General features: G+C 55.3%; 5 protein-coding genes and 2 long non-coding RNA genes across 57 annotated transcripts; 3 read left to right on the forward strand and 4 right to left on the reverse strand.

The window, feature by feature from the left end:
• Positions 1-17,996: 17,996 nt before the first annotated feature.
• Positions 17,997-37,084, forward strand: DPYSL4 (dihydropyrimidinase like 4). 2 transcript variants are annotated; one of them, XM_005595567.4, is made up of 14 exons: positions 17,997-18,497; positions 23,039-23,127; positions 24,196-24,380; positions 26,378-26,542; positions 28,337-28,398; positions 28,496-28,576; positions 29,837-29,905; positions 30,267-30,387; positions 31,637-31,793; positions 32,144-32,285; positions 33,363-33,533; positions 34,038-34,217; positions 35,089-35,254; positions 36,167-37,084. In XM_005595567.4, the coding sequence occupies exons 1-14, from the start codon at positions 18,012-18,014 to the stop codon at positions 36,256-36,258; spliced, it is 2,166 nt and encodes a 721-aa protein (XP_005595624.4). In that variant the 5' UTR covers positions 17,997-18,011; the 3' UTR covers positions 36,259-37,084. The 2 variants fall into 2 exon arrangements, with proteins under 2 accessions (XP_005595624.4, XP_005595623.3); XM_005595566.4 differs by lacking the exon at positions 17,997-18,497 and adding an exon at positions 19,323-19,458.
• Positions 37,085-38,831: 1,747 nt separating this feature from the next.
• STK32C (serine/threonine kinase 32C) lies at positions 38,832-166,158 on the reverse strand. Of its 12 annotated transcripts, XM_065521641.2 has the most exons (14): positions 166,077-166,158; positions 158,678-158,777; positions 158,211-158,268; positions 78,353-78,408; positions 59,319-59,470; positions 57,094-57,267; positions 56,051-56,088; positions 55,831-55,920; positions 55,535-55,638; positions 54,700-54,816; positions 53,167-53,292; positions 52,946-53,077; positions 40,400-40,467; positions 38,832-39,503 (listed from the first exon to the last, which is right to left on the reverse strand). In XM_065521641.2, exons 2-14 carry the CDS (start codon positions 158,690-158,692, stop codon positions 39,365-39,367), a joined length of 1,269 nt encoding a protein of 422 aa, XP_065377713.1. In that variant the 5' UTR covers positions 158,693-158,777; positions 166,077-166,158; the 3' UTR covers positions 38,832-39,364. The 12 variants fall into 12 exon arrangements, with proteins under 12 accessions (XP_065377713.1, XP_045218223.1, XP_073859214.1 ...); XM_045362288.3 differs by lacking the exons at positions 158,211-158,268; positions 158,678-158,777; positions 166,077-166,158 and adding an exon at positions 141,418-141,819; XM_074003113.1 differs by lacking the exons at positions 158,211-158,268; positions 158,678-158,777; positions 166,077-166,158 and adding an exon at positions 141,418-141,819 and having other exon boundaries at positions 59,319-59,511.
• On the reverse strand, positions 164,569-166,158 carry LOC123566918 (uncharacterized). 2 transcript variants are annotated; one of them, XM_065521644.2, is made up of 2 exons: positions 165,755-166,153; positions 164,569-164,766 (listed from the first exon to the last, which is right to left on the reverse strand). In XM_065521644.2, the coding sequence occupies exons 1-2, from the start codon at positions 166,007-166,009 to the stop codon at positions 164,584-164,586; spliced, it is 438 nt and encodes a 145-aa protein (XP_065377716.1). In that variant the 5' UTR covers positions 166,010-166,153; the 3' UTR covers positions 164,569-164,583. The 2 variants fall into 2 exon arrangements, with proteins under 2 accessions (XP_065377716.1, XP_065377715.1); XM_065521643.2 differs by having other exon boundaries at positions 164,569-166,158.
• Positions 166,159-166,395: 237 nt separating this feature from the next.
• On the forward strand, positions 166,396-223,589 carry LRRC27 (leucine rich repeat containing 27). 34 transcript variants are annotated; one of them, XR_012418294.1, is made up of 13 exons: positions 166,396-166,494; positions 167,756-168,013; positions 179,689-179,819; positions 181,026-181,128; positions 185,260-185,318; positions 188,110-188,282; positions 191,512-191,884; positions 195,079-195,225; positions 198,580-198,676; positions 203,593-203,711; positions 206,403-206,526; positions 206,625-207,667; positions 207,836-207,990. XR_012418294.1 is itself a non-coding variant. In XM_065521631.2 (13 exons), exons 2-13 carry the CDS (start codon positions 167,804-167,806, stop codon positions 216,851-216,853), a joined length of 1,656 nt encoding a protein of 551 aa, XP_065377703.1. In that variant the 5' UTR covers positions 166,396-166,494; positions 167,756-167,803; the 3' UTR covers positions 216,854-217,226. The 34 variants fall into 34 exon arrangements, 27 of the variants coding, with proteins under 27 accessions (XP_065377703.1, XP_073859207.1, XP_065377705.1 ...); XM_065521631.2 differs by lacking the exon at positions 207,836-207,990 and adding an exon at positions 216,834-217,226 and having other exon boundaries at positions 206,625-206,724; XM_074003106.1 differs by lacking the exon at positions 207,836-207,990 and adding an exon at positions 216,834-217,226 and having other exon boundaries at positions 188,130-188,282; positions 206,625-206,724.
• On the reverse strand, positions 191,878-195,014 carry LOC102120953 (uncharacterized). 2 transcript variants are annotated; one of them, XR_280982.5, is made up of 3 exons: positions 194,653-195,014; positions 192,433-192,523; positions 191,878-192,323 (listed from the first exon to the last, which is right to left on the reverse strand). It is a non-coding gene; the product is annotated as an uncharacterized lncRNA (long non-coding RNA). The 2 variants fall into 2 exon arrangements; XR_280983.5 differs by having other exon boundaries at positions 194,629-195,014.
• A 5,317-nt stretch (positions 223,590-228,906) lies between the features above and the next one.
• LOC123575492 (uncharacterized) lies at positions 228,907-232,986 on the reverse strand. The gene is made up of 2 exons (XR_010578129.2): positions 232,776-232,986; positions 228,907-230,482 (listed from the first exon to the last, which is right to left on the reverse strand). It is a non-coding gene; the product is annotated as an uncharacterized lncRNA (long non-coding RNA).
• Positions 232,987-235,046: 2,060 nt separating this feature from the next.
• PWWP2B (PWWP domain containing 2B) lies at positions 235,047-258,877 on the forward strand. 4 transcript variants are annotated; one of them, XM_065521627.2, is made up of 3 exons: positions 235,047-235,103; positions 243,959-245,622; positions 258,039-258,877. In XM_065521627.2, exon 2 carries the CDS (start codon positions 244,065-244,067, stop codon positions 245,604-245,606), a length of 1,542 nt encoding a protein of 513 aa, XP_065377699.1. In that variant the 5' UTR covers positions 235,047-235,103; positions 243,959-244,064; the 3' UTR covers positions 245,607-245,622; positions 258,039-258,877. The 4 variants fall into 4 exon arrangements, with proteins under 4 accessions (XP_065377699.1, XP_073859196.1, XP_065377698.1 ...); XM_074003095.1 differs by having other exon boundaries at positions 243,959-245,319; positions 258,039-258,854; XM_065521626.2 differs by lacking the exon at positions 235,047-235,103 and adding an exon at positions 236,043-236,274.
• The last annotated feature ends 23,163 nt before the right edge of the window (positions 258,878-282,040 follow it).

Consider the following 282,040-nt stretch of genomic DNA (forward strand, 5'->3'; position numbering starts at 1 on the left):
CTGCCTCCGTAGTGCATCTCCAGAAGTCACAGAGGCCCTGAGCGCCCAGAGCCACCTGAGCCACCTGGCCTGGAAGCCCCTGCGCAGGCCAGACCTGCAGGCCATGGACCCCAGCAGGAACCGAAGCCTCACCCCAAGCCTTCGTACACAAGGAGCAGCCCAGGTGAGGGATGGCGGACGCACCTGTGGCTCTACTGGCGCAAGAAGGGAGCCGTGGTCCAAGAAGCTGACAGGTAAGGGCTGCCGTCTGTCCACAGGGACGGCCTTTTCCCTCCCGCCCTGTGTGGTGACCCTGCACAAGCTCACACACCCCCTTCCTGGCCTGCTAATTCTGCTTAGAGAACTCAGCCCCATTTGAGATGAGAATTAAATTTGCTGGCGCACCCTCCCTGCGAGGTGAGCCCCAGCTTCTCCTGCACACCTCTGTGTCCCAGTCTGCACATGTGTGGCTCTGCCACCCCCTCTACTGCTGGCCGTCAAGATCACCTCTCCCGTCACGCATGGGACAGGGCCTGGGGGCTCGTGTGGACTGTGGCCTGAGCTGTTGCTGGGGGCAGGGTCTGCAGACACGGTGCCCCACAGGGCCCTGGCATCTGGCACGGCTGGCCGTCCTCCCACTTGCAGGAAGAGGCTTGCAGAAAAGGGAGAAACCCTGTAGGTGCGTCGAGGCCGCTCTCCAAGTGCACCCCCCTCCACTGCTCCCGTGCACTTCACCGTGAGCACCGTCCCTCACTCGGACCCAGCACCTGAGGTGTCCGCTCTGGGGAGGCGACTCTGGTTGCTCCCAGCAGGGAAGGAGGTCAGGACTGGGCGGGGCGTGCTCCACCTCGGAGCTTTCCTTGCCAGCGGGGTTCCCTACGGGAGAGTTTGAAGATCGGTTGTGTCTGTGGGGCTCTGGGGCAGGGTGAGCTGGTTCTTGGGGAGGCAGTGGCAGCCCCATGGGGGGCCGCCCAGAGAAGGCTCCACCTCCCCCACCTCTGACCCACACCTATGGGGTCCAGCCCTGCGGGGCTTAGCAGGTGTTCTCCCCACGTGTGGAGATGAGAGATTGTAAGAAATAAAGACAGAGATAAAGAGAAAACAGCTGGGCCCGGGGGACCACTACCACCAAGACGTGGAGACCAGTAGTGGCCCTGAGCGGCTGGGCGCGCTGATATTTGGTGCATACGAGAACAAGGAGGCAGGGTAAGGAGGGTGGATCTTCTAAGTGATTGACAAGGTGAAGCAAGTCACGTGATCACAGGACAGGGGCCCTTCCCTCTTAAGTAGCCGAAGTAGAGAGGGAGGGCAGCGTATGTCAGCGTTTTCTTCTCTGCACTTATAAGAAAGATCAAAGACTTTAAGATTTTCACTATGTCTTCTACCGCTGTCCTCTACGAACTTCAAAGAGGAACCAGGAGTACGGGAGGAACATTAAGGTGGACAAGGAGCGTGACCGTTGAAGCACAACACCACAGGGAGGGGTTTAGGCCTCCGGATGACTGCGGGCAGGCCTGGATAATATCCAGCCTTCCACAAGAAGCTGGTGGAGCAGAGTGTTCCCTGACTCCTCCAAGGAAAGGAGACTCCCTTTCGCGGTCTGCTAAGTAACAGGTGCCTTCCCAGACACTGGCGTTACCGCTTGACCAAGGAGCCCTCAAGCGGCCCTTACGTGGGCGTGACAGAGGGTTCACCTCTTGCCTTCTAGGTCACTTCTCGCAATGTCCCTTCGGCACCTGACCCTATGCCCGCCGGTTATTCCCAGGTTATATTAGTAATACAACAAAGAGTAATATTAAAAGTCGATGATTAATAATGTTTATAATAATGATTGATAATTGTCCATGATCATCTCTATATCTAATTTGTGTTATGACTATTCTTGTTCTAACTATTTTCTTTATTATACTGAAACAGTTTGTGCCTTCAGTCTCTTGCCTTGGCACCTGGGTAATCCTCCACCCACACAAACCCTGTCCGAGAGCCAGCTGTGTCTCCTGCAGTGGGCAGCGGCTGTGGGCCACAGGCACTGTTGCTCCTGGGAGATGCTCCCTGCATAGAAAATGGGAGGGGGAGGAGGAGGTGCGACCACACCCTCAGCTCAGGATCAGGCAGCAGCTCCGTCTTCACCCTCGATTCAGGAGGGGCAGCGGCTCCGTCTTCACCCTCGATTCAGGAGGGGCAGCGGCTCCGTCTTCACCCTCGATTCAGGAGGGGGCAGTGGCTCCATCTTCACCCTCGATTCAGGAGGGGCAGCGGCTCTATCTTCACCCTCGATTCAGGAGGGGGCAGTGGCTCCGTCTTCACCCTCGACTCAGGAGGGGCAGCGGCGAGGAGGAGGTACGAGGGGGGCAGCGGCTCCATCTTGCAGGTCCCCTGGGGCACGTTCTCCAGGCGCATTGTGGATAAGGCGTTGTCCTTGTGTGGGTCGGGACCTGGGCACCAGGCAGGATCTGGCTCCTGCGTCCCCCAAGTGCGCCCAGGCACAGCCTCAGGCCAGAAAGTTCTCTGCAGGGGTTCATTCTAGAAGGAGTGGGAGGTCAACAGCCCCAGCCCTGTCCAAGGACACCCACTGCTTGGCACAGGAGGGCACTACAGGCCCACCAGCCCTCAGGACATGGCTCCCACGTCCCCAGGGACTTCTGCTCCCACAGCAAAAGCTGGAGCTCCAAGCAGGGCGTCTCTAATTGTGCGGCAAGGACAGCGCAGCTAGAGGTCGGGAGCTCCACTGCCTCCAGGGTCCCCGGAGGGTGGTGGGGGGCAGTGAACACCCCACAGCGCAGCGACACACACGGTGTGGACATACGCACGACCCCGCGGACGCTTCCCGGCTGCCTCACTTCCACCCCCTGCGGACCAGGCCTCACAGCGGGGGCAGGTGGACCATCCAGGCCATGCTGAGCCCCGAGCAGTTCCCCACGACAGGTCACAGAGAGGACTCCGGGCTAGGAGAAGGGGGCCTGGGGAGCAGGGTCCCCCCACAGCCGCCCTCGGTGACATCTGGGACGTGGACATGAATGGATGACGTCCCTGGATGAAGCCATTTCCTGGATACTGGAGCTGGAGGTGACAGAGCTTCTGCTCCCAGCGTGTGCCCGTGGGGTGGTCAGAGTAGACAGGCCACACCGTCATCAGGGAAGGGCAGCTGGCCAGCAATGTGCAGACTGTGCCTCAAGCCCGTGGGCACAGTGGGGACAGAGGTGGGCAGGTGCTTCTCCACCTGGGGGCTGACAAGCTACAGGCACATCGTGGACAAGGCGTCTGTGCGGCTCCGCGGGGAAGACCGCTCTCCTCGGCCACGGGGACAAGGCGTCTGTGTGGCTCCGCCCGGAAGACCACTCTCCTCGGCCAGGCCCGCCAGCCTCCCAGGGTCAGGGAGCGAGCCTCGAACGCTAGGCCCCAAACCGTCGCGTTGCACCAGGCGGAGACCTCAGCCCCAGATGCTCACCCAGGGCTGTCGCCCGACCCTGCAACTACCCCGAGGGGTGGGGAGACCTGTGAGCGGAAACCTGTCCCCGCCCGGAGCGCCGGCAGCAATGCCCTCTTCAGCTTGTTCAGTCAAGGGAGGAGAGGAGAGCGATGCCTTCGCGGGCTCCCTTGGGGGAAGCTACAGAGCGGGGGCATTGGGCTGAGGCCACCAGCCCACAGGGCTCCTCTGAAGCGAGGCGGCTGTCATCCTCCCGGGATCCTCTCCCACCGTGTCTGGTCCGAGCGTGCGGTATCCAGCGTGAGTTTGAAGGGTGTCACGAAAGAGCTACTACCTAAATTTGCAGCCAGCAAGGGGCTTTTGTGCCCTAGTTCCCACTCGCAGCCCTAGACCACCAACCCCACACCCATAGGAAGCAGAGGGCCCTCACCCACAGCCCAGCAGGTGCACTGTGTGCCCTGCTCTATGGGAGAGGAACCGCCACAATGTCTGATCGAGCGTATTTTTGCACAGTAAATGAGACGTGAGATGTTACTGTGCTGTCTCAGTGAGCGTCTCCCTTCTCTCCAATTAGCTTTTTTCCCCAACTTTTTATTTTGAAATAATTTTAGACTTAAAATTGCACAAATTGTATAGAGAGTCCTGTGTGCCCTTCAGCCTGCTTCCCCTGATGTTCCTGTCTTGTCTTGTCTTGTCTTTTTTTTTTGAGATGGAGTCTTACTCTGTCACCAGGCTGGAGTGTGGTGGCACGATCTTGGCTCACCACAACCTCCTCCTCCCGGGTTCAAGCAATTCGCCTGCCTCAGCCTCCCAAGTAGCTGGGATTACAGGCAGGCGCTTGCCAGCACGCCCGGCTAATTTTTGTATTTTTAGTAGAGATGGGGTTTCGCCATGTTGGCCAGGATGGTCTCGAACTCCTGACCTCATGATCTGCCTGCCTCGGCCTCCCAAAGTGCTGGGATTACAGGCGTGAGCCACTGCGTCCAGCCTGTCCCTGTCTTACATAATCATGATACATTTTCAAAACTTTGCCACAACCTGGGTTCTAGTTTCTGGTTTCTGGTTTCTCCAGGTTTCCTCCTGGCAAATGCTCCTTTCTGTTCCAGGATCCCACATTGCATTCACTCATCCTGTCTCGGTAGTGCCTGCCGTCAGTGACAGCTTTTTAGTTCTTCCTCATCACTCTTGGCCTTGATGCTTGGATAAGAACTAGCTGGTTATGTTACAGGTTCCTCAGGAGGATCTGCCTGGCCTGTGGTTCTGTGGAGGTAACGCATCTGGGGGGAATGCCCCAGGAGTGACGGACCCTAAGTACCACACCAGGGTGCCCAAGGTGGGCGTATTTCATCACTGATGCCGTAACCTTGATCACTTGGCTAAGGGGGTGTCTGCCAGGGTCTCCACTGAGGAGCCCTGTGTAATCTGTGCGTGTACTGGGGGAGATTTGCCGAGACTGAAAAGACCACACTTCTCCGTGAACGTTGCCCAGATCTCTGCACCCGTTGGTGGATCTTCCCTGCAGCACTTCTTCCTGTGGGGACGTCCTCTCCCCCTTCCTTCTATTTCATTGGTTAGAATTTTCCTATAGAGAAGACCTGCCCCTTTTCTCCTAGTTGTTTGCCTGTGTATCGCACTGTGTGCATCCGGCCGTTCAGTCTGTCCCTGGGTCATGGCCCAGTGAGGATGTTAATGTCTCCTCACCCAGATGCTGCCGCAGATGCTGTCTCCCCCTCTCTCTCTCCCCCTCTTCCCCCTCCCTCTCTCCCCTTCCCTCTCTCTCCTTCCCTCCCTCTCTCCTTCCCTCCCTCTCTCCTTCCCTCCCTCTTTCTCCTTCCCTCCCTCTTTCTCCTTCCCTCCCTCTCTCTCTCCCCCTCTCTCTCTCTCCCCCTCTCTCTCTCCCCCTCTCTCTTTCCCCCTCCCTCTTCCCCCTCCCTCTCTCCCCTTCCCTCCCTCTCCTTCCCTCTCTCTCCTTCCCTCTCTCTCCTTCCCTCTCTCTCCTTCCCTCTCTCTCCTTCCCTCTCTCTCCTTCCCTCTCTCTCCTTCCCTCTCTCTCTCCCTCCCTCTCTCCCTCCCTCTCTCTCTCCCTCCCTCTCTCCCTCCCTCCCTTTCTCTCTCCCTCCCTCTCTCCCTCTCTCCCTCCCTCCCTCTCTCTCTCCCTCCCTCTCTCCCTCTCTCCCTCCCTCTCTCTCTCTCTCCCTCCCTCTCTCCCTCCCTCTCTCTCCTTCCCTCTTTCCCTCCCCTGTCTCTCATCATTCTACTTATCTATCTAATGCTGTTATGAAACCACAAGTCCGTAGTGATGCCTCCAATTCCAGGCCAATGGTGTGTGGTTCTTCCCAGCCATGCTCTCCTTGTTTGTAATGTTGGCGGCAGCAGACACTTGGCGCTCACTGTCTGTGATGTGCCTGCTCATCTGTTCAGCCCTGGCATACACCCGTGTCACCTCAGGATGGCCCAGACCCTGCAGGAAACAGATGCCCCAGCTGGAGCACAGTTCCTTTTCCCCCAGCCTCATGGTGTCCACACACAACACTGTTCTCCAAACAACTCAGGTAGGTTCTTTTCTTACCCACCCTCCCTAGGGCTCTTCGTTTGTAATGCAGCCAGGTGCCGTTGTACAGCTGGTATTTCATTTGTGTTTCTTCACATAATGACTTTTTGAAAAAATTTACATGTAGTACAATTGACTGCGGTATGCTTGTGGTGGTGTGTGGCCTGTGGTATGTTCATGGTGGTGCATTTTGTGGTTGTGTGTGTTGTCTGTGGTGGTCTGTGGAGTGTTCGTGGTGTGTCTGTGGTGGTCTGTGGAGTGTGCGTGGTGGTGTGTCTGCGGTGTGTGTGGTGTGTCTGTGGTGGTCTGTGGAGTGTGCGTGGTGGTGTGTGGTGTGTCTGTGGTGGTCTCTGCTGTGCTTGTGGTGGTGTGTCTGCGGTGTGTGTGGTGTGTCTGCGATGACTTTCTGGGTTGTGGCCCATGCACAGCACATGCATCCACTACCCCAGCCCCAACACAGACCATCCCATCCCCGAGCTGCCTCCTGCTGCCTGTGCAGTGGCCCCTCCCTGGCAGCCCTGACCTGTTTCTCATCATGTCCGTTTTGCCACTTCCACATCAGGTAAATAGAGTCACGTAGCACAGCTTTGGGGATCTGGCTATGTTTATGTTCAGCAAAACCCACGTAAGATTCCTTGTGCTGTGTGGCTCCGTGGGTTCTCCTTCTGTTCCTGAATTGAATCCCCTCGGGGGAAAGGACCACAGTGCACCAGGGTCTTGTTGAAGGACGTCAGGGTGGTTTCCAGTTTGGGGCAAATATGAACAAAACTGCTCTAATGTGTGTGCAGGTTTTTTCGTGAAAGCAAGTTTTCCTTTCTCTTGGGTAAGTACCTAGGACTGGGTCTGCTGGATTACGTGGCAAGTGCGTGCTTACTTTTATAAGTAACTGTTGTCCAGAGTGGCTGTTCCGTTTTGCATTTCCACCGGCGCTGGGAGGGTTCCCGTTGCCCCCCACACAACGTCTTCACATGGTTAGGCGGGTTCTCCTTATTTGGTCCCTTCCAATGGAGGGGGAGTGGCATCTTATTTGGGGTTTCATTTGCATTTCACTACTGACTCATGACGTTGAGCATCTTTTTGTGTGTTGATTTTCCATCCGTATACCTTCTTTGGTGAAACGTCTGTTCAGATCATTTGCCCGTTTTTGAATTGGGTTGTTTACTTTGTTATTCTGAGTTTTGAGAGCTTCTTCCTCTGCTCTGGATACGTGCCATTATCAGATACACCATTGAAAAGTATTTCTTCCAGTCTCTTTCGTCTTTTCATTCTCTCGAGTGTCATTTAAAGGGCAGAAGTTCTTAATTTTGATAAAGTCTAATTTATCTGCTTTTAAAAGATGAATTGTGGTTTTTGATGTTAGAACTAAGAAAAACTTGCCTAACTCAAAGTCACAAATATTTTCTCCCATTTCCTTCTAGAATCCGTGGTTTTATGTCTTAAATTTAAAATGCCTGCGATTCATTTGAGTTAACTTTGCACATGGGGCTCCGTCCAGGTGGAAGTTCATTGTTTACATGTGAATGTCCACACAAGAACGTCCTTGTCTCCTTCCACCCCAGGGTCAATAACTCCTCCTTTTTGTTATAAAAGTCCCTTCTGCTTGGCTCTGTGGTCAGGGCCGTCCTGGGTGAGGTGTCCACCCTAATCTGCTACCACAAGATGGGAGAGCAGGGCTGCTGGTGGGGTCCCTTGAGCCGGCAGAGCCAGCGTGTCTGGTCCCCATTTGACCCCAGGGTGGGCTGGATCTCTAGGGCCTGGGCCTGGGCCAGCTCAGGGTCTGGAAGATTGAGGTGTGTTGATGAACCGTCAGCGGGTTCAGATTTACAGCTTCTGCGGAGCAGGTGCCTGAATGCCGATGAGCAGCCACAGACTGCTTCTGAGCTGGGCCACAGTCTGCTTCCGCCGTTCTGCTGCTGGAGATGATGTCTGTCTGGTTATCTTAAAACCCAGGGATTTTAAAAGGCTGCCCCTGTTCAGAATGTATCCAGTTCATGGGCATCGTGCATGATGGAGCAGGAGCCTTCACTTAAAAGAAATCTCTAATGCTCCGCATCGTAGCCCAGTGAAATTGTTTTCTTACTGAATTTGTCTATATTGTTAAAGAAAAGAAAGAGAAACAAAAGGTGAGGTGTTTAGAAACAGCTCACCCAAGTGTGAACAATTAGTCCTCTGGGGCTGTCCACTCCCAGGGCAGTTGCGGAGCTGGGGGAAGCTCCCCTCCCTGAGTACTGCCCAGGCACTGCCTGTCTTTGGAAGCAGAGGCTGCAGACCCCGATCAGGGGGCGGAGTCTTCCAGGTGCCCCACCGTGCTCCCTGCAGGATCTGCCCCCCAGCAACTGCCCGTTAGGGCAGCTTCATCAGCCAGGGCTCCAGCCCCAAGAGGGAATGGGGAGGGGCTCCGCCCTGGGGTCCGCCGTGTGCTTGTCTGATGGCAGAGGCAGCTCCTGTGCAGGCTCCAGCTCACAGGCACCCATGGGGTCACATTGCATTTGCATGGCGGGACCAGCGGGAGGGTTCCTGCCTGCAGCTCCTGCCTGGTCCCCGCATCCTAAGCCTAGCATTGTCCTCGTGTTTCTTGGTGCACAGCATGGTCTTGGTCCTGGTGCTGGTGTGTGCCTCACTCTTGTTGCTGACCCTGCAGCAGCCTGCTTGCTCATTTTGTGGCTCTGCCACGCAAAACAAACACTGACCTCTGACCTTGTGGCCCATCCCCTCCCTTCCCCATGAGGGCTTTGTGCAGTGCTCTGCAGCAGACACGTTTCCAAAAGGCAGACTCTCCAATTGTGTTTGAATCTTTGTTAAAAGGCATCCTTGGGTGCTTGTGCTTGGAGTCATTGTGCAGGATTCAGCCATGTGCACCTCCAATCTGCCAGCTCGTGCGGGGGCTTTACCTCCCCTCCGGTGGACATTTGGTTATTTCCAGGCCTCTGCTTGCTGCGAGTGCTGCTGCTTGAAGCTTCCTGCGGAGTCTCCTGACGTGCTGGTGCTGCGGCTACTCCTGGGTCACGTTAGGAGTCGGAATCCGCAACTTTGGGAGTTGATACCAACCTCTGATCTGGTTCCTGTTGGCTTTGGAGCTGTTTTTCTTGCTTTTTGTTTAGAATCTTTCTGTTTTTACCAAGGGCAAAGATGTTTCTCAAATGTGACTGGGTGATTTGCACAAAATCTCAGAAACTGAACAACTGACTTGAAACCAAGGGTCCCCCTCCCCCTTTATTGCTCTATTGTCTAATTTATTCTTTTCAGTCAGCAGCTTACAGCCTGCGGGCCAGCTGTCTTGCAATCTATAATGCAACCATCTTGGTTAAAGCAATAATGGATCCTTTCACTAGGCTGGCCATGGGGCCATTAATAAGGGATGTCATTATTAGAGAAGCTGATGTCAGAAAGGGTAGCTGGGCATCGCTGTGGAGGCCTGTGAGAGCAGCTGCACCACCAGATAGAAAATGAAACCAGGAACCCATGGAGAATAGGGAGAAAGTGTGCGCACGTGTGTGTGCGTGCATGCCAGCGCGTGGGGGGAGTGTGCCTGTGCATTTGGTCGTGGTGTGTAAACACTTGCTCCTGTGCCCTGGGTAGTGTCCGTGTGTGTGCACACTGTTCATTTGGTCATGGTGTGTATACACTTGCTCCCGTGCCCTGGGTAGTGTCCATGTGTGTGCATACTGTGCATTTGGTCGTGGTGTGTATACACTTGCTCCTGTGCCCTGGGTAGTGTCTGTGTGTGTGTGTGTGCACACTGTGCATTTGGTCATGGTGTGTGCGCACTTGCTTCTGTGCCCTGGGTAGTGTCTGTGTGTGTGTGTGTGTGTGCACACTGTGCATTTGGTCATGGTGTGTGCGCACTTGCTCCTGTGCCCTGGGTAGTGTCTGTGTGTGTGCACACTGTTCATTTGGTCATGGTGTGTATACACTTGCTCCCGTGCCCTGGGTAGTGTCCATGTGTGTGCACACTGTGCATTTGGTCATGGTGTGTATACACTTGCTCCTGTGCCCTGGGTAGTGTCTGTGTGTGTGTGTGCACACTGTTCATTTGGTCATGGTGTGTATACACTTGCTCCCGTGCCCTGGGTAGTGTCCATGTGTGTGCACACTGTGCATTTGGTCGTGGTGTGTATACACTTGCTTCTGTGCCCTGGGCAGTGTGCGTGTGTGTGCACACTGTGCATTTGGTTGTGGTGTGTGTGCACCTGCTCCTGTGCACCCACTTCAGTGTCCTACCTGCCACCTGCACCATCAAAATGGCTTCTGCCTTTATTATTTATTAGGGAGCTGTAGAGCCAAAATCAGGAGGTTGACCCAGGGCAGAACACCACATGCCTGAGGACTATCCCAGCATCTGTGTGGGCCACATGGGGCTCCTCCGTGGTGGCTGGGGAGAGGACCTCAAAGGTGGCTCTGGGCAGACGGGAGTTGGTAACAGCACTGGTCCCCTCTGTAGGGTTGAGAGAGACCCCATGAAGTGGGTAGAGGAGGAAAAGGAGGAGGAGGCTAAGTCTGTATCTGGGTAAGGTCTATTTCATATTTTCCCCAAATCAGAGCTTCAAGAAAAAAATACCTTGACCGTGAGCAGATTTAGTGGTTGCCATTTGTTTCTGTTTGGTTTGAAAATATTTGGCTAAAGTTTCTCAGACAAAAGAGCCTATGGGGAAAGGTCCTGTGCTCGGCCCTCGCTCCATGTCCTGTCAGCTGGGAATCTGTGTATTTGTGGGGCAGTGTTGGGGAAGAGAGCAAGGATCCAGGCTGCAGGGTCTCACCACCTCCCAAGCGGCTCACCCTGTGTGAGAACCCTGGGGTTGCTTGTCTCATGCACACTTTTGGAAACTGAGGCTGTAGGTTCTGAGCCTTCCAGTGGCATTCATCATCTGATGAATTCTGAAGCAAGCAGAGGTCCGGACCCCAGGAAGGCTCTTGTCTTCCTTGCCAACTGTGTTATGTTTCCAAACAGTTGAGATCCCAGTGGAAATTTCCAGCACACACACAGACGGCAGGGGCCTGTTCCTCATGCTCTGTTTTGACATCAATCAGAATGCTGTTTCCTGATCCATATGTACAACTCCGTCTGCACGTGGTACCCATGGTGTTATTGATGAGGGTTCTGCCTCTGCGACTTTTAGCAAGGTTCTGGTGCCTTCGTGCCTGTGGGGCTGGGGGCCCCGACCTGCAGAAGTACCCTGTGCCAGCCCTGGGTGGTGCCCCAGGCATGCTGTCATCTCCTGTCCCTGCTGCAGCCCTTGGCACTGTCCAATGAGCCAAGTTCATGATTGTGGTCGTCAACTTGTTCCTATGCTTCATCAGCCATCCTTATTGCAGCCCAAGATAAAATTACCCAGGCTTTCCCCTCCAGCGCGAAGGGCAGGGGCCCTCAGTGCTCATCCTCCCCCAGCATCATGCATGGCCACGGGGCACTGGGTAGTGTCCATGTGTGTGCATGGACATTGTCGATGGGACTCTTGGGCTCCCCGGGCTGTGAGCTGGTTGGGGCCCCACCTGCACTATGCCTGAGCTCCCCACATCCTGCCTCTCTCCTGTCACTCGAAGCTCAGCCGCCCGAGAAGCACTTTCCTGCCCCCTCCCTGAGAACTGGGAGCTCTTGGGATGAGGGTTGCCTGGGTTTCTCCTGTGGAACCCTTGCTGTGGCACTGATACACTCAAGTAAATATTTGCCATGTGAATAGCCAAGTATGTAAAAGAATGTGCTCCCTGAAGGCAATTCGCAGCCCCATGTCCCCCCATCCCCCACACTTCCAGGCAACAGTGGAAGCAGCTGTTCTGGGGGTCCCCAAGACCACCTGCATGTCTGGGGACTCACTGGGATTCACAGGACTCAGCACACAGTCCCTCACAGTCAGCTGAGGACCTCATCCAAGCTGGAGCCATGTCAGGCACAGGACAGGTGGGAGGCGGCCACCCATGGGTCTGGCCTTGGTCTCTGTGGCTCCATGGGGCTCCTCAATTCCCCCATGCAAGCTCTGGCACCCCAAAGTCCTCACTCAAGAGTGTCTCTGTGGACAGGCCTGAGGCTGCTAGTTGCAGAAGTGCCTGTGTGCAAGGGCTGGCGTCTGGGAACTTGGCTTTGAAGCATTCCTTTAGTGAGGAAGTTCCTGCCTAGACCGTTTGTGCAAACAATGTGATTCATGGCAAACACCGGCCTTCTTTTGAGAGCCGGGCATGTTAGTGGGCCGGGGGTGCACAACTGAGTAGTCCCCCAATCAAAATCATGAATTTGGGGTCTCAGCTGGAATTCCCTGAGCAGAAACACTGCATACGTGGGGCTGTGTTTTGCTGCTGGAGGGAGTGTGTGCCCCATGTGCACCTCGCAGTGGGGAAGAGAATGGGCGGGAGAGAGCACAGGAAGTCTGCTCACAGGCCTCTCCAGGCTGTGCCTGTGAACGCTTCCCTTGTAGATCCAGCCATGCCTCCTGATTATACGGCTGCGATAATGGTGTGGCTGTGCCATGGTGTGGTGGTTGTGGTGTGACTCTGCCATGGTGGGGCCCTGCGTGGTGTAACCCTGCGTGGTGTAACCCTGCTGTGGTGTGGCCCTGCTGTGGTGTGACTGTGCCATGACATGACCCTGCTGTGGTGTGGCCCTGCATGGTGTAACCCTGCCGTGGTGTGGCCCTGCTGTGGTGTGACTGTGCCATGACATGACCCTGCCGTGGTGTGGCCCTGCATGGTGTAACCCTGCCATGGTGTGGCTCTGCTGTGGTGTGACTGTGCCATGGCGTGACCCTGCAGTGGTGTGGCCCTGCGTGGTGTAACCCTGCCGTGGTGTGGCCCTGCTGTGGTGTGACTGTGCCATGACATGACCCTGTGCCATGGCGTGACCCTGCAGTTGTGTGGCCCTGCGTGGTGTAACCCTGCCGTGGTGTGGCTCTGCTGTGGTGTGACTGTGCCATGGCGTGACCCTGCCGTGGTGTGGCCCTGCGTGGTGTAACCCTGCCGTGGTGTGGCTCTGCTGTGGTGTGACTGTGCCATGATGTGACCCTGCCGTGGTGTGGCCCTGCTATGGTGTGACTGTGTGCTGAGTCCTGTGAATCCCAGTGAGTCCCCAGACATGCAGGTGGTCTTGGGGACCCCCAGAACAGCTGCTTCCACTGTGGCCAGAAAGGGGAGGGAGGATGGGAGGGAGAAGACCACATCCCCCAGAAGAGATGGGGTGGGGCGGAAGGGATTTGGGAGGACTGCACACCTAGAAGCAGAACGATGTGTGTGTGTGTGTGTGTGTGTGTGTGTGTGTGTGTATAGTGTGTGAATGCATGTGCTGTGAGTGGTGTGTTGTGTATGCATGCATATATTGTGTGCATGTGTGGGCTGTGTGTGAGTGGTGTCTTTGGGCATGTGCATGTATGTGTATGTGTGTTGTGCACTGTATGTGCATGTGTATTTTGCATTGTGTATACACATGTACAGTGCATGTGTGCGTATTGTGTGGGCATGTATGTGCAGTGTGTTGTGTGTACATGCATGTGCAGTGTGTATGTGCTGTTTGTGCATGTGCATGTATGTGTATTGTGCATTGTGTGTACAGGCACATGCAGTGTGTGTGTGTGAGTGGTATGTTGCAGCCATGGATGGGACAGAAAGTCTCCTGTTCTGGAAATAGGGTAGTGAGTGGAGCGTGTTGACAATGGAGAGCACCAGCTGGCTCTGGAGCGGGATCGAGTGACCACAGGAAATCAAACACTCTCGTCTTGTCCCTTCAGTTTGGGGAGTGAGTTTTTAAAATTCTGCATAATATTTTCAACAAGACCTCTGTTCTCTATTTGCATGTGCGTAGTTCATACCCCAGGCAGTTGATCACATAATTCAGAGAGGCATTGATGGGGCGGGAGTGTTACTAGGTCGGTGTCCGGATCCCTGGCCCTGCTCAGCCTGGAAGTGTCACCGAGGGAAATCCCTATTTTACATGGGGCTTCAGCTTTTCCATCTGTAAAATATGAGGGCTGGACTGGCAGGTCCCCTTCCTCCTGTACTTTCTAGAGATCGATGGTTCCACCACAACGTATTTAGAAATGAACCTGATTAAAGGCACAAAGAACAAGGTACTATGTTAACTGCGGCAGAGATTTCAACTGTAACGCTTAATACGGGAAGAAGTAAACATGTATGTGTCATTTGACTACATTTATTTTTCATTCTGTTTGAGGTAATATCTTAGAAGTTAGGTTAAAAAATGAAAAACCAAAAAGCTCTTCAGACCTCTCCGAGATTAGAAAACCGTGGTGTCTCTACTGCTGGGCCCTCTGCCTCTGTCCCAGCGTGGCCCTCTCTCCCGCCCCTCAGCCCACGTGGCCTCCCACCCAATGCTGCTGTGCCCCAGGGACTCATCCGGGGCCCGCCCTTGTGAAAAGCAGCTCCTTCATAACTTCTTCAAAAACATTAAAAAATCAAAAGGAAATAAACAATTTGAACCTAGCAGAGGCCCACTTTCTAAGTAATGAGTAAAGCTGGGTGGAAACCGGGCCGCTGGCCCAGACATGGTGAGAAAGATCCAAGGTCACTTCTGTAGGGGCTTTGTGGGGAGCATGGACTCATCTTCCTGAGAATGTGGCCTTCAGTGTGGGCCGGGTGCGTCTCCCGGGCTGGAGGCTCAAGATGTGGTGCTGTAGCTGGTGCTGGACCCATGAGGGCAGCGCCTGCCATTGGCTCAAGGACTGTCCTGTGCAGAGCCAGTGCCTGGTCAAGGCCCCAACTGCCTTGAGTGCTGACCCGTGGTGCCCACATGCCCCAGGTCGTCGCACTAAATGGTATTTTCTCCACTCTTTTTCAGAGAGGAAGCAGTGCATTGGTGAAGGCAACGTTAGGTGTGATTTCCATTCCTGCTGGGAGACCCAGGTCACAGCCCGGGAGCTTCGTCCAGCCTGTGGATGGAGCCTGACTGCCTGAAGATGGAACTTCTGTGTCCTCCCACCCTTGGTGGTCTAAGGTTATTGCTCTCAGAGCTGAATTGACAGGAGGTGTGTGTGTGCACACTCACTTGTGTGCACATGCCTGCGTTTATGCGTGTTTTCACTCAACCAGAAGAGCAATTCATGGGATTTAGCCGTTTTGAGGCACCTAGAAGTTGAGGCAGTTAGATGTGCAGCCAGGTGTGAATGTAACGTGCACCATTGTATAAAGGAGGTGACTCGGTTGCTGCAGGGAGGATTGGGTTGTCTGGAAGTATTAGGTTCATTTTATATTTGTGTCAGAAGAAATGTCTGACTTTGGGGCAGATGACATAGTGGCCGCGGCCCAGGCATGGTTCCCTAGGCTGAAATCAGGGAAAAGCTAATACTCTCAGACAGGTATGCGTTTTCTTTGGTGGCTGCAGGGTTTCTGCTAGAAAATGCACTATTAATCAGCACTTGTCCAAGAAAGACCCATCCGTTTCTGTTGTCATTCAAGCCACAGTTCCTGATTTACTCAGACAAGATACTGGGCCAGTTCAATGTCTCTAGCTGAGCCTGACCTTGGGGTTTGCGTCTCAAGTCTGAAATCTTGTTCAGTCCTCTGTGCATAGTTTTGTCTCATTTTAATGACTGCATCTTCTTGGTACATTTATTATACTCAGAACTGAATGGCACACAATAGCCTTGTGTTAATAAAAGCTACCGTAGCGCTATGGGTGAACCCTGAGTTGAAGTCCGATGGACTCTACGATGCAGGTATCCAGAAATACGTTGTAACTCTACCTGCCTCCCTGCCAGCCTGGCTCCTCCTCTGGGGGAGCTCCTGGCATGGTCCTAGTGTTGTCCTGCATGGGAACAACAGCTGCATGGGCCAGCTGTTTTGGATCTAAAGATGTGCAGTGAAACTCAGATTCACATCCCTCATGTTTATTTGGGTCATCATGGTTTTGCATGTTGTATATATGTCTGGAGCACTTCATACACCTCTATCCACCACAGGCACTCTTAATCACAGTCTGTAATAGTAATAAGGCAAACTATACAGCAAAGAGAAGCATGTAAATATGTACCAATTCTTATGAAGTTGTAATTGTTTATATGTAAAAAGTATGTATATACGAAAGGGAGAAGGTACAAGGAACGTGCTGAATAACATCCAAACTGCATTGCATCCCTGTCCCATTCCTGAAAGCTCACATCTAGTTGGAGCGTCAGTTCCTCTCCTCAGATATCATTGTTCTCACTCTTCTATCATAGGCACCTTCTTTACATCTGATTACAATATCCAGCATTTCAGAACTGGGTTTTTGCCCCCAAAAAGGTAAATATGAACATTTATCACTGACTCCTCCTGGTCCAGTGAGCAGCAACAGAATTCAAGTATTTAAAAATAAGGTGCATTTCTAAATTGTAGGCTATACTTTCTTTTTCCAAACCAATGGGCTAGAGGGAATTTCCTCCGAGTACTTGGGCTGTCTTACTGCTAGCTTTTCTAACAGGGGAAGTCTGTATAAATGCATCATCCGCTAATAACGCAAGAGGAAGGACCCTGAAATGTGGCCAGAAATGCTTACTGTGTAACCAGGACATCAACATTTACATCATATTGTATTAACATCATCACACTCTGTGCTCAACACACAGAACAACATAGATACTTCAGTTTGTCTAAAGTAAAAATCCACGTAAATCGCAGATTTCTTTGTTGACACCAGTGTGTTGTTTACCTCGTGCCCACGGTCCAGATTTTGAGCTGGAGAAGGACTATGGCTGTTCCTTAAAGTCTCTGCCCTGGCAGAATCTGTAGCCTTCAGGATACCCCGAGTGCCTTACAGGGCTTGTGAACACCGACTAGAAGTCAAAAAGAAGAGAGTGCCCAAGCATGGGTTTGGAGGCACTGATGCATTCGCCAACACTCACTGTCATCCCATCCTTGAAACCCTGAGAGGGAGTATGTGTTTTAACACAGAGTGGAATTTAAGTTTAGGCTCAGGAAACTCATATTCTGAATATAGGTATCAAATCATATATTTGTTTACTGTATATTTTTTAAAAAGCTTTATTGTAAATTTATGCAAAAACTAACCGGCCCGTTTTCTTATGGCAGCATGCCGAGCAGTGTGTGTGTCCTCCCAGGCACTCCCTTCATAGTCACCCTCTAACCACGTGACATTCTGTTCAGTGCTAATCCGTATTCACAGGCCTAACGTAGGTTTGTATGGTGATCTACGAGATTTTACACATATTTTTGTATTGTGATTCCTATGATATATACCAGAGAATTTTTACTCATTTGTAAATTATTGTACAGTTTTAATAAAAAATGTTTTAAATCTTAGACGATTAAAGTCCCTTCAAAGGTATTAAAGTTTGAACTGAAAGCCGTATGAGCCATTTCTGCACTTCTGAGTTCATTCCCTGAACAGTGCCTCTGAACACCAAAAACGGGGTCTGCGGCTCCGCCCACTGTGGAGGAAAGCCCCAGGTCTCACCTGCGAGATCACCTGGAGGGCAAGCTCTGCAGTCAGGGGTGCCTGGCAGCACCTGGCTCAGGTCGACCACCTGGGAGACTCCCTCCTGTGGCTGTTGGTCAAATGTGAACCATCGAAGAGATCGAACAATTAGGAAAGGGACGGAACTTCTGCACATGCATGAGAACAGTTGGTGATGTTTGCCGTGGACGGTCCCACAGGTGAGTAACAGACATATTAATCATTGAGGGGTGGGGGAGCCAGAGGAGGACGAGGGTGTGGGAAGCTGCTCGACCTAGCTCTGCTGGCTCAGGCCCCGCCAGTACTCGAGGTGACTCAGTGTCCGAACTCTGGCTTTGAAGTGCGGACTGCGCTAACAACGCAAAGGCCCGAAGTCTCTGGGTTCAAACTCAGCCGTTACAGGCTGGGTAGAGTGAAAGATGGAGTGACAGCATAGTCCCCTCACCCCTGTCTCACCCCAAGCCTCTAACTCGGCTTTAAGGGAGATCAGCAGCAGTTTGCGTGGGCAGGTACCCCCCATCCAGCCCTCCACGCTCGCCCAGGGTTTCGGAGTCGGGGCCTTCTTGTCTGTCGTGGGACGGCCCAAGGGGTCTGAAAATGTGGTCGGGATTCCTGTAGCGGTTTCTCCAGTGTGCGCTCCCTGCCCGGTCTTCCCAGCGCCCACCATGTTCGGAGGGCGACCAGCCACGCGTGGCTGGGACGAAGCGAGCGCCCAGGGGCCAGAATGGGGCGTTCAGCACCCGCTACGTGGACAGCGCCAGCTCCGCGCCGGGCGGCAGGAGGCGGGGAGAGGGCGCGGCCGCCAGGTCCGCCCAGTGCACCTGCAGCGCAGACGTCGCTGCAGGAGGCTCCGAGACCGGATCCTGTCGCCCGCTCCTGCCATGACCGCGCGGCAGCCTCAGGAGCCCGCGAGGCTTCTGGCCCGGCCCAAGCTCGGCTGCGTGTTCCGCTGCGTGGAGGACGCCTTCGAGAGCAAGACGCTGCCGCTGGACGCGCTGGGCGGCGGCCGCCGGGGCCCTCGGGTTGGGGAGCCGGTCTGCGGGGCGCGCGACGACTCGGAGCGGTCGGGCCAGCACTGCGGAGACCCCTCAACGGCCGCAGCACGTCCCCGAGGGCAGCCCGGCGTGACCCAGGCCCGTGACCCCCAGCAGGTAGTGGCCGCGGGCCCGGGCCCGGACTCCCCGAGACCCTCGCACCCGGAGGACGCCGGGCGTGGGGCTCACCCGCTCCCCTCTGCGGGGCCTCCCTCTCCACAAAGGTCCTGAGCCTTCTGGGTCCTGCGACCCCCCTGAGGCCCCGCCCGCCACCGGGTCCCGGTCCCTGGGGAGCGCGAGCGCCTCCTTCTGTCTCGCTGTCTCCGTGTCTCTCCGACTCGCGCCCCCACTCCTGCCCTCCGTCTCTCGCGGCCGGCGTGGAACAGCCTCGCGGGGTCACAGCCTGGCGCTCAGACCCTGGCCCGGGTCATCCGCGAAGGAGCCGGCTTTGGCCAAGGCGCCTTCCTGGACCGGTGCGGCTCCCAGAGCGCCGCCGCCCGGGGCTGACTGGCTGGGAATCCCGGGGCCTTGGGCGCCTCGCGTCTCCCGGGAGCTGGGTTTCGCGCTGGAGGGCAGCGGGGGCGCGGGCGGGGCCTGGCAGGACGTGTCCGGACTCTCCCCCTCGTCTCCCCGGGGTGTAAACTCCGTACACAGCCGCAGCAGGTTGAAATTCCCACCCAGCCCTTGTCCGCGGGTCCGTGCGGGGGCCCGGGATGCAGAGATCAGACCCTGCGGCCGCCCCCGCTACGCTGGGCGGTGAGTTGGGGGAGTTGGGGGGGCCGGGGCGGGGCTTAAAGCGAAGGAGGGGCTGAGGGCGGGGGCGGGGCTCATGGGCGGAGCGGGGCCTGCCGGGGGCGGGGCCTGCCGGGGGCGGAGCCGGGGCGGGGGCGGGGCCCAGCGGGGGCGGGACCGGAACGGAGCCTTGCGGCCCCGCGCGCTCGCAGTCTGTCTCCCGCCGCCCACACGCACGCGTCCCGGCTGACGCGTCCCCCGCCCGCCCCTGCTCGTGCCGCCCCTGCCAGAGACCCCCAGGAGCAGGATGTCCTTCCAGGGCAAGAAAAGCATCCCCCGGATCACGGTGAGCCCGGCCCCGCTTCGCCCGGCGCCCCCTGCCCGCCGCCCCCTGCCCGCCGCCCGGAGTGGGGCCTGAACGCGGGGCGGACCCTCCTGGCCTCGCGCGTTGGGGGGGCTCTGCCTTCGCGTCTGGCCCGTCCCGGCGCCCGCCCTTCCCTGCCCGGCTTCTTCACGAAGCTCCAGGGTCCGAGAGTCCCCGCGAGCGCCGCGCAGAACCCCTTACGGAGCGGGGCGCCCAGGCCCGGCCCTGCCGGCTTCCGGGAGCCTCGGCTGAGCCCGGGGAGAACCCGGGGCCGGGCGGCCTGTCCCTCGGAGCGCTGGAGGCTCCTTCCTCCCGCGGCGGCCGGGCCGGCGAGGCGGGCGGACGCGGTCCTTTGTTGGCCCGGGCTGGTCCGGGGCGCGGGGAGATGCCGTTCCCGGCACAGCCCGTGGGCCGCCCGCCCCTTGGACGCACTGGCGCCGCGTCGGGAGCCCTTTGTCCGAGACAAAGCGATTCAGCCCCAGCCGCTCTGGCCGGAGTCCCTGGTGGCCCCGAACCCTCCACTAACCGGGGTTCAGCGACTCCAAGGAAAGCGAGCGGTCACGGGCCACTGGCCGGGCGCCCCGGCAGCCCCCGAGCCTCCGAGAGCGGAGACCCCTCCCCAACACCCACACGCACCGGCGCGGGAGGTCCCGCTCTGCCAGAAACAAAGCCTCCCCACTCGGGAGGCGGGAGATGGGGGTGGGAGGAAGGGAGGCTTCGGGACCCGGCAGCACCTAGGCGGGGGAGTCCATGGGGTCCCAGACCCGACTCTGGACTTGGCCTTGGCGGGAGGGCCGTGGGGTCTGACCTCTGGCATTAGCTCAAGCCGTGGGCTGTGGGCTCCACTCCCCGAGACGCTGAGGGAGGAAGGAGCCCTCCCCTCTCCAGACTGCTGCCTTCAGAGGGTTCTGCCCGGCTGGGTCTGGTCTTGATGCAGGAGATCCTGCCAGCCAGCTGGCATGTGGGGGTCGAGTTTGGGGGTGGCAGGAGGACCCCTTCCCAGGGCAGGTCAGGCATCCATGTCAGTGCGGGGGGGGCAGCTGCTTCCAGGGAACTTTCACCCTCATCTGGTTGAGCGCAGTTAGAAGAGCATGGCCCCACCCCCCAGCCGTGTCTCTTCCGGGGTCCAAACCCAGCCTGAGTGTGGGTGCCTGAACACTCGGGTGTCTGTGAGCAGAGCGCCCAGACCACACGTCTCCTCAAGCCTCCCTCTGCCCGGTTGCGTTTTCTAGGGCTTCCTTGAAAATGCATGGGTCCCCTGGGAGGGGTGGAAAGTGAAGAGGAGGGACAGCTCCGGGAAGGCAGCCAGGGCCTGATTCGGCTACAGAGGCTCCAAATGCATGGTGGTGCGGGGTCAGGGCTGGGCCTGGCGCTCAGCTGGGACTGGGCAGGAAGAGGAGGAGGAGAGGTGCAGCAGCTGGGAATGGACAGCTCTGTAGACCAAGGGTCTAAAACTTCTTCCACAACCTGCCCGAGAATAAATGTTGTCAGCTTTGTGGACCACACTGTTCCTGTCGCGGCTGCTTGACCCTGCCAGGAAAGCAGTCCTGGACACTTAGGAAGTCAGTGGGCACCAATGTGTTCCAACAAAAGTTTATCTGTGAATGCTGCAGTGTGAATTTCGTAGAATGTTTATGAGTCATGATATACTCTTTTTATTGTTTTCAGTGAATATACGAGAACCATTCTTAGCCTAGGGCTGCATGAAGATAGGTAGAGGATTAGGTCTGGCCTGTGGCATAGTCTGCCAGCCGTTTGTAGACTACAGGGTAGTGGTTTACAAGTCACTGGGATCCTGAAAATACAGCCTCACAGTTAGATGTCAGCAGAATCCTGTAATGGGGCTACTAGATAATGAACTCCTTCTCATTCCAAGAGTTTTACGAATTGTACGCTTCAGTTTAATGCTCTTGGCTTCAGACTGATGGTGTGTGAAGGCTGCAGCCCCGGGCTAGGACCCTGGCCACCTATGGGTGGGCCCTGGAAACCCAGGGCAGACAGCTGGACCTCCCTGTTAAATGCAGATGGTCAGTCCTGCGTGGTCAGTCGTCGGGCGTGCTGAGGCGCACGCGAGACAGTGGAGGGAAAAGCGCTGCCAAGTCCAGCGCGTGTGTGTGTGTCCTCCTCCACCTCCTTTTGCTCCTTTTTTGTGTTTCTCTCCCACATTCTCCACTGAGGTCAGATCTTCACCTCTGACGGTCATGCAGAGTCCCATCAGTGACATCCCACTTTCTGCCTAATCTTCTGCTTCCCGGCCATCTGGTAGGATTCTTAGAGGGGGATTTATGACTGCCGAGCACTGGAGTCAATCCCTGCCTAATGCCACAGCTCTGTGCTGCCAGGGCTGACCCACTGAGAGCCGGCCTCACCAGCCTGACGCTCTGTGCCCCACTAGGAGTGCGTCCAAGCTGCACTGGAACCTGAGGTCACCCCATCTCTTCCCCATCACCCCCATGGCCTCTTGATCAGCAGGTCCTGCCCTCCTGACTCCCAGCCTCTCTGGAATCCACTCTCCTCCCATCCCTTCCCACAGTCCTGTCCCAGAGCCCCTCATCTCACTCAGACATCACTCCAGCAATGATCCTGCTTCCATTGTTAAACATCACAATCTACTTTCTAACACAGCAGCCAAGGTGATCTCTTTAAAACATCAATCAAACTAGGATTGAAACTTGCTTAAGGGCCTCAGTCAGGGGCAGCCATGGAGTCCCCAGGCTTACACATCCTGCCCCTGCCAAGCTCTGGGCACCAACCTGCCTCTGGCACCACTACCCCACCAGAAGGTTCCACACCTCGGCCTCCTCCCAGGTCTGCTGATGGCAGCTCAAGCCCTTTCCTGCCCCAGGGCCAAGCTGCTTCCTGGCTGGAATGCTCACCATATCCGCCTTGCCCCTGTATCAGCCACCCCCGCCCCAGAGGTCCTTCTCCCAGCCCCTGTCTCATGGCCCTGCCATGGCGCCCTCACTGTGCTCTGCGCATTCGTCACTGTCTGTGTGCATGTGTGTTTTTGCTGCCGGTGGTCTCCCCTCAGTGGGAGGCAGCCTCCTGGGGTGGGGACCATGCCTGTGGGGGCGCTGCTCTGCCTCCACCTCCTGGCACCAACACTGGTCTGCAGTGTTTGGGTGGAACCAAAGCCCAGCTCTATCAGGTCCCATGTGGGTGGAAGACTGGTGGAGGAGAGCAGGATCCCTGAGGCTGCACAGGAGGCCATGAGACAGCGTTCACCTCCTACCTCAGGCTGGGGCTCCTTAATCCGATGGTAAATTAGAAGATATAAATATGACCTGTGGCACTGCCACACTTCCACCAACACGGGCTTTGCCCTCAGTGAGGCCTGGGCAGCAGCTCTGGGGTGTGCGTGGCGCTTCCAGGGGCAACTGGTTTTGAGTACCTGGTGCCACTTTTTGGGGAATAGTAAACCACTGCAGGCTTTCGTGCTCGTTTTTACATCTAGAAATTTTGCCTGAATGTTTCAATCATAATTCCAGAGAAAGGAGTTGCACAAAGGGTGTTGCTGAGTAACTCAGTTTGGAGAAAAATTACCGTTTGTTGTTCCAAATAGAGTGACCGCCTTCTGATCAGAGGTGGGAGGATCGTGAATGATGACCAGTCCTTTTACGCTGATGTGCACGTTGAAGATGGCTTGATAAAGTAAGTTTCTGCCGAAAATACATTCCCAGCTCTTGTGTGTATGTACTGGTCACATGGTATCCAGGCAGTTGAAAATAAGTTCCCAGCTCATGTGTACACACTGGTCACATGGTATCCAGGAAGTAGAAAGTAAGTTCCCAGTCCCAGCTCGTGTGTACACACTGGTCACATGGTATCCAGGCAGTTGAAAATAAGTTCCCAGCTCATGTGTACACACTGGTCACATGGTATCCAGGCAGTTGAAAATAAGTTCCCAGCTCATGTGTACACACTGGTCACATGGTATCCAGGCAGTTGAAAATAAGTTCCCAGCTCATGTGTACACACTGGTCACATGGTATCCAGGAAATAGAAAGTAAGTTCCCAGCTCATGTGTACACACTGGTCACATGGTATCCAGGAAGTAGAAAGTAAGTTCCCAGTCCCAGCTCGTGTGTACACACTGGTCACATGGTATCCAGGCAGTTGAAAATACGTCCCCAGCTCCTGTGTACACACTGGTCACATGGTATCCAGGCATCGACTTCTGGGTGAAATCCATGGGAGAGGTTTCTTCTTTTCCAAACCCATCCTTGGCAGCAGTAACCTGGTGGCCACTGTCAGAGCCCCGGCCTTCGGTGAGGGCAGAGGCATGTCAGGTGGCTGTAGGGCAAAAGCAGGACGCCAGCTTCCATGTTTCTTTGTTCATCATGGCACTTAGTACTGTGCCTGGCTCACAGCAGGTGCTTCCTAAATACTGGTGCCCACACCTGTTAGCGCATCTGCTTCTGTCTGTCAAGCCGCTCCCTCCTGTAGTCAAAAAAGTAGCAACCAGGGACCTGAGTGGAAGACCACAGGGCGTGGCGTCTGCGCGAGGCTGGACCCCGCAGTGACTGTCCTGAGCTGTGCTGAGGGATGCTTTGCTCCCTGGCACTCCCGAGGAGCTGGTCCAGTGAGTGGCCGGCCGTGCTGGCCTTTTCCCCGGGGTCTGCAGCTCACGCAAACACTTCAGCTCTGCGGCGTTGCTGGAAGCCCGTTTGGGCTCTGACCTGGGCTCACTGTAACCAGTGAAATCTCTGCTGCTTTCAGACAAATCGGAGAAAACCTCGTCGTCCCTGGGGGCATCAAGACCATTGACGCCCACGGCCTGATGGTGCTTCCCGGTGGCGTTGACGTCCACACAAGGCTGCAGATGCCCGTCCTGGGCATGACCCCGGCTGACGACTTCTGTCAGGGCACCAAGGCAGCGCTAGCAGGAGGAACCACCATGATCTGTGAGTGTCTGGGTCTCCTCCTCTACAGGGGGCAGCCAGCATCTGCCGCCCTCCCTCTGGCCAGGTGTGTGTGGGAGGAGTGTCATCTAAAGGTGCCTTTATTGCATCTGTCTGAGAACCTGGAGTGCCTTTCTTATGCCTGTGTCTCGCCCTGGGTGTTTCTGCGTGGCCAGCTCTGGAATGCTCCTGGGATTTCCAGGACGGGAAATCAGTGGACTGACGTGTGTCCACTCGTTCTTTCCTGGGCACTAGTAGCTGGCCCAGAGCTGGGGTTTGGAAAACTCAAATGCCTTGGGCAAGGGGATGGGTCGTGCTTTCTGAAATGCCAGATACATGTTTGACCTTGAGCCACATGCCTCGGAAGCTTGATATGTGGAAGGTTCTTGCTCATGTCAAGAAGAGTAAAGGATGGAGGCTGTATTTTTAGAAAAAAGATAAAAGCAATGCTCATTATTATCCCATCAAAAAATAACCAGAGTTGCTATTTCTGTAGTGCTGGCTGCGTGCCCGGCACGGGCTCTATCCTGACACCCATCGGCTCACATGCTCTCCTCCTAAAACCCTCTCAGCTAAGCCCAGTTTAACAGGCGGGTGGGGGGAGTCCACCTGCCCACCATGAGCACGTGGTGAGCTCAGGAGCCAGGACGAGGCCCCAGAGCCTAGACCCTGACCACACTGCGTGGCCTTGGGTGCCATTCTCTCCGCTGCGTCCGTCTGGTGCAGACATCACTGCTGTGGTTGAGAATGGGTCTGAGGGGCCTAGCTGAACCTGGTTCTATAGTTTTCTAGCGATGTGACTCCAGATAACTCAGCTGGCTTTTACAAGCCACACTTCGTTGACCTGTAAAACACACAGGCTTGTGAGTCATGTGTGAGTTAATGCACGTAAGTTGCTTTGTGTCCCTGGCGTGCCAGGGAGGGCAGCTCTGAGGACCCTGAGACGCCTCACAGGGACACTTAGCCATTGCCAGGTCCCAGCTTGGTTTGGTTTACTCAGCCACAAAGGGAGGGAAAACCAGCAGCCCACCTTACAGTCTGAGGAGACTGGCCACTGCTCACGCCCTTCGGGTGGCGGCCCAAGCCGGTCAGGACGTCTGCACAGTCGAGACCACCTGCTTTGTGCCAGTGCCAAGGCACCCGGCCAGCTGTGGGTCCCCACGAAGACAGAGAAACACCACAGACACGAGGCTGGCCTCTGTCCTGCCTCTGTCTTCCTCTGCCTGCGGGCCCAGGCTGGCACTGTGGGTGGCACTGTGGCTGGCACTGTGGGTGGCACTGTGGGTGGCTGCAGCGAGGGTGGGTGCCCACTTCATCCTGTTGGGTTGCGTAGGGGCCCGAGGGAGGGCTGTGCTGGAGGAAGGCATCCCTGGTGGGCGTGCCTTCCTGTCAGACCACCTGGCTTGGAGCTCTCTCCTGGCTGCACCAGGAGAGGCCAGTGAGCAGTGTTGGGGCCTTGGGTGTGTGGTTGGTGGGGCAGCAGCACGATGGCTACGTGCGGGGAGCAGGATGGCCCCTTTCAAGTCTTGTGGAGCCAGTGGGGCACTCGGGAAACCAGCCCAGCTCCCACTATTCTAGGAGGGCTCCGAGAGACGGGGCCCAGCACCTTGGACAGCACACTGGCCCTGTCTGGCCCTGGGGGTGCCTCACCCAGGCTGAGACAGGAGCTGGAGGCAGGCAAAGCCCTGACCTCCGGCGCTCCTCCAGGGGCGATGTGGGAGTGGGGTGGGGTGGTTTGGGCTGGGGCTCTTCCTCTCTCCCCTCTCCCTTCTGTGTTCAGAGGGTGGCTGGGGGACTTGGGTCCGAAGGTTCCTCTTTGAACAAAGCGACAGAACAGGTTCGTGACAGCGTCATCCTCTCTCAGCGGCCGGTGGCCTCTGCTGTGTCTCCCTCAAATGGTCCTCTGGTCTCTTGGGAACATGAAACAATCTCCCATGGAGGCGGCAGAGGTGGGAACCGGGGACCGGTGCGGGAAGCTGCTGACCATGCTGCCTTCACAGTGGACCATGTCTTCCCCGACACGGGTGTGAGCCTGCTGTCAGCCTACGAGCAGTGGCGGGAGCGGGCGGACAGCGCGGCCTGCTGTGACTACTCCCTGCATGTGGACATCACCCGCTGGCACGAGAGCATCAAGGAGGAGCTGGAGGCCCTGGTCAAGGAGAAGGGTGAGGGTGGCTGGAGGGGCTGGAGGGTGGGCATGGAGCCTGGCGGAGGGGCCTCTGCCCTGACCCTGTGTCCTGCTGGTGGTGCTGATCTCCCCCAGGGGCCGGTGTCCAGGTTTGAGTCAAAGTTGGAGAAAAGCCATTTGAAGGCCCATCCCACCTTCAGAGGCTCTAGACCAAGAGGCCTTCTCTTTCCCAATCCAAGGGACCCACCCTGGAATTATCCTCCTGATGACAAGATACAGCAGGTCCCTGGTTTCTTAGAAAAGAGGCTGCCCAGGGTGGAAGAGCAGCAGTTCCCCATCTCCTAGCATTTGGGGATCCTTTCAGAGGGAGACCCTTTAAATCCGTATCTTTTTGTTGTCATCTATGCTAAAACAGATCAGTCTATAAACAAGTTTAACATTTTCCCCACAAGAAAACCCTGAAGCGAAAACCACATCAGAGTTTCATAGTGGGTTTGACAAGTGTCATATCTGATTATAACTGATCTCTCCTAATCTGAGTCCAGCCCACAGCTTCCGGCCTGGAGGTGGGGGCGGGATGGGGTCCGAGCAAGCCCAGGAGGCTGTCAGGCCCTATGGACCTGAAGGAGGCAGGGGCATTTCTTCAAGGCCATTCCTCTGGGTTCCCATTCCCCAGAGGGTGATGGTCATCACACAGGTACCCCTTGGTGTCAGGATCCCTCACCTCCCTGCCCGGGGGCTGGTGGAGCCCGTCAGTCCTCGGTCCCTGGGCCTCACTCCAAGCAGCTGCTCTGCCACCCATGCTTTTCTGTGAGTGGACCTGGGAGGCCTGTGGCCTCGTGTCTCAGAGCGGAGGTGGAAGCAGGGCCTGCACCTCCCCTCACCCTGCGGGGGCACTGCTGGGGCCTCTGCTGCCTGAGAGCCACGCAGGAGTTGTAGGTCCTGTGCCCACGGGGTGGTGTTGCGGGGACAGCCCCACATCCCATCACCTTCATCAGACACTTGGGGGCAGGCCCCAGATGCCAGGTCACATGCAGGTTGCTACCTAGAGGGATGGCTTGTGGGACACAGGCTTACTCGGTTTCCCCAGCGTGCCTTAGCGGGTCACACTAGCACTTTCCACCTAGCCAGGAGGGGGGTGCCATGGGCTGGGTGGGTTTGAGTGATGGGAGGTTGGGATCCTGCCTCCAGGCCCAGGCGGGTCCCCACACAGGTCCCAAGTCCCAGGGGAGGTGGATGGGCTCTGGCTGTCCAGGAAACAGGAGAGCTCAGCCCTCTTCCTGTTTGGGCCCCAACGTCAGAGGCAGCCCCTGGTCCTTCTGCTCGTCCTAAGGGCCCAGCCCTGAGATCTGGGCGGTCCCACAAGCCTGCACCATGAGCCAGGCATGGCAAGCGGGGCTCCAAGGCCCCACAGGCAGGTGCTGGATGTGCTGGTCAGCTAGAATGGAGGTCACCAGGGCAGCGCAGCCCGGGCCGCACTTCCAGTGGGGGGCCAGTGGAACTCAGTCCGAGAGCCCAGGCACAGTGGCTCTTCCAGTAACAGGGGGTCTGCTGGACGGGTGTGAGGGGTTCTCACCTGCATTTGCCACTGGGTGGACAATCAGTTTTTAACCCGGAGCACAGGAGCAGGCAAGTGAGGGCTGCCTCGCCTCACTTCCCAGCTGGCTGGTATGTGTGTGGAAGCAGAGGCCTGCTCGCATGGCTGGCAAGCTATCCATGGAAGCACTGCGGGAGAGGGGCCCAAGACCCTCCAGTGGGCAGGGAGCAGCAGAGCCTCCTCGGGTTGTCTGATTGGTGATGGCTGAGCCTCTGATCCCCACCTCTTCTCCAGGTGTGAACGCCTTCCTGGTCTTCATGGCATACAAGGACCGGTGCCAGTGCAGCGACAGCCAGGTAAGGGCAGGCATGGAGAAGGGAGTGGGCAGGTGTGTCCCAGGCCGCTGCTGGCACAGGCGCAGTCCTGCCCAGGACCCACCACTTCTCTTCCCAGATGTACGAGATCTTCAGCATCATCCGGGACCTGGGGGCCTTGGCCCAGGTGCACGCTGAGAACGGGGACATCGTGGAGGAGGTGCTGTGGGGCAGGGCTGCTGGTGTGGCAGGGGCTGCCGTGGGGCGGGGGTCTGAGGGTGACCTTCATGTTACGCAGACATCAGCACAGAATCCCACACAACCTTGAGGGAGGGTCACAGCTTACCCTGAGTCAAAGGTCAACCAGTGAGTTAGACTGGGTGGGGGTGGGGAGCTTTGAGGCCTTAAAACAGCTTCTCCTCGATCCACACTTCTTATCCAAATACCTCAAAACCAAAGTGTCAGCCCCATGGATCCAGCCCCCCCCTGTGGAGTGGTGTCCCCTCTGGGGTTTGGGTTGCCACCTTCCTTCCAGCCAAGGGCACCCATGTTGACAGGGCCACATCCTTCAGACACATCCCATTGGGCTGGGGAGGGCCGGAGCCCACGTGCGGTGCCGCCGATCCCCCAGGCCCCTGGGCCCCGCACCTTGTTTCCCCTCCAGCTCAGGCACCCACGGGTACAGATGGAGTTCAGAGAGTGGGCCACCCCATCCCTGTGGGACCTCAGTGGGGGTCACCACACAGGACACACCTCCCTGACACTGCAAACCCACAGTGAGACTTCTTGGGATGGGACGGGCTCTGCCCACCTCCTGAGCGCTACAGGAAGGTGGTGGCACTCAGGCAGGGGCACGTGGGGGGTCCCCAGTGTCCTCATCCACCCGTCCAGCTGCGAGGGCATCGGGGCATCACAGACACTTCTGTGGCCCAAGGCCAGGCCCCGGCTGCACCGTCAGGAGGTCGTCCTGGGTCCAGCAGATGCTCCACATACAGCGGGAGGGAGCCTCGGTACTGGGGCTGCGTCTCCTGGCCAGGACCATGTCTTGCCTGACACGAGCAGGCGCTGTAGTGCACATCGCCACGGAAGGGCAGTGCTGGAGGAAGGAGTGGTTGCCCATTCCTGACCTGCAGAGCCCTCCCCGCCTGTGTGCACCCCCACACATGCCCCCGCCGGGGGAGTCAGCATGATGGGCACGGTGGAGGCGGGGTGGAGTCTTGGCGCCATCAGTAAGGAGCTCTGCAGCCTGGGGCAAGCCACTTCCCCTATCCAAGCTGTCCTCTCCTTGGTAACTCAGGGATCAGGAATCGTGCCTCTCCAAGCCCCTCCACCCTCTATTCTGAGTTCTCTGGCTGGCAAATTCTGGGAGGCCTGAGGGTCCAGGACCACTTGGGGAATGGGGCCTCCCAGCCTTGGGATTAGCATCCAAGGCCCAGGCTCCCTTCAGGGCTGGAGCAAGGCATCCTGTTGGTTTCTTTAGGAGCAGAAGCGGTTGCTGGAGCTTGGCATCACTGGCCCCGAGGGCCACGTGCTCAGCCACCCCGAGGAGGTAAGATCCCAGGGCACCACGGCACACCCGAGCGAACTCTGCCCAGACCGCTGCTGCCTGGGGCTGTGCTGACTCTGGCCCTGGGCTCCTGGCCCTGCCACTGTGCTCGCCCTGACCTCATCTGGGAGGCATGAATCCCCCCTCCACCACCCTATAGTCTGTACCCGAGCTCCACCACCCTACAGCCTGTACCCGAGGACCAGAACGTGGTTTGGGCAGACCCAGGCACTGAGCCCAAGGCTGGGGCGCTCCTACTAGGCTGCCCTGAGCCTGGGATTCCATGGGTGACCCCTGGGCATCCCCATTGCCCACACTGGTCTAGAGCCCTCGTGTGGCCTGATCCTTCCCACCTCATCCCCAGGTGGAGGCTGAGGCGGTGTACCGAGCTGTCACCATCGCCAAGCAGGCCAACTGCCCACTGTACATCACCAAGGTGATGAGCAAGGGGGCGGCCGACGCCATCGCCCAGGCCAAGCGCAGAGGTGAGCACCCAGTCCCGCCTCTGATGCCGGGGGGCCATGGTCTTGGCCTCCTGGGTGCAGCCCTGGGGAGATGCAGGTGCCCTGAGTCCCTGCTTCGGGGTGGGGCTGAGTTTCCAGCCTCGTTGGAGCGGCAGCTGCTCACCAGGGCCCTGAGGCCAAACTTGGAGCTGCTTACCCTGTTTCCAGTGGGGCTGTGGCGGGGATGGAATGATGAGGAGTGTCTGAGAAATCCAGTTCCACCAAGGAGGGCCCCCCATATTAGTATTTGCTGTGTTCAGAGCCGGGGAGCTACCTGCCCACAGATTGCCAGCCATTTGGAGCCTGGCACTGCAGAGCCTTAGACCCGGGGATGCAGGGTGGGTGGGGGGGCACACAGAGCTGTGATTGGCAGGGGCTTGACTGTGGGGTCCCCCAGAGGCTACTGGGCTCAGAGGGTCCAGGGAGGTCCAGCAATCACTAGGGCTGGAGATGGCCAAGGATCCAGGTGCAGAACCCAGGTGACGGGTAAATGAGGGGGCGTCCCCAAGAAGGCCTCTGGGTCTGGTCTGGTTTCCCCTCCTCTTGCTGTCCCCACTGAGTCCTGAAACCTTGTTTTCTGGCCCTGCCTGGGGCTGTGCAGGTCCCTGGCGCAGGGAAGGGGGGGGGCGGTGCCCTTCTTTGTGTTTCCTGCATCGAGGGTTGAAACTGAAATCCACTCAGTTAACTGGGAAAAGGACTCTGAGGTGCGCAGGTGAACGGGGGTCTGCAGGGGCAAGGCCTGGGCCTCACTCAGGACACCAAGCAGCCTTGGGGCAGCAGGCCAGGCCCTTCTCAGGGGTACCCACCCACCAGGCTCTTCTCGGGGGGTGCCCCACCCCACCTGGGAGCATTTCTCACCCACCAACTGGTGGGAGCTGCTTCAGCTGTGAGCTGGAACCCTGGTGAGGCCATGACCAGGGCACCCCAGGCCAGTCAGCCTCCATGCAGCTCACTGTGCCTCACTGAGGCCCACAGGCACGCCCTGGCCCCGCTGGAGTGCCTGGGGTCCTGGGGTGGGATGTGGGCAGAGAAAGGACCCCCAGGGCCAACCACGTCTGTCCAGGACCCAGGCCTCTGCCCTCCTGCCCATGGCCAGGGACTCTAGACAGGGGACAAGCTGTCTGAGGCCAAGAAAGTGAGGGGCAGTCGGGGGTGTCAGCAGCAGCAGTGCTCGGGGCTCCATGGGGTGCAGGTGGTCAGCGGAGCACCTCTCATGGGCCTCATGCTCCAGGGGTGGTCGTGTTTGGGGAGCCCATCACTGCCAGCCTGGGCACCGACGGTTCTCACTACTGGAGCAAGAACTGGGCCAAGGCCGCAGCCTTCGTCACGTCACCCCCCGTCAACCCAGACCCCACCACGGCAGACCACCTCACCTGCCTGCTATCCAGGTAAGCAGCCGCTCCAGGTGGCCCCAGATTGGCTGCGCGCTGCACACCTTGCCAAGGCTGTGGCCCACTGGTGGCCCTGACACCCCAGGCCTCTCCCACGGCTCTCGTGGGGCAGCCCAGACAGTGGCGGGTGGGGGAAGTCTGAGCCCTTTGGTCCCAGCTGGGGCTCCCCTGGCAGGAACCAGTCCCTGCTCCCCTGCACAGAGGCACCAGCTTTGCCCAGCAAGAGCCACTCAGATGACCTCTAGCCCCTGCGGTTGTGCTGGCCAAGGGGGCTGGAGCTGACCTGGCTTCTGCCGGCTCAGGAAGGCCAGGACCCCTGGGCTCCTCTGACCCTGGCTTGTTTCCAGTGGGGACCTCCAGGTGACAGGCAGTGCCCACTGCACCTTCACCACTGCCCAGAAGGCCGTGGGCAAGGACAACTTCACGCTGATCCCCGAGGGCACCAACGGCATTGAGGAGCGCATGTCGGTGGTCTGGGAGAAATGTGTGGTGAGCACAGACCTGGTCAGGGCACGCTGTCTGGGGAGCGGCTGTGGGCGGGATTCTAACGGCTGGTCAGAAGGGAACCCACCTAACTAGTGCACACCTCATGAAACAGATCAGAGCACACGGCTCCGGGGTGGCAGATCCTCCACCCAGGGCGCCTCAGACACGTGGTTCTGGCCCCTCCAGATGAGACTCCAACAGCAACAGGGGCAGCTGGTAGCCCCCCCCACTCCCAGCTGACTCTAGTGTTGCCTGGACACTGGGTTTGCCCAGGGGTCAGCATGGGGGCTCCACGCTGTGACGTTAGTGCTCCGCCTGCAATGCCCTCAGGACCTATCGCCCCATCCTGGGCCCTCCCACATCCTCAGCCCCACCTCCCCATCCTGGGCCCTCCCACATCCTCAGCCCCACCTCACCCAGCAACTGAGCTCTTTCCCTCAGCTGCTCCTGCCTCCCCAGCCTCCAGGGCTCCCCAGGGAGACTGTCAAGTCCTTCAGGGCACACGGGTATCGACATTGAAGCTTTACCCACAAAAGTGAACGCAGAAAAGCTTCGTGCAGGAAGGGGCAGACCAGCGGGCGTCACTGAGATGGGCTCACTAATTCCCCAGTGCAGCCTGGCAGGCGTTCTTACCCCCCGAGTGTTGCCATGGCGAGGGCCGTGGCTGGAGCCCTGTCCTGATCTTGGCTGCCTGCGTGGCACTCTAGTGCCCGTCTTCGTGGGGGCTTGGTATCCATCTTTGTGGGGCCCCAGCAGCCCAGCATCCAACCTTCCAGAGGCCCCCGTGTCCTGCTGTCCAACCTTGTGGGGGACCCGGTGGCCCAGCGTCTGTCCTCACAGGGGCCTGGTGGCCTGGCATCCATCCTTGCAGGGTCCTGGTGTCCTGGTATCCATCCTTGTGGGGGGCCCAGTGGCCCAGCGTCTCTCCTTGTGGGGACCCGGTGGCCCAGCGTCTGTCCTCACGGGGGCCTGGTGGCCTGGCATCCATCCTTGCGGGGTCCTGGTGGCCCAGCGTCTATCCTCGTTGAGCCCCACCCCAGCCCCACCCGTCACCCTCAGCTCAGGCTTCTTCTTCCTCAGGCCTCTGGGAAGATGGACGAGAATGAGTTTGTCGCGGTGACCAGTACAAATGCTGCCAAAATCTTCAATTTTTACCCAAGGAAGGGACGAGTGGCTGTGGGCTCTGACGCTGACCTGGTCATATGGAACCCCAAGGCCACCAGGATCATCTCTGCTAAGAGCCACAATCTGGTAAGAGAAGGCGGCTGTAAGTCAGGGCTGGCCTTTGTGGAGCTGGCCCCGAGGCAGCCTTCCCAGGAGAGGCGCAGGACAGAGGTCCATGTGGCAGCAGCAGTGGACTTAGCCATCCCAGGGCCGTCCACACAGCGTGTCCCAGGCCAGGCACTGAATTGGGCCCTGTCCACGTCACTTCGCTGCGTGACAGCTGCATCTGTGGTCCCCTTGTGCCATGGAGGAGGCCAGGGCAGAGCGGTGCTGTGTGCACCTGCCAAGCCAAGGGGGAAGTGACCCTCCCTGCCTGCCCACACCTGTCCCCGTTGTCCTCGAGAGAAACATGGGACTCAGAAACGAGGTCTGTAGGCTGAGGGGAACATAGTTCCAACCCCTAAGTCCCAGCATCTCGCTAGGGGCTCAGTGCAGGCACACTGGGCGGCCGCAGTGCTCCAGCGGCTCCGTGGGGATGGGACTGTTGGGCGCCAGCGTCGAGGCACTGGACCCTCGGGCCTCTCTCCCCAGAACGTGGAGTATAACATTTTCGAGGGAGTGGAGTGCCGGGGAGTGCCCGCCGTGGTCATAAGTCAGGGCCGAGTGGTGCTGGAGGACGGGAAGATGTTTGTCACCCCGGGGGCGGGCCGCTTCATCCCTCGGAAGACATTCCCGGACTTCGTCTACAAGAGGATCAAAGCTCGCAACAGGGTAGGGCGGCACCCGCGAGGGTGTTGTGCCGGCAGGCGGGTGGGCGCTGAGTTTTGGGCCCAGAACGCACCCCTGGTCAGCCTGGCCTGGCCCCCGGAGGGGTCAGGAAGATGGAGCGGGGCCGCTGCTTGCCCAGGGCCCTGGTGGGTCTACGTGGAGCAGAGCCTGCTCCCAAAATATGGCAGGGGAGGCCCCCGTGGTGCTGGGAGCTTCAGGCCCTGGATCAGCTCTGCAAGCGCCTGTGAAGGGCAGCTGAGTCCCACCCGAGTCATCCATGGTTGTTAGATAAAATACAGACGTAAAGTGAGCAGACATTGACCTCCCCTGGGAGCTGCCAGTTGGGCCTTAGCGTGGGTCCTTCTGGGATTCCCCTTGGACAAATGTGGCCTGGGGTGTGTGCTCCTCTCCACACGGGCTCTCAGGAGCTCAGCCATGGGAGCCCCTCCCCTGGCCTTCCGGTCTCTTACTGTGGTGACACCACGTTTGCCCGAGATCATCCGTGTCCGACAGTGCAGCCGGTGTGGTCTGCCCGGACCACCAGGTGCTTCACACGCACAGGGACACTCGCAGTGGTGTCTGTGCACACACAAGTGCACGTGGGACCTCGGAGGGATGAGCGTGTGTGCACCTGTGTTGGTAAGCCTGAGGGGAGAGACGTGTGCACACACGTGTAGGTGGGGTCGCGGGAAGGCATTATACATGCGTGGGGAGGACTGCAAGGAGGGAGGCATGTGTGAACATGGGGTGAACACCCCCCCAGGGCAGCCCCAAATTCCTGAAGCTGGCACTGGAGAGGCGCAGAGCAGGCCCAGCCCTCCAGCTGCCCATGCTCGGCCCCTCATGCCCCATCTCTGGCCCCACAACCTCGCAGCTGGCAGAGATCCATGGTGTGCCCCGTGGGCTGTATGACGGGCCCGTCCATGAGGTGATGGTGCCTGCCAAGCCAGGGAGTGGTGCTCAGGCCCGCGCGTCCTGCCCAGGCAAGATCTCAGTCCCTCCTGTGCGCAACCTACACCAGTCGGGGTTCAGCCTATCTGGTGAGTTGGGCCTGGGGCACCAGGTGGGGTGAGGGGCTCTGCTGGAGCATCCTGAGGGGCCCTGGGGCCTCAGGTACCAGGGACCAGCCCGTACCCAGAGGGGCTGCACACAGAAGGCAGCCAGCTGGGGGCTGGGGCAGGAGATGCTGCTGGGGGTGTGGGGAGGCCACTCCTGCCCACTGTCTGCCCAGGGCAGCTGTGATGAACCCCCACCTTGAAGAGAGTGGCACTGGGGTGGGGCTGTCACACGGGGCCCAGGAGTGAGTGTGGTTCCAGCCTCAGGGGAGGTGAGGGGCCTTGACGAGGACCTCAGGATCATGTGGAATCCAGGTCCCCACCTAGCTGGCCCCAGAACCAAGCTTGAGGCACAAGGGAGGGATCTGAGCTGTGTCCTGGGGCCCCGGAGGGACATGCGAGAATGCTTGGGAGGGCTCAGGCTGCCAGGGTTCGGCCTCTGGGCTCCTAGCGGTGCTTCTGGTGCATTCTCCCAGCCCGGGGCGGTGACAGCAAAGCCCTGCTCACCTCCTGGGGACTCAGGCCTGGGGGCAGGTCCCTGAGAACCCAGCACTGAGAGGCCAGGGGCAGCCTTTCATCACCCGGGGCCCACAGCAGGGACGAGGCAGGACTGGCCTGGGCTCCTCTCGGGACAGGAAGGGCTTCCTGCAGGGTCAGCTGGAGCCTGCAGTCCCCGCGGCTCTTAGGATCTCCCAAGCAGCCTCACCGGAACCCTGGGCCTCAGGGATGGGAGACCTGCCGGGCACCTCATCCGCTTGGCCTTCTGGTGGTGGCAGGCGTGCAGGGGCTCCACGGTCCTGGCCCCACTGACACAGCCACTGACTCTGCCTCTCGCCTTGAATAGAAGGGACCCTGCCCCTGCCCCATTCTCCCTGCCCACCTGTGCCCTTTCTTCAGGGTCTCAGGCTGATGACCACATCGCCCGACGCACAGCGCAGAAGATCATGGCACCGCCCGGTGGCCGCTCCAACATCACCTCTCTCTCCTAGACGCCCAGGACTGGCCCTGTGAACCGTGCTGGCCCCACCCGAGGCCGCGGGGGCCCCAGGGCACTCACCCCCCCTTTAGCGTTTTCTTTGGTAGAAGTTTCTCAAAGGTGCTTGGCGGTCTTGCCTTCCCCCTCCCCACAGGCTCTCCTTGTGGGGTCCCAGGTCCTGCTGCCAAGAGCCCCTCGAGAGAAGGGCTGAACCTGGGGAGATGTCACTGCCAGGGTGAGGTGGTACCACATGGCAGGGATGGTGCCGGCAGCCTGAGCCCAGGCACCCCAGTGCCCGCTGGGCCTGGCATGGGGACAGGGAACCTGCCGGGCTCACAGAGTACGGGAGCAGCTGGACACTGGGCTTCTTGGCGAACCGGCAAGGGGCTGAGTCCTGCCTGGTGGGCGTTTGCCACCTCCCCACCACCAGTCACTGCCTCACAGAGCCCCGCACGCCTGCAGCCGCTCCTTGGAGGCCTGTGCCCGTCGCGGGCCAGGGAGGAGAGTGGGAGCAGAGCCCTCCTGCCTGGCACAGCTGCTGAGACTTCAGAGACCCATCAGAACCTGGTGCCACGCAGCCCTGCCCGTGGAGGGTTCCTTTTACACACCCCGAGGCCCACACCTAAGCTTTCGTAGTAGCCCTCGTCCGGGGAAGTTCTGCAATCCTTTAGGAAGACACTGCTCTTGTTACAGATTGTGTAATTCCGTAGGCTTCTTAGTAGCAGCTTTGTACACTGAGGACACTGTACCCAGGAACCTGTGCATGCCACCCACCGCCTGGACAGGCAGTCACCCTCCTCTGATGTGAATCGGGCCCATTAAAGACGTCTGGGTTTGAAGCCGCCTGTGCGTGGAAGGCCCCATCGCCTCTCCCCCATGCCATTTCTGCAGAGGCGGGGCCTGGCTGGCTGTGAGCTGGTCCAACTCCTCCTGCAGCCGCAGCTCTTCTCCCCTGAATGGCAGGGAGGAGCTCAACCTCTCAGAGGGAAGAGGACCGGCAGGGCAGCCGATAGCCAGGGCAGCCGACAGCCAGGGCAGCCGACAGCCAGGGCAGGGCAGAGGGGGCCCCCCACACATTCTCACTGGACAGCCCGAGCTGCCCCAGAGGCTGGGCAGCATGCACGGGAGTGTGTGGAAGCGAAGCACACACCACTGCCACCCGGGTGGGCGCTGCCCACAGACGCAGGCCCAGCACTCAAGGCTGGGCAGCTGCAAGGCTCTGACCTGAGCCCCCTAAGGTCATGACTGCAGTGCTGGCACATGCTGTGCCTCAAAAAGTGTGTGTAGACGCTCCCAGATGGTTGTCCTCACCCCAAGAGCAGGGCCTGGCCACAGTCACTGGGCACTCGCTGTTGGCCGACGAGCACAGAGGGCCAGGGACTCACCTCATGCCGCAGTTCTCTGGCCCCTGCCCGTGCACCAATGGTGATGGAGAATTTCCTGCCATGGTCTTGGGACCACAGGCGGGCCCATCTCTGACCCTGGGCTTCTCATTAAGCTGTGCAGAGCCCAGGCAGCAGCCCTGGAGGTGGCCCTGGGCCCTCAGCATTTCCTTCCTGGGGCTCCCTCTGGCCCAGATAGGGGAGCTGACGTCCCCCACACCAGCATCTCCTGCTCTGCCCCAGTGTGGGGGGTGATCTAGGGAACCAGACAGCACCCAGACCCCACCAGTGTCTCGGAGAAGGACAAGGTGCACCACCATGTCATGTGCCCCAAATGCACTTACACAAACCCCCACACCTGTCCTTCCCCCGAGCCTGTCCCTCCCCCACACCTGTCCCTCCCCCACACCTGTCCCTGACATCACCAGACTTCCACCGAGCACACGGTGCCTCTGGGCCCTCGCAGGGACCAGGCCACCCTTCCTCGTAGTGACTTGGGCGTCTTGTCCCCCATGCCAGCTGCTGGGGCTGGAAGGCTAATTCCTGCCCTGATTCAGTGGACAGGGGTGGGTGGGGGGCGGGAAGCTGCATTCTCTCCCCTCAGACTTCTCACTCTGCTCCTGGCACGGCCGGTTCTTCCCCAAATGTTCTTTGGCTGTTGTCATCTCGCAGCTGTTTGCCAGGGGTGCAGCGGGGCTCGTGGACACGGGTCTAGGCACGTGTCCACCATAGCCGCTGTCCCGGGAGGGAGCACAGACCTGACACACCCATTCCCCCAGAGGAAACCGGCACAGGCCTGTCTGGAGCGCTGGGCTGACGGGCTCCTCCTCCAGCGAGACCGGAGAGAAGTGCACAGGCCGTTTACCCAGTTTCAGTTCCAACGACAGAACCACTCAGCCACAGCGAGAGGGACGTGTCCCTTTACGGAGGTCCAAGCACTGCCCAGCACTGCGGTGGCTCCCCTGTGCACGGGCTGTCCTGGGCTCCTCTGCCTCCAGCACCGTCTCTGCCTTCCACAGCCTTACGGCTCCAGGGCCACGGAGACAGGCACCCACCCCAAAGCCATGGTCCTGGAACTCTGGGGGCCTCTGCCCTGAGGAGCTGCCCCCCGACTGGCTGCCTTAAGTCCAGGCCAACCAGAAACTGCAGGCACGGGCCTGATGGCCAGGCAGGCACAGGACATGCGCAGAATATGCAACACCAAGCGGTTCTCACATTGTAATTCTCAGAGGTGAAAAGTATACAGAAATTGCTGGGGCAGTGTGAATCTCTAGAAAACATTCACCTCCCCACCCACTAACCCCAACCCGGGCCCCTGACCTCCAAGAACCGAGCCAAGCCTGGGACACCCGCGGCCTGCTCTGCAAGGGCTCACCTTGTGAGGGGGGCTGTGCACAGCCTTGGGCTGAGTGGGGACCAAGACTCCTGTCTCATCCATGACCCCGGCCCCCCATGAGTGGTGAGAGCGCGCCCAGCAGCGCTTCCTCCATCCAGACGGGTCTCGGGGGCCCGCAGGCAATGCCCTCCGTGCTGCCCTCCACAGGTGTCTGCGCACCCACAGCCTCTTGTCCCCTGCACCACCACGAGCCCAAGGTGTGAAATGTGTCCGGGCACCATGGGCACTGCCAGCCAGGCTGCTGGGTGGGAACATGAATGCCGGGCCTCCGCCCATGGCCCTCCCTCTGGCAGCCCAGTCTCCAAAGCAGCTCAAGGGGTGAGGATCACGGGCGTCCCGGCCTAGCCGCTCCCGGCCGAGGGGCAGATGGGGCCACACATGGGAAGGGCGGAGTGCTCCTCGTCCTCCACGGGCTCCGCAGCATCCCTGGGCTCAGGGGCGGGGAGAGGCTCACTCGGGAGGTCCTGGCTCCTCTTCAACCTGGGGTGGCAGGAACACACGGAGGGCGTTATGCCCCCACCTCCCTGGCCTCACGGTCCCATGACCTGCCCATGGGCTCACGGGACAGGCCATGGCGTGGATGCCCATGATGGGCCACAGGCTGGGTGTCTGCTGGAAAGGCCAGGCTCCCAACACACTGGGTGCGGCAGGGAGCCTGGGGGCGGGTAGCGGCACGTGAGCACACTGGCAAGGCTCGGGGTGTTTCCAGCCAGAAGCCAAAAGGCCTTCTTCTTTGCAGGTGCCACAGGTCAGTGACTTGGGAACAAGGCTTGCCTGAGCCTCATTCTTCACCCGATGGTCTGATCCCCGGGGTGCCAGCCAGTGCCCTCACCTGTCTGCACACGCCCTGCAAGTCCTGCCCACGCCCTGAATATTCTGCCCACAAGAGCTCAGACACACCTCCTCCAGGAGGCCCTCCTGGCCCCACACAGGCAGAGGGGGCATCCATCCTCCCTTGGGCCCCAAGGTGGCAGCTGCTGCTATTTCTGGCCTGCCTTGCCTGCTGCTAGTCATGTGTGCCCTTCTGTCCTCTAGGGCCTGACACTCAGAAGAGGTGAGAGACAGAGTGTGCCTGGGTGGGGGAGTTGATGTGGCTCTGATGGGGCCTCCTAGGAAGTCACCACCCCTCACCTGGGCAGACGACGAGTCTCTCCCCAGATTCCAGCCACAGGCCCCGCGTGGAGCTCAAACATGCCAGAGCCTGGCAGGGGTCTCCTGCCGCTCCCCTCCACAGCTGCTGCTCAGAGTCCCCAAAGAGAGTGGGGCCGTGCACCCCAGGCCCACAGATGCCAGCTCATGTAGCCAAGAAAACCTTAAACCTTAGCCCCATTTTCCTCCTCTCTGCCACCACGCCCACCCACCCCCAACACACTCACTTTTCTCTGTTAAAAATCACGAAGTCTTGCTGGATTGCATCAAGGCAGTCTTGAAGATAGTCATTCTCCTGTGGACGGAAAGGCACATGTGAGTGTGGGGGACACTGTCCAGGTTCCGCCCACTCCCCTCAAGTGAGTGTCTGGGCATCCCCATCGGGCCTCCACCCGTGGCTTTCTTTGGACAATGGCCTCTGGGCTGTTGAAGCATCCCGGCCCTCCAGGAGCCAGACTGCCGGGGAGCTCACGTCTCCGCGGGTGATTCACCCAAGCCCCGAGGGATGCCAAGGCCCAGCTCCCTTGCCTCAGGGTGGATGGCTTGGACTTGCTCCGTGGGGTCTGCAGGACCAGGCGGAAGCTGTTCTCTGCGGGACTTTGCTGGAAACCACTCCCTTGCCAGGCCTTTCCTGTCTCATACCAACTTCTCCCAGCCCCTCATCACAGCACACACAAGCCCACCCCAGGCCTGCTTCTGAGGCCCTGCCCAGAGAATCTTGGAACCAGGGCTGTCTTAGAAGCCAGCCCTCAGGACAGGTTTGTGGACTGAGGCTGCCCCTCGCAGGACCCACCCTCGGTGGTGTGTGATGGGCAGGCAGGACTACTTCCTTCGGGCAGCAGGACCACTTCCCAAGACGCAGGGGTCGGGAGGGTGTGGGTGGGGTGGAGGGGGTGCTGGTCACTCAGCGCTGGCGTGGTGTGGGAAAGCATCATTATGGTGACCACGGACTTGGATGGTGACGTCGGTCACTACCAACGTGTGAGCAAATGACAGACCCAGATCAGTCAAGTCACAATGGAAAGTGCAGGGAGTCGCAGGCCTTGGGGCGGCGTTAAAAGGGCCCCCATCTGCAGCTGAGGAGAAAGGATGCCCACTTTTGAGGACCACAGAACCTCAGATCCACAGGCTCAGGAAGTCACCCATGTCACAGCCAAGGCCCTGCGAGGGAGGGTGCTGGGCTCTGAAGGCCGGAGGGGACGTGTGAGTGGGTGCACACAAGAACGCTCACCCCCATCTAGACACACGAGAATAATCACCCCTATCTAGACACACGAGAACGCTCACCCCTATCTAGACATACAAAAGGTATAGCAAAATCCAGTGTTTCCATCTTACGGGACCACCATCCCACGCGATTGGCCAGTGAAGGAAGCGTCGTTATGCAGTGTGTGACAACAGTCTGCGTTCACTCCAGATGGACAACAGCATGCTTTCACGGCCCCACCCAGGGCTAAGGGGTCTCTTCCCTGTCAATGTCGTCTGTGCCTCAACCACCTGGACACTCTTGCCCACTATCCATGGATCCTATTTTTGATCTCGCTCTGTCACCCAGGCTGGAGTGCAGTGGCGTGATCTTGGCTCACTGCCGACTCCGCCTCCCAGGATGAGGGTCTGACTGAGCCACCGGGATCTTGCAATCCACAGCGACACAGGGTGGGAGGGGCTGGGGTGGGCACCAGGGATGCAGAATGTGAGCGCCCGTCGTGGCCCTGTGTGCAGCCCAGTGGCAGGGGCTGCTGGTCATCCTGCAACGTCCACAGCCACGTTTTCCTAGGCAGAGAGATCACCAGAAGCCTGAGGAGCTGCTCCAGAAACATCTGAAAGAGGTGGCTCTGAGCGGCGCCTAAGCCGGGCTGTGAGTCACCGAGATGTGCGAGCGCGACCCTTTTCCACAGGGACTCCCAAGGTGTGTGGAGCGCTCCCAGCAGGATGCCATGGTGGGGTCTGTGCCTGGCCCGGATCTGCCCTGCCCTTCCTCTGACGGCCCTGCCTGTACCTCTTCCTTGGGTGGCTGGAGCCCTTTGCCAGCACACACAGAGCCAGCGGGCCACAGAGGGGCCCTTCGCCCATGACTGGTGGGTGTGGGCGTTTGAAAGCCCAGCTCCCTCAGGGCAGGGACCTCGAGTCACAGGTGATGCTCCCGGGTCCCCTGAAGGCTGAAGCCGCTCCCCACAGGGTTTCTGGATTTCTGCTTGAAAGCCGGCCGGGCGCGGTGGCTCAAGCCTGTAATCCCAGCACTTTGAGAGGCCGAGATGGGCGGATCACGAGGTCAGGAGATTGAGACCATCCTGGCTAACACGGTGAAACCCTGTCTCTACTAAAAAATACAAAAAATTAGCCCGGCGAGGTGGCGGGCGCCTGTAGTCCCAGCTACTTGGGAGGCTGAGGCAGGAGAATGGCGTGAACCCGGGAGGCAAAGCTTGCAGTGAGCTGAGATCTGGTCACTGCACTCCAGCCTGGGCGACAGAGCGAGACTCCGTCTCAAAAAAAAAAAAAAAAAAAAAAAAGCCAAGCTCTGCTGGCATCTCCCATCCCGCAGGCAGTGGGGGGTGGGGGTCTCTCCCGGATGCACTTTCTGAGTAACTCGACCAGGAATCCCCGTCTCAGGGCACCCGTGGTGCCTGCACACGTGCTGAGACACAGCATCGGACCCCAGATGTCACCCACAGCGATGAGGGGCCTGGGAAATGGACCAGGCTTCAGTCCCTAACACCGTCGCAAACCTGCTTGGCAGCTCAGGTGCAATTGTCAAACCCCTCAGCATTCAGTGGAAATGCAAGGGACCCAGAATAGTCAAATAATGTCCAAAAAGAACAAAATTGGGGGATTCACAGAACCTGATTTGAAAGCTTGCTACAAAGCTGCAGTTATCAAGATGGTGGGGTCCCGACACAGGGCAGACATCTGGACCAATGGAACAAAATGGCAAGTCAAAAAACAAGGTGTGATGTCAAAAGCAATTCAATGGGGAAAGAATCATCTTTTCAGCAAATAATGCTGGGACAGTCCGATATCCACCAATGAGAGAATGAAGCTGGACCCTCACCTGACATTGTTCATAAAAATTAACTCAAAATGAATCACATAGCTAAATGCAAGAGCTGAAACTATACGATACTTAGAAGGAAGTGTGGGAGTAAATCCCCGTGACCTCAGCTGAGCTGATGGATCCTCAGACAAAGCACAGTAGCCAAGGAGGAAATCGCCACGTTGGACAACGTCAAGGTCCAAGTAGCTGAGGAGGAAATCGCCACGTTGGACAACGTCAAGGTCCACGTAGCCGAGGAGGAAATCGCCACGATAGACAACGTCAAGGTCCAAGTAGCCGAGGAGGAAATCGCCACGATAGACAACGTCAAGGTCCAAGGAGCCGAGGAGGAAATCGCCACGTTGGACAACGTCAAGGTCCAAGTAGCCGAGGAGGAAATCGCCACGTTGGACAACATCAAGGTCCAAGACTTCCCTGCTGCAAATGATGCCCCCAAGCAAGAGAAAAGATAGCCCACGGAACAGGAGAAAACACCTGCCAATCACCTGTCTGACCAGACACCTGCGTCCAGGAAATAAAATACATAACTCTTACGAAGAAACACAAAGACGAGCAAGGACTTCTGGCTTCTGCTGTGCCGCGAACAACGTGGAAGGCCTCATTCCCATCCCTGCAACAGGAAAAATGCTGAACTAATGAAAATCAATGACTTTTCCTGGACCCATCAGAGAGCTGAGGTCAAAGCACTGCTACGACCCTCAAGTCTACAGAGACAGGTGAGCAGAGTCACAGCCAAGACCCACTGGCCTGGAGCAGAGCTGATGGTGCAGGAGCTGCACGAACACCTCCCAGGCAGCTCTGGGGAACGGCTGGGGCTGTATGCAGAACTCCCGGGCTGCAGTCTTATGGGGCCCCCAACCTTTTGTGGGTTTCCCCTCCAGGAACCCTGCCAGGTCTTAATGAAGCCAAGGACAATCCCTTCTCCCGGCTCTGCCATGGGATGGGGACAGTCACCGCTGTGAAATATACCTGGAGCATTCTTCACAGCAAATGGAATTTGCTCGCCAAAGGAAAGGCTTATCTCACTGGGGGAAGACTGTTTTTCAGCCTGTACCCCGCTTTAGCCTGTCTCACCTAAGGGGAGGGGAAAAGCAGATCAACAACTGTGAAGGGGCACAGGCCCCCGAGACTGACATTTGGTCACAGACTGTGGAACAGTTCCCTACCCGCCACCTTCCCAACACACCCACAGGGTTTCTGCAGTGTGACAGGGATTCCAGCAGATAGGGCCACAAAATGCAGACGCTCTCTGAGGAGGACGATATAGGGAAGCCCAAGGGCAACCGAGGAAATGAAAACAAATGTGAAGCCTCTGGTACCCACAGCTACAGCAGACATTAAAACCTGCCCCAAACCTGGCCTAACATAAACATAAACCTCACACTAAAGGCCCATCTACTTCAGCTCTTATTACCAGATGCATCATGTCTGGATTTCAACAAACACTACAAGGCAGACTGCAAGGTCTTAAGGAAAAAAATAGTGTAAAGAGACAATGCACGCATTAGAATGGATCCAGATATGGCACCCAGGTTGGAATGATCAAACAGGAAATTTAAAATAACTGTGATTAATATGGTAAGGGCTCCAAGGGAAAAGTATGCAAGAACAGATGGGGAACAGACGGGCAATGTAAGCAGAGAGATGGAAACTCCAAGAAGGGATCAAAAGGAAATGCTGGAAATAGAAAACACTGTAACAGAAATGAGGATGCCTTTGATGGTTCCTCAGTAGACTGGATCCAGATGAGGAAGGAATCTATGAGCTTGAAGAAATGTCAACAGAAAATTCTCAAACTGAAATGCAAAGAGGAAAAAAAAGAGTGAAAAAAATGAACAGAATATCCAAAAGCTGTGGGACAATTTCAAACGGCACCACACATGCATAATTGGATTTCTAGCAGGAGGAGAGAAAGAGACAGAATATTTGAAATAATAATGACTGGGCATTTTCTGAAATTAATGACAGACACCAAACCACAGATCCAAGAAGCTCAGAGAACACCAAGCAGAATGAATATATCAAAAAAAATCTGCACCTAGGCATATCATTACTAAAACTGCAGAAAACCAAAGAGAAAATCTTGAAAGGAGCTGGGGGTGGAGGGTGGGGAGGAATTCTACTTACAGAAAAAGAATTAGAGCAGACTGCTTGTTAGAAATCACATAAGCAAGAAGAGAGTAGAGTGAAATATTTAAAGTGTTGAAGGTAAAAAACCTACCAAGCCAGAATTCTATATCCAGTGAAATTATTCTTTAAAGGTGAAATAAAAATAAAGACCTTTTTGGACAAACATAAAGGGAAGGAATTCATCTCTGTTAGACCTGTCCTATAAGACATGTTAAACAAAGTTCTTCAGGGGGGGAAAATGATTTAGGTCAGCAACTTGGGTCTACATAAAGAAAGGAGGCACTTTAGAGGAGGAATGAATAAAGGTGAAATGAAATTTTAAATTTTTCTTAATTGATCCAAAACATAACTGTTTGAAATAACAGTAGTAACAACGTAGTGAGCATTTATAGCATAGCGAGCAATTACAGCATACAGATAAAGGAAATGAATGACAGCAATGTCATCAGGAACAGGAGGAATGCACGAGAGGTACTGTCACAAGGCACCCCACTGCACACGAAGGGGCGGAGTGTGAGGTGAAGGCAGTCTGTATGCTAAAGGTATACTGCAATGTCCAGGCCAACCACTAAATATATTTCAAAAAGAAGTATAATTAATAGGCTAGGAGAGGAGATAAACTACAATCCTATAAAATGCTTGCTTAAAACCAGAAAAAGCAGAAAAATAAGGAAAAAAGAAGGAACAACAAATAGACTACACTTATAAATATGGTAGATATCATATTGAATTTATCAATGATCACTTATTTATTTACAAGACAGTGTGTCTCTCTGTTACCCAGGCTGGAGTGCAGGGGCATCATCATAGCTCACTGCAGCCTTGAACTCCTGGGCTCAAGTGATCCTACTGCCTCAGCGTCCTGTGTAGCTGGTATCACAGGTGTGTCCCACCACACCCAGCTAATTTTAAATTTTTGAGTAGAGACAGGATCTCGCCATGTTGCCCAGCCTGGTCTCAAACTCCTGGGCTCAACCAATCCTCTCACCTCAGCCTCTCAAGTCACTGGGACTACAGGCATGCACTGTTACACCTGGCTAATTTTTTAAGTATTTTATAGAGCTGGTGATAAGGTTTGGCTGCGTCCCCACCCCAATCTCAGCTTGAATTGTAACTCCCACAATTCCTACGTGTCATGGGAGGAACCTGGTGGACAGTCATTGAATTGTGGGGGCGGGTCTTTCCTGTGCTACTGTCATGATAGTGAATGAGTCTCATGAGATCTGATGGTTTTAAAAACAAAAGTTTCCCTGCACAAGCTCTCTTTTTGCCTGCTGCCATCCATGTAAGATGTGACTTGCTCCTCCTTGCCTTCCACCATGATTGTGAGGCCTCCCCAGCCATGTGGAACTGTAAGTCCATTAAACCTTTTTCGTGTATAACCCAGTCTCAGGTATGTGTTTATTAGCAGCATGAAAACAGACTAATACAGTAAATTGGTACCAGTAAAGTAGGGTGCTGCTGAAATGATACCCAAAATGTGGAAGAAACTTTTTAGAACTGGGTAACAGGCAGAGACTGTAACAGTCTGGAGGACTCAGAAGAAGACAGGAAAATGTAGGAAAGTTTGGAACTTCCTAGAGACTTGTTGAATGGCTTTGACCAAAATGCTGATAATGATATGGACAATCAGTCCAGGCTGAGGTGGTCTCAGATGGAGATGAGGAACCTGTTGGGAACTGGAGCAAAGGTGACTCTTGTTATGCTTTAAGCAAAGAGACGGGCGGCATTTTGCCCCTGCCCTAGAGATTTGTGGAACTTTGAATTTGAGAGAGATGATTTAGGGTATGTGGCAGAAGAAATTTCTAAGCAGCAAAGCATTCAAGAGGTGACTTGGGTGCTGTTAAAGGCATTCCGTTTTAAAAAGGAAACAGAGCATAAAAGTTCAGAAAATTTGCAACCTGACAATGTAATAGAAAAGAAAATCCTGGCTGGGCATGGTGGCTCATGCCTGTAATCCTAGCATTTTGGGAGGTTAAGGCGGGCAGATCACCTGAGGTCAGGAGTTCGAGACCAGACTGGTCAACATGGCAAAACCCTGTCTCTATTAAAAATACAAAAATAAGCTGGGTGTGGTGGTGCATGACTATAATTCTAGCTACTTGGGAGGCTGAGACAGGAGAATCACTTGAAATCAGGAGGCGGAGGTTGTAGTGGCAATGAGCCACTATTGCGCCACTGCACTCCTGCCTGGGTGACAGAGCAAGACTGTCTCAAAAAAAAAAAAAAAAAAAAAAACCATTTTCTGTGGAGAAATTACATAAGTAACAAGGAACTGAATATTAATCACTAAGACAATGGGGAAAATGTCTCCAGGGCATGTCACAGACCTTTGTGGCAGCCCCTCCCATCACAGACCCAGAGGCCTAGGATGAAAAAAATGGTTTCATGGGCTAGATCCAGGGTCCCTCTGCTGTGTGCAGTCTAGGGACTTGCTGCTCTGCATCCCAGCTGCTCCAGCTATGACTGAAAAGGGCCAAGGTACAGCTCAGGCCGTGGCTTCAGAGGGTACAAGCCCCAAGCTGTGGTAGCTTCCATGTGGTATTGAGCCTGCAGGTGCACAGAGGTCAAGAATTGAGATTTGGAAACCTCTGCCTACATTTCAGATCCGTATGGAAACACCTGGATGTCCAGGCAGAAGTTTGTTGCAGGCTTGGGGCCCTCATGGAGAACCTCTGCTATGGCAATGCAGAAGGGAAATGTGGGGTCGGTGCCCCTACACAGAGTCCCCACTGGGGCACTGCCTAGTGGAGCTGAGAAGGTCACCATCCTTTAGACTCCAGAATGGTATATCCACCAACAGCTTGCACCGAGCACCTGGAAAAGCCACAGACACTCAATGCCAGTCCATGAAAGCAGCCGGCAGGGAGGCTGTACCCTGCAGAGCCACAAGGGCAGAGCTGCCTAAGACCATGGGAACCCAACTCTTGCATCAGCATGACCTGGATGTGAGATATGGAGTCAAAGGAGTTCATTTTGAAGCTTTAAGATTTGACTGCCCTGCTGGATTTCAGACTTGCATGGGGCATGTAGCCCCTTTGTTTTGGCCAATTTCTCCCATTTGGAATGGCTGTATTTACCCAATGCCTTTACCCCCATTGTATCTAGGAAGTCACTTGCTTTTGATTTTACAGGCTCATAGGCAGAAGGGACTTACCTTGTCTCAGATGAGACATTGGACTGTAGACTTTTGAGTTAATGCTGAAATGAGTTAAGACTATGGGGGACTGTTGGGAAGGCATGATTGGTTTTGAGATGTGAGGACATGAGATTTGGGAGTGGCCAGGGAAGAATGATAAGGTTTGGCTGTGTCCCCACCCAAATCTCAGCTTGAATTGTGACTCCCACAATTCCATGTGTCATGGGAGGAACCTGGTGGGAGGTCATTGAATTATGGGGATGGGTCTTTCCTGTACTGTTGCCATGATAGTGAATGAGTCTCATGAGATCTGATGGTTTTAAAAACAAAAGTTTCCCTGCACAAGCTCTCTCTTTACCTGCCACCATCCATGTAAGATGTGACTTGCTCCTCCTTGCCTTCCACCATGATTGTGAGGCCTCCCCAGCCATGTGGAACTGTAAGTCCATTAAACCTTTTTCCTGTATAAATCACCCAGTCTCAGGTATGCCTTTATTAGCAGCGTGAAAATAAACTAATACAGATGGGTCTCACCTTGTTGCCCAGGCTGGTCTCAAACTCCTGGACTCAAACAGTCCTCTTGCCTCAGCCTCCATGGTCACTTTAAATGTGAATAGTCTAAAATACACCAATTAGGTCAGGCACAGTGGCTCACATCTGTAATCCCAGCATTTTGGGAGGCTTAGGTGGGAAGACTCCAAGAGTCTGAGACCAACCTGGACAACATAGTGAGACCCTGTCTCTTCAACAAAATTTTTTTCAAATGAGCCAGGTGTGGGGGCGCACACCTCCAGTTCCAGCTATTCCAGTGACTGGGGCAGGGAGAATCACTTGAGCCCAGGAAGTCAAGGCTGAAGTGAGCCATCATTGCACCACTGCACTCCAGTTTTGGTAATAAAGCCAGACCCTGTCTCTAAAAAAACAATAAAGTAAAATAAAATATGCCAATTAAAATACATTGTCAGAGTAGACTAAAAAAAAGACAATAAAAATTTTTTAAAATTTGGATAGACATTTCTGTAGACACAATACCTGATAAAACACCTCAAAAGATGTTCAGCATCATCAGAGAAATGCAAATCATAGCCACACAATCACTGCACACTAAGATACCTATAATTAAAAAAAAAAATAAACCAGACAATAACAAGACTTGGCAAGTGTGTGGAGAAACTGCCACCCTGACACACTGCTGGTGGGGCATAAAATGGCATACCTGCTGTAGAAAAGGGTAGGCATTTCCTCCAAACATGAAGCAAAGAGTCACATACGACCCAGCAGGTTCACGCCTAGGTATGCGCCCCCCAAAAATAAAAGTACATATCCACACAAAGACTGGTAAGTGAACGTTCACAGCAGCATGATTCATAATAATGAAAAATGTTAACAAGTGGAAAGAACAAATACTCATCAACTGATGACTGGATAAGGGAAAGGTGATATATATGTGGAATATTACTCAGCCATCAACAGGAATGAAGCACTGACAGGCTACAACGTGGATGGACCTCAAAAGCATCCTGCGAAGTGAAAGAAGCCAGCCGCAAAGACCCCATAGTGTGTAACTCCACTTCCATGAAACACCCACAACAGGCAAACCTACAGAGACGGAAAGTAGCTTCGTGTCTGCCAGGGGAGGGGAGGAAAGGGGATGGGGTGTGACTGCTAATAGGTGGCGTCTTTCTCTTACAGCACGTGAAAAGGTTCTAAAATCAGATTGTGGTGGAGGATGCACAGCCCTGTGACTATATTAAAAACCACAGAATTATATACTTTACATGGGTGTATTGTCTATTGTATGGAATGTGAATTATACCAAAATAAAGCTGTTTCCAAAAACCTCTCTCAGCCTCAAGTTAACAGTGGGACTTTTTTTTGGAGTAATGCTTTCCTTTCAGAACACCTACCACCCTCCAGCCAAAACATCTCCCCACAACCAACCCAAGACAAAGCCTAGCTCCTCCTGCTCATGAGTGCCTGGCCTCACCTGTTCCCACCCAGAGCCTCCTGGGATCTCAGCATGACCAGCTGGGCTCTGCACACTGTCCGTCCCTGAGTCTCCCATGAGGGCTCGTACCTCATCCTGGGCATGAGAGTTTCCCAGAACACCCACCACAGGCTGAGGCAGACCCAGGGGCAAGGGGACCACCGAGGGACCCGGGGTCATCACTGTCACCCCGACATCAACACATAACTGTAGCTACTCCTTGGTGAGTATCAGTCACATCCTGGTGGTATGGGCCAAACTGAGTCCCCAAAATGATACATTCAAGTTCTAATCCTGGGTACCTGTGAATGTGACCTCATGTGGAAGTGAGGTCTTTGCAGATATCATCAAGATAAGATGGGGCCATAATGGATCCGGGTGGGCCCTAAATCCAATGCCAGGTGTCCTTATGAGAAGAGGGGAGGAGGTGGAGATGCACACACAGGCACACCCCACGCGGCAGCGGAAGCAGGGGCTGGGGGGATGTGTCTAGGCCAAGGCAGCCTCTGTCGGAGGTTCAAGGGGCAAGGACTGGTTTCCCTCCCTGGAGAGCCTTCAGAAGAGGCACGGCTTTGCTGACATCTTAACTATGGACTCAGGCCTCCAGACCATGAGACAACAGCGTCTTTTTATTTCTTTTTTAAATCTGCTGATTAAAAGGGAGCCTGTTGATGCTCTGTTGTGAATATCACGTTCACACAGAACACGAACCACGTCCACATTGGGAACACCATGTCCTCACACGGCAGAGAAGCAAAGACTCAAAAGAGGACTAAAGTCGCCCCTTTTACAACAGCATTAGCCCCACCCATGCTGGAAGAACCTACATGGCTCCATCAGCCCCCAAACGTCCCATCTCCACCACCACCACAATAAGAAACAAAGTTCAACATGAGTTTTAGGGGAAACATTCCAACCACAGCACCCATCAAATCCTTGACGAGACCACGATCTCAGTCAGTATTAGCTTACACTCTGGCGGGACCCAGAAGCAGGGGGCAGAGCTACACCATGCCTGGACTTCCGGTTTACAGAAACTGAGATCATCACGTAACTGCCCAATGGGTTCACCATGCCCGCTGCCTAGACAGAGCCAATTACCAAGACAGGGGAGCTGCAGGGGACAAAGAGCAGCTCACACACAGCCAGCTGTGCAGGAGACCATTTCATTACAACTCAGATCCTTTTCGGAGACGACGCACTGCTGTTCTTCATCCACCCGATTCGTGGTTACCTGTCCTGGTGGCCCCAGAACACCAGCATGCCTGGGTGTGAGGGCTTCACGTGGCCGTCCCCGCACACACAACCAAAGCCAACGCACCTGGGTGAGTGTGAGGGCTTCACGTGGCCGTCCCCGCACACACAACCAACACCAGCACACCTGGGTGAGTGTGAGGGCTTCACGTGGCCGTCCCCGCACACACAACCAACACCAGCACACCTGGGTGAGTGTGAGGGCTTCACATGGCCGTCCCCGCACACACAACCAAAGCCGGTGCACCTGGGTGTGAGGGCTTCACGTGGCCGTCCCCGCACACACAACCAAAGCCAACGCACCTGGGTGTGAGGGCTTCACGTGGCCGTCCCCGCACACACAACCAACACCAGCACACCTGGGTGAGTGTCAGGGCTTCACGTGGCCGTCCCCGCACACACAACCAAAGCCGGTGCACCTGGGTGTGAGGGCTTCACATGGCCGTCCCCGCACACACAACCAAAGCCAACGCACCTGGGTGAGTATGAGGGCTTCACGTGGCCGTCCCCGCACACACAACCAAAGCCAACGCACCTGGGTGAGTGTGAGGGCTTCACGTGGCCGTCCCCGCACACACAACCAAAGCCGGTGCACCTGGGTGTGAGGGCTTCACGTGGCCGTCCCCGCACACACAACCAATACCAGCACACCTGGGTGAGTATGAGGGCTTCACGTGGCCGTCCCCACACACACAACCAAAGCCAACACACCTGGGTGAGTGTGAGGGCTTCACGTGGCCGTCCCCGCACACACAACCAAAGCCAACGCACCTGGGTGAGTGTGAGGGCTTCACGTGGCCATCCCCGCACACACAACCAAAGCCGATGCACCTGGGTGTGAGGGCTTCACGTGGCCGTCCCCGCACACACAACCAAAGCCGGTGTACCTGGGTGAGTGTGAGGGCTTCACGTGGCCGTCCCCGCACACACAACCAATTCCAGCACACCTGGGCAAGCATGAAGGCTTCACATGGCCGTCCCCGTGCACTCACAACCCCAGCCCTGGTTGTCCCTGCCCAGCTGCTTCATAGGAGCGAGGTGGGAGCTGGGAAATGCAGAAGGGAGGTCTCTGGCCTTCTCAGGACTTCAGGAAACGGTCTGGACTTCCAAGATGTGTGGGCTGCCAGGAGTCTCTACACGCCTTGCTCAGTGGTGGTGAGGAGCCCCAAGCCCAGCCCGCCACCGCGCCCTGAGCCTGCCCCGGCACTCACGGACTGGGAGCTGTCCCTACTGTTGTCCCGGGACTTGTTCTTGGCCAGGCGCTTCTTCTTCTTGTGCAGGGGCCTGGATTCCAGGATCATCTCCTCCAACTCGAAGGTGGGGTCGCAGTGCAGACGGCCTTTCTACAGAGGGATGGGTGCTGAGCCCCAGCCCGTGGATGATGCCACGTCCAGCCCAGGCCCCCCCCCCACTGAGCCACCCACAGGCTTACGTTGGGCACGAAGTCCGGCTCCACCCTCTTCTCGCTCAGATGGCCCCACAGCACGCCGGCCAGCGCAGGGGCTGCCTGCACGTCCTGGAGGCTGGAGAACCGATGCTCGGGGTTCACAGTGAGGAGCTGCAACCAGGCATGAGTTAGAGGGCCCAGGGCCCACAGCCCACCAGCACGGAATAGCCCGGCACCCCAGGTCAGGGCACCCTGAGGACTGTCCCACCAGGCCTGAGGTTCAGAGCTCAGGAACCTCAGGGCCACATGAGGAAGGATGGTGCCGACATCAGGCCAAGCACTGTGGTTGGCTCAGCATGTGGCCCAGGGGACGCCTGATCTGAGTGGTGCTGCCCAAACTCCTGGCACCAGAGGACAGCAGAAAGATATGCAAGGAAGGCTCTGCCAGGATTTGCCAGGAGGTGGCAGCCAAGGGCTAGCTAGCAGCTAACACTCCGCCCGCGGCAGGCCTCACAGTAACTATTCCAGAGCCACTCCCTTCACCGAATGGGACCTCCCAGGTGAGCCCGGGGCAGCCGTGCGTGGCCTGGGAAGCAGCATCCCAGCCCTGGCACCTCCCGTCTTTCCAGGGAAAATGCCACAGACCCAGACCCCGTGCGAGGTTTCCCAGGCCTGGCCTTAGGCGTGTGGGTCATCCCCAGTCCCCACGCAGGCCCTCTCTAGCCCAGTGCCACCTTGTGAACCACCTGGGCAGGTGTGGCCGAGCTTCATAGGGCTAAAGCAGAGTTAAGAGGCTCTCTCGGGGCTGGGGAGAGGCCCCCGGCAGGCAAGGCCTCCCTGACTTTAGACTGCTTGGCTACAATTCCAAAGCAGGAGGCCCCACCTACCTGAGACATGGGAGCCGGGAGACAGCTGGGCCCGTGTGGCACACTCGCTCCCTTCCCTGCCCTGCCTGCGCCTGGCTCTGACTCTGAATCCCCCATGATGTTCCAGTGAGGCTCTGAACAGGGAGCCGCACAGGCCAGTCAAGACACAGCCCCGGCCTAGTCCCAGATCACAAATGGGAGGCACCACTGATGGCCACGCCCCTGCCCGTGTCCCTGCCAGGCTGACGTCCCTTGAGAGGCATTTGCAGTGGGCAGCGGCTGCCCACCTTCCCTGGGAGGCACTGGAGCAAAGCATCCCGGAGATAGCATGGGCTTGAACCCACCCACCCCTCACCCTCCTTCCAATACGTGGGACACAGGGACCTGACTCAGGGCTCCTGTGTGGTGACAGGCAGGGCGGGTGCACAAGCCTGCTGTGAGGGTGCCTGGGGACACAGCTCAGGGGATCACCAGGACACCAGTGACCTGGTAGGGCTTGCACCTGGTGAGAGGGCCACAGAGCCTGCCACCAGCTTGCTGTCCGGGGTTCGGGGCTGCCATCTGTGGAGGCCCCCACAGGCTGCAGTGAAGGGACCTGTGTCCGCCAGGAAGCGGCACTAAGTGTGCACTGGAGGGGGGGCCCCGAGCCACAGATGAATGAGGGAGGGAATGGGTGCTCCGTGGGCAAGGAGGCTCAGGGATGGGGGCTCACCTTCCGCAGCAAGGCCACCATCTCCCTGGACCACGTGGGGACATACTGGACGCTCACGGTGCTGAACAGCTGCACCAGGGACTCCACAGCATTGCTGGAGTGGATGTCGTAGGGCCTCTGGAGACAGGGAAGGCAGCACTGGGCAGATCCTCCTGGCCCCCAGGACACCCAGAACAATGCCAGACACAGGTGGCATCACCCTAAGAGGACTCCCCCCACCCCAAGTGCAGGCACAGCTCTGAGCAGCCTGGCCTTCACCTGCCTCAGGGGAGCCTGGGTTAGATAAAGCTTGCACCCGGGTCCTGCACCACGGCTGCTGCGCCCATCTGGCTGGGATCCCAGGGGCCTGGGTTCAGGCAGAACAGCCCCAGGGGGCCAGGAGGGAGCTTCCTCAGAGGTGGGGTTCTGTGCAGGGCTGAGGGGTATGGTCTGCAAGAGGGCCCCAGCCTCCCAGTCTCCGGGAACTGGCCTCGCCGTGGCCACAAGGGTGAGAGCACAGGGCCCCAAAAGAAACTTTCTGTGGAAAGTTCCAAGGCAGCAGCACCCCTGCTGGCCAGTTCTCAGCCCTGTCCACCCCCCCCAGAGGCCGGCTTGCAGGCCCCAGCAGCGGCCCCGGGAAACCACAGTGACTCTGTCCTTCCTCCCCCTGCTCAGGCATTCTATCACCTACTGCGCACTTTGCTAAAAACGTGACTCCTCAGACAGAGTGGAGACATCCCTGCACGCCTGGGCACTGGGGGTGGCCGCCCCCCTCCCCGGCACTCAGGCCACCCACTGGTGGGCGCAGACAGCAGGGGCCTGGTGGCCAAACCCGGGGGCTGCAGGGGGTCCATACCCAGCCTCGCAGCAGTTCATAGGCCATCACCCCCAATGACCACCAGTCCACCTCGAAGGAGTAGCCAGTTCCGCCGTTGACAAAAGAGTGGAAGATCTCTGGAGCTTTCCGACAGAAAGAAGGACCAGTTGAGCTGCCAACAGATCACAGCCTGGACCCGTGGGCACAGGGCCGGCACCTTGAGGCCACACCCCGAGACCAGGCTGCCTCCAGGGTGGGACAGAAAAGCCACCGAGGTCTTGTCCTTCCCACCTGGAGGAAGCCAGCTCCCATCTGGAACCCCAGCTCGGGCTCACCCATGTATGGCTTGGTGCCTGCTAACGCCGTCGCCCGCTCCCCGTCCTTGATGATGGTGGCGATGTTGAAGTCGGTCAGGTGTGCGTGTCCTGCGCAGAGAGGGGTCAGCTGTGGCTGTCCCAGGACCAGAGACGCATCCTCGCGTGCAGGACCCCCCTCCCCCCACAGGCCCATCCCTGCCGCCACCCACCTGGGCTGCCCACACCCAGCCCCACCCACCTCTCTCATCCAGGAGAATGTTGTCAGGCTTGACATCTCTAGACAGGGCAGAAAGTGGGAAGGTGAGTTGAGAAATCTGCCCTGTTTCTGCCCTGGAATCTCTGCCACAATTCCTCGAGTCCCCAGGACACTCCCCCCACCTCCGGTCACCCACTCGAGGCAGAGGCCTGGGAGCCTGACTTGGTCCTGGGACGATACTAGGACCTCCGGGTAGGGGCAGAGGCGAGGAAGTCAGCCACTTTGTTTCCTGTGGCATCTGGACAGCAGCACACACCTGGCACCAGACGCTGGGAGGGGGCCTGGAGCCCCAGAGGACAAGAGCAATTGCTGCCAGGGCCTGCCCTCCCCCTCCACGACTCAGCCTCTAGGAGACCAAGCCGCCTCGGCTCTCGCTTTGCCCCGACTTTTCCAGGCACGCAGCCAGTGCTCAGCGACCAGGTCATAACCAGACATCCGAGTCCCCAAAAGCAGAAATGCAAACACCAGTCTATTCGGCTTTAAAATATACCTCACAGATATTTTCATTTTGTTCCATAGCTGCGGAATTTCAGCCTAATTTCTGCTTCCCAATTTCACTTCCTTCATAATCTGCTTCCTATTTTCTTTTTTTAAATTTTATTTTCAGAGCCATCACACCGGCTCGGCTTCCTAATTTCATCTGCTTTAAGCTAATGTTAAAATTAGTTTGGATTCCCTGGGACATGGTGGATGGGCAAACGGGAGCCTTCAGTTAAACGGACCAGGTGAAGGCCACCTGCTGTGACCCGGTCCCGTGTCTGTCCACCAGGGCTAACAGCCCTCTGTGCCCAGTCTTGGCTGGGGCTACTGGGACGAGGCCCCCCACATGGACACCAGGCACACAGCTATGGGGCTGACCCGGTTGGCGCAGGTGCCACAGCTGGGGGCAGGCACTCAGGCAAGGGTGGGGCAGAGGAGCTAGACCCGCTCTGTGGGAGTGCAGACGCCCTGCCAGCAGTCTGACCCGAGGTTGCTGAAGCCCTGCCCACATCAGCAGGTGCCCGCACTGTCTGCCACGCACACACCTGTGGATGATGTGCTGGCCACACAGGTAGTCAAGGGCCAGCGCCATCTCGCAGATGTACAGCCTCACCGTGTCCTCAGAGAACTGCACGTTCTGCTGCAGGTGGTAGCGCAGGTCCCCACCCAGAAGCAGGTCCACTACCATGAACATGTCCTCCTCGTCCTGGAAGGAGTACCTGTGGGCACCGACGGAGGGCCTGGTGTGTGCACCGCTGGGGAGCCAGTCATGGCTGCTCCCACCGCTGACACACTCCCCCTAAGGACCACAGCCCCACCCCAGCATTGGTCACCAGGCATTCCCCGGAGGAGGGCCTGCCCAAAGCACTGATGGCACCCCAGCCCAGAGCTGCTCTGAGCCCAGATCCTGAGGAAAGACACACGACCCTGTGCTGGAGGTGGCCCAGCTGAGGGCCAGAGGCACCCGGGAGTGGCAAATGCAGAGCAGAGCTACAGCGCCCAGCTCTGGGTGTTTCAGGCTGCCTGGTCTCCTCTTCGGTAAAATGGGGATACAAACATCTGCCTCAGAGGGTTGTTAAAAAAACATGAGGCCACGTAGGTCACACTCTTGACACAGTGTTGGGCAAAGAGCTGGCATTTAATAACCAGCATCCATGGTGAGGACGATGGCAGTGATGGTGGTGGTAGTGGTGGTGATAGTGATAACAGTGACTGTAATAGTATGGTGATAACAGTGATTGTGACCGTGGTGGTGGTGGTGGCGATGGTGACAATAGTGATTGTGTTGATTACAGTGATGACGGTGATGAGTGTGATGGTGACAGTGGTGATGATGGTGTTGGTGATGGTGGTGACGGTGATGTGAGGATGACGATAGTGATGATTGAGGGTGGTGGTGATGGTGATAACAGTGACTGTAATAGTATGGTGATAACCGTGATTGTGACCGTGGTGGTGGTGGTGGCGATGGTGACAACAGTGATTGTGTTGATTACAGTGATGATGATGAGAGTGATGATGACAGTGGTGGTGGTGGTGATGGTGAGGATGACGATACTGATGATTGAGGGTGGTGGTGATGGTGATAACAGTGACTGTAATAGTATGGTGACAACAGTGATTGTGACCATGGCGGTGGTGGTGGCGATGGTGAGGATGACGATAGTGATGATTGAGGGTGGTGGTGATGGTGATAACAGTGATTGTGACCATGGTGGTGGTGGTGGCGATGGTGACAACAGTGATTGTGTTGATTACAGTGATGATGATGAGAGTGATGATGACAGTGGTGGTGGTGGTGATGGTGAGGATGACGATACTGATGATTGAGGGTGGTGGTGATGGTGATAACAGTGACTGTAATAGTATGGTGACAACAGTGATTGTGACCATGGCGGTGGTGGTGGCGATGGTGAGGATGACGATAGAGATGATTGAGGGTGGTGGTGATGGTGATAACAGTGATTGTGACCATGGTGCTGGTGGTGGCGATGGTGACAATAGCGACTGTGTTGATTACAGTGATGACAGTGATGAGAGTGATGATGGTGACAGTGGTGATGGTGGTGTTGGTGACGGTGATGGTGATGACGATAGTGATGATTGAGGGTGGTGGTGATGGTGATAACAGAGACTGTATAGTATGGTGATAACAGTGATTGTGACCTTGGTGGTGGTGGTGGCAATGGTGACAATAGTGACTGTGTTGATTACAGTGATGACGGTGATGAGAGTGATGATGGTGACAGTGGTGGTGGTGGTGATGGTGGTGGTGATGGTGATAACAGAGACTGTATAGTATGGTGTTAACAGTGATTATGACCGTGGTGGTGGTGGTGGTGGTGGTGGTGACAATAGTGATTGTGTTGATTACAGTGATGATGGTGATGAGAGTGATCATGGTGACAGTGGTGATGATGGCGGTGATGGTGATGATGGTGGTGAGTTTTTCAGTCCCTAAACTCTCCCCCACTGACTAGTGCCAGAGACTCCATGGGGGCACATCTCCATCACAGGGAAGCCCTGGGCTTTCAGCAGGCTCCGAAGAGACTGCATTAACTAACCCCAGCATGCCATGGCCACCTGGGCCCCTGCCAGCCCTGGGGCACAGGAAGGAGAACAGATGGGGAGGGGTAGAAAGGGCCTGTGGGTGGCAGGGGTATCTCCGAGGCACAAGGGCCAGGGAGCACCAAGGGCAGGAGAGCACAGCTGGTGCCTTCCCAGCTTCAGGGCGGCGAGTCTCTCTGCAGAGAGGCCACAGCAGGCTCACCAGAGGTTCACCAGAAAGACGTGCTCAATCTCCTGCAGGATCTCCAGCTCCCGGAAGACGTTGCGGACCTCGTCACGCTCGATGCACTGCTGCTTGTTCATGTACTTCATGGCGTACATCTTCTCCGTGTCCCGCTTCTGCACAATGCACACCTGGGGGGCACAGGGCTGTTCGGCAGGACGCCTGAGGACGCCTGGGGACACATGGGGACACCTGGAAATGCATGGGGATGCCTGGGGATACATCGTCAGGACACACGGGGACACCTGGGGACGCACCACAGCCCCTCTGCCTCCTAGACGTGGCAGACGCATTCCTCTCCGCCACATGTGGTAGCATATTTGTTCTGGGGATTAGGACTTGGGTGTTTGGGAGGCCACGATTCTGCCCCCAGAGGTTCCTGTACTGCTTAGCATGTGGCCCTGGAGGCACCTGTCTCAGTCACATCCTGGCTCCGTGGCTGTCACTGAAGACCCGTCCCTGAGACTCAGTCCTGCGTTTCAAGTCTGCAGCAGGACACATCTGTGAACAGCACTAGCTGCAAACGGACAGGGCCGGGCCTGAGAGCACCCAGGCGTGAGTCGGAGCCATGCAGTGGCCAGTTGTGCGGGGAGAGCCCCTCACCAGCCATGACCTGGGCAGGGAGTTTTCCCTTCCTAAACCCCAACATCCTTTTCCAGGGCTTGGAGCAGCAAGCAGCCTGGAGGGGTACTGGGGAATGAATGCGAAAACCCACTCAGCACAGAGCCGTGCACCCAGGAAGCCTCATCAACCATGGCTGCAGCTTCACCCTGGACAGGCATCACTCCACACTCCAGAGACCGCCTCCCGTCTCAACACTGTGAGGCCAAGGCCCCTCACCCTGTCCTGCAAGGAGACACACGGAGTGAGCATGGGGCATGGGGGCCACCGCTGCCACCAGAGCAGGACGCCTCCATGGCACCGGTCCCCACGTAGCTCTTCAGGCACCGTGCCCTCTGAGCACGGATCGTCAGTGTCAACACTGATGCTGCAAATGCACAGCTAATTGCTTGGCAGTGAGGATCAAAGTGAGGCAAAGGGTGAGAAGCATCAATGAGCTGGGGGTCCCTTGTGGCCAAGGAATGTCAATCAGAATTAAGGACAAAGATCCCCAATGGGAAGCCAGGAATTAAGGCACAAAGTTGTAAGCAGCAGAGCCAACACCCCTGTCTCCCACTCAGGTTGGGAGAGACCTTCCCAGGTTGGGAGAGGACAGGTAACCCAGACCCATTTCCAAGGCCTTCCACAACCTCTGCTATCTGGTCCTCAAGGAGCTGGAGCCCAGCGGGGGACCAGGAGGAACTGGACGATTCTGGATCTCAAGGTGGGCCACAGACGGCCCTCGGCTCCTGGTCACATGCCCTGGAAGCGTTGTGGCACAACCCGTAGTCCCAGCTACTCAGGAGACTGAGAAGGGGGGACTGCTTGAGCATGAGAGGTTGAGGCTGCAGTGAGCCATGATCGTACCACTACACTCAGCCTGGGTGACAGAGCGAGACTCTGTCTCTAAAAAAAATAGTCAGATGATTAACAGCCTGAATTCCATGTGCAACCTTCATCCCTCTCTGCCACAAACAGTAACACGTCTGTTCTGGGGATTTGAACGTGGGTGTTTTAGAGGCCATGAGTCTGCCCCCAGAGATTCCTGTACTGCTTAGTGTGTGGCCCTGGAGGCACCTGTCTCAGTCACATCTTGGCTCCGGGGCTGTTACTGGAGGCCCCTCCCTGAGACTCAGTCCTTTTGTGACGCAAAGTGGTGACCCTCCCTCCCCCTGGGGGCCACTGGGAGTCACACTGTGCACAGAGCACAGGGCTGGCCCAAACCAGGAAAGCACATCTGATGGTGCCGAGCAGTGGCCTGGGTGGATCCAGCTGCGGCACCATGGCATGGGAGACAGTGACTTGGCCTGGCACCATGGGCTCTAAGTGTGGCCTCGCCAAGAAGCTGGCACCAGGCGTGGCCTCAGCACCTCCCTGACCGGTGGGTGGGGAAAGCTGGGCCTGGAGGGACAGGAAGAGCCTTGTGTTGGGGGCTACCCAGAGGCGCATGTGCTGACGGGGGCTCCCGAACACACGGCCACACCTTCGAGGAGCGGGGGCAGCTGCAGGTAGCCCGAGAACAGACGGAGACTGAGCTTGAATGAGGCTGCCTTGGGAGGGCTGGGCTGGGTTTCTCCTGAACTTCCTGCATTTCCTGCGACCATTTTTAAAATTGTTATTTTGAAAGCCAGTTGAGGGTTTCAGAATGACAGTGAGCATAAGCTGTAGCAGCCCCTGGCTGCCCACTTCAGCTCCGAGGACCCTCTCCTGCTGCTTCCCGCTGCCAACGGGGCAGAGTCGCGTGGCTCAGCAGCACGGCCTTCCTCCCACGCACACGGCCGCAGGAGGCAGAGGCGTCCCGTGCTCCAGACGGAAGCCCCAGCCGCACTGCACAGGCACAGAAGGAGCAGTGCTCTCCCGTGCCAGCCCCAGCACCCGTGGCCTCCCGCAGACGGCCACTGCATGCTCAAGGTGGCAACTGCAGGTCTGGAAACTGCTCCCGAAGGGCTGTTTCTTGCCCTGGGGCTGGGACCAGATAGGCTGTGAGACAAACAGGGTGGAAAATCTGGCCCCCACCCTCTGCCCCTCAGGAGCCTGACTTGGGGGCACTGGCTGGGGCCAGGGCTCTTGCTGCTTGGGGGGAAGCTGGCAGGGGAGCTGCAGAGCCCACCTCTGCCTGGAGCAGCGCCAGTGCCCAGAGCCCAAGGCCGTCCCCAGCCAGTCCCAAGCCTCGGGCTTTCTGTCCCTTGTGCAAAGCCTCAGAAAAGCCGCCTGCCCAAGCCACCGAACCCTCCCCAGGGTCCCTCTGCCCCTCCCGCTCACGTTGCAGCTCAGTTCTTATGGAGGAATCTCTGGAAGAACATGCCTTCCCTTGGGGTGCTAAACCCCCACAGCCCACTCACCAGGAGACAGGGCACCTGGGCTTCCCATGCCCTCTGGGCCCAGTCACAGGTGCGGCAGACACTGACCAGGTATCTACTCCAGACAGGACCTCATCCTCCTGCCAAGCGAGCTCACCCAGGACCACCTGCTTTCCCAAGCGCAGGGCTTGGGCTCCATCTGGGGCCAGCCCCTTGGCCCTGTGACCCAAGCCTGCTCCCCCCATCACACACATCCTGTCACCCGCAGCCAGGGAGCAGGGACAGAAGAGCTGCCTCGAGTCAGGGCCTGGCCTCGCACACATATGCCTGGCCTCGCACACCCACAGTTCCGTTGTCCACCAGAACAAAGCAGATCCAGTTCCCTCCAGCCTGTTACCCCACCTGGGAAACAAACTGCCCTGGACAGTGGAGTCACCAGCCACGATCGAAGCCCCTGGCCTGGCCCTGTGGGAGGAGCTGCCCTGAGGAGCAAGGGGAGGCAGAGGGTTACACCCAGCTCTCCCGAGTCTTTGGGCTCTGTGTTCTGGAACATTCTCAGCTCAACTGCAGTTCAAGAAAAGCTTGTAAGTCTTCCTCTGTGCCAGCCCCATGCGAGGGACTGGCAGGGCAGGCTGAGTTGCCATGGTCGCTCCCTGGAGACCCTGGGGGGAATGCCTCGACCCCCGGCAGCAGGCCCGAGTGTGTCCCCAAAAGACACAGCCACCAGGAGCCTCGGAATGTGGCCTTATTGGGAACAAAGGTCTTTGAAGATGTAATTAAGTTGAGGATCTGGAGGCCCTGAATGGGGATGGGCCCTAAAGCCAATGACAGGCATCCTTACATAGGACAGAAAAGAGACGACAGCGCGGGTGCAGGGGCGAGGAGACGGCGCAGACATGGGGGCGAGGCAGCGATGTGAAGATGCCGGCCTGGGGATGGAGTGACGCGGCAGCAGCTGAGGACGCCACGAGTGGCCAGCAGCCACCAGACGCCAGGAGAAGGCACAGCGGGTTCTCCCACGGAGCCACCCAGAGGACCCACTCTGCCAGGTCTCAGGCTTCCCATCTCCAGGACTACAAGAGACACTTCTGTTGTTTGCAGACCCTGAGTTACGGAACTTGGTTCTGGCGGGAAACTCACTTTCTTCGCTCCTCCTGTGTGTACGCATCCCTGAGAACACCCTGCAGGCTTTGACCGCCCGCGGCCACGTCTTCAGGCAGCCGCCTCACCGGGCTCACGCCTGCAGGTAGCCGCCTCACCGGGCTCACGCCTGCAGGTAGCTGCCTCACCGGGGCTCACGCCTGCAGCCGCCTCACCGGGCTCACGCCTTCAGGCAGCCGCCTCACCGGGCTCACGCTGCACCCTCATCCAAGCACGTGGCAACCCAGCAGCCCACTTCCCCCAATCCCCTTCACCGCTTTCTGACCCAGGCCAGCAGGTGGGGAGCCTGGCCCCGCCCCTTATTACTAGGACTCCCCCTCCGAGGCCTGGACCGTCGGGCACGCTCAAGGTGGTTTGGGGGTGGTGTGGGGTTTTCCGTTGAAATGGATTTGATTAAGTCAATCACAGCAAAGTGCTCTTAGGTGAACACAACAGAGGGCAGGTCCATCAGGCTCCCTCGGGCCCCTGATGCGGGAGGCTCCAATGAACGGTGGCGTAAAGCCCTGGGGTTGGTGCAGTCTCTCTGTCTGGAGGGACATCAGCACCCAAGATCACACACAGCAGTGTTTACAAAAAAGACTGGAAACCCAGCGGCCTTTTATGACCAGGCCTGAGGGGCTGAGGGCAGGCAGGTCCTACTCAACCACTTCCTCCAGGAAACTGGTCCCAGCTTTCCCGGCTGCTTCCTCCAATCATCAACTTAAACCCAAAGAGGACATGGAGTTAGAGGTCTCGCCATGAAGAGGAACAAGCCAACGCCGGGCTCCGGAGCCCTGGGCTTTCCCCATGAAGCGCCACTGACAGGGAGGCCACGGCGCCACCTGCAACAGGCTGGTACCTGCAGCCACGTGACGCCATTTCAACTGGATGCTGTTCACGCATTTTGCAGATTTCAGTGATTCACCCAAGCTCTTCCTCTTTCCCAGTAATTTTTGTTCCCCAGAAGCAAATGCCTGACCACAAGTACCTAAGGCCTCTAAACGGTATGAAACCACCTCCGAATCCTACCTGGGGGAGCTTCTGATGTCCCAAGGAGAAGCGGAGCTTGGGCACGTGGGGACAGCAGGGCGAGACAGGGCAAGGCAGGCTTCCTCCCAGGGATCAGTGCTGGGCACCACAAAAACGAGAGGGTCAGTGCCCAGGAAGGGGCTGGAGAAGGTGTCTGCAGTGGCTGAGGAAGGCGCAGCCCAGTATGGGGCCTCTGGGGAGGGCACTGGAGGCAGAGGGGTCCCCCAGGCAGAGCTGGGCTCCCGTGCACTCCAAAGGCTGCTCTATCTCCCACTCTTCTCTTCTCCTGTCCCTCCTGAGAGCCCCCCCTGAAGCTGTTATCTTGACGTCCCTGAGAAGCTGTGTCTCACAGGCCACGTGTCCCAGGCCCCTCTCCCTGGTTGAGCTCAGGATTCTAACGTGGTGAGTGGGAACCAGTTTTGGGGTTTCGGTTTTCCCCTGACGCTAAATGGCTGCTTCCTAGGCCACGGCCGGTGGAGTTAAGAAGCCTCATGAGGCCACAAACCTCTTGGGAAGAGGCGGACACTGGCGGGCTCACCGAGGGGCCAGGGTGGCAGCTGTAGGGGCCATGCTGCGACGGCATTGCGGCTCTTCTTCCATCTGCTGCAGATGGCAGAGGGGGGTCTTTGTCCCAAGAGGCTGGGAACCCTCCGTGCCTATGGCTGTCAGGTGTTGATGGCCAGGGAGGGGCACCCAGCCCACCAGCTTCCTGGGGGACGGAGCTACCTCCCAGGCCCACACGTGCAGGGGTGCTTGAGCTCCCACCTAAAGCCCTCGTTTAATCGGCACATCGCCGTGGGGCTAAGGCACACAGTTGCTGCAGCTGCAGGTCGGTTCCTTCAGCAATAGCTGCCACCCCTCAGCTGCTTCATGCCGGCTGGGACCTTGCTGGGCTTGGAAGAGCAGATGGGCTGGGGCGCCGTCTGAGTCCTCGCCAATGTGGAACCACTGTGGACATACTGTTTTCTGGTGCTTGCACACAAGTGATCATTCTGATGAGGTCTGGGATTCTGGGCTATCTTCAAACGGAGCGTGGAGATGCTGCTTCTGAGTGGCTGAGAACCTGTGGCCACGTGCATTCTCCCACTTGGGGATAACCAAGACTCTTAACACCTTGCCTTGCTACTCCCAGCTCTCCTCTCGCCCCGGGACTCAGGACCTGTGCACAGGATATGCGTAGTCCATGACCCATCTTGAGGGCCACCCTCCGTGCCGCCCAAGCTTGACAGCTGCTTCCAGGGGAGCTCTGCCAGCTGTTTCTCCGTTGCACCCTCCTGACACCTCTCAATACATCCCCGAGTCCTGGGCGGCACCTCCATGTCCCTTCCTCATCCGCCACATTCCCATGCCTTGCTGCAGTCCCCTCTGAAACGGGGGGTTCCCCTAGCAGGTTTGCCCACTTCGCTTTTTCTGCCATCCCTGCTGCTGGATGAGGTCTCTATGAATTCTTGGGGGGACTCTGGGTGCTCCTTCACTCACAGCCAGAGCTCCCTCTCACCTGTTTCTGCAGAGCTGTGAGTCCAAAGGGTTTCACCCTCCACACTCTGCACCCCGTGCTCTGTATGGCCCCTTCTGAGCTTCTGGCCCCTTCATGTCATGGCTCTCCCCTACCTGGTTGGTAGGTGGCTGGGGCAGGTGTGGCTGCCATCTGTTCCTGTCAGTCAGGGACCACCTCTTCTCGCACCTCTGGCTGCCTCAAGCCTGTGGCTCTCCTGAGCTGCTGGGGAGGCCTGGGAGGCTGGAGGTCAGGTAAAGACAGGAAGTCTATGTTGTTCAAAGCCATTGCACATGGGCTAATTTGTTACAGCAGCCGTTGGAGACTTGTGCAGTGTGCCTGCCGGGGCGGGTGGGCAGCTCGTGTGGCACACCCACCAGGGCGAATGATGCGGCCATGTGCTGGGACCTAGGGCAGGGATGCACATTGCACAGGGGACACCAGACACACGGCTGGGGGAGTAAGCAAGGTGAAGCTGTGACTGGTGTGAGTGGTGTGAACAGTGTGAACTGTGAGTGGTATGAACTATACGAGTAGTGTGAGTCACGTGACTGGTATGAACCGCATGAGTGATGTGAGTGGTGTGAGCCGTGTGAGTGGTGTGCCACCCTTGATGCCAAAAGCAGGTTAAACGGATATATTAAAAGAAATCAGGCGGGGCGTGGTGGTTCACACCTGTAATCCCAACACTTTGAGAGGCAGAGGCAGGTGGATCACGAGGTCAGGAGTTCGAGACCATCCCAGCCAACATGGTGAAACCCCATCTCTACTAAAATACAAAAAATTAGCTGGGCGTGGTGACGCGTGCCTGTAGTCCCAGCTACTCAGGAGGCTGAGGCAGGGGAATATCTTGAACCCAGAGAGCCGAGATTGCACCACTGCACTCCAGCCTGTCAACAGAGCAAGACTCCATCTCAAAAAAAAAAAAAAAAAAAGAAACCAACCAATGGAAATACGAACCAAAATCTTTCTTACAAGAGTTATTTCTGGAAGGAAGGAGAAGGCAGGAGGAAGGGATAGTGCCCAGGCCTCCAGGTGACGTGGGCAGCAGAAGCAGACGGGATGCTCAGGATACGGAACCACGGAGCCACCTGGGCCCTCAGCAAGTAAACAGCAAGGACAGGGCCCACAGGGTGACTGGCGGTCATGGGCCCACCTCCCTGCACAGACTCATCCAGATCCTGACTCAGAGAAGCCATCAGAAGACAGTCACAGGCACTGGAGGAACACGAGCCTGGCGCAGTGTGACGGGATCGTAAAGACCATTGTTTCCGGGTTGGAAAATACCGTGGTAGTGGCTACGAAGAGAGTCCTCGTTTTTAAAGATACACACTGAACTATCGATGGATAAAATGACACACTCTCTGGAACTCATGTCGGACACCCAGGGCACGGTGGGAGGTGGGCGAAGGTTGTGGCTGAAACAGGATTGCGCCACGTCGGTTCCTGGTGAGGCCGGACCCGGGTGCTTGTGGGGGGTCATTGTGCTCCTCTCTACACCATGTGAGTTGCACCTTCTAAAAACTAGAAAAAGAGAAGAGTGGAGGCAATGCTTCCGTGGCCCCGAAACCCATGCATGGGCCTCAGTCACGAGCACAGAAAGGACCCCGGCCCCTTCCCCAGGTGGCAGGGCCTGCAGACGGCCTGGTCAGCAGAGGGATGTGGTCAGTGCTGGGACCTGGGCCCACGGGGAGGCCCGACTGCCCCGGAAATGGTCAATGATGTCCCTGTGGTCCTGGATGCCACAACCTGTCATGAGCTTCCCAGAAGGGGGTGACCCGATGGGGTGGCCAGGGGCTCCCAGTCCAGATAAGGAAGCTGAGGCTGGGTGGCAGGTGGCAACCCCACCGTGCACGGGCCCCACACACACTGGGCAGCTGTGTCTGCCATGCGTGGGCCCAGCGGGATGGCGAGGAAGCTTCTCACTCGTGGGCTCGCTGCAGGACAGCCAGGGAGGCGGCCCGGGGGCGGTGCCTATGACGTCATGCTGCCTCAGGTCAGTCTCAAATACAAGTTTAACTTTCCACACCAGAACGGCTCAGTCACCCTCAACACGGTTTCCAGTACTATCCCCCACTCACCCCAGCGGCTCCAGCTGGTGGCCAGAGATAGAAACTTAGAGGCGAGTCTCCCACTTAACAGAGGTTTCCTTTCCTGGGCCATTCAGACAATTGCCTGCCAGTTTACATGTCAATCACGGTGTGACCCTGGACCTGGTGCCTGGGATTCACTCACCAAGCAGAGCTCCTCTGAATCCGACAAATGTGTTGGCCCCAGGGTCCCTGCACTCCCTGTCTGTTTGTGCCCCCAAACTCCAAGTGCTTGTGGGCACCAGGCCTGCAATGTACCCGCCAAGGTCTGTAAGTATGAGAAGATCTTCAGCTTCCACGCTGTGGTTGTATCACGGAAACCCTCCTGCCCCAGTTCTACCCCCAAAGGTGAGGCCGGCCCTCAGGGACCCACACAGGTGGATGGATCCCTTGTTCTTTGACCACGGCCTCCCGGCTGCTGAGACCAGAGCTGACAGCTGGGCGGGCAGTTTCGTTTTAAATGCCCACTCCTTGGGCTGTGCTCCCTGGACTGTGGTCCCCAGGCTCCCACTCCTTGGGCTGTGCTCCTGGGCTGTGGTCCCCAGGCTCCCACTCCTTGGGCCGTGCTCCCTGGACTGTGCTCCCCAGGCTCCCACTCCTTGGACTGTGCTCCCTGGGCTCCCACTCCTTGGGCTGTGCTCCTGGGCTGTGGTCCCCAGGCTCCCACTCCTTGGGCTGTGCTCCTGGGCTGTGCTCCCTGGGCTCCCACTCCTGGGGCTGTGCTCCCTGGGCTCCCACTCCTTGGGCTGTGCTCCCTGGGCTCCTGCCCTGCTGGGCTCCCACTCCCTGGACTGTGGTCCCTGGGCTCACAGGCTGGGCCCCTTGGCCCTCCACTAGTGCTTGTTCCTCCCAAGCCAGGTGACCTGACCTGAGGCCAGCAGGGCCACCTCTCCGGCCTCAGCCTCCTTGCAGCTCCAAAGCAAAGGCAAGGACCATGCACGTGCCTGTTGAGGGAAGAAAATGAGAAAATGGATACAAAAGTTCTTCTTCTCCTGAATCAGTCATGAGGGAAACAGCTATTTTAAGGCATAAAGGTGCAGCCTGGGCGACCCAGAGAGATGGGCCCGGCAAGTTCCCACCGTGTTTTGGCCCATTTAGGAGCATGTGGTAACCGTTTCTTCCATGCGGACTCTGCACCGAGGCCCCCACACAGGATTTCTTTGGTCCTGCAGTGGTGGTGGAGGCGAATCCAAAGCAGAAGGCAAGGCACAGACGAACCTAAGTGTGCCAGCAGGGCTGGTCCTGGTGCAGCTTCACCCCTCTGCCCCTGGAGCCTGGAGCGGAACCGGCTCTGGCAGAATCAGCTTCCCCATGGCAGGGAGAGCACGATCCCTCCCCCGACCTTTTAGGAGCCTGCAGCTGCTGTGTACACAGAGTTCCTCTGGGTTCTCTGATCAGCGCTGCCATCCCCCGTCCCAACTCTGGCCTGGCGGGGAGGGTGGTCTGTTTAATCCTTAGCATCTCTGTCTCCTTCAAAGCCATGGTGGTCAGACCTAGCACAGCCTGGAACCCCCGAGACTCTCCAGCCCTGACCTTCCCAGAGAAAAGGCAGCTGCTAAGCTGGGTCCCTCAGTGTGGCAGGCAAGTGGATGAGGCCTGGAGAACTGCCAGCAGCCCTGGCAGGGGGCTTCCTCCCACTATCTGGTCAGGGCACGGGGCAGCCTCCTTGGGACCGAGGCAGCTTCTACTAAGGACTGTGATTCGGCAGCTGCTCTCAGAGGCCCCCATGGGAAGCTGGACAGCAGGCCCAAGAGATCCACACGATTCAGGAGACGCCCCTTGCTTTAAAATGTAGGTTCTATTATTACGCAGGTGAGTGAGATCAGGAGACGCCTGCCATTGATGAGACCATTTGTTACAGTTCCCAACAGGAGGAGGGGCATGCCACACCGTGGGGCCACGCAGGGGAAGACCACGGTCTCAGAGACAGACGACGTGATGGGGAAACGCGGGCAGAGCCTTGGCGGAGGCTTCCTCGGGAAAGGTGGGGAAAGCTGGGTGAGCATGCTGGAGGCTGGCCTGTGGGGATACAGGCCTGCCCTGGGCGTCTGGGGTCAGGCCGTGATTCGTGCAGGGGATGTGGACCCGAGCCTGGGAGCACACAGAGGAGACAGCTGGGGGTGGGTTGGGGGTTTCATTTGAAAGGCAACCAAAGGCAAGTGTTTGTGATCTCTAGGAAGTGGCTGGCCCCACAGGGGCAGTCTCTCCAGGGTCAGCAAAGCCCTGACATTAAAGCGTTGGAAACACAGTTCATACATGTGCAATGCATGTACCCACACATACATACCCCATACATTCATGCACACACACACAGAGGCATGCACACACAAACACACAGACATGCATGCACACATACATACCACATCCACACAGAGGCATGCACACACAGACATGCATGCACACACACATACATACCACATCTGCACATGCACACACAACACACAGACATGCACGCACACATACACATGCTCATGTACACACATAGCCATGCACACATGCATGCACACACGCGTCCATACACGCAGAGGAGGGGGCAAGCTGGGTGGACACTTGGGCAGAGACCAGGCTGCAGTGCCGGAGTGACTGTCCAGCCCTGTCTGGGCCCCCAGTGCTCCTGAAATCCTCGCCCTGGGCCAGGCTGGACATGTGGGGCCAATGTGGGGCCAAGCACTCCCCATCAGAGGTCCAAGGCAGGGAGATCACGCTGCACTTAACCATTTAAACCCCAAAGCCAGAGAGGGTCTGCGGTGCCCAGTACTGCACTCCACACTCCTGAGAGCCACAGGCCAGAACCCTCGGGAAGCTGATGGGCATTTTACAGATTGTGTGAGGGCTCAGGACAAGAGCACTGTGTGCGCTGAACCTCCCCACAGCCTGTCCTGGGGCCCTGGGTCCAGCCAGCAGATTCCTTTGGTCCCCACAGGAGGGCAGGTCAGTTCAGCCCAGTAAACATTCTCTGGACCCAGCAACAGCACACGGTCCTCCCCAAGCGGGGGGAGCCCATCTCACACACACAATCACAAAACCACAGCAAAGTCAGCAAAAACCCAAAGCTTGTATCCAACCGTCTTAGTCCCAACTAACGAAGTCCAGAAACACCACTGCTGCAAGGTCCCCAGGGGCACCGCACACTCCCTGCCAGATGGGGGTCATTCTGTGCCACGCACTTGTGGCCGCCACAAAGGGCTCCTGCTGCTCTGAGCGGGGTGGCCGGGCGGCGGGCTGGCGAGGAAGCCAGAGCCTGTGCTGCTGCGAAGTGAGAGGCGTCTGGGGAGAAACCCAGGCTCAGCCGCCCGCAGTGACTGCAGCAGCCCCTGCCCTGGGAGCCTGGCAGCAGGCCAGCATCACGGGGCTTCTGCAGACACTGCTGGACGTCATCAACTTTCAGAGGCCACTGCTGGCTCCCTTTCAGCCAGGCTTCCCGGACACTAGGGGGCTGTCGTGTGAGGGTCACCCACGGCACATAGACCCAGGGTCCTCAGATTCCAAGTCCAGAATCCAGGCCTGGACATCTCAGGAACAGGGTGGACATCGCTCACCATGGGAACACACATCACAAATAAGCAGCCCCCAGGACACCCAGCTTCCAATCGGCAGCAGTGTCCGCTGGCTGCGAACGTGAGGAACAGAGCTGCCTGCCAGGCTGAGGTCACCCAGGCTGCCTTCTGGTGGAGCTGCTATCCTGGTGGCCTGGAGAGCATGAGGCCCCCCAGGGACACCCCCCCAGGGCAGAGCCTGGGCTACAGGCAGCGCTGACTCGAGCCCCCCAGGTGGTGGTCTGGGACCCCCATGACTCCAAGCTGGCAACTGAGTTTCATCCCAAAACCCAGACGCCTCCGAGCTCTTCTCGGCCAGTGCTGCTCTCCACCTGCAGCGAATCCCCCCAATGGATGTAAGGAACCCTCAGAACCAGCTCCTCCCGGCCTGGACTCAGAGGCCACAGGCTCAGCCGCTGCGTTAACGGCCACACCGGGCAGGGTGGTCCTGCAGCAGCCGCTTGGAGGTTGCCATAGTGACAACAGGCACTGTCTTCTCGCTGAGATAGCACAGGGGGCCCAGGCAAGGTGGAATCCAGGGGCCACACCCACAGGCCCTGCACAGGGACATGGAGCTGGGGAGCCCGGCCAGGCAGCCCTTCTTTACCCACAGACGTGATCTCCCTCTTCTTGCCTCTCTCTTGGGTTCACCTGAGACGTGGGGTCACTGCAAGGACAGGCGGTTCCTCAGGGTGGGTGGGGGCTGTGGTGAAGGCCTTTTGACCTCCGTTTTCTTAGTTCTTTCCGCACAGCCTGGGAAATGCGGACGCCATGTGCCTGTGCCTCCCTCTCTCTCTCTCTCGGAAAGGGGTTGGCCTGCGGTAAGGGGTGCGCAGGGCAGGGCGAGGAGCCCAGCCAGCTAGGGGGGTTAGAGAGGAGACAGCAGAGGCCCACTCAGGGTCAAGGGGTGGGGCTGCACCCAACTATAACCACTGCCCAACAGCCAGCTGTGCCACCAAGAAATCCATCTGGGCAGGGGGCTCTCGAACCCCCAAAGGAGCACTACACCCCTAGAGACACGCCTGCCTCCTGATAGCTGTGCCCATCAGACACCACCAAGCTGGCGTCCTGGTGCTCCCTGCAGCATTCTGGCCGAGTGGAAACCCAGCCTCTGCCCCTACAGATGTCAACAGGAACATGTGATCTCCCAGCACTTAGCACCTCACACCCAAAACACTCCTAGTTAAGTGGGGGTCTGGCTGTTATTCCCAGGAGCACCAGCCACAGCTTGGCAAAGCCAAAGCCGACCCTCCACCCACACCTGCTGCCCAGGCTAGGTACAAGAGCCACAGGCCCAGCCCACTCAACTCCTCCAGCCAGAAGCACGACCGTGGCTCCAGAGGACGCCCACTGCCCCTTTGACAGGTGCGAGAAGGCAGGACGCAGAGCCACGCGGCTCAGGAACAAAGCTGACAATTTAACACTGCGAAAAGTTACAAAATAAAGTCTCTTAGTCACAGTAGCAAAAAGTTACACATAACAACGTAACAAATAATAACTGCAGGAACAACGTAGCATAAACATAGCAAAATACGAAGAATCAATATAAAAAAGCAGTAGCCTATTTGGGTAAAAGGCCCTAGACCCCTAGAGAGGTAAGATCTCAACTTTGCTCTCAATTAATCTGAAAACGTAAATCCTACCCACATCCCAGCGGGGTTACTTTCGATTTTGACAAGACATATTAAAAAATCCATGTGGAAAAATAAACACAAGGGAAGAGCCGGCATTTTTGGCAGAGCGTAGAAGAGGCTCTGGAATACTGCGCCTCGCTAGTCAGCACACCCTGCAGGGGACAGTGCGGGACGCCCAGAGAGAGGCCTGCGCACGGCCACACCCGCAACAGGCTGTCCACAAGCAGTTCCAGACCTCGAGCCTGCCGATTTAAAAGTGCTGAATTCCAGCCAGGCGTGGAGGCTCACACCTGTAATCCCAGCACTGTAGGAGGCTGAGACGGGCAGATCTCTTGAGGTCACGACTTTGAGACCAGCCTGGCGAACACAGCGAAACCGTCTCTACTAAAAATACAAAAAAAAGTTAACTGTGGGGGCACACACCTGTAGTCCCAGCTACTCAGGAGGCTGAGGCACGAGAATCACTTGAACCTGGGAGGCGGAGGTCGCAGTGAGCCGAGATCACGCCACTGCACTGTAGCCTGGGTGACGGAGGGAGACCCTGACTCAAAAAAAAAAAAAGCAAAAAAAAAAAAAAAAAAAAAGCTGAATTCCAAATGGACTCCATTCTCCCCGGAACAGAATGTTTCTTGCCCTGATCGTGAATGAGGCAGCGCTGGGTGCAGACGGCCTTCCAGCATGTATGGGGGCCAGGGTCTGTCGTCCTCTGAGAGGGGCCGTGAGCTGGGAGCTACTGGGAGTGGCGCGGCTGAGGGCAACTGGGGCACGGGGCCAGTGGAGCAGGACCCGAGGTGGGGGGAGTGCAGCAGGAGGACAGAAGGGCATGGGTGGTGAAGGGGCTCTGGTGGCACCACCAGACTGCCTTGTTGACTATTTGGAGCAGAAGCCACTGGAAAACAGCACCTGAGGTGGGGGGGGGTTCTCTCCGAACTCCCCTCATCTGTCTGAAGACAGACCCTCCAAGAGGAACTGCCAGCTCAGCCCCCCTCTGCAGATCCACCAGCCCAGGAAGAGGGACCCTCCCCCTGGAGAGAGTCCAAGATCCACCCCCGCCTCAGGCTCAGTCACAAACCACCACAGTCCCCATTGCGTCTCTGGGGGCCCTGTAGTCGTCCCTTAAAGCTGTGTGCCCCCCACGCAGCCCCCACTCCACCTTCTCCCAGCCTGCCCGCCAGCCCTCGGGGCCCACCACTGTTTTGGGTATTTTCTTTTTTCCCCCACGATGCCCCGCACATGTAACACTAACAATAAATTCGTATGCTTTTCCTCCTGCCCCCGTGCCCACTGCCAGCACGTTGCACAGACCCGGCTCAGCCTCAGAAGGCAGCGGGAGGGGCAGCTCCTCCACGGCGCGTTTGGTTCAGGAAACCTTGGCCCAAAGAACAGGAAAACGCTGTACCCCGACCCAGGGGAACCACAGCCCGGAAAGTCAACGGCTTTTAACAGACTTGTGTCCAGAGATGGGGCCCGCCTGACAGGCCAGAGGGGCCGGGACTCGGCATGGACTTGGGGTTCATGCCCGGCCCAACCTGCACTGGTCTGCGCCCCCCAGCCAAGCCTGGTCCCAGAGAAATCCTGGGGCAGCGACCTCCCCTCCTCCCTGGGGCAGCAGCATCCAAGCCAACCACCCACCAGCTCCGGAAGGACGTGGGAAGGGGCTGCCCCCACCCGTGGTTCCTGTGATCACAGCCCGCAGCCTGAGATAACCGTAGCCTGAGGCTGGAATTCGCTGTCCTGGATTCTGAACAAGCACAATTAGGCAGCGCTGGGGAGGCAGGGGGCTTCTCAGACACCGAGGCCTTCTCAGACACTGCCAGCTGGAAGCTGAGAAGGTGCCAGGCACAATTTAATCACACAGAGCGGCCCGGGGGCGGGGCGGGGGCGGAGCGTGGGCTGGAGTAATGTCTATGCGGGGGCGGGGCGGGGGCGGAGCCTGGGCTGGATGAATGTCCATGCTGGGTGGGGGGGGCGTGGGCTGGATGAATGTCTATGCTGGGTGGGGGGGGGCGTGGGCTGGATGAATGTCTATGCTGGGTGGGGGGGGGCGTGGGCTGGATGAATGTCTATGCTGGGTGGGGGGGGGCGTGGGCTGGATGAATGTCTATGCTGGGTGGGAGCGAGACGGGGGCGGAGCGTGGGCTGGATGAATGTCTATGCTGGGTGGGGGGCGGAGCGTGGGCTGGATGAATGTCCATGCTGGGTGGGGGGGGGCGTGGGCTGGATGAATGTCTATGCTGGGTGGGAGCGAGACGGGGGCGCAGCGTGGGCTGGATGAATGTCTATGCTGGGTGGGGGGCGGGGCGTGGGCTGGATGAATGTCTATGCTGGGTGGGAGCGAGACGAGGGTGGAGCGTGGGCTGGATAAATGTCTATGCCGGGTGGGGGCGGGGCAGGGGTGGAGTGTGGGCTGGATGTCTATGCCGGGTGGGGGCGGGGTGGGGGTGGAGCGTGGGCTGGATGAATGTCTATGCCGCGTGGGGGAGCGGGGGCGGGGCGTGGGCTGGATTAATGTCTAGGCGGGGGCGCGGGGAGGGGGCGGAGCGTGGGCTGGATGAATGTCTATGCCAGGGTGGGGGAGCGGGGGCGGGGCGTGGGCTGGATGAATGTCTATGCTGGGTGGGAACAAGACGGGGGTGGAGCGTGGGCTGGATGAATGTCTATGCCGGGTGGGGCGGGGCGGGGGTGGAACGTGGGCTGGATTAATGTCTATGCCGGGTGAGGGGGCAGGCAGGGGCGGAGGGCAGGCTGGAGGAATGTCCATGGCAGGAAGAAAGAGATTTTCTCCAAGTCTAGATTCCTCCCGCTAAGTGGTTAGTCCTGGAATTAACTAAGGCCACCACTTTCAGCTGGACAGAACTGGGGGGCACCATGTACTTCAGACCCCAGAGCTGCCTTCAAAACAGTGAAAATGGTAAATTTTGTTATGTGTAATTCACTGTAATTTTTTAAAAATTGAAAACAAAAACAAAAGCCAAGGGCTAGGTCTAGATAATCTGTTTCCAGGAGCGGCGGCCCCAATAGTGGAGCTGTGGCCCCAGCAGGTAGAGCAGCTGTACCACGGCCATTTGGCAGGACCGGACTCTACCCGGTCGGACTCCAAACGCTGTGCCGTCCTGAACGGGTGGGCTCCGGTGCCTTGCCAGGGTATCCCACCCCTTGACCCGGAGCCATTTTCACAGGTGGCTCCAACACTGGCAGGGCCTGGGTGCAGCTAAGCCTGGGCCCACCACCTCCTGCAGGGAAACAGGGGTGGCTGGGGCCTCTGCTGCTGCAGCCCCTCTGAACTGAGGCCACGTGTGAGCAGATGCAGCTACAGCCCAATCACACTCAGAGCCGCCCTTCTCAGCCCTCATCCTTTCGGCTATGGGGTCATTGCCTCGGCCAGTGAAAGAACTGGAAGGACCCCTCCAGGTCAGTGAAAGGCGTCACCTCACCCTCCCCTCGGTGCCAGGCATCCATCCGCAAGTGCTGCACAGGGCCCCTGCAGGCCTGATGAGGAGGCCTAACTGGGAGCCAGAAGGAACCCTCCAGGTGCACGATTACCCTGCATCCGAGCACAGCACCCAGTGACTCCCTCCTGTTCCCCACACTCCACAGTTGCCCATTTCTGGGCCAGCTGGCTTTCCCGAGCCTCTTAAGAACTGGTCCGAGGAGCAGAACCCTGGGGGGGTCTGCAGACGGTGGCAGGGCTAAGGCTGCCCACCTGTGCTCATGAGAAGGAGGGGACCATCCCCAGGCAGGGGTATAGGGCCAGCAGAGGTGGGGGCAACGGGGGCAATGGGGAAACGCCAGGGCCCCCAGGAAACAGCACCTGCACCCACCAGCCTCGCTCCCCAGGGCAGGTCTTTGCTCCTCAGACGCCCTTGGCCTGGCCCTCTCCAGATGTGCTGGCCAGGCCCAGGCTTCCCAGCCTCCCTCCTTGAACCTGATCTCTGGATGCCTGGTGACTCCCAGGGTCCCCCTAAGCCACCTCTCCTGAACCCCGTCGCAGCTGCCGTCCTCCGCTGCCAGAGGGGAGCAGTCCCCCCCAAACTCCATCCTGCCTGCCCCTTGTGCACCGGCTGTAGGCCTGGGGAATAGAACTGAGGCTCAGCTGGGAGGACAGGAGGGTCTGACGCAGTCCCAACAGCCCTGAGTGTCTCTGACGGACTCCGCCAGCTTCAGCACCTCACCTCGACGCTCAACAGGCCTCACCGGCAACAAAACGGTGCAGGTCCACGGGCGCCTCCCCACACGCAGGGACTCAAAAGCACTCTCTCCTCGGTGCACGGGAGCTTTCTCAACGCACTGCGCAAAGGGCCTCATTCGCTCTGACTTTTCATCACCCCAGGCCGCAAGTAACCTAGCAGAGCCATGGCTTGCGATACAATGAAATGGAGGTAATTAATCACATTCAAATACCCTACGCATTATACTCCAGTAGCCCGGCAATCGCTTTAAAAAGGGCTTATGGGGCTTAAATAGACAGTGTCCAGGCAGCTGTACAGCCAGGAGCGGGAGGGAGGCAGAGCCCATCTGCTAAGCCTCCCGGGACAGCTGAAAAGAACTGTCCATTCAGAAGTGATTCATCCACAACAGAGCCGCGCGCAGAAGCCGGAGGGCTAATTTCAACCTTTCCCGAGTGCTTGTTAAGCCTCTTTGAGTTATAATTGCCCCTGATCTCTAGATATTACAAGGCGGCAATCAGGAAGTTAGGTCTGGCCAAGACAAAACAAAAGGAGCGTAAAGGAACGGGCTCCGTCCAGGCCAGCCAGCAGGCCCACGTGGAGGACAGCAGCCGGGCATTCTGGACGCGGCTGGAGACAGGGATGGGGAAGAGGACAGGGCCCAGCTGAGGATGCACGCTCAGCACCCACCCTCCATCCTGTCCCCTGCAGGCCCTGAGGAGCAGCCGTAGGCACAGCCCGGCCTCTGGGCTCCGGTTCAGCCAAAGCTGCGATTTTGTCCCCGTGGCTCGTGGACGCTGTGGTGTTGGTGACACTATGGGGCCCAGTCTGACGGCGGCACAGCCCGCTGCCTCCATGGGAGGTGTGCCCACGCCCTCCCTAAAGGACCTGGAGCCTCTGCCCGGGTGAGGCTGCTTCTCCTGAGGAGGATGGGGGTAGGTGGACTCAGGGAACAGCACGTCCGACTCCACGGTTCTGCCCCCTCAGCCCTCAGCCCAATCCCCACGCCAGGCCCTGCCTTACCTTGCCAAAGCTGCCCTTCCCGATGGCCCGAAGGATCTGGAAGTGGTCAAAGTTCACTGCAGAATAAAACAGAGGGACACCTGGTGAGGTGGCAGGAAGGCCCCACGTGGCACAAACCCCCACCCCAGAGCAGCTCCTCCACCTCAACACCCCCCACCCCGATGCTGCCAGGGCCCCTCACCCTAGAAGAGGGTCGCCGTGGGGCGGGCTGAACTCTCGCTCCTATGCGAGGCAGGAGGGGCTGAGCCCCAGTCAGTGAAGACATGGGCCTGGGGTCACGCACGTCCTATTCCCAGGACTGTTACAGGATTAGGCAGGCGCCCACCACAGCAGGGACACAGCAAGAACGAGCCACACACGCCTGAGTCCGACTCCACTGGGCTGCCGTCCCGGGCACCGGCCACCCCCACTGAAAGCTGCTCCGTCCCGTGAACACCCCCAAACAGGCAGGCCCGGGGTTTTTGGGGAAGCCATGCACGCGTGGGCAGCTGTTCCTGGTTCCCCTCCACCCTGCTCCACGTCTCCAGAGGACAGGGGCGTCGGCCCTGCTGACACTCACTGGGCAAGCCTGGGGGAGTTTGCAAACGGCCCCAAGATGAACGAGAGGAGGCTGAGGGCTGCAGCTGTGTCCACCGTGACCTGAGTGGCCTGGGAGTGCGTGCGCCCAGCACGAGGGCCATTCCGCAGGCCTATGCAAAGCTGCAGAAGGCACTGTTTCCCACACCTGCAAGCCCTTCCGGGAGAAGGACGGCCCCCCAATTGTCACTCATGAGACCTGCCCATGTACCCTGCCCAGGGAGCCTCTATCCACACCAAGGAAAGGGATTCTGATGGGCTTTCCAGACCGCCTCCACTTGCCTTTCAAACCCAGGACATTCTCCATACACATAAGACGGGGGGTCCCACAATGTCACCCACTGGCCTCCAGGATGAGCCCCTCCAGATGACTCCCAGGCCAGCAGCTGCCTCCACCTGTGTCCCCAGGCCTACGTCCCCAATTCTGTACCCCCAAGCCTGTGTCCCCAGGTCTGTACCCCCAGTGTGCTGCACCCATGAAGGGCCTGCACATGGCTCTCACTGCAAGGCCCTGTGTCCTGGAGCCAGGTTTAGGACACCCACTGGTTCACAACATTTCACTTTTTTACCCACTTTTACCCCAGCCTCATGTTCACTTATTCTGTGGGGAATCTGACATCTGGAACCCACCCCCACAACACACAAACATGGTTATTTTAAAGGCAGGGAAGACACAGCCAAGGCCAGAGGCAGACCCAGGGAGACACTGGGGTGGGTACTGACCACTCCTAGGAGGCACGGCCTGGAGTCTCATCTCATCTCCACTGCTCCCTGGGGGGACCCTGTGCCGTTGGTGGGGCAAGTGCTTTAGGCACTCGGTGTGTGGAGGAGGAGACAGAACGGTTTCTAGAAGAAAGGTTTCTTCACATTTTCCTCTGAACTGGAAAATGCCCACTCCCTTCCCAGGGTGCTCCAGGATAGCACCAGGGTTCAGCACAGACACAGCAGACAAAGTGTCCAACCTCACGGACCCTGGGGACAGAGTCACACACCCAGAGGTCTTTCAGCCTGAGCTACAGGCACCATGACAAAGACCCATGGAGGCTTCAGGGCTTGGAGCACAGGGCAGAGCCGGCATGAAGGTGCAGGGTCGTATCCTGGGGAGAGGACGCCTGTGCTGGGCCCTCCAGACAAGTGGGCATCAGCGGGGGGCAGGGAGAGGGTGCCCAGGTGAGGGGCCAGCCTGGGCACAGGCAGGAAAAGGACTGCAGTGTATGGACAGATCCACAAGCTGGTCAGTGGGTGAAGTGGGAGGGCGGTCAGCAGAGCACCTAGGGGTGAGAAAGGGGCTGTGACCTGTGGCCTTGGTCTCCTCTGCACAAGACGGCAGTGGGGCTTGACTCTGCAGAGGTGGGGAGAGCGCCTTAGAAAGGCGCTCCTCACCTCCCCTCTGCAAGTGCCTAGAAGGGCACTGACTGGCACAGGGGGTCAGAACCAGGTTGACGGAGGGGGTGGGGCTTCAAGGGGTGAGAGAAGAGGCTGCCAGGCATCAGAGCTGGGCACTGGGCAGAGAGGCGGCAGAGGACAGACCGTGCTGCACAGACGAGACCTGTGGCCGACACCCACAAGCTGGCACAACCCCCAAGATCCCCAGCTCCAGGCGGCAGCCACCCCACCCTGCATCCCAGCCTCCTCCCTCAGGAACACCTACGCACACCCAAACAGAGATTATGTCATCAAGGCAGAGGCTGCTCTGGCACCAGCAAAGCCACTCCGAGGCAGCCCGGGCCACAGCCCCACAGGCAGGGAGCAGCTGCCGCCATGTGGCGTCACCCGATATCACCAGATGTTAAAGGGAAGTGGCTGCGAACTGGCACGTGTGATGGACGGGGCTGAACTGGAGGAGGGAAGGGAACAAGAGGGCAGCTGGGCCGTGGCAGGGGAGACAGGGACACTGATGCCATCCAGCAGCCAACCCCAACGGGATGGACCTCGGAGTCTGCGGGGCCTGCCCTCTGCAGTGGGGACGGGACGGGGTGTCAGGGCAAGGCCCAGGGCTGAGCTGGCTGCCTACAACTTGGGGAGATGAACTCTGCTGGGCAGCTCTGGGTCCAAGGACCCTCTGTCCACCTAGGCTCCACCCAGGCCCAGGCTGCCGCTGCCTAGAGACCCCTGTACTCCTTCTTGGAGCACCCGGTAGAGGCAGAAGAGCCCCAGCGGGCACAGAAGCCCATGGTTGGCACAGCGTTGGCCATTCTCAACAGAGCTGAGGACGAGGTTGGTGGTCCATGCCCACACGCATACCTAGGACAGCCAAATGGCACCTGCTGTGCCAGGCCCCTGACCCTGGCACTTGGCACATGGGTACCTGGAATCCAGTCCTATACTGCCCTGGGAAACAAAGCCAGCATCTTCCTGTGCATGGGCGCGTGCTCTGGTGGCCTCCCCCAGGACCCCAAGCAGCCTGCACAGCGTGGAGCCCTAAGCCTCCGGCCCCCCAAGCTGTGAACCAGCAAGAGAGCCCAGCCACCATCACCTCCACCTTAGAGAATAAGCACAAGTTCCTGAGGTTAGTCCCTCCTGGAGAGGAAAGGGATGGGAAGCAAAATGTATTAAATAACAAGCCAGAAGCATAAGGGAGTCACGGCAACTGTGTCACCTGTGCCTGCACACCTGCGAAGCCAGTACCTCCCGAGGGTGTGAGGAGGAGGCAGCTCCGGCAGGGGCTCCCGGCCAGGAGGCAGCAGCAGGTGAGTGTGTGCCGGGGCGGGGCTGTGGGGTCAGGGTGTGCAGGGGGTGGGGCTGTAAAGTCGGGTGTGCTGGGGCGGGGCTGTGGGGGGTCAGGGCGTGTCAGGGGCGGGGCTGTGAGGTGGGGAGACTTGCCAGGGCGGGGCTGTGGGGGGTCAGGGCGTGTCAGGGGCAGGGCTGTGAGGTGGGGGGACTTGCCAGGGCAGGGCCATGGGGTTGGGGGAGTGTCAGGGGTGGGGCTGAGGGTGGGGCCATGGGGTTAGGGACATGCGGCCCCCACTTTGCAGTGCCTGTGATTTGAACACATCTGTCCCCGCTTCCTGAGACTGACCAGGAGGGTGGCCACAGGGACACCAAGTCCCAGACAGTGGCACCCGAGACAGCCGTGCAGATGCTGCTCAGGGAAGGTGCAGGTGGGACAGGAATCCCGGATGTGGCTCCAGGACACCATGTGAGCAGCAGAGTGGAACCCTGTGGGCAGGGCTCACCGCACCAGCACCCACGAGAAGCCCCCAGCCAAGTGGTCTCTGCCAGCCATGTCCACAGGGATCCCTACTCAGGGACCCACCGTCCCAGAGCCTGCCAGGTGAGTCACAGGCACCGGCAGGAGGCTGACCGGCATCGTAGCTATCCTCCGGATGACCGTGGCTCCACCCTGATGCCCAGCTCCTGTTGCCCCCGGGTCAGACACACCTGGCCTTGCCACTGTGCACTGCGGCCCTCATGCCCTCCCGACCCCAGCCCCAAGGCTCCAAACCAGTGGAACTGGAGACCCAGTGGCTGTTTCAGGTCCCTGCCCGCTGCACCTGCCATTAGCAACCCATGAGGGTCTCTGCACTGCCCCGGGCTGGGCCAGGACCTCCTATGACCACCAGCTCTGCCCCACGCAAGCCTAGGCTCAGCCCCATTCCCGGCTCCCAAAGAAGAGGTCAGCTCTCATTCCAGCACTCAGCAGAGGAGGTAAGGAGAAGGAAGTCCACTGGCAGGAATCTGTCAAAACAGCTCCCTGTGTGCTCTGAAGAGAACAGTATGTAATCAGCCTGATGTCCCAAGAGTGGCCCTGCAACCACCACGGTCACCAGGAACCAGCGTCTACAGAGTCTATCAAAGTCCTCTCATGAGAGTTCCCGGAGCTCCCTGCACACTGGCTCTGTATCGGGGAGGGAAGGGACTGAGGCCGAAAAGCCCGGGGTGGCACTGGCAGAAGCGGCAGTACCCCGAGGGCAGGTGTGTGTGAGGCGCCTGGGACAGGTCACTGCAGTGAGGAGCCCCGGGCAAGCGTTCCTGAACCTTCCAGGTGTCCACCCGGCCTTCCATCAGCAGCATAGAAGTCGGAGACAGTTCTAGGCAAAGGTCAATGTCTGGTTCCAAGCTGGGCAAGCGGCCAGTGCTGCACTCGGAGCCCCCAAAACCAATCCCTGCCTCATGGTGGGCTCCATGCAGGCCACCCCCAAGCCCACCTCCTTGGGTCCTCGGTTTCCTCATCTGCCAGTGGGAGGGTACAGTGAGGGTCTGCATAGCAGAGGCCTGGGTGGGGCCTACGGAGCAGTAGGTGAGCCAGGGACATCCCAGCAGGACCCCACCATCTCTGGGGTCACCCCCAAGGAGCCCTGAGCCCCAGGTCCCACACACCTGCCTCCTACCTGCCACAGGACCAAGCCTGGGGGGCCCGGGAGCCACCACGTGGTCACCCAACAGCAGGGCTGACCCCCGCTCCTGAGCCCCCATGCCATGCATCTGCCCCCAGACCCCACCCAGTTTCCCCTAGTCCCTAGTCCCAAGTCCCCTCTCACGGGGGCCCATGGAGGGGGCGGAGGCCAGGCCCCTGCGATGGGAGGAGAGGGAGCAGAGGAGCAGGGCTGTGTGGGGGTGCCGTGGGCAGCCCTGGTAACCAAGGGAGCCAGGCAGGCCCCCAGAAGGAGTGAGTGTGCAGAGGGTTGGGGTGGTCACTTGATCTGGGCCTCAGAGGGGAGTGGGCATGGCCCCTTCCTTATACACAGAGCCTGTTGTGAACCACCGAGGAGCCCTGTGGCCCTGGGAAAGGGGGGCAAAGGAGCCCCAGCACCATCTCTTTACCCCACCGCTCCCCACACTCAGCCCCTGAGGACTTGGGTGAGCACCCCAAGAGGGTGGTAGGTGCCCACCTCAGATCGACCCTGGCTTCTGGGGGTTGAGCCCTGAATGCAAATCCTTCCCTACCCACCATATGCAGGTCAACGCCCTGTACATTCTGGGGCCTCCGACTCATGCCCCCCGCTCACAGCCCCATCTCATCCTGCTGGGCCACTCAGGGCTGGACCTTGGCACTGTCTGACCAGAAGGCTCTGGTCTAGGACCCGCTGGGGACATGGGGGCCTGCTAACCAGCCCCCATGTCACCAAGGTCAGAGGTCACCGCGTGAACCACTGGCCAAGCCCATTCCAGACCTGGGAATGAGGAAGATGCCCTCCCAGAGTGAACTCTTCAGAGTGGGGGAAACAGACACTCAACGAGCCAACAGGGTGGCGCCAGGTGCCAGGGAGGGAGCTAAAGCAGGAAAGGGGGAGGGGACCACCGTCCTGCAAGGCCATTGGGAGACATTTCTGAAGGGGACGTTTGGGCAAATCAGCCTGGTGTCCCAAGAGTGGCCCTGCAACCACCACGGTCACCAGGAACCAGCGTCTACAGAGTCCATCAAAGTCCTCTCATGGGAGTTCCCGGAGCTCCCTGCACTTCCAGGCAAAGAAGTGTGGGCACGGGTCGTGATTATGGGGGCCAAGACTGGTCTGTCATGTTCCTCAGCGTGATTTACGCCGTTGATACTGTCAGCGCATTCTCTACCCGTGCTGCCCACCTCTCAAATTAGGATGCAGGTAAGAGGAGGAAGCAACGCGGCTCCCCACAGTCCCATCTCGCAGCCAGCGGGTTCCTTCCCAGGAACCAGGACTGCCTGAAGGAAGCACCTCTGTACTTGCCTGCGCACGACGGCGTGGGGCAGAGCAGCTCGGAGCTCCAGGCCCACCAGCACCCACCCTCATTGTGCAACTTGACCAAAGGGCCACAGACACAATCTTCCCAGAACAGCAAATGCATTAGAATCGAGGGTTTTAAAAATATCCATTCTTCACGGAAGGCTTTTATTTTTTGGCGTTGTCAACTGAGAGCAGTCCTGTAAGAATCGAGCACGGGGACGCCTCCTCCCAGTTCACTCTGGATTCTGCGTCCACACGGGTGGGTTGAGAAACCAGCACCAGCCTCCCACACCTCTCACGGTGTCCGGCAGCGTCTCCAGGTCCTCCCCAAGGGCTGCTGGCTGGGGTCTCGGTCCCTGAACCAGGTCCCACAATCAGGGATAGGTTGTCTCGAGACTCATCAGCACTAAGCCCGGCACCCAGACAGCATGGATGTTCGTCCTCCCTAGCGCAGCATTTGACTGTTCTCAAGAGTCTCGCCGCCATCCCCAGGCTTACTAGGAGCAACAAAACCACCAGAGGAAAGGTAAGGAGCTTTTCCAGAAAGCAGCTCTCCAACGGCAGTTGTTTCTGGTTTCCCGGTTGCCAGCACAGGTGGCCCATCCACATGTCTGCCGGAAAGGTCCTGCCAGGCCTGGGAACTGGGCGAGAGGGAGCTGGAGGGAGCAGAGGGAGCTGGGGAGAGCCGAGGGAGCCGCCCCTCTACAGCACATCTAAGGCCAAACACCGGCTCAAAGTAGGAGACAGCCAAGACGTCGCCTCTGGCACAGCCACCACCGAGTCCAAGGTAACAGCGTTAGGTGACATTTCAACATTTTCCCCAAGAATAAAACAATGATCTGCCCTCCTGTGGGCCTGGCTAGAACCTTCATCCTGCCCTGCAGGGACCCGCCTCTGCGTCTAGCACTCGGCCGAGCAGCTGGCCCACGTGGGTGTGGAAGGAGCACTTCAAATAACAAACCATCTGGGGAAAGCCCGAAGCCCCAGCAGGGTTTCAGGTTAAAACCCAGTCTTTTCATAAGCCAGGGCTTGTATCAAAACTGGTAAGAAAATGCTCCCAGTGAGGGCCCAGGAGAGTAAACAGAGGCTGCTGCAGGGCACCGGGAGCCAGCGCTATGTCACCCCGGCACAATGTGTGCACCCCTGACGAAAGCTGCCCCAAGAGCTGGAGAATCAGCTCTGCTCCCGAAACCCCAGGTCCCCTCCTGATGTCTTTGGAGGCCCAGGAAGTGGGTGCTGGACAGTTTCAGAGCTGCCACGTGGTAGGTGAGCTGCCCACAGCTGCAGGCATGTCCCAGGCCTGGGACACTTTCCTTCACAGCTCACCCCACCCGCTCGTCCAGGAGAGGCCCCCACCTCAGAGTGTCCTCAGGCAGAACCAGCCCCCTCACCCATGGGAGGACTGCACACCAGAAGTGGACATTACTAGGAGAGCTGTCACAAAGATCAAATGTCACACGTGGTTGAAATGCACGCAGAAGTTGATTAAATGCCATCTCGTCTCCTATGACCCGGGAAGGGCTTGTGATGAGGAGAATCGTCCCACAGGACTCCGAGACGCTGGCCCTGCAGAGCTTGTGTGGCCTCTGGGGATGTCTGGCCCACACGGGGCTCCTGCCTTAGGAAACACCGGGCTGGGTGGAAGAGTCGGAACCGGCCCGACAGCTCCTCCTGGCAATGGGTGCGCCCCCACCCTCCGCCCCTGGGGCACCCTGGCCCACTGGGTGAACAGGAGCCACAGGAGTCACCAGACATCACCTCACAGACCCCTCACCCTCTCGCCACAGCCTGTGGGGACAAAGACTCACCAGGCTGACAGGCAGGATGACACAGATGGGGACAAGACAGGGGGGGCTAGAGCCAGGCATCGGAGCCGCTGGGCAGGGGTGGGAGGCTCCCGAGTTACAGCAGGGAACACGGAGCGGAAGCGTCCAGCCGCAGCGCCCGGGAAAGGAGCACAGGGCCCTGGAGGAAGCCGGTCCCTCAATCTTCGCTGGGCCCCACGCAGTTTCCTGCACCACTGAGGATGTCTTGAAACACCAGGGCAGGAAGGTCAGAGGTCAGGAGAGGGGATGTGGGCGTGGGTGCTGGCCTCTGACCCTGGACTCCTCAGTCGAGAGGGGGCCTGGAGCCTCGAGGTCATGCCTGGGTGCCAGTGCCATGGCCCAGCATTATGTGCGCTGCCCACGCGTCTCAGAGGGCCCACCTGGCCACCTTCCCCTTCTCCACTGTCCCCTCACCCAGGAGCAGACGGGCAGACCCCCGTGACCAGCAGCCGGCAGCCTCTGCATACCCTGGAGCCCTGGTGTCCAGCTCGGATTCGCCCAGGTGGCCTGGCAGCTTCCCAGCATCCCCGGGCAGTTCCAGGACAGGGCTCTGTCCCCAGCTGGCACCACTGCCCTTCCAGCCTCGGGGAGCCAACTGGGGTCTTACTCTGGGAACATACCCTGTGCCCCAGGCTCTGTCTTGGCAGCAATGCCCTCACCCTTTTCTGTGAAAGACACATCCAGGATGTGGCAGCAGCCCAGAGCTGAGGCCTGTGGGGCCCCGGGCTCTGAAACAATCGTGGCTTCTCCTGCCCAGGTACATACCCAGAGCCGGGGGTCCTGGTGCCCGCACCCCCCGCAGGACCCTGTTGAGGGCAGCATTCTTGCCATCTCCCTCCCCCACCTTAATTACAGTGAAAGCTTCCACCCATGAAACACGTTCAGGGGTAACTTCCCCGGCCAGTTCTGTGGATTCTGGTCCTGTTTGGTCTGAAATTGTCTGGAACCATGTTCTGGGGTTTAATATCGACATCCTCAGACAACACGGGGAACTGCCATCAATTAGTGATTAAGGCAACCGCCTGAGCAACAAAGCATCTCGGGGCAGCGGAGGCTCAGGCCCTCCAGGGCCTGAGGGGTGGTGCCTGAGACCGCAGAGAGTCACCCACAGCAGCAGGGACCACTCCCCCCACCGCTAGAGTGGTGGGCAGTGGCGCCTCCCCCGGGCCGCCCAGAGGGGTCCTGCTGTCCGAGGCCTGGCCCCACCCACTCCTGCCTCTCACTGCACAGGGCCCCGCATTCCAGGACCACCCACAGGGGCACACCTGGAGGACACCGAGGCCGCCTGGCCCTGCAGCAGCTGAGAAGCCTGCTCCTGGGGCTGCCCGTCCAGAGGTACAGACACTCAGGCCGCGCCCCGGACCCCGCCCAGAGGTACAGACACTCAGGCCGCGCCCCGGACCCCGCCCAGAGGTACAGGCACTCAGGCCGCGCCCCGGACCCCGCCCAGAGGTACAGGCACTCAGGCCACGCCCCGGACCCCGCCCAGAGGTACAGGCACTCAGGCCGCGCCCCGGACACCGTCCAGAGGTACAGACACTCAGGCTGCGCCCCGGACCCCAGAGCAGAAACGGAGCTGGCCCTGACTCGGGGTGGGGCTTGGGGTACCTCCTGGGTCCTGAACCCTGAGGCAGGTGTGCCCAGCCAGGTAGGGAGGATGCTGGCCACAGCAGCAGCAGCACTGGATAAGGGGGAGCAAGCCCAGGCACCTGCCCCAGCCTGTCCTCTCCCCAAACACAGATCCACAAGTTCTCAGGCCCCGGTGGGGTCAGCGGTACACACTGGACCTGCTCTGGCAAGGCCTTGGCACCTGCACCCCAGTGGAAAGGGTGCCCTGGCCTGTGTCGCCAATGCTGCCTGGGCCGGCTCCATCTCCCCCAAGCTTGGACCTCAGCCGGCTCCTGGAACAGGGTGCTCAGGACAGAGCAGGTACCCGGCCAGCAGGGAGGTAGCCACGCCCCCGGCCTCAGTGAATCGTCTTCCAGGAGCTGTCCCATAACGAACAATCATGTGATTTCCAAGTTGGGAGGGGCGGCACCTGAGGAGCGTTTCCAGCTTAGGTCCCCCACCCTTCCTCAAGAGGCCTAGAGGCCCATCCAGAGTCCAGAGGGGGAGGGGGTCCTGCTGTCCCGGGCTCAGCCTGTGGGGGCCAGGGCTGCAAACAGCAGAGGGATGAAGCAGGAGCAGCCCAGTAGGGCTGGCTCTGGTCTCTGCAGCCTGGGGCAGGGCCAGGCCACTGGGGCCCGAGGCTTGCAGGGGCCTGACAGGGGCCTAAAGGTGCAGACGGGAAGCTGGAGCCCAGCCCGAAAAGGGAAGGGTGCTCCCTTCCCTGATGCCACCACCCCAAAACCACTGCAGTCACTGCCACTGGAGACATCCACTGTAGGGACCAAGGCCACCTCCACCCTGCTCAGGCCTCCCCAATCTCCAGGCCTCTGGGAGGTCTCTCCACTTGGAACCATTCCAACCCCATCCTTCAAGCTCCCCTCCCTCCACAGCACTGCAGGCACCCCCAGCAGATGGGAGCCCCACAGGCTCGCGGTTGATGCAGGGCACAGCCAGGGACCCACACGGGCGAACATCACGCAAGGGTGTGGAGTGCAGGAAGGGGAAGGGCAGCGCACACAGGACCCCCGCTCCGTCTGCGTCAGTGACACCCACCCTCCCGGGGCACTCCTGCTCCCGCGGCTGGGGATCGAAGCCAACCAGCCCAGCAAGGAGCCCTGGCCTGGGAGCAGATGGATGGGCAGGGCCGTGTGTCCTGGGGTGCAGCTGCATCAAGGGCCACACTCAGGACTTGCTGTGGGGCCAGCTGGGGGCTGCCCATGAGGCTGGGTCCTCAGTGGGAGGAGGCCTGTGGCTACGGGAAATCCCCTGAAAGACCCCAGAGGTCAGTGTGTTCAGAGGCCAGCATGAGATGGGGAGGTGTGTGGCTAGGCCAAGGCTGGAAAAAGCCCTGTCCACCCATCCACCCTTCCATCCTCCCATCTGCAGCCCCTGGGGTCCTGCGCAGCCCTCCCACACCCATGCCACTGTCTCCCACACAGGGAGACGGCACAGCCCTCCCACACCCATGCCACTGTCTCCCACACAGGGAGACGGCACAGCCCTCCCACACCCATGCCACTGTCTCCCACACAGGGAGACGGCACAGCCCTCCCACACCCATGCCACTGTCTCCCACACAGGGAGACGGAGGGGCTCCTAGGAAGAGGTGGCTCCTGGCAGCCACAGGCCCCTAGGCCAGCGGGCTGTGGTCGTTCGAGGTGCCCGAGAGCTTCCAGGGGGTGGGGCGGAGTTGGAGGAGGAGTGACTCAGAGCAGGGAGGGGGCGTCACGCCCCCTGCAGCCAAAGTGACGGGCGGGTGGAGCCGCGAAGGAGGGGGTGGCAGGATGCCGCCTGTTCTGGCACGGAAAGCCACATCACCCCTGCCCACCCCATCTGGTGCCCGCCTGCCGGCCCCCTGCTGCTGGCCCCCTGCCCTGCCCTCTCTCTGCTTCTGTCCCCAGGGACGCCCACTGTGAGCCAATGATGGCAAGCCAAGGCCTGACACCCCCACAATCCTCCCACCTCCCACCATCCACCAGGCCCCTCTGCAGACACTAGGAGGGGGCTCCAGAACCAAATACCCCCCAGGAGGCCCACCAGCTGCCCTGGGCTGGGGTCTCCTCTGCACCTGGAGGTGGAGTCCAGGGCTCTCGAGCCTCCACTGTGCAGCCTGCCTGAGGCCCAAAGGAGGCCACGGCCCAGCAGGCCCCTGAAAGCCACAGCCCCTGGCATGGGCTGCAAAGACCACCGAGGCTCCCCTCAGTGCACCGACGCCACTGGCCCCAGAAAATCAGTCAGGACGAAGGGCTCCACGTCCCAAGTACCCTCACTGCCCCGTCCTTGTCACCCCAACACACACATGTGTGATGAATGCCAGCTGAGTGGCCCCCAGGACCACCCCGGGAGCAACACCAAGTGTCCCAGCCCCAGGACATCGGCCTGACTTGACCTAGAGAGGGGGGCGGCTGCCTCTCCTGGATCTGCAGTGGACGGGCAAGAGGGCCCGGTGGCCAAGGCTGGGCTGGTGTCTGCCGGGCACAGCGGGAACTGAGCTCCTGTCTGATTTTCACACACATTAGTACTTGGTAGAGTGGAAAGCACCTTTCCTTAAACCGTCAACAGCAGTTCCGCACAGTCTCCTTTTCCTAAAATGCAAAGCACAGCCCTGGCCGCCCCCTCCCCAACCACCACCCCACGGGGCCCTTCCAGGGCTCTTTGCGAAGAACAGGCGGAGCCCGTGTCATCCTCAGGACGGGTCCAACGTGCTGTCCTGGGTGGCTGGGCTAGTGCACAGGCCTTCCTCTGGAATTCCTCCCAGCCCACCCAGTAGGAACAGGGCAGCGGGCTCACGGCTGGTCCTCCGGGCACCTGACACCCTGGGTACCGACTGCTGTCCACGCTGACGCTGTGAGGACTGGCAGGCCCTGGAAAGGAGCTGCTTCTGGACTCACACGTATTCCCAGTGCCTCTCCTGAGCGGGCCCAGGCCAGGCGGTCGCACACCTCAGGGCTGGACGAGGACCCCAAACACCACAGTGCTGAGGAGGGGCTGGAAGGGCCTCGAGGGCATGGCCTCTTCCACAACATGAAGGTCCCCGCCCATGCGCAGACAGGGGTTAAGGATGACCAGTTCATCAGGAAAGAATTTTATCCTAGAAATGCTAATGGCAAATGGTAGGAAAATATCTCCAACTAAAAGAATTCACTCGACAACACATGAACAGGGCTATAGCTTGGGAGGCCGCTGCACCAGGCACTGTGGGCACAGCTGGGGCATGGACAGGGCTATGGCTTGGGAGGCCCTGCACCAGGTACTGGGGCATGAACAGGACCATAGCCAACTGTTCTCAACCGCGTGGGTACCTTCCCCATCCCAGCCTCCAAGCCCTGGGGCAGGTGGGAAAATGGGCCCTGCAGGACCCTCCCTCCTTCTATCCAGGGTAAGAGGTAACCCCCTGATATGGTTTGGCTCTGTGTCCCCACCCAAAGCTCATGCTGAATTGTCACGCCCAGTGTTGGAGGAGGGTCCTGGCGGGAGGTGACTGAATCATGGGGGCCGAGTTCCCCCTCGCTGCTCTCGTGATTGTGAGTTCTCATGAGATCTGGGCGTTTAAAAGTGTAGGTCACTTCCCCTTCACTGTCTCCTTCCTGCTCCGGCCATGAGGACGTGCTGGCCTCCCCTTGGCCTTCCGCCGTGACTGTAAGTTTCCTGAGGCCTCCCAGCCAGGCTGCCTGTAGAGCCCGCAGAAGTGAGTCCATTAAACCTCTTTTCTTCATAAATTATTGCCCAGTCTCAGGTAGTTCTAGCAATGTGAGAACGGACTAATAACCACCATCTCAGGAAACCACGCCCGGCATTCCGGAGCAGCCCCTGCAGTTTCCCTGTGACACTCACTACAGACTCTCTGGGATGTGGACCCTCGCAGGGCAGGTCGCCTGAATGAAGGAGCTGTGTGTTTTCAACCGGCCTGAATAGGCCCATCAGGCTTCGCGGGGCAGGGGTTGCCAGCTTCCTGTTATGGGTGAGTCTCCTACATGGGCTCCAGACCAAGGGCCGAGCACGCACATCATGGAGGCCCCGTGCACACACGCCACAAATACGCACTGCGTAAAGTTTGGTTCAGGAAAAAAGAATCCAAGCTAAACCCTGGTGATGTTAAGAGAGGGTCACCTGGCTCAGGGACCGTGGAGTCAAAGCCGTCCCCAGAAATAACTGCTCAGGATGAGGAGACGTTGACACATCCTCCCAGCCATGCTGTCGGGGACAGCAATGGCCTCCGTGTCCACCTGACCCCTGGCCCTGTTCAGCCACTGGGGGATGCACCAAAGCCCACCCTCAGCTCTGGCCCAGGATCCTCGCAGGTGTCCGGCTTGCAGACAAGGACGTGGCACCACTGAGAGCCAACCGCATGGGAGGGGCAGGAGGTCAAGCTGGAGCCAGCACGAAATCCGCCCCCAGGGCCCCTCTGCCTCCACCGGCTCCCGTGTGCCAGGGAACGGGCTCCACCCAAACCCCAACGCCCCCCACACCCTCCCGTGTGCCAGGGAACGGGCTCCACCCAAACCCCAACGCCCCCCACACCCTCCCATGTGCCAGGGAACGGGCTCCACCCCAATACCCAACGCCCCCCACACCCCTCCCGTGTGCCAGGGAACGGGCTCCACCCCAACCCCCAATACCCCCCCCACACCCTCCCGTGTGCCAGGGAACGGGCTCCACCCCAACCCCAATGCCCCCCACACCCTCCTGTGTGCCAGGGAACGGGCTCCACCCCAACCCCCAATACCCCCCCACACCCTCCCGTGTGCCAGGGAACAGGCTCCACTCCAAACCCCAACGCCCCCCACACCCTCCCGTGTGCCAGGGAACGGGCTCCACCCAACCCCAACGCCCCCCACACCCTCCCATGTGCCAGGGAACGGGCTCCACCCAAAACCCCAACACCCAACGCCCCCCACACCCCTCCCGTGTGCCAGGGAACGGGCTCCACCCCAACCCCCAATACCCCCCCCACACCCTCCCGTGTGCCAGGGAACGGGCTTCACCCAAACCCCAACGCCCCCCACACCCTCCCGTGTGCCAGGGAACGGGCTCCACCCCAAACCCCAACGCCCCCCACACCCTCCCGTGTGCCAGGGAACGGGCTCCACCCCAACCCCAATGCCCCCCACACCCTCCCGTGTGCCAGGGAACGGGCTCCACCCCAACCCCCAATACCCCCCCACACCCTCCCGTGTGCCAGGGAACAGGCTCCACTCCAAACCCCAACACCCCCCACACCCTTGGACACACAGGCCGCCATCTCGGGATGCTGGGTGCTGCTGTCGGGTCCTGGGTGTTTCAGGGGGCTGCTTCCCAGACCCTCACCTTTGGATCATGTCATTCAAGGGGACCGTTCTGCTTCCTCGGCCCACCTGCAAGCAGGAGCCAGCAGACACCCATGAGGAACAACCCACTGCTCTGCACCCAGCGCCCCGTGGCCGAGGCTGGGCCCCATGCAGTGCTCACGGGGGCCACCAGTGGCTGGGCGGGCACTGCTTCACCACGTGCACGTCACCACCTGGAGGGCAGGGAGGGGGCGAGACGGGGCCCAGTTAAAGCCTGCGCCCAGCACCACAGTGGCGCCTGGGGGCCCCTGGATGTGCCAAGGCCCACAGGAGCACAGGGGACAGGCCGTGAGGTCAGAGCTGCCAGACCCTCCCTCCCAGAATCCCGTCAGGACGTTAATTCGGGGCCCCAGGAGGCCCATGGCCCACAGAGCTCTGCCTCCCCTCAGTCCGGCCCCTGGGGCTGCGGGAAGTTGACAGACTGGTGTCCCCACCTCCCGCAGGCCTCAGAGTCTACGAGCTTAGGCCTTGGAGACGACCCCTGCTTCCCACGGGGAGGCCGCGGGGACTACGAGCTTAGGACTTGGAGACGACCCCTGCTTCCCACGGGGAGGCTGAGGGGACTATGAGCTTAGGACTTGGAGACGACCCCTGCTTCCCCATAGGGAGGCCGCCGGGACTACGAGCTTAGGCCTTGGAGACGACCCCTGCTTCCCCATAGGGAGGCCGCGGGGACTACGAGCTTAGGACTTGGAGACGACCCCTGCTTCCCCATAGGGAGGCCGCCGGGACTACGAGCTTAGGCCTTGGAGACGACTCCTGCTTCCCCATAGGGAGGCCGCCGGGACTACGAGCTTAGGACTTGGAGACGACCCCTGCTTCCCCATAGGGAGGCCGCCGGGACTACGAGCTTAGGCCTTGGAGACGACCCCTGCTTCCCCATAGGGAGGCCGCCGGGACTACGAGCTTAGGACTTGGAGACGACCCCTGCTTCCCCGTGGGGAGGCCGCAGGGTTGCCAGGTGGCTGGAGAATCTCCCTGGGAAGGAATGAGGCACCTGGAACTGACAAATGACCTCAGTAAAGTTTCAGGAAACAGAACCAACATAACAATCCGCAGAGTCACGCACCCCTAGGCCGGCTTCCGGATGGGTGGGTCTGGAACGTGGACATCTCTGCACGGCCAGCTCCATCAGGACACACAGACAGGACAGGAAGGAGCGGGTCTTCAGAGGGAGCTGCCCAGCCTCCTCAACCCTGTGCGTCCACACCAGGTCTTCCAGTGGAAGGACAGCCAGCCCCCGATCCAGCGCCACACCCTCAATTACCAGTGGGCAGAGGCACAGGGAGAAAGCAGCCCTGGCTCCGCACACTGAGGCAGCTCAGGATCCTCGTGTGGACACGGACAACAGGAGCCACCAGATGCTGCAGGCCTGCTCTGAGCTCCTGCAAGCAAGTCCCAGAAGACCCCGCGAGCACGGCAGCCTCTTCATGAAGCGCAAACACAAGTAGGATGGAGCAAGTATCACTCGGGCAGGGATCTACACGTCATCAAAGTTTTCAACACCCTGAAAGGAACTACAGTCACAAAATCCCGGCTGCCGGGGAGAGCACAAAGCAGGGGCTTATGGCAGTGTCCGAACTCTGTGGCGACACGGTCCGTGGGAGCAGACAAGAAATCAAACACACGTGGGAAAGTCACTAACAAGTCTGCCTCCCTCGAGGAGATACGGTGGCCCCCATGCAGGGCCAGGTTCACAGGGGCACAGACCCCGACCACGGGCAGACGGCCTGCAGAAGCCAGTGGAGTGACCTTGGTACCACAGTGGGGGCTCCTCATGAGAGGTGGGCCACAGGGAACACGACCCACGAGGCAGCCACAAGGTGAAGGCAACTCCAGCACCATCGGTGCACAAGCAGGTAAACCTGATACGGCACAGCCACCCCGGGGAATGTGCATCAGCCACTCCGAGGCACAGGGCAGAGGCCCCGGCCAGCACAGTCGGGCAGGAGAAAGAAACCAAGGAATCCAAACAAGAAAAGAGGAGGCCAAATCACCTCTCCTCGCTGACGACAGGATTCTATGCTTAGAAAACCCCAAGGACTCCTCCAGAGGGCTCCTGGAACAGACAAACGACCTCAGTAAAGTTTCAGGATACAGAATCAACATACAACAGCCCACAGCATTTTTATACGCCAGTAACCTTCAAGCTGAGAACCAAACCAAGAAGACAATCCCATTTACAATAGCCAAAAAATAAAATAAAATACCCAGGAATACACCTAACCACAGAGATGAAACGAGTTCTACAAGGGGAGCTACAAAACACTGCGGGAAAAATCAGGGGCCGGGCACAGTGGCTCACGCCTGTAATCCCAGCACTTTGGGAGGCCAAGGCAGGTGGATCACCTGAGGTCAGGAGTTTGAGAACAGCCTGGACAACATGGTAAAACCCTGTCTCTATTAAAATACAGAAAATTATCCAGGCGTGGTGCACACCTGTAATCCCAGCTACGCAGGAGGCTGAGGCAGGAGAATGCTTGAATCCTGCAGGCAGAGGTTGCAGTGAGCCACGATTGCACCATTGCACTCCAGCCTGGGCAGCAGAGAGACAGTCTGTCTCAAAAAAATAAAATAAAAAAGAAGTCAGAGATGACACAAACAAGTGGAAATGCATCCCATGCTAACAGACTGGCAGAATCAATACTGTTAAAATAGCCATACTGCCCAAAGTAATCTACTGATTCGATGCTCTTCCCATCAAACTACAAAGTCATTTTTCACAGAAATAGGAAAAACTATCCTAAAATTCACATGCAACCAAAAACGAGCTCAAACAGCCAACGCAATCCTAAGGAAAAAGAACAAAGCCAGGGGCATCACATTACTGGACTTCAAACTATATTACAGGGCCACAGTAACCCAAACAGCATGGCATTGGTACAAAAACAGACACACAGATCAATGGAACAGAATGGAGAACCCAAAATTAAGGCTGCACACCTACAACCATCTGATCTTTGAAAAAGCTGACAAAATCAAGCAATCAGGAAAGGACTCCCCATTCAATAAACGGTGCTGGGAGAGTTGGGGAGCCACAGGCAGAAGAATGAAGCTGGACTTCTACCTTTCACCATATACAAAAATTAACTCAAGGTAGATTAAAGACTTAAATGTAAGACCTCAAACTATGAAAGTTCTAGAAGAAAAGCTAGGAAACACCCTTCTTGACATCAGCCTTGGAAATAATTTATGACTAAGTCCTCAAAAGCAATCAACACAAAAACGAAATGTGACAAGGGGAACCTAATTAAGCTAAAGAGCTTCTGCATGGCAAGAGAAACCACCAACACAGTAAACTGAAAACCTAGACGGGGAGAAAACATTCACAAACTACGCATCCGACAAAGTTCTAATACTCAGAATCTATAAGGAACTTAAACAACTGAACAAGGCAACAAACAAATAAACCTATTAAAAAAAATGGGTAAGATACAGCTGGGCGCGGTGGCTCACACCTGTAATGCCAGCACTTTGGGAGGCTGAGGTGTGTGGATCATGAGGTCAGGAGTTCAAGACCAGCCTGGCCAACATGGTGAAATCCCATCTCTATTGAAAATACAAAAATTAGCTGGGTATGGTGGCAGGTGCCTGTAACCCCAGCTACTCAGGAGGCTGAGGCAAAGAACTGCTTGAACCCACGAGGTGGAGGTTGCAGTGAGCCGAGATCGTGGCGCTGCACTCCAGCCTGGGCAACAGAGCGAGACTCCGTCTCAAAAAACAAAACAACAACAACAACAACAACAACAAAACAGGTAAAATACATGAATACTTTTCAACAGCAGACATCCAAATAGCCAACGAGCACATGAAAAACATGCTCCACATCGCTAATCATCAGAGAAATGCAAATCAAAGCCACAATGAGACACCATCTCACACCAGTCCGGATGACTATTATTAAAAAGTCACAAAACAACAGATGCTGACAAGACTGCAGAGAAAAGAGAACAAACGCTTATACACTATTAGTGGGAATCTAAATTAGTTCAGCCACTATGGAAAGCAGTTTGAAGATTTCTCAAAAAATACCATTTGACCCAGCAATCCCATTATGGGCAAGTATCCCAAAGAAAACAAATCGTTCTACCAAAAAGACACGCACATTCGTGTTTATCGTGGCGCTAATCACAACGGCAAAGACATGAACCAACCCAGGTGCCCATCCACAGTGGACTGGCTAAAGCAAATGCGGTACCTATACACTGTGGCATATTACACAATCGTAAAAAAGAACAAGGTCATGGCCTCTGCGGCAACATGGATGCAGCTGGAGGTCATAATCCTGAGTTAATTAATGCAGGAACAGAAAACCAAATACCACATGTCTTCACGTGTAAGTGGGAGCTAAGCACTGGGCACAAGTGGACATAAAGACGGGAACAATGGACACTGGGACTGCGAGGCAGGGGACAGGAGGAGGGGTTGAGGGTTGAAAAATCAGCCACTGGGTACCATGCTCAGTGCCTGGGTGACAGGATCAATCGAACCCCAAACCTCGGCATCACGCAATATACCCAGGCAACGAACCTGCACCCTCAAATCTAAAATAAAAGTTGAGATTATGTAATCCTGGCACTTTGGGAGGCCGAGGCAGGTGGATCTCCTGAGGTCAGGAGTTCAAGACCCACCTAGCCAGCATGGCGAAACCCCATCTCTACGAAAAATACAAAAATCAATAAATAAATAGCTGGGCATGGTGGTGGATGCCTGTAATCCCAGATACTTGGGAGGCTGAGGCAGGAGAACTGCTTAAACCTGGGAGGCAGAGGCTGCCGTGAGCTGAGATTGTGCCGCTATACTCCAGCCTGGATGACAGAACGAGACTTCATCTCAAAAAAAAAGTTGAAAAGGAAAAGCGGGACGCAGTGACACATGGTCTGAGCTGGAAGGACCCTGAGAGAAACACGGCGCCAGGTGAAGGCAGCTGGAGAGAAGAGTTTCATGCACTGTGTGACTCCGTCCCTGTGAAATGCCCAGGCCACGACCCAGGGGTGGAAGACAGCGGTGGCTCCCAGGAGCTGGGGCAGGTGGTGGCGAGGGACGGTATAATCCACAGGCATGGAGTCTCCCTTAGGGCCGGTGAGACACCTGCAGTTAGAGGTGGTGTGAAGAGTATGTTCTCCACATTGTCGATGCACTAAACACCACGGAACTCTTCACTCTAAAGTGGTTAAGTCTGTGTGCTATGAATTTCGCTTCGATTAACAAAATGAATTAAGTGGCCCACAATCAGTGGGCTGTAGGCTGCGGCCCGCTGGAGGGAAGCCTGGTCGTCAGGTGGCCCCATGTGGATGGCATCACATGGTGGGGGAGGCGGTCAGGGCAGAACTGAGCCACAGGGACCCCTCGAGCTGGGAGTAGGCCTTAGGTGGGCAGGACACACAGGGAGCCGGGGGCCTTGAGGGAGACAAGGACAAAGCTTTCTGCTGCACCACAGCACTGTTGGCACATCCTGCTGGACCCAGGGGTCGGTGGAAGAACGACCTCAGCGGGAGGAGGGACCCGAGCCAGGACCCCTCCAGGACCCTCTCCCACCAGGGAGCTGAGGGGCCAGACGCCATCCTCAGGGGCCTGAGCTGATGGGGGGCATGGATGCAGGGAGGGGAAGAGGACTCCCAGAACCAGCACCCAACGGGGCTCCCGTGGGGCGCACCCCCACAGGGCCTTACTGTCGCCCCAAACCCAGCGTGGTGGACCCAGCAGACAGCACAGTCTTCTTTTTCAACACGAGCTTCCTCGGTGGGAGGCAGGGGCAGGACAGTCGTTCATAGCAGGTTTTCTTGATGGAAGACGTAAAAGAGCATGTGAGTAAATAGGGCACTTCGTTCTGACTTTGACTTTAGGAAAGACGTTAAACTATGTTAAGTTCATAAAAGTCCAAGCCTCATCCATCACACCTGTATTTTATTTATACTCAGCCTGATTTCAGAGGATTCATGGCAGCAGCACATCTTCCCGACCCGCTGCAGCATCAGAACAGCAGAAGGTGCGAGCAGCAGATGTGGCCGCAAGGGCAGCGAGGTGGCTCTGGGGGGCCCTCAAGGGCAGCGAGGTGGGGCTCTGGGGGGGCCTCAAGGGCGGCGAGGTGGCTCTGGGGGTGCCTCAAGGGCGGCGAGGTGGCTCTGGGGGGGCCTCAAGGGCGGCGAGGTGGCTCTGGGAGGGCCTCAGGGGTGGTGAGGTGACTCTGGGAGGGTTGCAAGGGCGGCGAGGTGGCTCTGGGGGAGCCTCAGGGGTGGTGAGGTGGGCTCTGCAGTGACCCGGGACACTGCTGAGAACTGGCTCTTCTCCTCCAATGACAGCCCCAGGTCCTCCCTGCCACACTCAGCCCGGGCCTGGCCCATCACAGTGAGGGTGTCCAGGAACAGCCAGTCCTGGGCCTCTGGAACTAGGGGAGAAGCGTCCACCGGGGTTGCAGGGGCAACACACGGCCTGGAGGAGCCTGTGGGGTCCTCACTACACTCTGGGGCCCTGGCTGGGTGTGAGGAAAGGACACAGTGCAGAGAGATGGAGGGCAGGCCCATCAGCCCCGCACAGCCCTGGGAGGCCTCTCGCTTTCATGGCTTGGGACAATCTCTTTCCTTCCTGCTGAAGGCTCTGGGTCAGGATTCAGCCACAGGCAGCCGGGACACACACAAGGCAATAATCAATGGCAAGTAGCGCATTAAAGATGGGCAAGAGGCCCAGGCAGATGCTTCACAGGGGAGGAGCTCCAGAAGGCCAATGAGCACAGGAGAGAGGCTGTCCTTAGTCGCCACAGAAACACAAGGAAAACCCAACATGGGCTCCCTCCAGCCCCCTAGAACAGCCAGGGAGAGTGGCAGCAGCGAGGCCTGGCAAGGACGCCGGGCACCTTGACCCACACGCTGGGGGTGAGGGGGTGCCATGCACGCCCGCTTGGGAAACCCAGGCAGCATCTTAGTGAAACCTACACTTGCTGTGCCACCCAGCAATTCCATTCCTAGATATTTACACAAAAGGAATGAAACAGACGTCTACCCAGGAATGTGCTTTGCTGCGTTACTCACAACAGCCAAATACTGGAAATATCCCAAACGTCCATCAGGAGGATAATGAATAAAGAAATTGTGTCATATCCATATGATGGAACACCACAAGGGGATTTTTTTTAAAGGAACCAACTCCTGATCTGTAGCCACGTAGATGAATCTCAAAGGCATTACATTGAGGGAAAGAAGCCAGGTTTACAAGAGTGCGTCTTAAGAGCACGTCGTGCGATTCTGTTTGTGTAACTTCAAGAACAGGCTAGACGGATCCACAGTGAAAAGCTGCACCAATGTTTGTCTCCGGGCATAGGAAGAGGATGCCTGGAACAGAGCCCAGGGAACTTTCCAGATGGAGGGCAACACCCTCTGCCTCCATGGGGGTCTTGGTTACACAGGTGTGCCCATCTGTCAAAACAGCAATCTGCACACTCACATCTGTGCCCTGTAATCATACCTCAATAAAAATAAATAGATGATCTAGATCAGGGACATTCTGTAGTGGAAGCGTCTCAGGCATCTTATCTGAATTTCAGGAAATGGATGTTTACCTCTGGCAGCAGGAAACTGAGGCTCACCGAGGTTACATGGCCTGCCCACGCCAAGGAGCCCTCCATCTGTCTCCAGGACAACTCCGTGCCCCGGGGGAGGAATGAGCCAGGGCTGGAGGGAGGGAAGGAAGGAACGTGGGTGTGGGTGGGGGAGGCGCTGGGCAAGGGAGGCTGGCTCTGTGGGATGGCAGGAATGGATCAGAAATGCTCTCAGGGAGGAGGGCACTGGTGGGGGCTCCACCGGTAGGGCAGGGGAGGGGGGACTCCAAGGAGAACATCACACAAGCAGGACTCGGGGGCGGCCTGAGGTCAAAACGACAGGACTTCTCAGCCAGCCTTGAGGCACGGAGTGACAATGGACACTGGCGGTGGGGAGGGCTGTGAGGACGAGGCCTCGGAGGAACTGCAGCTCCAACCCCACCAACCACCATAAGCACTGGGAGCTCGGCAGTCACTGAGTGGGCAGCCCCCACCCAGCCCACTGCAGTGGTGAGACCCAAAGCTGGGTCAGCAGTCGGAGCAGCCCCTTCCAGCCTGTCCTCAGGCTTCCCAGGCCCTGCTCCCCACATGGCTTCTCTGGCCTGTGACACGTGGGCTGGGCTCAGTGTGGGCAGTGAGCCAGCTGCAGTAGCGGACCTGGACCAGCATGCCCAGTGTGGGGTGAAGTTCTCCTTTTGGGGTCCCTGGAAACCTGGCCAAAATGGGAGAAGTCTGCACAGCCCAGAATTCACTTGTATTCTGGAGGCCTGGGATACACCTCAGATCACACCTATGTATGCATGTGCCTGTGGGTATAGCTCTGTGCCTATGTGTGTGCATGTACGTCTGCATGCATGTGCATGTATGCTTCTGGGGCTACGGTTCTGTGCATGTGTGTCAGTGCGTGTGTATGCATGTGTCACATCCTGTGTGTGTGTCGATGTGTGTGCATGCATGTGTATGCAGGTGCAGCTGCACCTGTGTGTGTGCATGCCTGTATCACATTGTGTGTGTCAGTGGGTGTGCATGCATGTGTATGCAGGTGCAGCTGTGCCTGTGTGTGTGCATGCCTGTATCACATTGTGTGTGTGTGTCGATGTGTGTGCATGCATGTGTATGCAGGTGCAGCTGCGCCTGTGTGTGTGCATGCCTGTATCACATTGTGTGTGTCAGTGGGTGTGCATGCATGTGTATGCAGGTGCAGCTGCGCCTGTGTGTGTGCATGCCTGTATCACATTGTGTGTGTCAGTGGGTGTGCATGCATGTGTATGCAGGTGCAGCTGTGCCTGTGTGTGTGCATGCCTGAATCACATTGTGTGTGTCAGTGGGTGTGCATGCATGTGTATGCAGGTGCAGCTGTGCCTGTGTGTGTGCATGCCTGTATCACATTATGTGTGTGTGTCGATGTGTGTGCATGCATGTGTATGCAGGTGCAGCTGCGCCTGTGTGTGTGCATGCCTGTATCACATTGTGTGTGTCAGTGGGTGTGCATGCATGTGTATGCAGGTGCAGCTGTGCCTGTGTGTGTGCATGCCTGAATCACATTGTGTGTGTCAGTGGGTGTGCATGCATGTGTATGCAGGTGCAGCTGTGCCTGTGTGTGTGCATGCCTGAATCACATTGTGTGTGTGTGTGTCAGTAGGTGTGCATGCATGTGTATGCAGGTGCAGCTGCGCCTGTGTGTGTGCATGCCTGTATCACATTGTGTGTGATACATGCATGTGTATGCAGTGGGTGCGCATGCATGTGTATGCAGGTGCAGCTCTGTGCCTGTGTGCATGCATCACATTGTGTGTGTGTGTGTGTGTCGGTGTGTGTGCATGCATTGTGGGTTCACATGTTGCATCGTGTGTGCATGCATGTGTCACATCGTGTGTATGTGTGTGTGTGCATGCCTGTACCTGTGGGTACAGCTCTGTGCGTGTGTCTCTGTGCATGTGTGTGCACACAGTGGTGGGCACAGGGTGCCGCACAGGGTCTCTTCAAGTGAGCCGATTATGTGCCTGGCCTCATCTGACCGATACATGGTGCCTGGAGCCTGGAAAATCCACTGCTGAGCTGCAGGATTGAGATGCAGCCTGGATTCCACTGGCCGCACCAGATCTTCCTCTGAGCTCAGGGCTGCCTCCCAGCCCTGCCGGCTGCTGGCTGCTGCGGGAGGACCTGGGGAAAGTGTGTGGCAGCAAGCTGCAGCCTCACAGCCATTTATCACCATCACTGCTCTGCTAAGAGCCAGCGCCTCTGGGCTGGCTGCTGATGGATTGATTTTCCCCAAGGGCAGGAAGCCTGCTCGGGACTAACAGCTCGTGGATGGTCTTATTTCCCACACATGGGCTTATGAGCCAGACCCCAGGCTGTCCCCCAACCACATCCACCTGGGAGCATTCCAGACCCTTGCCTCACCTTGAAAAAGGTGGAGGTGGGCCCTAGGGTCCCCTTCAGCCCTGGCCTCCCCCGAGTGCCTGTGGGAGGGCTGACTCCAGCAGCGGAGCGGGATCAGTCCTCCTGAGCCTGAGAGGCTGGTGTTGGGAGGAGGCGTCCAGTGAGAGTCCCTAGCCTGCCACGGCCATAACAGCTGACACCCACCCAGTGGTGACCTCCAAGCCACGTGGGCCGCGGATGCCTGAGCCAGGCCCCCGCTCCTCCATGCCTGACGGCCTGGGCCCTCCCCTGACTGCTTTCATGGTCTCCTGAGAACCCTGCGGTGTTTACAAGCTGATGACTGGTACTGTTGTGGGCCTTGGGACAGCGTCCTCTCAACCTGTGGGGAGGACTGAGGGCAGCAGGGGACCAAGGGCAGCACCTGCGAGAGGAGGAGGCCCGGACAGCCCACCCCACATGGCCTGTGGGTAGCTGAACAATGGCTCTGGGGATGTCCAGGCCCCAGTCCCTGGACCTGTGATTCACCTTATGTGGCAAAAAGGATTTGGCAGATGTGACTGAGTGAACAATCTTGAGGGGGGGCCTCCCGAGTTATCCAGGTGGGCCCTAACTGCTCACAGCTGGCCTTGTAGGGAGACGCTGCTACCAGGGAAGGTGATGCCACAAGTGAAGCACGGAACCACACCACTGGCCTTGCAGAGGTGGGTCACAAGCCATGGCTGCAGGGGAGCGGCCTCTGGAAGCTGGAATTGGCGAGAGCAAACCCTCCCTGGCACCTCTGGAGGGCAGGTGGCCCTGTCAGACTCTGGAACCAAAAGTGAATGTGCTCTGTGGGAACCGCAGGGTGTGGCCGTGAGTTACGGCAACCCCAGTTCCCAGCATGGCCTCTTCCCTTGGAGTCCCACACCTGCTGCCAGCCTGCCGGATATGAACCCATGGCTGTATTTGCTAGCGCTGCCTTGCAGAATGGCCTGGGAGTACCAACCTGACACCCCTCCCTCCCTCTGCATCTATAACCAGCAGAGAACCAACAGATAGCCCAAAGAGGACCACAGCGAGCCCTGCGCATCATCCCGGACTCAGAGCTCCATCCTGGCCAGGATGAGGCTGTGGAGCGGCCCAGGGCTCCTTCCCATCCTGGAGGCATCCATCAACACATCTGGTTAGGACCCACCTGCAGCCCAGGGCAGAAGCAGTACCAGAAGGATGCAGCCCCGCCCCCAGAGCAACAGCCAGTAAGGGTAGGGCAATGGGTTGGGGCCTCACCTTCCACCAATTAGAGGGGGTGATCTGTCCTGAGGGCGGGGCCAGGGGCGAGACCAAGGGGGTTCTCAACCACAGTCAGATGGGGTACAGGGAGGATGGCACCCCCAAAGTGACTCAAAGACGCAGCTGCCAGGGCTTCATTATCAGATAGAAATACAAGGCGTGAGGAGTGTCCTAATTGGGGTCCTCCATTCAGCAGCCGGCACCCCCCACCCATGGCTGAGGACCCCAGCATCCAGAAGGGTGTCCCTGGGCTCAGGCACTTCCAGCCAGCGTCGGCCCCTACATGGCAGTGGCCCACACACCCCATCTGTAAAGCAGGCCCCAGATCCCCACCCTGGGAACCCCACAGCCATGGTTCCCAGGCCCCTGGCACTCAGGAAAAAACCAGTGCACCCGGCAAGAGGCCCAGGCAGAGAGCTGCAAGAATAGCATGGAGGGTCATAACGGAGGCCACGTTCCCAGAGCCCCCAGCTCCTTGTCCCAACAGTGTGGGCCTGTGCTGCGCCCACACTCTGCCTCACTGGGAACCTGAGGCTGGCCCCACACCTGGCCTCACATAGAAAGATGTTGTCCCATCAATTGTGGCCAAATCTGACCCCACACACAGCGCTCAGGGTGGGAAGAGCGTGGCCGTGGCGTCAGCATGACACGGCTTGTCCGGCTGGGAGGGCTGGTAAGACCTGCAACCATGGATCCAGCCCCCGCCACTGAAGAACCACGGCGGTGTTTCCCTAAGGTGGCCAAAGCACACATCGGAGTGACCTGCAAGCACCCGTTCCTGACCCCAGACTTGCACCCTTCCCAACACCCCACAGCTACAGAACACAATTTCCACGTCTGGGTGGGGATCTGGAGTCTGAGTTTTCCACAGACTCCCGAGGCCTCCTGGGCACACTGTGCTCAGAGCCACACAGCTGCAGTGTGGCTTTCAAAGCCACGGCCGGGCCCCTTTCCAGGCAGCACTGGGGCTGCCTTACAGACAACGCCACTGCTCAGTGCCTGGACGCCGGGACTTCCTCACGTTTGTGTGTGTGTTGGTGGGCAAGGCCCCTACCCTGAATGCATGCCCAGCTTCTCTCCAGCTCAGCCGAAGTGGGGAAAGGATAGACCAGGTGTGCACGCAAGCCCCAACAGGGTAGGTGTGTCATGGGATGTGCTGTGCCCCCAAAGTCCTAAGCTGAGGTCCTGACCCCTCGTGCCTCCGAACATGGCTGTGTGTGGAGATGAGATCTTCAAAGAGTTGGTAAAGGTGAAGCAAGGTCACGCAGGTGGGCCCAATCCCACTGGACTGTGTCCTCACAGAAAAGACCAGGATGGAGACACCCACAGAGGAATGGCCATGTGAGGACACTGCCCACGTGCCAAGGAGCCAGGCCTCAGAGGGAGCCAACCCTGCTGGCGCGTGGCCTCGGACTTCCAGCCTCCAGATCCGTGAGAGCGCAAACGGCTGTTGTTTAGGCCACCCACAAACAACCTGAGCAAACAAATACAGTATCTGAAACTAAAACCTAAATACAACACGCCCCAATCCCAGCTCCCCAGCTCACGCCGCACCACAGCCCCAGCTACCAACAGCTCAATCAGCTGCTCGGCCTGACGCCTTGGCATGGGCTCGACTCCTCTCTGTCTCACACCCCGGCCCGTCTGTCGGGAAATCCTGCAGGCCCTTCCTTCAAGTGTTTCCAGACTCCGACCGCATCTTGCCCCTCCTCTGCTTCTGGCCACCGTCCACTCGCGCCTGGATTCCTGCAACAGCCTGCTCTCCCCGCCTCCACCCTCGCCCTAGAATCCATTCTCAACAAAGCTGCAGGCGTCATCCTTTTGAAACACACATGTCATGCCCCGCTCTGCTCAAAGGCTCCATGCTCCCATTTCTCTCAAGTAATAGCCCACATCCTCCTGGCAGCCAGCAAGCCGTCCAGGACCCAGCCCCAGACCCCTCCGGCCTCGGCTCCTCCACCCTCCCTATGGCTGACTCTGTGGCACTCTCTGAAGCAGCCCAGTGTGCCTGCCATGCAGCCTGCACACCAGCAGCTCCCTCTGCCCGGAGCCCTCTGCCCGGAGCCCTCTGCCCGGAGCCCTCTCCCCAGAGCCTCACAGTTCGTGCCCCGGGCTCACCACATCCCCACTTTGTGTGTTATTTTCACCAAGATTCACCCCATTGAAGACTGCAGTTGTCCTCCCACAACAGTATTTGCTTGTTAACATCCTATACATTTACTTAGCTTCACGCAAATCAGTTCCAATCCACTCAGCCTTTCCACTACTTTCAATAGGCTGATGGGGCATCTGATAGAGCTTTCTCTGCTTACTAAGAGACCCCACCAAGAGGGCAGCCCCCAGTCGAGAAAGGAAGCTGCTCAGCCCTAAAGGTCCTGTGAGCTCTAAGTCCCTGCAGCTCCAGGGTGGGGCAACTGCAGGTGTCTGTGGGGCTCAGGGAGATATCACTGCAGTACCTCCTCCAGATCTGTTCTCAGCAAAGCCCTGTTGAGTGAATGAATGAGTAAACGAATGAATGAGAAACTGAAAGAGTCAGAATATAAAGAGTGAATGAGTTAATGAATGAGTGAAGGAATAAGTGAATGAGTTAGAGTTAGCAAATGAGTGAATGTTAGTGAATGAGTGAATGAGTTAGATGAATGAATGAGTGAATGCACGTTAGTGAAGGAGTGAAGGAGTAAATGAGTGGAGTCAGTGAATGAGTAAATGAGATGAATGAGTGAAATGAGTAAATGAATGAGATGTGAAATGAGTAAATGAATGAGGTGAGTGAATGAATGCAGTGAGTTAATGAACAATGAATGAATGCACAGTGAGTGAATGAATGCAGTGAGTGAATGAATGCAGTGAGTGAATGAACACAGTGAGTGAATGAACGCAGAGTGAATGAACACACGGTGAATGGTGAGTGAATGGTGAGTTAATGACCACACGGTACGTAAATGAATGCATGGTGAGTGAGTGAATGAATGAGTAGGTGAGCAAATGAGATGAGTGAGTGAATGAATGAACGCACGGTGAGTGAGTGAATGAGAGTGGATCTAAGTGAAAGATCATAAGGCCCACTATGCGTGCGCTGACCCCAGCCCCATACCGACTGGGCCTGGCTGCCAACCGCACTTCCGACTTCCCAGCTGATTCTTGGTGCAACCCTGAGCTCTGTTCTCTTTTTCCATAAGATCTGCAAGACGCAGGAGGCGCACATTGACTTAAAGGTATGCGAGGTGAGGCAAGCCCAGGTGCAGGGGTTAGGGCTGGAAACGCAATCGACAAGGAGAACACATCAGTCTGCAGATGCCCGCGGCGTCATTGCTCAGGACAGGACCAGAGAGCAAGCACCATCCACGCTAGGTGTGGCCACACTGGGACTCAGAGGAGGGGTCGGGTCCTGCTGTCCTAGGGCCTGGGGAGCAGCCAACAGCTGAGCCCGGATTCGGGACTCACACAGGGTAATGTGGCATCTGAATCAAACGCCCATCCCACACCACATGTGGGTCAACAGAAGGAACACACCATTGCAAAGGAAAGACTGCCGTTTTAAATCCTATCTCAACTCACCACTGCTAAGGAAAGGCTGCTGTTTTAAATCTTATCGCCCGGTTAAGTGCATGGTTTTATTTTGGACATTTTTTTTTTTTTTTTTTTTTTTTTGAGACGGAGTCTCGCTCTGTCACCCAGACTGGAGTGCAGTGGCCAGATCTCAGCTCACTGCAAGCTCCGCCTCCCGGGTTTACGCTATTCTCCTGCCTCAGCCTCCCAAGTAGCTGGGACTACAGGCGCCAGCCACCTCGCCCGGCTAGTTTTTTTTTGTATTTTTTAGTAGAGACGGGGTTTCACCGTGTTAGCCAGGATGGTCTCGATCTCCTGACCTCGTGATCCGCCCGTCTCGGCCTCCCAAAGTGCTGGGATTACAGGCGTGAGCCACCGCGCCCGGCCTATTTTGGACATTTCTTTACAGAGAAATTTTCATACATGTTTGATGGGCGGTCAATAGATGAAGATCGACAACTGTTCACGGTTGCTCTGCAGGAAATGTGGAGTGGCAAAGCCTCGTACCAGCTGTGGGGGCTGCACTGCCAGCTGACGTTCACCTGGGGCTTGGAAATCCAACAGGGCCTGGCTGCAGAGCCCTGCCCTGCCCTCACCCCACCAGAAGCCACAGACGCCGGATCCTCAGGCTCCTTGGTCCCTCAGGTGTGGGTCTGTCTACAGAATAAACCCGGCTGAGTGCAAACCGCAAAATCCACGGGAACCAGACCTGGGAGGGCCCCAAGATGTCCCTGAGTCCAATGCCTCCTCGGCAGGCGGCTACTCCACCCCCAAGTCACCTGCCGCTCGGCCGCACAGGCAGCCAGCAGGCGCCTCCTTCCCCAGGGACATGGCAAGGCTCACCCCCAGGACTCCTTCAGTGACAGCCTTAAATCCACCCTGTTCTGCCACTCCCTGGAGGTCGTCCCAGCTCCAGAGAGGGCACAACATGGAAGGTGACAGCCAGGAAAGGAACCGAGAACCCTGCGCCAGCTCCAGTTTCTGAGGGCCCAGCACCATGGCACAGCAGGACCAGTGTGTGGTTCACAGCGGCCCCCAGGGCCAAGGAACCAGCTTCCTCCTGGAAGCACCCAGGGGGCCCAGGCAGTGGGTGCTGTCCCTGGTGCTGCCATCCAGACCATCGGCCAGTCTGGCCTCAGCCCTGACAGCAGCCATGGGAGGTCCAGCGTCCCTGTGCCCACTATGTCTCTGGGCGGTGCCACCCCACCAGACCCCACGGCTACTCACACACAGCCCCTTTGGGCCACTGGCAGGGGTGGGTGCTGGGACCCCCAGGGAAGACAGTGAGTCAGCAACAGTAGCAAGGCTGGCAGGCGCAAGAGGTCGAGGGAGGGTCCAGGGGTCTGGGATGAATCTGCCCGGCCTGCCCTTGGAGGCAGCCATTCTGGCCTTGGAAACATCTAGATGTCATGCCATGGATGTAGGATGAGAATCAGATCCCTTTCCTGGAATCTGAGCAACACAAGAGCCCAGGACATCCTAGGATTTTGCTCCAGAATCACCTCGGAGTCTCAGTGCCCATGGCCCATTCCACTGATGTGTCACCTCAATGAAGAGTCACAGCACAGTCAGGCCACGGGGCCAGGGACCAGCGCAGTGCAGAGCCACCCACCATCACTGGTGCATCACACTGCAGGGATGAGGACCTGGGCCCATGGGCTCCCCACGCCACCTTCCCTCGGGCTCCAGGGTCTGTCTTCCTGGGAAATCCCTTCAAACGTCCCCTTCCATTAGAGAAACCACAGCCTGTGACGAAACCTCCTCAGCGGCTCCACGTTCTTCCTGCCCCTCTTTGCTCCCCACCTCCCGGCATCTGAGAAGCAGACACCCAGGCCTGTGTTGGGTGGGAGACTATAAACACCCCCTGCCTAGGAAACCTCAGCCCCCTGCCCCGCAAGTGGTGGCTGCCTTCCACCCTCGTGTGGGGAGTGGTCACGGTGAAGGCCCGTGTGGGAGGCCCCCGAGCTGCTGCACCACCAGGCTGCCGTCCGGTGACGCCAGGCCTGCACGCGAGCCTTCCCTCGTGATGAGCCTGGAGGTAATTCTGGGGTCCAGCTTTTGGACCAGCTTTTTGGTCAGCAGTTTTCCAGTCCACACAAATCAGAAGGTGGACCCACAGTCAAACAGATAGAACAGCATGACCGCAGCAGAAAAACAATTTTCAAGGGAAGATGCAGAAAGGCGAGCTTTGAGCAGAGTGATGAGATGCCACCAGGCCAAGTCTGGGATCAGCTGGCATCGGGCGCACAATCCTACAGACACCAGCCATCCCACAGACCTCCTGGCACTGGGCACCAGAACCAGGTCAGGGTCAGCACCTGTGCCAGCTACATGGTGTCTGAATGTGGTCCTGTGCACCTGTGAATGCCAAGAATCCCCGTCCACCCGATACACTCAGAGCACAACAGGGGCATGACGCGGCGGCTCACACCTGTCATCCCAGCACTTTGGGAGGCCAAGCCGGGGAGGACTGCTTGTGGCCAGGAGTGTGAGACAGCCTGGACAACATAGCAAGACCCCATGTCTGAAAAAAACTGTTTTTAATCAGCTGGATGTGATGGCATGCACCTATAGTCCCAGCTACTCAGGAGGCTGGGGCAGGAGGATTGCTTGAGCCCAGGAGTTCAAAGCTTCAGTGAGCTATGATTGCACCACTGCAGTCCAGCCTGGTGACAGAGCAAGACCCTATCTTAAAAAAAAAAAAAAAAAAAAGATGGCTCAAGCCTGTAATCCCAGCACTTTGGGAGGCCGAGACGGGCGGATCACGAGGTCAGGAGATCGAAATCATCCTGGCTAACATGGTGAAACCCCATCTCTACTAAAAAATACAAAAAACTAGCTGGGCGAGGTGGCGGGCACCTGTAGTCCCAGCTACTCGGGAGGCTGAGGCAGGAGAATGGTGGGAACCCGGGAGGCGGAGCTTGCAGTGAGCTGAGATCCGGCCACTGCACTCCAGCCTGGGCGACAGAGCGAGGCTCTGTCTCAAAAAAAAAAAAAAAAAAGAAAAAAAAACACAAAGTGTCTTCTCCCAAGGCTTCCTCCATTACCCCAGCACGGCCCACAGTCCCCAAGACTCCAGGTCAGACGCAGGCTATGGCTTCCCAGGGCTCGAGGCCGTGGCTGTGCCCCATCTGGGCTCACTGAATGGCCTCCGTGCTTGTCCCTCGCCAGCCTAGCCTCCCCTCCCCTCTGTTCCTCCTTCCAGCTCAAGGGATTGGATTATCACCTTGGGAAAGGGATGTGCCTATTTTTGACCAACTGAATTGAAGTAAGGAAAGGCATTATTTCTAGACAGAGCGTAAGACTCTGTTCTCTTTTATGTCTCCAAAAATCAGAGTCAGAAGAGCTGAGCAGGGCCAGCAGTCGGCCTTCCCGTGGATGCACAAGTTTGTGGTTTCTGGCTGCACGTCTTGGCCGGAGATAAAAACCATCTGATGATGGGCCAAGGGGAGTCAGGGCCCTCCACGAAAGCCGCTGGCGAGAGAGCCAGGGAGCACACCAGCACCTGGACTTCCCGAGTCGCAGCACAGAGATGGCCACGAAACTGGGCTCCAGGCCACCATTCCTGTGCAGGGAGGTGGCCAGGCTGAGGAGGCTGGGATCACACCAGGGCTCTGAACATCCGGAAACATGGCTGCCCTTCCTATCCACTGACCAGTTTCCTTCTCAGGAGCCCAGAGAGCCAGCCTGGCCCCCAGCCACAGTTCTGTGCCCACCGCCTTGCTAGATGGCAGCTGGAGCTCACTGAGAGCTCAGTGGCCAATCACCTGCCTGCCCGTGGCCCTGGAGGGAATCGGGGAGGAGTCCAGAGCCTAGGTTTGCAACTGCCTTTGGGACAGCTGCAGCCTTTGGGACAGCTGCAGGCAACATCCCAGGCCTGTAGGGGACTTTATTCGACCTTGACCCAAGTTGGTCGGGGCAAAGCATTGTGGGGAGCAGGGTGTCTCTTGAGTTCCTTGCACACACAAGTGCACACACACAGGTGCACACACACTCCTTTCCAAACCTCTGCCTTCAGGCTGCAGGCACCTAGCTTCTCACCTGGGGCCCAACCCACCCTCCTGACCACTCCCTCAGCTGTCTCAGTGCAGGGCCAGCCTGCGCTCTGGCTCGCCTGGGAGCGGGTTTTTCTTCACCTCCCAAATCACGATAAAATCACATGAACGTCCCATCGGCGGCAGAAGGCTGCAACGGCAAAGCTTTGGAATTCCTCTCAGGTCCCTCCAGGGAGAGGTGGGGGTGGTCTTGAGGGGACAGTTTAGGAACAGACCCCTTACCGTGAAGACCCCCGGGACCCCATTGCTCACACCCCTCTCTGCAGACTCTGCCCTCTGACTTGGCTCTCAGAGCAGCTCCGCCATCACCCTGTGGGGTCAGGAAAGAGACCCCAAGACACTGGATCCCCACCTCACGTCCAGTGACAGAAGAAACTACAAACCCAGCAAAGACCTGCACACATGCCGTGCCTCCGTGGGTTCTAAAAACAAACATTTACTGGCGAATTTATCTGTAATCCTGCAGCGAGAGAAGCCTCTCCAAGGAAGACACAAACTGCAAAAGCTACAGGGAAAGGGCTCTTGACCAGGAAGATACACGGAACCCCACAAAAATGCAAAGCTAAACAGTTTTTAAAAATCAAAATGCTACAAACTGAGAAAAGGCATTTGCAATACACATGACAAACAAGGGGCTAATTTTCTTACAATGAACTTATATGGATTATTGAGAAAACCAACCCAATAGGAGATGGGGCAGAGGCCACGAGGGCCACTCATGGTACAAGAGTGCGTCAGATCTGAGACTTCCCTGCCTCAGTCCCCATTTCACAGTCCAAGCCACAATAGCAAGGACGTGCCTTTTGTCTTGGATACAGCCAGTGTCAGTTGCCCATATACCATGCAGGGGGCAGGGGATGAGGCATGTAAGTGGCCTAGCCCTTCTAAAAGCAATTGGCAACAGTGATCAATAGTCCAGCTGCACCCAGTTTAACACAGTAATGATTGCAACTGTGAAGTTCCACAGTCAGCCAGCCCATAAAAATTTATCAAGACCGATGTGCAGTGACTTTCACAACTGAACTGTAAGATCAAAAAGCCCTGGGCTACCCCGTGTCCATGACAGGCGAGGTGATGTGACCATGTCACAGCCGTAACACGGACCCTCGTGCAGATATTACAAATTAGGTGGAGCGGCATGCTGATAAGAACATATCCCAGAGACAACATAAAGCCTTTGTAGGAGTCCAGAACACTGCACACCACACTCCTCTTCACGTAAATGAGAGACTGTATGTGACAAACATATGCATGTGTATAAAGACATATACATGTGGCCAGGTGCAGTGGCTCACACATGTCATCCCAGCACTTTGGGAGGCTGACGCAGGGGGATGGTTAGAGCCCAGGAGGTCAAGGCTGCAATGAGCCATGATCACATTCCTGAACTCAGTGATCACGCCACTCCACTCCGTGATCACGCCACTCCACTCTGTGATCACGCCACCGCACCCCGTGATCACACCACTCCACTCCCTGATCACGCCACCGCACTCCCTGATCACGCCACCGCACCCCGTGATCACGCCACTCCACTCCCCGATCACGCCACCGCACTCCCCGATCACGCCACCCCACTCCGTGATCACGCCACTCCACTCCGTGATCACGCCACTCCACTCCCTGATCACGCCACCGCACCCCGTGATCACGCCACTCCACTCCCTGATCACGCCACTCCACTCCCTGATCACGCCACTCCACTCCGTGATCACGCCACTCCACTCCCTGATCACGCCACTCCACTCCCCGATCACGCCACCGCACTCCCTGATCACGCCACCCCACTCCGTGATCACGCCACTCCACTCCGTGATCACGCCACTCCACTCCCTGATCACGCCACCGCACCCTGTGATCACGCCACTCCACTCCCTGATCACGCCACCCCACTCCGTGATCACGCCACTCCACTCCGTGATCACGCCACTCCACTCCCTGATCACGCCACCGCACCCTGTGATCACGCCACTCCACTCCGTGATCACGCCACTCCACTCCGTGATCACGCCACTCCACTCCGTGATCAAGCCACTGCACTCCAGCCTGGACAACAGAGCAAGACCTATGTTTAAACACACACACACGACCCTGTGGACATGCACACACACTGGTGCACAGACACAGTGACCTTCAGGTCCCATCTTCTGCTTCTCTCCACGATGTCCACGTTTGAACCTTCTACTTGAGCTATTTCTGTCGGCAATAGGGGTTACCTGGGTGTGAGATTATGGGTTCTTTCCTGGTTTCTTCTTTGGGCTTCTCTGTTTATTAAAAAACAAAAGCCTGTGAAATACAACATAAAACAGGCAGTGCCCCAGCTATTCCTAATGTGCCTTACCAGGTCCCCTCCTGCTGGGTAAAAGAAAGCCATTTTGCCAGCTCCCGTCTTAGTGGGCCTGGGCCAGTGTCTTCCAAGCTTAATATGATTGTCTTTTTTTAAAGGAAAAAAACACTCTCACAGAGCCCAAAGAGCATGTTCATGAAGCCCAGGCCCAGGAAATACTGTCCTGGAAAATTAAAATATTTTATCAGAAAAGGGCTCTGGTTGGAAAGCACTGTTGTGGACAGGGAGTATCCCCCTGGGCCAGTCTGGTGGTTTGTGCAGGTCCCCACAAGACGAAAAGGCAGCTTCCCTCCTGGCACCTGCAGACCCCTCTGCTTTGGTTCCAGGACCCACAGAAACCAGCTCCACCTTGGGCGAAGCCCCAGCTGGAGATCAGACATGGTGCCAAGGCCGTGGGGCACCTTCTCGGACGATGGCTATTTCAGCCCAACCAGGATGGTGGGGTCTGGGGGGAAGAGAGCTTCTCAGACGGGAGCCTGTTTACGGGGAGCCACTCTCCTCATGCTGTCCACTGCCACTCTCAGAGCAGCATCCCTGCTGAGCGCTGGCATTCAGAGGGAGGCGCCTCCCTGATCCCGGCCTGGAGGCAGAGCCGCCAGCTGGCCAGGCAGCAGCCCAGCGGCTCCGGGGGTGGGGGCGACAGGTGCTGGGCAGGGAGGTGCTAAATTGTGTAACACTCAGCAGCCACGCTACACTTGGGAAGAGCGGATGTGCTGAAAATGCCCGATGTAGGACCAAGGTGTGCCAACCAGCCCACACCATGCCCGAGAGGCTTCGCAGCCGCCCACCCCGGCTCTCACAGTGCCCATCCCCGCCACACTCCCAGCCGGCCGCGCCAGCTTCCCCAGGCTGTCCGGAGTGGCTGCTGGAACTGGAATAAAGTCCTCTCTGAGACAGCCCCTGGGTGGTTTCCTGCAGTTTTCTGGTGGCTGATGAAGAGGGCAGTGCCGGGCATCAGCTACCCACCTGTGCCTGCACCCACCTGTACCTGTGCCTGTCCTCCCGCAGTTCACTTATCTAACCCACAGCCATGGCTTCGCCAGGGGAAGTGACGTACTAAACACCACACTGAAACCCCCACTTGAAAAAAGAAATAACAACAAAATAATAATGACGACGACGAAGTCAGCTTGCCATTAAGGAAGCCGACACGGAGCACCTGATCACCCAGCTGCCCGAGTAGGCTGGGGCCACCAGTTAAACCTCTTAGCCACTAGCAGCCACTCCTCTGGGGAACTGGCCAGAAGTGACTGCGGCACCCCATTAGCTGCTGGAGTGAAGGGAGACGTGGTTTCTCTGGAGAAAACACAGCACAGGCTACAGCGACTCTGCGGGTCAGAAGCTGGGGGTGTTGTCGTTTCCTGTCCCAGCTCCTCTGAGGCTGGGGTCGGGGAGGCTGGCCCTGCTGTGTTCTCGGGCCAAGGCTGCACAGATCACGTTCCCAGGGGTCCTGTCCACAAAAGGGCCACCACCAAGGCGGACCCCACCCCATGCAGCCAACCCAGGGCAGCAGAGAAGGATCTGGAGACCAGGCAGAGCAGGGACAGGAGTGTGCACCTCAGGGACATGGTGGCTAAGACCCAGCGGGAGGCTGGCTGAGGCCCCAGGTCCCAGGGACTGCACCAGGCCTCTCCGCTGTCTCACTCTGTGAGTGCTGCCGGGAGATGCCCCAGCAAAACGTTTTTCAGGACAGAGCGATACGCTGGTCAGTGGCTCCGGGGAGGACTACAACACGGATAAGTCAAAAGAAAAAATGGCACAACCTGCCCTGTGAAATCTGAGAGGAGCAAACAGGCCATGAAGGTTGCAGAGGCAGGGTCCTGGATGCACTCACTGGGAGGGGGGTGTCATGGGGACCAGGCTCCCGGCAGATGAGCAGCGGGGAGGGCTCCAGCCTCTAGAAAGGCAGATTCCCTCCAGGCCACCGTCTGCCTTGGCACAGGAGGCCAACGAGGGGCGTGGTTTGTGACCTACAAGCAGGAGCAGGTCTGGGCCCGGGTTTGGGGAACACCTGGGGGTCCAGCATTTGCTGCAGAGCTGAGGAGAGGAGCAGGGAGAAGCCGTGGGCTGTCATGGAGATGACCCCAGTGCTAAGAGGAGGGAACACGTGGTGCCGTACACGTCTGACTCTGCTGCGGCTGAGACTGAAACACAGCTGTCGCCTCCTCCTCCACCCCCAGGGCCGGCTGTGGCTCCACTTCTGTGGGAAGAGCCACCCCAGACTGCCCAGGAGGCCTCCCTGAGTCCAGCCCCACCCCATCCAAAGTCCAGGGGCCCCAAAGGAGAAGACGGGTACAGCCCCGCCCAATGGTCAGAGGGAAGCACACGATGGCACAGAATCGGCACCTGTCTGGCCACGGAATGTGCCCTTCTCTGTCACAGACACTCCAAATACCAGGACTTGCTGCTGAGGCCTTTAAGTGCATCCCACAGCTTCTGACCAACCACAAGCAGAGCTGGCCAACTGAAAGGGCATGTGGACCACAGGAGGATGGTGGTGAAGAGCAGACGCCAACCACAGGCCCCGCATCCACCCAAGCCTGAGGTCTGCAGGGTCCACAGCAGCTTGCCGGGCCCCAGGGGAAGCCCCACAGGAGACGGACAGAGTAGGAGGCGGCATCAAGGTGGAGAACAGGGGCAGGTGAGGTTGAGGGGGCAGCAGATTCACCTGCCAGGCTCCACAGGGACTCTGAGCACCCATGACACCCACAGAGCCCCCAGCACCATCCACTGCAAGGGGCTTTCCCCTCAGAAGAACAGAGCCGCAGCCCTGGGAACCACCTGCCCAAAGACCAGGCATGAAGCCAGAACACACTCCCACATCTGTCCAAAGACCAGGCATGGACCCGGAACACACTCCCACATCTGTCCAAAGTCCAGGCATGGACCCGGAACACACTCCCACATCTGTCCAAAGACCAGGCATGGACCCGGAACACACTCCCACATCTGCCCAAAGACCAGGCATGGACCCGGAACACACTCCCACATCTGTCCAAAGTCCAGGCATGGACCCGGAACACACTCCCACATCTGTCCAAAGACCAGGCATGGACCCGGAACACACTCCCACATCTGTCCAAAGTCCAGGCATGGACCCGGAACACACTCCCACATCTGTCCAAAGACCAGGCATGGACCCGGAACACACTCCCACATCTGTCCAAAGACCAGGCATGGACCCGGAACACATTCCCACATCTGCCCAAAGACCAGGCATGGACCCGGAACACATTCCCACATCTGCCCAAAGACCAGGCATGGACCCGGAACACATTCCCACATCTGTCCAAAGACCAGGCATGGACCCGGAACACATTCCCACATCTGTCCAAAGACAAGGCATGGACCCGGAACACACTCCCACATCTGTCCAAAGACCAGGCATGAAGCCGGAACACACTCCCACATCTGTCCAAAGACCAGGCATGGACCCGGAACACATTCCCACATCTGCCCAAAGACCAGGCATGGACCCGGAACACATTCCCACATCTGCCCAAAGACCAGGCATGGACCCGGAACACACTCCCACATCTGTCCAAAGACCAGGCCTGGACCCGGAACACACTCCCACATCTGTCCAAAGACCAGGCATGGACCCGGAACACTCCCACATCTGTCCAAAGACCAGGCATGGACCCGGAACACACTCCCACATCTGTCCAAAGACCAGGCATGGACCCGGAACACACTCCCACATCTGCCCAAAGACCAGGCATGGACCCGGAACACATTCCCACAGCTGCCCAAAGACCAGGCATGGACCCGGAACACACTCCCACATCTGTCCAAAGACCAGGCATGGACCCGGAACACACTCCCACATCTGTCCAAAGACCAGGCATGGACCCGGAACACACTCCCACATCTGCCCAAAGACCAGGCATGGACCCGGAACACATTCCCACAGCTGCCCAAAGACCAGGCATGGACCTGGAACACATTCCCACATCTGTCCAAAGACCAGGCATGGACCCGGAACACACTCCCACATCTGCCTGTGGAGCTCCACCAGGAGCTCAATGTCCCCACCCTCTGGAGTCTATATTCTCACCCTGGGAGACTGATGATAAACAACTAACAGATGGACACAGAGAAAATTACAACACTGTAGACTTAAGGAAAACCATATCAATAATGATGCTAACATTCCAATTAAAGACCAGTCATTTTCAGACTGTAATTTTAAAAGCAAGATGCCACTATACGATATTTGTAAAAGATGTACTTCCTATTTAAAGACACAGGTTAAGAAAGGAAAAGGGTGGAAAACAATACATCGTGAAAACACTGATCATAAAGTTAAGTGACTCTATCAAAGGACACTTTGAACCAAGGGATATTTGACCAATTTGTAGAGGAACATTTTCCTAAAAGATTTAATCATCAGAAAGACACCAACCCTCAATGTGAATGCACCCAATAACACCCCAAAATATATGGAGCAAAAATAGACAAAGTGAAAGGAAGGAATGGACTAACCAACAGACACAGCGATAGATAATATCATTCCCCTCTATTACAGACAAGAAGCAAAACGCAAAACACTGATGTAAGGAATAAAAGGGCGGAATCACTACAGACATTAAAAGGAAAATACTGGCCGGGCGCAGTGGCTCACACCTGTAATCCCAGCACTTTGGGAGGCCAAGGCAGGCAGATCACAAGGTCAGGAGATCGAGTCCATCCTGGCTAACGCGGTGAAACCCCATCTCTACTAAAAACAAATACAAAAAATTAGCCGGGCGTGGTGGCGGGTGCCTGTAGTCCCAGTTACTTAGGAGGCTGAGGCAGAATGGCATGAACCTGGGGGGCAGAGCTGCTTGCAGTGAGCCGAGATTGCGCCACTGCACTCCAGCCTGGGCGACAGAGCAAGACTCCGTCTCAAAAAAAAAAAAAAAAAAAAAAAGGTAAATACAACTTCATACAACAAACTCGACAGCTTAGATGAAATGGACAAAACCCATTCCCTGAAAGACACAAATTATCAAAACTAACACAAGAAGAGATGGAAAATCTGAAGAATCCTATATCTCCTAAAGAAATTGAGCTCATTATTAAAATATTCACACAAAGAAAGCTCCAGGGTCAAACAGCATCACTGGTGAATGTTAGAAAACATTTAATGGAAAAACACCACCAACCTCACACAAATTTTTCCGGAAAATCGAGGAGGAGAGAACACCTCTCAACTTATTTTGTGAGGCCAGCACATGCCTGATGTCAAAACCCGACAAGGACACTGCAGGAAAGAAAACATAAACCAATATCCCTAATGAACACAGATGTGAAAATTATTAATGAAATATTGGAAAACTGAATTCAGTAATACATAAAAACAAATCTAGAAATGAAAGGTTGGTATAATATTCAAAAATCAATGTAACTTATTACACAAACAAAATAAAAGAGAAAAATCACGTCCACAAATACAGAAGGAAAAGCATTTGACAAAATTCAACAACTGTTAAAAATTAAAAATATCAAAAGCTCAGCAAACTAAGAGGAGAAGAAGATTTCCTCTATCTGATCTATGACAAAGCTCAGCTAACATTATACTTAATAATAAAATATTGAATGCTTTCCCCCTAAGACCAGAAAACAGCAAGGATGTCTGCTCTCACTTCTACTCATTGTGCTGGAGATCCCAGACAGTGCAATGAGGCAGAAAGTTTTAAAAGAAAGAAGCAAAATTGTCTTTATTCGCAGATGATTTAAGAAACCCTCAAGAATCTAAAAATATGATAATGGAAGTTCTGAGTGAGTTTAAGCAAGGCTAGAGAATACAAAGACAATATAAGCAATAGATTTCATTTTTTAAAAAAGCATAAAATACGTGGGGATAAATTTAACAAAATATCTGCAACACTTGCACACTGAAAGTTAGGAAATGGTGCTGAGAAAAATTAAAGAAGACCAAAATAAAATGTCCCAACTGCCACAGATTCATAGATTAAAAAACTCAACTTTTTGGCTGGGTGCAGTGGCTCACACCTATAATCCCAGCACTTTGAGAGGCCGAGGCAGGCGGATCACTAGGTCAGGAGTTCAAGACCAGCCTGGCCAACATGGTGAAACCCCGTCTCAACTAAAAATACAAAAGTTAGCTGGGCATGAGGCAAGAGAATCGTTTGAACCCAGGAGGCGGAGGTTGCAGTGAGCCGAGATTGTGCCGCTGTACTCTCTATCCTGGGCGACAGAGCCAGACTCAGTCAAAACAAAACAAAACCTTAACCTCAATTTTTTTTTTTTTTTTTAAAGACAGTCTCACTCTGTTCCCAGGCTAGAGAGTACAGTGGCACAATCTCGGCCCACTGCAACCTCCACCTCCCAGGTTCAAGTGATTCTCCTGCCTCGGCCTCCCAAGTAGCTGGGATTACAGACGTGTACCACCACACCCGGCTAATTTTTGTGATTTTCAGCAGAGACAGGGTTTCTCCATGTTGGCCAGGCTAGTCTCAAACTCCTGACCTCAGGTGATCTGCCCGCCACAGCCTCCCAAAGTACTGAGATTACAGGCGTGAGCCACCGCGTCTGGCCAAAAAACCTCAATTTTCAAGAGATCCATTCTCCCTGAATTGATCTCTAGTTTCAATGCAATCCTAATCAGTCTCTCCTCCAGAAGAGTACAAATGACACTAATGAGTTACAGAAATTGACAAACTGGGATAAAATAGCAAAAATCTAGAGTAGCCAAAATAATTCTGAGAAAAAACAAAACCGGGGTTTTGCTTCCAAGACTTACAAAGCTATAGTAATAAATAATGTTGTACTGGGGTAAAGACAGACATACAGGTCAACAGAAAAAGAATAATGTTCAGGAACAAACCCACAATTATAAGCTCCTTTTTTTCCCAAAAACAAAAAACAAAAAAAAAAAAAACAAAAAAAAACAAGTGCCAAGGTAATACAAAGAGGAAACGGTAGTCATATTTCAGCAAATAGTGCTGGACCGTAAAAACATCCAGATTAAAAAAAGGAGAAGAGTGGGGGAGGGAAGAGGAGGGAAAAAAATCCTCAACCCTCACCTCATGTGAAACATAAACAAAAATTAGCAGCTATAAAACTTCTAAAAGAAAACACAGGAAAAAAATTCTTACAACCATGAGTTGGTCGAAGATTTCTTAGAAAGAACACAAAAAGGTCAAACCATAAAGGAAGAAATTGATGATATACTGAACTTCATCAAAATTTAAAACTTCTTTCTCCAAAACCACCATTAAGAACTAAAGAGGAATGAGACAAAGATGCGGAATTGGCTCCTGTTAACCAGTGTAGCCAACTCTAACCCAGAGCTGGGCTGCCTCTGAAGGGCCAAGGGCGAACTTTCTGAGATGACAGACACGATCTACATCTTTATTGCAGCGGTGGTTATGTGACTGTATGCCTTTGTCAAAACTCATTAAATCTCAACCTTAAAATGGGTGAATTTTATTTTATGTAAATTAGCCTTTAATAAAACTGATTTTAAAAATTAACCATATTTCTATGCACCAGCAATAAAAAATGTTTACATGAAACTAAAATAATGCCAGTTACAGTAGCATAAAACAAATAAAAATTACTTGGGGATAAATTTAAGATGTACAAGACTTGTATACTGAAAACTACAACCCATGCGGAGAGAAATTAAAGACCTCAATAAATGGAGAGATGTACCATGTTCATGGATTGAAAGACTAATTATTATTAAGATGTCCAGCCTCCCTAAAATTGAGTTATATTTTTAAACACAATCTGAATCAACATCTTGGCAGGCTTCTGTATGTATAAATCGACAAGTTTATATTCAGAATTTATACGGAAATACAGAGGATCCAGAATTGCTGAAACAATTTTGGGAAATGAACTAAGTTGGAGGACATAAAAGTCTCATTTAAAGATTTAGTATAAAGCTACAACGTAAATCAAGACAATGTGTTACCAGTAACAAGAAAGACAAAAAAAAAAATAGAACCAAACATATTGGTTTTTGACAAAAGCACAATGGTAATCCAACGGGGAAACTTAAGTCTCTTCAATGAATGATGCTAGAATAAATGGATATCCACATGGAAAAATGAATCTCTACTCCCATTTCACACTCTGCACAAAAATTAATTTGAAATATATCTTAGACCTAAACTTGACTTTAGGATAGATGAAGATTTCTTAGAGGAGACACAGACTACTCATCAAAAGAGACCACTGAGAAAATGAATGGGTGAGCCATAAACTGGAAGAAAATACAGTGCATCTGTCCATCAAAGGACTTGAATACAGAATTGTTATAGAACTCCTACGACTTAATAAAACACACACAGAAATGGGCTAAAGACTTGCACAGACACTTCACAAAGTAAGCCATACAAGTAACTGTCTTAGTCAGTTCAGGCTACTATAACAGATTGCCATAGACTTGGTTCCTCAAACAACAAAGATTTATTCCTTACAGCTCTAGAGGCTGGGAAGTGTAAGATCAAAGCACTGGAAGGCTCAGTGTCTGGTGAGGGCCCACTTCTCGGCTCATAAACAGCTGTCTTCTCTCCATGTTCTCACAGGGTAGAAAGGTGGTGAGAGAGCCCTCTGGGGTCCCTTGTTACAAAGGCATTAATCCCCTTCAAAAGGGCTCCACCCTTACCACCTAAGTACCTCCCAAAGGCGCTAGGTCCTAATACCATCACTCTGGAGGGTGGATCTCAACATATGAACCTGGGTGGGGACACAAACATTCGGTCCATTGCAATGTTCAATAAGCACATGAAAGAGTTGTCAATATCATCAGTCATCAGGAAAATGCAAATGTTCCTAACACCCAAACTTATTACATTTGGAAATGCCCATTATTTGCCAACCTCGGATGCATAATTTTCTTGATAACTGTATGGTCATCCAACAGCAATCAGATTTGGCCACACCTGCCAAAGAGATTCTGCTGTGCCTCTAAGATACCAGCTGGCCATCCTATGGGCCAGCAGATGCCTCTACCACAGACCTCAAGAAGAACCCCAGGACCCAGCCAGAAAGGAGAGCAGCGCTGGGCCATGCCTGCCTGCTGGACACTGCAATACACTCCCTAAGGGAGACACAGCCTTGTGCAACACTCATGGTCAAAAAGGCCAACTTCCATGTACCCAGCTCCCTTCCACGTTGACTCATCCACTTCCTCTTTCTACCCAGTTAAGTTAAATCTAAGCATTTATTGAGCACTTACATGTGCAAGACAATATGGGGTCCAGAGCGAACATGACCCGGCCCTGCCCGCATGGCTTTCTCTGCCAAGGAGAGAGATGTGTTCCCGCAGCAGGTAGTACCTAGAGAGGATGTGATTACCGTGCACGCGTGTGCGCATGCATGCTTACAGGAGAATGACATCTCCAAACACAAAGCCAGATCCTCTTGGCCAGATCATCTGACTGTTCTGACGTTTATGAGGATGGATTCCAAGAGACCCCTAAGAAGCTAAGGTCCCCAGGACTACCCAGGAGGATGCCAAAACCAAGCCAGTGTCCAGCATGCTGTGTCCTGAGGCACCCTCCTGACCACAGCATGCTCAGTGTCCTGAGGCATCCTCCTGACCACAGCCCTGGGGCGCTGGGCACTGCTGCCCTGAGGGCCCAAGGTGGCTCTACTGCTGTTCACAGGGCCACCCTCCCAGGGCCATCATACCCAAGGCCACCACATCCAGGGCCATCATGCCCAGGGCTACCATGCTCAAGGCCACCCAACCAGGGTCACCACACCCAGACCCACCAAGCCCAGGGCCACCATGTCCAGCACTACCCATCCAGACCCACCATACCCAGGGCCACCCATCCAGAACTGCCACACCCAGGGCCACCTCGGGGCAAACCAAGGGAAACAGGGCAGGAGAGGCACAGCCAGTCTTCCACCGGCTTCTGCTGCCTCGGTTCTCCCCTGCCTCCCTTCCAGCTCTCTTCTGCATTCTGATAACAGCCCTTGTGGCTGTGGGACCTCACTGTTTGCATGTTGAAAAGACAAAATCAACACAGCAACTGCACGTAGAAGAGAAGAAACCACTGGAGGGCAAGTGTAATTAACGGAAATTTTCTGAATCTTCCAATTAGCTCGGCAGTGGCTGAGCTGGCTTGTGCTCTCTGGAGCATTACCGCTCTTTAATTAAAGGAATGCGAGTTCATTTTGGCACAGGTTTCCTGAGATCCACTGCACTGGGCCCCTGGACACGCCACACAGGTCCACAGGAAGCACAGGCTCCACTGGCTGTGGGTGACCCTGTCCCCTCAGATATTCTCGGTCCGAGATGTGTGTCATCCTTGTGAGGACGGGGCTCTGCTTTCTGAAGACCCAGGAGCCCTGTGGACACCTCCTCGTGGCCTTGGAAGAAAGAAGCCCATGGTCAAGTTGTGCCGAACAAAGCCCAGAGGCATGGTCACCTGCAGAGCCCAGGCCACCTAGTGGGAAGAAGGGCTGAGCCCATGAGATGCCAGCCTGCCCAATGGAGGTGGGCCAGGAGCCTTCCAGAGCACCCCTCTGCAAGTCTGAGTTTAGAATCACACCAGGTACCATCTTTCACTCATCCAGACTCCTGCAGGAACGCTGAGCCTGAGCTATGCCAGCATTCAAGCAGAGCCACGGGGCTCATGCAGCAGGCCTCGGGAGAGAACCTTCAGGTCCCAGAGACCCCGTCCCCCCCACCCTGGCTCTGACATGCCTGCCGTCCTGCACTGAAGACCCTCAGGCTGCAGAGCTGAAGGACACAGATCACATGGCCTCCATGTCCACCTGTGTGCACAAGATGGCCATCCCCAACCTCCTGCCCCGGCAAGCCTGATGCTGACAGCGGGAGGCGGTGTGTCTCCCCTCCCTCTCAGACACCAGTGGGGAGCGGGGAAGAAGAGCACTGCAGTGAGGTCCACACATGGCCATACAGCCTTCACTTCCCACCCTCGCACTGACCTCTGTAGACCTGGAGGCTTCCCCTGCAGGGGCCCAAGGTTCCTACAGGGACTGAGCACCTCCCAGGACGGGCCTCAGATCCCAGTCAGCACCGGGCCTCAACATTTCAGCTACTCCCAAAGTCACAAAGAGCAAGGACATTGGAGGCAGACTGCCACCCTGGACATCCAGTGCCACCATAGGCACCTCCACGAGGAGTAGACAGCCAGTGCAGCACACTCTGAGCCCAGGAACCCAAGCCCAGCCCTCGCAAGCACCCCCAGGACCATGCATCAGCCAGGCAGGGTCCCCTCACTGCCACCAAGGGCCTGGGTATCAGCCTCTGCCTCTCCATCCATGCACTCAATGCTCACACACTCACCACATGCACGTCGATACACACTCTCTCACCCAGTCACACACTCATCCACACTCAGTCTGATGTATTCATCCACACACTCAAACACACGTAAACAATTCATGCATGCACACACATTCACACACTCACATGCTCATGCACACACGTTCGTACATTCGTGCATGCACACATGCTTCCATATTCATGCACTCCCGCACTTGTGCTCATACCCATACAGACTAATCCACAGGTCCCCGGTGACAGCCCCTGGAGCTCTTCTATAGGAAAGGTGTGAGGAAGGGCATCAGATTGCCAACCTCCCACCCTCTGGAGATGGTACCTGAGCCCCGCGGCCTGCTGCCAGTCCCTCCCTGGTCCCCCTCCCCGAGCCTCGCGGCCGCTGCCGGTCCCTCCCTGGTCCCTCTCCCGGAGCCTCGCGGCCACTGCCGGTCCCTCCCTGGTCCCTCTCCCGGAGCCCTGAGGCCTGCTGCTGGTCCCTCCCTGGTCCCTCTCCCCTCCCTTCCCCATGCAGACATCCCCCTCCTGACTCGGTGCTGCAAGTGCTGCAAGTCACTCAGGATACAAGACTGAACCAAGGAGACGAAACCTGCCCCATGCAACGTGCAGGGAAAGAGGCTGACCCGGAGGTGAGCAGTGAACAGCAAACATCAGCAAACGTGCAGGGAGGTCAGTGCAGCACATGCATGTGTGTGGGGAGGGAAGCGCTGGGGAAGAGCCAAGAGAGGCCCCGGGCCAGGGGGGCTGGGGCAGGACTCAGAGTGGGCCTGGCTGAGAGGAGGATGGGGCAGCCATCGCTGCTCTCACGGTCCCTCCACCCAGGCCCGGCACCTGGTGGGCTCCCCTCCTGGCTCTGAGATGTCCCAGGGCCAAGCGACTGTCCTGGCCAGCAAGCTGTGAGCCGCTCTCGGGCCAGGGCAGGCAATTCGTCGCCAGCAAAAGATGTCTCAGAACACTCCTTCTCCCACTCCAGCTCCTGGTGGCTGCACCTTCACACGGGCCAGGGTGACAGTGAGCCAAGCCCTCCCTTGGATTCATGGGGACACAGAGCAGGCGATAGAATGAAGGCCCTGTCATCCTCAGCCACTGGCTTGGGGTGGCTGTTACTGCAGAGCGTCTGCCACCCAGACTGGGCCAGGGGAGCGAGGCAGCCGGCCAGGCACACGGAGGGTGCCATGGGCAGAGCTCCTTTAAGAAGCAGCGGAGGGAACGCAGGGCAGGCAGGGCCAGAGGGGGGGTTGGGGAGATCACACAGCCAGGCATGTGGTGAGCCTGGGCCTGAAGAGCAGAACCAGGAGCCCAGCAGGCGGGAGGTCCAGCAGACTGGGCCACACCAACCACTGCCTCGGGAACAGGGGGCAGCCCCGAGGAAGTCCTGCCAGACTGGGGCGGAGCTGCACTGGGAATGCAGAAGGTGCCAAGGCAGAGGGAGCCCTTCGGCGGGGAGAGCCAAGAGAACACCCAACAGTTGCGCGCACGAGGGAAGGGGCCCCCAAGGGAGATCAGAGGTGGGCACGTGCAGGGCCTTCAGGCGGGGCCGACGTGGGGCATCAGCACTCGCATTTGAACCTGCTGAACTGAGACGCTCCAGTGGCAATGTCCAGTCAGAGGGTGGGCGGAAAAGCCTGGAACGTGGGAAACAGGTACCAGCTGGAGACAGGAATTGGGAGTTGCTGCCATATAGGTAGTATTTGAACCATGAGATCCCCAGCCTGTGGGTGGCGTGGGAAGGGAAAGAGCCCCGAGGCCCCAGCATGGCAGAGTAGGAGTCGGAGTCAGAGACGAGGGGGACCCGCCGAGGAGGACGTGGAGGGGGCACGGGGAAGGGGGTTGGGGGTCAGGAGTGTCAGACCCTGCCATAGGTCGAGGCCAGGGAAGGCTGGGAACAGAGCACAGCCACAGGGAGGGGCCGCCCCAAGGTTGCTTTGGAGCAGGCGGGGCAGATCCCAGCTCCAGTGGGTTTTGGAGAACTGGAGGGGAGGCCTGCAGACGGCAGGGAGGGAGTGAGTTTGAGTTTTGCTAAGAAATAGGGCTGTGGGCTGATGCTTTCGCAGCACAGGAAATAAAGCACGTTGCTTATTCACTCAACAGCCACACACCAAGCGCCGTGTGATGCCTGGTGCCCTTCTCCACTCTGGGAACATGCGCGGCTCGCCCTTAGCCCCTGGGGAGCTCCAGCTAGGTGTAGACACAGCTATCAGCCATTGACCTCGCACCATCTACAGCCGACAGCTCAGCCTCTGATCAGGGCACAGTTCGGTGCACCAGCCCCTACCCAGGGCCAGCACCGTGGACAGCTCTTCCCCAGAGCTCCAGGTTCCGGATTCCAGAGCCCTGCAGTGCCTTCCTTCCCCTTCCCCGGAGGTCCTGACCACGGAGTCAGGCCACAGGCCCCGCAGCTGCCACGTGTGGTGGCTTTGTTTTGTCTTGATCTGTCCTGCCCCTGTATGATGTGGGTGTTCTGTGAAATCATGGGGGGTCCACAGGGGAACACTGAGGTCCGGCCAGCAGAGCCAGGACAGCTCCAGATGTCAGCGGCCTCTGCCCCTCTCAGTGTGGACTGTGCCACTTCAGTAAACCCGGAGAAACAGCTTCCAAAGGAGGCCTGTCAATTCACATGCCCACCGCAAGTGCATGGAGCAGGTGCGTGGAAAACATGTTAAGCTGAGCAAACAAAGTGACAGGAAAAGCTAAGAGTCTTCAGCCAGCAGTGACACCACGGGCTTTGTGCCTTAAAAAGGTCACTGTCCCCCCCCAGAGCAAGGAGCACACTGGGACCCAGAGCTCAGCATCTAACACCATCCTCCTAACAAAGAAACCAGGACTCCTTGGAGGAAAGGCCAGTTGTAGGGCTGGGTAAGGAAACACACGGGGTAAGCCTGCAGCGTCCTGCAATGCCCAGATGTAAGCAAGAAAGTGATCAGAAACTCACAACAACAACAACAAAAGCACCGATGAAGGGGTGTCGAAGGAGCCAGGGCCACAGACAGCTCCCAGTGGCCAGACTGGGACGAGGTGACCAAGAAACCAAAGTAATGATGGATTACAACCAACGTGTAAAACCAGCACCCACGAGTCCACAGTGATATCAATGACGGGGTAACAAAATTAACGCAAGGAAGAGACAAATCTATGCAGAAGAATTCCAGGCCAGGCGCCGTGGCTCACGCCTCTAATCCCGGCACTTTGGGGGGCCAAGGTGGGCGGATCACAAGGTCAGGAGTTTGAGACCAGCCTGGCCAACATGGCGAAATGCCGTCTCGACTAAAAATACAAAAATTAGCCGGGTGTGGTGGCGCCTGCCTGTAATCCCAGCTACTCGGGAGGCTGAGGAAAAAGAATCACTTGAACCCAGAGGCGGAGGCTGCAGTGAGCCGAGGTTGTGCCACTGCACTCCAGCCCGGGCGACGGAGCGAGATTCCGTCTAAAAAAAGAAGAATTCTGAATAATGTATACAGATAAGCCCCTTTGATGAGGGGACCATAACTGCCCCCTGCACCCAGTGTGGGCTGCATATGGTGCCGTCCTTCCAGGGAGGACAGTGTGGAAAAGGGAGAGATGGGACGTAATGGTGGAGACACGTCACCAGTGACAGGGCATCAGCAAGGAGGTGTGTGGACAGCATGTCGTCTCATTATGAAGTCATGAGAATGGCGTTTACCTCTGTGGTCTTCCTCCCAAAAACCCATAACCCTGAGAGAAACATCAGACAAATCCCAGTTAAAGGACATTTTATGACACATCTGACCAGTGCCCCTCAAACCGTCAAAGTCATAAAAAGCAAGTTTGAGAACTGTCACAGCACAGAGGAGACTAAGGTGCCTGGAGACTCACGTAACACGGGATCTGGATGGGATCCTGGGACAGAAAAAGGACACTAGGGAAGAACTGAGGAAATCTGAATCCAGTGTGGACTTCAGTTCATAACAAGGTGTTGATATTGGTCCTCTAGTATGACAAATGCACCCAGTTAATGCAAGACGGTAACGTGAGGGGAAACTGGTTTTGGGGAACATGGGAACTCTCTGTATCAGCTTCACAACTTTTCTATAAATCTAAACTATCCTGGAATAAGTTTTTTTAGGAAAAGCACTTTTAAAAGGTAACAAAGATTTTTGCATGTTTTCCAGTATGAATTGGGAGGTCATATGAAAAACTACAAATGGTTGTTTTATCAGTGCTGAGATTACATAAGATGCTGGATTTCTTAATTTTTTTTCTTGCCACTTTCATTATATAATAAAAAGCTATAAAAGAAGAAAGATCATTCTGGCACAGCATCTGGTGGTTACACAGGGCAACCACACAATTTGTCACCCAAACCAGGCCACTGGGAGAGAAAAAGGGGCCGCTGTCAGTAATGACACTGGTCAGCCGGCAGGAAGCAGATGTCCCAGGCGACCCCAGGGCACGGTGGCCACAGAGGCAGGACTCACAGGCCTGTGCCCTCCAGGATGCCAAAAGCCTCTGCAGCTCTGGAAAGGAGTGTCAGGGCCAGTGGGGAGGCCACGGCAGGGGGTGCAGGGAAGGAGAGGCAGCCCAGAGACAGGGAGGCAGACGTCACCGCAGACAGAGGCCAAGGCCTGGGCACGGCTCTGCCCAGTGTCCTCTCCCACAACTCACCACCCCCTTCACCTTTTGTTTCCTTGTGGTGCCCGAGCAGGTGCAGCTTCCGGGCAGGTGACGGTCACAGCTTACTTCCTGTGCCTCTGGCTGCTGTGGCTCTGGGGAAGGGGCACCAGGACCCAATGACAGAGGACTCCCCTCCTGCTGGGCCCCCACCCCGCACCCTCTGCAGGACCCACCCCGGCCCCTCCTCCGTGACCATCCCCAGCGTGTCCGGGGCAGCCAGTCCTCACTGCCACCCTACCCGTGCCTCCGCCCCTGCCGCCAGCAGACCCTGAAGATCCACCGAAAGGCCTGCTGTGGCTGTTCATGGTTAGCCCACCCCGGGTTTTCCAACTGCCACCTACAGTTCCCAGCCCCACCAGGGGCCACGCCAGCCCCAGTACTACCTGGGCCACACGCTCTGGGGCTGGGGTCCCAGGGTCCAACCCTTTCTTCAGAACAGATTTTTTTCCTCCCCTTTTCCTTTGTATCTTTCTTCCTATTTCATCTTTTTCCCTCTTTCAGTCATGTGCTAACTTTACAGATTATCTTTTCTGCCTTTGGAGATAAAACGTCACTTCAGAAACACAAGATGACTAATGTTTACAAGAAAAAGGAAAAAGAATTGGGGGCAGAATAAACAAAGACCCTGGCAGTCACAGGTGTGTCCTTCAGGGGCAGTGCAGGGCCCTGAGCCAGAGCTCCACGACTCCCCAGCAAAGCCCCCACAGTCAGGAGCCCACCCTGCGGCCAGGAGCAGGTGCACACCGGCCTGGCCCCTGGGGCTTTATTTTCCAAACTCAGGAGGATGTTAACTCCACTCCAACTTCCTGTTCGTTTGTTTTCAAGTACAAACAGCCTCCCCTCCAAGATCTTTCAGTTTCAAAGCTCAGAAGATGCTTTGTGTCTCCTGGGGTCTCGGGGCTCTGCAGCAGCGACCCGGGTACACTGGAGAGTGCTTGGCCACTTGGCTAAACTGCGGTTAGAGGCGGCTGAGACAGAACTCCTGTGATGCCGGCAGGTGGCAGGCAGCGGCCCCACTCCCCGAAGGTCATGCTTCCAACTCATCCCTGCTCTCCTGGCCCCATGTCCAGCTCTTCCCAACAGCCCTGCTGAAACGCAGCAGCCCTAGCCCACCCCCAGACGCAGAGACTTCGTCCTGTGTGGTCCCTCCCCTGAATCTGAGCTGGGCCTGTGACTGGCTCCAACCAGCAGAAGGGGTTCAAAGTGACACGGTGCCAGCCCGGGCCTAAGCCTCAAGCAGGCATCTTCTACTCTGCGTCTGTGGGCGCCCTGGGGCCTGTCAGGAATTCCTGCTGCCCCAGTGAGGGGCCCAGCAGGGAGAAGAAGCCGAGACTCTGAGGACAGCTGCGGTGGTGTGAGATGCGTCCACGGGTCCTATGGCAGCCCCTTCCGAAGTGGGGTCCAGCTCCCCTCCCCTGAGGATGAGCTGGACTTGGTGACTTGCTCCTAACAGAATGCGGTGCAAGGAGCCTGGGGCTCAGATCCTCGCTGCGGCTTCACCCTCCTGCTCAGCTTGCTGGGGAGGGAGGGAGTGGAGTGCCGTGTGTGGGGTCACTGGGGAGCCGAGCGCCGTGTGCGGGGTCACTGGGGAGCCGAGCGCCGTGTGCGGGGTCACTGGGGAGCCGAGCGCCGTGTGCGGGGTCAGTGGGGAGCCGAGTGCCGTGTGTGGGGTCATGGGGGAAGAAGCTGAGTGCCGTGTGTGGGGTCACCCAGGCAGTGTGTGGGGAGGCTCCCTCAGCAAGGAACAGAGGCCTCCATCCAAGAGCCACATGGAGAAGCTGGCCTGGAAGTGGTCGCTCCAGTCCCAGTCAAACCCTCAAGTGGCAGCAGCCCCAGTTGCCATCTTCACTGCAGCCTCGTAAGAGACACCAAGAGGACTCACCAGCTAAGCCACTCCTGAGTCACTGACTCAGAAACTACAAGACAGAGCTCACTGTGGGTCACTAGGCTTTGAGGAAATTTGTCAAGCAGCATGGATAGCTAACTGAGACCCCAGCACAAGACCCAGCAGCACGGACAGCTGATCCACCAGCCAACAGCGAACCGAGACCCCAGGACAAGACCCCTGGGGAGGTTTCCACCAGCCCGCAGCTCTCTGAGTCGTTCTGGCCGAGGCACCACATACCTGGATGAGGGAGCCACCGTGGACGTTCTGGTCCCACAGACATCACGCAGAGCAGAGTGACCCATCCCCGCTAGGTCCTGTCTGAATTTCCAGCCCACAGCATCGTGAGAAACCACAAGGAGGCTGACAAGTCACTAGTGTGGGGTAGTTTATTAGCAGCAATAGAAAACTGGAACAATGCGTCCCCTGGGCACAAACAGGACCCCGTTTAAGAAACACGGAGCCAGGACCCTGAGCCCTGTTATTGGGCACAAGAGCCGCCAGGAACAGCTTTCCCATGGTGAACAGAGGCTCTGAGGTCAGATATCACAAAGTAACTGAGGACGGGACCCAGGGTGCTGGCACAGGGAGAGGCAGAGGTGCATGGAGAAGGCGGCGCCAAAACCCCTGCAGACTCCTGCTCACATCCCAGCATCGTGGGCAAAACAAGACAAATGTCATCCTTGCCAAGGCCCCAGAATGCGCGCAACGCCTGTGCTAGACTCCTGCAGACATTCCAAACACAGAGGCGTCTCTCTCCAGCTCTGTCACACTTTCTGCCTTCTGCGTTCGGAGGACGGAGAGTCATGATGTGAATTCAAAAGAGGAGAAACCTTTGCAAAGTCAACATTCTAAAACACTGTGAGAAACGGAATGTGCTCAGTTCCTATTTTTAATAAATTGGGGGCGACACTGACTCCCACCTACACCATCTCCTTGGCTTCAGAACTTAAATAACATCAAGCTGGGTTTCCACAGGATCGGCAGGGCCGGAGCCCAGGAGGAAGCACAGCAGAGACCCTGGGGCTCCCTCCTCACAGGTGGAGAGGTGGGGTGAGATGGGGCTGGATAGAATCTTGGGGGGACAAAGCTAGGCCAGGGCAAGCACCTCCATCTGCACTCCTGCCCAGCCATGCTGATCTCTGCAGCAGCCTTGATTTTTAAAACAATAGATTTCAAATCAATGAGGAAACTGTTTTCTGATGAAGCAGGTGTGCCATAAAAATAATAATAATTGTATTGCTTATAGCTTCCCCCAAACTGTCTCAAGTTCTGATCTTTATCATCAATCAGCAGGTTGGTCTGCCTGTATACTGGGAGAGGGGAGGGGCCTGGCATTTGCCCATGCCCAGGGCAGGCAGGAGACATTGAAGGAAGCGCTCCAGGCACAGAGATGCCACCCCGGGTGGCCACTCACCCCCACTGACAGCCAGAGCCGAACAAGGCAGCATCCTGCTCACGGAGGGTGGCTGAGAAGACCAAGGTCTAGCCACGTGCCCAAGTATTAGTCAGCAGCAGCAGGAGAAATGGTGGTTCACAGAGCTTTATTTTTATCTCCAGTTATACCCAGACAGCAGAGGGAGGGAGGTTCAGAGAAACACACAGCTCAACGGAGCTTTTTAGGTGAGGAGGAAAATCTGGCTGGGAAGGGAAATGACACCAAGTAGAAGGCCTGGTCCTCCACCAACGTGAGCCCAGACTCAGCTCCGAGCTTCCCAACACCAAGTAGAAGGCCTGGTCCTCCACCAACGTGAGCCCAGACTCAGCTCTCAGCTTCCTAACAGCAAGTAGAGGGCCTGGTCCTCCACCAACGTGAACCCAGACTCAGCTCCAAGCTTCCCAACACCAAGTAGAAGGCCTGGTCCTCCACTAACGTGAGCCCAGATTCAGCTCCGAGCTTCCTAACACCAAGTAGAAGGCCTGGTCCTCCACCAACGTGAACCCAGATTCAGCTCTGAGCTTCCTAATACCAAGTAGAAGGCCTGGTCCTCCACTAAGGTGAACCCAGACTCAGCTCCGAGCTTCCTAATACCAAGTAGAAGGCCTGGTCCTCCACTAACGTGAACCCAGATTCAGCTCTGAGCTTCCTAATACCAAGTAGAAGGCCTGGTCCTCCACCAACGTGAGCCCAGACTCAGCTCCGAGCTTCCCAACACCAAGTAGAAGGCCTGGTCCTCCACCAACGTGAGCCCAGATTCAGCTCCGAGCTTCCTAACACCAAGTAGAAGGCCTGGTCCTCCACCAACGTGAACCCAGATTCAGCTCTGAGCTTCCTAATACCAAGTAGAAGGCCTGGTCCTCCACTAACGTGAACCCAGACTCAGCTCCGAGCTTCCTAATACCAAGTAGAAGGCCTGGTCCTCCACTAACGTGAACCCAGATTCAGCTCTGAGCTTCCTAATACCAAGTAGAAGGCCTGGTCCTCCACCAACGTGAACCCAGATTCAGGTCCAAGCTTCCTAACACCAAGTAGAAGGCCTGGTCCTCCACTAACGTGAACCCAGATTCAGCTCCAAGCTTCCCAACACCAAGTAGAAGGCCTGGTCCTCCACCAACATGAGCCCAGACTCAGCTCCGAGCTTCCCAACACCAAGTAGAAGGCCTGGTCCTCCACTAACGTGAGCCCAGACTCAGCTCCGAGCTTCCCAACACCAAGTAGAAGGCCTGGTCCTCCACTAACGTGAGCCCGGACTCAGCTCTCAGCTTCCTAACACCAAGTAGAGGGCCTGGTCCTCCACCAACGTGAGCCCAGACTCAGCTCCGAGCTTCCCAACACCAAGTAGAAGGCCTGGTCCTCCACCAACGTGAGCCCAGACGCAGCTCTCAGCTTCCCAACACCAAGTAGAAGGCCTGGTCCTCCACCAACGTGAGCCCAGTTTCAGCTCTGAGCCTCCCAACCAGGAAAAGACAGGGTCAGGGCACAGGGCACAGGCCCTTACTTGATGTAAGAGCCGAGGGGCTCAAGAGTAAGGCTGGGAAGCTGCTCTGAGTGGTCCGGCAGGGCCTGGCCCGGAACCCGGGTTCCTCCCTAGGAGGGTCCTGCCTAACATAGCAGGGAGCGCCTGTTAGGTGTGGGGGCCCCGGGGAAGACAAGGCCCCACAGTCGGCTCGGGGACACAGGATGCTCTGCCCAAAAGCGCGGGGCCACACCCCCCAGGAGCCCGCCAGTGGACACACCGGACTACCCTGCCTCAGATCCGGGTCAGAAGAGAGATGCCGCATCCCAGTGTAAAGGAAACGGTGCGGGCTGCTGGGCTGGGTGAAACTGCAGGATGTGAACCATCAGCTGCACATCAGCCACGTGAGGAGAAGGCTGGGCCTTCGAGAGGACCAACAGGAACAGAAGGAGGAAAAGCAAATTAAAAGAGTCCACACCGCGAGGCGCCCTCTGATAACCGGCAATCCCATGGTAAAGAGGGTTAGAGATCCCCGCTCCGGGCCAATCGGGAGCCTGGGCCAAGGGACCAGCGCCCTATGGGTTTCCTGCCCTCACTCACCATGATGCACCGGCTGTATACTCACTAAGCTCTCGCACTCAAAGTATGTCCGCGGGTCAGCAGCACCAGTACCACCTGGGGGTGGCTGGAAATGTGGGCTCTTGGCCCCTCCCCAGGCCAGCTGGATCTGCGGCATTTTCACAAGCCCTGGGTGACTGGGGGTCCAGGACAGGCAGGAAAGCTGCTCTGAGCGGTCCCGGCTCCGTGTGGAAGAAACACTTGTCTGTGACTTTGCCTCCCTCAGATCACCTTGGAGTCTCTCTGGGCTTCAATCCCTCAACAAAATCACCTCCAATGCATCCTTGCATTACTTCTCAACTGGAAAGCTGGGTGGTTCAAGTTTTAAAAGAAAAGCCGGCTTATTTTTAGCCTTGTAAAATGCACAACCAGATGGATAGACACGCAGAGCTGACATTTGTTACATAAAAAGCATGACAGTAGGTCCCGAGTCCATTCTGGAGCAGCCTCACAGCTGGGAAGGAGAAAAGGCGTCAAGCTGCACAGCTGCCCCAAGGGCCCCCAGGAGACCCGGTGCTGGGCCCAGAATGGGGGAAGCCAGGAGCAAACACGTGAGGGGGTGCCCGGCAGGAGGCCAGGACCATAGGCCTCCTCCTCAGTCCACACCCCAGCCACCAGGCTTCTGACCACCAAGCCCCTGCACTGTGGGGGACGGGTGTCTGGGCCACACCGAGAGCCACACCCCCACCCCCGACCCCTGCCTCACAGGGTCAGGAGGAAAGGAAAAGGGCACCCTCCAAAATGCGAGTCCACACCTGACTGTGAAGTCTTTCCACACTAGGGCTAAGCTGACGCTCTGGAGGGATGACCCATCCACACCGACTGTGCGGGAGGAGCAGTCCCCAGCCGTTAGCAGCCCACCCCTGGGCTCAGGACCTTCTCTCTTCTCTGCTCCATGAGCTCCGGCAACACCATAAGGAAAGACTGAGGCAAAGTCATCACAGGGCCACTGGAGTCACTCCCAGGCAACGTGACCGACCACCCAGAAAGCCAACAAAATGAACTTCAAAGCTAAAACAACTAACGAGAATTTAGCGAAGTGAAGTCATGTGCAAGAGCTGGCAAAGTCTTGGCTACACACAAGGTGAATGTTGTAAAAGTGGACTGTTCCTTCACACCAGCAGCACCCAGTGTGGAAACGGCCACACTCAGTCCAACACCAACAAGCAACCAGTCCCACAGGCCAGGAGCAGCAAGGGCGCAGCCTGCCCCGGGGGCCCTCAGACCTCTACACAGGGAAACATCCTAACCACATTCACCCTGGAAAAGCAGAGAACTAACACAAGGAGAGAGCTTTCTCACTCTCAGTCAAGTGACACTCCCTACAGGCTGCAATTTCCAACACAAGAAGTGAAACCACAGAAGCACTAGAAGAAAGTGCAGATGCAGGTTTATGAATTAAATTATTATTAACTATGCTGGGAAGGACGTCTGTCACATAACAGCAAGGCCGGACGCAGCCACAAAGGCAGACGATGAGTCTGACCACACACAAATTAAACACATCCGTAGAGAAAAAAGCCAAGTAGCAACATTAAAAGATAAACGAGGAACACGAGAGGGAAGCTGCTGAAGGCTCAGCCTGTCTATCAGGAAGGGCGAGAGGAACCTGCGGCTGCCATCCCACAGGACACACGCTGCTAACAAGCACGGGCAGGCAATTCAAACAGTGTGGAAACACGTGAAATATATTAGGAGCTGAATGCTCTAAACATTTAAGGTAAAAAGATGATTAACCTCATTGGAAATCAAATAAACTCAAAGCATGACTGCCATCTTTTAATCTTTTAGACTGGCAAAAAATAGAAATATTGCTGATACCTAAAGCTGAAGAGGACTCAGGGGAAAAGGCAATCAAACCCTCTGCTTCTGGAGCAAGCGAAAATGGGTTTTCCCTTCCCACGGGCTCCGCTGGGAGCAGGTCTCCTGGTTCTCTCCCCTCCAGGTGCCTCCTGCCTCCCTGTCTTGTCAGTCTCCCTGCTTCCCCTCTGCCTGGTCACCCCATGACAGCAGGACTCACAAACAACGGTCACGGAGGGACCAAGTGAGCAGCCACACGTGTTAAGGTATTTCACATGGACCCCTTTGCCTGAGCAATGTCATTCCTAAAAATGTATCCTAGGGAAACAATGCTAAGTGCACAAAGACAAATCTGCAATGATGTTCATCAATACGTCGTTTATGATATTTATAAAACAAACACCTCACTGTCCTGTGACAGAAAACTAAGTAAGCAGAGAATGTCACAGCTGCTCAGAGGAGCACTGCAGAGTCAGTATTCTCAGCCCCGACTGCTGGTAAAACTCAAGAGGGACTTGAAGACAAGCCTGAGCCTGAGCCCCACCCCCAACCCACCAAGCTCCCCCCAACCCCCGCCCCGCAGTTCTCGGGTGTGCGGCTTGAGCATCTGCATTTTTTAAGAGTGCCCAGTGAATGACTCTAGTATACAGCCTGGGGCTGAGAACTGTTGTAAATTCAGCCAACAAATGATGCCTCAGGTCTGTAAGAGGCTGGCGACATATTGCTGAATCAACAAGCACATTACAGCAAACTGGCGTGCAGAGCAGGATCCCACTTCTGCTAACAAAGAGAGAATGTTTCTCCACGGCTGTACCTGGGACTGTAGTCCCAGAAAAAGGCTGGGAGGTGACACCGTGATCTCAACGCCAAAGTTACAGATATCATGGCATAAAGTACAGAATGGTTCTAAATGCATACATTTTAATGCTTTTATAATTAGGAAAAAACAAAGGTGTTTCTAATTTTAAGAGATGACTTGAGGAGTCTGGGAGCCGCTGGTCCTGCCTCACTACATGCCCGGGCTGGCACCCTGGTCCCGCCTCACTTCCTGCCTGGCCCAGCACACTGGTCCCGCCTCACTTCCTGCCCGGCCTGGCACCCAGGGCAGGCTGTCCACAGCCTGTGAGGTCCTGTCCACTCCAGCCTTCTACAGATGAAGGCAAACCCCCTCAGTGAGGAGCTGCTTCCTGCTGGTGGGCTAATGCCACGTCAGGCTAGAAACAGAACGCTGTGACCCCCGAGACAGGCGAGTGCCCCCCAGGTCGCACAGCTGCTCAGTGGGAAGGTGCCGGAGCCTCCTCTCAGGTTCACTTGGTATCACCAGGACACCAAGACAGACAGGAATGAAGGGGCTCGTTCAACACCACGCAGCTCTGGTGCAAAGCAGCAGCAGAAATACTCCCTAACCAAGTTCAACCCCCAAAATAAATTTTTCACCAAAGTCAGAGAAGGGATAGAATGGGAGGACGTGAAGGGCTGAGGGGAAGGAAAACTGGAGCCCCCCCCAATTCTGGCATGACGAAGACATGCAAAGAATTCTGTATATGCACCAAATACCTGCCAAATTAGGAAAATGGTTCTGGAGTCCACAAGGATTAAAAGGAACAGAGGACATTTACAATCTTTTATGTCACAACTATGCCTATCAGTTGAAATTTACCTGGCACTTTGTTAAACAGCACTCTTACTTTCTTTTTTCCTTTTCTCTGCATACTAAATTTGATATATTAATTAGGTGTTTTAATATAAAAATTCATCAGAAGATCTCGCATTGCCATAGCAACCGTGCAGATTCAGTAAACTCGAGACATCAACACAGCACCAGGGCCTCCTTAAGCCAGTGCTGCTGCGGGGCCAAGAAAGTACCAGGGAAATGACTGCGCCAACCTGAAAGGGGTGGGACTTAGGGGCCACAGTCCCTTCCTAAAAGACTCTCCTTTCTCCTTCCAAACTGAGTCCCCAGCGTTCACACTCAGAGGGGCACAACATTCTTCTGCAAACATGTGCTATGACTCCCAAGTTGTCTGTGCCCTGCCAGTGACAGAAAGGAGGGAAGCGGTCACCGCCCAGAGAACGTCTTCTGCTATTTGGGCCAGGGCCCAGTCTTGCCCTCCTCATTTCACCACACAAAGCCCAGCTAAGTCCCGGTGGGTGCTCAGTTTGGGGATGCGGCTGCATGCCACGCCATAAGGAGTCAGCGGCGTCCGTGGGACACCATCAGCCGAGATCTCTGCCGTCCTACTACAGGCAAATACGGTGATGCCAAGGGTGTGAAATAATTCCCAAGTCAGACCATGAGTCCCACAGACAGACTCTGTGCTTGCTCTTTTTGCCTTTCTAGTGATCCTTGAATTCTGTGACATAACACACGGTGAACACGCAGGAAAGTCTACCTTACAAAGCTGAAGGCAGCCCAGTGCCACACCGCTGTCTCCATTCCCACCCCTGGAGAGCACGGTGCTGAGACCCAGAAGAGCAGCCAGCTCTTGGCTGACACCAGCCAGTGCTGAACCAGATGCATTTCTCAGATGTTCTCTCATCCTGCAGCCAGAAACTAGATGCGAATCTGCCTCCTGATCAGCTCCTAGTTCACTCTGGGCTTTCTTTACTTTGAATGGTTATGTTAAAAACAAAAACATTTATCAAACATTCACCACCGTGAGTTCTGCCGTCCCAAAGTTCAGGACACAGTGACGGGCCACCCTGGAGCGTGCGGGGCCTGGTGTGGCTGGGCCTTCAGCCCTCCTTCTGGGCAGCACAACAGAAATCCCTAGTGCTGTCTCCGGGAGGAATGCCGGTGCACGGCCCCACACTCACCAACGCTGGCCCGAGGTCGTATTATTGTAATTTCCCATAATGCTTCAATTATTTATCGCAAGTAAATAACCTGGGCTCTTGAGCGCTGTGCTCTAAAATTATAAAGGATCCATCATACCTCTGCAGGCTGTCTACAAATGAAAAATGCACATTTCAAGTATTTCAAGAAAATGTCAAAAAACATGAAATGTGTCATCAATATAGCATTTTAAATGATCTGCATGGTATCTGTAAAACAGCTATAAGTTCACGTGTGACTGTATTACAGTGCCCACAGGCACAGGCGGCACCGCACCTCCCTGCAGGTGCTAAGTCGGGGGTCCCCGGGGTCCCTTGGCACCCCGGGAGGTGTCCCTGCAGGCCTGTCCCATGTCATCTCACCTGCCTTCTCTGCTTTCTACGGCGCCCACCGCTGCACGGTCACTCAGGAGACACCAGTCCCCGGGGCTGGCAGCTCTATCTGCAGGACTGAACAGTGCACTCGTTCCTGGGAGGGCAGGTCTCTTCACAACGGCTTGGCCCTGCCTCCAGCGCACATGTGTGAGCAGAGAATGGACACGGCGCAGTCACCAAGGAGACTGAGCCTCTGAGCGGCCAGGCCCCGCCACCTGTGGGGCGGGAGCCTCACTCGGACTCCGCAGCACAGGTGAGCGCCTCCCTAACTGCAAAGTACAAACGAGCCGCACGTGGGCCCCAGCGGATCACGGAAAGCGGAAAGCCTGGCTGCCACGGGCGGTGGGCGGAGGCGCTCGCAAGCCGGGAGCCGCCACAGCTGGGGAGACCCTCGCCCCGAGGGCCCGGGCCCAGCCTGCTCCTCCCGCGGCGCCGCCACTGGAAACGGAGGACTTGGGCGGGCGCCCCGGACCCGCGTGGGGCCCCAGCCGCCCGGCGCGAGCTTCTCCGGAAGCCGGGGCGCCCCGGGACGCCGTCCCACCAGGGGAACCCCTGCGGGAAAAAGCCGCCCCGCCCCGCCCCGCCCGCCCCCGCGAGAGCGCGCGGCCCCCACGCCGTCCCCGCGCCCGCACTCACCGTCCTCCTTGTCGTCAAACACCGGCCTCCGCGCGGTGGCCGCCGACATGGACGAGCCCATCCTCTTCTTCCACTTGCTCCAAGGAAACAGGGGGCGCGGCTGCGCGCGGACATCGCCCGAGTCCCGGGCCCGGGGCTGGCCGGCAGCGGGCGGCTGCAGGGCCGAGGGTGCTTCGGAGCCGGCGGGGCGCGCACGGCCGGGGGGCGGCGAGCCCGGGGGCGCCGCGGCGCTGCTGCCCCTGCGCTCCGCGCCACTCCTCATCGCCGGGCCTGGGTGCGCGCCGCAGCCGGAGCGGGGGGCATAGCTGGCCCTCAGGGCCGGGAGTGGCGGCAGGAGGAGCGCTCAGGGCCGGCAGCGTCCGCCGCGAGCTCTCCTAGGCGGCAGAACCTGCCCAGTAGACTGCGAGCGCTGGGGGCGGGGCTGGGGCGGGGCTGGGGCGGGGCTTCTGGAAAGGGCGGGAGCGGGGCGGAGCTGAGCGCCGGGGCGTGGAAGGGGCGGAGCTCCGGGAAGGGGTGTGGGCGGGGCCGAGCCGGGGGTGGGGCAGGGGCGGGGCTAGCGCCTGGAGTGCCGCTCGGGACTGGGTGGCTGCCACCAGTCTAGGAATGGGGGTTGTGGTTCGCCGGGACACGGGGACCGCGGCTCAGACTAGACGGCGGGGACGAGAGTGAGGGAGGCAGGGAGCGTCCCCACGGGTATCCTGGGGCCCCGGAGGTCGGCGTCCCTGGCACGGGGACGGCTCTGCCCGGCACGGCGACTGGACCTTCTCGCGGTCTCCGCGGGCCTCCCTCCCCCGGCCTCCTTCGTGAAAACAGCCGGCGCGTGGGCTTCCGCCGCCCAGTACGAGGAGACCTAAACTCCAGCCTTCTCCTTTGCGCAGGGTGAGGTCGGGCTGCAGGCCGGGGATGCGGGCGGCGGAAATCGGCCGGGCAGGGCCGGACTCACGGTCAAGAGGCTGCAGGCTGCGCCCGAGCGCTGCGCCAGAGGGTGGGGCGGGGCGGGCCTGGCTGCGAGCGCGCACACGCGGGCGCCCGAGTGGGCGCTGACCCCTGAGCACGTGCGGCCGCGCTCTCGGGCACCCGCGTCCAGTCCTCGCGACCCCTGTCCGGCCTGAGAACGCGTGCCTCAGTCGCCCAGGGTCCCCTTGTCCAGATGCGACAGGGGCCTCGGCACTCGGCGTATTTCGGAGGCCTGGGGCGCGGCTTGACCTCCGGGCACCTCCGACCCTGCGCGGAAAGCGCGGGGCGCCTTTGAGTGCCCTGGAGAAGGCGCGGCTCTGCATGGAGCCTCGCCGCCTGCCCCTGGTGCTTGTCACTGAAAAATCGGTTTTTGCTACCGGGCTGTTTGACTTTAGGAAGCCTTTACCTCCTTAGGTTCTGCCCTGTAGCCAGGCCACAAAGACGGGGTCCCTTCCTCCCCGGTGAAATCCTGGATGGGATTTCCTGCTGCCCGCTGGGAGGATAAGAGGATCCCCCACCTGGCTCCAAGGCCGATGTCTCCCGCCCCCGCCCCTCCGCCGGCACAACTGTCTATCCTGTCCTTCAACCTGCCTCCCCACGGCCACTGCCCTAACCGCCTGATGCATGAAATGTGAGCACAGGAAGTCTGTGCGGCTTCTGGGCCAACAGGAGCCCCCATCCCTTGGGGACTGCAATGAATGGAATCACTGCCCATTCACCTAGGACGTGCGCCCGCCTGGACATGCACCGCCTAAGACATGCACCCGCCTGGACACGCACCCGCCTAACACATGCACCCACCTGGACATGCACCCGCCTAGGACATGGACCCACCTGGACATGCACCCACTTAGGACACATGGCACGCATTTCACTACTGAGATTTAGAGGGTAGTTTTATGGCAGCACAACCTAGGTTACCTGACCCACCAGCCACCGCAGGTCTCCCTGCCCGGTCAGTACAGACGCATTGGTCTGTAACTAAACTTCCAGTGCACAAAGCCCAGTTCCCAGCCGCCGCAGCCGCAAAGCTCTGTCCTCTGCTCTCCCTCAAAGCTGCCATTCTCCAACAGGCACACACAGGCAGCGGGTTCAGCACCTGCCTCAGAGGAAGCCCTCGGTGCCCATCCCGGCAGGAGTGGTGAAGGAGCGTTTGGAAGGAGAGGCACGGAGGCAGGGCAGTGCCTGGAACCCTGTGCACCCGGCGCACACATCAGACTCCCCAGGGCTCCTCCCAAAACATACATCCTCTCCTCCTCTCCCTCTGACCCCCAAAAGTGGCAGAAAAGGAATAAAAGGTAAAACGTCCCCACCACCACCAAACAGGGAACAGGAGAAAGCAAAGCATGTTAATGGACTTCAGACAGCGGGTAGAAAGGTGACTCTGAAGTTAGAGAGGCTGAGGACCTGCAGGTAACCAGGACCCCAAAAGGCGGGAGAATGTGAATACAGCCAGAGCCCAGGACACCTCCCCAGCCCGGGCAGCTAGGGATGGACAGTCCTCTGGACTGAGGGTCCAAAGGGGCTCTTGACCCAGGGACACCAAACCCTGCAGAAGACAAGAGTGCAGGGGGTACAGAGGGGGTTCATGGGGACATCTGCACACTTAACTAGAGACCCTCCAACTCCAACCCTGCTGTGAGTCTCAAACACCAAGCCAGGCACCTGCCCCTCAGTCAGGAAACAAGATCTGTAGGGAAACAGAAGTTCCCAAAAGAATGCTGGGTCCTAAGATTTAGCCAGTGCAGATCAGCCCTGCAGGGGCCTGTGGGCTCAGGGCACAACTCTTGCACTGTCCAGGTGACCCCCTGCCCAGCCATGGCTCAGGGTCCAGACAAGCACAAGACTGAGCGTTAAGAGGTGCGCAGTGCAGGCACGAGACAGGAGGAGTCAGGAGTTGCTGCACCCAAGAGCATGCCAACCCCTGGTGCCTCACGGGAGGTATCTCTGAAGTTCTAGGGGGACCCTGGGAGGGACCTAGGCTGGGACAGAGCCAGCTGTGGATGGAAAGGGGCAGTGAGGCCAGCAGAGAATTCCTGAGCTCCCCTGTGTGCCCATGCTGCCCGCGAACATCAACTTCATTAGGGCAGTGACCGTGTCTGCCCCTTCCAGTGACAGGAGACCGAGTGACAATGTGACAGCTAAATGCATTCAGTGCACTGACGTCTAGCACGCAGGAGCACACAGGACGGCACATGGCTGGGCAGCACGTGCATGATCGTGGGACTACTTTAGCTTGGGTGGTCTGGCATGAGTCTCTGAGCAGGTGGCCTTGATGCTGAGGGCAGAGCATGAACAAGTAGCCCAAGGAAGGCCAGGAGTCTGGGTTCCCGCAGCAGGAGCTGGCTCTAAGGTAGAAACAGGCTCGTGCAGGATGACAGGAGGGTCTGTGCTGCAGAAGGACACTGGCCCTAAGGTAGAAACAGGCTCGTGCGGGAGGACAGGAAGGTCCTGAAGGACAGCAAGTGTGTGGTCGCGGCATGTGGCAAAGGGCTGGGGGTGGTTTGGGGGACAAGGTGCAGTCCCTGACACCAGGTTTCATGTACATTTGTCTATAATACATCCATAAAGCCACGCCTCCTGAGGGACATGCCCTGGACGTGGGTCCTCCATTGCCACATAACTGGCACACAGCTCAGTCACACCGAAATGTGTGCTTCATCTTCTGTCATCATTCTGAAATTAACACATGGCTCTGCCCACGCCTTTGTTAAGAGTCCTTTTATTAAAACTCTTCAGATCACACAATTCCTGTGTGCTGTTTCCTGCTGGAAAACACATCTCAGAACTGACCCCCAAAACAGGAAATGGGCTCCCATGGGACTCCGATGCTGGTGTCCACCTATGCGGAGAATCCACGGACAGCCTCCCTCCCGGGAAATGGAAGACAGATGGTTCCAGCCGTGGCGCCCTCAGATTCAGCCCTGAAGGGACGTGGGACTGAGGATTCCTGGAAGGCCAGGGCCTTGGAGCTCACGTGCGGGGACACTTGGTTGCTATGGTGACAGTATTGATTCTAAAGGTCATGTGGCCACCCGGTGACTCAGGAAGGAGCACAGCGACAGAGAATATGCAGGACGGGCTGCAGGCGCTAGGAAGGAGCCCTTGCCCCCACTGCAGTGCGCCAGGGCCGAGCACGAGTTCACCGCTCAGCTCTGTTTAAGGACCCACCACCCCAGCCCCTGCCACCATCATCATCACGTTGCCTTTTCATCTGTCTGCTCCACCCTTTCCTTCCTCTCTAAGGACACTTGTCATTGGACTTAGGGCCCACCTGACTTCAGGATGATATCATTTTAAGATCCTTAACTTAGTTACATCTGCAAAGATCCTCTTTCCAGATAAGGTTACATTCACAGGGCCTGCACGGACATGTATTTTGGTGGCAAAGGGCCACCATTTAACCCACCACATCCATGGGCAGCATGGATTCACTGCACCCTACAGCCCCAAAGTCCCAATCATTACAGCAGCAACTCTAAGTCCAAAATCCCAGCTCCCGATTTTTTTTTTTGAGACAGAGTCTCACTGTGTTGCCTAGGCTGGAGTGCAGTGGTGCTACTATGGCTCACTGCAGCCTCAACCTCCCAGGCTCAAGCGATCCTCCCATCTCAGGCTCCTGAGTAGCTGGGACTATAGATCCATGACCCCACACCTGGCTAATTTTTTTGTACTTTTGGTAGAGACAAGGATTTTGCATTGTGGCCCAGGCTGATCTCAAACTCTTGGGCTCAAGCAATCTGCCCCACTCAGCCTCCTAAAGTGCTGGGATTACAGGTGTGAGCCACTGCACCCAGCCTCTCATCTAAATATTTTCAGCTCAAAAGTCCCAAGACTCGTTGTCTAAATCAGGCATGGGTGAGACCCCGGTTCAATCCATTCTGGGCAAAATTCCTCTTTATCTGTGCAACTGTGAAACCGGAAAATATATTTCAAGGTACAGTGATGAGATAGGCATAAGATATATATTCCCACTTCAAAAGGGAGAAATAAGAAGGAATAAATAAGAGTCATCGGTCCCAAGTAAGTTCGAATCCAGCAGGGCAAGTTCCATGTAGTTTCAAGGGCTGGCAAGACTTCTTGGTGGCTCAGTGCTGCACTATGTAAACTAAAATTAAAACCATAAGCCCCCAACCAATGGGACTGACCCGCTCTTGGCCAAGGAAACTCCAGAAAAACCTTAAAACTGAGTTCTAGGCCAGACGCGGTGGCTCACGCCTGTAGCCCCAACACTTTGGGAGGCCGAGGTAGGCGGCTCACTTGAGGTCAGGAGTTCAAGAACAGCCTGGCCAACATGGCAAAACTCCACCTCTACTAAAAATACAAAACTTAGCCAGGTGTGGTGGCACACGCCTGTAATCCCAGCTACTCGGGAGGCTGACGCATGAGAATCACTTGAACTGGGGAGATGGAGATTGCAGTGAGCCGAGATCACACCACTATACTCCAGCTTGGGCAACAGAGCAAGACTCTGTCTCAAAATAAATAAATAAATAAAAATTTAAAAACCTGAGTTCCTGGCTATGATGGCGGGATGGGAGGTCAGACAGGTCTCCTGATACCCCCTGGTTTAGACTCAACAACCAACCAACATTAATGTTAAGCTGCAGACCACAAGACAAACAGAATTGCTCTTCGTGGCAATAAGATACCAAATTATAAACAGAACCTAAGGCCATGCCAGGTGAGGGTTAAGTCACACACCCTACCCTTACAGCAGCTAACAAGCACTGGCCTTGAGAAGAGCAACATTAAACACCGTAGCTGTTTACCATTCACACATAGGCAGCCGCTGAGGTTAGAAAGGACCCTGCCACACAGGCCACATGACAGACATTTGTCAAGCACCTGCTCCATGCCAGGTACTGCAGTGGGCGCGGCTGACACAGTGAGTGGTCAGATGCAGCGTGCACCCCACTCAGCGAGGGAGACGGGCACCCGGTGGATAGCAGGCAAAGAGGGGATGCACTGAGGGCTGTAAGAGCGGGAGTGGACGCGAGTCCCGACGGAGCATGAGGGATACCCCCTCAAGGCAGCCACAGCAGAACTGACACCCACAGATGGGCAGACGTCAGCCAAGGGGGAGCAGGAGAGCAGCCCTCCAGGCAGAACATGGGTAGAGTCCAGGAGGTGAGCAGGAATGTGATGCTTTAGAAGAAAGGAATGAATGAAAGGCCAGGCTAATTAAGCTGGAGAGACTGAGGCAGGGAGTGGAAAGAGATGAGGCTAAGGAGATGACAAGGACCAGGTCAAGAGGCCTCATGAGCTCTGTGGAAGATGCTGGCTCTGGCTTCCTTAAAGGCTGCTGAAGTGGGGGTTGTTTAAGACCCATGCAGTGAACTTTGGCCAGTGGAAAACCGCTGCTGGGAGGATAAGCCACCTCTCCTTCCTCTTTCCCACAAGAGTTCCCAGGCAGAGTCTCTCTCCTGCCCATGGGAAGGCATCCTACCTGGCCAAGCAGGGCACCAATGGAGCAGCAGCCTGAGTCAGCTGTCAGCCAGCAGTCAGCCCTCAGCCAGCACCAGGATGTGCCACCTTATGTGGGCCCCGCCCTTCTCTGCCCCTCTGCCCTTTTGTATCTACATAGAGGAGGGGCAAATCAATTTCATGTTGAAAGACAATTCACCCGTTCATAGCGGAACTAATAACACTCTGCCTGATAGCATGTGCAGATGTAAAACTGCATAATTTACAAAGGGCAAAGAGATGATGACACTGCCGAGCTTGTCTGACATTCCCTGGAAGTAGCTCAGGCTTGACTGTGACAGACTGAAGGTGGCTATCACGATCCACAGCAATGCCTTTAAAAAGTGACCCAGGTAACAAGCCAACAGAGGAGATACAATGTAAACTAAAATCACCAGGAGAAGATGAAAACAACACATGGGACACAAGGAAAATAAAGAGCAGAGTGGTAGAGTTAATCATTACAGTAAATGTAAATGGACTACCCACTTCAATTAGAAGATAGAGACTATCAGACTGGATACAAATGCAAGACCCTAATATATACACGCTGATTTTAAAAGCTACATCTTAAATATAAAGATGAACTATAACCTAAACACTAAAAAAGAGTTTAAAAGTAAAAAGATGGAAAAAAAGATATACCATGCAAATAGTAATCATAAGAAAGCTGATATAGCTATATTTATATCAGATAAAGTAGACTTCAGAGATAAAAAGGAACATTTCAAATGATAAAAGCATCAATTCTTTAAGAATACCTAACATGCAGCCATAAAAAGGAATGAGTTTGGCCAGGCGCAGTGGCTCACGCCTGTAATCCCAGCACCTTGGGAGGCCAAGGCAGGTGGATCACCTGAGGTCAGGAGTTCAAGACCAGCCTGGCCAATATGGAGAAACCCCATCTCTACTAAAAATACAAAATTAGCCAGGCACGGTGGTGCATGCCTATAATCCCAGATACTTGGGAGGCTGAGGCAGAAGAATAACTTGAACCCAAGAGGCAGAAGTTGCAGTGAGCCGAGATCGCACCATTGTATTCCAGCCTGGGCAATAAGAGCGAAACTCCACCTCAAAAAAAAAAAAAAAAAAAAAAGAATAAGTTCATGTTCTTTGCAGGGACATGGATGAAGCTGGAAACCATCATTCTCAGCAAACTAACACAAAACCAAACACCGCATGTTCTCATTCATAAGTGGAAGCTGAACAATGAGAACACAGGGACACAGTGGGGGGAACGTCACACACCAAGGCCTGCCGGGCGGTGGGGCCAAGGGGACGGAGAGCATTAGGACAAATACCTACTGCATGTGGTGCTTAAAACCTAGATGATGGGTTGATAGGTGCAGTAAACCAGCATGGCACATGTATACCTATGTAGCAAACCTGCATGTTCTACACATGTATCCCAGAACTTAAAGTAAAATAAATAAATAGATAGCACAAAAAACAATACCTAACAATCCCAAATGTGTATGTGCCTAATAAGAAAACTTCAAACTATATAAAGCAAAATTTGACAACCAGAGAGAAAAGCAGACAAACCACAGTCATGGTAGCAGAGTTTAACTCTTGCACCTCAGGAACTGATAGAACGAGTACACGCACACACAATGACTAAGGATATAGAAGTTTGGGCAGCACTTTTAAGCAACTTGGCCTAATCGACATCTATAGAACACAATAACCAATAACTGCATATTACACATTATTTTTAAGTGTGCAAGAAATATTAAACAGGATAAGTCATATCCTGAAACAAAAAGAAAATTTTCAATAAATCTCTAAGGATTGAAATAATAATATATAATGTGTTGTCTGAATACAATGAAATTAAGCATCAATTATAAAAGATATTCCAACATTTGGAAATTAAACAATAATGCATTATCAAATAATGAATCACCGGGAAATTAAAAAATATTTAAATGGAATGATTATAAAAACCAAACTAATAAAATGTATGAGATGCAGCTAGTTTTAAATGCCTATACGAGAAAAATAAGAGATGTTAAAAAATAGGTTCTGTCTTAAGAAGCTAAAAAAACCATTCCACAATGTATACATATTCTGAAGCATCTTGTTGCATGCCATAAGTAGATATCATTTTTATTTGTCAATTAAAAAGAAAATAAATTGTGGCCGGGCGCGGTGGCTCACGCCTGTAATCCCAGCACTTTGGGAGGCCGAGACGGGTGGATCACGAGGTCAGGAGATCGAGACCATCCTGGCTAACACGGTGAAACCTCGTCTCTACTAAAATTGCAAAAAATTAGCCGGGCATGGCGGTGGGCGCCTGTAGTCCCAGCTACTCGGGAGGCTGAGGCAGGAGAATGGTGTGAACCTGGGAGGCGGAGCTTGCAGTGAGCCGAGATCGCGCCACCGCACTCCAGCCTGGGCGACAGAGCAAGATTCTGCCTCAAAAAAAAAAAAAAAAGAAAAAAGAAAAAAAGAAAATAAATTGTAAAAAATAAATTTAAAAAATAAATTACATACCTTAAAAATCACTATTATAAGCCAATGTAGCAGAGATGGGAAGTTATGTTCATGGGAGAAGAGAGTAAAGATGAGCTATAAAAAGTTAAAAAAAAATAAGGCCAGGCACGGTGACTCACGCTTGTCACCCGAACACTTTGGGAGGCTGAGGTGGGAGGATTGCTTGAGCCCAGAAGTCTAAGACCAGCCTAGGCAATATAGTGAGACCCAACCTCTACAAAAAATAAGGATAAAAAAATTTAGCCAGGCGTGGTGGCATGCACCTGTGGTCCCAGCTACTCGGGAGGCTGAGGCGGGAGGATCCCTTGAGACTGGAAGGTTGAGGCTGCAGTGAACCATGATTGGACCACTGCACTCCAGCTTGGGCAACAGTGAGATCCTGTCTAAAAGATCAGGAAACTCAACAAAGCAAACCACTGATCCTTTAAAAAGTCATTAACATGTATAATGCCCTGGGATTACAGAATAAGGAGAAAGAGGAATGAGAATATGAGAAAGGAAGAAGAGGTGATCACTACAGAGCCTAAAGATACTTAACAGAGGCTGGGCGCAGGGGCTCATGCCTGTAATCCTAGCATTTGGGAGGCAAAGGCTGGTGGATCACAAGGTCAAGAGACTGAGACCATCCTGGCCAACATAATGAAACCCCGTCTCTAAAACTACAAAAATTAGGAGAATCACTTGAACCTGGGCTGGGAGGCAGAGGTTGCAGTGAGCCGAGATCGCGCCACTGCACTCCAGCCTGGCAACAGAGTGAGACTGTATCTCAAAAAAAAAAAAAAAAAAAGATACTTAAAAGATTAAGATATTGTGAAAATGTACCAGTACATTACATTTGTAACTCAAATTAAACGGAGAAACTATTTGAAAAATATAATTTATCTATAAAAGAAACTGAATTTGTAATTTACAACTCCTTCCCAAAGAAAACTGAAGGTACTGAGACAACTGAAAATTTGTACGAGAACAATAAACCTGGACCCTTACATAAATAACTCAGACTGCATCAGAGGCCTCAATGTAGGAGCTAACACTGTAAAATTTCTAGAGGTAAACACAGGGGAAAATCTCTATGACCTCCGGTTAGGCCAAGAGTTATTATCACGTGTGACACCAAAAGCACGAACCAGACATAAAATTCATTCGTTGGTCTTCACTAAAGTTAAAAACTTTGGCGCTCAAAAATATACAGTTACGAAAACAGACAAGGGGAAAGATTGGAAATCGTATTTCTGGTGTAGGACTTATACCCAGAACATATAGGACTCTTGGCCGGGCAGATCGCTTGAGCTCAGGAGTTCAAGACCAGCCTGGCAACACAGTGATAACTCTACACACACTTTGCATGTGTGGTGGTATGTGCCTGTAGTTTGGGAGGCTGAGGTTAGAGGATCACCTGAGCCCAGGAGGTCAAGGCTACAGTGAGTCAGGATTGCACCACCGCACTCCAGCCTGGATAACAGAGTGAGACACTGTCTAAAAAATTAAAAAATGAGGCCAAGGTGGGCGGATCACAAGGTCAGGAGATCAAGACCATCCTGACCAACATGGTAAAACCCCGTCTCTGCTAAAAATACAAAAATTAGCTGGGCGTGGTGGCGCATACCTGTAGTTCCGGCTACTCGGGAGGCTGCAGCAGGAGAATCGCTTAAACCCGGGAGGCAAAGGTTGCAGTGAGGTGAAATCACACCAAGGCACTCCAGCCTGCGAGACTCTGTCTCAAAAAAAAAAAGGGGGGGGGGTGCTGGGCGCAATGGCTCACGCCTGTAATCCCAGCACTTTGGGAGGCCAAGGCAGGCAGATCACAAGGTCAGGAGTTCAAGACCAGCCTGGCCAATATGGTGAAACCCAGTCTCTACTTAAATACAAAAATTAGCCAGGCGTGGTGGCGGGTGCCTGTAGTCCTAGCTACTTGGGAGGCTGAGACAGGAGAATCACTTTAACCCAGGAGGCAGAGGTTGCAGTGAGTCAAGATCACGCCACTGCACTCCAGCCTGGACGACAGAGGGAAACTATGTCTCAAAAAAAAAAAAAAAAAAGAGAGAGAGAGAGAGAGAAAGAAAACAACCTAATAAAAAGGTAGGTAAAAGACTTGAAAAGCTAGGTTTGGTGGCTCACGCTTATAATCCCAGCACTTTGGGAGGCCAAGGCGGGCAGATCACTTGAGGTCAGGAGTTCGAGACGAGCCTGGCCAACATAGGAAAACCCGTCTCTACTAAAAATACACAAATTAACCAGGCGTGGTGGTGCGCGCCTGTAATCCCAGCTACTTGGGAGGCTGAGGCAGGAGAATTGCTTGAACCTGGGAGGCGGAGGTTGCAGTGAGCCAAGATCGTGCCACTGTACTCCAGCCTGGGCAACAGAGCGAGACCTTGTCTCAAGAAAAAAAAAGGAAAGAAGAACATTTCACCAAATAAGACATACAAATGGCTACATGGCTAATACACATGTAAAATGTGATAAACATTATGAGTTACTGGGCAAATAAAATTTTTAAAATTGCTTTTAGTTTATTTTTTCTTCTTCCTGCCCACTGTTGCTACCTCTGAAAAAGTAAATAAAAATTTAAACCTCCATGAGATACAACTACACACTTATTAGGATTGCCATAACTAAAAAAAAAAAAAAAACAGACACTGCCAAGGGTTGGATGTGGCAGAACTGGAGTTCATATTTTGCTAAAGTGATGCAGCTAATTTGTTTTTTGTTTTGTTTTGTTTTGAGATGGAGTTTCCCTCTTCTCACCCAGGCTGGAGTGCAGTGGCGTGATCTTGGTTCACTGCAACCTCCGCGTCCTGGGTTAAAGCAATTCTCCTGCCTCAGCCTCCCAGGTAGCTGGGATTACAGGCGCTCGTCATCACACTCAGCTAATTTTTGTATTTTTAGTAGAGACGGGTTTCACCACGTTGGCCAGGCTGGTCTCGAAATCCTGACTTCAGGTGATCCGCCCACCTCGGCCTCCCAAAGTGCTGGGATTACAGGCTTGAGCCACCACGTCCGGCCATGATACAGCCACATTGGAAAACAGTTAATTTATTTTAAATTTAAGCATAATCTTACCAGATGACCCAGTAATTTCACTACCAGGAATCTACCCAAGAAAAATAAAATACGTGCCTCAAAGATAGGTGCATGATTATTCATAGCAGCATGATTTCATAGCCCTAAACTGTAGACAGTCCAAATGTCCATCATCTGGTGAACAGATAAACAAATAGTATATCCTTACAATAGAATAGTATTCAGCAATAAAAAGGAATGAAATACTGATGACTTCTACTACATGGATGGACCTCAAAATTATTCTACATAAAGCCAGATGAAAAGACGACATATTGCCTGACTCTATTTACCTAAAGTGTGCACCCCATTGTCCAGGCAAATGTGTAGAGGCCGTGCTCCCCTAGGGCTGGGGTGAGAGCGGAATGGACTGCAGACAGCTGTGGGAATGCAGGGGCTGAGGGATTCATCCTAAAGTGGGAGTGTGGGGATGGTATAAATTTACTGCACATTGAATAAAAATCTTGGTATTTTGTCTTCACAATGGCTTGTGGCCAAGGGTTTTCCCCCTCCTTCCTTTTGTCATCTCTATTGAGGCATAATTTACATAATATAAAACTGATCTATTGCACCTTAGATGGGTTTTTTTGTGTTTTTGTGTTTGTTTGTTTTGGTTTGGTTTTTTGAGACAGAGTCTCACTCTGTTGCCCAGGCTGGAGTGCAGGGGCCGGATCTCGGCTCACTGCAAGTTCTGCTTCCTGGGTTTACACCATTATCCTGCCTCAGCCTCCCAAGTAGCTGGGACTACAGGTGCCCGCCACCTCACTGGCTAGTTTTTTTGTATTTTTTTAGTAGAGACGTGGTTTCACCACGTTAGCCAGGATGGTCCCGATCTCCTGACCTCGCAATCCGCCCATCTCGGCCTCCCAAAGTGCTGGGATTACAGGCTTGAGCCACCGCGCCCGGCCTTTTTTTTTTTTTGAGATGGATTCTTACATTGTCGCCCTGGCTGGAGTGTAATGGCACGATCTAGGCTCACTGCAACCTCCACCTCCCAGGTTCAAGCGATTCTCCTGCCTCAGCAGTAGCTGGGATTACAGGTGCCTGCCACCACACCCAGCTAATTTTTCGTACTTTTAGTAGAGATGGGGTTTCACTATCTTGGCCAGGCTGGTCTCAAACTTCTGAACTCAAGCCATCTGTACACCTCAGCCTCCCAAAGTGCTGGGATTACAGGTGTAAGCCACCATGCCTGGCCCTTAGATGGAATTTTTAAAGAGGTTACAGACCAGAGAGTGAGTTAAGTGGCTCTGTTTACAGAAGGCATATGTTGGCCTGGGACTACTTTGGGGACCCTCTGGGGAGTTGGCCTTGGGTCATCTGAGACATTGTCCCAGCAGGCTATGTGGAGGGTGACGTGACTCCAGTTGGCTAGTCTCAATGTAATTCTACATAACCACCCCAAAGTTAGTAACATGAACGCCAAGCATTTATCTCTCACTCTGCAGGTGGGCTGGGATTGGCTGGGCTTGGCTGGGCTTGGTCAGCCTTGGCTCTGGGCCACAGATGCAGCTCACATCTATTCCATGGGTGTCTCATTCTTCTGGGACAAGCAGGTCGCCATGTGCCTCCCATGAACATGCAAAGGTACAAGAGGGTAGTGGTCGGAGGGCATACAGGGCCCACCTTGCTGGCATCCCCCCAACATCCCTTTGACCAGTCGGGCCTCACCATGTTCCATCCCACTCTCCAGTTGGGCCTCTCTGCTCCCTCCCACCTGACATCCCATTGGACAAACAAACCACACGACAAGCCAGTCCCAGGACGGTGAGGTGCACTGCACCCACCCCAAGGCCATGGCAGGGTATGGAGATGTCATTTATTGTAAGATGGACAGATAAGGTGGACCAATAATTTACAGATTCCAGCAGAGGGTGAGGACAGCCAGATGCTCCAGGACTGTAAGAAATCACAATGGCGGCAAGGACTTGGCCTTCCTGGGGACAGGGAGCCCTATTTCCAAATATAGTCACACTCTGAGGAGCCAGGGGTTAGAACATCAAGTCTGCCCTTGACTCCACACAAGCCAGGCTCCTCCAGGCCCTCTGCTCCACCAGGCCTCAACATGGCCCACGAAGGACTGAACAGACGCCAACTTCATTTCTAAGAACTCCAGGCTGCATCCCTAGGGTGACCTAGTCCCTCAAATGCCTGCCTGAGAAATCTTAAGCTGCCAAAAGGATCTCTTGTTGGCTCCAGCAACCCCTGAGAATACGGCCCTATGCCCCAGCCTCTGCAGGGGTGGGGCCTCACTTCCATAACCGCAGTCAACAAACCTATTATAGACAGGTCTCCTGTGGACCCACCCACTTCCCACTCTAAGTTTTCACCTCCCCGGCTCTCCTGAGCCCCAGCGGACCCCCACCCCTCCCTGTCCCTTTAAAACCCCCCGTCACTGCTGTGCAGATTCAAGCTGAGTCAGGTCATGCTGGACTCTTCTCCGTTGCCACAGCTATGACTAATCACAATCTGCCCTCACCACTGTGGCGACGGGCTGTGTTTACCTTTAATCAGCATGAAAGTGGAGGACACGTTCGGCAATAGCACCCACCCTGCACACCCCCCACCATCCCCTACCTGCCCCCTCCCCAGCCTGGATTGTGGGACGTTCCTGGAATTTTTTCTTGTTTTAGAATTTTATAATTCACACATGCAATGTGCCATCTAGTTTTTCTTGGCTTTATAAACCTCGTAAAAATGTGCCATACTGTATGAGGTCTCCCACTTTTTTTTTTCTGGAAAGAGCTGTTTCTAAGACTTTTTCTCATTGTTGCGAGCAACTATTGTTCATTCATTTTGAGGTTGTAATATGCTTCCTTGTTTGGCTTCACTGTGATGTATTTGTGCTTTCTCTTGTCCTGGCCTTTCCAGTGCTTTTGCTTAAATGCATGATCCTGCAGGGCACATTTTGGCACCTGTGTCCTGGCGCATGCCTCCATCTGTTTCTCTACCGAAGAGTCCAAAGGGGGAATTGTGGGGCTGTTGCACTTGAGAATTCAACCCTGCACAGGAGTCCCCAGATGCTCCCAAGATACTGACAAACGCCCTCTCACGGCAGCGGGTTCCGTGGGCTTCACCAGCTCACCAACACACGGCAGCTGCTTTGCTGGTGCCAGCTGAGTGAGTGTTAAGACTCATTCATCTGAAATACAATCTTGGATCAAATTGCATTTCTCTGACAGCTAGTAAAGTGAAACATCTTTTATATTTTTATTGGCCATTTATTTCTCCTCTACTGTGAGCTATTGGTTTATATCTTTTTATCTATTACTGTAAATGTGTATCTATATTTTCCCTATTGAATCACAGGAATGCTATCTTTATCGGATTATAGATTTTGGAACTGATCTTCACTGGATATAAGAATCGCCAATACCTTCTCTCAGTTTTTGGCTGACTTAATTTTCTTTGTGGTATCTTTCTGATGAACAGGAGTATTTCTAGTATAGTGAATTTATCAATATTTATTTTTATGGTATTTTTATATCTTGTTTAAGAAATCCTTTCTTAGCCTAAGAACAAAGTAAAATTCCCTGACATTTTCTCCTAAGGATGTGTATAAACTCTTGCATAGCATACCTGTGGGAAACTACACAGGTAATAGGCATGCATCTCAACCAAATTTCACAATGGAAACATGCCAGTGTAACTACCAGCACAGGAAGTAAAATGTTGCCAGCATCTGAGAAGCCCTGGAATTACTAAGCCCTTCCCAGGACCATACCACCCAGCAGGGGGAGGCGGCACCCTGGTTGGGAAGCCCTCCTGCCTGACACCCACTTGGGGTGATCTGCAGTGGCCACTGTTCTTCCTCCAGTGTCCTGGCATGGAGGTCGTGGTTCTCTCCTCTCTCCACGAACATGTGCATGTCTCAGCCCCATTCTCTTTGGCCCAGGGGCCGGTTTGGTTCATGCGTCCCTCTCCTGATCACATTTGATCACTTACTCAATCCCAGAGTGTTTTACGAAACCAAAAAGAACAGACACCTGGTTCTGTGTCTGTGAAATGCAGGCCCCTAAAACACAAAGCCCAGGGCAAGAGGGCGTCTCTTCCCTGGCCTGAGTGCTGCCCTGAGTGGGACTCGCCGCCCTTTCATTCTGTGTACTGATTACTTCCTGTCCTACTGCTTGTCCTTCCTGAAATAATGGCTTTTTCAGTTGCTTAGTTTTCGTTGAACCTCTTGGGAATTCTTCCTCCCCCTTACAATAGACTTACCATGTAATTTTCCACCAAATCAATTTCTCCTTGCACAATGCATTCTGGGTCCAAAACCTGGCTCAAGTCTGGAAATAGGCCAGGAATCATGATTATTACTGGGGCGCTTGCCCTTGGCTTCCTGGTCACTCATCCTTGATCTCTCTTAACTGTATGGACTGAATAGGGCCATCACTGGCTGGCTTAAGACTCCATCCCTAGCGTTCTCACTGGCCTAGGCCAACACCAATGTTCACACACTGTTGCCCACCCTGGCACCTCATCAATGTATTTCCTCCAATAGTTCCTTTTCAAGAGATGTGCTGGTCTAATTGTGGTAGACAGAATAATGGCCCTCACAGATGTCAATGTCTGAATCCCCAAAACCTGTCTATATGTTAGGTACATGAATTCAAGTTAAAGAATTAAGATAGAAGGTGGGGTGCATGGGGATTAGAGGCTTACAGGCAATGAAATTGGCTTGGGATGGGGTGATGGATGAAGATAAACCATTTTGCACCCAAGTCTCAAGACCACTGTCTAAGTCCATTTTCTGTTGCTATAAAGAATACCTGAGACTGGGTTATGCTTTATACAGGAAAGATGTTTACTTCACTCACAGTTTTGAAGGCTGGGAAGCCCAAGAGCACGGCAACAGCTTCTGGTGGTGCTTTTGTCCTGCATCATGACACGGAAGGAAAGTGGAAGAGGGAGTGGGACAAAACATGAGGGATGGCCTCATGTTATAATAACCCAACCTTGTGGAAATTAATGCTGTCCGGAGAGAGTGGGAACCCACTCACTCCCTCAAGAATTAGCCCAGTCCCTAAAGAGCAGCCTGAATCTCTTAATGGCCTAACCACACCTTAAAGACCCCACCTCCCAACACCCCCACACCTGGACCAAATTTCCAACAGATGAATTCCGGGGACCCACTCCAACCACAGCAGCTGGGAAAGTGGAGGCCAAGAGCTGGGGATGAGGCTGAGTCTCCCTGGGTACTGAGACAAGTTCACCACTTTGGCTCATCTGAGAAATCCGTTAATAATTCATCACACACCCCCTCCTGATGGGCCACAGAACACACCCCCAGCTTTTCCATGGCAGCCTGAAGGCTGCAGCTTGTCTTTCCACACCATTCCACATCTTCCCGGCACAATCCCAGTCCTGTTGTGCTCTCAGAAGACCTACATGAGGAAACAGAGGTCATCTTCACTTTGCAGTCTGAACTCTTTTCAAGGAAGAGCAATGTATTTCAGTTGTCACATTGTATATGATGATTGGTTTAGCAGGCACAGCACAGCAGAAATGGAATCAGCTGCCAGCAGCATTTTGAACATCTTCCAAAAAACAATTTTAGGCCATTTTGAAATCTGTAAACTTATATAGAAATGTGTATTGTCCTTACATTCAACTTTCTATAAAGTATATTTTACATTTAAAAAAAAAGATTGCCTTTCTTTTGATGTTGTTGACAAAGAATCAAGTTCTGTCAAATACTTCAAGAGGGTTATTTCTGAGCTAAATACGAGTGACTATGGCCCAAGGCAGTCTCAAGAGACCCTGAGATGTGCCCAAGGGGGTTGGGTTGCAAGTTGGTTTTATACATTTTACGGGAACATAAGACATCAATCAGTGCATGTGAGGTATACATTGGTTTGGTCAGAAAGATAGGACGACTGAAAGTGGGATGGGGAGAGATGCAGGAGAGTAAGCTTACAGGTCATAGGTGGATTCAAAGATTTTCTGATTGACAATAGGTTGAAATAATTATTATCTAAAGACCTGGAATGAATCAACAGAAAGGAGTGTCTGGGTTAAGATAAAGGGTTGTGGAGACCAAGGTTCTCATTAGTAGATGAAGTCTCATTGGTGGCTACCATTAGAGACAATTGATGGTAAATTCTGACATTTCTGATATGGTTTGGCTGTGTTCCCACCCAAATCTTAAGTTGAACTCCCACGTGTTGTGGGAGGGACCCGGTGGGAGGTAATCAAACCATGGGAACAAGTCTTTCCCATGCTGTTCTCATGACAGTGAATAAGTCTCATGAGAGCTGATGGTTTTAAAACGAGGAGTTCCCCAGCCAGGCGCACTGGTTCACATCTGTAACCCTAGCACTTTGGGAGGCCAAGGCAGGTGGATCACGAGGTCAGGAGATCAAGACCACCCTGGCTAACATGGTGAAACCCTGTCTCTACTAAAAAATATAAAAAATTAGCCAGGCGTGGTGGCGGGCACCTGTAGTCTCAGCAACTCGGGAGGCTGAAGCAGAATGGCTTGAACCCGGGAGACAGAGCTTGGAGTGAGCCGAGATCATGCCACTGCACTCCAGCCTGGATGACAGAGCGAGAGTCCGTCTCAAAAAAAAAAAAAAAAAAAAAAAAAAGAGGAGTTCCCTGCACAAGTTCTTGCCTGCTGCCATCCAGGTAAGACGCAACTTGCTCCTCCTTGCATTCCGCCATGATTGTGAGGCTTCCCCAGCCAGGTGGAACTGTAAGTCCAATGAAACCTCTTTCTTTTGTAAATCGCCCAGTCTTTGGTATGTCTTTTTTTTTTTTTTTTTTTTTTAGACAGAGTCTCGCTCTGTTGCCCTGGCTGGAGTGCAGTGGCACGACCTCGGCTCACTGCAAGCTCCGCCTCCCAGGTTCATGCCACTCTCCTGCCTCAGTCTCCCAAGTAGCTGGGACTACAGGTGTCTGCCACCACACCCGGCTATTTTTTTTGTATTTTTAGTAGAGATGGGATTTCACCGTGTTAGCCAGGATGGTCTCAATCTCCTGACCTCGTGATCCGCCTGCCTTGGCTTCACAAAGTGCTGGGATTACAGGCATGAGCCACGGTACTCGGCTGGTATGTCTTTATTAGCAGCGTGAAAATGGACTAACACGGTTTCCTGTGTTGATCTTTAAAAGATGCTAGACTTTCAGTTCATCTCTTCAGGATTGGGAAGGCCTGGAAGGGTAAAGATCTAGTTATGTTACAGATTCTTTACAGATACAAATCTCTGCCCCACAGAAGACAGCTTTGCAGGACCATTTCAAGTTATGGAAAAGAAACAAATTTGGGGGTAATTATCTTGCTTTCCTTCTTTATCTGCCATGTGATATCATGCCAGAGTCAGTTGGAGTTGGTATCTTATTGCTACAGTCTATTCTGTCAGTCTTAAGATCTCTTTTATTTTTGAGACACAGTTTCACTCTGTCACCAGGCTGGAGTGCAGTGGTGCATTGTCGGCTCACTACAACCTCATCTGCTGGGTTCAAGTAATTCTTGTGCCTCAGACTCCCAAGTGGCAGGAATTATAGGTGCGCGCCCAGCTAATTTTTGTACTATTAGTAGTGATGGGGTTTCCCCTTGTTGGCCAGGCTAGTCTCGATCTCTTGACCTCAAGTGATCTGCCTGCCTTGGCCTCCCAAAGTGCTGGGATTACGGGCGTGAGCCACCTCACCCAGCCAAGATCTCTATTTTAATGTTAATGCTGGTGACTTTGCCTAACCCCCAAAAAGGAGAGTAGTATCATGAAGCATGCCCAATCCTTCACTGTTTGTAATGGTCTGACCTAGTTTTTCAGGTTTCTTTGGAATCCCCTTGACTGAGAAGACGGGTTCATTCAGTTGGTTGGGGGACTTAGAATTTTGTTTTTGGTTTACAATGTAGAAGAATATTAATTATTGGAAAAACATCACACATAATTTACGGCAGCTTCACAATAAGGTATTACATAAAAAACTAAAGCAGAGTAAAACTGTTTTATTTCCTGTTTTGGAAAATATTACTTTCTCCAGGCAAGATAGTATTGCAAGTTCAAGCTTAGAGACTGATACGGTTTGGCTATGTCTCCACTCAAATCTCATCTTGAATTCTCATGCGTTACGGGAAGGACCCAGCGGGAGGTAACTGAATCATGGGGGCAGGTCTTTCCCAGGCTGTTCTCGTGATAGTGAACACGTCTCACGAAATCTGATGGTTTTAAAAAGCTGAGTCCCCTGCACAAGCTCTCTCTCTTTTTGCCTGCTGCCCTCCATTTAAGATGTGACTTGCTCCTCCTTACCTTCCACTATGCTTGTGAGGCCTCCCCGGCCATGTGGAACTGTAAGTCCATTAAACCTCTTTTTCTTTCCAGTCTTGGGTATGTCTTTATCAGCAGCATAAAAACAAACTAATACAGAGGCCCTCCCACAATTCTCCCCACCCATGGCTACAATAGGTAATTTTTATTTTTTTAATTTTTATTTTTAAAATTTTTTTGAGATGGAGTCTCGCTTTGTCACCCAGGCTGGAGTGCAGTGGCACGCTCTCAGCTCACTGCAACCTTTGCTTACCAGGTTCAAGCAATTCTCCTGCCTCAGCCTCCCGAGTACCTGGAACTACAGGTATGCACCACCATGCTCAGATAATTTTTGTATTTTTAGTGGAGACGGGGGTTTCGCCATGTTGGTCAGGCTGGTCCAAACACCTGACCTCAGGTGATCTGCCCGCCTCAGCCTCCCAAAGCACTGGGATTACAGGTGTGAGCCATCATCATGCTTGGCCTATGATAGATAATTTTTAAAAGACAAATTTAAAAACCAACAACAGTCCATAGACCAAAAATGAATCGGAAACACATAGCAGCTCACAGGACCCAGACTTTGGGCCTGTGGGGGCTCTGGTCCCAGAAACAGGGAAAGGTGCTTGGGAAGGCTGTCCCTGAAGAGTGAGGGGCAGAAAGTGCCTGAGAGGAGTGGAGAACAGCCAAGAGCATCGCTGAAAACCAGGGCTGGAGTAAGTCTCTTGCCTCTGTAACTGCCCTATGGGTTCACCTTGCCTGCTGCCTAGACAGAGCCAATTTATCAAGACAGGGGAATTGCAATGGAGAAAGAGTCACAGCAGAGCCGGCTGTGCAGGAGACTGGAGTTTTACTATTACTCAATCAGTCTCCCCGCACATTCTGGGATCAGAGTTTTAAAGCTAATTCGGAGGGTGGGGCTTTGGGACATGTGGAGTGCTGACTGGTCAGGTTGGAGATGGAATCATAGGGGGCTGAAGTGAGGTTTCCTTGCTGTTTTCTACTCCCGGGTGGGCGCCAGAACCGGTGGAGCCAGATTACGGGTCTGGGTGGTATCAGCTGATCTATGGAGTGCTGGGTTTGCAAAATATCTCAAGCTCTGATCTAGGGTTTTACAATAATGATGTTATACCCAGGAGCAATTTGGGGAGGTTTAGACTCTTGGAGCCAGAGTCGCAGGACCCCTAACCTGTAATTTCTAATACTGTAGCTAATTTGTCAGTCCTGCAAAGACAGACGGGTCCCTGGGCAAGAAGCAGGTATTTTCGGGAAAGGGCTGTTACCCATTTTGTTTCAGAGTTCCTTCCCAACGTTAGTTCGGCCTACGCCCAGGAATGAACAAGGACAGCTTAAGTTAGAAGCAAGATGGAGTCGGTTAGGTCTGATCTCTTTCACTATCATAATTTCCTCAGTTATAATTTTCTAAGGCAGTTTCACTTCCATGAAAGGAATGTGGAAAAACATACAACTTCTGCAGCGATATCTGGGGATGGAGACGAGGACAGCCCTCGGCCCAGCCTCTTGCTGGCTCCAGGACTGGATCTACAGCTCCCAATGGGAAGGCCAGGCAAGCACCCAAGCATGACCCCAAAAGGCTGGACGGAGGCTCCTGCCAGAGCATGACACACAGTGAATACCCAGGGAAACAGAACATAACCCCCTTTGCAGAAGCCTGCAAGCCTAGATTTCAAAACACAGGACTCCAAGAAGACAGATAACAATATCAGGCATCAACTGGTAAATTCAGCCCAGAAAACAATAGAGCACAGTTTAAAATAAGTGTGTCTAGGCCAGGCAGTGGCTCAGGCCTGGCAGTGGCTCACGCCTGTAATCCTAGCACTTTGGGAGGCCGAGGCGGGTGGATGGCTTGAGCTCAGGAGTTCGAGACCAGCCTAGGCAACATGCTAAAACCCCGTCTCTACAAAAAATACAAAAATTAGCCCAGCATGGTGGCACATGCCTGCAGTCTCAGCTACTTGAGGGACTGAGGTGGGAGGATTGCTTGAATCTGGGAGGCAAAGGCTGCAGTGAGCCAAGATCACACCACTGCACTCCAGCCTGGGTGACAGACTGAGACCCTACCTCAAAAAATAAATAAAATAAATAAATAGATGTGCTTAGGATTCTCATGGTAGATAAAGAAAGAAAACAGCAATGAACATTAAAAACATTATAAAACAAAAACTGGAAGAAATAAGAACAAATGGACACAAAAAAGAAAATTAGAAATATAGACCAATGCAGTTTCATTTAAAAACTCAATTGATGAAACAAACTAATTGGACGGACAGAGAGCTAGTAAACTGGAAGATCGTAAACCCAGAACACAGAGGCCAACATTGGGAAGCGCAGTTTGAGAGATGGACAAGACACTGAGTGGGTACTCCCTTTTAGGAGATCCCAGAACAAGAATTCCGTCAGGGTGCAGAGGTGCCACGGGAGGACAGATGGCCGGAACCTTGCTATCTCAGGTGAGAAGAGACGGCCAGCGCCAGGCAGCATAGCCAAACCAACCCACACTCAGAAATACCACAGCAGAATTTCAGAACAAAGACATGAAAAGAGAAGACAGATTTCCTTCATGGAAGTGGCAATGCCACGGGCAGCAAACTTCTCGGCAGGGTAGCAGCAGTTGCTGCCCCAGAGGAAGGTCCTAAAACCACCACATGCCGCACCAGCTTTATAGCCACTCAATAATCAGATCAAAATGAACACTTATTTGTTCCTACGTTGGGAGGCTCACCCAAGAATGCTTGCCAAAAGGCTACCAATGGATGTGATCTGCCTGGGTAAAAACTGAGAACAGAAAAGGGCAAAACATGCTCGTACAAACAATTAACTACTGACTACAAAAATTAATTTAGCATGAAAAATGTGAAACAAAAACCTGAGGCAACAATAACAAGCAAGAGGGAACAGGCTCAAATTGTTGGTAACTGTTTTATTTGTGAAAAGAGATAGTGGAATGCTGAACCTTGTTAGAAACAGCATTGCGCTGAAATCTTCCATCCCTCTCGCTGCTGCTCACGGCACCACCCACGCCACTCCCCATTCTCTCCTTGCTCTGCCCGGGAGGTTGGCCTCCCCACGCTCCTGGGAAGGCACTGGTTGTGCCTTCAGCTTCCTGACTGGTACGATAGTTGGGTACGTACGAAAACTTTTTTTTGAGACAGGGTCTCGCTCTGTCACCCAGGTTGACATTCAGTGGCACAATCATAGCTCACTGCAGCCTCAAAATCCTAGGTTCAAGCGATCCTCTTGCCTCAGCCTCCCACACAGCTGGAACTACAGGTGTGTGCCACCACACCACTTTTTTTTTTTTTTTTTTTTTAATTTTTTGTAGAGACTGGGTTGCCCAGTCTGGTCACAAACTCCTGGCCACAAGTGATCCTCCCACCGTGGCCTCCCAAAGTGCTGAGATTACAGGCATGAGCCATCGTGTCCGGCCTGAAAACATTTCTTATTGTGATCTTCACAAAAATAAAATGTAACTCCCCTAAGTGGGTAGTCGTTTCTCCATATATGTTGTTTCCTTAAAAAGGTGAAATCACGCCGGCCCCTAGTGGTTCACACCTGTAATCCCAGCACTTTGGGAGGCCCAGGCGAGCGGATCACGAGGTCAGAAGATCAAGACCAGCCTCGCCAACATGGTGAAACCTCGTCTCTACTAAAAATACAAAAATTAGCTGGGCGTGGTGGCAGGCACCTGTAGTCCCAGCTACTGGGGAGGCTGAGGCAGGAGAATTGCTTGAACCTGGGAGGCGGAGGTTGCAGTGAGCCGAGATCATGCTACTGCACTCCAGCCTGGGAGGCAGAGGAAGACTCCATCTCAAAAAAAAAAAAGTAATTATGGCTGGCTCTAGCTAAACTGTCCGGGTTTCAAGAGTGTTTCTGGACGGGATGGAGGGTGCTACTTTTCATTAACAGCTGGATCCAGGAATGAAGGTGCACGGGACTACAGGGTTCCACATGACCACGAAGCACCTCCCCTTCCGCCCGTGTCATTTCATCTTCTCACAAATTCTCAAAACCCTTCCTCAGGACACTCACTGCGTTTCCTCGCCCCCCTCCCTCCTCCGTCCACGGCAGGAGACTCAGCAGAGGAGCCTTACTTCTCCAAGGAGGACGGTCTGAGTCTGCGTTCCCCTGAGAGCAAGCCCTGAGGCAAGATTTGGGGACAAGCAGCTCACGTGGGAAGTGACTCCAGGAAGCCCCAGGAGAGAAGCGGGGAGTGAGCCCAGCGGGAAGGGCAGGCAGCGAGGGCGGCTCCAAAAGTGGTGCCTCAGCACCAATTCTTTTCTGCTCGGCTGTCCTCGAGCAGCCCCGCCCGCCCCGGGCCCTCCGGCTCCCCAGACAGCACTCAGCATCCCGCTGTCTTCCTTCCCCTCTGTGCCAGGCCGCTCGCCCCTCCAAACCCCCTGGGTCTCTACTTGCCCGTCGGTCACCGCCCCTCCGCCGCAGCTGGCGCGGAAAAACGGATGCTGCCGTTGGTCGCGTGCGTGCGCAGGCGCACCACACCCGTGCCCCCGCGCAGGCGCACCACACCCGTGCCCCCGCGCAGGCGCACCACAACCTCCCCCCCGCCGGCGCAAGCACCCCCTCCCCGCGCAGGCGCACCACAACCCGCCCCCGCAAACGGGCACAAACCGCCACAACAGGCACACCCCCGCGCGCAGGCGCAGCACACCCCTCGCGCAGGCGCACCACGGACACACCCACGCTCGGGTTGGCGCCTGCGGGCTTCGGTACCGGCGTCTCCATGGCGACCGCGTTGTCTGGGTGGCCTCCATTGTTGGGCTGCAGCTCTCGGCGGCGTGACTCGCCAGCGCTCCAGTGGGCCGGGGAGCGGCAGGTGAGACGGGCGGGCACGGCCAGCTCCCTGGGCCCTCGAGGCGGGCGGTGGCAGGAAGGTGGTGCCGCGGCCCCTGGTGCCCTGTCGCGTAGCTCCAGCCCCGATGCTGACGGCAAAGGCCACACTCCTCAGGCCTGGAATGTGAGGCCCAGAGCGTCGGATCCAACTCTGCCTCGCCCGGATGGGGAAACTGAGGCAGGGAGCAGGGGTGGGCGTGCGTGGGGATCCCTTGAAGGCAGCCTCGGAAACCCCACTGAGCCCGCGCTGCCTGGGCGCTGTGTAAGTCCAGGCTGTCGTTTCACTTCTGGTTTTAAGATATTTTCCCTGTTCCGAGGTTTGAAGCCTCCCGTCCTCTATTTTAAGTTCCGTGATTCGGAGAAAACAAGTGAACTGACCGTGAAAAAGCCCACAGGCTTCCATGGAATATAGGCCGCCTGGGGTCGAACCCTGCTGGGTCTCAGTGTCGCCGCTACCTCCCAATTAACTGCGCCCCTGCAGCAGTTCCCTAACTGATCTACGCCTCAGCCTCCTCCTCCTTAAAACGGGAATGAAGTACACACACATGTGCCAATCATTGGGCGGTTGAGTGATTTGAATTAGATGAACTGGTGCATTCCAACGTTGATTCTTATTGCCGAATAAATTGTTTGGAAATTGCAAGTGGAAGTGTGCCTCGCTGAATGAGGTTTTGGTGAACAATAGTTCTGAGTAAAAGTGTTGCTGGACAACGAAAATTCAAGATTCTTAATTTAACAGGTTTTTCCCCGGTGCTTAACTGGGTGTTAGCCAGACTTAGTTCTGGTCACTGGGCCAAAATGGTAAACAAAAGACAGGCTTCCTGGCCTCAAGGAACTAAAAACATATTTCAAAAGGCACAGAACCACACCAGAGATAAGAAACAGTGCAAACTTCACCCCCCCAATCATTTCATGGAAGCGGTACAGTTGATTTACAGGCTTTGAAGTGTTCTGATCTGTTTATATCCCTAAAATGATCATTTCTATTTATTGTGCGCCTTTGCGTTTTCCAGGAGTTAAATCTTGGAACTCGATTGTACAAAGTGAAAGCAGAGAATTTTAATCTGAACCTCTTTGTATTTCTTTTTTTTTTTTTACATGTTTAAAAGTCAGATTTTTGCTACAGCTTATGAAAAATGACAGCTTTTAAAGCAAGTTAAATTACTGCAGATCTGCCACATAGCTGTTCTGTTTTGCCTCAGTATAATTAGTTGTTTCTACATCTTCCCTTCCTGTGTCTCCAGGTGACTCCAGACCAAGGAGGATGAGCTGCTGTCCCTGGAAGAGAACGGATGGAGGGAAGCGGCTCCTACACAGTTCCCTCTGTGGCTGCTGCTGATCTGGAGGAGGGTGCTGGTCAGACTAGGAGCTTGCCTGCCACCCCATCCAAAGATGTTCACAAGTGTGTTGGAGGCATCATCTTTTCCTCCTCACCGATTTTAGACTTGAGTGAAAGTGGTCTGTGCCATTTGGAGGAGGTCTTTAGAATCCCCAGCCTTCAAGTAAGTGGGGCTGCTCCTCTGGCTGTGTTGGGAGGCAGAAATGGGAATCTACCCCGGGCTTTATTTGTAGGCTTCTTTCTCTTTGGAAGTGATGAATTCTAAAATGAAATAGAGGAAAGGCTAACTCATAGTTTCATATGCCGATCACAACAAAATGGGAAATTTCATGATGGGGACCAACCCATGGAAATAGTGCATCTATTTAGATGAAGGTGTCTGTTCTCTTCCTTGCAGTTCACCTCTCAAAACCTGTGGTAGTAACTACTGCCAAACACCCTTGAACTCTTAATTAAAACACAAAACCTTAAAGAAAATCAGGCAACATTAACAGTTAAAAACTTTGTTCTCACCCATGGTTTTGCTCATGTTACACACTGGTTTTACTTCGTGCCCGGCCCTTCTCCGGGTCAGTCCGCAGTAGATGCTGTCTTGTCCCTATGATTTCTAGAGAAAGCTTCTGTGAGGGCACAGCTTTGATGTTAGACAGTTGAGGGTTCCCCCTGCAGCACCTGTCCCTGCTGGGACTCACAGAATTTCCTTAAACCTCATTTGGTTTAATCTGGAATGTGGGAACGATCACATTTTCACATCATTTATTGTAAAAATGAATAACGTGAAAGTTCAGTGTCTGAAACACAGTTATGATATTGATTGACTTTCTTTTTGTATTTTTAGTAGAGATGGGGTTTCACCATGTTGCCCAGGATGGTCTTGAACACCTGAGATCAGGTGATCTGCCTGTCTCAGCCTCTCAAAGTGCTGGAATTACAGGTGTAAGCCACCGCACCTGGCCAGATTGACATTTTTGAGTGCTTTTACCAGAGCTACATATTTAGATTTTTAGTGGCTGCTTAAGTTATAAACTCTACATTTGCCTTGTCTTTGCTGTCAGGGCAGCACTGGTCTCGCTCTTTCCTTCCTGCTGACATCTAGGATAAGGCACTGGTCATGGGGACCTGCCTTGTCCTGGCTCCTGTTACACAGGTGTCACTTTTAATGAACAGATATCCTCAGCCCTGAATTACGGATCCAGCAGAGCCCTGAGGTTTCTGTTACCTTTATGCATAATGGGAGAAGGAGGAAATTCCAGAGGTCTTCAGGCTTAATGAAGAAACTTGATAACTGCTTATAGCTTTCAGAAGACAAATGTCAGTATAAATTTTATTACCATGACATCAAGTCTCTAAATGAGGTAATCAGAGTGGTAGACTTTCTCACTGAAGTCATAAACAGCACTTCCAGAGATCCCCCATCCTCACATGAGGCTCCCAGGACCTAATAGGAAAGATGAAACTTGTGTTGTGACATAGCCGATTCACTGTTCACCATGTGAGAAACAAACCCAAAGAATGGACTCAGAGAACAGTGGAAATGAGACTTTTAAACACAGTTTTGCAAGATTGGGTGTCTGGTGGGCAGGCACACCCAGCACGGTTACAGCAAGCCTCTTATCCCCTAGTGCACAGGTCCCGCCCCCAGTTCCTCATAGGCTGAGTACTGTGGGGGGGGGGGTCACAGTCTTCCCGGACTTCACCTATTGGTTGTTGGGTAGGGGCTGCAGGGTGCAGGTCCCGCCCCCGCTTCCTCATAGGCTGAGTACTGTGGGGGGGGGGTCACAGCCTTCCCGGACTTCACCTATTGGTTGTTGGGTAGGGGGTGTAGGGTGCAGGTCCCGCCCCCGCTTCCTCATAGGCTGAGTACTGTGTGGGCGGGGGTCACAGTCTTTCTGGAGGTCGCCTATTGGTTGTTGGGCAGGGGCTGTAGGTGTTTTCTTTGGGGTTGTCCTGCTGCATTTTGTTGCGGCCCACAATGCATTGCACTGCCAGTCAGCTCAGGGGCTCTTCCAGTATTTGACTTATGACCTAAGTAGCTGGGCAGGCTGATAAGAACAGACAAAACGAGATATTTTTAGGCCAGTAAACTTTCATCTTAGACTAAACCTCTTTAGTTCGGGTGAGGGCAACTAAGGGGTGGGGGGTGCCGAGAAGCAGGCGTTGGCTATCCAAGCAGGGGCCTAGTACATCCTGTTTCTTCTGTAGTTTGTTGACCTAAGCCGATTCAAGGCACTTTGTCTTGGAAATGGACCACTGTATACATTATTTCCTTCAATTCCCTCCTCTTTCTCTTTTTACTCCTGTTAGTCCCATTTCCACATTTATTTTTGTGTCCTTTGTTCCTCACATCATTTCAAAAGCTGTTGACTGTCTTCATCATAACAGAGTAGATCTGATTTGGTTTCTAATAATAGTTGATATGTTATGGGTATTTGTTTGTTGATGGCTGTTTCAATTAATTTTTGGGTTAACCCTTTAACATGGAGGATAATGCAACACCCTGTAGCTCTCAGGACTCCAGCCCCTATTATAAGGGATGTCAGAATGGAGGCGACCATTCCTTTCCGTTTTCCCGAACCAGCTCTCTAGCCAATCAACTCTAGCCAATCATCAATTCCAGCATTTTCCACCAATTCGTTGGCTAAAGTTGTTAACTCTTGTAATGCTTTTGTGATGATTCCATCTGGGGCAGTATTGTTAGGAATGAAAGTGCAATGCTTTCCGCCCATTATGACGCGTACGGCCCCTTTCTCTGCCAAGATCATGTCTAGTGCAAGTCTGTTCTTCCATGCCATTTGGTTGGTGGCATCTAACTGGCCAGACACTTCTTTGAGAGCATCTTGAGTATAGGTGATGAATCTTTGTTGATTGTAATAGATGCAATTCATCAGTCTACATTTTTATTAATAGTTGACCACCAGAAGAGTGCTGATGCAAGCCCAGCAGCTGTGTGGTTTCGGGTCTTCGGTTCGTTAGGTGCTCCTTTAGGACTCCTACTGAGTCAATATAAATATTGGGATCAAAAGAATCTGCTAGATCTCTCTGACTTAGGTGGCCATGGGGGTTCTTGGGGATCTTATGGAATGCCAGGGTGAATGGAATGGCCAGTTGAACTGAGGCACAAGTCCCAGTCCATTTGGACAGTAACAGGTCACAGAGGTTCCTCTTCCCACTTACCACAAGACATCAGCCTGGGGTGTATGAAGAGCCGAGTAGTTGCCATTGTTTGACTCACCAGTAATGTTTAAGATGTGGGTACAAGTTGAGAGTTCTCCCACAGCCTTATTGAACTCTGCCCCCTGCCTAGAGAGGCAAGAGGAGTGGTTCGTATTCCCTATGGAGGATGAGGGGATTGCTCTCATGTCTGATTTTCACAAGGCGGGAATAGCAGTGATAGACTTTTGCAAATCTCATTTCCCCATGCATCCCTGTCCTGGTATAAAGCCAATATGCATTGCATTCCATCAGGATTGGTATCCAATCCTGGGGGAACTGGAACCACCTGTGCCTGAGGCTGCCCAGCAGAACATGCGTGACAGTAGCTCTTATTAAGAGCTAGTACCGAAAATCTGACCCATCAGGCCCAGGCATTGATATCCCCATATCCAGTCTCAGTTTCTAAAGTCTGCCTCAAATCTGTTACCTTCGTTATTTTTACTCTCTTAGGGCATTGTCCGGTGGGTTAAAGGAAGTAGTGGGACCGGGAGTTATAGTAATCCTGGGTAGGCTCGGGGTAGAGTTGGTGACGTGCCTGAAAGCTAACTGTTCCACGGGATCCCTTCCTGAGATACTTATTCCTGATCCATACCTCCAAGGTTCCTGGTCTAGAGTAGCTAGGGTATTTATGTTAATTAATATAGGATTGCACTCTAAATTTCTACAGTTAGGTGGTGTGGGGCTCTTATATAACTGTATTTTATTCTTTAAGGGTTTGGTTTTGGGAGAATGGCTCACCCAGCCTCAAAATTGGGTGGTCCACCAGACCTCATTCCAGCTAGCACAGGGCTTTCCCCGTAGCGACCTGTTTCAGGACATAGATATTTGTTTGCTCGTGACAGCTGCCTTTGGTTCCCTAAATTCCCACAAAGTAAGACTTGGCAGGCATCAAAACTTATGGTCTGGGAGGTGGAGGTTCTAGCTATATTGACTATTAGTTTGATTGGCTATTCTTCTACCAGGCTCCGTCCAATAATTGTGTACCGATTAATTCTAACTACGTCCACCCCAATGACAGAGCCTGCTCGTGGCTTCCTTCTAGGTTTTCCTCAGAGTTAGCTTAGGGGTTCCTTAGGAGATCTGTACACTTCCCATTTCCCCTTTCCCTTCCTTCCAGGAGTTCTTTTACCTGTCTCTTGACTGAGTGCCATGTGTCCACCCCTATCCACCTGTTCGTACGGCTGTCTCAGTGGTTAGGAGAGCTTGGTAGGGACCTTCCCAGCTTGGGCAGAGCTTCGCCAGGCCGGAAGTGGTGAACCGTGAACTCATGAGGCAGGGTTTGAGTCAGAAATCCTTTCAGCCGGAGGGATGACAGGGTGGAGGATATGGCCAGTGTATAATTTCTTAAAAATTCGTCTTTGGTTTTCATAGCAGGAAGGTCAGTAGTCCCACCTAAATCTGGGAGTCCATATAACAACTCGTAAGGGGACCGTCCCAGGCCTTTCCTCGGGGCTGTACTAATCCTCAGGAGTTGCTCTGGGGAGACATCTGGTCCAAGGCACTTTAGTTTCTAAGATTAGTAAATACGCTTTTGGAGAGTCCGATTCCTTTTTTCTGCTTTTCCAGAGGAAGCAGGGTGCCAAGGGGTGTGGTAACCCATCTAATGTACAAACCCTCCAGAATTCCCCTTAGCACCCTCGAGGTAAAGTGGCTCCCGTTGTCTGAATCAATATTTTCTACCAGGCCAAATCTGGGTATAATTTGTTGTGAGATTATTTTGGCCACATACGTGGTGGTGGCAGTTGGGAGGGGGAGGCCCCTACCCAGGTGGAGAGGTGGTTTACCATTGCCAGCAGATACTTTCGTCTCTCTATTGTGGGCATTTCTGTAAAATCTACTTGAAGGAGGTCTCCCTCTGGTAGTCTTTTGGTTTTTTTGGTTTTTTTTTTGAGATGGAGTCTCGCACTGTTGCCCCGACTGGAGTGCAGTGGTGCAATCTCAGCTCATTGCAACCTCCGCCTCCCGGGTTCAAGTGATTCTCCTGCCTCAGCCTCCCGAGTAGCTGGGATTACAGGCACCTGCCACCACGCCCAGCTAATTCTTTGTATTTTTAGTAAAGATGGAGTTTCACACTATGTTGGGCAGGCTGGTCTCAAACTCCTAACCTCATGATCCATCTGCCTCAGCCTCCCAAAGTGCTGGGATTACAGGCATGAGCCTCCGCACCCAGCTAGTAGTCGAACTACCTTTTTGTTTATTCTCTGGCAGGTCACACAACCCCCACACACTTGTTTAGCAGGTGTGTAAATCCCTATACACCCTTAATTCTTGAGTATTGCATCACACGTGGTCTTGGGACCCCAGTGACTTCCTTGTGCAGTATGGACATCAGTTCTCTCATTATGGGTTTATCATTTATCTCCCATCAGAGAGCACCCACCTCCCATCCTCAGTTTGAGTGGCCCCTATCTTGTTCTTTTTTCTTTTTTTTTTTTTTTTTTTTGAGACGGACTCTCGCTCTGTCGCCCAGGCTGGAGTGCAGTGGCCGGATCTCAGCTCACTGCAAGCTCCACCTCCCGGGTTCACGCCATTCTCCTGCCTCAGCCTCCTGAGTAGCTGGGACTACAGGCGCCTGCCACCTCGCCCGGCTAGTTTTTTTGTATTTTTTAGTAGAGACGGGGTTTCACCGTGTTAGCCAGGATGGTCTTGATCTCCTGACCTCGTGATCCGCCCGTCTTGGCCTCCCAAATTGCTGGGATTACAGGCTTGAGCCACCGCGCCCAGCCGAGTGGCCCCTATCTTGCCCAGCTCTTCCTCCTCTTTAGAAAATTGGGGTCTTAATACCACCTTAGGGATATCTGGATTAGGCTAAACAGTCTAACTTCTTACTTTAGAGAGGCTTGTTTAGAAGCTTCATCCACAAGCCTGTTCCCTACAGCTTCTATAGTGTTTCCTATCTGACAGCCGTTTACATGAACCATGGCTATCTCCGCTGGAGGCAGGATGCTTTCTAAAACTTGCTTGACCAGTTCCCCATGTACCAGTTTTTTCCCCTTACTATTTATCAGGCCCCACTCTGTCCAGATCCTTCCAAAGGTATGTCCTACTCCATAGGCGTATTTGGAATCACTATATATAGTGCCTTCTTGGTCTTCTAGGGGCTTTAGGGCCTGGTTGAGAGCATATTATTCACAGGTTTGTGCTGACCAGTTGTTGGGTAATCTACCTTTTTCACATGAGGATCGTTTGCATCAATGACAGCATAGCCATTGTGTCTTTTACCATTAGTCACTTGGGATGACCCATCCACAAACAGCCTCATTCCATCATGTAGGGGAGCTTCTCGAAGGTCTGGTGTGACTTTAGTTTGATATTCTATGATACCTAACAGTTACAGTCTGATGCCACCTTATTCTCCTGTCCTTTCAATAAGAAACTGACTGGATTCAAGCAAGTATCTGTTATTAAGACCAAATCATCTTTTTCTAGTAATAGGACTTCATATTTTAATGTCCAGGAATTAGTCAACCATCTCCCAGCTCTTTGATTTCATATATGCCTGACCTGATGTGGGGTGCTCCCTACCAGGGCCCAGTCGAAGGTCAGCTTCCAACCCTCCTCTGTCAGCAGGGCTGTGACAGCTACTGCTTGCACACATTCGGGCCACCTTCAAGGGACAGGATCAAGAAGCTTGGAGATAAAAACAACAGTTGCCTCTTCCCCGCCCCAGATTTGAGTGAACACCCCAAGGGCCACTCCCTGGCCTACTGTTATTAACAGATAACACATTTTCTTTAAAGATGGAAAGGCCAGGACTGGGACTGTAGCGAGAGCTTGCTTTAAATCCTCCACTGCCTTGATTTCTTCCAGGGACCATTGCAAAGGTTACTAGAAGGTTACTAGAAGTTTGTCTTCTAGTAACTTAAGATACAAAATCTTTGTTTTTTTGAGCATATGAGTCAATCCATAATCTACAGTAACCAGTTAAACCTAAAAATTTTTGGAGTTCTTTCTTTGTCTTAGGCAAGGGCAGACCCACTATTCCCAATACTCTTTCTGGGTTTATTCTCCGCTTCCCTTCACTAATTAGATGTCCTAAATATTTAACTTCTTTTTCTACAAATTGGAGTTTGTTCTTGGAGAAACAAGAACAAGCCCCTTTCCCCTAGGAAATTAAGCAACCCCATTTCCCCTAGGAAATCAAGCAAGCCCATTTCCCCTAGGAAATCAAGCAAGCTTGCGGTAGCTTCGGATACCTTGTTCCTCCTTTTCCCAGAAATTAGAAGAACATCCACATACTGTAATAACTGGGTTTCTCTGGAAGGTTGGAATTCCTCCAGGACTTTTTCTGAGACATGACCAAATAAGTCTGGGGCTTCCGTGAAACCTTTTGGCAGCACAGTCCAACAGTACTGCTGCTTTCTCCCAGTTACAGGGTTTTCCATTCAAAGGCAAAGAGGTCCCTACTCCTAGAGTCTAGGGGACGTGCCCGGAATGCGTCTTTCAGATCCACTACACCGAACCACTTACGTTAATGGGGTATTTTACTAAGAAGGGTGTAGGGGTGAGGCATCACAGGATGGTGAGTTTGTACAATTTGATTTATAGTTCTTAGATCTTACGCTAATCTGTAGGACCCATCCGGTTTCTTTACGGGGAGAATTGGAGTGTTGTATGGTGACATGCGGAGTTCCAGTAGTCCATCTTTAATTCATTCCTCTGTTACCGCTTGGAGACCCTTTCTCCCTTCAGTGGGTATGGGATATTGTTTCCTGCAATCTCTTTCTCTTTCTCCTGGATGTTTTAGTTCAATCTGTAAGGGTGTGATTTTTAATCCTCCCCGTTGCCTTCCTTAATCCACACAAGGGGATTACTTTCTTCCTCCTCTGTTAGAAGGCCCATCATTACTTTTATTTGTCCCTTCTCTATTCCTAATCCTAAACCTAATCTGACAATCAGGTCTTGACCAAGGGGGTTAGTTCCTGCTTCAGGAACATGTAAGAACAACCACTTAATTTGTTCTGATCCCAAGCTAATTAACATTTTCTTAAATACCGGAACCTGAAATCCCTCCCTCTTTACCCCGATACTGTTAACTTCTCCTTAGAGAGTTTTGCGCCCCTTGGCTGGTACACTGGGGAGAAGCAAGCCCCTCCAGTGTCGATCAAAGATGTCATTTCTTCCCCGTACGGACCACCAGGTTGTGAGAAACAAACTCACCCATCCAAACCCAAAGAATGGACTCAGAGACCCAGAGAACAGTGGAAATGCGACTTTTAATGACGGTTTTGCAAGATTGGGTGTCTGGTGGGCAGGCACACCCAGCAGGGTTACAACAAGCCATTTATCCCCTAGCGCGCAGGTCCTGCCCACCCAGTTCCTCATAGGCTGAGTACTGTGGGGGGTCACAGTCTTCCTGGATGTTGCCTATTGGTTGTTGGGTAGGGGCTGCAGGGTGCAGGTCCCACCCCCGCTTCCTCATAGGCTGAGTACTGTGGGGGGGGGGGTCACAGCCTTCCCGGACTTTACCTATTGGTTGTTGGGTAGGGGGTGTAGGGTGCAGGTCCCACCCCCGCTTCCTCATAGGCTGAGTACTGTGGGGGGGGGTCACAGTCTTCCCAAACTTCACCTATTGGTTGTTGGGTAGGGGGTGTAGAGTGCAGGTCCCTCCCCTGGTTCCTCATAGGCTGAGTACTGTGGTGGGGGGAGTCACAGCCTTCCTGGACTTCACCTATTGGTTGTTGGGTAGGGGCTGCAGGGTGCAGGTCCCACCCCCGCTTCCTCATAGGCTGAGTACTGTGGGGGTGACAGTCTTCCTGGATGTTGCATATTGGTTGTTGGGTAGGAGGTGTAGGGTGCAGGTTCCTCTCCTGGTTCCTCATAGGCTGAGTACTGTGGGGGGCGGGTCACAGCCTTCCCAGACTTCACCTATTGGTTGTTGGGTAGGGGGTGTAGGATGCAGGTCCCTCCCCTGGTTCCTCATAGGCTGAGTACTGTGGGGGGGGGGGTCACAGCTTTCCCAGACTTCACCTATTGGTTGTTGGGTAGGGGCTGCAGGGTGCAGGTCCCACCCCCGCTTCCTCATAGGCTGAGTACTGTGGGGGTGACAGTCTTCCTGGATGTTGCATATTGGTTGTTGGGTAGGAGGTGTAGGGTGCAGGTTCCTCTCCTGGTTCCTCATAGGCTGAGTACTGTGGGGGGCGGGTCACAGCCTTCCCAGACTTCACCTATTGGTTGTTGGGTAGGGGGTGTAGGATGCAGGTCCCTCCCCTGGTTCCTCATAGGCTGAGTACTGTGGGGGGGGGTCACAGCTTTCCCGGACTTCACCTATTGGTTGTTGGGTAGGGGCTGCAGGGTGAAGGTCCCGCCCCCGCTTCCTCATAGGGCGAGTACTGTGGGAGTCACAGTCTTCCTGGATGTTGTCTATTGGTTGTTGGGTAGGGGCTGTAGGGTGCAGGTTCCTCCCCCGCTTCCTCATAGGGTGAGTACTGTGGGGGGGTCACAGTCTTCCCGGACTTCACCTATTGGTTGTTGGGTAGGGGCTGCAGGGTGCAGGTCCCGCCTCCGGTTCCTCATAGGCTGAGTACTGTGGGGGGGGTCACAGCCTTCCTGGATGTTGCCTATTGGTTGTTGGGTAGGGGCTGTAGGGTGCAGGTTCCTCCCCTGGTTCCTCATAGGCTGAGTACTGTGGGGGGGGTCACAGCCTTCCTGGATGTTGCCTATTGGTTGTTGGGTAGGGGGTGTAGGGTGTAGGGTGCAGGTCCCGCCTCCGGTTCCTCATAGGCTGAGTACTGTGGGGGTCACAGTCTTCCTGGACGTCGCCTATTGGTTGTTGGGCAGGGGCTGTAGGTGTTTTCTTTGGGGTTGTCCTGATGCATTTTGTTGCGGCCCACAATGCATTGCAATCCCAGTCAGCTCAGGGGCTCTTCCAGTATTTGACTTATGACCTAAGTAGCTGGGCAGGCTGATAAGAACAGACAAAACAAGATATTTTTAGGCCAGTAAACTTTCATCTTAGACTAAACCTCTTTGGTTCGGGTGAGGGCAACTAAGGGGTGGGGGGTGCCGAGAAGCAGGCGTTGGCTATCCAAGCAGGGGCCTAGTACATCCTGTTTCTTCTGTAGTTTGCTGACCTAAGCCGATTCAAGGCACTTTGTCTTGGAAATGGACCACTGTATACATTATTTCCTTCAACCATAACCAGCTCCAAGTCGCAGGTGGTGCCTGCATTTCCAGAGGTGCTGGGGAGGAAGAAGAGTGTTAGCTTTCTGAGGGTCCTTTTACTGGCATTGAGGACGACGTGGTTTCAAAGCTGAGCACTGGAATCAGCTTGCCCTGGGAGGGAAAGGACAGGACCAAAAAGCGTAAAGCCACTCCTGCAGAGGCCCGAGAAAGGCAGCACGCGGAGGCATGCACATGCCTGTATGTGGGGGTTGCATGCCCGTGTACGTGGCGGTACACCCGGTGATCTGTGATCGCCAGGCTGCTTTCTGGAGACCGAGCCAGCTGCCAGCAAGCAGTGACTCCAGCAATTTCCTCACAGGGATAAGACACTGTTTCCAATGCCTTTATGAGAAGTGTGATTTTTCCAGTCAGTGTTTCTTCAGTTGGAATCTGTCAATGATTTGGATCAGGGACACGGTGTTGAAGGTGGAATGGGGAGGCACGGTGGCGCTCTGTGCAATATGCAGTGTGTGTTTCATAGAGAAGGCAACGTAATCACAGCAGCCAATCCACGCACTGCTCTTTAGTGCTGCCCACATTGCCCCGTCTCACAGATGAGGACACTGGAGCCCAGAGAGGTTCGGGAACTTGCTCAAGGTCACACAGCCAATAGATTTTGAAACGTAGATGTGAATCCAGGCAGTCTGGCTTCGAGATCATTGTTCTGAACAATGATCTGTTTCTACTCCCTCAGTCAATACGAATATAGATATAAATATGTATAATAATGTGAGTATAAACAACATAGCAGCACTAATGATGGTATTGTAAAATTAGCTATTATCCTCCCACACTGTGACTGTAAAATTATATATATGTTATATGCATTTTACACAGCTAAAATCAATGTGTATACATTTCATCTTCCACCTTCCCTTATTTATAATGACTTTAAAGCATCACTGAGTTGATGTGTCGATCTGCTTCTGAAATGATGCTTGCCGAGGTTATTTCTGTGTGCTGCTGATCGTAGACAGCACCACTGCAGACGCCTCTGTCCCTGTCTTTTAGTTTCCTGTTAATGGCTGAGTTGGGCTGAGTCCCCCAGACCAGACATGGTTCTGGCTATTTGCTCAGTAAACAGGCGGTTTCGGGGGCTGCCAAGGGCCAGGTGCTGCGGCAGGCACTGGAGAAAGGGCCGAGACACTGAGTGTGGAGCCCCAGGATTCAGACCGTGTCACAGGCTTTGGGATAGAAACAGTGATGTGCTTGGTCAGCAACAGAGTGCCGGCTCTTCAGGAAGCCAGTCCCCGCTCGGAAGGCCGCTGGAAGGAGCCCTGGTTCTTTTCTTTCTGATTCTCGTGTTTACTGTTTACATCTTTTGAGGGTAAGAGATTGGGTTTTTGTTTTTTGACGTAGTATACGTGGTTAGTAGTTCTTTTGGAAATGGATTTTGGGTATATCATGTTTTAAAAATTAGTTGGTTGACAAAACATTCTCTGATTCTCTTTTGCACGGAAGCAATTGCATCTGCAAAGGAACTCCCTGTGTGTGATTCCTCAAGATTTCTTTCAGTTGCTGCCGAACCTGACTTGGCTGGACCTCCGGTACAACAGAATTGAGGTGCTTCCTTCCGGGATCGGAGCCCACAGGTAAGTTGTTTATGCTTCCAGATTTTAAAATCATCCTTGTCCTTTACTCTTGATTGAATTTTTATTTCGGAATAGACACATTTAATAGTATTTTTAAATCCAGCTAAGAGGTGCGACAGTTGAATGTACCTGACATGCAGAACTCTAACTTGGGATATTTGGTGCCACAACAAATGCTGGTAGCCACAGTGTCTTTTTGCTGGGTGGCCGGTGTGATTTTTATCACAGCTGATTCCAGCTCTGACTCTCCTTGTATGAAGCTGCCTGAAAATCAGAAATACCTCTGACGAGTTAAACCAGCAACTTTGGCCAGGCGCGGTGGCTCACACGTGTAATCCCAGCACTTTGGGAGACTGAGGTGGGCAGATCACCTGAGGTCAGGAGATCAAGACCATCCTGGCCAACATGGCAAACCCTGTCTCTACTAAAAATATAGAAAAATTAGCCGGGCGTGGTGGCGGGCGCTTATAGTCCCAGCTACTCGGGAGGCTGAGGCAGGAGAATGGCGTGAACCCAGGAGGCAGAGCTTGCAGTGAGCGGAGATCGCGCCACCGCACTCCAGCCTGGATGACAGAGCGATACTCCATCTCAAAAAAAAAAGAAAAAAAAAAAAAAAATATATATATATATATATATAAAAATTAGCCAGGCATGGTGGTGGGTGCCTGTAATCCCAGCTCCTTGGGAGGTTGAGGGAAGAGAATTGCTTGAACCCAGGAGGCGGAGGTTGCAGTGAGCTGAGATCACACCACTGCACTCCAGTCTGGGCGACAGAGTAAGAGTCCGTCTCAAAAAAAATAAATAAACCAGCTCCTTTGCTCCTGAGGGCTCTTGTGTAACCCACATTGGTTCTTGGCATATAATGAGAAATTCTTCTCACTTAGGAAAACTGGGAGCACCCAGCCAAGCCCCGGGTGTCCTGCCCATCCCCACCACTTCCCTTCCCAGGGTTTCCTTGCATTCCCACTTGTGGACTTGTGGGGTGTAATCCTGCCCATGGTGGAAATGCCACACCTCCTTTCCCCTCCTCAGCCTGGCCCTTCCCCATCAGCCAGGAATCTCCTCTCACTGTGGAGACGTCCTTCTTTCCTGAGCCTTCTGCTTCTGTGTCCACATCCCTGGCACCGTGGCTTTTTCTCCTTCTGAAGCCATGATCGCCTTACCTCTTATTCTTTTCTTTTCTTTTTTTCTTTTTTTTTTTTTTAGATGGAGTCTCGCTCTCTCCCCCAGGCTGGAGTGCAGTGGCGTGATCTCAGCTCACTACAACCTCTGCCTCCTGGGTTCAGGCAATTCGGAACTGGAATTACAGGTGCGCGCCACCGTGCCCTGCTAAATTTTGTATTTTTAGTAGAAACAGGGTGTTGGGGTCCGTGCCGGGGGTGGTGGAGAATGAAAGAACACACAAAAGACAAAGACACACAGAGAACATGGCGGCCACACTCAGAGCCTCCGCCTCACTTTATTTATACTCCATAAACCCCACGTCAGCAGAAAGAATGCAATGCAAAACAAACTTTCTTTTCCCAGATGTAACCTTCTACTCAGTTCCTTGTTTCTATGCTCTTCCTTATCTGCCCGCCTTCTTGGCGCCTACGGGAGTTCATTAAAAGTTCAATTGGAGATACTGTCCTTGAGCCCTATCTATTCTCAGCATACTGTTTTCAAAGGCCCCTGCAACAGGGTTTTGCCATGTTGGCCAGGTTGGTCTCAAACTCCTGACCTCAAGTGATCTGCCTGCCTCGGCCTCCCAAAGTGCTGGGATGACAGGTGTGAGCCCCCACACCCAGCTGCCCGAACCTCTTTTGACCAGTGCTTCAGCCCTTCCTCTGATATGAGTGTGTCTGGGCACAGCCCTGAGGTGGGCATGTGCCTGGCAGGGGCAGGCTGGCAGGGAGGCCTATTTGGTGGGGGAAGTCTCTAAAGAGGGGCAGTGGGGCTCAGAGGCCAGGGTCTCTTTGTGAATTTTATTTTAGAAAGGAAGTCACAGAAGGGTTTGAGTAGAGAGGGTGGCATCAGACTTGGCTTATAGTCACTCTGTGAAGAGGGGGGCTCCAGGGCAAGGGTGGGGCAGGTCACCAGCTGGGGCCACAGCAGCAGCCCATGCAGGAGGGGCAGCCTGGGCATGGCTGGCCATGGCAGGGCTTTGGTGGGACTTCAGAGCTGGTGGGATGCGGGTGGGTGTGGGGCCACAAGAAGGAAAGGGGTGTCCAGGGCACCCCCAGTTCCTACATGAGGAATTGTGTCTCCCAAGAGCCATGGTGGCCTCTGTGGGACAGTAGAATAGAGGCTTGTAGGAGGCCCTTCACACCGGTTTTAAAAATGTTTTATAAGAAGTCAGTGTATTTTGCCACACGTAATAGAAGAGAACCACGCATCATTCACCCTTCAGGCTCTGCGAGGAAGCTACTTACCTAATGACAAGTGGTGTCTCAAGCAGGTGGAAACACACCCGGTGCATCTGCATGGGGCTCCTGGGGACTCCGGGGTCTGCAGGGCGGATCAGATGGACCTCGAGGAGAAGAATGTCCCGGGACTCAGCCGATGCATCTGCTGAGCCCGGCCAGCTGCTCGTGTTATGTGAGCTGCATGGGAGCTAGGTACTCTGGGCAGTTGTCCACCCTGTCCTCACGGCCTGGGGAGGTTTCTGAGCCTGTGGCTGAGAGTGCTTTGGGAAGGATTTCTTCTTCACGTGATCATCATCTTCTGGGTTTAGAATCACTGGGTGCTATTTTGTCCACAAATCATTTTAGCCTTACACAGTTCTGGAGAGTAAGTGCTACTCAGAGGATGTAAGTGCACTAAGACCTGTTCCCATAACTACTCGTCTTTTCCCTAAAATAAGTATATAGTCCTCAAAATTTGAAAATTCTTTGATTTTGCCAAAGCTGGCTACCTAATGTTTTTGAAGATACACTTTTATTTATGATTTGTAACCTATGATAACATTCCAATTAGATCAGCTACAGAGCTGAGACATATTACTCAGAAATGCAAAGTGATTATGGGCTTATTAAAGCCTTAAACCTCTCGAAACATAATTAAAACAGTGACGGTGTTAGCGTGCCCCCTTCTCAGCGTCTTGGATGTGTGAGCTTGCTAGCAGAGAGAAGATGTGGGAAGCGTGGATCAGTTCATTTACCTCCTTAGGCAAACAAGTCCAACTCAGCATTTACTTTTATATATTCATTTTAAAATCAATGAAATAAAAGAATCAGTGGGTACGCTTTGAATTATTGATAGTATTTAAGGAATTAACATTTATAAATTTGTCATTTAAAGTGTTTTCAGAATATTTTAATAATATTATTACATAAGGTAGAAAAACCCGTGCTGTACTTTCAGGTTAATAGTAAACATGCACCCCCTGCAATCCCTGTCAGGCAAAACCCAACCCAGCCCCACCCAGCAGCACCTGAGTGGCCAGAACCTTTCTGCCTTGACGAAGCCCTAGTGCTGGAGAAGCCGAGGGCATGGCGCTGCCCTTGCTGCCCTCCTCAGCATCTGGAGGCCTCTGTTCACCTTCCAGAGAGCAGATGCTGTTCTTGTTGGCTGGTTTTATACAAGCAAAATTCAGAGGGAGTAAACCAAAAACAATGAACTGAAAGAACCACATTGAAATAATCCACTTTTGTGCACTTCAAGAAAAGTTTACTTCATAAAGTTTATTCCTTAAAAACTTTAAGTAACAGCCGGGCACGGTGACTCATGCCTATAATCTCAGCACTTTGGGAGGCCGAGGTGGGCAGATCACAAGGTCAGGAGTTCAAGACCAGCCTGGCCAGCATGGTGAAACTCCATCTCTACTAAAAAAAAAAAGTATAAAAAAATTAGCCGGGCATGGAGGCATGTGCCTGTAGTCCCAGCTATTCGGGAGGCTGAGGCAGGAGAATTGCTTGAACCCGGCAGGCAGAGGTTTCAGTGAGCCAAGAGCACGCCACTCCACTCCAGCCTGGGCCACAGAGTGAGACTCCATCTCAAAAAAAAAAAAAAAAAAAAAAATTCAAATAACCAGGAAAATCCAAGAAAGTAAGTAGAAAGAAAATTGTCTAAACCTTAAATAATCTGATTTTCCTGTAGGGTAATAAAAAAATTAAACATAATTTAAATGAGGGTTGGGCATGGTGGCTTATACCTATAATCCCAGCACTTTGAGAGGCTGAGGCGGGAGGATCACTTGAGTCCAGGAGTTCAAAACTGGCTTGAGCAACATAGGAATACCCTGTGTTTACAAAAAATACCAACATTAGCCAGACATGGTGGCACACACCATTAGTCTCAGCTCAGCCAGACGTGGTGGCACACACCATTAGTCTCAGCTCAGCCAGGTGTGGTGGCACACACCATTAGTCTCAGCTCAGCCAGGCGTGGTGGCACACACCTATTAGTCTCAGCTCAGCCAGGTGTGGTGGCACACACCATTAGTCTCAGCTCAGCCAGGCGTGGTGGCACACACCTATTAGTCTCAGCTACCTGCGGGGGGCTGAGGCAGGAGGATTGCTTGAGCCCAGGAGGCAGAGGTTGCAGTGAGCAGAGGTTGCAGTGAGCCGAGATTATGTCACTGCACTCCATCCTGGGCAATAGAGTGGAGACCTTGTCTCAAAAAATAATCATAATTAACTGTGAAAACCAAGAAGCATAGTACAGTAAAAGGTACGAGATAGAGTTTAATAGAATATATGGATTTTTCTATCATTCAACTAGTAAATGTTTACATTCTTTCCTGTCTAAACAGACAGGCATCCATGAGATATTTTGGGCTGCATTTTGTAAGGATGTTACTAGGTGTTAAATGAAAGTGGGTGCCTTCCCGAAATGCTGCCTCAGCTGAGTTTCTTATGTAGAGGCTTCTCAGAGTCCCCAGTGTATGAATCATTCATCTCCAAGCAGGGCAGGATATACTGTGCAGCGGAAGTCTCTCAAGCAATTTTGGCCATAGAAAACTTTTTTCACAGAGCATCATAAAACACTGGGATTCCTCACAGCACATCTTAGGAAAGACTGGTTTACAGTGAGGTTGTAACTGGAAGGTATGAAAGCCTAAAATAGAGGTTCTGAACTGGGGAAGGTTTTGCCCCCAAGGAGACTGTCGGTAATGTCTGGAGACATTTGTGGTTGCCACACCTGGGGGTGGGTGGTACCTCTGGCATCTATTGGAGAAAGGCTGGAGGTGTACAATACCCTGCAAAGCAGGGACACCGCCACCCCTACAGACTGCCTGGTCCCGCGTGTCGGTGGAGCAGGGCTAGACCTGTGTTTATGTTTATGTCTATGTTTATGTTTGGCAGCAGACCATTTGTGTGTCCATGTTGTAAATTTAAGTGTATCTGTATTGAAGTTGCCCCTGAAAGAGAAGAAAAACGAAGAAACTTGATGGTATATTTTGGAGATAGTCATTTAATTCTCTGCTTTTTAAATTTTTTTGTTTTGTTTTGCTTTAAAGGCATTTGAAAACTCTGCTTTTAGAAAAAAATCCTATCAAAATGTTACCTGTGGAGCTGGGTAAGTAATAAAACAATAGAAAGATGATTTTAAAATGCTATCTTTTGAACTTACCAGACCTTGTAATGGAAGTATCAGGCATGACAAAGGAGGGTAAGCTAGATATTTTTAAAATCCTTCCTACTTCTAGGACTAAGAAAACGTAGCTCTCAAGAGCTGTTGATATAGCACGTACTGTTCGTATGGAGGTGTGACATGTGAGCCTTGTGTGAGGCACAGTCACACAGGTAAAGAAACCGAAGGCCCGGCACACACCTCTGCAGGCCCCGCGTGCTGTCTCCGCTGCATCTCGCTGGCCTTCCTGCGAAGTTTGACCCCTTACGTATGTTCCTAGGCCTCATCATGAGCACTTGTTTAGACCTCAGAAGCTAAACACTCAAAACCAAAGGCATACGCTAACAGACAAATCAAACAAGCATAAACTATCACAGAAGCAAGTTTTATGACTTTAAAATAACTAGCAGAAACAGTATACATTTGTCTGACTAGTAGCCCAGGAAAAATGTCTAAAATTCTGAAGGCATTTCTATTATGAACTTGAAAAGCATTTTGGAGGCCGGGCACGGTGGCTCAAGCCTGTAATCCCAGCACTTTGGGAGGCCGAGATGGGTGGATCACGAGGTCAGGAGATCGAGACCATCCTGGCTAACCCGGTGAAACCCCGTCTCTACTAAAAAATACAAAAAACTAGCCGGGAGTGGTGGCGGGCGCATGCAGTCCCAGCTACTCGGGAGGCTAAGGCAGGAGAATGGTGTAAACCCGGGAGGTGGAGCTTGCAGTGAGCTGAGATCCGGCCACTGCACTCCAGCCTGGGTGACAGAGCCAGACTCCGTCTCAAAAAACAAAACAAAACAGAAAAGCATTTTGGAGAACTAATTTATGAGTACTCGTTTATTGATAAGTCAGTTGCTACCATGTGGACAGTATAAAAACAGACACATATACACATGGTTACGTAAAAGTAAAAACATTAAGATTTTATAGCTTTGATTTTATTATTAGCCATGAATCGGGTAAAACTCACCAGTTTAAAAGAACAGTTGAGCCTGGGCGCGGTGGCTCAAGCCTGTAATCCCAGCACTTTGGGAGGCCGAGACGGGTGGATCACGAGGTCAGGAGATCGAGACTATCCTGGCTAACACGGTGAAACCCCGTCTCTACTAAAAAATACAAAAAACTAGCCGGGCGTGGTGGCGGGCGCCTGTAGTCCCGGCTACTCAGGAGGCTGAGGCAGGAGAATGGCGTAAACCAGGGAGGCGGAGCTTGCAGTGAGCTGAGATCTGGCCACTGCACTCCAGCCTGGGCAACAGAGCAAAACTCTGTCTCAAAAAAAAAAAGAAAGAAAGAACAGTTGAGACCATGCATAGTGGCTCATGCCTGTAATCTCAGCACCTTGGGGCGCCAAGGCGGGAGGATCCTCTGAAGCCAGGAGTTTGAAACCAGCCTGGGTAACACAGTGAGACCCCATCTCTACAAAAAGTAAAATAAAATAAAATTAGCCAGGTGCAGTAGTGTGTGCCTGTGTTCATAGGTACTTAGGAGGCTGAGGGGGGAGGCTAACTTGAGCCCAGGACTTCAAGGCTGCAGTGAGCTCTGATTGCACCACTGTACTCCAACCTGGATGACAGGGTGAGACCCTCTCCCTAAAAAAACAAACAAACAAAAAAAAACACAAAAGAACAGTTGGGTTAAATTGTGCCTTTGTAAATGGAACAAGTTATGGCTGGAACCCTTACACAGGTTTAGAGAAAACAGAATAACAAATTTATACCTCAAAGAACAGAGAGAATTTAAGCTTTTTAAAGAAGGAGTTTGGGTGTGTTTGAATACTAAAAATGGATGACAAGATAATACAAAGTCACTTGCCACAGGATTTGATAAGTAAACTAATTTCATTTAGATAGGCAGCTTCTAGTTTAGTCTCTGTTTTCCAACTGGACCATGGAGCTCAGGGCAGAGCCCATTAACGGACAGGGCCAATAAAGCATCTGCAGTTTTTAGATCCTAATACTTACCCTATGTGAAAAGCAAGCTCAACTGAAAGGCAGAACAAATACCCCAAATCTAAGCATCCGTCTTTCACACTGAACCCTGGCTCCCCCAAACTGGGAAACTCCACAGGACTAGGGCCCCTGCAGTGCTTCCCCAGTGCTCCTCATTCCAAGGACTTCACCCCGAGCCTGGGGAGTGACCCAGCCCCCATCAGCCCACTGCCCACCATGGGAGCCTTATCTCTCAGTGGCCATCATTTCCACAGCCTCCAAGTGTTCAAATAATTTCCATTTTTAGTGACATTTCACATTTGTGGAGCCCTTGTATTTTGTTTTCTTCTAATTAAACACGATTTTCTTCATTCGCTTGAACATATTTAAATGGCTACTTTGAAGTCTTTGTTAAACCCAACATCTGGGCCTCCTCGAAGACAGTTTCCATTGTCTGCTCTTTTCCTGCGTGTAGGGTACCTTTTCCTTTTCTTTGCATGTCTTGTAGTTTTATGTTGAAAATGGGCATTTTAGATAATATAGCAACTTCGTATTCTGAATTTTACAGAATTGTGATGGTGGTTGTGGCTGCTTCTGTTTGTTTGATTTTATTTATTTGTTTTTTGGTAACTATCCTGGTCTTAATTTGTAGAATCTGTCTCCTGCAGAGTTACCTTTAAAGCAGATCTTAGACTCTGTTAACATCATTGTACCCCAAATACTGAGTAGAATCATATTTTAAAATGTGAAAAGTTACTATTATTTGTTCCTCATTTTCATTTCAAGAATGGTATATAAAATGCTGGCAGTTTTTTTTTCTCCACTGCAGGGAGTGTAACCACACTGAAAGCACTGAACTTAAGACACTGCCCTCTGGAATTCCCTCCGCAGCTCATTGTGCAGAAGGGATTGGTGGCTATCCAGCACTTCCTGCGGATGTGGGCAGTAGAACACTCTCTCCCCAGAAACCCAGCTTCTCAAGGTTCGTAGGAGGTGATTTACGACAAATCACATTAACGTTGAAGTTACAGCTTTTTAAAATCAGGTTAGAACCTGTCTTCTCTTCAGTAACATCCCGAGACGTACAGGAGCCATGCGTCCTCTGCTGAGTTGACACAGTGTACACTGATCTCAGGCCGACTCAGTCATCTCTGTGTCTTTTCCTTGGTTCTGTAAATCTGGGCACATTATGGATCCTGTCTTGAGTGGATTTTGGTAGAATTTTATTGTGATCGATCAAATGAAACAGTTATCACCTCCAAGCCACCCCCAGGCAGCTGCTTCAGGAATGACTCGATGCTCCATTAGACACTCGACTCTCCATTAGACAGTGATTTTAAAATAAGCACAATGGAATGGTCCTCCTTCCTAGCGAGGTACAAGGAAATTGGCAGGAAAATGGCCCTGTAGACACGTTTTATCTAATCACCTCGTCGGTGGGTGCTCACTAACCTGTTCCATTCTTTCAACATACTGACCAGCCAGGTATTTTCAGATGCTCATGATGTGTTCTGGTCTTGAGTATGCATTGTGGTTACACTTGGAAAAAGCAAAGTTAAATGGTGATAAAGGAGAATCATAATGAAGGCTCGCCAAAAAAGTGCATATTCTGAAATATTTTCAGAATATTTAAAATTTTACTATTTGTGATGTACTTTGATACTTAAGAAAAATGCATATGTTTGGAACAATTAGCCGAGATAATTATATATATGTTGTAATTGAATTGTGTAAATAATTAGGTCTTTGTAAATAACTGACCTTGCACTTTTGACCCAGATGGCCTCTATTTGGAAATTATTTTAAATGATTAAGAATCAGCAGTTGGCCCTGTGCTTGCTGAGTTGTTTGTAAACATATTTTAACCAGGTTGTAGTGTCCTCCGTTGGTGCATCGCACTGAAGCCGCCTGGCTCTGGCACCCTTGACCCTGACGCTGCCAAGATGTTGTGATAAGAATAGAAAAAGAAAATTAGCCGCTGGACTGGAAGTGTGGAGGGCACTGGGCACCTGGCAGGAGTGGTGACAAGTAGCTGAGGGCATGGGGTGGCAGAGGAGAGGTAGGACCCGGACCTGGAGACAGCCGGGACAAGGATGGAGGGGCAGAACCGTCAGGCACAGCCGGAGCCAGGACGTAGGGGGCTCAGGGGACACAGGCTCCGCTGGAGGATCAGGATAAAAAAGAGAAGTTGAAGGTTCATTCTGATTGAAGGAGACTAAAGGAATAGGAAACTGGATGTGATGCTTCATCCTAAATTGGATCCTGGGCCAGGACAAATATGATACAGGACATTACTGGAACAGTATGAAGGCGTGAGGAAGGCCAGCCAGTGAATGACAGAAGTCAGCGATGGGACGCTTCTGGTTGGTGAATCGCTATGGTGATGTGTGAGTGTCTCCATCTGAGGGTGGAAGGGCAGGATGTCTGAAGTTACGCTTGAGTGTTTGAGGACATGCAGGAGCACCCCCAGACAGAGAGGTAGGGGCGGGCAGGCTCGCGGGGGCAGACAGCCTCGGGGGCCAGGCAGCAGCGGCTGCTGAGGGAGTGCAGGGCCCACCAACTTCTCAGCAGAGTTCTTGCAACTTTTCTGTAAGTTTGAAAAAAATACATTAAGTGACTGGTCAAAAATAAATATTTTCTAACTCTTCTCTATTAGTTTTTAGGGCCACCTGGAGTGATTTTTCAGCTACTATGTACATTTTTAGCACTTTGCCCTTTCAATTACTTTAAAACCTCTTTTTGCTGGCCGGGCGCGGTGGCTCACACCTGTAATCCCAGCACTTTGGGAGGCTGAGGTGGGCGGATCATGAGGTCAGGAGATCGAGACTATCCTGGCTAACACAGTGAAACTCCATCTCTACTAAAATACAAAAAATTAGCCGGGCGTGGTGGCGGGCGCCTGTAGTCCCAGCTACTCAGGAGACTGAGGCAGGAGAATGGCGTGAACCTGTGAGGCGGAGCTTGCAGTGAGCCAAGATGGTGCCACTGCACTCCAGCCTGGGTGACAGAGCGAGATTCCATCTTTAAAAAAAAAAAAAAGAAAAAAAAAGTCTTTTTGCTGGTATCCCATTTTTCCTGTCTGCTTACATTTTCATGAATTTCAGATTTGTCTCTGGCCCCAACCGCAGGCAGATTGTTCAAATATGCATGTTTCTAGTCACTTGTGCCCCAGGGGAAATTTTACAGCTTCTTAGGACGTTTTGAAGCATGTTTGCCCATTTTTTAAAACTTTTCCTTTCAAACTTAAGACCCTGAGCATGCAGCAGTCAGGAGTGTCTGGCAGCCAGGGGCGTGATGTCCATGCACCTGTGTCCACTGCCATGGCCACCTGGGGTCTCACTCAGCCTTCAGGTCGTGATGGGCACGTGCTGGGAGAAGACTGGCCACTAGGTCCCAGTGGCTCCCGAAGTGCCTGGAGCACCTCCCTGAAGTCATGTTTTGAGAAAGTCAACAAAAGCATCACCAAACAAGAAAAGCAGGCGTAATGGGCTAAACATTACTTAGAAATAAAGATTCTAAGTGATCTGAGGGGAAGCAGAAATGTTGATTAAATGTGGTGAGGTTACCCTGTGTACACATACAAAAAGTCCCTGCAAAGTTGTGAGGCCTATGTGGGAAGGTCACGCGTGTCCGGCGGGCCTGCGTGGGAGGGTCAGGGGCGCCCGGCGGGGCCTGCGTGGGAGGGTCAGGGGCGCCCGGCGGGGCCTGCGTGGGAGGGTCAGGGGCGCCCGGCGGGGCCTGCGTGGGAGGGTCAGGGGCGCCCGGCGGGGCCTGCGTGGGAGGGTCAGGGGCGCCCGGCGGGGCCTGCGTGGGAGGGTCAGGGGCGCCCGGCGGGGCCTGCGTGGGAGGGTCAGGGGCGCCCGGCGGGGCCTGCGTGGGAGGGTCAGGGGCGCCCGGCGGGGCCTGCGTGGGAGGGTCAGGGGCGCCCGGCGGGGCCTGCGTGGGAGGGTCCCAGTGTGCTTCTGGCAGTGTTGTTTCCATTCCCTCCGCGTGTAACTGCTTTGCGTGCCGCAGCGTAGAAGCCTAGCATGGTGCAGGTGGGGTGACAGGAATTGTTTGGATTGACAGGGAATATGGTGGCCATGGAGGATCTGGGCACCCAACCCCCCACCACCCAGGTCCTCTTCACAGAGGCGCCATCACTGGCTTTGAGTGAGTCATAGAGGAATGGCGTTGATGGTAGCTGCTAAAGCGATTTCTTCCTCTACCAGAGGCTCCACCGGTTAAAGAGATGACCCTCCATGACCTCCCGAGCCCAGGATTGGAGTTGTCCGGAGACCACGCATCTAACGAAGGAGCTGTGAACGCTCAGGGCCCAGAGAGGGCTGTGATGAAAGAGAAGGCCGGCTTTCTCCCGCCTGTGGAAAAGCCAGACCTGAGTGAGCTCAGGAAGTCTGCTGACTCCTCAGAGCAGTGGCCCAGCAAGGAGGAGATCAGGCGCTTTTGGAAGCTGAGGCAGGAGATTGTTGAGCACGTGAAGGCAGACACTCTGGGAAATCAGCTCTTACCGAGGGAATTACCTCCAAATCTCAAGGCGGCCTTGAACAGCGAGAAAGAACTGCCAAAGCCAAGACACGTTTTCAGGTAAAACTTAAAAGCAACAGGGATTTTCTTGATCTTTACAAATTCATACAATTATTTTAAATTATCTTTTAAAACATCAGGTCCAGCTTTTAAAGTGTCCCTCCACATTGCCGCTGTTTACTGTGCGGCAAGTGCCGGTCCCGGGTTTAGGATAATGGGGACCTGCATCAAGCCCAGCGCGTCTGCGTCAGAGCCCAGTCCATTCAGAAGCTGAGTTTGCCAAGGTTGAGGATGCGCCCAGGGAAAAGAAACACAAGTGACAGTAAGATTTATGGCCTGTGCTTTCTTCAGAGAGAGCTTTGAGGACGTCAGCGTTTAAAGGAGAAACAATGGGCAGCAGGGGAAGGAGGATAGAAAAGTAAAAGTGGGGGCAGGTGGTGAGCCAAGTGGTCACATTCCTGTGGGGCTTCGATCAGCGCTCACTGAATCCACATTTTACCTGTGAAAAGAGAGGAGTTGGGGGAAAGGTCAGTTATGCAGAAAATAAATGGCAGCTGCCTGGGGACAAAAGGAAGGCAGTCATTGTGCGGCCCGCTTCCCAAGCTTACCTTTCCCTTTGGCACAGTGAGTTTGGGGCCGAGATTTTATTTTCCTTTCACACCCAGGGCGAGGGTCACTGGAGAACAGGCTCTGCAGAGGCTACATGAGAGAAACACTGAGTCATGGGTGCAGCAGGGCGTGCGCCTACACATATAGGAGGTGTGTATCTGTGGTGTGCGTGTGTGTGCCTGTGTGTGTATAAATATCTAGAGAGAGAATGCTGTAAAATAACAGTTGGTGAATCTAGATCATGCATTCTCGAGAGGCACATTGTCATAGCCAAGGGGACAACAATGGCTTAAGGGGGGTGCAGATTCTGGGAGGCCGTGGTGGTCTGTGGGCCCTCAGGCTCCACGCAGCAGCCAGCATGGGCAGGCGCACAATGGCACCAGACCTTCCGGGAGGCGTCGGCATGGAGCGCTCGCGGCCCTGATCTTTCAGCTGTCCTGTAGGTTTGAACATTCAAAACAGAACAAAACCAACCTTGGAAGCATTACTAACAAATTAAAGTGTAGGATGTCCTGGCAGCACGCACGGCAGGTTCCCAGCTTCAGTGAGGCCTCGGAGGCTCCAACACACTCGTGATGTTCTCAGTCCACACAGTTGCGCGGTGAAAGGGCAGGAATACGCTGGGCCTGCTGCTTAGAATCCTCTTTTCTCCCCTCCTCCCTTCATTTATTTATTTGTTGTTAGGAACTCTAATAATAGTTAATCCAAGTGAATTGTGGTATGCTTATTAGTAGTACTTACAATTTGATCGATACGTCAGATTTGGATACTAGACCCTAGCCTTCGGAGATTGCTTTGGGTGGCTTGGGAGCTGGAGCAGAGAACTGGAGCCTCTGGCAGGAAGCCTCAACCTGGAGCCCGTGCCCCATGGTTGGGGGGCCCTGAATGTTGTCTTCCCCCTCTGCTGCCTCTGCCCAGAGTGAGCCATAGAGAGCTGCTCTGCCTCAGCTTTCCCACGGGGGTGGTTGTGATGTCACATGCATTATCGGGGCCTCAGTTTCCCCACTTGGTCGGGTTGTCATGGGGTCATAAGTATTAAGGAGAAGCTCTGAGATTATGGCCCTGGTCCACGCTCGGAATGGTGGCCCTTCCTGAGGGTCTGGGACTCGGGAAGCTGGCGCTGTTCTGTGTTCTCTGGCTGGGGAGCAGTGGGCATGGTGGGAGCAGCAGGCCCAGTCCAAGGTGACTCACGTGGCCTGGGCCTGTTTATGAGGCTGAGTGCTCGTGTCCAAAATACTTACAAGAAAAGTAATGTTATGTAAAAATCGTAGGTAAATAATGGTCTGGTCCTGAAATCCCACAATTATAATGGGAGGGAATAAAAGCATTCTGAAGTCATCAGACATGGAGCTGGAGTATGACGGAGCATCACTGCCCCAGCCTAATTCTGACATCCAGCAGGCCTTCCTCTGGGGCAGCTCCTCCACACTCCTCCGGACCCTGAGACCACAAGGGGAAACCTGGTGTTCCATAGAGCCCGGGCCACCTGCCCTTCCAAAAGCAGCAAGTTAAATAAAGGCCAGTGCCCAGCACGCAGCCCAGGTGACCCCTGTCCCATAGCACAGGCCGTGCCTGCCTTCTCTGCTCTGCTGGGACAGTCACTGCTGTTCCCGTGCAGATGGGGAAGGCGAGGGTGAGAGGTCGTGCAGCGTGGGGGCGGGGGTGGGGGCCAGCCTCCTGGGACGTGGCCACCAGGCATGATGCTTGGTTGTGGCCTCCCAAGATGTGCTGCTGGTGTGAGGCCTGCACAGGGCAGGTCTGGAATGGGATGGGCCTTTCTCCTCTGGGCGAGGTGTTGGTTCTGGAGGGAAGACCAGGCAGGGCTTCCCGTTGTGTTTCTCAAGCTGCTTTGGTGCAAGGGTCGTGGCGAGGAGGTGTCATGTTCTGGAACCTGGCTGGCTGTCAGTCCTGGGCTCAGAGCCCCTATCTCTGGCCTGGTTTTCCCCAGGCGTTTTCCCTGGGAGGAAACACCAGGGCACACCTATCAGCTCCCTCTCTTGGGCAGGGAGAGGGAGTCCCCAGCACCGTGAGGCCCCACGGTGTTACTGGCTGTCCCCTCTGCTGTACTGCGGGCTTCCTTCAAGCAGGACCTAGTATCTGACCCTGCCTGAATGTGTGTATGGAGGCCAGGCGCCTTCTGATGGCCTTGCCTGCCCCGCCCCTGCCCCCACATCACCCAGCAGCAGGATTCCGACCTGCTGTATCGTCACCCCGTGCACCTGAACTCCAGGCACGTCACATCCTCCAGCCCGGGTGAGCTGCTGGCCAGGACCCCTGCTTCTGTGGGCATCTGTCCAGCTCAGACAGGGGGTGGCATCGGTCTCAAGCAGGTCAGGTGCAGCTGCCGAGGCTGCATGTCCTTCAGGTGCATTTCCCAGGCTGACTGTCAAGCGTCCCGGGAAAGTAGCTGGCTGGCAGTGGGCGCATTGGGACAATGTCGTGCTGCCATCCATGCATCTTCATTACATGTCCTGAAATCAACAGTCAAGACTGTGGACTCTGTGGGGTGACTGCAGCTTCTAGTTGTGGTAGTTGTTCTGATGAGCAGATGAGCCACAGGCCCTCCTTTTACATTTCACATGTTGTATGAGTTACCGTCACAGGGTTTTGTTAAACATTCGGCTAAAAATACTCTGTAATTTTAGAAGGAACATGGCCTCCTCCAGGGACATCTTACCCGACCTCTTGTCACCGTACCAAATGGCGATCCGAGCAAAAAGACTGGAAGAGAGCCGAGCGGCGGCACTCCGAGAGCTCCGGGAGAAGCAGGCTCTGATGGAGCAGCAGAGACGGTGAGTCCACACAAGGCGGGGGTCCGCGCAGCCGGCCCAGTGCACCTGGAGCTGGGGCTGGGCTGGGCTGTGATTTTATGGCAGCCCTTGTGGAAGTGTTTAGTTAGTTCTCCCCTCACTGATGCTGATCCAGGATCCATCTCCTCCTCACCTGGAAGCCAAGCCGCACGTGCCCCTGTGGTCTGCAGCGCCGTGCATGGGCTCGCTTGTTTGCAGCCCCGAGGCCTCCGTGTGGGGCAGGCGCAGGTGCTCATGGTCTGCAGGGCCTTGCATGCATGGGCTCCCTTGTTTGCAGCCCCGAGGCCTCCGTGGGGGGCAGGCGCAGGTGCAGTGCTTGTGGTCACCCCCTTGTGTCCGTCTTTGCCCTGGCTTCCTCACGACACCTGCCTGCTTGCTTGTCCTTTTCCCTCGTTTCTTGTGTTTCCTCAGTCCTCTCCTCCTCACTTTCCCTGGAGTGTCCCAGGCCCTGCCATAGTCGTCGGGGAGGTTCATTCTTGTGTTGCTGTGACCGCCACCAGTGCCACCGCCTTGTGAGGCGTGTCGGCCAACGTGCTCAGTGTCCTCAGTGTCTTCTCTGTCCTCCAGCTCCACTGACCGCCTGGCTCCACCCATCCCTGGGCCCCAGGAGTCCGGCCGGCATGGACCGCAGCCATAGCACCCCTGTGGCCCTCACTTGGTGGTTGGCTTTGGCCAGTGGGGGCTCCCAGCAGGAGGCCAAGGAGGAAGAGGAGAGCGAGGGCCTCGTCTTTACTTGCCCGGCTTCTCTCTGAGCTGCCTGGAGCTGGCCGAGTCCAGCCTCTCCCTCCTTCTGGGTTCCGGCAATCTCTCCTTCCCTGGTCTGTCCTGCGGATAGCTGCAGCCCGGCCCTGACTGGCACAGGGCTCCTGCACTGCCCCTGTGGCTCACCTGCTCCCTCCCCAACATGAATAAACCCTCCTGAAGCCACCCCATTGTGTGTGTGCTGTTTTCTCTTGGGACCATGTGATAGGGACCGTGTTTAGCACACAGATTCTGTGATTGTCCATAGCTGTCACCTGATGTCCAGACAGACATTGTAGTTGGTTGTCTTTTTTTCAGTAAAAATATGAGTGAGGTGAAGCCCTCCGAGCTGGTCCCCTGCCCTAGGCTGTCATATTGATGGGCAGGGATGAGGCTGACTGACTGCTCTAGGGCTGTCCTAGGACATGGGAGTGTGGTCTGGGCTGCTCCAGAAAGCCCATCACTGTGGGACCAGGTCTTGCCAGCCACAGGCCACAGCTGCTGGGGCCCAGGGAGCACTGGGAAGGCTTTCCTTTGGTGCCCATCAGTCGCCCCACACTGTCCGTCGGGGTAGCTCTACAGAGCCGGGCCCGTCCCTCACTGCGAGGTGAGCCCCTCAGGATCGGCCCTGCCTGTCAAGCATGCCAGCTGCCCTCCCCTCTCTGTGTGCCCCAGCAGGCACCGCCCTTCCCTGCTGCAGGCGGGTCCCACTCCTGTTCGGCTCTGCCAATTTCAGGGCACCATTTTCTGAAGTGGGCGGTCCAGATACCTGCCCTGTTGACTCCTCAGGTATCACTTGCCATGCCAGGAGGCTGTCTGTGGGAGTCCCACTCACCCGCACCCTCTTGGCCATGGCTGTGATGGAGGTGATTGTGGTGAGACCTTCCGCAGGCACAGCCCCTGCCTTAGGCTCTTGGGGCACCACCAACTGCGGTGGGCAGAAAGAGCACTCTCACCCCCAAACATCAGGCTCATCCCACACCTTCATGGAAGAGAAGTTCTTGGATACAAAGAGCAAGTGAACCCTCTCTTCTTTATTTTCCTGCCTGGAGCCCAGAGCCAGTGTCCTGCAGTCTCCTAGTGAGCAGCTCCACAGGCCTGTTCGGAGGGTCCAGACCCAGCAGAGCCGGCCCCTTCACATCAACCCTGTGAACAGCGTCACGCCTTTGTATGACCAGAAGACAGTGACACTAAGTGGGGGCCCTCGTCCAGGAGCGCAGCGGGGCCAGTGCCACACACGGTGCTGAGTGGGGACATGGGGGGCACCAACCTGGCTGGGGCTGGGGGTTGGGGCCTGGGACCCACTCAGGCAGGTGTTAGGACATGGCCTTACCTGAGGCAGCTGGTGAGACCACCTGTGCCCTGAGGTGGCACCGGGGGAGGACACGGCCAGGCTCTGATTCCTGGCAGCACCGACTCAGGATGGAGCCCTCAGCAGGAAGGTGGTCAGAGGTGGGCCATAGGCCGGGTGGAGCCTAGGAGGGCTGAGCTGCTGTGACCACAAGGAAGGAAGAGCAGAGGTCGGGTGGAGGTGTCGGGGAAAACCCAGGCTAGGGCCCAGGCATCCAGGATGATGATGGGAGAGACAAGAGGAGGCCAGATCTGGGGGCAGGATGGAGAGGGGGTACCAACCACAGGAGTCCTGCATGCTGGAGATGTGGCCTTCCAGGGGTGGAGCCCTGGGCCTGGGCGATGGCTCTTAGGGACCTGATTCCACCCCAGCCACACACGAGGAGCCCAGCCCAGCCACAGATGTGGGCGTTACTTGGGATGTTCACAGTCCTAGGCGACGAGCTGTGAGGAAGGAGCATGTGACTCTGGCTCAGGACTGGGGAGGCCTGAAGATGCCTGTTTTTGTCTTATTTTATTTTATTTTATTTTTATTTTTATTTTATTTTTTGAGACAGAGTCTTGCTCTGTCACCCAGGCTGGAGTGCAGTGGCGCAATCTTGGCTCACTGCAACCTCCGCCTCCCGGGTTCCAGTGATTCTCCTGTCTCAGCCTCCCGAGTAGCTGGGACTACAGGCGCCTGCTACTACACCTGGCTAATTTTTTGTATTTTTAGTAGAGATGGGGTTTCACCGTGTTAGGCAGGATGGTATCGATCTCCTGACCTTGTGATCCACCCGCCTCGGCCAGATGCCTGTTTTTAAAAGTGAAACTCAAGTGTCTGAAGGGAGAGACCTAGAGACAAGCGTTCAGATCTTCCACAGACAGACCTTACGTCGACAAGTACCTGCAGCCAGGCACCCCCACCGGTCGTGCAGTGCTTGCGGTGGCAGTCCCAGCTGGTGCCCTTACCTGAAAGGGGTCGTGATGCCTTTTCCTCGGTCACTGGGTGGGGCTGGCCCCCAGCGTCAGTCAGTGCTGGCAGCACCAACACACAGAGCTTCGGGATAGAACCCGGCATTCCCGGCTCTGCCCAGACGTGCTGGGAGGAAGAGGCTGTGGTTCAGACTCCCACCCAGGGCATGCACACCCCCAGCCTGTGCTCCCTGGAGACAGGTGCACCACAAGCTGTAAAATGACACAGAAATCCTGTAGCCTTGGCTCAAAGCTGCCTGTAACTTATGACATTAACCTTCCCTTCTCCAGAGAGAAAAGGGCACTGCAGGAGTGGAGAGAGCGAGCCCAGAGGATGAGGAAGAGGAAGGAAGAGCTCAGCAAACTCCTGCCTCCGCGGAGGAGCATGGTACGGCAGGTGTGGGCGGCGACCGGACACTAGTCCAATCCCGGGGGTGGGTGGGTGCTCACACGCATCCCTGTCTGTGGAGGATGAGCCCAGACCTGGGGAGGAAGCTGCTTGTGCAGGCTGCTGGCTGGTGGGGCTGGGTTGGAGTGCAGCATCCAGAACCATTGCTCACTGCCCAGCCAGAGGGGACAGCTTCCTGCCCCAGCCTTGAGGGCTTGCCTCTCGGCTCACTGACTTTTGGCTCTTGTCTGAGGAATTAGAAGCTCAGAGGGAAGGGGGAAGAGGAGATGGGGGAAAAGATTCAAAAGATAAAAAGCAGCTGAGGTTGAGGTGGGCCCTACAGAGGTCTCTCTGGGCTCCTCACCCTTGGTCTCTGGACCTCGGGGCAGGCAGTTTCCCTAGAAGCCAAGATTGCCAGCTCTCCTAAGCTATGGGACATGGGATATCCCCAGACTGTATGGGGTCTTAGTCCAGCCGGGCACAGGACAGTGGGCACAGGGCAGTGGGCACAGAGCTGCGGGCATGGGCCATGGGCACAGAGTAGTGGGAGCTGGTGGCTCCTCCCTCCAGAATGCACCTGGCTTGCTTCTCTGTCCTGTGAGCGTAGTTAGGCAAATGTGCCTTTGAATTTGGTCACAGATGTTTCTTTGGTTCTTTCTTTTAAGAAATGCTCCCTATGTGTTACTTTGAAAGGCCAGGGGTTGCCTCTGCAGCCCCCTTAGCTGGGGTGAGGCCCCCGAAGGCTTCACCCCACAGCAGAGCGCGTGGTCATGTGGGCCTGCAGGCGTGGACTGCTGGGACAGTTCAGGACTGTTTCCTTTTTTTAACTTTGTGTTGAACTAGTTTTTGACTTACAGGAAAGTTGCAAAAATAGTGTTTCCATCTCCCCCCACCCAGCTTCCCTGATGGTGACATCTTACATAACCTCAGAACAAGGCTCAGAGTTAGGAATTCACGGTGTCCAACGCGGTGGATAAACCAGGACTGCACCTCCTCACCCTTCTCAGGTCCCTGGTCCCACAGGACATTCAGTCATCATCTTTGCTGTCACCTTTTTCCTAATTTCCCCAATATGTGGAAAAGTTTAAAAATACATATTTTGCCACTTCCCGGAATAAAAATACTTGCACAATTAGACATCACTAAGAATGCTTTCAGAGCTGAATTATAGCAAAACTATGGGAAACTTAAATGCCAACAGATGGAGACAGCTAAATCGTCACGTCCAGACCATGAGCTCCCTCTGTGGCCGACAGAAGGGTGGTCAGTGACCATATCCACCGGCCTGAAAGTGTCTTGAAGAATCGTTGTAAGTGAAAACAGCACAATTTGCAGGACAGTGCACAAAAACTCACTTTGGTCTGGAAGAATGTACAGCAAACCAATGGCTGCGGAGGGGCTGTGGCTCCGGGGAGGGGACGCAGAGGGGTCAGTGCTGCCACAGTGTGTGCTTCTGAGTCCTGTGAGCCCATCACAGCGAGAGTGTATGCAGTTTCTTAAAAAAGAAAAAAATAGGTTTTCTGGAAACTCACCCATCATGAGATAGAGCAGTTCAGTCAGCGAGTATCGATGGCCTGCTCTGAGCAGGGAAGGGCCAGGCACAGGCTCTGCCCGCGGGAGCGCACACCTGGTGCAGAGGCAGACCCTCCGCCGTGGCAGCAGGCAGAGCTCCGTGGTAGCTGGCTGCTGTTCTGCACCCCCCACCAGGCCCTGGGTGAGGCAGCTGAATGCACGGAGAGGCCTGCTGCTGCCCTGTGCCGCCCTCTGGGCCTGCGCTGCCCCAGGCACTGGTGAGATACTTGGTATGGCCCGGAGTGCTGTCGGCAGAGTCCAAGGGAAAATCTTTGTGCCTAAACGTTCGTGTCTAATATACAAAGAATGGCTACTAATTGATTTTAAAAATTTGAGAATCCAGTAGAAGAAATGGGCAAAAAGTATGGCAGGCAGTCCACAGAAGAGGAAATCCAAGCTACCGTAAAGACATGAAAAGATGCTCAGTCTGCGAGGAAAACGTAGGGTGGACGTGAGGTGCAGGCGCCTGTGTGGTCGGCAGGAAGGAGCCGGGGTGGAGCAACGTGGGAAGGAGCCGGGGTGGTGGCGCAGCATGGGAAGGAGCCGGGGTGGTGGAGCAGCGTGGGAGGGAGGGGGGAGTGGAGCAGCGTGGGAGGGAGGGGGGGTGGAGCAGTGTGGGAGGGAGGGGGGTGGAGCAGCGTGGGAGGGAGGGGGGAGTGGAGCAGCGTGGGAGGGAGGGGGGGTGGAGCAGCGTGGGAGGGAGGGGGGAGTGGAGCAGCGTGGGAGGGAGGGGGGTGGAGCAGCGTGGGAGGGAGTGGGGGGGGGTGGAGCAGCGTGGGAGGGAGCCGGGGAGGTGGAGCAGTGTGGCAGGGAGCGGGGACGGGGGGGTGGAGCAGCGTGGGAGGGAGCGGGGGCGGGGTGGAGCAGCGTGGGCGGGAGCCGGGGGATGGAGCAGCGTGGGAAGGAGCCCGGGTGGTGGAGCGTGGGAAGGAGCCGGGGTGGTGGAGCAGCCTGGGAAGGAGCCGGGGTGGTGGAGCAGCGTGGGAAGGAGCCGGGGTGGTGGAGCAGCGTGGGAAGGAGCCGGGGTGGTGGAGCGTTGGATAGGGCATGGAGGCTGCTGCCACCAGCTGCTCGGAATGCATCTTTTCAGGTTAAGAACGTGTTCTTCTTTGAACACATTTAGAAGTCCATGTTTTAGAAATAAAAGCAATAATATAAGCATGTATATACACAGATGTGTATCTGTGTATTTCAGTATTGTTGGAGAGACCAGCATAAATAAATAAAACTCCGATTTCCATGTCCGTAACAGGGAAGTGGTTCCATGCATCGGCCCGGGGAGCGCGAGCTCCCAAGCTCCGGCCTCCCGGCTCCCTGCAGCTGGGCAGGAGGACACAAGAGGGCGCCACAGCCCCAGGCGGCTGCTGCTGGGTGGATCCCATTGGCCAGTGGCACCCACGGGCTGGGCTGGGCCGGGTGGGCCTGGGGAATCATGGCCACTGGCTTTGCAGCCTGGTCCTGGGGTGTGCCCCCCTGCCCTGCATGTGCTTTTGCCAATCCGTCACTGTGAGGTCACACCCCGAGTACATTCGATGGGGTGGGAGCCTTGAGGCTGCAGCTGAAGAAAGGGCTGCAGAGCTAAAGCCTGTGGCTGGGTAAAGCCTGGGGCGTCACCTGCTTTGTGAAAAGCACTTCTCTTCATGTCGGTCTGAAACCAGCCATGACTCGAGCCCATATTTTGGGCTTCAGATCAATTGCATATTTGACACTCAACAGATAAACCCTGGCGCAAAGCCCATTGCATGCCACCAAAGCGGTAGCCTGTTGTAGACTTCGCCTGTGTGTTCATGTTTATATTTGCTTCTTTGCTTGCTCACTCGAGATCTGGCTGTTCGAAAAAGTCTTCCTTCTCTATACTTTAGAGTGGGAGTAAAGTGCGGATGGGTGGGCTTCCCTCCAAATACATACTTTTAATGTCTTTTAAAATAAAATTAAATGTCTGATTTTAAAAGAAAGAAACACCCACTGAATTTAGCATTTATTTATTTATTTATTTTTGAGACAGGCTGGAGTGCAGTGGCGCAATCTTGGCTTACTGCAACCTCTGTCTCCCAGGTTCAAGCGATTTTCCTGCCCCAACCTCCTGAGTAGCTAGGACTACAGGCGTGCACCACCACATCTGGCTAATATTTTGTGTTTTTAGTAGAGGCGGGGTTTCACCATGTTGGCCAGGCTGGTTTTGAACTCCTGACCTCAAGCAGTCCGCCCACCCCAGCCTCCCAAAGTGCTGGCATTACAGGCGTGAGCCACTGTGCCCGGCCAGGATTTAGCATTTGTTCTTTTCTTTCTGTTGGAAGAATCTTTGGGAGAATCCTGATCACCTGAAAGTGTCCCAGCTCTCAGTCAGCCAAGAGTTTCCTCTGCTGTGTCTGCAGCCTGTGCCTTGCTTTATGGTGGGGTGGGAGGGATAGGGAAAGGTTGGTGGGTGGTCCCTGGTCCTCCCTGCCTCCCATCTTTCCACCCTTTCTGGTTGCCAAATACTTTTTAAGTGTCAGGCATGTACTAGGGTTAAGCTAATGGCCAGACAAGGGCCCAGGCCCGGAAATTCATTTAGAGGAGAGAACGGCAGAAGAGTTCCAGACATCATCTCGGTAAATGCTAAACGGATCCTACAAGTCTCCACATTGCAGTAGCCCCTGGTTGGAAGTTCTTCTCTCCCACCCTGTTGCCAGGGTTCCCTCCTACCTGTTTTTGTCATCCTACGGTTTCTGACAGTCCCAGGGAACACAACAGACACACACGTGCACACTGCACACTGCAGGCACCCACACAGGCCCAAAGCTCCCTGAGGTCCGGAGGGGTCAGCATGGCTCTCAGGTGTGTCCACTGGAGGCAGCAGCGAGCAGCATTGGTCACACCGCCCTTGGGGTCCTGACCTCCTCCTGCCTAGGGTGCATATCACAGCGAGTGTCGGGTCCCCCCAGGCTTCCCAGGCTCTGGCACTGAAGCTGGAGAAACAGATCTGGGGCCCCTGTGGAGAGGGGCCATCTCAGGACGCCTGTAGGAAGCCAGCCACTGCAGCAAACCTGGCGTGGGGGGCAAAAGGGCATGCAGGGCAGCCTTCTGAGCAACCCCAGGTTCCCCTCACTCTGCATCTTTGCCTCCTACCCCAGCCTTTGCTGTCAGGGAGGCCCCAAAAAGATGTCCAAACCGAGATCCCAGCAGGGCACGAGAGCTAGCCAAGACCTGGGGGGATGACCGCGTTACACAGACACCATTACCCGGGGCGACCTCGGACCCACCTCTTCATGACGAGGAGCGAGTCTAACACACCTGGCAGGTTAGCTTTGTGGGAAAACAGCATTTACTGGGATTCCAGAAATGATCTCGTTGCGTTTTCCTAGGTGGCATCAAAGATTTCCTCTGCCACAGATCTGATAGATAACGGGAAAGTGCTACTGAATCCACTTAGAAAAATGAAACCAAGCAAAAAGAAATCGCCACGAGCAAGTCAAGAAATGAGGTTGGTAACTGCGACAGGGGCTCAGTCCTTCCAGGGCTCAGCCAGCCACCCACGGGCAGGTGCTGCTGTTGTTTATTTCATGAGCATGTACTGAGGAGCCCTCAACCTCCAGGCTGTGGTGGGCTCCAGGCTGTGGTGGGCTCCAGGGAGAGCCAGGTAAGCTTGGAAGATGGGGTCCTTGCCCTCAGGGAACTGCCGTCGCCCAGCCATGGTTCCTGTAGGTCACCAGGATACAGAGTGCTGCCGAGCCCTCTGTAGTGGGTGCTGCTGTGGGCACTAAGGGGAAACGCAATCCGAGACCCACCCGCTGCAATCCCTGCCATGCCCTCCCCACCGCACCCCCTCTGCCTCCCTCGGTCTTCTCATGCTGAGTTCTGATCTTACTCCTTCCCACCCCAGCTTCCTTAGACCTGACCCTCAGGGCCGCTCAGCCCTTCCCCTCATGGGGTGTTGGGTGAGGTGGCGAGGCCAGGCGTTGACCCAGGTGAAGGGGACCCAGGCAAGGTGGCCACCATGCGGTGGAGGAAACAGCCAGAATCGAGAAGCTGTGTTGGGAAGCACTTGAGACGTTTTGATTTTGAGTCCCTGGCCAGGGGATGGCCAGGCTGCTGGGCAGGTTGTCGTCCCCGGGAGAGGCAGGCAACCACAGTCCCATCAGGCATCGCTGGTGGGCCACATAGGGGCCTGGAGTTCAGGAGAGCGGGGAGGGATATTTGGGAAGCCTGATGCTCACCTGGAACCAATGTGAGGGGAAGGGTAGGGGCTCAGAGACTTGCGCTTGGCAGCGGGGAATAGGGATGGATGGAGCAAATGGGGCTGAGGAGCACTGAGTGGCTCGACAAGTTCACGGGGCAGGACACAGTCCGCAGCGACTGCTGGACAGAGCAGAGTCAGGGCACAAGGCAAGGACAGAAGCTGGAGGCTGGTCCCTGGGTGGGTCCCTGTCTGGGCCTTGAGGGGAGGGGAGGGGCTTCGCTGGGAGGGTGACAGCAGCGGCTCAGAGTTCCCAGGGGCTCACCCCTCTCACCTCACAGCAGCTCGGGGGTCCGGGGTTCACCCCTCTCACCTCACAGCAGCATTCCTTTCATTTTCCACGGTCACAGCTTCTATAGCTGGGTTAGTGGCTGCGTCTTGGGGATGATCACAGGGCTCCCTAGTTGTCTGCACATCCTCTGAGCCGTGCGTGAGGACCAAGCTGACACGGAACCTCAGTGTGGACACGCCTTCTTGTCCAGGCATTTCATGCTGACTCTTCAGTTGGGCCCCTGCCTCACACCTCCCAGGCGTGCTGGGAAGCTGAGGGTGGCCTCAGGGAGACCACTGGAGACCCTGGGGCATGAGCACTGCTCTCCGGTGTCCCCATACTTTCCTGGCCGCTCTCTTCTGTCCTGCACCAGGCTCGCTGTGGCCCTCACTGAAGGCGCCTCAGTGGACTCAGAGGCCAGAGCAGAAGAGACCGTGGGGCCTGGCCCCTGGCCCTGCTGCTGCTCAGCCTCCGTCTGCCAGGGGGCTCCCTACTCAGTTTACCATACCCTGGATCCCGGCTGTGGTGTAACAAGCCTGGAGGAAGGGCGAGGTGGGATGAGATGTGGGTGACAGAGAATTTGTTCCTCTTGGAGACTGAGAGTATTTGGGGAAAATCTGCACGGCCAACTAGGTTGGATTAACTCCCCAGCCTTGTGAAAATGGCTTAGACTAAAACCATTTCATCTCAAACATTTGAATGTTCTCTTATATCCTCCAAGGAGTTTACCTGCCATCTTTGGCCTTTAAAAAGCCCATAGCAGACCACAGTGGCCCGCTAACCCCCCATCACCCTGGGGCCCAGTGAGAGCTAGAGTCTGACACACTGACACAGAGCGTGCCCTGACCTGGGTGCTCTGTTCTGTAGGACTCCAGAGGGCGTCATGCTGTCTTTTCCATAGTTATTCTGAAAAGCAAAGCAAAACCAGCACAAACCCTGCTGCTGGGAGAGGGTCTTCAAGGAGGCCCAGTGAGAGTGTGTGCCATTGTATTCACAGCAGTACGTGCACCCGCACCCGCACCCACACCCACACCACACCCACACTTGCATCTACCTCCACGCCCACACTTACATCCATGCCCACACCCTGGGGCCCCACACTCATGCAGACTGGAGTGGACCTCGCCACCCCACAGCTCACCTGCAGCAGATCCCTGGCTCTTTCTACCACCCTGAGTCATTGTCTTTAAAATTAAAGGAACCCCAAGCCCCTGAGCCCCAATAGTAACAGAGAAAACATGTTTAAAATCATAACTGAATACACTTTTCTGTTCATCTATTTAAGGATTTAGGAAAACCGTGTATTCCATGTGGGAACAAAAACCTGCTTTTCCCTTCATGTGACGCAGTGTGCAGTATCCTAAATGTGTCATATCTTAAATCAATGTGAGGTTTTTAAATAAGAATAGTGTGTGTTCTGGCAGCTTCTGAACTACTGAAGAAGGGATGGGAGAGGCAGCCCAGGCCTCAGGCGTGAGTCTGGAGGAGAGTGGGTGCCAGGGAGGCCCAGGGTAGCTCCACAGTAACTGGCCCTGCTGTGCGGGAGCCTCAGGACCGCTGTTTGGTCTGGGAAGAAAGGAACACGCTTTCTCCCTGGTTATGGTGGGAGTTGCTAGGATGAAAGTAAATGTGTCAAGTCATTTCCCTCATTGCCCTTTGTTTCTCAGTACCCTCCAGGAGGGAGATTTAGAAGAGAAGATAAAACAGCACATCCACCAAATGCATGAGCGAAGATTCCATGGCCCAGCCCCGCTGGAGGAGATGAGGAAGGCTGCCGAGGATCTGGAAATTGTAAGGATTTCTTGGTTCTGTTTAAAAATTGTGGGTTTTTTGTTTTGTTTTGTTTTGTTTTTTATTTTTTTGAGATGGAGTCTTGTTCTGTCACCCAGGCTGGAGTTCGGTGGCACAATCTCAGCTCACTGCAGCCTCCGCCTCCCAGGTTCAAGAGATTCTCCTGCCTCAGCCTCCTGAGTAGCTGGGATTACAAGTGTATGTACGCCACCACACCAGGCTAATTTTTGTATTTTTAATAGAGATGGGGCTTTGCTATGGTGGCCAGCCTTGTCTCATACTCCTGGCCTCAAGTGATCCACCTGCCTTGGCCTCCCAAAGTGCTGGGCCACTGCGCCCAGCCTAAAACATTGTTTTGTTAAAAATGAAGGGAACTCATTGTGCCTCTTCAGAGCATGCGCTCTCTAAAACCATGGGACTGTGTGGAATGTGTCTTATCACGGTATGAAAATTCCCAGAATTACAGTTGGTTACGTGAGAAGGAAAACATTTCAGCTGAGGGGCTGAGCCCTCAAATGTGCCAGGCCACATGGCAGACGGACCTTGGCATCTCAGCACTGGGCATCTGATGACAGGAGTGGCGGCCTGCTGACAGGGACCAGGAACCCGTCCTCTGCACATGTCTGTGGGGTCCTTGCTGGAGGCTTTGCACCCAGCTGAACCAGGCTCTGGGCCCAGGGCTGGGCCATGAGGGGTGCCACTGCAGAGAGGGGCCTGGCTGAGGCCACCTGGACCATGGCTGACACGCTCAGTGTCTATGTTGGGAGGCCAATATTCATGGGGATCCAAGGCCTCCTGACCAGGAGCCTGCTGACCAGAACTGCTCACAGAAGTGTCTCCTGTATGTTTAGAATGTTAACATCCTCTCAGCCACTGTCAATGGTGTTTATTGACTCAGCATACGCTGAGGCCCACTTCCTGGTACTTGGAGTGTCCTGGGCCATAGGAGACACACAGGAATGAAGGAAAGTGCTTTGCTGCCCGAATTGCTGCATGGCCAGCCCAGCCAGCTATAGAAGGACACAGCTGCCCTCCCTGGCAGTGAACCTGGATACCCGTGTCCCCACCCTTCTTACAGCCATAAGAACACTGGCCTGTCTTCTCGGGCTACCCAAGGGCCCTGGCTGGTGGCGTCTTTCAGGTCAGTGTACCATGCCCGAACACAGGTCAGGCTGGTGCGGGCTGCATCCGGGCTGCCCCCAGAGCAAGCAGCACTGTCACAGGGGAGGAAGCAGCCCTGGCCTTCCTGTCCCCACACCCCATCTGCAGGCTCCATTCCCATCATTTCCACTGTTTCCCTCTCTCCTAGAGCCGGAGATGGGAGAAACGAGGTGTGAGGGCAGGATGTGGAGCCACTTCGTGGAGACCCCACCCAGCCTGACCTGGACCCCTCTTCTGAGACTCTCTTCCTCTCAGCCCAGGGAGTTCGTATCTGCCTTTAGATAAACTCTTATTCTCTCTGAATCTGTCGTTTATGAGTATGACCTTGTCCTTGGACACCCAAACCTTGCCTCTTAGGGCTTCAGAACATCTGTGTCTCAACCCATCACTTCACGTTATGGACACAAAAGTCGATTTGGTATTATGAACAACTCTAGCCACAGATTTGTTACATTTAGTGAAATAGATGAATCCCTTGAAAGACAACGTCTGCCAAAACTTACAGAAGAAATAAACAATTTGAATATGCTTGTATCATTTACAGGAATTTAATCAATAATTAATTACCTTCCAAAACAGAAATCACAGGCCCAGATGGGTTCACTGGTGAATTCTATCAGACATTTAAGGTTTAAGGCAGAAACTATACCAATTCTGTATAATCTCTTCCAGAAGATAGAAACAGAGAGAAAACATTTTAACTCATTCTCTGAGGCCAGCATTACTCTAATACCAAAACCATACAAAGATATTACAAGAAAGGAAAACTATAGACCAGTATCGCTCATGAACATAGATGCAAAAATTATCAACATTCAGAAATCAAATCCAGCAATATATAAAAGCAATCACACACCCTAGTTCAACATTCAAAAATCAGTTAATGCAATTCATCACATCAGTAAGCTAAACAAGAAAAATCAGGTGGTTTTATCAATAGATGCAGAAAAAGCATCTGACAAAATATAACACCTATCATGATGAAAACTCTCAGCAAACTAGGATAAGCTGGGAACTTCCTCAGCTTGTTAAAGAACATCCAGAAAAGACCCACAGCTAACATCATTATTAATGGCGAGAAACTAGAAACTTTTCCACTAAGATCAGGAGCAAGGCAAATGTATTCCCTCTCACTACTGCTTTTCAGTCTCATGCTGGAATTCTTAGCTAGTTCAAGAAGACAAGGCCGGGTGCGGTGGCTAAGCCTGTAATCCCAGCACTTTGGGAGGCCGAGACGGGTGGATCACGAGGTCAGGAGATCGAGACCATCCTGGCTAACACGGTGAAACCCCGTCTCTACTAAAAAATACAAAAAACTAGCCGGGCAAGGTGGCGGGCGCCTGTAGTCCCAGCTACTCAAGAGGCTGAGGCAGGAGAATGGCATAAACCTGGGAAGCAGAGCTTGCAGTGAGCTGAGATCCGGCCACTGCACTCCAGCCTGGGCGACAGAGTGAGACTCCATCTCAAAAAAAAAAAAAAAAAAAAGACAAGAGAAGGAAATAAAAGGTATACAGACTGGGAAACAAGAAATAAAACTGTCTTTGTTCTCAGATGACATGATTATATATGGAGGAAATCCCAAAGAATTGACAAAAATTTCCTGGAACTAATAAGTGATTATAGAAAAGGTTACAGGATACAAGGTTAATATACATAAGTCAGTCACCTTCCTATGAACCAGCAATTAACAAGTGGAATTTAAGATTAAAAATGTAACATTTAAATTAGCACCAAAAAAAGGTACTAAGTAAAAAAATCTAACAAAATGTATACAAAATCTATATGAGGAAAAGTACAAAACATTAATGAAATAAATAACTAAATAAATGGACAGATAGTCCATGTTCATGGACAGGAAGACTCAGTATTGTTGGTAGTCAGTTCTTCCCAACTTTAGGTTTCATATGCATTCCCAATCATCATCTCAGCAAATTGTTTTGTGGATATTGACAAACTGTTTCTAAAGCATAGATGGAGAGGATGAGACGTAGAATATCCAACACAGTACTGATGGAAAAGCAAGTCAGAGGACTGACACCCTCCAACTTGAAGACTCTAGAGCTACAATAGCAGTGTGATATTGTCCAAAGAATAGACAAATAGAATAGAGAGCCCCAAAATAGACCCACACAAATATAGTTAACTGATTTGACAGAGGAACAAAAGCAACTCAGTGGAGAAAGCATAGTCTTCAACAGATGGTACTGGAACAACTGCCAAAAACAAAAAAGAATCTAGACATAGACCTCACACCCTTCACAAAAATTAATTCAAAATGGATCATAGACCTAAACGTAAAATGTGTTACTGTACAACTTTTACAAGATAACATAGGAGAAAACCTAAGTGACCTTGGGTATGGTGATGATGTTTAAATACAACACCAAAGCAAGATCCGTGACAGAAATAATTGATACGCCGGGTTTCATTAAAATCAAAAACTTCTGTTCTATGTAAGACACTGCCAAGAGGATAAGACAGGCCACAGACTGGGAGACAATATTTGGAAAAGATACACCCGATAGAGGACTGTTATCTAAAATATACCGAGAACTCTGAAAAACTCAACAAAAAGGAGCAAACAAGCCAATTAAAAAATGGGCCAAGAATCTGCAGAGACACCTCATCAAAGAAGATGCATGGATGGCAGATCAGCATGTGAAAAGAAGCTTCACATTGTGTGTCATCAGAAATGCAAGTTAAGACAAGGAGATTCACCACACAAAAAATCCAAAACACTCACCACCAAATGCTGGTGAGGATGTGGAGCAACAGGAATGCTCATTAATTGCTGGGAATATAAAATGGTACATCCACTTTGGAAGACAGTTTGACAGTTTCTTACAAAATAAATCACACTCTCATCTTACAATCCAGTAATCACACTCCTTGGTGTTTACCCAAAGGAAATGAAAACTTACATCTACACCAAAACCTGCACATAGAGATAGCAGCTTTTTTCATAATTGCCAAAACTTGGAGGCACCCAAGATGTCCTTCCGCAGGTGACTGGATAAACTGGAACATCCAGACAGCGGAACATTGCTTAGCACTGGAGGGAAACGAGCCACCAGCAATGAGAAGACACAGGGGAGCCGACACGCCAGCATGAAAAGGCCGTACGCAGATGGAGATGGTGAAGGGATCGTGGTGACCAGGTGGGGGTAGTAGGATACTGAGGGGTGAATCAGCAGAACACAAAGGGTTTTAGGGCAGTAAAACTACTCTCCGTGATACTGTATTGTTGGATCCACGTGGTGATGCGTCTGTCTAAGCCCCACAGACTGTGCCACCCCACACGTGAGCCCGCGTGTCGACTGTGGACTCTGGGTGGTGGAAACTATGTCCATGTGCGTGCATCAGGTGTACCACTCCGGTGTGGGATGAAGGCTGCTCTAAAAAAATCAAGTCCTGGTTTTTTGAAGTCTGCTTGGAAATCTGAAACCTGAGAGCTGGCTCTTGTGTCCCCCACGGTTCTCCTGTGCTCCCCTGCCCTGGTTACACGCAGAGGAGGGGGGCCGTGAGGCAAAAGAGAATGAGCCAGAAGGACACTGTGGCAGTTGATCTCAAATGCCTACCCCAGGCCACGCCTGTCTCTTCATTGACTTTCATGCCACCTTAGGAGGAAGGCACTGCCACCCATTTCACAGGTCAGAAAATAAGACTCACAGAAGTGCCGTAACTGGCCCCACGGTGACACTGTGAATGGTGGAGCCTTCCATCCAACCTGGGTATGTCTGAATGCAAAGCCAAGGTCCAAATGCTGCACTGTCTTCTTGGGGACATGAATTGCCACAAATTCACGTTGTGCTTTAATACTTGTCTCGTGTTTTTCTGTGATTAAAAAAATTCACGTGAAGTTCTTGATGAAGGGTTCAGGTCTCCAGCACCGGCTCCTGTCATGTGCCAACTCCAAGTTACTGCCAAGATGCAGGGAGGGATGTGCTGTGTCACCCTGCCCAGGAGACAGGGACATGAACACCCGCTAACTTTCCATGACAGGCTCCTGCAGCGCTTGAGCCCTGGGGATGCCCATGGGGCGGTTCCCTTCGTTTCAGTCCTGGCTGGGAGAGCCAGAGGAAGGGGTTTTAAAACTCCCAAGAATGAGTTGGGAAGCAGCTGATCCTAGCCCTGGAGGTGAACTGTGTTGAGACAGGTGGTGTTGGCTGTCCATAAGCTCCAGCCATCCTTCTCCTCTGTCCCACTGCCTCTCACAGAGTACCAGGTGGGTGGGCAGGGCAAGGGAGAAGGGACCCTCTGAGACAGTCCAGAACAGTGTGGCAGGCGTCTGTGCCACCTGATGGCCTCATTTTTAGGAAACAATCTTAATTATAGTTTTTTCTGAAATTTGCCTTCTGAGCACCTGGATCTCCTGTAGGCTCAGTCCATTTCAAATGACCCTCCCTTTTTCTGCTGTCTACACAGGCCCACTAGCAAAAAAGAAAGTGCTGTGTTCTTTAGACTCAGTAGGGAACCTATCTGTATAATCCTGGCGAGAGGATCATGCTGGCCCTCCCTGCAGGTGAAGCCTCGGGCTTTGCTGTAAGAGTGTGACTTTCCTTAGAGCTGGGGCCCCCAGGCAGGGCCTGAGCAAACCCTGCAGCAGCATTAGAGACCAGTCCTGGCTCCGTGGCTGTGCAGCCCGCCAGCCTGTATGGAGGCGGGCACACACGTGCCTGAGACAGTTGGCATGTTCCAGGCAGACAACCATCTAAGTTCACACTACGCCTCTAGAAGCAGAGAGTCTCGTTCTGCCGGCTTCTTCCCCGGCCCCTCGTGTTTCCTTCAAGGCCTCTGTGCAGTGCCGTGCATGGCGTAGCGCTAGTGAGGAGTCCTCGGTGACATGGCGTGCGTCGGGAGCACCCCTCACCACCCCGTGCGCCGTGGAGCCTGGCCTGTGGGAGAAGGGGATGCCAAATGGGGGAAGTAGGTGGGGCTGGAGTCCAGCCCATGAGCCAGGAGCTTGCATTTGATTAGAGGGTCAGGATGGACGGGTCGGGGAGAGAGAGAAGAAAGCCCAGAGGGATGAAAAAGAGATGCTGAAAACAAACCAGCCAACAGACGTGGCCCTTGCAGGTCAACACGGCCCATTCTGCACATAGACTTGTCTCCACTCTGCCCAGAAGCCACCAGAATGACAGGAGAGGGAGCAAAAACGACCTTCGCTCCTCAGGACGAGAAAACGGAGAGGAGCCTGCCCTCTTGTCAGGAGGCTCCCCCTTCCCCATGGTCTTTCCTGTAATAATAGAGCCTCACGTCTCAGCTGGGCACAGGCTGCCCCACAAATGGCCACGTTTCTCTACCTCCCTTGCAGCCAGACGTGGGCCTGTAGCTCTATTCCGGCCGGCAGGATGTGAGCAGATGAGCGTGGACTTCCTGAGCTTTGTCCTCTCCCTTCCTGGCTGGAATGCAAACATGATGGCCAGAGCAGGGGCAGCCACCTCAGCCCTCAGATGGAGGTCATGGGCCAGGGCTGCAGAGCCAGTGTGCAGTAGTCTGTCCCTGGTGCGGGTGCAGGTGGAGGCCGTGGGCCAGGGCTGCAGAGCCAGTGTGCAGTAGTCTGTCCCTGGTGCGGGTGCAGGTGGAGGCCGTGGGCCAGGGCTGCAGAGCCAGTGTGCAGTAGTCTGTCTCTGGTGCGGGTGCAGGTGGAGGCCGTGGGCCAGGGCTGCAGAGCCAGTGTGCAGTAGTCTGTCTCTGGTGCGGGTGCTGTCCTCTCAGACACACTGCTCCACCTGGTCTCAGTTGCTGTCGTCTGGGGGCTGGCAGGCGAGCCCTGTCCTCACACACGGAGGCCCGGGCGATTTTGCACGAAGGAAGCCCCCTAGTGGTGCAACGTGAAGGGCCTGCCGAACAAAATGCCAGTAAAGATGCAAGGTGGTGCAGCCCCAGAGCACAGGAAGACAAAACCAACCACAGAGGGATTGGAAGCGGAGGCTGGGGCGCGGTGGCGCAGGCCTGCAGTCCCAGCACTTTAGCAGGCTGAGGTGGGTGAATCACCTGAGGTCAGGAGTTCGAGACCAGCCTGTCCAACATGGTGAAACCCCGTCTCTACTAAAGATACAAACAATTAGTTGGGCACGTTGGCGCCGCCTGTAATCCCAGCTACTCGGGAGGCAAAGGCAGGAGAATCACTTGAACCTGGGAGGCAGAGGTTGCAGTGAGCTGAGATGGCACCATTGCACTCCAGCCTGGGCAACAAGAGCGAAACTCTGTTTCCAAAAAAAAAAAAGAAAAATGAAGTGGAGTCCGTACAGGTCACGATAGGGCCCTGGGCCTGCTTCCCTACTCTGCCCAGCCCACTGACTCCTCCAGCCTACCCAGCAGGAGACAGGGCTGCCTCTAGAGAAGCTGACCAACCAGGCACCGTGGTGGTAACAGCGGCCACGTATGACCTAAAGAGCCCTGCAGAAGATCAGGTGCACAACCGACCAGGAGGGCCAGCCAGCTCCGTGGTGCTGTCTGAGATATCAACCAACCAAGACAGAAGCCACCTGGGTGTCCCCCAGACAGCCCCGGCCTGCACTGAGCAGCCAGCAGCTCTCCACCAACACCCCAATCTCAGCCTCGCTCCAGGGCCTCAGTCATGAGTGGTTGCTCAACTACTGAGGGAAGCCCCAAGGTGAGGGAGAGGCCAAAGCTAGCTGGCTGGGAGTGAGCTTCAGACAGATGCGGACATTAGGGGACACTTAAACATGACAAGCCAGAATTAAAATCCCCCCACGGGAACAGACAAGGCTGCTGCCATGAAACCCAGCGGCTGTTTTAGAAAGTGAACACTCAGATCACCCAGAACTCCCAAAGCAAAGTTTAAAATGTGGCAAAAATTTTTAAAAATTAAATTAGGAGATGCATAAATTCCCCAGGAAGGGGAGATGGGAAACAGAGATGAGACAAGAGGAAAGGAAGTTAGAGGACGACCCAAGCAGAGCAAAGCATCCGGCAGGTTCCAGCAGGAGAGACGAGAGCAGACGGAGGGAGAGGGCGCAGGAGGGCTCTTCCCGAAGGAACCAGTGTACTTCCTGCCAGAAGGGCCCACACGTGCCGGCACCATGGCTCAGCATCCCGAACCAGAGCAGGACGGACCCCCCGAGATTCCAGGGAGGGCGGGGAGAGAGGCCCACACAGAACCAGGCACTGGGAGGGAGCTGGTCTCGGTGATGGCACTGCCCTCAGCAGGCACTGGGATTCGGTCCTACGAGTGCAAGGTCAGGGGCCAGCACACAATAAGACGTTTTCAGACATGCAAGGACTCAAAATGCTGCTTCCCATCTAGAGAGTCTTTCTCCAGAAGCCACTGTAGAATTTGTTCTATGAAAACAAGGGAGTGGATGCTGAGAGAGGAAGGTAAGAGTTCTGGAGGAAAGAGAGCTGACCCAGCAGCCCCCGGCCACCCGCTGCTGTGAGAGGAGCCTGTCGGGGTCTCCCCAGGGAGACCAGGTCAGTCTGAGGACTTGGCCAGTGGAGGAGGATGTTGAGAGAGGTTTTACAGTTTGAGAGGATATAATGACAGATATAGAAAACAAAGTAAACATTTTTAAAGGGGGCAGTTATGAATCCTACAGGGAATACAGGTTTCTATGGGAAGTGAAAAAAGTTATCAATGACTATTTACTGGGTCAGTGACAAGTAATATTGACCAAGTCACAGAGCCAGAAGCCGTGAGTGCTGCTCTAGGCCACAATTGTGATATGGAGGGGGAGGCTGCAGGGGTCTCTGGGGACCTGCTGTGATTATGGCTGTATGGGGGGGAAGCTGCAGGGGTCTCCGGGGACCTGCTGTCATTATGGCTGTATGGGGTGGGGGGAAGCTGCAGGGGTCTCCGGGGACCTGCTGTCATTATGGCTGTATGGGGTGGGGGGAAGCTGCAGGGGTCTCCGGGGACCTGCTGTGATTATGGCTGTATGGGGTGGGGGGAAGCTGCAGGGGTCTCTGGGGACCTGCTGTCATTATGGCTGTATGGGGGGGAAGCTGCAGGGGTCTCCGGGGACCTGCTGTCATTATGGCTGTATGGGGTGGGGGGAAGCTGCAGGGGTCTCCGGGGACCTGCTGTGATTATGGCTGTATGGGGTGGGGGGAAGCTGCAGGGGTCTCTGGGGACCTGCTGTCATTATGGCTGTATGGGGGGGAAGCTGCAGGGGTCTCCGGGGACCTGCTGTCATTATGGCTGTATGGGGTGGGGGGAAGCTGCAGGGGTCTCTGGGGACCTGCTGTGATTATGGCTGTATGGGGTGGGGGGAAGCTGCAGGGGTCTCTGGGGACCTGCTGTCATTATGGCTGTATGGGGGGCGGGGTGCAGTGCTCTCCAGGGACCTGTTGTGATTTGTCTGTATTGGGGGGGAGGCTGCAGGGGTCTCCCGGGACCTGCACTGGAGATCGTGTCCAACCTGTGCCCCCAGTGAGGCAAGCTGGGGAGGGAGAGGAAAGCCGGGTAGCCCAGGGCTCCTGTGCTTGGAGTGGGGAGGTTGGGATTCTGCAGAGGGCTGGAGGGGCAGGAACAGGAAGAGCCCCTCCTCAGTTTCTCCACCTGAGGCCCCCCTGCAGTGCCTTTCTCAGCCTCACCTTATTCTGCCCAGGGGATTGGCCATGAACCATGGGGTTTGGAACAGAAAGCCTGCCTCTGGTTTCAGGCTCGGCAAGGTCCTTCTGTAGGAACCCCTGATCCATGGCTTCTGTGTCTGTGGGGCAGAGGTGGCAATTGTGGCCCCAACTGCTTCCCAGGGCAGTTATGGCTTTCAGGTGTGGTCATGGCTGTGGTGATGCTTTCCAACACACTGCCCAGGGTGTGGCACCAGCCTTCCCTTTGCCCACAGGATGATGCCGAGTCTCTGTTCATCCATTGACCTGCGTCTGCACAGGACACCTGGGTGGGGCTGTGGGGACACCAGGATGAGTGGCCACGTGTGTGCCTGCAGAGGGTGGTGTCCTCATGAGGTGGAAGGCCTGGGAGCTGGCTGGAAGTAGGCTGCCGGGCCTCATTGCAGGGGAGACCATGCCATGATGTGGCTTGCAGGGGCCCCAGGGGAGTGGGGCTGGCTCTGCTCACTCCCACACGGCCTGGGCCCCACGTGGAATCTGAGCCAGAGACATATGGACGCCCTAAGTCCTGCCAGCCTTTCTAACGTCTCCCCCTCCTTGTCTCCCACAAGGCCAAAGAGCTGCAGGATGAAGTATTGAAGCTAAAATTGGGATTAGCCTTGAACAAAGACCGTCGATGGGCGGCCCTCACTGGAAACCTGTCACTTGGCCCGCCAGCGGCACAGCCACAAAATACATTTTTTAACACAAAATACGAAGAATCAGGAAATGTTCGCAGATACAAGTGACACCAGGTGGCTGGACTAACAGGGACGTCTTCAGACGGGAGCCGCGCTTCTTCTTTCCAGGCGTCACCTCCTGTGTGGTGGCCGGAAGAGCGCCAGGTTCAGTGTTACCCTTAGGGCTGATTTCTCGGCAGCCTGTTGTTTTCCCTAGACAAGCCCGTGTTCCTCTCCTGAGGCTGTGGAAGATTTCAGCCGTATTAACAGAAAGGACACTGTGAGCACGTGGTCTCGCTTTCACTTCTTTCCGCAGGTTCCTGCCAAGCCACGTGACGGAATGCTCATGCTCAGGCGCCTGCCTCTCTCCTGCCCTGGAGCCCTTGTTGCAACAGTACTCACAGCTTTCATTCACTTAGGTATTTGAGTGTGAGATAGGAGACCAGGTCATCTGATTCCCGCCAAGCCACAAGTCCCTGCAGCACCACCTTTGGCTAGGAGGGAGGGGTGAGAGCCAAAAGGGGCTTCAGGGGGAGTGGTTACCCTGCTCCCTGCCCAGCTATGGGGTCCTCCTTTCCCCTGGAGGCCCTCCTTTCCCCTGCTCCCTGCCCAGCTATGGGGCCCTCTTTCCCCTGCCCCCTGCCCGGCTACAGGGCCCTCCTTTCAGCCTTGACCCCTTCCTGGTTGCTGCCACTCAACCTGCACGTGGGACAGCGGACTCCACCCCAGGGACACGGCAGGGTCCACAGACCTCCGCGTCGTAGATAGCCCTATTTCACCCTCTGTCTGCGCAGGCTGTGTAGATTCTGTGTGACTTAGTCTCTTGTGATGAGTGTTTGATTGGATCTTTTTTTTTTTTTTTTTTGAGACGGAGTCTCACTCTGTCTCCCAGGCTGGAGTGCAGTGGCCCGATCTCGGCTCACTACAACCTCTGCCTCCCGGGTTCAAGCCATTCTCCTGCCTCAGCCTCCTGAGTAGCTGGGACTACAGGCCTCAGCTAATTTTTGTATTTTTTAGTAGAGACGGGGTTTCAGTATATTGGCCAGCCTGGTCTTGAACTCCTGACCTTGTGATCCGCCCGCCTCGGCCTCCCAAAGTGCTGGGATTACAGGCGTGAGCCACCGCGCCCGGCCAATTGGATCTTGAAAACATCTTTGGTTTGATTTCTTTAACAGAGGTGAGACTATTCAGACTTTGTTTCTTTTTCTGTTAATTTTGGTAAATATGGTTTTCAGTGAGTTTCCTCATTTCATCCAAGTTGTGCGATGTATTAGCATAAAGTTCCTCTTATTTTCAGTATCTTGAGGATCCGTAATAAGGTCCCCTCTTTTATTCTTGACCCGGTGTTCTTCATCATTCTTGCTATGGATTTATCAATTTTGTTCCTCTTTTCCAAAAGCCCTGGGTTTTGGCTTCACTGGATTTGCTGTTTGTTTTCTGTCTCATGGGTCTCTGCGCCCCGCACTTCCTACTTTCCGAGCTAAACGCTCAGAAAGTAGGAACTGGTGCTTAGAGAGAAATGCATCACCACCCAACCCACGTATTAGAGAAGAAGAAGGGTGTGAAATTGATCATCTAAGCTTTCCATTCAAGAAGCTAGAAAAGGTGTCAGTGACCTGTTGCAGCCCAGCAGCTGGAGCAGCAGACCTTTGCCATTTCTCATTTCTCAGGCCTGAGGGCAGGAGTCGGGGCAGCTTAGCCGGCGTTGCTGGTCAGGGTCTCTTGTGAGGCTGGAGTCAGCCATGGGTTGAGCTGCTCTCCTTTGAAGGTTTAACTGGGCTTGGGGCTCAGCTTTTGAGTTACTCACCTGGTTGTTGATCAGAGAGCGTGTCTGCTATGATCCCAGTCCTTTGCCATAGGGCAAGGCTTCACTCCAGCATTTCCTCTTACTCCGTGTTCTCGGGGAATGTGTGGTCTCGGATGCCATCCTTCTCATCTCCAGCATTTCCTGTCACCTCCGTGTTCTCGGGGAATGCATGGTCTCGGAACCCATCCTTCTCATCTCCGGCATTTCCTGTCACCTCCACGTTCTCGGGGAATGCGTGGTTTCAGATGCCATCCTTCTCATCTCCAGCATTTCCTGTCACCTCCGTGTTCTCGGGGAATGCGTGGTCTCGGATACCATCGTTCTCATCTCCGGCATTTCCTGTCACCTCCGTGTTCTCGGGGAATGCGTGGTCTCGGATGCCATCCTTCTCATCTCCAGCATTTCCTCTTACTCCGTGTTCTCAGGGAATGCGTGGTCTCGGAACCCATCCTGCTCCTCTCCAGCGTTTCCTGTCACCTCCGTGTTCTCATTCTCGTCTCTGCCGTAAGTCCACATCTGCTCGCAGATGCCGTCCACCTTTTCCACTAGATCCTTTTACATCATCATTATAATGATTTTTTAAAGTAAGTGTTTTCTTTCAATCAGTTTTAAATTTCAGATGTTGTGTTTTTCAGGTCTCAGGTGTCCGGTAATTTTTTGTGAATGCCGATTCTCTGTTGAAATTCTCCATCTTTTCATTCCCTTTATATCTCTTTTCTTCTTTTTTCTGTAACATGTTACATTTGTCTCATAAGTTTTCAGTGAGTGCAAAGCATCGTATAAGTTGACCCTTGAACAAGAGTTTGAATTATAAGGGTCCACTTATAAGTGGATTTTAAAAAATAAATATATTGGAAAAAGTTTTGGAAATTTGCAACAATTTGAAAAAATTTGCAGATGAACCACATAGCCTAGAAATATCTAAAAAAAAAAAAAAGAAAAGAAAAAGTTAGGTATGTCACGAATGCATAAAATATACAGACCATACATGGACCATTCACAGTAGAGAGAAATGTCGCCATAAAGATGGAGCATTGGCCGGGGGCAGTGGCTCACGCCTGTAATCCCAACACTTTGGGAGGCTGAGGCAGGCAGATTACTAAAAATACAAAATTAGTTGGGCGTGGTGACACAGGCCTGTAATTCCAGCTACTGGGGAGGCTGAGGCAGGAGAATCGCTTGAACCGGGGAGGCAGAGGTTGCGGTGAGCCGAGATCACGCTACTGCACTCCAGCCTGGGCAACAAGAGCAAAACTCTGTCTCAAAAAAAAAAAAAAAAATACAGCATTAAATTATAACTGCATTAAATTAACTGCAGTCCACAGTGTGCTGCTGGAATAATTACAAAGCCACCTCCTGTTGCTATTGCAGTAAGCGTAAGCATTTCAAGGATCTGCTTAAAACACCATGTGGTGCTAATCTGTGCATGGGCAGTTCATGTCTTCAGTACATTGTGTATCACAATAAAAAGTGCTCTGTTGGCCGGGCGCGGTGGCTCACGCCTGTAATCCCTGCACTTTGGGAGGCCGAGACGGGCGGATAACGAGGTCAGGAGATCGAGACCATCCTGGCTAACTCGGTGAAACCCCGTCTCTACTAAAATACAAAAAATTAGCCGGGCACGGTGGCGGGCGCCTGTAGTCCCAGCTACTCGGGAGGCTGAGGCAGGAGAATGGCGCGAACCCGGGAGGCGGAGCTTGCAGTGAGCCGAGATGGTGCCACTGCACTCCAGCCTGGGCGACAGAGTAAAGACTCCGCCTCAAAAAAAAAAAAAAAAAAAAAAAGTGCTCTGTTTTAACTGAACATAGTGGCACACGCCTGCAGTCCCAGCTATTCAGGAGGCTGAGGCAGGAGGATCCCTTGAGCCCAGGAGGTCGAGGCTGTGGTAATCTGTGATTGCACCACTGCACTCCAGCCTGGCCAACAGAGTGAGACCCCAACTTGAAGAAAAGGTGCCATCTGGATGTTCTTGTGTATTTCTCGTGTTTAGCGCAATACTATAAACCTTGAAGAGCACTTCGGGGCCCATGGAGCACCACCAGTCACGCCAAAGAGCTCCTGAGAAGCAGAGAAAAGTCACGACATTTCAAGAAAAAATTGAGTTTCTTGATATGTTCCTAAGATTGAGGTTTACAGCTGCGGTTGCCTACCAATTCAAGATAAATGAATCCAGCGTAAGGACTGTAGTAAAAAAAGGAAATTTGTGAGCAGGCAGAAAAGCCTTAACACTTTCTGTGAAATACCTTTTTATCTTGTATTGGGAATGCAGCTTTTATGTGGGTGCAGGGTTGCTGTGTGTGATGGTTCATATTAAGTGTCAACTTGATTCGATTGAAGAATGCAAAGTATTGTTTCTAGGTGTTTCCAGAAGGGATTAACATTTGAGTTACTGGACTAGGAGAAGACTCACCGCAGTGTGGGTGGACACCATCCGATCGGCTGCCAGCATGGCTGGAAAAAGCAGGCAGAAGAAGGTGGCTGAAGCTGACTGGCTGAGTCTTCTGGCCTTCATCCTTCTCCCGCGCTGGATGCCTCCTGCCCTTGAACATTGGATGCCAAGTTCTTTGGCTTCTGGAGTCTTGGACCTACACTGGCGTTTTGCCAGGAGCTCTCGGCCTTCGGCCACAGACTGAAGGCTGCAGTGTTGGCTTCCCTCCTTCAGAGGTTTGGGGACTCAGACTGAGCTACTACTGGCTTCCTTGCCCCTCCGTTTGCAGACAGCCTGTTGTGGGACTTCACCCTGTGATCCTCTGCATCAGTTCTCCTTAATAAACTCCCTTTCGTGTATGTATATATCGTATTGTGTCCTTCTAGAGAACCCTTACTGATACACTATGAGAAAGGTATACCTATAGACTCCTCAAACAAAAGGAAGGGGAAGGAGCTGAAGCTGGAGGATCTAATCCCAGCAAAGGATGGTTTGACAACTTTAGAAAGAGGCTTGGCTGGAAAAATACCAAGATAACGGAGAAGCAGCTTCTGTCGGCCACGGGACGGCAGACAAGTTCCTGGATACAGATACCATGAAGAAAGTCACTGAGGAGAAAGAGGATAAAGGATGTCTGCCTGAACAGGTTTTTAATGCAGACCTAAGTCCCCTATTCTTGAAAAAAAAAAATGGCCACAGGCATGAATGAGGAAGACAAGCAAGTACCAGAATTTAGGGCAGGAGGGGAGAGGCCAGCTCTGCTGTTCTGTGCAAATGCAGCCAGATTATGATCAGGATGCCCTTATCCAGAAAGCTGCTAACCCCCGAGCTTGCAGGGAAAAGAGAACACCAGCTGCTCCTTGGTCGTACAAGAAGGCTGGACAAGAACCTCTTTTCTGGGTTGATTCCATCAATGCTTTGTCCCTGAAATCAGGAAGTACTTTGCTGCTTATAAATGACTGCCTTTTAAAGCTCTGGTATCGGACAATGCCTGTTGGCCACCCAGAACCCCATGATTCAACAATGAAGGTGTCAAAGGAGCCCACTTGCCCCCAAACACGTCTCCAATGCAGCCTCTGGCCCAGAGGCCATAGGGACCTTGAAGCCTCATTGTATGCGGCACTGTGTGGACAGGAGTGTAGTGCTGGCAAAGAGAACTTCAGAGAACACCATGAAAGGCTGAGGGATCACACACTGGACTTGCCGTCATGGTTGGAGGAAAGGCTGGGAAAGCCACGAAGCCTGAAAGGGCACGTTCTTGCTGGGGAAAACCGTGTCCAGATGTTGTGTACAACTTCGCAGCACTGGTGACAGCCCATCCCGGAAGTGATGGAAAAGGAGTGGAATCCTGTCTCTTGTCACCACCTGGGTGGAACGGAGGTCATTATGGTACATGAAGTAAGTCAGGCACAGGAAAACAAGCATCACTTGTTCTCACTTGTGGGGGCTAAAAAAGTGGATCTCATGAAGATAGAGAGCAGACTGGTGGTGACCAGAGGCCAGGAAGTGGGAAGTAGGGGTGCAGGGGGTGAGTGGAAATGCACAGTGAGATGGAGGAAATAAGACGTGGCGTTCAATACGTCAATAGGGCGACTACCTCACGTTAGTCAATTGCACATTTCCACATAGCTAGAAGAGACTCCTTCAAGGTTCCCAGCAGAAAGAGCAGAAATATTCAGGGTGATGGGCACCCCCGTTACCCTTACTTGATCTTCACACGTTATACGAGTATATCATATTATCACATGTACCCCCAAAATATGTACATTTATTATATAGCAATTGAAGAAACTGTGGAGAGAGCAAAACAGATGAGGGCGAAGAGTTTCCAGATACAGGTCTTGGAGAAATGGAGGAGCTAATAGACGCTGCACCAGAGCAACAAACAGAAGAGGCCGAGGGAGACGAGTGCTTCCAAACCGGGCGATGAGGAGGAGGAAGACAGAGAGGAAGCAGTGCCGGGAAAGAAGCTGACCCGGGGCCCTGGCAGCAGCATTCCCGTCATTCACGCTGTCTCTGCCCTCTTTCGGGACATGGGCCCGTCTGTGACGCAGGCAGGGAGACTGAAGCGAGCTCTGGAAGGCGGACGGGGACCGCACAGAAAGTTTAGAGAAATGAAAGAGCAAAGTCAGACAGAAATTACGTGCATTTCTGTCAAGTCACCCAGAGTGTGCCTGCCTCTCCTGCCTCCCCTGCCTCCTCCCCAGCCGCTGCCTCTGCCACCCCTGAGACTGCAGGACCAGCTCCTCCCTCTCAGTCTACTCAACCTGAGAAGGACGAGGACAAAGGCCTTTCTGAGGATCCACGTCCACTTAATTCGTAGTAAATAGATTTTCTCTTCCTGATGATTTTCTTGCCATTCTCGTTTGTACCTTACTGTAAGAGTGCAGTATATAATATACCATACAAAATATGCGGTACTTGAACGTTAGTGTTACCAGGAAGGCGTCCCATCCATGGTAGGCTATTAGTAGTTACATTTTGGGGAAGTCAGAAATAATATGTGGATTTTCAGCTGCGTGGGGCATCAGCGCGCCGTAAACCCCGCCTTGTTCACGGGTCAACTCTAAACAAACCACAGAGACTACGGACGGTGCTGGTTTCCTTGAGAGGACTGACCCTTTCCTCTGTTAAGCACATACGTGGGTACAGGTTTTATCACCTTCGTCCCAGCAGGGCTTGCACTGGGTGGAGCCTGGGTCACAGCTTCAGTTACTCCTTGTCGGCCTCTGCTTTTGGCAGGCTAGTGGGTGAGACCTGTCCTGGGCTTGCTGCGAACCCCTGAGATTTCACCCTCTCTCCAGAACAGCCCCTCAGCTTCCTGTGCTGGTACCAGACCCTGAAAATGGCCTGGGGAACCAACTGTTTCTCTGCTGCCCTAGACCCCGCCCCGGGACCTCCAGCAGCCCTGCTTCCTGTCTGTGACACCCTGGGCCTCAGCCTGGGCAGGCTGGGATGCAGCAGCTCTGGTCCCCCTCAAGGCCCTCCAAGGCTGCCCTGGGCTCACAGCCTCACACACGCCCTGCGACTCTTGCATCTGGCCTTTCCCCGTGGCTACAAGAGCAGGTCATCGTTCACCTGGCCCAGAAGTCACACTTCATTCACTGCAATCTTTTTAAAAGAATCACTTTGCTTTAATTATGCTTCTTAAAACAGTGTATAGGAAAAACTCCAAGCCTGTTAGGTTGTGTTAAAAAAAAAATACAGCTAATAGAAAATTCCAGGTAATTCGCATTTAATGTGGTAACCACACGCTTGCATTCCCTCCATCTTTGTTTTGATCAAGTCTCTTCATTCCATTGTTCTTGTGAACCTGCAGTACCTCTATGCTGTTCCCTTCTATCAATAGTTACATTCCCCCACTTTCTCTCATAATCAGACAGATTTTTCTCTATCAATTTTTGAGAACTGGGCTTTCTCTTCCCTTCGTTTTCTTCTCCCCTGCCTCAGCTGAGGCCTTTAGAACGTCCTGATGTCCCGTTTCTCTCTATCCTGTCTCAGTTACCTGTTGCTGTGACAGACCGCTTAGTGGTTGAAAACAGCAGCCTACCCCAGTCTCAGAATGCTTTGGGTTGACCAGGCGCAGCAGGGTGGCTCTCCCGTCCTTGGACTGTCTGCAGGGGCACCAGCGATCTGATGGCCCTGCTGAGCTGAGACGTGCAGGATGGCACCCTCACACACCTGGCACTCTGGCCAGGTGGCCTGGAAGGTTGGTCTCAGATGGGATGCTGGGATCACTGGAACTACCTTTCTCAGGACGTCTCTGGCTCCCATGGTCCCTCCCTGGGGTCTCTAGCAGGGTGCCTGGCCTCCCTCCATGGAGGCTGAAGGCTCTAAAAGTGCAGAGTGGGAGTGTCCAGGCCTTCCAAAGACTTGGGCCTATCCTGGCGTGCCCCAGTTCCTCCGCATTCTCCTGGGGAAGGTGAGTCCCAGGGCAGCCCAGGTCTCTGTAGAATGACAGGCAGCAACCACAGCCTACCTCCTGCGCTGCGCCTCGGCTCTGGCCTGGATGCCGTGAGCTGTCCTGGGCTGGATCCGGAAGCGCTGAGTCTCGTCCTTGTCTCTCTGAGTCCATGTTATTGTTCTGTCTTCCGGCTCCTAGACTTGTGGAGGCACGGCCCGGGTCAGCAGGATTCCGTCTCCTGTAGAGGCATCTCCTGTCTGTCTGGAGGCCGTGGGATACTCACCAGCCTTTGAGTCCAGGTCCTTCTCTTCAGCTACACTGGGATGTCAGGAGCCGCCGGACTGTGGGTGCAGCTCTTCCTCCATTTCAGGAAAGCCGTTTGCTTCTCTTCTTTCAAAAATAGCGGCCTCTCCTCCGCCTGTTCCCTCTGTCATTCAGGGGCCCCTCTGATGGACTGTTCAGCTCTGGCTGTGTCCCCGAGCCGCCCTCTTCTCATTTCCTTCCTTTTGCTCAGTGTTTCCTCTTCCACGCTTTTCCTTTGGATGCCAACATTTGCATCCTCTCTGTCTGTTCATTTGCTGATGTTTCCTTGGAAAACCCTTTATTTCTTGGCTCTAGAAGTCTTGCGTGGTGAGCGCCGTGCTGGGGTCTCCTTGGGCCCTGGCTGGCGCTGCCGGTGCCATCTTTCTGGCATGGGTCTGTTTGACTGAAGTGGCCTTCACTCGAGAATTGCACCTTTAGATAGGAGATGATTCTTTGGTGGCTCCTTGGGTCAGGCCCGGCTTGGGTCAGGCCCTGCTACCAGCCATGGGTGGTACGTCAGGGCCCTCCCTGCTCTCTGGCCAGTGCTGTGGACATCGGCCCCCCGGGCAACTCGTGCACGAGCACCACTCCCTGTCCTGGCATCTCCGGGATGGGGTGTGGGTGCCCAGAGCTGGCTCTTCGTGGGAGACAGGAAGAGTGAGGTGCACCCACCATGTGGTACCCCCTTGTCTGACTCTTGTCTGGGGGATTCCAACTGGGGTCCCCTGAGTCCTTTTGTTTTTATGAACCTGCCAAGATGCTGCCCACCTTTCCCTTGAAGCCACCAGTCACTGCTTTTGCTGTGACACAGGAGAATGCGCCCTGTGTTGGCCTCAGGCCCTGGGCACAGCCCAGCCTTAGCGTTGCCATGGAATCCAAGTCCTGTGGGTCAAGGAGTTTTCATGACAAGGTGCTGCTGGATGGGCCCTGGGGAGAGTCCGCATATCGTGGGGAAGACCACGGGCTCCCAGCAGAGGCAGCAGCTGGAAGGTGGGGTGGAGGCAGGAACGAGCCGGCCACTTGTCCTCTGGGAGGGCCCACCGTAGGAATCCGTGTTCTCCTGCCTGTCTTCCAGAGGCCACCGTCATGCCCTCATTTTCCACATCACCCTTCCCATGGTCATCTGCCCTCTCTCACCCTCTAAACCCTGACCTCACTCAGTGAGAGGCCCTATTTCAAGGGGACCAGGAGAGCCTGCCTGCCCCAGGATGGCTATGGTGGGTAATTTCTGCTGGGCAGGATAGAGGAGCTGGCACAGAGGCCACCACCCAGACCCCTGCTTGGAAGGTGCTTACAGGCTGGTGGGGGAACGGTGCTGGAGGCCCTGCGCCCACCCTCCACCTGTGACTCAGCCCATCTTCTGAACGTGGCCCTGCTCCTGATTGGGCCCTGCGGCCAGCTGGTCCCTGCGGCCTCTCTGGATCCTGTAACCTCTTGTAGATTTCAGGTGTCTGTACAGGAGGCGCCCCTCTCCCTGGTGGATGTGGGGTGTCTGGGCGGGAAGACCCCTCTCCCTGGTGAATCTGGGGTGTCTGGGTGGGAGGCCCCCCTCTCCCTGGTGGATTTGGGGTGTCTGGGTGGGGTCCCCCTCCCCTGGTTCCTGCTCTGCTGTTCTCTTTGCCTCCCTTAGCTGCGGAGTGAGTACCGTCTACGCCGACTTCCAGATCAGGGTGTCCTGAGCTTCTGGGACTTCTCATTTTTCTGCCCAGCTGCCTTGGGAAGGGAAAAGGGAGGCAAGAGCCCAGAGCCAGGCCTGAGAACCCCCAGGGGGCACGAACCGTGCTGCAGAAGGCAGGTGGTCTGGGGTGGCCTGGAGAGAGTAGCAGCCTCAGCAGGGGGCCAGCGCGTGGGAAACGTGAATGTGGTTGGCGGACGCTGCCAGGGGGTCACAGGGTCACAGGCCGTGTCCCAGCAGTGCTGATGGGCATCGCCAGCCCTGGGGTCCCAGGACGCAGGCCCAGCCTCCCGTGAACCGAGTTTACCTGCAGGTGGCGCCCCAAGGCCGGGCGTGGCGCAGGTTCATGGTAGGGGGAGGGGGGCCGCTGCGGAGCCACCTGCAGGGGCTGGGGGGCTCTCACTGAGGGAAGCAGCTGCCCAGCCCTGGAGGTCCCACGCCAGGCCATGGGAACAGGGTGGGCACTACAGGGCAATGTCCCAGGCTGAGAAAGCAATCGGCCCAAACACCTGCCCTCCTGGCTCCCCCAGGGAAGCCTGGCTCACCTCATGTATGGATCCCTGAGTCCTGCCCCGCAAGTGAGCCCAAAACAGGAGGGCCAAGCCCACAAACGTCCGTGGGGAGCCGGCCAGGGAAGATGCCGTTCAGGCCCCATGCACTTGGTCCGGGTCTCAGGACACACAGCGCAGAATCCGGCATGGGCCCTGGGGCGTGAGGCCAGACACAGAGTTCAGGTGACCTCAAGGACGCCTTGCTGGACTTCCCCAAGTGCTGGCCGGGCTGTGGGGACAGCTGGGCTTGGGTCCCTCTTGTCACTGTTGGAAGCTGGCCCCACACCCACCACACTCACCAGCTCCTCCACGCGATCAGGAGGCCAGGGAGTGGAGAGGCTGGGGAGAGCCCTCAGGGCTGAAGCCCAGTGTGGGGGCAGCTCTCCATCCCAGGGCTGGAGCTGTCGGGGTGCTGCCTGGCTGCTCCCTCCACCCAGGAAGGAATGAGGCCCTCCCAGCAAGCTCTGCTCCCCTCAGGTCCCGGGCTGCCCAGAGGCCCCCCAGTCAGCCTTTCTCAGCCAGAAGGTGTTCATTTCTGTGCATCTGGGAGAATGCAGGCGACAGCCTCCAGTGCCCTCCAGCCCCAGCCCAGGGGACCCTGCTCCCTTCTGCACCTCCTCCCTCAGGCATCCTGTGGGGGACAGCACGAACACCTGAGCTCTCCCTCACCACTGGAGGAGGGCGAGGACAGGAGCCCCACAGCCCAGCCCAGCTGCACGCTGCCGCACCTGTTGACATGCCAGTGCCTCCCTAGATCCAGCACAGGCCTCTGCTCTTGGCCCTCCAACCACACCTCAGAGAGCCCCACTCTGTCTGTGGGTCCGCCTGGGGTTTACACCTCGGCTCAGGACAACCCTGAGGTCACCTGAACTCCGTGTCTGGCCCCACACCCCAGGGCTCACACCAGGTTCTGCATGTGGAGGGGTCGGGACAAATGCACAGCCACACCCACCAGGAGGAGGGTTAAGGTGAAAGAGTTTGCAGGGAGGCTCCTGGGCCCCAGGCCACCACACGTCACTAGGAGTCTCTGCCTGGAGGGAGGAGCACACGACCTCTCGTACCTACCCCCAACACTCTGGGCACCGGCTGGCTCCTGCCCTTTAGGAGAGCAGGAGGTCAGGGTCAGGGAGCGGGAGGTCAGGGTCAGGGAGCGGGAGGTCAGGGTCAGGGAGCGGGAGGTCAAGGTCAGGGAGCAGGAGGTCAGGGTCAGGGAGCGGGAGGTCAGGGTCAGGAAGCAGAAGGCATGAAGGGGCCTTTGCAAGCTGGGCGTGAAATGTTAATATACCCTGAGAGGTTTTCCTCCAAGTATCCCAGATGTGGATACCAACTAGTTTAATGACGAAATATCATGGTGTTTTTAGCAAACAGAAACCCCACCTTCTAGTATGAGGTTTGACAAAACTGTCAGGTTAAAAAACCCACAAGCAGGGCATAGTGGCTCAAGCCTATAATCCCAGCATTTGGGAGGCTGAAGTGCGAGGATCACTCGAGTCCAGGAGTTCTAGACCAGCCTAGGCAACATGGCGAGATCCCGTCTCTACAAAAAGTAAAAAATTTTCCAGGTGTGGTGACGAAACCACCAGATACTCAGGAGGCTGAGGTGGGAGGATTGCTTAATCCCAGGAGTTTGAGGCTGCAGTGAGCCATGATTGTGCCACCGCACTCCAGCCTGCGCGACAGAGCAAGACCCTGATTCATTTACAATAAATAAGTCCCTACAGCAAAGACTTCTCATGAGATTGGTGAGGTCCCTTACAAAATGACACCAGGAGGCCACCGGGACTCTGGGCAGTGTTTAACTGCGGGAGTTTCTCATGGCGTCCATGGCTGTGTTGACGGAAAGGTGCTAGTCTGGCTGTGGGGCCCACAGGCATTGGCTCTGTGAAGGGAGGCCCCAGCCTGGCAAGGCCGAGGGGCCCAGCGTCCACCCAGAGTGCCTCTGGGAGATGCATCAGGGCACAGCTCAGCTGCCTCCCTCACCTCGGCCTCTTCGCACTCAAACTCCGGAAAGCAGGCAGAGAAGACTGGTGTCTGGTAGGTGCCTCTTGTGAACTGGAGGTGCCCGAGTGCCTGCTGTGTTCCTGGTGCCCACACCCTCAAGTGGTGGGCTCATCTCCAGCAACCTCCATGGCAGGCGCCCTGGAAGACCCTAGAGCAGGGGTGCAGCTTCACCTCCCTGTGGACCAGCAGCTCCAGGGCTCTCCTGCTTTTAAGTGCTTCCCAGTCTGCATGAGCTGCTCAGGCCAGGCAGGGGCTTCCCAGTCTGTGTTTGCTGCCCAGGCCAGGGGCTTTTACGGGAACGCAGGCTTTAGGACTCTTGTTCTGTGATGGGCCACTTCACACTGCACCTCTTTGTGGAGAACCTCACCAGGAATGTGCCAGTGTCCTTGGTCATGGGTTCTTCTGAGAGATCCGTGTCTGGCCAAGCCATTTGGATCAACATGGTGGAGGCTTTTCCTCTCTCCAACATTAGGACCTCAAGGATTAACTTCAAGCCAGGAAACGAGAACTTCAGGTCCTGGGAATGACCTTCGGAGGAGAAAGCTTACAACCTGCTAAGCCAGGCTGCTGTGTTGTCTGTGATCCCAGGGGCCCAGGGCCGGGTTCGGGCGTTCTGGATTGGTTCTCTGGTCATGGAGAACAGGACGGGTCTTGCTGAGAAACAGCCAGCTCCTTCAGAAACTGAAGGGTCGCAGATCCACTGTTTGGAAACCAAAGCAGCTGTCTGGGGATGGGATGCCCCACCCTAAAAATGTCTTTGCCCGGATGCCTGCAGCCACAGGGCCTCTTGAACCTGCATCTGGACGGGATTCGCAGCCACTGCTGAGAGCCAGCCTGGCCCTGGGGGCTGCCTCGGTTCCCCTGCCAAAGACCTGGGAGAGCACAGGTTATGGGGTGGCTAGAGGCTTCAAGAGCAGCTACCTGGGAGCTGCTCACCTGCCTGAGTTCTCCTGCACCACAGGCCTCAGCCAGATACCAGCAGGGGCAGATAGCACACACAGCAGGTGGGCACAGGGTTTGCATCTCCCACTTGGCCCTGAGCATAGCACAAGGCCTCAGGTGCACCCAAGGATCCCACTGAGGGCCCAGCTATACAAGTATCATAAGAGTGGTGGTGGTGGTGGTGCTGGTGATGCTGGTGATAATGGTGATGGTGATATGGTGATGGTGATGATGGTGATAGTAGTGGTGAAGCTATGTATGATGATGGTGGTAATGGTGTTGGTGGTGAAGATAGTCGTGATGGTGACAGTGGTGGTGGTGTGATGGTGATGATAGTGGAGATGGATGGTGGCGGTGATGGTGGTGATGATGGTGATGGTGGTGAGAGTGATGATGGTTGCAGTGGTGATGGTGATAGTGATGGTGGTGATGGTGATGGTAGTGGTGGTGATGGTGGTGGTGGTAGTAGTGATGGGGGAGGTGGGATGGTGATGATCATGATGATGATAGCAGAGGTGGTGGTGATGATGGTGGTGATGGTGGTCATGATGGTGGTGGTGGTAATGGTGATGGTGATGGTAGTGGTGATGGGGGAGGTGGGATGGTGATCATGATGATGGTGGTGGTAGTGGTGATAATGATGCTGGCGATGGTGATGGTGGTGATGATGGTGGTGGTAATGATAATGGTGATAATTGTGATGGTAGTGGTGATGGGGGAGGTGGGATGGTAGTGATCATGATGATGGTGGTGATGGTGGTCATGATGATGGTCGTGGTGGTAATGGTGATAATGGTGATGGTGATGGTGGCAGTAGTGATGGGGGAGGTGGGATGGTGATGATCATGATGATGGTAGTAGTGGTGATGGTGGAGGTGGTCATGATGATGGTGGTTATGATGCTGATGGTGGTCATGATGATGGTGGTGGTGGTGGTGGTAATGGTGATGGTGGTTGTGATGATGGTGGTGGGGGGGTGGTGGTAATGGTGATAAGGTGATGGTGATGGTGGAGGTGGGATGGTAATGATCATGGTGATGGCTGTAGTGGTGATGGTGGAGGCTGTGGTGGTGATGGTGGTGACTGGTGATAATGACAAAAGTGTTGATGATGGTGATGGCAGCTGACTCATGGAATTTTTACTGGGGCTTGTGCTGTACTAAGTATCTCATGTTTATTAACTCACTTAATATTCAGTACAAGCCTACACGGTAGGTACCGTGATATTTCCCACTTTGCAGAGGAGGACACTGAGGCACAGGGGAGGTGGCAGTCTCCCCAAGGTCACATGGCAGGACTCTAGCAGTCTGGCCTTAGAGTTTATGTGCCTGGTCAGCTCTCTGCACCACCTCCAGTGGAGTCTTGGCAAGTTCTCTTCCTAGCCAGTCCTTTGAGATACTGCCTCAGGGGATGTGACCCTATATCATCCTGATAACCCATGGGGCAGGGAGACAGCTCCAGACCAGCCCCTGCAGGGTGGTCAGACAAGACAAAGTTGGCTTTCCAGACCCACACTGCCCTCCAAGGGCTTCCAGACTGGAGCAGAACAAAACAAACACTGCCCAAAGGATCTGTGGCCTGCTAGAAGGTCGAGGGTTCCCGGCTCAGGACCTGCAAAGATTGCCTTGAGCCCCTGCCTCAGACGACATGACTAGGGACAAGGCATGTGTTCCCCAGGCCGGCCTCCCTGCCAGATACCTTAGATGAGGCCTGGCGTGCTCCTGCACCCCAGTCTGTCCAGGCTTCTTGGGTGATACATGATTGCTTACTGAAATCAGAGCAGGCCCTCTGGATTAAAGGCTTCATCCTGTCTCCTGCCTTCCACAGCTGCTGTGGGCATAAGGCTTGCCATGAGGCGACCTGGGTCCCAGCCTCAAGGCCCATCCCCGCCTTTGGCCTCTGGGCACCAGCTCTGGAGAAATCTGTGGTCTCTGACTCATGGCTGTGGCCTTCGAGGCCTCCATCTTGACCAGACAGCTTCAGTCCATCTCGGGAGCACCTCACTATGCCGCATGAGACTCACACACAGCCAGGCCCTGGTGAGCTCCAGTAAGATCAAGTAAGCCCAGGTGTGTTGGGGGTTGGGGGGATACCAGCTGTCTGGCCAGGTGATTCTGGAGCAGGCTGGACACAGGCCAGGCTGTGGCTGCACCTCAGTCATGGGGAGGCCCCTGTAAGCCTCATCTTGTAGAAGAGACCAACAAAGGCTGAGAACCTGCTCACCACAAGATGCCCCAGCTGGGGCAGGCTGAGGGGACAGGAGACTGTCCAGAACTTCCACAGGGGCTGGGGGTGGGTGACCAGCAGTTGGCAGGATGGGTGGCCTGATGGGGCACAGTTGAGGGAGGGTCAAGTCTCAGTGGCGGCGTAGTGCAGTAGGACAGTGCTGGGCAGGTCCAGTTCCCCAATCAGGAGGGCCCTCTGAGCTCGGACCCTGAAAGACAAGGGGCGGGCATGGCACTGGTGATGAAGGTGAGCCAGGCTGCTGGGGAGGACAAATCTTGGAGCTCCTCCAAGGACCGCAGGGGAGGCAGACCCTGAGGGGAGGTGGCCTGCGGGGATCCTGCCTTGCTCCCCTGCTGTCTCTGGGGACACGGAGGCTAGCCCCTGCTTCCTCCTCCAGCCACCTATCCCTCCCTCAACTGTACCCCTTCAGGCCACCCACCTTGCCAACTGCTGGTCACCCACCCCCAGCCCCTGTGGAAGTTCTGGACAGTCTCCTGTCCCCTCAGCCTGCCCCAGCTGGACCGTCCTGAAGTGGGCATGTCCTAGGCCTTGCTGTGGCTGTGCCTATAGCCAGGGGACCAAAGGCTTTAGGACCTTTTGTTTGGATCAAGTCTCTTGAAGACAAAGTCTAAAGACTCGGACGTGTCTCTCTTCCCACTCTTGGCGTTTTTGCCCCAGCCAGGGGCGTGCGTACTCCCGAGGCTTCTCTCCAGCCCAGCCAGGCAGCTCAGGGTCCTCTCGCTGGGGGCAGCTCCGGTCCCAGTACCCAGGGTCCTTCCCAGAACTGGGCAGACTGGCATGAGCAGGGTGGCCCCTGGGGAGATGCTGAGAGCGGCAAGCCTAGGACAGCCCCCCAACCCCTGAATACTGGGTCAGACAGGAGGGGATATCTGGGCTGATGAGGTCCCCAAGGACATCTGCACTTTAATCAGGGACTCTGGAAACTCCCAAGGCCTCTTCTTAAGCAAAACAGGTTGGAGCCGGGCGGGAAGCCAGTGAAGAGCCGGTGGAGGGTGGGGGGCAGGGCTGCTGGGGTAGGCCCTGAACAGCCACCATTTAAGTTGCAAAAATGGTCTCCCTGTCTGCAGATAGTCTTTTTCACACCTTACCCAGTGAAGAGCAGGTTTTAAAAACAGCTTCCAAGTTTACCTTAAAATACACAGTAAATAGCATGGGCCAGAGGGGCAGGAGGTGCCGCGGGCCAGCCATGCTTCTCACTGCCCTCTTACCCTCTCCAGCCAGAGCTGCCAGCTGCTGGGTGCCTCTGTCCAGCCCTCTGTGCCCCAGAACGCTCTTCCCCCGTCCTGCCTGCCGCCACCCTGCCTCGGTCCCTCTTAAAGCCCAGCAAGTCCACAGGTGGGTCCCTCAGCCCACCCCAAACTGTTCCTCTTGCCGGTGTGGGAAGTCACCAGGAGCCCCATGCGCACGCAAACACCTTGCGGGGGATGCTGCCCACTCCCACTCCCACCTCGGAAGCCATTGCTTTTGCCCACCTGGTGAGGCCCTGGTGGATGCTGGTGCTCCCTTGACACTCTTTCTGGATCCCCTCACCTACATACAGCCCCCTGTGCATTTACCCCACCCCATGCTGGCCCCACCAGCCTGAAAGCTGATTCGCCCTGGCAGTCCCCAGTGCTCAGAAAGGGCAGTGCCCAGCAGGCCTCTCCGGCAGGCAGGAAGAAGAGCCAAGCAAGTGGGCAGCCTCAGGATGGCCGCTTAGCCCAACCCCGAGTAGGGTGGCGAGGGGGTCCCTGCTGCCTGGCATTTTTAATCCAAAGTCAGCCCCACCCCCTGGAGGGGGCAGCTGCAGAGGCCTGTGGGCAGGACAGCAGGGCAGCTCCTCTGCAGGCCTGGCGGCTACGGCGCCTTGAGGTGCCTGAGGCCCCAGTAAGGGCTTAGTGTTGGCGGGAGCCCCAGGCCACACAGAAGAGGACACACGCTCGCTGGGCTTCCAGGCCTCCTCTGGGACTGTCCCTGGCCTCGGTCCCCACCCCTGTTCTGCCAGGGACCGCCAGGTGCCCCAGGCCCCGCGGGCTCCCTCACTCCAGCCGCCCTGGCTCCTCTCTGAGGCTCCCCCTGCCGTGCGGCCGCCGGAGGGCGAGGTCGAGCGGCGCCAGCGGCCCGACGGACCCCAGCGGCACCAGGGGCGGTGGTCCTCCATTCCCAGGCTGGGAGGAGCCGTGCCGCGCGGCGCTGGGTCGCCAGGACAACTCCGCGGTTCCCCGCCCCGCCTCCAGGCCCCGTCGGGCGCTGCAAGCCCGGCTCAGAAGCCCGGCCCGGGGCCAAGGTCACCGCAGCAGGCCGGGCCCCTGCGTTCTGAGCCGGGTGCGGACGCGCTGGTGCTCGGGGAATTCGGGGGCTTTGACGCCTGAAGGCGCGGGAGCCGGGACCCTGCGGGGGTCCCGGGGGGAGGGGGTCCGGCGCCGTCACCTCCCACTCCTCGCCCGCGGGTCGGGGAGCCCCTGCCGCGGAGGAAGGAGGCTGTTTCCTTTGTAAACTGGCGGAGGCGCGCCTGGCCCTTGGGCCCGGGAACCTCCCGACGGAGTTAACCCCACGGGTCCCGGTGTCGGCGACCCCCAGGCGCGCAGGGTGACCCTGAGCCGGGCGCGCGCCCGCTTGTCGCCCGAGAGGCGCCGAGCCCAGTGGGGCGACCCAGTGTCCCGTCCCCCACGCGGCGAGGGCGACACTAGGCCGCTGCCCCCGGGCGCCTCGCGTCTCCTCCGCCCGCCCCGGCTTCCTGCGCGCGCCGCCCGAGACTTCCTCGCCGCAGTGCCCGGGGCCACCAGAGCCCTGCGCGGGGCGCTGCCGGGGCACGCGGGCAGCCGAACCCAGGCGGGGGGATCCGGGACACCGGGGAGGGAGGGAGGGCGCAGGGCCGGGTCCGGAGGGAGACGGGGGCCCGGGACCGGCCTCAGGCAGGGGAGTTGGGGGATGGAGTCCCGGGGCTCCGGCCAGGGCTGGTGTTCCCCCCGCCGCCCCCGGGCTCGTGGCTCTCGGGTCCTCCCGAGTCGGAGGACACTCCCGGCCAGCGTGGGCCGCGAGCCCGGGCGCAGCCCCTCTCCACCCCCGGGGTCCGCAGCGCGCGTCCCGCCGAGCTCTGCGGGCGGGCGCGGCTTCTCCCCGTACGCGGCGGCGGCGGGCGGGGTGCCCGGGAGCAGAGCCCGCGGCCGCGCGCCCCCGGCCCGGCACGGCGGTGGCGGCCGCCCCAGCGGAGCTTTGTGACGTCAGGCGGCCGCGGGGCGGCGTCACGCGCGGGGCTGACCCGGCGGCGGCGGCGGCGGCGGCGGCGGCGGCGGCGGCGGCGGCGGCGGCGGCGGCGGCGGCGGCGGCGGCGGCGGCGGGGCGGGGGCGGCCTGGGACGCGGCGGGAGCATGGAGCCGCGCGCCGGCTGCCGGCTGCCCGTGCGGGTGGAGCAGGTCGTCAACGGCGCGCTGGTGGTCACGGTGAGCTGCGGCGAGCGGAGCTTCGCGGGGATCCTGCTGGACTGCACGAAAAAGTGAGCGGGGGCGCGGGCCGGGACACCCCTGGGGTCCCCCCCCCCGACACCTCCCTCCTCCCGGAGACCCGGGACCCGCCTCCGGGGTGGGGGTGGCGCGACCCTGGCGCCAGCTTTCGGTTTCTGCCGAGCCCAGGTTTCGGGGCGCGCGAGTGCGGCCGCCACTCGGGGGGCGAAAGTGGTTCTCAAAGTCGTCGCGACTTTTCGCGGCGGGCACTGGGCCGGGCTGGGGCGGGGGGCGCGGGACCGGGGTCCCGGAACTCCACACATCTGCCATAATTAACGCACTTTTCTTTGTTCAGACCCACTGTTGAATTCAGCTGTTGGCAGAATTGTCGTTAAAACGGGGGAGGGTCAGATGCCCCGTGGCCTTGCCCTGGCAATTACTCACAGGTGGGGGTGCCCTGTCGAAGGCCATGGGCCCCTGGCTGCTGGGAGTGACTCCGCGGCTGAGGTTTGGATTCAGGGAGAGCAGTTGCGCCCAGCTGTGCGTTTTAAGAACAGTTTCAGGCCAGGGAGCCCTGAGTCATGGGGACGTAAAGAGGTACAAGCTGTGGGAGCCATGGGTACATTCCCTGGGAGCCCTGGCTTCCTGGGTGGGGGGCGCAGGGCAGGGCGGGGCGGCTCCCCCGAGCGACACCTGTGCACCGGCTGCAGGGACCCATGCAGTGCAGATGAGCCTCCTGGACACCGTGTCACATGGCAGGGAGCTGTCGCTGCCAGATCAATGATTAGGCACGAATCAGGCTGTGGCCTCGCTGCGCTCCTGCTTTCTTTTGAAACTGGGAGCAGGAAAAGGCTCCTCTTGTAAAGGCCCAACTTTTTCCATCAGTGGAGCCCAGATTTTTGCCCAGCGACATGAATTAGCAGAGAGGACCGTGTTCCTTCCACAATTATTTCGCAGACGTTATCTCTTCATTAGCTGTACCAGAAGCCATGTATCCACAAGTCATGTGATTTAACATATGGCTCCCGTGTGGCTGTTGCCCGCTCCGTGTGGGCTACCGCTGGGAGTGCACGGGCAGGACAGAGCGATACTCGGGCTGCACAATCGCCTCTTGGGAGCTGCCATCCCCTCCACCGTCAGCCTCAGCTTCCTCCGGCAGGCAGGGCTGGGCTTGGTCCTGGTCCGAAGGGCCGCACCCTTGCCAAACCTGCACCACCTTGTCTGGCCTTTCCTCCCTGGAGAGGGGCACGAGCAGCAGCAGGTCGCCCCATTTCCTGGGCTCCTTGACTCAGGACAAGGGAGGCTGAGAATATCTGCAGTGGCCTTGGGCTCTCTTCCCTGAGGCCCATGGCTAACCTGGTTTGCAAATCTACACCACCACCTGCCCTTCCTGGAAAAAACCAGGCCCGATGGGACCCCCGGCGTGGGAACTGGCAGCTGTAGGATGCATGGGTGTCAACCCTGCCTGCCACGTTCAGCTGTAACCAGAGCCGCCCACGGAGCCGGGAGCTGGGCCTCTGCGGGCACAGCCACTTAGCAGCCGCCCTTGCTGCCTTGGGCTGGCCCCCTTGTCCTTGTGGGGAATCTGAAGGCAGAGCAGGTCCCCCGACCCTCAGTCCTGAGGCTGTCCTGGAAGGACTGCTGCTCCCTCCCTCGGTGTCCCTGTGCCTGAGTTTTTCCGGCTGTTCTCCTCTCCAGGACCCTCAGTCCTGAGGCTGTCCTGGAAGGACCCCTGCCCCCTCCCTTGTCTCCCCTGTGCCTGAGTCTCCGGCCGGTTCTCTGCCTTTGTATTCTGAGTCTCAGAGCTCCTGTTTCCAGCCCTGCCTCGGACCACAGGGTGCTGACCTGCCTTCCCCAGGTGACGGTTTCTTGTCAGGGTGTGGTGCCCGCCCTTATCCCTCACGTGTGACAGTGGAGGCCCAGTCCCCAAGTGTGGGTGCTGACTCGCAGGGAAGAGCTGCTGGGAGCCCTGTGACAGGTGTCCGCCCACCTCAGGGAACCTGTGGGTCCCAGCGCAACCGGCGTTGTGCAGATTCTGTTGAGCGCAGGAGGCGGGCAGCCAGGCACCTGTTCAGAGCAATCCCACGGGAATGGCGGCCCCCCTCACACAGGCACCAGGATGCAGGGCTGAGGTGGGCTCAGCAGCCAGCGTTCATTGTTGGCCGGTTTGGGAGATGGCATTATCTCCCTTGTTTGCAAAGCAGAGGGGAGAGGGGCTTGGCAGGCGGGTGGAATTGCCTGGCCTGTGCCGGAAGGCCGTGTGATCTGAAGCGAGATTCTCTTGAGTGTCAGCCTGCGTGTACATCCGGGTGAATTCACTGCACACCTACTGTGTGCCAGGAAGTGGGCTGAGCCCAGAGCAGGCGGCTTCCAGTGATCTTCCCCGCGTCTGGGCCAATGTGGTGATTCCTTCCAGAGCACTGATGACGCAAGCCTTGCCCTGACCTGCGCTGTTTTGTGGGTGATTTAGGGCTATACTTCCAGTTGAGGATCTTGGGTGGGGTGGCCCTGGCTGAGGGGTGGCTGAGGACAGATGAGGCTCCAAGAGTGGAAAGGCTGGCCTGCCCCACCAGGGCCTCCTGGCTCGATCCCTCAGCTGGTATTTATCGGCCTCCCCCAGTTGTGGGTTGCCTATGGTTCCAGACACAGACTGGAAAGGTCAGGGGACCGTCCTCTGTGAGCCACACCCTAGCTCAGACACCCTAGCTCACACTGAGAACCCCAGACACTGCCTGTCCCGGCAGAAGGGCACCCTGAGCTCTGTCCTGGGCTCACCTGTCCAGGTGGAGGCTCCACTGCTGGGGGCCGCTCTTGGGATGATTCACTCAACAACCCAGTGGGAGCACCGGCCCAGGGCTGCAGTGGTGACAGGATGTGCCCTCTGCCCTTGGGGAGTGAGAGGGACGCAGGCCTAGTGCATTGAAGGCCAGGGCACCGGGAGGCCAGGCTAGCATGGCTGGTGTTAGGAGCGTCTCAAGGGGGTGGCATCTGAGTGAGTGGGTAAGGAGGGTGTGGGTTGGGGACCTGGCCTTGTGCTACTTGGGGAGCCCCACAGGGCTTAGAGAGGGACCATGCTGATGGCTCATAAACCCTTGAGTCCAGGACACCCGGGCCGGCTGTGGCCACCTGGCCCCACCTGCTCTCCCTTGGAGATCTTGGGGCAAGTGCCCACAGGGTGAGGCAGGCTCCCCTTGTGGGGCCTTGGAGGAGGTGCTCCCCGGGTGTCTAGCCTGTGGCTTCTCCTGCCAGCCTGCTTTCCCTAATCCCGGAGAGAGGTGGCCCCAGGAGGCCCCACTGTGCCCTGCAGGCCTGACCCGCCCACCCTGTTTCCCGCATGCTGTCCTGCTGTGGGTGTCTGCAGGGCTGTGGGGAGACTGCAGACGGTTTCTAGACTGACACTGGAGCACAGCCGAGGTCTTGGGTGCCAAACTCAGGTTGTCCTGGGCTGCGCTGAGGCTGCCTGTTCCTGTTCCAGGAGCCACATTTTCCTTACCTCTTTAGGCCACAATAGGGTGGCCTTTCCTCATCAGAAAGCAAGGAAGGAAGGTCCAGGGCGAATGTGGGCCCTGGAGGGCAGACAGGAGGCTGCCATGTGGGCATCTGCCATCTCGTGGCCCTGGTCTGTAGAATGGGGAAGCCGTGGGGAGGCACTGCCGGTGAGTGCAGGGGGCTTGGGCAGGCAGCCAGGGCTGTGCTCCTCCCGGCCATGGCCCCGGGCAGACTTCAGGCCTGGGCCTTTCTGGGAGTTTGGCTGAGCCTGACATCCAGGTGAGGCCCCAGGGCCGCCATGGCCGAGTTAAGGCTCAGCCACTTGTGTCTGGCTGAGGACCTCAGGCCTGGTCTCCAGGGCCCCCATATCCTTGCCGGGGCGCTGCTGTGCCATTAGGAATGGCACTGTGGTACTTTTTGCTTTAGGGTCTGGTCCGTTCTGCAATTAGAGACTCCTGGGCATCTCACCCCTGCCTCAGTTTCCCCAGCCCTTTCTCAAAGCAGTGGTTATTTGTTCCGTCCCTGAGCTCGCAAAGATGCTGCATGAGGCTTACTTCACGGGGCCCCTCACATGTCCTCTTCCCCACAGGCAGGGCCCAACTGGTGGCTCTAAAAGGGCAGCCTGGACCCAGCAGGGTCATCTGGCTCCAGGGCCACCCCATCTTCCCACCTGTCAAGGCTCAGTGTTACCTGTGGGGCACAGCCAGGCCAGCGGGGCCCTATCCCTAGGGGTGGGTGTGTGGGGAACCTCTCTGGACCTGTGCACTTCCAGAAGGACCACTCTTCACATCCCAGGGTCCAGGATAAGCCACTGAGGTTCTTCCTGTGCCAGCACCATCCTCATGTCTGGAGGCAGCAGACCCCAGCCGGCACCCACCCACTCAACCTGGAGGCACATTCCCTGGTCTCACCAGCCTCGCCGACCACTCTGAAATGGGAAGACTGATCTATATCTCATGGGGTTGCTCAAGCAGGGCAGGAGCCGAGGTCCCAGCAGCCCGGGGGCCCTGTTGTTAGCTTTGCAAGATCCCAGGGGCTGGGTTCCCCCATCCATTCCAGCCTGGGGAGTGAGCTGTTCCCACTCTGTTTACCCACCAGTGCGTTGGGGTGTGGCCTGGGCAGGGCGGCAGCTCCAGGAAGGAAGTACGGCTGCCTGACGTGCCAGGGTCACCGGCCATTTCTGCAGGGCTGGCTTGTCCGGTCCCTGGGCACTGGTGCAGGTGTGACTCAGGGTCCCAAAGGGGATGGCAAAGCGCAGGCTGCTCCCCACCCGTTTGATCTGCCTGGGGGGGGACTAACCCCTGCCCTGTGGCTAAAGATCCTGGGGCAAGGGGTGGGGCTGGCTCCCTTTGTGGGGCCCTCCTCAGGCTCCTGGCACCTTCAGCCCAGTCCACAACCCCATGTGATCAGGGTGCCATGTTCCCCAGCCCTAGCAGGGTTGCCCCCTCCCTCTAACTGTCGTAGCCACTGTCCTCTGGAAGGGATACTTCTGCTCCTTGGGGGGCCTTCTCTTTGCAGTATCCCCTCATTTGCCCTCATTTGAGGCCCTTTCATGGGATGCAGTGGGTCCTATGGAGGGATTCCTGGCTCCCCCAACAGCAAGGGGCGGTAAGCACGCTGACCCAGAACCTCAGGGTGCCTGCATGTCGCAGCGGGCGTGTGCACCAGTGTGAGGAGTGTGCACGCACAGGGACGTGCTTGTGTGTGAGCTCACGAGGTTGGTGCCGCAGCGGGCGCGTGCACCAGTGTGAGGAGTGTGCACGCACAGGGACGTGCTTGTGTGTGAGCACACGAGGTTGGTGCCCAGCGGGCGCGTGCACCAGTGTGAGGAGTGTGCACGCACAGGGACGTGCTTGTGTGTGAGCACACGAGGTTGGTGCCCGGCGGGCGCGTGCACCAGTGTGAGGAGTGTGCACGCACAGGGACGTGTTTGTGTGTGAGCACACGAGGTTGGTGCCCGGCGGGCGCGTGCACCAGTGTGAGGAGTGTGCACGCACAGGGACGTGCTTGTGTGTGAGCACACGAGGTTGGTGCCCGGCGGGCGCGTGCACCAGTGTGAGGAGTGTGCACGCACAGGGACGTGCTTGTGTGTGAGCACACGAGGTTGGTTCTCAGAATGCTCAGCTTGTGTTCAATGCTTACAAGGTGCTCATGGAAGATGACGAACCAGCTGATGATTTGGGTTGTGGAGGCCAGTCCTGGCTATGAGACCAGGGGACTTGGAGACCCCAGCCTGGAACCCTGGGGTGGGGGTCGGATTTGGGCAAAGGCGCAGCTTCTACAGCTTAACTCCGGCAAACCTTTTCTGTAAGTGAAAGTCGCTGGCTCAGGTGGCCCCACTATGGCCTGGCTCACAGACAGTGTATAAAGGAGCCTGGGGGCTGTGCTGTGTGCTGGTAAAACCTTCACAAACGCTGGAGTGGCCAGGTGTGGCCCGCTGGCCCCGGGTGCATGGGGTCTGTGCTCCTCGGTCCTGGCACCAGCACTTGGCTGGGGCTGGTGAAGGTGCCGCCCGGGACTGGCCTCAGTGCATCATGCCCTTAGGCCCGTGTGCCTGACTCTCCTTTCCCGAGGAAGTCTCAGCCCATCAGAGTTGGAGACAGCCTGCTTCCCATGGCTGCTGCGGGGCTCAGTGAGACCCTGTGCATAGGGGGCCTGGCCGGCACTCCGGAGATGCTCCTGCTGTCGCTAGCCCATGGGTGCAGGCACCACAGCGGTGCTGGGCCGGAGAAGAATGGGGCAGGTGGGGCTCACTGTGACCACCCCCACCCACCACAGAGCAGAACCCCCCACCCCGTGTTCATCCCCTCACAGGCCCAAAGGCCACTGCTGCGCCCTCCCAGCGAGTCGCAGTGCTGTCTTGCTTTTCTGTCTCTTTTTCTCCATCTCTCTCTCTTTCTCTGGCTTAGCTAGAGCAGTCCTGAAAATTGCATCCCATTTGTTACAAGTTACACGTGTTCACTGTGGAAACACGAGGACTCCGTGGCCCTGTCTTCCGTGGTTTGTGGTAACACCAGCACTCCCAGAACTGGTTTCCTGACACGCTCACAGCGGCTTCTCGGGCGGGATGAGGCTCGGGGACATGGTTGCACTGGGCCTCGAGAATGATGGGGCAGCCGGGTGTCTGCGCAGCGAGGTGGCCTGCACTCTAGGACGGGAGCTGCCACCGGCTTCTGATGACAAATCCCCCAAAGCCACACACAGTGCTGGGTGCTGCCCGTTAAGTGCAGGCTGCCTGGCCCATCGAGTCCCAGGATGAGAAGGCCTTTACCTGGGATTGGTGTCCTGGCTGTGGCAGCCGCAGGGCCTTAACGGTGGCTCCCCCAGCAGTGGCTGCTCCTGCCCCTTGTGCCCCTTCCCGCCCCTTGTGCCCCTTCCCCCCCTTGTGCCCCTTCCCACCCCTTGTGCCCCTTCCCGCCCTTGTGCCCCTTCCCCGCTTTGTGCCCCTTTCACCCCCATGCCCCTTCCCCCCCATTGTGCCCCTTCCCCCCCTTGTGCCCCTTCCCGCCCCTTGTGCCCCTTCCCGCCCTTGTGCCCCTTCCCTGCTTTGTGCCCCTTTCACCCCCATGCCCCTTCCCCCCCATTGTGCCCCTTCCCCCCCCTTGTGCCCCTTCTGCAGATCGTGTGGCCCGGTGGGGGAGGGCCTGAGGGTGCCAGGCGGGCAGGGAGGGCCTTCCAGGTTGTGTGGGCAGATGGGGATAAGGTCTCTCTCGGGGTCACTGAAAGCATCTGGGCCACCTCCAGAGGGCTCAGCCCTGGGCCACATGCAGCCCCACCCCAGGCACACGTCATGTACCTGGAACCCTGCTCCTGCAGGACGGCATTCTCCAGGGGCTTGCGTTGGGGGGGTGAAGGGTTACCTGGCCCTAGGGGGTCTTCCCTGAGTCCCCCAGCCCCTCAGAGAGGAGAGGAGGGAACGGCTGAGCCTGTGAGCAAGGGGCCTGAGTTTTGGGGCCCAGGGCCAAGGGCCACATGTCCCCCGGGGCCATAGACTGAGATTCGGAGCCTCTGTGCCTCTCTCAGGCCAGGGAAGCAGCTGACCTCCAGGTCACATGCTGCGTGGCTTTGGAAGGCTCATGCCTTGCCCTGATGTGTCCAACCCAGGGTGTACATAGCGGGCGTGGGCTCAGGGCATGGCTCGCTGCCCGGACCTGCTGGAGCATTCATGGGTTGGGGGCCTTGGCTCTGGGTGCAGGTGGTGGGTGTGCCAGCGTCCCTTCTCACTGTGGTTTCTCTCTCCATTGCCAGGTCTGGCCTCTTTGGCCTGCCCCCGTCGGCTCTGCTGCCCCAGGTCGACGACCCCCCCGCCAACAACAGCCATGGCCGGGTCCCCGAAGAGGGGGATGCAGAGGTGATGCAGCTGGGGCCTGGCTCCCCACCTCCTCCCCACGGGGTTCAGCCCCCTGAGACCACTGGTCCCGAGCCACCCCCGCCCCTCGTGCCACCGCTGCCCGCCGGAAGCCTGCCCCCGTACCCGCCATACTTCGAAGGCGCCCCCTTCCCTCACCCGCTGTGGCTCCGGGACACGTACAAGCTGTGGGTGCCCCAGCCGCCACCCAGGACCATCAAGCGCACCCGGCGGCGTCTGTCCCGCAACCGTGACCCGGGGCGCCTCATTCTCAGCACCATCCGCCTGCGGCCGCGCCAAGTGCTCTGTGAGAAGTGCAAGAGCACGCTGAGCCCCCCGGAGGCCAGCCCTGGACCCCCAGCCGCGCCCAGGGCCCGCAGGAGGCTGGGCAGTGGCCCGGACAGGGAGCTCCGCAAGCCGGAGGAGCCAGAGAACAGCGACCCCATGGCTGGGGCCACGGCCAGGAGGAGCAAGCGGGAGAGGCGAGAGGAGGACAGGGCCCCGGCAGAGCAGGTCCCGCGGAGCCCGGTCATCAAGATCTCCTACAGCACGCCCCAGGGCAAGGGAGAGGTGGTCAAGATCCCCTCCCGCGTGCACGGCTCTCTGGAGCCCTTCCGTCCCCAGCAGGCCCCCCAGGACGACGGCAGCCAGGACCCTGAGGTGCTGGACAGAGAGTCCCGGGACCGGCCGTCCGGCGCACCCTCGGCCTCCATCCCCAAGCTGAAACTGACACGGCCTGTGCTGCCCAGCACGGACCTGCCGCCCCCCAAGATCCGCCTGAAGCCCCACCGCCTGGGGGACAGTGAGCACGAGCCCGTGTACCGGGCCGAGCTGGTGGAGGAGCTGAACGGGTACCCGCGGGCCAGCTCGCCCGCGCCCTGTGCGGACGGCCCTGCCGGTGGGCCGGCGGACTTGTCTTCCGGAAGTTCGGGGGAGGACGATGACTTCAAGAGCTGTCCCCAGGGCGCACAGGGCGGTGAGGACTTGGCTTTTCTTGTCAGCTGCCCTGAGGGGAGAGCGGACTGTGCCAGCGAGTCGGCGTGCAGCAGCGACAGCCTCGACGAGGCCAGATCGTCCGGCTCGGAAGGGACACCGGCAGACACGGGTGACCTCTCGCCTGGCCACGGCACGTCGGCACCCTCCGAGTCCAGAGAGGCTCGCCAAACCGTGCCGCCCCTGACGGTCAGGCTGCACACGCAGAGCGTGTCAGAGTGCATCACGGAGGACGGCAGGACTGTGGCCGTGGGGGACATCGTGTGGGGTAAGATCCATGGTTTTCCTTGGTGGCCGGCGCGTGTTCTTGACATCAGCCTCGGCCAGAAGGAGGACGGTGAGCCGTCTTGGCGAGAAGCGAAGGTCTCGTGGTTTGGTTCTCCGACTACGTCGTTCTTGTCTATTTCAAAACTCTCCCCTTTCTCTGAATTTTTCAAACTGAGATTTAACCGTAAGAAGAAGGGGATGTATCGGAAAGCTATAACCGAGGCTGCAAATGCCGCGCGACACGTGGCCCCGGAAATCAGGGAGCTCTTAACCCAGTTTGAAACGTAACTGGTTCCCTGACCAGGTGAGTGTGCCAGTGGCAGCCTCCTTCCCCCAGCAGGCCCAAGCTCACACCTGTGTCCAGGCTGTGCCTCTGCTCTGAGCCCTGAGGCCCAGGGAGCCGCTGCCTGTGCCCCTCAGCTCCCTTGCTCGGGGCCCCAGCCGTCTGGAAAATGGTTGCCCTCACTGGTAATGTCATCTGCGCTTCTGATTCACACTAGAGGCGCACTGCAAGGAGGCCAGTCTCCACCGGTGCTTGTTCAAAGCACAAAGCGAGTTTGTGTTTGGCAGCCATTTCTCAAAGGCCAGACGGGAGATTCTCATGCTCTCCTTAGTTGTTTGGAGTCAGGGATGTGGTTTGACTGGTCCTGGGGAGGGGAGAGCCCAGGCTGGGGCCCTGTCAGCAGGGAGCAAACTCTCACTGCTTTTCCCAAAGATCAGAGTGGGGGTCTCCCTCCTCCTGCACATGGATAGGCCATCCCAGGACATTAAAGGAGGGAGGGCGAGGTGAGCTTCCCACCCTCAGATGAAGCCCCCACCTCGACTCCCCAGACTGGCCCAGCCCTGCCCCCCACCACCCCCGAATCTCCCTCCTGGGTCAGTGCGCGCTCCATTGTCAGCAGGCTGTGTGCGTGGCCAGGCGCCCGGGGCCCAGGACATGTTCCTGGGGACAGCGTCTCACTCTCGGCCTCTCCTAGGAGCACTTGGTAGAATCTCCAGCCAGGCCTTGTGTGGATTCCTGTACCTGGAGGGCACTACGCTGTGTGGAGGTGTGGGGTGTCATCTCGTGGGGCTGGGGGAGCCACCCATGCCCCTGCGGGTCACCATGTGGGGCATCTGGAGCCTGCCAAGGGGCTGTTTTCTGCCCTGAGCTTCTGAAGGCTCTCTCCCAGCTCCAGAGGCCTCCCAGCACCTCCTAGATGCCCTTCCTGTTTCCCCGGCAGGAGAGGCATGCCAGGGAGGAGTCCTCGCTGGGTGGGGCGGCTGGTGGTCCTCTGTGCTCTTCTTCCTGGCTCCATGGCCTAATTGCCCCCTGGATGCAGAGATTCTAGGACCGGGGGCTGTATGCAGAGGGCAGGGGCAGGGCTCCGCCTAGGCCTTGGTGACGTCTGGTGACCTTGTCTGCCCTGGCCACCTGCCCAGAGGCCTTAGAGTTTCCCAGGTGACAATCCTTGGGCCTTAGCCTTCGGTGGGGGTGGGGACTGGAGTGCCTGGGTGCCCCTCCACTGCTGCACCCTGCGTATTGGGGTTCTGGGTGGAAGCAGTGATGAGAGACCACTGTGGTCAAGCCAGTGTCCCCAGGCTGCCCGGCTGCTCAGGCTCTGGCCTGGCCTCACCCGCTCCCTCCAGCCACCTGGCTACATCTGCCTTGCTCTCCGGAGGCCAGGCACAAACGTGGCTGCTCCCCCGACCCCAGGAACCAGGCCCTTTTCTGATCAGTTCTGGGGCCTTGGGGCAGAGGTGGGGCAGGTGCTGTGTTGGGGAGTGGGTGTAGGTGCCGCCTCTCAGCTTGAGTCTGGGGAATGTCTAAAGCCAGGGCACCATCCTCTGAGGGGTAGGAGGAAGGTCAGAGGACTCCCGTCTGCTGTCCTGGGGGGCCCTCCCTGAGTTCTGGACTCAGGCATTTACAGGGCATGACGTCTCCCCATGCAGGACGTCCCCAAGTGAGGCCCGAGGCCTTGGCTGGCAGGGAGTGCCCAACCGGGAGGATGGGAGGACGCAGTCTTGCAGGCTCAGGGCCGGCTGTGTTTATCCGGAAGTAGAGGAAGAATCTCACCAGACGGGTTTGCCTGCCTCCACGGGGGGCAGTGCCTGCGTCGCTCGGGGCCTGCGCCAGGACCAGCCCCCTGCTCTGGGAGTGGGGGTGCCAGATCCTTTCAGCACCAAAGCGCAGAGTGGTGCATGTCTGGTCGGGTTTTTGGTGTCTCACGGGGCCTGGGATCTCCTGCCCTCTGTGGGGTTGGTGGTCCCTGGGGGACACGTTTTGCTTTGAAGTGTCAGCAGTGCACCTCTTGTCTGCTCCTTGTAGGGGAAATGCAGGGGTACCTGCCTTTCCTGGGAAGGGGGACCCGCCAACACCACCATGAAGGCACACCTCCCTGAGCAGAGGCTGAGTGAGGTGTGGGGCGCTGGTGGCCATGCCCAAGGGCGGGGCGGGAGGAGGAGGCTGGCATGGGGGCTGGAGCTCGGGCAGGGAGGCCTTCTGGGGAAGGTCGTCCTCCCAGTCCCCGCCCACTGGCCACCCTGGCCTGGCCCCAGCTGCTCCTGCAGCCACCCAAGGACGAGGATGGCTGGGCAGTGCCAGAAGCTTCCTGAGGTTTGTGGGTGTCTGCTGCCCGAGGCACTTGTCGGGGAGCAGTCACTGCAGGCACAGCGAGATCTGCTCCGTTGCAGGGACACTGAGCCCAGCGTCTCCCCGTGAGAGGCCCCTCACTCTCTCTCAGCTGCGGGGCTGGTGGCTCGGCTGAGGGGTGGGCGGACGCCCCACAGACCACAGGGTGCCAGGGCACTGGGCCTGTGGCCAGTAGTGCCAAGAGGCGGCCTGGCTGGCACAAGGGACGGGCACATCGGCCTCAGCAGGGGCCGCGCCAGGACGTATGCCTGGCTGTGTGGCACACTTGGGCACCCCTCCGTGTGAGGTCCTGACCCAGGTTCGCCGAGGCTGGGCCGGCCTCCTGCACAGGAATAGAGGCTGTTGGGCCTTGTCCCAGCCGGTCACCTGCTGTTGCAGTCTCAGTGAGCTGACACCTCTGAGCCTGTTAGTTCACCGATCTCAGGGTGACAACAGGACCCACCTCTGAGTGAGCAGCACTCCGCCCTGGTGGCCATGGCGGCTCCGGGACCTATGAATGGCCTGTGGCCGCTGCCTTTGGAGGTGACCACTGTGCCTTCTCAGGCCGGCAGGAGATGCCGTTCCCTGGGACTTCTCCTACACCCACAGGGATCCCCTGGGGTTAGAGCTGAGGTCCGGGGCAGGGGCAGGTGGTGGAAACCAGGCTCTGGGGTGACTGTGCCTGGGAGCAGCCTCCTGCATCAGGTGCAGGCACTGGACCTGCAGAGTCAGGGGCCCAGCAGGAGCTGCCTGGCCAGGCTTGTCCTGCAGCTGGGAGTGGGGACCCAGAGAAGGCAATCTCGCCCACACCCCACCACTGCCTGGGCCCACCGAGCCTGAGAGGGGAAGGCAGCTCCTCCCCAGTGTGAGCCCCGGGGCCTTGGGCTGGGGTCCTGCCCCCGTCCAGGCTCAGGGTCTTCTCTCTGCTCCCCTGGTCTCTCCCTCACCACCCACCCACCCCTCTACTGAGGGCCAAGCACTCCACTGGACCCAGGCTAGAAGCGGGGGCAGAATAGGGAGGGTTGTGAATCACCACTTCCCAAATTAGTGCATAATCACACACAGGAACTGCTGAGAAGGAAGGGAAGAGGGGCTTGAAGCAGAGCATCCAGCGAGAAACCTGGCCTGGACTGGGATCCGGGAAGGCTTCCTGGAGGAGGTGGCAGGAGCCAGGCTCTGAATGGTGAGCTAATCAGGAGCTGATGGGGCGAGGGTGGGGTGAGCGTTCTAGGCAGGAGGAGGGCAGGGCGTGTTCCAGGGGTGCGGAGGTGGGCAGAGGCTGACTAAGGGCCTGGTGGGCGAAAGCACAGGCTGTGGGTGCTGTTGGAGAATTACAGACAGAGGAGTGCGATGGTCTTGTTATTATTTGTCAGTTAAAAATAAAATGAAACTAAAAAAATCTGATAGCTTTACAAATAAATAAAAGAAATGACCTCCAGCTGTGAGGACAGGGAGAGTAGAGGGGACGGGGAAGGCTGGGCGGCGTGCAGGTGTCACTCCTGGAACTAGGGGAGCCACCGTCTGTGCCCTGATGGGGCCCCATCCTCAGGGGTGCCTCCAGTTCTCGGGAGGCGCCTGAGGCCTGGCTGGAGGCATCTCAGGAGAAAGCTCAGAGGCGGGTCAGGCAGGGGGCTGGGGCAGGGATCCATAGTCATTGGGGGGACCTGGGCCAGGACAATGCCCAGGGTCAGGAGGCTCCACAGACTGGCTGCTCGAGGCAGAGGCTTCGGAGTAGCAGAGGCGGGTGGAGATGGCAGGTGACTGGACGTGCGCAGAGGCGGGTGGAGATGGCAGGTCACTGGACGTGTGCGGGAGCAGGAAGGAGGGTGGTGGAGAGTAGGTGGCACTGGCCAGCCCTGTGGGGAGGACCTGAGGGGCTCGGGGCCTTGCCCGCCCTGCACCCCAGCACCACTACAGATGGGAGAGGGGTGTGCCCAGAGGGGCGGCGGGCTGCCTGGTGTTCTGGGAGCCGTGAGGGCCAATGGGGACACCTGGTTCTGGGAGCCGTGAGGGCCAAAGGGACATCCGGTCCTGGGAGCTCTGAGGGCCAACAGGAGCACTTGGTCCTGCACAGGCACCTCCTGCTCTGCCCTGTCGTGGCCGGGGCAGGCCGTGCTCCGCTGACACGCAGACTAGAAGCTGGGCACCTCCCGAAGTGGGGACTCAATGCTCTCCTGGTGTCCCGGCCTCTTGGGCAAGGGGGAGATTTCACAGGTTCCCAGACAGTGCAGACTGGACAGGTCCAGCCTACTGTGGCTCCAGGGGCCCAACCCTTTCCCCTCCTGCTCTGGCAGGGGACTTGCGGGGACGTACCCAGCACAGCCTCCGTCAGCAGCTGGGAGCACGGGCTTCTGTGCTACTGAACGGTCCGTGTCCCCTGGGTCATCCTTGTCTTTTGTGAGTTTCCTGTAGCTGCTGTAACAAACCTCCATACACTGGGGCCCTGAGACCACAGGCGTTTATTCCCACACCTCTGGGGATCAGGATCTTGAGTCAAGGCGTGCAGGGCTGTGTACCTTCAGCTCCGGACGAGGATCTCTCTTGCCTCTGCAACTTCTGGGGGTCCAGACGTCCCCCTCTCATGACCATGTCGCCCCAGGCTCTGCCTCCATGGGCACAAGGCCTCTGCCTCTTCAAAGTACCCTGGTGGCATCTGGGGACCCGTAGATAGGGTGGGAGGGGCTGCTCATCTCAAAACCCTCATTTAATCACATCGCAAACACCATGTCGCAGAAGGTGCTGTTCCCAGGCTCCCGGGACGAGGAGCCCCTGGTCTCATTCACTCCGCATCCCCAGTGCTATGTGTGTGGGCAGTGTGGGCACAGCCCAGGGTCCACCCCAGCCTCTCGTCCGACAGAAGGGAAGGCCCCAGGGAGCAGGGGTGGAGATGGGCTTCAGCCCAGGGGCCTGTGGGGCGAGGGAGGGGCCCGTTGCTCCAGAAAGGTCCGTGGTGCACCGGCCATGGGGGCAGCATGGGCTACTTCTGACCTTCAGCTTCATAATGTTGATTTCTCCTGGGAAATAAAGATAATAATCAGGAAGCTGCCCGGCACTGGAGTGCTGACTCGGCAGGAGCAGCTGCCGGGACTTGGAAGAGTGCGATGCTCGCTGGAGTCTCCGGGGCAGAAGCAGCAACGCCGCCGTCTCCAGGCTTTGGCTTTTCTGATTTATGTTTTCCTTTTAGAACAGCATCCTTGAGCTTCCTGCACAAGACTTGCTTTTCTGTTCCTCCAATTCTAAATAAAAACGCTCTTCTGCTTCCAAGGACGGGTTTCTCAGCTGACTTCCCTGCTGACTTCCCTGCTGACTTCCCACTTCCCTGCTGACTTCCCTGCTGACTTCCCACTTCCCTGCTGACTTCCCTGTGTTGATTTCAGGGAATTCAGGTCCCACGTGAAGGCTGTAATTATTTTGTTCCAGAAGGAAACAGAGGCCTGTAATTCTGAGCCTGCTGCAGGGGCTCAGGCCCCGCCCCGCCTCCTGGCTCCCAGCAGCCTTGCAGCCGGTCCCTGCCGCCTCCTCCTGGCCAGCAACTTGGGCATTCAGGCCGTGTTGGGGGGACAGGTGGGCAGGTGCCGGGGAGTTTGGAGTTGCTTCTCGGGGGGTCAGGTGCCTGGGACTTGGGGGACTTTCCCAGTGTCGGGGGACGCTGCTGGAGGCCCCTGCCCATCCGTGCCTTCAAAGCCAAGCATTGCACCCACCTCCGGTGAGATGCCCTGATGCCACGTGGACCTGTTGCCAGGCATCTTAGTTGCTTCCTGGGTCTCACCTCCAGCTCCAAATCCTCGCCCCTGACCCCACCGGCCTTCGACACCTTGGACAGGGCACGTGCCCCGTGTCAGAGGATTGGGAGTGGAGGGGTGGGACTTCCTCCACGCCATGGAGCTCGTTCTCTCGTCAGAACCCCTTCGGAGGGGGCTTCGCCCGGCAGGAAGCTGTTCTCTCCTGGAGACCCTGGGGTTGGCTGTGGGCTTGGGGTTGTCAGCCTAATCCGTTCAGGTTCACCCGGGTTTTTACCCTGGGGCTCCACCCACCGTTGGTGATCACTTTAAGATTTGCTCTTTCCTGAGGGATTATGAGGTGCTGGCCCCGGTCTTCATTTACTCACTGGAATTCTTGCAAAAAAACCTCTTTCCTTACCAGCTTTTAGTGGCACTGCACCAAGACTTGCGGCCACCCTCCGCTTGCAGAGTTCTTAGGGAGGCCAGGGCAGATGCAGGGGCTGGTTCCCCAGCTCCTTCCAGCGAGGTTGAGGCGTCCCTCCTGAGCGTGCGTCTCATAAAAGCGCACGTGCTTGCTGACATACCCAGTCAGTTTCGATCCATCCAAGTGCTATTCTGTCCGTGCTCAGACGGTGCCATCTTGGGTCAGCTGACAGAGGCCAGCGTCCGTGTCCTGTGGTGACCACAGCAGCCTGCTGGCGGCTTTGCCCCCGCCGTGCCACGTCATCTGGGCTCACTCTGTGCATTTTCTGGCTCAGGCCTGAGGCAGCCACGTTCCTGGGAGCCTGCTTCCTGCTGCCTGCTCCTGGGGCCGCTGCTGTTTCGAAACATTTGCAGTCGACACAGCTAGGATTCACTTTTGTGTCTGATGCCAGAAATCTTGACTCTTAATGTTAACATGATCAATTTTATAGATGTAAAGGTTAATATATGTATATCAACATTTAATATAGGTGTGTAAAATATTTAAGATATAATAATATAATGTCACATATTACTGAAAATAATATATATAGTACTATTATGATGCAGTATGATGGTTTAGGAAGAAAAGCACCCTGACACCACCCACCAAGGATGGTGCCCGCAGACATCCTGGTGGGTGGTGCGAGCGAATGCCTGAGCTCGCCCAGCCTGTCTTTTTGTCCCGGGGTCTGGCCCTTTGGGCTGTGTCACACCCCTCTCTCTGTGGCAAAGTCATGACATCGGAACACACTTAGGCATCTTCGTTTCATTCACTTTCTATTTTTAGAGACTCCTCGCTTTTTAAAATCCGCTGTGATAGGATTCTGTGGGCACCTCCGCGGCCCCAGGTCTGCTCCCGTCCTGGTCTCCCCGGCCTTCCCGTGGCCACATCTGGGCAGGGCCCGGTCGTCCTTCCGGGCTTCCAGCCTAAGCGGGGCCCCACGCCGGCTGCTTCTCCCCGCCCCTCGCCTCCTTGTGATGTGCAGAGCTGTGGGATACACCCAACTCCCTCGGGGGACTCTGGCTGTCCCAGTCTTTTCTCCAACAAGCTGTGGGGAGGGTGTGAGCCTCCAGCTTTCTCACCATGGAGAAGGTGTGGCCCAGGCAGGGAGGTGCTGTTGTCCTTGGGGCCTCAGAGACAGTGGGGTGGGAGAGAGGTAGGTGAGCGCGAGACTCCAACCCCATGTCCAGGTGAGGGCTCTGCGGGCTCCCAGGCAGGTGGGGCTCCAAGGCCTCCAGGTTCCTGAGGACGCCTCATGTCCTCGAGGCCTCAGCAACGTGGAGCAGCTGAGCTCAGCTCCATGAGCGAGGGCCACGCCAGGAAGGTAGGAGAGATGTGAGGAGTGGCCAGTGCTGCTCCTGCCTTGGAGTCCGTGTCTCTGCGGCCGGGAGAGGGAAGGCCCTTGTGAAAGCCACTGCTGCTGTTCGGGACAAAGGGCCCATCCAGGCTGTTTCCTCCCAAGGCCCGTTACGCATTTTCCTAATGAGGATAGTGGCTGATGGATGTTTACTGACATTTCCAAAGGTTGTGCTGTTGTTGATGGAGAAGGACTTGGACAGTTTTAATGACCTCCCGGGGCTGTGTTGCTTTTCAGGGAAGCATAGTTGCCTTTGATTTGAGCCTCTTTCAAATCCTAAAATGCTGCATTAGAAGGGGTGGACAGAGCAGGTTCCAGGCATGGCGGGGACCCCACTAGTGCCACAGCACCTGCTGTGGCCTCTGCGGATCCCCCAAACAGCCCTCCTCCTGACCCATCTTGCACACAGTCCCTGGTGACTCACTAGAAGTTTGGGAGGGACCCCCCGGGGGCAGGACGCATAGGTGGAGCCACTGCAATTCTGGGGTCGGCCTCCTCCTCCCTGTCAGCTGTGGAGCGGGTGGCTCAGGCTGCCTTATCACAGCTGCCTCTTCCTTCTGAGAAATGGAAAATGGTATTTGTAGGAATGCGTTTGTGTGACCGCTCTAATCCTGGCGAATATTTCTCACAGGGAACTGTTCAGCTTCCCGTACGGAATCTGTGGGGTCGGAGGAAGTTATTCCAGGACTGAGAAAGTGAAGCGTCATGGTTTGGAGGCGCTGATGCCTGGTTCTGTTTAGGAGTCACTGTTGGTGCCCCTGGCAGGTCTCAGCTGGTATTGGGCTGGGGACCGTGTCCGTGGGGCCTCTGAGAGCCTCCTGGGCTCTGTGGGACTGTGAGGCACGTGCACTTTGACCGACTGCGTGGATGCTGCTTGCACCCCAGGCCCTCTTCCAGGGACAGGACCCTCTCCTGCCACCCTCGCCGGCTCATGGCATCTCAGTGGTCAGCGGCCTCTCTGTGGATTTAGTCCATCTTCTGCTTTTCACTCATCTCTCGGATCCTGAAGCATCAGAGTCCTCCACTTCTGTGGGATCCTGGCTTTTTGCTTGTTCTTGCTTAGCATGACCACAGATGCACACGCACATGCACGCACACACATGAACACACATGCACACACGAACACACATGCACACACATGATTGTGCACACACATGCACATGCATGCACACACACGCACATGCATGCACATGCATGAATGCACACACATGCACATGCATACTCATGAACACACACATGCATGGACACGCACGCACATGCACACCCATGAACACGTGCCCACACCCCTGTAGTCGCACATCTGCACCTGCTCATGCTTGTGGATTCCTGTACATGGACGCATGCGCACTCCTGTACCTACACACCTGCACACACACAGCTTGAACAGACGTCCCTGCTGCGAGTGCCAGAGTGCACAGTGCTGTCCTGGGCCCTGGGACGGTACTGCCCGCCAGGTCTCCATTGCTTCATCTTGGGGTGGGGTAGTAGGTTGAATCATGTCCCCCAAACGACACGTTCAGGTCCACCCTAGTCCCTGTGAATGGGACCTTATTTGGAAATAGGGTCACTGCAGGTGGAATGAAGTTAAGATGAGGTCGTACTGGATCAGGGTGGGTCCTAAATCCAATGATTGGTGCCCGCATGAGAAGAGGGAAATTTGGGCGCAAAGACTTGGAGACACACGGAGAAGACCTTGTGGAGACAGGCAGAGCTCACAGGGGTGCATTCGCGAGCCCGGGAAAGCCAGGAGCTTCTGAAAGCAGGGAAGGACCTGCTGTGGGCAGGTCCCTCCAGCGACCTCTCAGCGGGGCTGGGATGGGGGCACGTCCCTCCTGCCCTGCTGTGGTCAGGCAGGGCCCATGGGGCACCCCCTTCCTGGCAGGAGGAGCGGCAGGGCTGGCATCGTCCCCTGCGCCCTGGGCTCTGCAGGCTCCACTCCCTTCCCTGTCCCCTCCCTCTCTGCCTGTCGGCTGGTGGAGAACTGGGGCTGGCAGCCTCTGTCCCTCCGTTTGACTGGGCAGCCAGCTTTCCTGGGGTTGAAGGGTCTCCCAAGCCGGGGCCCTACAAGGTCTTTCTGGTGTGTGTTGTGGCAAGAGTCCAGTCCCTGCCACACACAGCAGCGTGGTGTGAGCCCTTCTGGAGACAGCGGAGAATGCATGATGTCTGTGACACTCCAGAGCTTCCCCCGACCCTGGGGGTGCTTCCTGGGACGGGGCCTGGGGCTGGGGCTGCTCTGGGCGAGGAGGTTGTGATGGAGCCCCCAGGGCAGCTAGGACACAAGAGGTCAGGAAATGGGGATCCTCCTGTGCACCCCAAAGTCAGGCTCCTGTATGGGGTCAGGTCACCTCCCCGAGCCTGGGATACCTGGTGGCGGCGGCCACCAAGCCAGGGACTGAGCCTGTTTGTGTGTGATGTGCTGCGATTGCAACCGGTGGCCTCTTCTGACCTTTGGGATGGTGACCCATGCAGACAGAGGCAGGGCACAGGCACCCCTTCCCGGCCACCGCCTGGCACCTCACCGCCGTGTGCTCCAAGGAACCGTAGCTCTGGGACGTCGATGTCACTGAGCTGAACTCAGCTGAGGGCAGCTGGGAGGAAATGTCCCGGGGTCTCCCTCATCCCTCCTGCCCTGGGGTCTTCTCTGGGCCTGGTGCAGCCTTGTGCTGGAAGGCCTGGGGAGGCAGATGTACCCCCCAGGCCAGGCTGGGCGTTGGCAGAGGATTCCTCGAGCCCCGCCCGCTGCCCCTGCACTGGCTCCCTAGAGGGAGGCACAGGGTGGGTCGTGGGCGTCTGCACACCCGAGCGGAGGGGCTGCCTGGGGGCCAGCGTGGGGAGAGCCGGGGCCTCCACTGCTCGGGGCTGTGTTGGTTCTCTCTGGAGACCCTCAGCCTCCTGTGCCCCCTCGGACGTGACTGGGAGATGGTCCAAAATGCAACTTCTCTTTAACTTGTGTTTGTGTCAGTCTTACTATATATGTTCAATTTTTAAAAGTAGAGTGGTCACATGCAGTATGTAATGACAAGAATTCACCTTCGTATTTCTAGACGATGTACTTCTGCTGCTTGATCCTTGAGTTCTCTAGACGTTAGTTACGGGCTTTTTCTATGGAAGATGGAAGAGGCTCTCTCCTGTTTGCCACACACACATCCACTCACCCACTCACTCTCGCTCACACATCCACTCACATTCACACACACACATCCACTCACACAACCACTCACACACACACACATCCACTCACATTCACACACACACATCCACTCACACAACCACTCACACACACCTCTCACACACACATCCACTCACACACACACACACATCCACCCACACAACCACTCACACACACACACACATCCACTCCCACACATCCACTCTCACACACACACACATCCACTCACTCTCACACACACATCCACTCACGCACACATCCACTCTTACACACACACATCCACTCACACTCTTACGTACACACACACATCCACTCACTCTCACACACATCCCCTCACAAACACATCCACTCTCACACTCACGCTCACACACACACACACTCTCACACTCTCACACAGCACACGCCTGCAGGTGCCCTCCAGGCCTCCCCATGTGCCGCTGGGCTTCCTCACAGCATGGTGGTCTCAGGGCACTTGCAGTTTCTCCCGTGGCAGCTCAGGGCTTCCACGAGTGCAGCACTGGAAGTGGCAGCGGCCTCTCGGTGGGGCTGGGACAGGGGCAGGTCCTTCCTGCCCTGCTGTGGTCAGGCAGGGCCCATGGGGCGCCTTCCTCCTGGCAGGAGGAGTGGCGGGGCTGGCAGGGTCCCGTGTGCCCTGGGCTCTGCAGGCTCCGCTCCCTTCCCCGTCCCTGCGCTCTCCACCCGCCAGCTGGTGGAGAACTGGGGCTGACAGTGTCTGGCCTTCTGTTTGTTGGATCTGGGGGGCTGCTTTCTTCAGGACCCAGGGTTGGCCCTGGGTTGTGGGGCTGAGGGGACCATCTGTCCCCGCCAGGTCTCTCTGCTTGAGGTGGCTGTCCGGGGCCTGCGTGGGCTCAGGTGGGGGGCGATGGAAGCAGGGTTGACATCTGGGGCTCCACACAGATCTGGGAAAGGGTTTTCCCCTCAGGGCCTAGCCCTCCCTCCCCACCCTGGGACACCCCCAGGCTCAGGTGTCCACGGGGCCGTCAGTGCAAGACCAGGGTCCTCAGAGTTATGCATGGGGGTCCTTCCACACCATGAGCCTGGCACAGGCATGGCCATCAGCCCCCACCAAGAGGCCACAAGGCTCCAGGCTCGCTGGCTTCTCTATGGCCCTGCGTGTCGGGCCTGTGGACTGCGGGACTTCAGGGCGAGTCCTGTGGTCTGAGCCCCCAAGCATGGAAGACTCTGCACTCTCCCCAGCGTGGCCGGGCTGTGGGCACTGAGGGAAGGAGGGCCGGTGGGAGCTGGGGGGTGCTGGGGGTTCCAGGTGAGCCTCAGACCCTCCGGGGCACCCTGGCCTGGTGCTCAGACCTTGAAGGGCTGGTTCCCCGTACTCGACCCTGAGTTAAACCTCTGCCTCTTTCTGCTTTCCCCAAGGTCACCGACGATGAGGGCGCACCTGCTGTCCTGGAGCTTCCGACCTGCGTTCAGGGACCCGGGAGCCTTCTGGCCGGCTGCGTGCGGAGCCTGCTGGGCATGGTGGTCGGCCTGGTGTGAGGCCCCCGGGGACCGGCAGTGTGTTCAGGGAAGGGATGGCCCTGAGCCCGGCGGCTCACCGAGTATATTTCTTCCTGCCACTCAGCCTGTGGCTGCCCTGGCTCATGAGGCAGTCGGGACTCATGACTTGCTGGCTGCTGCTGCCTCACGTGCTGGGGTTACATGGAGGAACTGGGCCTGCCGCCCCGGCCTCGCCTGCTGCCTCGCCTGCTGGGGTCCCATGGAGGAACCAGGCCTGGTGCCCCGGCCTCGCCCAGTGGCTGGTGTGGGCAGCTGTGCCCGCCTCGCAGTGTCCTGGAGGCAGCCGTCTCACAGACTCAGCTTGGTCTCCCGCAGGCTTCAGAAAAACCTGAATTGCACGTGTGGGGTTCTTCCCCAGCCCTTGGGTGCGGAGTCTCTGTGCACTTGAGAGCTGAGGGACCTACCCACCATCTCCCGCTCCGAGTTCATCCCAGAGCGTGGGGCCCGCTGGGCACCCAGCACCCGGCCTGCAAGGCCACCTGTCCCCCAGATGCTGCTACGAGTGACCAGTACTGTGTGGAGGAGGCCAAGGGCCGCCCCTGGGAAACCAGGCTTCAACAGTACAAGGAAAAGAAACTTGCTCTGTTTTGTAAGAGCGTGTTCCTTTTCCTCCTTTTTGTCACTTTAAAGACCAAAAAGAATAAAGAAAGAAAAGAAAAAAATTAATCTGCTCTTTCTTTGTTTAAATGTAAAAAAAAGAGAAACCTATGTCGTAGTTGTTAAAGTTGTAACCTGTGCGGCCACGGTTCACACTCATGCGTGTGTCCCCGTCGGGGCTGACGGGGCCCGAGTCCCCTGGGCACTGCTGTGCAGGGCCCATGTCGCATGGGTTGGGGTGATGCCCCCACCGGCTACATCTCGCTGCCTCCAGGAGGGGGAATGCCAGCCACCACCCTGAGCCCCAGGAGGGCTGTGGGCGGAGTCCCCGTCTCCAGACCTCCCTGCTGGCTTTCCAGCCGACGCTGGGATCTCCCGGAGAGGCGGTGCTCTGCACGCAGGAGCTTTGCTCGTTTCCTGGAGTGAAACTTCTCATCCCTTGTTTCTTGATTTGCTCTTTCAGAACCAAGGGACATCTCAGAGATGATGATGGTGGCTTTGCTTGTTCCTGGTTTTGCTAGAACATTCTGCGCTCTAAAGGCATCACCGCCCTCAGCAAGGATCGTCTGGGGGAGGGGGTTGGGGGAGGGCAGCACGCACCTGCAGGGTCCTCTCCGGGGCACAGGAGGGAACAACCCTCATGGTTCCCTGTGGTTCTGGACCTGACGTGCAAGGCGGGGCATGGTTTTCAAACTGGTTTGTAGCAGCAGAGCCCTTTTCTCCAACAAAATCACCCAGAATAACTTCCTCCTGGAGGGGCTGGGCTCATCCTCCTGAAGCCCTCCAGGCCCAGGGGTCCTGGGAAGCCTTTGAAAATCCAGGGAGGGGCTCGCATGACCCCAGGAGAGCAGAGCCGGGACTTGAGAGGAATGAGAGCAGCTCCCCCTCCCCTCCTCCCTCCCCTCCCCTCCTCCCTCCCCTCCCCTCCTCCCTCCCCGGCCCTGCCCACATGGGTGCAGCAGTCAGGGCCCTGACCCTTGGGGCTGGGCATCTCGTCCCTCTGAGCTCCAGTGCCCAGGGGCTGCCCCTGCCTGACGGGCTGCTTGGCGTGATGCCTGGATTTGGGGGAAGTGCCAAGGCAGAGACGTGGCAGGGCCTTCATAAAGTGTGGCACTGCTTCAAGAAATGTGTGTGTCCAATGGGAGGAGCAGGCCACACCCCTGGGACAAAAGACGCGTGCGGCCCTGGGCACATTCACTCCCAGCTGCCCAGCCTGCAACTAGAACTCAGTTCCTGCAGGTGACAGCAACGGGACGGGACCGCCTTCGAGCCTGAGGCCAGGACTGACGCCACAGCCTGTAGCTCCTCCCCAAGCCCAGCCCCAGCCTTTGCCCTTCAACCCTGAGACCCTGCAAGGCACGGGTGGGGCTTTCATCGGGTGAGGAGCGGAGGCCCAGGGAGGTGGGCTCCCCGACTGCCAGTACCCAGTGGCCAGGCCAGGCTGGCCCAGGCCGTGAATCCCCGCCCTTCCACCCATGGGCTCCCCAGGAAGGCTGAGCTGAGGAAGGATTTCCTGCTGGGAAGGCCCTGTTCTGGGACCAGGGTTTCGTCCCCCTATTGGAGGGGACCAGGGGACACCTGGAAGCGGAACACCTGAGGGAGGGGCACCTGGGGGAGCCTTGGGGGAGGAGGCACCTGGGGGAGGAAGTCTAGAGAAGGGATCTTCTAGGGCAGGAGCACCTGGGGGAGGGGCCTGGAGGAGGGGTCTTCTGGGGGAGGGGCCCTTGGGGAGCCAACCCTAGTCAGTATGAGGTCCTGGGAGCAAAGTGGGGTGTGCGGCAGGGGGAGTTGGGGCCTCAGCAGGGCTGCCCGGGCTGGTCCTGGGCCCCTCTTGCTCTGGGTCTCCCCTGCTCTGAGTCCAGCCTCCCGAGCATCCTACCTGGTAAGATGTCATTGCTCAGAACGGAGCCACCCCGGCCATCTTCCCAGGGTTTGTCATGGAGAGGGCTCTGGCCCTTTAGCCTTCAAAAGGTCTTCGGGGTTGGAGGGTGTGTGTGGCCCCAGCAGCCGCTGTGCCGGGGGCCCAGGGCAGCTCCTCCGGGAGCAGGGAAGGCACCACCAGCCCCGCAGGGTCACCAGCATCCCGTCTCCGCCAGGGCTGCCGTCCCTCCTCTGCAGAGGCCAGCTGTCATCGTGTTCGACAGGGACCAGGCCATGTGGGAGGACACGGGGTGGCAGGTGCAGGGAGCACCGTCTGTTTTCTGTCACTCACTGGTCCCGGCCTGAGCCCCAATCCCTACCTCTGAGGGTCTCACTTCCAACCCACTCCAGGCAGAGCTGGAAGCAGGGGCTGGCGTGGGTGCTGGGGTGGATGCAGGGCCTGTCGTGGCCTGGGGCGGCAGAGGTGGGGTGGACGCAGTGGGGGCGTGGCCTGGGGCGGCAGAGGTGGGGGGGACGCAGTGGGGGCGTGGCCTGGGGCGGCAGAGCTGGGGTGGACACAGTGGGGGCGTGGCCTGGGGTGCTGCTCTGCAGCCCTCTTCCTCTTCTTCCTCTTCGTCGTCTTCTTCTTCCTCCTGTTGCTGTAGGTCCTGCCCCAGGTGGCCCCATTTCTGCTGGTCCCATCTCCCGGAGGCCCTGCCCACAACCCCCTGCCCACCTTCTAGGGTGACCCTGGAGTGGCCCCGGAGAGGGAGTCAAGGCCTGTGTGGGGCTCCGGGGACTGGAGTCCTGGCCTGACTTCTGGGGACAGAGCCTAGGTCGCCCTGGGCTCCAGCTCTGTGGCCTGGCTGTGTGGGCTGGGCCAGGGCCTCTGCGTCGCCTCCTTGCCTGGGTTTCCCACAGCGCAGGCCCCGCAGCCCTGGCCTTGCTGGGTGGTGGTGGGATGGCTGGGGAGGGGTCCTCACTGGGAGTGCTCACTTTGCATTACAGCTGGGGAGGCTGAGACCTGGGGGACCACGGCTGACTCCTGGACCCCAAAGCCCGGGACCCTTCCAAATCCTGGCTGGACGGCCCCGTGGCTGGGAGCCCAGCCAGTGCTTCCCTTTTCAGCAAGGGTTTTCTGTTTCTTTGATGATAAAATAACCCCTGGTGGTGGTTTAAAAAAAAAGAAAAGCAAAATAAAGAAAAACAAAAAAACAAAATTAGAATCTCCCGCAGTCTCCACCCTGTGGCCTTTTGTGTATTCCTTCCTGGGTGAGTTTTCTGGGCATTAACAGATGTTTGCTCTGCAGACCTGGCCTTGTGCCACCCTGGAAGCTGTGCCCAGCTCACCCTTCCGTGGCTTCCTGTGGCCGGGGGCTCCCTCCCCTTCCTGCCCTAGGTCTAAGGTGCCAACAGCTGCCTGTGGTCAGGGGGCATCTCCTCATGGACGCTGAGGGAGGAGCCGTGGCAGGGCTGGGCTCTCCCGCTGGGCACCCTGCACCCAGCAGTCCCCGCCCCACCCCCAGCCATGGGAAGGGTGCGCTCTGGAGAGGCCGATGCAGATGGGGCCCTGCCCTGGCCTGAGGGTGCCGTCATCTGCTCAGGAGGGTTAAGCTCCTTTGTGCCCCAAGGAGCTTCAAGCTGCTCAATACCCAGCTGGAAGTAGGGGCTGCAGCTGGGGGGGCTGCACCGCTCTGACCCCAGATGGACTTCCTGCTCCCTGCCCAGCTTCTCTGCGTGGGGAGGTCAGGTCAGCGGCCCTCCTGCTCGGCCTTCAGGGCCACCGCCCCTGGGCTCCGGCTGAGGCTGTCCCAGGGCCAGTCTCCCTTCCTGCCCCCACCCTGTGGAGGAGGCCTCACCAGCCAGCCTCTGCCCCAGCAGTTATTTTTAGCCCCAGCCCCGCCTGCTGCTACCACGGGCCTTTTCTCCGCAGAGAGAGGCGGGTGAGGCCTGAGGGCCTCACCCAGGGCAGCCAGTTCCCTGATCACGAAGGGAGGCAGGAGAGCTTCTCTGTGCGGGCACCGCTGACCCCTTGAAGGGGCAGAGCAGTGGGGGTTTCCTTCCCTCCTGGGTGTGGCTGCAGGGCCGGGGCTGAAGGAGCCTGAGGGGCTTGCCCTAGGAGCCCCATAGCCAGGCAGGGGTCAGTGTCCACAGCTGGAGGGGCTGGAGAGGTGAAAGAGACGGCCCCAAGGGAGCTGGGAGGACCAGGAGTGGGCCCAGTGCTCAACCCACCGCCAGGCAGGGACAAGGCCTGAGAGATGAGGGGGTGGTGGGGGTGACCCTTGGAGGGCAGAGGGTGCCAGGATGGGGAGATGAACGGGGCAGTGGGGTGACCCATGGAGGCCCACAGAGAGCAGAGGGGCATGAGGACGGGGAGACGGAGGCCTGTGGGGGCTGAGGGGTCCTGGGGGAGGATTCTGGGGAGCCACGCAGTGGGTGCGGTCAGCATGGCTGGGAGACAGGGGTCCAGTGGAAGCTGCCACCGCGGCTGGAGCTGCAGGGCTCTCTGTGGGAGCCGGGAGCTGGGTGCAGAACTGTGTCGAGGCTGCCTGAGGCCTGGCAGCCCGGCTGGAGGGGACGTCTCCGACATGGAGGAGAGGGCTTTGGGGTCTGCTTTGGGGAAGAAAATCTAGGCAGGTCACCGAGGCTCTGCTCAAGCCAACGCCTGTCGCCTGTCACCGAGGTGTGGGTGTCTGTCCTTCTCCCAGCCGTCCGTCCCCCTCCCTCCTGGCCCTGCTCCAGCCCCCGGCCCCCATGGGAGCCCAAGAGACGACAGTCTCGGTAGGCGGCACAGGCTGGCGCAGACTGCACGCCACAGGCCGCAAGGGATGTTTTCAGGGACCAGCTGCGGTGAAGATCATCCAGCCCTTGGGACCCCAATCTGTTTGGAGCAGTTTCAAGCATGAATTTCCCCGAATGGTGGTTTGCTACAAAGAGAACAGTCCCAATGATTTATTTGAGGTGTTCACTCTATGATTTTGGGGTGAGGGTTCGTGACAGAGACAAGCAACAGGAGTCTGGGAAGCCTTCGGGGGAGGCGGAAAACAAATCTTTCTGAAAAAACAGTTTTCTTTGACACATACCTCACATATACTATTCCTCCCCTTCCAGTGGACACATCCATGGCTTTCAGCGTATTACAGACGTGCAGCCTCCCCACGGGCCCTTTTAGAACATTTTTCTCACCTCAGAAACCCTACAGCTCTCAGCCATCACCCTCCTCCCCAGGCCTCAGCAGTCCCTCATCTGCTTCCGTCTCTGGGGACTTCCCTGTTCTGTGTTCCGTGTGACATGCGGTTGTGTGAGATACGATTGTGTGTAACACACGTTCCGTGTGACATGTGGTTGTGTGAGATACGATTGTGTGTAACACGTGCTCTGTATGACGTGCGGTTCTGTGGGAGATACAGTTGCATGTAACACACGTTCCGTGTGACATGCGGTTGTGTGAGATACGATTGTGTGTAACACACGTTCCGTGTGACATGTGGTTGTGTGAGATACGATTGTGTGTAACACGTGCTCTGTATGACGTGCGGTTCTGTGGGAGATACAGTTGTGTGTAACACACGTTCCGTGTGACATGCGGTTGTGTGAGATACGATTGTGTGTAACACGTGCTCTGTATGACGTGCGGTTCTGTGTGAGATACAGTTGTGTGTAACACACGTTCCGTGTGACATGCGGTTGTGTGAGATACGATTGTGTGTAACACGTGCTCTGTATGACGTGCGGTTCTGTGGGAGATACAGTTGTGTGTAACACACGTTCCGTGTGACATGTGGTTGTGTGAGATACGATTGTGTGTAACACGTGCTCTGTATGACGTGCGGTTCTGTGGGAGATACAGTTGTGTGTAACACACGTTCCGTGTGACATGCGGTTGTGTGAGATACGATTGTGTGTAATACGTGCTCTGTATGACGTGCGGTTCTGTGTGAGATACAGTTGTGTGTAACACACGTTCTGTGTGATGTGCGGTTGTGTGAGATACGATTGTGTGTAACACGTGCTCTGTATGACGTGCAGTTCGGTGGGAGATACAGTTGTGTGTAACACATGTTTTGTGTGATGTGCGGTTGTGTGAGATACGATTGTGTGTAACACGTGCTCTGTATGACGTGCAGTTCTGTGGGAGATACAGTTGTGTGTAACACATGTTCTGTGTGACATGTGGTTGTGTGAGATACGATTGTGTGTAACACGTGCTCTGTATGACGTGCGGTTCTGTGGGAGATACAGTTGTGTGTAACACACGTTCTGTGTGACATGTGGTTGTGTGAGATACGATTGTGTGTAACACGTGCTCTGTATGACGTGCGGTTCTGTGTGAGATATTGCATGTAACACATGTTCTGTGTGATGTGCGGTTGTGTGAGATACGATTGTGTGTAACACGTGCTCTGTATGACGTGCGGTTCTGTGTGAGATACAGTTGCATGTAACACACGTTCTGTGTGATGTGCGGTTGTGTGAGATACGATTGTGTGTAACACGTGCTCTGTATGATGTGCAGTTCGGTGGGAGATACAGTTGTGTGTAACACATGTTCTGTGTGACATGTGGTTGTGTGAGATACGATTGTGTGTAACACGTGCTCTGTATGACGTGCGGTTCTGTGGGAGATACAGTTGTGTGTAACACACGTTCTGTGTGACATGTGGTTGTGTGAGATACGATTGTGTGTAACACGTGCTCTGTATGACGTGCGGTTCTGTGGGAGATACAGTTGCATGTAACACACGTTCTGTGTGATGTGCGGTTGTGTGAGATACGATTGTGTGTAACACGTGCTCTGTATGACGTGCGGTTCTGTGTGAGATACAGTTGCATGTAACACACGTTCTGTGTGATGTGCGGTTGTGTGAGATACGATTGTGTGTAACACGTGCTCTGTATGACGTGCGGTTCTGTGTGAGATACAGTTGCATGTAACACACGTTCTGTGTGATGTGCGGTTGTGTGAGATACGATTGTGTGTAACACGTGCTCTGTATGACGTGCAGTTCTGTGGGAGATACAGTTGTGTGTAACACACGTTCCGTGTGACATGTGGTTGTGTGAGATACGATTGTGTGTAACACGTGCTCTGTATGACGTGCGGTTCTGTGGGAGATACAGTTGTGTGTAACACACGTTCTGTGTGACATGTGGTTGTGTGAGATACGATTGTGTGTAACACGTGCTCTGTATGACGTGCGGTTCTGTGTGAGATACAGTTGCATGTAACACACGTTCTGTGTGATGTGCGGTGTGAGATACGATTGTGTGTAACACGTGCTCTGTATGACGTGCGGTTCTGTGTGAGATACAGTTGCATGTAACACACGTTCTGTGTGATGTGCGGTTGTGTGAGATACGATTGTGTGTAACACGTGCTCTGTATGACGTGCGGTTCTGTGTGAGATACAGTTGCATGTAACACACGTTCTGTGTGATGTGCGGTTGTGTGAGATACGATTGTGTGTAACACGTGCTCTGTATGACGTGCGGTTCTGTGTGAGATACAGTTGCATGTAACACACGTTCTGTGTGATGTGCGGTTGTGTGAGATACGATTGTGTGTAACACGTGCTCTGTATGACGTGCGGTTCTGTGTGAGATACAGTTGCGTGTAACACACGTTCTGTGTGATGTGCAGTTGTGTGAGATACGATTGTGTGTAACACGTGCTCTGTATGACGTGCAGTTCGGTGGGAGATACAGTTGTGTGTAACACATGTTCTGTGTGACATGTGGTTGTGTGAGATACGATTGTGTGTAACACGTGCTCTGTATGACGTGCGGTTCTGTGGGAGATACAGTTGTGTGTAACACACGTTCTGTGTGACATGTGGTTGTGTGAGATACGATTGTGTGTAACACGTGCTCTGTATGACGTGCGGTTCTGTGTGAGATACAGTTGCGTGTAACACACGTTCTGTGTGATGTGCGGTTGTGTGAGATACGATTGTGTGTAACATGAGCTCTGCATGACGTGCGGTTGTGTGGGAGATACAGTTGCGTGTAACACACGTTCTGTGTGACATGGTTGTGTGAGATATGATTGTGTGTAACATGAGCTCTGTGTGACGTGCGGTTCTGTGTGAGATACAGTTGCGTGTAACACACGTTCTGTGTGACATGCAGTTGTGTGTGATTTATGATTGTGTGTAACATGCATTCCGTGTAGTCTGCGTGACATGTGGTTGTGATACACCATTGTATGTAACATGTGTTCCGTGTGACATGTGGTTGTGTGAGATACGATTGTGTATAACATGCGCTCTGTATGACGTGTGGTTGTGTGTGAGATACAGTTGTGTGTAACACACGTTCTGTGTGACATGGTTGTGTGTGATTTATGATTGTAGCATGCATTCCGTGTGGTCCGTGTGACATGCGGTTGCGATACACCATTATATGTAACATGTTCCGTGTGACGTGTGGTTGTGTGTGGCACACAGTTGTGTGTAGCATGTGTTCTGGCAGGCAGTCGTGTGTGGTGTGTGTGGCTTCCCTCACCAAGCACAGTGCTTTCATGATGCCCCATGTTGGAGCGTGCCTGTGCCCCACTCCTTTCTATGCTGAATGATGCTCCCCACGTGGGTGAACACACAGTGTTTGTCCATCTGTCAGTCTGCGGACATGTGGGCTGTCTCTGCCTTTTGGCTGCTGTGCATAAAACTGCTGTGAACTTGCGTGCAGTCTCTGTGTGGCTGTGTTTTTGCTTCTCTCAGGCTCAGCCCTGGGGTGGAGCCACTGGGTCCTGTGGGTCATGATCACGTGTGTCATCTTCAGGAAGGTGCCAGGTGGTGCTCTGCGGTCCTAGGCAAGTGGATGTGGTCCAGCTGCCAGCTCCAGCCTGAAGAGCAGGTGCTGAGTGAGGTGCTGAGCTTCCTGGTGTCTCGGGAGACCCCTGCTCCACCCTGGTAGGCCACCACCCGACCCACCAGAGCATCTGTGGAGAGGACAGTGCACATGGTGGGGACTCCAAATGGGACACACACAGCCCCCAGGGGAGGCTTGGCTCGGGCACCCAGGCGGCCAGGGTGTCTCTAACCAGTGGCTGCCCAGGGGATGAGTAGGGCTCTGCCACCCCATCAGAACTTGTCCCTCTGTGGCTGGCGAGATCAGCAAGGGCTTGAGGCCCATTCTCGCAGCCTGTCCGCTGCCTGGGGTGGCCGGGCATTCAGTGGTGGGGTCCCGGAAGCCCTGGAGCCGAGGCAGGCGTGCTCTGACGGGCTTGAGCTGGGCCACCCTGGAGGCCCCATTTGTGTTTGTGTTTCCCCCTCACCTGCTCCCTGGACAAGCCCTCTGCATTTGAGGGCCTGTTTGTCTCCCCAAGGCATCTCTGGATGGGCACGAGCACACAGGGACCCAGCATGTGGGTTCTGCACCATCTAGCACTGTCCGTACAGGCCCTGGCACGTCCTCCTGGCCTGTAATTTTGTTCTGCATGGCTTGGTTTTTGCAGGAAGGGGGGCACAGTATTCCTTTCTCATCCAGTAAAATGGATTTTGCAAATGTTCTGAGCTGTCACATTGGAGAGAATGAAGCCCCTGCTGATTGGCACATTTTCCTGTAACCACTCTAGGCTGAGTTCTAGAGGAAGCCTCTGCCTTTCTGTCTCATATTGCGCACTTTTTCCCTGAAATGTTTAATGTGTTAAATTCCAGCTTCACACACATTAGCTCTAAAGTCGACTAATCATTGAGCTTGATTGTCGAACTGAATTTGGCTCTGAGATTTAATAAACTGTCAAACTCTACGTAAGGCAGACACTATCGCTGATTCTACACAAGAAAATGTCTTTCTTTCTCTTGGGATTTGTGGCCGAGTCCATCTTTATGGAGAGTAGAAATCGTTTTACCCACCAGGGCAATATATAGAATGTTAGGCAGCTGTTGAATATTGATGTGGAAACTCAAAATACTTTGTCTCTTTCCAGAAATGAGCTTTTTGGTTTAATTACTCTGAATCTAATGACTGTGAAAAAAACAAAACACAACACGTATGTGTTCAGAACCAAAAACATTGAGGTTAAGGAAGAATTTCAGATCCTCAAAACTAGGAATGGAGCATGCTGGGCCTGTCATGGAGTGGGGCTGCTTGCTGATACTGACACACGTGTGCGACCGTGTACCCATGTGTGCATGCATGTGCCTTGTGGCGGCTGTGTACCCATGTGTGCGTGTGCATGTGCTGTGTGGATGCTGTGTACCCACACGTGTGCGTGCGTGTGCCGTGTGGATGCTGAATTGCACTTTCAATGACATGACTGTTCCTTCCTTGCAGGCCACCTCCAGAGGTGTTCACTGCCGGTGGCTGTACCTGGCCATAGAGCTGGGGGCTGTGGTGCCCCAGGCGACCCACCCTGTTCCGGGCCACAGAGGCCAATGCTGCTCCCCTGTTCCGGCAGGTGTGGGCTGCATGTCTGCTGGCAAGGGGCTCGGCTGGGCTGAGCCGGGGCCAGCTGTCCCTAGAGCATCTGCTCCTGGTGGGGAGGGGGCGCTTTGACAACACGGGGATAATTTTTTTCATAATTAATAGGTTTTTTAAAAGTGAATATACTTTATTTTGTAGAGCAGTTTTTGGTTTACAGAGCAGGGAGCAGGGAGCACAGCACATTCCCTGCGACCCCACCCACAGTGCCCTTATGCTTGTCATTTGTATCAGCACGGGTGCCAGTCCACACAGCAGGAGGTGAGTGGCAAGCAGGCAAAGCATTACCACCTGAGCACCGCCTCCTGTCTGGTCAGTGGCAGCGTTAGCTTCTCATATGAGCATGAGCCCTATCGTGAACTGCCCATGCCAGGGAGCTAGACTCCGAGCTCCTCATGAGAATCTAATGCCTGATTATCTGAGGTGGGCCAGTTTCATCCCCAGTCATCCCCCTGGCCTCTGGTCTACGGGAAAATGTCGTTCATAAAGCCGATCCCTGTGCCGAAAAGGTTGGGGACCACGGCTGCAGTTCCATCAGTTTTGACACATGCCTGACGGACGCCGTGTGTCCGTCGCAGTATCGTATGGCATCACTTCACTGCCCTGGAAATCCCTGTGCGCTACCATTCGTGATCGATTTACTTGGACAAAAACACATATGGCCACCAAGGAAAACAGCCACAGTGAAGCAGATGTCAAAATATCAACAAAGCAGATGTGTGGGGTGGCAGTGGCTGCATTCCACATCACACTGGATAACAAAACCCAGCGTCTGGCAGCCCCTGATGTTTAGAGGTGGAGGTGAGTACAGACAAGTTGGAAAAATCTGCAACAACTGCAGAGTGATACAAACACACCTGTGTTTTCTATTAGAGATAAAGCCCTGGGATGGCTGACGTTCCTCATGGAAGGAAATGCCAGATTTCAGTTAGAGCTCAGTAAAATAGAGATGTTGCTTTTTCTTGTTCAAGTTCACAGACCCCATGAATGACGGGGCCCTGCTCTAGGAAAGCACAGAAAGCTTGTGCATCAGAGGAATATATGCCCACATGGATTGAAAATGTGTTTTCAAAACAAGGTATGTTGTTTGCAAAATCTCCACCATTACAAATAGCCACATAGGCTTCTGACGGCTCTATGTGCACAGCCAATTCTGAGTGAATTCAATTATTTCACATTGACAGGAAACAGGTTAATTAGGAGAAGTTGATTAGGCTTTGCAAAAGGAGATGTAATCAATGCTCAACCACACACCAGGCACGACGGCTGCATTTCAATGTCTTCCCATGACTGAGTTACTGCCTGAGAGCTGGGAGATAGCAGGGGAGCAACAGCGTGCCGGTGCCTGGGGCGTCCAGCACGTGGCAGGGGGCACTGCTGGCCCAAAAAGTTAGTTCAGGTGTGCCACGATCACCATCATCATCATCATCATCACGCCATCACTATCACTGTCATCATCACCACCACGATCACCATCATCACAATCATCATCATCATTGTCATCACCCCACCACTATCAATGTCATCATCATCACATTCATCATCATCACATCACAATCACCACAATCATCACATCACTGTCACAATCATCATCATCATCACAATCATCATCATCATCCCATCATCACTATCACTGTCATCATCACCACCATTATCACCATCATCTTCATCTCATCACCATCACTCCACCATCATCACCTCATCATCACCATTACACCACCATCACTGTCATCACTGTTACCATCACCATCACCACCACCATCATCTTCGTCTCATCTTCACCACCACCATCTTCATTATCCTCACACCGTTGCCATCATTTTTGTCATTATTGCTGTTGTCATCACACTCCTCACAGCTTCCTCATGCATGCCTGCGTGCAAGGCTCCCTGGAAGGTGCTGGGCTGCTGAGGCGTGTTTCTGGAGGAACAGCTGTGAGCTCACATCACAAACAAGCCATGCGAAGCAGATGTGGCCTGGCTCCTGTCTCGCAAGCCCCCTGCCTTGGGAAATGGGGACTGTGTGGATGAACACACAGGCTCAGTGGAGAGGAGAATGCTGCCTTTGGAGAGGTAGGAGGGCTCCAGGCAGATTTCGAGGACAGGGAGCCTCAGCAGTGTGGCCCTGGCACTCCACCAGCCCTCGGAGTGTACCCTGGTGGGCTCCAGTCCAGGCTGGAGCAGCTGCGCAGGGTCCCTGCTCACTCCTCATCCCTGGGCACTCTCAGATGTGCTCTCCTGCCCTTGCCCACTCATCCCATTTTCTGCCCCAATTGTTTCGACTCCTTCCTCCAAGGACCACAGATGTCCCCTTCCCTCTGCGTGGGTCCCAGAATTTGGGGCCAGTCAGGCCTTAGCTCAGAGCAGGCACCCTGACCACCCATCAATCCCAGCACCAGATGCAGGAGGGAAGCAGAGCCAGAAGGCAGGGTGGCCTGTCCAGCGCCCGAGGGAAAGTCCAGCTCCATCAGGCCAGGCTTCAAATGTCAACCTGCATCCAGCAGCTCAGCCTCTAAGTGTCCCCATCCCTTCCATGGTGGCCACTACCCTCTCCACAATGGAGCCTGGCTCCAGGCCATTGGGGCAGTGACAGCAGGGTGTGCTGGAGAACCCCCATGAGAAGGACAGGGGTCAGCAGACCTCCCCACTGTGACCTTTTATAGTCCCCATTCCAAGCCCATCCTCCCTCCCTAATGTCTGGGCCTCCCAGCACAGCCCGTGCCCCACCAAGAGCCCCAGAGGCAGCCCCGGTGCTCTGTCCCTGCAGCCTGGTCAGTGTGGGGCCGCATGGACCCTCCCTCTGCACAGCCAGTGCACGCCTGGGTGCTCCCACCTGCCGGCCCTACCTGGCCTCCGTTCGAGTGGGGAGGCCCTGGGACCACACCTCAGGGTGCCTGGGAAGGCAGAGGTGGGCCTTGGGACTCAGTCCCTCATCTGGCCCTGCCGGGGCCCAGGACAGCACCCTGCCCAGGAGATCAGGCTCCAGTGTTGACCCCTTGCCCTGGCTCATCGGCTCCTCCTGGCTGTGCTGGGATTCCTGGCTCTTGGTGCCCATCCACCCCTCCTCCCCAGCAAGCCAGGCTGCAGGCCCCACCTTCTCCCCAGCTCCTTCCTTCCTCCTGTGGCCCATGCTATCTCTAGGAGAGCAAGGGGTTCAGGAAGGGATTCTGCCTGTGGGCACTGCTGACGTGGGCAGGCAGAGGCAGGGTGGGCTGCACTTCCTCCCATCTCAGGACCCGGCAGGGGTGGCACAGCCAAGTTGCAGGGAGTCTGGTGGGATTGAGCCGCCCTGCCCCCATCGTGCCTCTCAGGGCCTGTCCCCCACCCACCCGAGCCCTCCACTGGGCGTCTCTTCCGAATCCAGTCCATGCCCACTGGCTGCCTGTGCCCCAGGGTGGGCTTTGCACTGGAGCTGCACCCAGGCTCTGCAAAGCCACCATGGTGACAGCGTTTCCAGGGAAACCACAGCAGGCTGCCAGGCAAGTGCAGGCGGGGGACACCCAGGTGGGAGGTGTGTGTCTGTGTGTGAGGGAGCACAGGAGGGTGTGGGGCGTGTTCGTGGGTTGTGTGTCAGTGTGGTGGTGTGCATGTGGGGTGCCCTTGAGAGCTTGTGTGTTTGTAGGTCATTGTGGGGCACATGCCTGAGGGTCCCGGGTCTGTGTCTGAGACAGCTCAGTGTGTGTGTGCGTGTGTGAGCACATACATGTCAGTGTGTGTGAGTGTGGGGGTCTGTGTGCGTCTATGTGTGATGTGTGCACATGCGCCTGTGTGTTGGGGTGCATGTTTGCACGTGTGTGTCAGTGAGCGTTGGGGTGTCTGTGTCTATATGTGCGTGTGTTGGGGTGCCTGTGTCTGTGTGTGCGTGTGTTGGGGTGCCTGTGTCTGTGTGTGCGTGTGTTGGGGTGCCTGTGTCTGTGTGTGCGTGTTGGGGTGCCTGTGTCTGTGTGTGCGTGTTGGGGTGCCTGTGTCTGTGTGTGCGTGTGTTGGGGTGCCTGTGTCTGTGTGTGCGTGTTGGGGTGCCTGTGTCTGTGTGTGCGTGTGTTGGGGTGCCTGTGTCTGTGTGTGCGTGTGTTGGGGTGCCTGTGTCTGTGTGTGCGTGTGTTGGGGTGCCTGTGTCTGTGTGTGCGTGTGTTGGGGTGCCTGTGTCTGTGTGTGCGTGTGTTGGGGTGCCTGTGTCTGTATGTGCGTGTGTTGGGATGTCTGTGTATCTGTGTATGTGTGCACACATGTGTCTGCATATGTATGTGTGGAGGTGTCGTTGTGTCTCTGCATGCATGTGTGTGCACATGCGTGTCAGCGTGTGTGCACGTTGGGGTGTCACATATGTGTCCTGAGTGTGTTTCTGTGGGCCTGAGGGTCCCCGGTGGGCAACTTTGTCTACCTAGAACCAAGCAGCTGTGTCCCCAGCAACACTGCCGCTCCCCTCAGCCCACCCCCCAGGAGCTTGCAGGCCACGCGGGCTGAGCGCAGACTTGTTGCGGAGTGTGAGGGTGCCGTGATCCTCTGAAGCCGGCAGGCCTGGGGGGGTCCCAGGAAGGAAGATGGTGCCTTCAGATCATGGGATGTTCCTTGAAGCTTTGTGTCCACCTCACCACTGCGCCCCACCCCTGCTCAGCCTCCTCCTGTGGCTCAATAGCACCCCCTCCCCAGGGGCTCCTCCTCCCCATCATTCTTGTCCGCTGAGGTCCCTGGGCCCCCAGCAGCTCAGGCTGGCCATCTAGGAGGTGCAGGCCCCGGGACTGGACCCAGCTGGGCAGGGCCTGAGGTTCACTCTGAGGCCTGGGGCACCAGCCCCTCAGAGACACCTAGGACAGAATTGTCCTCAGGGCTAGGCTGTGGGGCACAGCTGTCCCCGGTAGCCCCCAACACCCCATCTGTCCACACAGGCTCAGCATCTCTTGCCTGCCTAGCTTCGGGCCCCAAGGGCCCCTCCCCATAGGGTCTGAGTGGCCCAAGGCAGGGCGAAGTCTCACTTTGCCTGGAAATCTGTGAGGCTCCAAGGACCCTGAGCCTGCACATCATTCATTCATTCATTCATTCACTCTACCATCAGCTCCTGTGGAGCTCTTGGCTGAGTTTCAGGCCCCAGGGAATCAAGACAGTCCAGGACAGGCCCTGGGTCATCTCCCCCGCTCTCTCAGTCCCCTGGTTCATCACAGAGGCCAGTGCCTTTGTTGGAGTGAGCAGCTGTGAGGGGCAGTTCGGGCATGAAAGAAGGAACCAGCCCACTTTGGAGCATCAGGGAGGACTTCCTGGAAGAGGCCACGTCTAAGCTGATGCTCACAGAGCTGAGAGCGAGCTTGGCGGGCTGCCACTGGGGAAGGAGCAACTTTCTGGACAGGAAGTGCGGAGTGCACGTCCTAAGGCAGAGAGGGACGCAGCGGGGAGCTCCTCTCTGAGACAGGGTCCCATGCCAGGCAGTGTGAGAAGTGGGGGAGGCTGCAGGCCATGGTGGTGGGCCCAGAGTGAGTGCCCAGCAGGGACAGCCTGGGGGGCCTGGCAGGGGCTGTCCCAGACAGGTCTGCAGCATGGACCATGGCAGAGCCCCAGGAGGCTCCTCAGTGATGCAGGGTGGGGGCAGGCTGTGGAGGCCACGGGTGGGATGGAGCAGGTGCAGTGGCCCACCAGCCACCCAGACAGCAGGGGGCCCCTCCTGCCCGTGCCGCGCACAGGCTAGGTCTGGGTGAGGGTGGTATGGAGGACAGAACGAGTCAAGCCCAGGTAGTTATGGAGCGTGTTTAGTGCACAGTCACTTCGTGTTCACCCTGTGACAGCCCGGTCCCCAGGAGAAGCAGCCCAGGGGGCTCCCACCCTGCAGGCCCAGGGGAGGGCACCCAGCAGGGAGGCCAGATCAGGAGGGGCTCAGCTCCCACAGGTCCGGGCACCGCCAGCAGAGCCCCCAAGGGACCTGGATGCCCTAGCCCCAAGGGCAGGGGAGCAGCCACCCGACAACAGGGCTGGGGCGCTCCGAGGGGCCTGCAGTGCTGGAGTTGCAGATACAGCACCCCCAGGGATGCTCTGGGGCAGCCTTTTAGGCAGCAGATGTGGCCACCACCCTGTGCCCAGCAAAGGCTGCCAAGCCCACCCGCCCTCAGCAGGAAGGGGGTGAGGACCTGGCCCGAGTGAGAGGGACGAGGAGAGAAGAGAGCAGGCAATGACTGCAACGGACCCAGTAGCCTTCGTCCCACCTGGCCAGCATTGGCCACTCCCCTGCCCTCCCCATACCCCACGACCCCAGGGACAGGCCTGACGTGGATGGAGTCCCCAGAGATGCATATTTACAAGTTTGATCCAGTGGATAGATTTTCCTCTTTGCTAATTGGAACATGTCTACTGTGGCTGCCTTAATAGGCAGATGAAAGAAGAATCAAAACAAGCAGAATGTACCCAGTTACCATTTCAAGCAAGAATGCTTTCCCCTTTGAGCTAATACTGGACTGAAGACAGAAAGGATGTCAGCTTGAAGCTGACGGGAATGAGTAGCGTTGCAGTGCCCCCCGCCGGGTGGGTCTGGAGCAGAGTGCAGGCTGCAGCCCCTGCCCTCACCCCCTTCGGCCCTGTGCTGGCCACGTGGGCGACCACGGGCACCCTCCTTACACCTGGGATGCATTTGTCTGCAGGTGCCCGCCAGCTCCTCCTTTCAAGCCTCACGGAATTGAAACAAGCTGCGGGAATCGATTCTCCGGCCGAAAGTCTTCTCCAGTAAAGGAGCTTCCCAGGCTCCATTTCACAGGAGCACCGGCTGGGGGAAGACAGGGAGGAGGGTCTTCATTATGCAGTCGTTGTGGAGTCTTGTTAAGCACTGATTCCACCTGCTTGAGAAGCCGACTTTTTTTTTTTTTTTGAAACAGAGTCTTGCTCTGTTGCCCAGGCTGGAGTGTAGTGGTGCAATCTTGGCTCACTGCAACCTCTGCCTCCGAGGTTCAAGCAATTCTCCTGCCTCAGCCTCTGGAGTTGCTGAGATTACAGGAATGTGCCACCATGCTCAGCTAAATTTTTTTGTACTTTTAGTAGAGATAGGGTTTCACCACGTTAGCCAGGATGGTCTCGATCTCCTGACCTCGTGATCTGCCCGTCTTGGCCTCCCAAAGTGCTGGGATTACAGGCGTGAACCACTGCGCCCGGCCCAGAAGTCAACCTTTCTTTGGTTCTGGAAGCAACAGCAGAGCGATGACTTTGGTGGTGGAGACTGGTCTTTGTTCAAATAAAAATCACCACCCTGGACACTAGGCCAGGCATAACAGCCCACAAAGCCAGGTGGTGGCCGACCTGCAAGGCCGTGGCCCTGGAGCCGCAGCTTCTCCCAGGGAGGGCGCCTGGCAGTGCCTGCAAGGATGGAGACCCCGGCAGTGCCGTGTCTAGGTCCGTGTCCCGTGCTGAGGGTGCACTGGGTGAAGTGGGAGGCGGGCCCTGGTCTGCGCTGCCCACAGGTATGGTCTCTTGACCACATGCAGCTCTGTTGGCCCCAGCTGACTGTTCCCATCCTCGAGACCTGCGGCAGCCTGAGAAGGGCCTCGGTGGTCACCCTTGTCTGTTCCTCCTGCTAAAATGAAATACCTCAGAGGGGGCAATTTGTAACCGGAATTTCATTGCTAGGTTCTGGAGGCTGGGACACCCAGGACCAATGCCCCACCAGATTCAGTGTCTGGTGAGGGTGGCTGTCTGCTCTCTGCTCCCAGGACAGTGACTTCTTGCTGCATCCTCACCCAGTGGCAGGGACGGGAGGGTGGGGAAAGGCAACCAGGACCCCCAAACCTCTTATGAGGCTACTGGTCCCATTCACATCCTCCTCATCTCCCAAAGCCCTCCAGTGATGCCATCGCCTTAGGGCTTAAGTTCTAACAAATGAATCTGGGGGTGACACCAACATTTAGACCATAGCAGCAGCTGTGATGGCTACTTTTGTGTCAGCTCGACCAGGCCACAGTCCTCAGCTATTTGGTCAAACACCAGTGTAGACGTTGCTGTGAGCGTGTTTCTTGGATGAGATTAATATTTCAATCAGGAGACACTGGGTAGAGCAGAGTACTGACCATATTATAGCCTCATCCAGGCAGTCCAAGGCCTTAAGAGAAAAAGACAGTGGTCCCCGAGGAAGAGGAAGTCCCGCCTCTGGGCAGCAGCCCCTGGAGGAAGAGGAAGTCTCGCCTCCGGGCGGCCTTCAAACATGAGCAGCAACAGCCAGTGTCCCTGGGTCTCCAGCGGTCTGCAGGTGTCAGACGAGCAGCTGCCACAACCACATAAGCCAATTCCTTAAAATAAATCTCTCTTGCACAGTCTCCCTATGTATATATTTACATTTTATATATATACACACTATATACATGTATACTATGTATTCACACTATGTATACACATTATACATACATATACTGTGTATAGAATATATAGGTATGCAATATGCACACACTGTATACACTATGTATGCACACTCTATATAATCTGTATGTACACTATATATACACTATATACACACTGTATATATCTGTATGCACACTATATTACACACATATACATACTCTATATTAATGTATACTATATACACACTATGTATACACATGCTATCTCTATAATATATACACACCATATCTGTACACATATATACTCTCCATATGCACACTACACATACACTATATATACACACAGTATAGTCCATATGTGCACACTATACACACAGTATATATAGTCCATATGTGTACACTATACACACACAGTATAGTCCTTATGTGTACACTATGTGTACACACAGTATATATAGTCCATATGTGTACACTACATACACACACAGTATATATAGTCCATATGTGTACACTACATACACACACAGTATATATAGTCCATATGTGTACACTACATACATACACAGTATATATAGTCCATATGTGTACACTACATATGCACACAGTATATATAGTCCATATGTGTACACTACATATGCACACAGTATATATAGTCCATATGTGTACACTACATACATACACAGTATATATAGTCCATATGTGTATACTACATACACACACAGTATATATAGTCCATATGTGTACACTACATACACACACAGTATATATAGTCCATATGTGTACACTATATACACACACAGTATATATAGTCCATATGTGTACACTACATACATACACAGTATATATAGTCCATATGTGTACACTATATACACACACAGCATAGTCCATATGTGTACACTACATACACACACAGTATATATAGTCCATATGTGTACACTACATACACACACAGTATATATACTCCATATGTGTACACTACATACATACACAGTATATATAGTCCATATGTGTACACTACATACACACACAGTATATATAGTCCATATGTGTACACTACATACACACACAGTATATATAGTCCATATGTGTACACTATAACACACAGTATAGTCCATATGTGTACACTATGTGTACACACAGTATATATAGTCCATATGTGTACACTACATACACACACAGTATATATAGTCCATATGTGTACACTACATACACACACAGTATATATAGTCCATATGTGTACACTACATACACACACAGTATATATAGTCCATATGTGTACACTACATACATACACAGTATATATAGTCCATATGTGTACACTACATACACACACAGTATATATAGTCCATATGTGTACACTATATACACACACAGAATAGTCCATATGTGTACACTACATACACACACAGTATATATAGTCCATATGTGTACACTACATACACACATAGCACAGTCCATATGTGTACACTACATACACACACAGTATATATAGTCCATATGTGTACACTACATACATACACAGTATATATAGTCCATATGTGTACACTATATACACACACAGCATAGTCCATATGTGTACACTACATACACACACAGTGTATATAGTCCATATGTGTACACTACATACACACACAGTATATATAGTCCATATGTGTACACTACATACACACACAGTATATATAGTCCATATGTGTACACTACATACATACACAGTATATATAGTCCATATGTGTACACTATACACACACAGTATATCTAGTCCATATGTGTACACTATGTGTACACACAGTATATATAGTCCATATGTGTACACTACATACACACACAGTATATAGAGTCCATATGTGTACACTACATACACACACAGTATATATAGTCCATATGTGTACACTACATACACACACAGTATATATAGTCCATATGTGTACACTATATACACACACAGTATATCTAGTCCATATGTGTACACTACATACATACACAGTGTATATAGTCCATATGTGTACACTATATACACACACAGCATAGTCCATATGTGTACACTACATACACACACAGTATATATAGTCCATATGTGTACACTATATACACACACAGCATAGTCCATATGTGTACACTATATACACACACAGTATATATAGTCCATATGTGTACACTACATACTTACACAGTATATATAGTCCATATGTGTACACTACATACACACACAGTATATATAGTTCATATGTGTACACTACATACACACACAGTATATACAGTCCATATGTGTACACTACATACATACACAGTATATATAGTCCATATGTGTACACTATACACACACAGTATATCTAGTCCATATATGTACACTATGTGTACACACAGTATATATAGTCCATATGTGTACACTACATACACACAGTATATATAGTCCATATGTGTACACTACATACACACACAGTATATATAGTTCATATGTGTACACTATATACACACACAGTATATATAGTTCATATGTGTACACTACATACATACACAGTATATATAGTCCATATGTGTACACTACATACACACACAGTATATATAGTCCATATGTGTACACTACATACATACACAGTATATATAGTCCATATGTGTACACTACATACACACACAGCATAGTCCATATGTGTACACTATATACACACACAGTATATATAGTCCATATGTGTACACTAAATACACACACAGTATATATAGTCCATATGTGTACACTACATACATACACAGCATAGTCCATATGTGTACACTATATACACACACAGTACATTTAGTTCATATGTGTACACTATATACACACACAGTATATATAGTTCATATGTGTACACTATATACACACACAGTATATATAGTCCAAATGTGTACACTACATACATACACAGTATATATAGTCCATATGTGTACACTATACACACACAGCATAGTCCATATGTGTACACTACATACACGCACAGTATATCTAGTCCATATGTGTACACTACATACACACACAATATATCTAGTCCATATGTGTACACTACATACACACACAATATATATAGTCCATATGTGTACACTACATACACACACAGTATAACTCTACATACATACACTATATGTACCCTATATGCACACACTGTAGACATACTGTATATATGTGCACTATATGCACACACACTATGGATATTCTATATATGTACATGATATATACCCTATAGGTGCACAGCATATATCCTAATATGTCCTATGTCCTATATATACCTGGTATATACCTTATATGTCCACAGTATATGTCATATATGTACACGGCATATACCCTATATGCCCATGGTATATGTCCTATATGCACACAGGATATACCCTATGTGTACATGGTATATGCCTATACGTACATGGCATATACCGTACATGTACATGCTATATGTCCTACATGTACACTGTATATACTCTACATGTACATGTTATATGCCCTATATGTACATGGTATATGCCCTATATGTACACAGTATATACCCTATATGTACACCGTACATACCCTATATGTACACTATTTGTACACACATCCCAATGGTTCTGTTTCCCTGGAGAATCCCGCCTACCCCAGACACCGCTACACCCCTCCACCCCCTGCCACAGCCTCCCTTGGTGCCCCCAGGCCCCTTTTCCACCTGATGTGGTCCACTGGCTGCAGTTTGGCGTCCAGAGATCACAAGGCTCCGAGCTGGTGGGAGCCGAGGTGGTAGGGAGCAGGAAGGGGGCTGCCAGATAAAACTTGGGATCCCCAGCTAAGATGAATTCAGATTAGCAATGTATCATTGTTTAGTATATGTCTGTCCCACATTTTTCATGGAGCACATGTATGCTAAAAATGGATTTGTTACCCTAGAAGAAAACCTAGGCAATACCATTCAGGACATAGGCATAAGCAAGGACTTCATGTCTAAAACACCAAAAGCAATGGCAACAAAAGCCAAAATTGACAAATGGGATCTAATTAAACTAAAGAGCTTCTGTACATCAAAGAAACTACCATCAGAGTGAACAGGCAACCTACAGAATGGGAGAAAATTTTTGCAATCTACCCATCTGACAAAGGGCTAATATCCAGAATCTACAAAGAACTCAAACAAATTTACAAGAAAAAATCAAACAACCCCATCAAAAAGTGGGCGAAGGATATGAACAGACACTTCTCAAAATAAGACATTTATGCAACCAACAGACACAAGAAAAAATGCTCAACATCACTGGCCATCAGAGAAATGCAAATCCAAACTGCAATGAGATACCATCTCACACCAGTTAGAATGGCAATCATTAAAAAGTCAGGAAACAACAGGTGCTGGAGAGGATGTGGAGAAACAAGAACACTTTTACGCTGTTGGTGGGACTGTAAACTAGTTCAACTATTTTGGAGGACAGTGTGGCGCTTCCTCAAGGATCTAGAACTAGAAATACCATTTGACCTAGCCATCCCATTACTGGGTATGTACCCAAAGGACTATAAATCATGCTGCTATAAGGACACATGCACACGTATGTTTACTGAGGCACTATTCACAATAGCAAAGACTTGGAACCAACCAAAATGCCCATCAAGGATAGACTGGATTAAGAAAATGTGGCACATATACATCATGGAATACTGTGCAGCCATAAAAAAGGATGAGTTCATGTCCTTTGT

Source organism: Macaca fascicularis, chromosome 9 (genome assembly GCF_037993035.2).
Source record: "Macaca fascicularis isolate 582-1 chromosome 9, T2T-MFA8v1.1".
Lineage (NCBI taxonomy): Eukaryota > Metazoa > Chordata > Mammalia > Primates > Cercopithecidae > Macaca > Macaca fascicularis.

Coding starts and splice junctions, on each gene's coding strand:
- DPYSL4 (XM_005595567.4), top strand. CDS start 18,012: ATGTTCGGAGGGCGACCAGCCACGCGTGGCTGGGACGAAGCGAGCGCC. Junction 28,399..28,495: donor GCCAGTGCAGCGACAGCCAG/GTAAGGGCAGGC, acceptor TTCTCTTCCCAG/ATGTACGAGATCTTCAGCAT. Junction 30,388..31,636: donor CGCCCAGGCCAAGCGCAGAG/GTGAGCACCCAG, acceptor CTCATGCTCCAG/GGGTGGTCGTGTTTGGGGAG.
- STK32C (XM_045362288.3), bottom strand. CDS start 141,679: ATGAGGAGTGGCGCGGAGCGCAGGGGCAGCAGCGCCGCGGCGCCCCCG. Junction 78,409..141,417: donor GTTTGACGACAAGGAGGACG/GTGAGTGCGGGC, acceptor TTTATTCTGCAG/TGAACTTTGACCACTTCCAG. Junction 39,504..40,399: donor GTGATTTTTAACAGAGAAAA/GTGAGTGTGTTG, acceptor CTGCCACCCCAG/GTTGAAGAGGAGCCAGGACC.
- LOC123566918 (XM_065521644.2), bottom strand. CDS start 166,009: ATGCTGAGTGCTGTCTGGGGAGCCGGAGGGCCCGGGGCGGGCGGGGCT. Junction 164,767..165,754: donor AGACCGTCCTCCTTGGAGAA/GTAAGGCTCCTC, acceptor CGTACCAGTCAG/GAAGCTGAAGGCACAACCAG.
- LRRC27 (XM_065521630.2), top strand. CDS start 167,804: ATGGAGGGAAGCGGCTCCTACACAGTTCCCTCTGTGGCTGCTGCTGAT. Junction 195,226..198,579: donor CTGATGGAGCAGCAGAGACG/GTGAGTCCACAC, acceptor TCCCTTCTCCAG/AGAGAAAAGGGCACTGCAGG. Junction 198,677..203,592: donor TGCCTCCGCGGAGGAGCATG/GTACGGCAGGTG, acceptor GCGTTTTCCTAG/GTGGCATCAAAGATTTCCTC.
- PWWP2B (XM_065521626.2), top strand. CDS start 236,150: ATGGAGCCGCGCGCCGGCTGCCGGCTGCCCGTGCGGGTGGAGCAGGTC. Junction 236,275..243,958: donor CTGCTGGACTGCACGAAAAA/GTGAGCGGGGGC, acceptor CTCCATTGCCAG/GTCTGGCCTCTTTGGCCTGC.